General features: G+C 40.2%; 28 protein-coding genes and 1 long non-coding RNA gene across 41 annotated transcripts; 16 read left to right on the top strand and 13 right to left on the bottom strand.

Moving 5' to 3' along the window:
* Window positions 1-2,008: 2,008 nt before the first annotated feature.
* On the top strand, window positions 2,009-18,300 carry fid (fire dancer). Of its 3 annotated transcripts, XM_064698449.1 has the most exons (5): window positions 2,009-2,995; window positions 5,671-6,242; window positions 14,369-14,785; window positions 14,841-17,490; window positions 17,551-18,300. In XM_064698449.1, the coding sequence occupies exons 1-5, from the start codon at window positions 2,923-2,925 to the stop codon at window positions 17,970-17,972; spliced, it is 4,134 nt and encodes a 1,377-aa protein (XP_064554519.1). In that variant the 5' UTR covers window positions 2,009-2,922; the 3' UTR covers window positions 17,973-18,300. The 3 variants fall into 3 exon arrangements, with proteins under 3 accessions (XP_064554519.1, XP_064554521.1, XP_064554520.1); XM_064698451.1 differs by lacking the exons at window positions 2,009-2,995; window positions 5,671-6,242 and adding an exon at window positions 10,550-10,697; XM_064698450.1 differs by lacking the exons at window positions 2,009-2,995; window positions 5,671-6,242 and adding an exon at window positions 10,896-10,965.
* A 1,706-nt stretch (window positions 18,301-20,006) lies between these two features.
* Nf1 (neurofibromin 1) lies at window positions 20,007-32,122 on the top strand. 4 transcript variants are annotated; one of them, XM_064698405.1, is made up of 18 exons: window positions 20,007-20,169; window positions 20,596-20,739; window positions 20,800-21,184; window positions 21,240-21,381; window positions 21,437-22,024; window positions 22,088-22,409; window positions 22,479-23,031; window positions 23,098-23,635; window positions 23,744-25,335; window positions 25,391-25,997; window positions 26,056-28,411; window positions 28,468-28,725; window positions 28,812-28,907; window positions 29,385-29,474; window positions 29,775-29,977; window positions 30,036-30,222; window positions 30,295-30,460; window positions 31,987-32,122. In XM_064698405.1, the coding sequence occupies exons 1-18, from the start codon at window positions 20,110-20,112 to the stop codon at window positions 31,992-31,994; spliced, it is 8,295 nt and encodes a 2,764-aa protein (XP_064554475.1). In that variant the 5' UTR covers window positions 20,007-20,109; the 3' UTR covers window positions 31,995-32,122. The 4 variants fall into 4 exon arrangements, with proteins under 4 accessions (XP_064554475.1, XP_064554473.1, XP_064554472.1 ...); XM_064698403.1 differs by lacking the exon at window positions 31,987-32,122 and adding an exon at window positions 30,667-31,649 and having other exon boundaries at window positions 22,485-23,031; XM_064698402.1 differs by lacking the exon at window positions 31,987-32,122 and adding an exon at window positions 30,667-31,649.
* Window positions 32,123-35,726: 3,604 nt separating this feature from the next.
* On the top strand, window positions 35,727-36,293 carry E(spl)mdelta-HLH (Enhancer of split mdelta, helix-loop-helix). The gene has a single exon (XM_064698481.1). It carries the CDS (start codon window positions 35,727-35,729, stop codon window positions 36,291-36,293), a length of 567 nt encoding a protein of 188 aa, XP_064554551.1.
* Window positions 36,294-38,988: 2,695 nt separating this feature from the next.
* Window positions 38,989-39,665, top strand: E(spl)mgamma-HLH (Enhancer of split mgamma, helix-loop-helix). Its single transcript, XM_064698448.1, has one exon. The coding sequence runs from the start codon at window positions 38,989-38,991 to the stop codon at window positions 39,640-39,642; it is 654 nt and encodes a 217-aa protein (XP_064554518.1). The 3' UTR covers window positions 39,643-39,665.
* Window positions 39,666-44,932: 5,267 nt separating this feature from the next.
* E(spl)mbeta-HLH (Enhancer of split mbeta, helix-loop-helix) lies at window positions 44,933-45,802 on the bottom strand. The gene has a single exon (XM_064698473.1). The coding sequence runs from the start codon at window positions 45,797-45,799 to the stop codon at window positions 45,164-45,166; it is 636 nt and encodes a 211-aa protein (XP_064554543.1). The 5' UTR covers window positions 45,800-45,802; the 3' UTR covers window positions 44,933-45,163.
* A 5,417-nt stretch (window positions 45,803-51,219) lies between these two features.
* On the top strand, window positions 51,220-52,010 carry E(spl)malpha-BFM (Enhancer of split malpha, Bearded family member). The gene has a single exon (XM_064698453.1). It carries the CDS (start codon window positions 51,351-51,353, stop codon window positions 51,798-51,800), a length of 450 nt encoding a protein of 149 aa, XP_064554523.1. The 5' UTR covers window positions 51,220-51,350; the 3' UTR covers window positions 51,801-52,010.
* A 5,178-nt stretch (window positions 52,011-57,188) lies between these two features.
* On the top strand, window positions 57,189-57,942 carry Kaz-m1 (Kazal-type protease inhibitor m1). The gene is made up of 2 exons (XM_064698426.1): window positions 57,189-57,532; window positions 57,594-57,942. The coding sequence occupies exons 1-2, from the start codon at window positions 57,319-57,321 to the stop codon at window positions 57,848-57,850; spliced, it is 471 nt and encodes a 156-aa protein (XP_064554496.1). The 5' UTR covers window positions 57,189-57,318; the 3' UTR covers window positions 57,851-57,942.
* A 2,617-nt stretch (window positions 57,943-60,559) lies between these two features.
* On the bottom strand, window positions 60,560-61,617 carry E(spl)m2-BFM (Enhancer of split m2, Bearded family member). Its single transcript, XM_064698446.1, has one exon. It carries the CDS (start codon window positions 61,424-61,426, stop codon window positions 60,728-60,730), a length of 699 nt encoding a protein of 232 aa, XP_064554516.1. The 5' UTR covers window positions 61,427-61,617; the 3' UTR covers window positions 60,560-60,727.
* Window positions 61,618-67,352: 5,735 nt separating this feature from the next.
* On the top strand, window positions 67,353-68,590 carry E(spl)m3-HLH (Enhancer of split m3, helix-loop-helix). Its single transcript, XM_064698428.1, has one exon. The coding sequence runs from the start codon at window positions 67,499-67,501 to the stop codon at window positions 68,156-68,158; it is 660 nt and encodes a 219-aa protein (XP_064554498.1). The 5' UTR covers window positions 67,353-67,498; the 3' UTR covers window positions 68,159-68,590.
* A 1,718-nt stretch (window positions 68,591-70,308) lies between these two features.
* E(spl)m4-BFM (Enhancer of split m4, Bearded family member) lies at window positions 70,309-70,779 on the bottom strand. Its single transcript, XM_064698513.1, has one exon. It carries the CDS (start codon window positions 70,777-70,779, stop codon window positions 70,309-70,311), a length of 471 nt encoding a protein of 156 aa, XP_064554583.1.
* Window positions 70,780-77,568: 6,789 nt separating this feature from the next.
* On the bottom strand, window positions 77,569-78,123 carry E(spl)m5-HLH (Enhancer of split m5, helix-loop-helix). Its single transcript, XM_064698512.1, has one exon. It carries the CDS (start codon window positions 78,121-78,123, stop codon window positions 77,569-77,571), a length of 555 nt encoding a protein of 184 aa, XP_064554582.1.
* Window positions 78,124-82,480: 4,357 nt separating this feature from the next.
* Window positions 82,481-82,723, top strand: E(spl)m6-BFM (Enhancer of split m6, Bearded family member). Its single transcript, XM_064698412.1, has one exon. The coding sequence runs from the start codon at window positions 82,481-82,483 to the stop codon at window positions 82,721-82,723; it is 243 nt and encodes an 80-aa protein (XP_064554482.1).
* A 3,267-nt stretch (window positions 82,724-85,990) lies between these two features.
* On the top strand, window positions 85,991-86,767 carry E(spl)m7-HLH (Enhancer of split m7, helix-loop-helix). Its single transcript, XM_064698472.1, has one exon. It carries the CDS (start codon window positions 86,060-86,062, stop codon window positions 86,645-86,647), a length of 588 nt encoding a protein of 195 aa, XP_064554542.1. The 5' UTR covers window positions 85,991-86,059; the 3' UTR covers window positions 86,648-86,767.
* A 2,204-nt stretch (window positions 86,768-88,971) lies between these two features.
* On the top strand, window positions 88,972-89,558 carry E(spl)m8-HLH (Enhancer of split m8, helix-loop-helix). The gene has a single exon (XM_064698474.1). The coding sequence runs from the start codon at window positions 89,010-89,012 to the stop codon at window positions 89,556-89,558; it is 549 nt and encodes a 182-aa protein (XP_064554544.1). The 5' UTR covers window positions 88,972-89,009.
* A 928-nt stretch (window positions 89,559-90,486) lies between these two features.
* Window positions 90,487-98,370, top strand: gro (groucho). 5 transcript variants are annotated; one of them, XM_064698455.1, is made up of 14 exons: window positions 90,487-90,780; window positions 91,645-92,027; window positions 92,111-92,205; window positions 92,820-92,883; window positions 92,961-93,143; window positions 94,289-94,324; window positions 94,653-94,847; window positions 94,911-95,009; window positions 95,334-95,390; window positions 95,505-95,681; window positions 95,922-96,193; window positions 96,259-96,932; window positions 96,999-97,198; window positions 97,849-98,370. In XM_064698455.1, exons 2-14 carry the CDS (start codon window positions 91,992-91,994, stop codon window positions 97,954-97,956), a joined length of 2,196 nt encoding a protein of 731 aa, XP_064554525.1. In that variant the 5' UTR covers window positions 90,487-90,780; window positions 91,645-91,991; the 3' UTR covers window positions 97,957-98,370. The 5 variants fall into 5 exon arrangements, with proteins under 5 accessions (XP_064554525.1, XP_064554526.1, XP_064554524.1 ...); XM_064698456.1 differs by having other exon boundaries at window positions 90,487-90,788; window positions 94,292-94,324; XM_064698454.1 differs by having other exon boundaries at window positions 90,487-90,788.
* Window positions 92,472-93,326, bottom strand: LOC135439709 (uncharacterized). Its single transcript, XR_010438163.1, has 3 exons — window positions 93,250-93,326; window positions 92,635-93,195; window positions 92,472-92,574 (listed from the first exon to the last, which is right to left on the bottom strand). It is a non-coding gene; the product is annotated as an uncharacterized LOC135439709 (long non-coding RNA).
* Window positions 98,371-99,185: 815 nt separating the features above from the next.
* On the bottom strand, window positions 99,186-101,795 carry Exo84 (exocyst 84). Its single transcript, XM_064698459.1, has 6 exons — window positions 101,636-101,795; window positions 101,421-101,576; window positions 101,039-101,369; window positions 100,183-100,973; window positions 99,582-100,111; window positions 99,186-99,524 (listed from the first exon to the last, which is right to left on the bottom strand). The coding sequence occupies exons 1-6, from the start codon at window positions 101,673-101,675 to the stop codon at window positions 99,339-99,341; spliced, it is 2,034 nt and encodes a 677-aa protein (XP_064554529.1). The 5' UTR covers window positions 101,676-101,795; the 3' UTR covers window positions 99,186-99,338.
* A 275-nt stretch (window positions 101,796-102,070) lies between these two features.
* On the top strand, window positions 102,071-103,096 carry Vps2 (vacuolar protein sorting 2). Its single transcript, XM_064698462.1, has 2 exons — window positions 102,071-102,465; window positions 102,526-103,096. Exons 1-2 carry the CDS (start codon window positions 102,153-102,155, stop codon window positions 102,966-102,968), a joined length of 756 nt encoding a protein of 251 aa, XP_064554532.1. The 5' UTR covers window positions 102,071-102,152; the 3' UTR covers window positions 102,969-103,096.
* Dak1 (cytidine/uridine monophosphate kinase Dak1) lies at window positions 103,088-104,025 on the bottom strand. The gene has a single exon (XM_064698461.1). The coding sequence runs from the start codon at window positions 103,968-103,970 to the stop codon at window positions 103,212-103,214; it is 759 nt and encodes a 252-aa protein (XP_064554531.1). The 5' UTR covers window positions 103,971-104,025; the 3' UTR covers window positions 103,088-103,211.
* A 94-nt stretch (window positions 104,026-104,119) lies between these two features.
* On the bottom strand, window positions 104,120-105,069 carry Sld5 (DNA replication complex GINS protein Sld5). Its single transcript, XM_064698463.1, has 3 exons — window positions 104,878-105,069; window positions 104,368-104,821; window positions 104,120-104,302 (listed from the first exon to the last, which is right to left on the bottom strand). Exons 1-3 carry the CDS (start codon window positions 105,001-105,003, stop codon window positions 104,181-104,183), a joined length of 702 nt encoding a protein of 233 aa, XP_064554533.1. The 5' UTR covers window positions 105,004-105,069; the 3' UTR covers window positions 104,120-104,180.
* A 28-nt stretch (window positions 105,070-105,097) lies between these two features.
* LOC135439705 (uncharacterized) lies at window positions 105,098-105,822 on the top strand. The gene is made up of 2 exons (XM_064698464.1): window positions 105,098-105,255; window positions 105,311-105,822. The coding sequence occupies exons 1-2, from the start codon at window positions 105,118-105,120 to the stop codon at window positions 105,779-105,781; spliced, it is 609 nt and encodes a 202-aa protein (XP_064554534.1). The 5' UTR covers window positions 105,098-105,117; the 3' UTR covers window positions 105,782-105,822.
* Window positions 105,809-106,286, bottom strand: PIG-P (phosphatidylinositol glycan anchor biosynthesis class P). Its single transcript, XM_064698466.1, has one exon. It carries the CDS (start codon window positions 106,284-106,286, stop codon window positions 105,813-105,815), a length of 474 nt encoding a protein of 157 aa, XP_064554536.1. The 3' UTR covers window positions 105,809-105,812.
* On the bottom strand, window positions 106,250-106,761 carry Tcs6 (Threonyl-carbamoyl synthesis 6). The gene is made up of 2 exons (XM_064698467.1): window positions 106,609-106,761; window positions 106,250-106,543 (listed from the first exon to the last, which is right to left on the bottom strand). The coding sequence occupies exons 1-2, from the start codon at window positions 106,644-106,646 to the stop codon at window positions 106,252-106,254; spliced, it is 330 nt and encodes a 109-aa protein (XP_064554537.1). The 5' UTR covers window positions 106,647-106,761; the 3' UTR covers window positions 106,250-106,251.
* Window positions 106,762-106,797: 36 nt separating this feature from the next.
* On the bottom strand, window positions 106,798-107,513 carry RpL34a (Ribosomal protein L34a). The gene is made up of 2 exons (XM_064698465.1): window positions 107,352-107,513; window positions 106,798-107,293 (listed from the first exon to the last, which is right to left on the bottom strand). Exons 1-2 carry the CDS (start codon window positions 107,414-107,416, stop codon window positions 106,882-106,884), a joined length of 477 nt encoding a protein of 158 aa, XP_064554535.1. The 5' UTR covers window positions 107,417-107,513; the 3' UTR covers window positions 106,798-106,881.
* Window positions 107,514-107,980: 467 nt separating this feature from the next.
* Trmt61 (tRNA methyltransferase 61) lies at window positions 107,981-110,257 on the top strand. The gene is made up of 3 exons (XM_064698460.1): window positions 107,981-108,249; window positions 108,315-108,773; window positions 109,900-110,257. Exons 1-3 carry the CDS (start codon window positions 108,081-108,083, stop codon window positions 110,220-110,222), a joined length of 951 nt encoding a protein of 316 aa, XP_064554530.1. The 5' UTR covers window positions 107,981-108,080; the 3' UTR covers window positions 110,223-110,257.
* A 16-nt stretch (window positions 110,258-110,273) lies between these two features.
* Window positions 110,274-110,977, bottom strand: LOC135439677 (uncharacterized). Its single transcript, XM_064698438.1, has 2 exons — window positions 110,663-110,977; window positions 110,274-110,595 (listed from the first exon to the last, which is right to left on the bottom strand). The coding sequence occupies exons 1-2, from the start codon at window positions 110,929-110,931 to the stop codon at window positions 110,274-110,276; spliced, it is 591 nt and encodes a 196-aa protein (XP_064554508.1). The 5' UTR covers window positions 110,932-110,977.
* Window positions 110,978-127,718: 16,741 nt separating this feature from the next.
* On the bottom strand, window positions 127,719-155,663 carry dysf (dysfusion). Of its 3 annotated transcripts, none has more exons than XM_064698479.1 (11): window positions 155,476-155,657; window positions 152,033-152,488; window positions 142,595-142,776; window positions 139,394-139,461; window positions 137,655-137,744; window positions 134,012-134,293; window positions 130,658-130,842; window positions 130,464-130,570; window positions 129,763-129,916; window positions 128,543-129,705; window positions 127,719-128,278 (listed from the first exon to the last, which is right to left on the bottom strand). In XM_064698479.1, the coding sequence occupies exons 2-11, from the start codon at window positions 152,449-152,451 to the stop codon at window positions 128,265-128,267; spliced, it is 2,664 nt and encodes an 887-aa protein (XP_064554549.1). In that variant the 5' UTR covers window positions 152,452-152,488; window positions 155,476-155,657; the 3' UTR covers window positions 127,719-128,264. The 3 variants fall into 3 exon arrangements, with proteins under 3 accessions (XP_064554549.1, XP_064554548.1, XP_064554550.1); XM_064698478.1 differs by having other exon boundaries at window positions 155,481-155,657; XM_064698480.1 differs by lacking the exons at window positions 127,719-128,278; window positions 128,543-129,705; window positions 129,763-129,916 and adding an exon at window positions 130,074-130,210 and having other exon boundaries at window positions 155,481-155,663.
* Window positions 155,664-165,931: 10,268 nt separating this feature from the next.
* Cipc (Clock interacting protein circadian) lies at window positions 165,932-187,196 on the top strand. Of its 2 annotated transcripts, none has more exons than XM_064698476.1 (3): window positions 165,932-166,490; window positions 178,554-178,718; window positions 185,673-187,196. In XM_064698476.1, exons 2-3 carry the CDS (start codon window positions 178,559-178,561, stop codon window positions 186,356-186,358), a joined length of 846 nt encoding a protein of 281 aa, XP_064554546.1. In that variant the 5' UTR covers window positions 165,932-166,490; window positions 178,554-178,558; the 3' UTR covers window positions 186,359-187,196. The 2 variants fall into 2 exon arrangements, with proteins under 2 accessions (XP_064554546.1, XP_064554547.1); XM_064698477.1 differs by lacking the exon at window positions 165,932-166,490 and adding an exon at window positions 181,340-181,494 and having other exon boundaries at window positions 178,582-178,718.
* An 8,432-nt stretch (window positions 187,197-195,628) lies between these two features.
* LOC135439665 (glucose dehydrogenase [FAD, quinone]) lies at window positions 195,629-197,839 on the top strand. The gene is made up of 3 exons (XM_064698424.1): window positions 195,629-196,837; window positions 196,895-197,181; window positions 197,235-197,839. The coding sequence occupies exons 1-3, from the start codon at window positions 195,646-195,648 to the stop codon at window positions 197,607-197,609; spliced, it is 1,854 nt and encodes a 617-aa protein (XP_064554494.1). The 5' UTR covers window positions 195,629-195,645; the 3' UTR covers window positions 197,610-197,839.
* Window positions 197,840-215,732: the final 17,893 nt, after the last annotated feature.

Genomic DNA, 215,732 nt, shown 5'->3' with positions numbered 1-215,732 from the left:
CCCCACGACAGGAGATTAAGTTGTGAATGAAGTGTGTGGCACTTGGCTGTCAAAAGCTCTGCTACGTGACATTATTAGCAGTGCAGTCCATCCTGCATATCCTGTACCTCTCCCCTAACGACCCATACCACATAAATAAACATGTACATTGTGCCAGGGTGTTTATGATTTATGACTGGAACGCAACTAATGATGGCGCATTCGTTAGATGCCAAGCGTGCCCGGCCAAAGGCAATGGCAAAACTTTCAATGCCATATACATATATATATATATGTTCATATATGTATATGCACACATATATTCATTATTAATACAAATAATAGATACTACTGCAGCTGCTGCCGAACAGGACAATAGCTCAATATTATATTGTCATTACTGCCTCTACACCAGTGTCGAAAAACAGTCGCAAACTTTTATAATTTTAACCAAACTATCGTGTTATGCAGATGCCGACGCTAGTGCTTAAGCTTCCTGCCAATAACAATTGAGACATCTGGCTTATTGTACTCTACTTTCTTTTTTTTTGGGGGAGCGTCTGCCTGTCATTTGTCACATGCCAAGAGGGCCATAAAGGCGCTACGGAAGGCAAACATTTGCCGGCTGTATGATTCACCAGGCTTTTGTGACGACATCAACGCATGCCAACTCCCCCGCAGTGCGGCATAATACATATTTTGTTTAAGGTTATCTGTCGTCGGGCTGCTTAACTCGCATTTGCTAAACTCATTGGCATGTCGCCAAAAATTTCGACGCCATATCCACAGTCGCGTTGGCCATTTGATTATATTAGTCATGCTTACAAAAAAAGCCATATGACGCTCGGGCAACCAGTTGGCCTCCCGGCCACCGAACCATCCAACCACCCCATCAACGAGCCAGAACCCAGGGCAGCTTTGGTTTTACTACACACACCAGCGACAACGTCAGTCGACCCTACAAAAAATGTCCTGCCATAGACATAGGGGCTTAGGGATGCAGTTGTGCCACCAATGTCCTCCACCAGCCTTACGACGCAGATAGCGGCTGGGCAAACAAAAAGCTTTTCATTCATCAAAAAGAATCAGGCGAGCGGAGCGCAAGCGGCATATCCTGTGGCGTGTGTGCGCGCGTGTGGCGCTCAGTGTAGAGTCTGCGCTGCGCAAATTTCAGAATCGTGGTCTATTTTCTGCCCAACTGTGTTGTACGGCTCATGCCCTGCTGCCAACTTGACGAAGCTTCTGTTTTTGTTTCTGCTGCTATTTCTATTTCTATTTCTGTGCTTTAACTGCGTCTTCAATTGCTTGGGGATTCATTCATGAAATTTGACAGTCTGACGTGGGGAAACAAACAAAGCGATTAAGCTTTTTATTTTAATTGCCCAGAGCTTGGCTATTTTAGGACAGAGAGTGCACGAAATCAAATTTGCCACTAATAAAAATCCAATTTATATTGATTCTAGATTTTGATATTGTTATTCACTTACTTATATGATAACTAAAAATAGACGGTATTCTTAACCTCAATATCTGAAGAAAATCCTATGTTTAGATTTTTATTTCTACTTTTATTCAATACAAATTCGGTTCATTTTTGTTTGTGTGTTTCATATTTGTGTTTAATATTCAAAAATAATGCCATGGTCTGAATTTAGACGCCTAATGTTCAATAAATGATTTAAGAACTGTTTGCTTTTTATAATAAAAAAAAAAAAATATTTTATTCAACTATACCTCCGATGATTATTCTCTAGCACTTTTATAATTCCATTAACAATCTATCGTTATTTTTAATGTACGTAATTTAAAGGATCTTCAATGGCGTCTGCTCCATTTGCGTTGGTCGCTGACTCTCTCACTTCTTTTCCTTCTTAATTTCCACAATCACTTTCCCTCTCTGACAACAGCTGTATGCTGAAGCTTTCGATATTTGTTATAGTCAAAAGCTTCGCGAATGCAATCCACATTGCCATAACATCCTTGAACAAAAGGATATGCGCGTGCTTTTGTGGCCAGTACGCGACGTTAACTCATGGCATACACACACGACAGCGGCAAACTCGACGCGCAACCCACACAGACAGACAAAAACACACTATATACATGTACACGAACACACACAGACGCGCAGAGAGTTTGTGTTAAGAATTTGAAGCGCCAAGTGCCAGTGGCCTAGAAATAATACGTGAAAATAAAAGTTGCAATTAATAAATAAGAGAATTAAATGTGAAAGGTTGCTGATGAAAAGTGCAAGTGAAAAGTGCCTGTAAGAAGCAAAAATCACACACTTACTCACGGGCGCACACGCATTAGTGAACACACACACACATACACATACACTTACGTACACGCACACAAAGGAAACGTCATATGCCAGAGGCAGGCTGTCGCTTGGCAGGCACATTGACAGCAACAGCAACAAAGGAGGCAGCAGGAGCAGCAAAAAGCATTTTGTGTACCCTATTTTGTGTGTGAGCGAGCGCGTGTCCATGTCCATGTCCATGTCCTTTGCCACAGCAGTAGCGACAACAAAAGCAGCAAACGGCAGCAGGAGCAACAGCAGCAGAAATACTGCCAACAACAACGGCCACAGCAATAGCAATTACGGCGTGTAGTTGCTATAATGATAGATTTCAAAACAAAATTGAGCAAATTATCGTATAAATTGTGGCCCGGTTGGAAAGTCTAAAAATAACACAACGCCACTTTCAAGTCAAAGTCGGCGACGTATTCAAAAACCAAGTGCCGACTGACAACTGACTTTAAATTATGCATGCACATTGATTTTTTGACGCGTCGCCGTTGCCTTCGCTGTCGTTCTTGCTCTCCCACTCAACGCCGTCAGCAACATTATCAACAACAACAAGCATATAAACAGGAACATCCTCTGTCTATTGGCAATCTCGTAAAGTCATTTTTCGTCCTGCGTTCTGCTAGCATCGCATGTTATCAGCGGAACTGGCGTCGACGGCGTTGTGGAATGCGAATTATGAGCGCACCAACGGCCTAACAAAAGGTGAGCACCTTAAACAACATCAACAACATCAGCAACAATAACAACAAACAGCACTCGACACATTTTAGCATATTATGCATACGCACGTTGTGCGCGAGCCTACTAAGCGTATGTGTGATATTTAAAGACATATGGCTAAATGCATCACAAGATTCGGCGAAGATAGAAAGATAATAAATATTAATGAATGTTCATTAAATGACGCGACAGCAGTTAAACAAATATGTAGAACCAAATGTGAGGAATATTTTATATTGAAATGATCTTTAGAAAGAGAAAGGCTTATCGAAACCTATTGTAAGGACTGTTTCATTAAAAATTTCTGTTAGTTATCATGACCGCAAAACTCAACAAAGGTTTTTTACTAATTGTTCAACGTTTCAAAGCAACGCCTCGCCCATGGCTCGATATATGTGACTATTATTACTAGAAGGACATTAATTGGCCGTCGAATAATAAGATTAAATAATTATTCTTGTTTTAATTATTGTTGTTATATCCCATTTATTTTCCATTTCATTGTTTCGATGGGTTCAATGATGATTATTGGAGATCGAATTTTCCAAAAGCCGACTTGATGCTTCCCAAAGGCAGCTTCAGTAAAAATTTTGGCTTCGTTACCACCAATCAGTTGGGAAGTTTGCGTTTATAAAAAGAAAAAATTTAGGGCAAATCGTATTTTTTACTATTTCTTGTGCTAAACAAAAGTAATAAATTGCTATATTGTAATTCAAGTCAATTTAACGCATCGCCTCCATTGACCAGGTAAAGCTATTACAAACAAAAATTCCTTTCTTGTTGACTAACTAACATTCCTTTAACCTTTTGTAATGTGCATTTAATAACATAATTTGCATGTATTCAATGTGCGTATAATGGGTTTAATTACTCAGTGGCAGCTCCTGGGCAATCCTAACTCTTTGTCGCAACGAGGCCTGACATATTTAATTAAAATGTCATAAAATTCATTCAAAGCTCATTTGCTGCGCTTATTAACACCCGCACATTCAATTATCAACACATACACACACACACGCACACTATCTTATGTTTCCTTTGTGCTATACACAAACTGGCTGCAACGCTGCGTCATGTTGCCATTATATTTGCTTTTAATCAGATTTCAATTATAATTGCATTTTACAGCGCTAATGCGCTTTGGCGCCCACTCGCGCACAGCCCCAGTGGCCACTGAAAACAATCACCGCCGCCCCCCTTTCGCTCTTGCCATATTTAGGCCTAGGAGCCCAACTCGCAGCACTTCATGAATCCCGTTTCGTTTACTCACCTTTCGTGAAGCAATTCATTACGCTGACAATTTCTTGGAACCTGGGGGTGTTCAAATATGCATACAAGCGCTTTGGGCAGCGTCGACGGTAACTGGCACCGGAAATACAGTTATAAAATGTCAACAACAATGCAAACTCATGCTAGTTCTACATTTCCGGTATGCAAGTTGCCCAATGACGGCGTTGACAATAGTTCTCTAGATATGCGCGCGCGTGCGTGTGTGTGTGTGTGTGTGTGTGTGTGTGTGTGCGTATGTATTTGTGTGGGTTTTTCTGACGTTGCTGTAACGATTTTACGACTTGATGTCATGCATTGAGCAACAACAAGTGCAATAACAAACAAAACATTCACACACACACACACACACCCACAAGTGTGCAATTGTAAATTTTGTTATGCATGCAATAGGGGCGAAAGTTTTGAGTTTATGGCTCCTATTAGCCGACCCAAATTGCATTAATTATACAAATTGTTGGCACATTATAAATAACCATGCAGTTTGCATTTTGTTAGCCAATAAAGTTTGTATTTCTTGGAAATTTTGGGTTAACAGTTAAGCAATCAACATTTAACCTATAATAAAGTAATGAAAAGCAAAAGGGAAACGTTTTTGAATAATATGTCATGAAGGGAATGAATACTCTAGTCTAAAGCTTAAAGACTTTAGCCAACATATTTATCTGTCATTAAACATAACTTAAGGCTTCAGTCTTAGCGGAGCTCATTTAATGTTTTACCTTTAATGATAATAATGGCTTTATGTTAAATATACATTATTCAAACCCTCTTAAAATGCAATTAATATTGTGATATAAAGGAAGACATTTCTTGAGCTAAAATATTAACATTTGAAGAGTAGATGCAATATTTGCTAACCCCTTAAACCAGAATATAATTATACGAAGTTGTAGCTCATATTGCTACAAGCATAACGAAAGAAAGAACTGCTACGTTCGACAGCCTCGAAGATTAAATATCCTTGTAGTCATATGGCTAACGATCGTGCAGATATATAGGGTAGAAATCGTAAATGCTGAGTATTTGTGAAAATATCCAATATCCAAGTAGTCAGTAGGGGAACGCAAAGTCAAGATTGGCAAAACAAAAAGTTTTTCATGCAGAAAGGTTTTTTCGACCGATCATTTCGATCCGGCCGATTACGACAAGAGTACAACGACGATAACATTAAAACTGTGAGACTAGTTCGCTTAGAAACAGACAGACAGAGGAACGGACAGACAGACATGGCTATATCAACTCGGGTGTTGTTGCTATTCTAGTATATATATATTTTTTGATATGCGTCACACATTATAATACCCAAATGTCCCCAAAGAACTGTATTTAATATGAATTTCCTATATCTATCTCACTTTCTCGCGCAGATGAAGTTTGTCTGTCAACGACATATAAAGCCTGCTCACCAACTAAGGAAACAGTGGCAACAACAGCAGCAGCAGCAGCAATGACCAAACAATTGACAACAACAACTGCGACAAATGCAGCGTCTAGCATAACACATACGGCTAATTTGGCACCAACGGTTATTTCGCCCACAACGCCAGGCGCAACAACATCAACCACAACAACAACAGATGGAGCAGCGCCTGCAACAGCGGAGACAATAAAGACGCAATCGCAGCCCACAACAAAGGCCACTGCATCAGAAGAAAAAACATCAACAACAACAACAACTCCGACAAGTGATGCCAGCGGCCGTTCGGCGGCTTTGGAACGTGCCTACGTCCACGATGTCTATGAGCACTGCGAGGAGCCAACGGGCCCGGTGCGGCCGCGAGTGGCACAATTTCTGGGCAACCTAGAGCCCGGCTCCGTGGTCTGTGACGTGGGCTGCGGCAGTGGGCGTTACCTTGGGCAATGCAATCCCGCTATTTGCACCATTGGCGTCGATCGCTGCTATCGCCTCAGCAAGGTGGCACACGGGAAGGGCGGCGAGGTGAGTGTCGGGTGGGGTGAGGGTCATGAATGCCCTGAAAATTGTAATTGATGTGAGCAAATTACTCCATTCGAGGGTATTGCAGATGGCTGTGTATGTGCACACACATATATTTCTTTGCCATGCCAACAATAGCTCATTTATGCAGCACATTCTCTGCCTCTCCCCTATTTATTCTTGCCTCTACTGCAATTCTTGGCCATACAATTGACCCATTTCGCCTCAACGCGCAAACACAGTGCGCTTCATTCAAATATTAGCCATGGCCCAGTCGGGCGCTCGTTGCTGGCCCAGTCGCCTTAAATGCAACGCATAAATTATGCTTATCATTGAAATTATTTTCACATGTTCCCTCTGTTATAGCCGGCGCTGAGCTTTAATGCCCTCGTAATTGCAATGGCCAGCAATGGAGCCATAAAATGAACAGCGTTTTAGCCATTAGAGAGCAACTAATAAAGTGCAGCCGTCTCTGCTGCTGTCAAGTGCTGCACAATTGCATTTAAAGCGAACGCTAAATCAATACAGAGTCGGACCAGGAGTTGGTAGCTGAACAGCAAGAATTGTGAAATTTAAAACCAAAAATTCGTTTGTTTATTATGTTTCAGTCCAGATTTAAATGGGAGTAATTTTAAATTAAATTAAACTCTTTTGCAGAATATACGGGGAAACACTTTTATAAATTAAATTTTAATCTTTTTCTCCTTGTGAATGGTGTTTCTGGAGGGAGCTTTCACCTACCTACCGATATACATTTGCCAAGCCATTTAAACTATTTAAATGGAAATTGGATGCACAAAATAATGGAATTTCTAACCATTGATTAAATGGTTAATCCTTAAATGATATATTAAACAAAGACTTCTTCAGAATAGGTTGTGTAACTTTAAGTATGCATTTCTCCAATAATGAATATAAATTCTGTTTCTCTTAGAAATTCCATTCAATGCTCCAATACGCAGTTCCCATTGAAGTAATGCGCATTTTATTCACTTATTGTTGTGTTTTATTTTTGTTGTTCTTGCTGATCCCCAATAGCTCCTATTCTTTATAGCAGCAAACAATAAATTTTGCCGCTGCCCACCTCCCTCCCCCACCCTAATCGCTCGCTCCCAGAGGTATGCAATAGTTTTTGCAATAATCTATTACAAACGCTTCGTTTCGTTGCGCTTCGCTTCGCTTAGTTATGGTGCCATTCCCAGGCAAGAAATACCATTTTCTAAGAAATGCATACTAACCCCCACTCCACGGACAAGGGATCCAACCCCTCCGCCCGCCCCTAGGCTTAGTTGAAGGCATTTTTCGCATTTAAATTGCATTTGCTGGCATAGCGTGGGTTTGAACTTCGCATATAATGACGACGAGGACACAGCGAGAACGCCGACGCTGCCGACCCTGCCGTCGCAGGCGGGTTGCCAGGGCTGCCATCTCAGCTGGTTACATGCGACACACTGCAAAGTGCATACATTTTGTCTAAATGGTTTCATTTATATAATAACCAGTCCCATCATCATTAAATTGACAGAAGAGCAGTGCAAGGTGCCTATGATTACTTGATTGTTACAACTGTTATGTACTTGACATTCCGATGCCATCCATTAGCAGCAATTACATTCGCTTTCTTCTTCCTAGAATAAATAACGCGCTTTTCGTTGTAATAACAGAAAATTTACCTTTACACAGCTTACAAGTCGCTCCATCCATTCAATTCCATATAGAGTTTATTCTTTAGTCCAATGCAAGCAATCGTCGGGTTCAGTTAATCTATGCCACCTTTCCATTACATCTTAAAGATTCGATCAGGAAACTATCATGGCTGAGTAAAAACTTAAGACTGTTGGACTGACCTCTCAATCTATAGGATTTAGTCTAAAATGTATAGTGAATTCTAATTATGCACCCAAAAACAAATGGTCAAACAATATAGCTCGACATAGAATTGCATAGTAAATTTAAATCTTTTAGGGTTGCATTTTGCTCGGCTGGCTGATATATTAGATAAATGATGTTGAAATCATAATGTTTCTGTCTGCAGTATCATTATTATCTTTAAAGGCAAAGAGCATTTTTCGATTGAGTGCTACCCAAATAGTATATGCCAAATTTGGTTTTATTCAAATGCTGATAATATGCAATATGTGTGTCCGCCCTGTGCATTGAATGCACTCAAATGTACAAAATGCAAAACGCACCATCAACTCACGTGACCTGCAAACTAATACGGTATGTTGCTGTAGCATGTTTCTGTTGCCATTTTTCAAAAACCAAAACTGAAAAGCTGTAGGGGAAAACAAGTTTGAGTGCCCTGGACGGGAGTGCCTGACTAGGAGATTTCCTGGACTCCGCGTCAAGCTGCCGTCACAAAGTCTAATTTTCTAACATAATTGTCTAATTTGGTGAGTCTAGCTCCGAGATATACTCAATAAACAGGATTCGATATCGTTTTTTATCGATTTCATGGAAATGGGCAAGATATCTATGATTGTTTCAAGAAAGCAAGTACTGTGCGGGCAAGTCTCTAACACTTATGGTTTCCGAGATCGACGTCTTTATTCATCCGGCATTTATTCATAGTTCGAATTGGCCATTGATGCCACTTATACTACTACCTGGAGTCAGCCAGATATGTCTCCATCTGTCTGTTACACATATTTACACAGAAGCATTATACCCTTTTTAGCGAATTTCAATGGGTTCATGGTATAAAAACACAAAACTATGCGCAAAACCAATTTAACTTTGCTTCAACTATATTTATAAGCACATACACATGTATCTGCCGCTGGTAGGAAAACTTTCAGCTGCTGTCAGACAAGTTTGATTTCACAACTCGTGCTTGGTCTGATTTACTATAATTTTGTAAAGCGATAAACTGCCAACTGGAGCAGAATATGCAGCTGGCATTCAGCAAATAGCACACACATGCACTAACATACACATGCAGGCACACACACACACATGCACACAAACAGCCTGCAGTCAAGCGCTCATAAATTTTGTTGCTTCCCGAAATGACGCATTGAAAACAAAAACAGAAGCCAGAAAAGCACATAAAAAAGCGGCGCAGCAAAAAACTCTACAAAAAACGAAAAATTTAGGTTATCTTCGGCACGCCGAAGACTTAATACACTTGTTGACATTTGCTTAACGATTTGGCAACAGAATAGTGAAGCTCGAAAATGCTCAGTTTGATGGAAATATTTTGAAAAAGAGAATATAATCATTTTTTGAACGCTTCCTTTACTGCATACAAGAACCCCATTTTTGATCCACTGCCATAGGAATATGGCAGCTATATGATATAGTTCCGATCCGGAAAGTTCCGACATATGTACTGCCTGCAAAGTTTCAATGCGAGAGAATTGTTACCATAGAAACAGACAGACGGACATGGCTATATTAACTCGACTGTTTATGCTGATCTAGAATATATATACTTTATGGAGCCGGAGACGTTTCCTTCTATGCGTGCCACGTATCATGAAAAAATTAGAATACACTCTAAAAGGGTATAAAAACCCAAACGAGCGCAACAAGATTCTCTGCCTTCTCCTCTTTTCAAGCGAAATCATTCAGTTTTGTGCCAGTCGAATGCAGCCGAGCAAATTCATTGGAAAACTTCAGCTGCGCTCTCACCTGTTAATACACGCTCACAAAGTAAAAAGAGTATATATGGTGTGTTCAATGTCCGTTTGTCCGCATGAACTCATTTTTTTAGAGACTAAAAACTCAATCGCTTGTATATCCTTGCCGTATAGGGATCATATGGGGCGCGGCCAATCGCAAAATCTATACCTCTATTGGAGTTACTACAGATGAGCTCCTCTAAAGACCTTATGATAGGGGACGTGGCAAATTAAAAAAAAAATGTAGATCTCTTAAAATATTAATTTTTTTAATTTTTTGTATCAAACTAGGTATTTAATACATTATACAGCGAAAGGCGGATGCCCGTCTGGGGCATTTTCTCTCAAACAATTATAAATCAGGACAGACTCAATCAAAATTATACGACGGGGGTATTTTATTTGCCCGTCCGGCCATACTATTTCCGGGTAGCCTCTTTTAAGCTGTACACTTGCGTTCTGTGAGCGAGTATTTTGCAGTCGGTGGCAGCCGACTGCAATATATATACTTTCTTTGTTTTGTGGTTCGTTTAAGCTTAATTTATATAAGCTGCTGGCTAAGAAGGCCAAGCAAATGTACATAAGTACACGTGCGTAAACATATTAATATTTGCAGTTGCTTTTTTTCATTTTTACTTCACGGAACTCTTTTGAGCCGTCAGTTCAGCTGTGCTGTGCTTTGGCCTCATTAGTGTGCAACGTGGCGTATGCGTAACATGTTTCACCTGGCGCTCACGACGGCAACAAAACAGAGCTGCATTGAAAACTTGTCAACATCAATTTCAAAAGCGTAATGTGCTCGACCAGTGTGTGTGTGTGTGTTTGTGTATCTGTACGTATAAAAAATGGCGACTGCTATAAATACAATTTGTAAAGAGCATAAAGAAATGTCAAAGCGTGCATTCATGGCACCGGAACATGTGTTAAAAAAAAAAACAACAAAAAAAGAAACACGAATAAAAAACTTGCACTGCTGAAAGCTGCTTGGACAAAGCACTAAAGTCAAAAGCAAATGTGCGGCACTTTCATATGCAGTTTAATTCAAACTTTGTCATATGCAACACCCACAAGTGGGCAGCAAAAATATTTTTTATTGTGCCGTAGAATATGTATTATGAATATATTGTGAAGACAGCAGCATATTGTATCTAAAGCTAGTGAACGTTTTATTATATAATAAAAAAAATAGCTTATCCATACTATAAAGCAGACTACACAGAGAGTCTGAGTTTCACTCTATTCAAAGTCTTTAACAAGCTGCTTTAACGCATTCACCCAGTCGTAAAATGAAGAAGCGGCAACACGCATTTGATAGAATTTACAAATTACCTGTCAAATGCGAAATGTTTTTAATTACAATTCATTTATTTCATGTAACATTTGACATATATGTACTCATAGGAAAAGAAAACTGAGTTTGACAACATAAGCAAGAGAAAGTTTTCCAAGTATAGCATTGTAACTTTAGTGAGAACTTAGCCGAGTTTTCATTGCATTCTGTTGGCAGTTTACACGATCTCTGCACTTGCAGCTCTCGGCGGCCAAATGCTTAACTTAATTGACATTTTCTGCTAAAAACTGTTTTGCCACAAGTTAAGTTGCAATGTCTGCTGCATAGGCTCTTGTCTGACATGGCCAAGTACCTGGCCAGCTGTCGCTGCACATACAGAGAAAATGAGAGGGAGGAATAATTTTCCTTGAATTTTTTTTTTGCCTAGCAGGTCAAGGCTGTTGGGTTTTGCAGTAACACACATACAGACCGAACGATATTAGCGTTATTGCAGTGTACAAATTATATTTGTGGTACGTGCAGCAGTAAAAGAAAATATATGCACCCAGAGATAGTCCAAATAAATAGATACATATTTCGAAAAAATATAGCCCCAGAGAGAATAGAAATTGCAAACACAAAGCTCACAAAGCTTATAACATTTATCATCCCCATTAAGTTGATTTGCTAACATGGTTAAGCAATTGACGGTGGGTTTTCTCATATTGCATTTAATGGGAAATTGGAAATTAATCTAGAAATGATTGCGCAGGGTTACGCGGAAATGCCAACCACTTTACGCTTTTCCACCCACACACATTCGATTTGTAAAAGTTTTGTTTATTCCCTTTTTTGTCAGACTTAATTGACACTTTTAGCGATGGCCGTGACATGGAAATGAATATAAATGACGCACATCTTTATAAAAAAGAAATACACAGAAAAACACATGCACATACACACACACGCACACACACCTTCCACACAGTTGGGCTAGGTCAGTTTACAGGAAAAACATTTTAAAAACAGTTCCCAACTTTTTCAATTGAAGCTCACCAAAACAAGACCAACTCAATGCAGATGGGCTAACCGATATTTGTGTATGTGTATGTGTATGTGTATGATTGCTTGTGTGTGTGTGTGTGTATGTGTGTGTGTGTTTGTGTGTGTGTGTGTGTGTGTGTGTGTGTGTGTGTGTGTGTGTGTGTGTGTGTGTGTGTGTGTGTGTGTGTGTGTGTGTGTGTGTGTGTGTGTTTGTGTGCCGACACTTCAATGGCAAATTGACTAAACCAAGTGCCAATTTTCATCAGACGAGCGCGTTAACTTTGTTTACACCCATCTATGTGAACGAAATTCTTGTTAATTGCAAACTGCTGTTGCAAACTGGTAGCTCCCAAAAAGCCTTCTGGGAATTAAGCCAACTGCTAGGAATTGAATGAAAGCACTTTTTATGAAGAAAAAACATTGCGTGTCTCTTTTTAATTCCATTCTTGCGAAGTTTTGATAGCAAGCTTTGTGTGCGTTCTCAAGAAATGTTGATAATTATAATCTTAATTACTTGATAGTGCATTATAATATTCAAGATCTCTACAATTTCTTTGATTTGCAGTTACTGGCAATATTTCTCTTTAGTTTTGTTCATTCTTCATTCGAAAATATTCAACTAGCAGAAGGTATACGCAAACACAAATTCACTAAAATTTAATCATTGCAAAATTGTTTAATATTTTTATTTCGTAATCATTATTTTTTTCTTCCATATGTTCTGTTAGGACTGAAATATGTTAATCAATAACGAGATATGGTATTTATCTAATTAATGATTAAAGTAAGCCCACCTTATTTCTTAGCTCTACCTAAGACCCAGTTATCAGAACTCATTTAGTCTTTTGTTTAATTTGTAAAATAAATTTAACATTTATTGGCATGAATGATTTAACGAAGTACTAGTAAGAATGACATGCAACTTGCCAAGTTTATTAACAGATATTGATTTTTGAATCGATCTTTTGTGAAGGTCATTAATAGTAGCACCTGCAAAATTCTTGACTTTAGCTGTGGGAGATATCAATTTTCGCGGTTTACCGGCGTCCTTAGTGTGCGTGGCCTTAGCACGTTGTCTCTCGCGAATATACTTAAGTACATATTCCAAATTTCAAGCGAAAGAAATTACGTTCACAGATTTGCACGAGTGTAATTATGTATGATTCACCAGGCGATCAGTCTTTTATTTTCCGGAATGGGCCTGTCGAAGCTTTTAGCTTCAAGCTTGGGACATCTATTCCTCATTTTTGTAAAATTCAAAAATTTCAATGCAACCATTTTCCATCCAAGAGGGGTGGAAACGAATTTTCACAAAAAGGTCTTTAGAAATTATTAACTTTCCATAATTACGGGTAAAATTTTCAATGTTTTAAAAATAAATTTGAAGCAGATCGGATGAGACATATGACATCGCCCCTATAACTCTTGATCTCCATTTTCCAAATGAGTTTACCCCTTAAGCTTCGCCCCTCAACCTTTGAGTTTGAAGTTTGAAACACCTCTGAAATTAATTAGAACAAAGATCTTTGAAAATGAGTTTGAAGCCTTTAGGATGTTAAATAATAAAGCACAACCGCTTTCCGTGACTTTTCCACACTTACGGGTGGATTTTCCCAAAATCGTAGCCTGCACCTTCAGGTGTCTTTAGTAAAGTTTTCAGCATCCGAGCTCTTTCAGGTTGATCACCAATCAGTCATGCAGTCAGCCAGTCAGGGCAAACAGTTTTAATCATGAAGATTGAGACCATACGAGAATTCTATCAAATATGGGAAGAACCACAAACTCATAACCTTAAAATTCGCTTTAAGCAGCATAATTAATGGCCATACATTTTCTGATTAAACCGCTCTGCGTACTTAATCTAAACGTTTCGCTTTTAAGCTTTTTCAAGTGAAATTTATTAAGCGAAGCTATAAAAATGAAGCAAAATTCTTTGGCTGGCTACTTGCCCAACGCTTACTGCAGGCTGCACAATTTCAATAGCACACTTCAGGTGGAGGGACGTTGAGGGATAGATTACTCAAGGGTTTTGCAACGGGGTTGCAAGGAAGTGGCTTGCCACGCCTTGGCGTGGGCGCCGACTTTACCGTAATTAAATTTGCTGGGAAACCGGCATGCAGCTTCTTCTGAGTCGCATTTCCCTTGGCAATCGAGTTATTCATAATCATGTTGCGCTCTTTGGCTCACAGGTGGCGCTGTGCGACAATCTGGAGCTGCCCTTCCGCGATGATAGCTTCGATGCGGTGCTATCGCTGGCTGTAGTCCACCATTTTGCCACCACGGAGCGACGAGTACGGGCGCTGAGAGAGCTGGCGCGTATCCTCCGCATTGGCGGGCGGGTGGTCATCACGGTTTGGGCGCTGGAGCAGCGGCACCGACGCTTTGAGTCACAGGACGTGTTGATACCTTGGCAGCCACCGAAGAACCGCACCTTCTCCTGCACGTACTCCGATGATGAAGATGACAACGACTTTTTGCCGCCCTATCATGCCTACACGGAGGACTCGACCAACTCGAGTCGCTCGGCTGGCGATGGCGACAGCTCAAGCCTAAGCTCATCCTCGCCAGGCGAGTCCTGCTATAGTTTTGTTCGACGCGCCCTACAAGTAAGTTGTACCTCAGTTTATATATCCTTAGGGATAACATGATTTTCTGCTGCAGAAGCTGGCTAGCGGGCGTCGTCAAGCTTGGTTCATGGACTCGTGGACCTCGAAGGACACCAAGAACGATAGCAGCCTGGACTATGAGGATGCCAAGGATCTACCCATTGAGCTGCGTCGCCTCGAGGACTTTGAGGATTTTCCGGATCCGCCGCTCTCCGCTGGCCTGAAATCGCGCAGCCTGGGCAGCATTCTGCAGACGCCACCGCGTCAAATAGTGCGTTCGCGTTCGAGTGTGCCCAGTCTGGGTGGTCCGCTGGTGCCCGGCGAGACCAAAGCCAGCGCCACAGCCGCTCTGCTCACCAGCGCGCCCGAGACCCAGTTGCAGCTCAATGGTTACCATTCGCCCACGACCACCGCCAGCGCGGGCAGCACGCTTAGTCGCCGCCCCAAACTAATCAAGCAGAAGCAGTCGCTATGCGAGGACGACAGTATATCGCAGCTGGGCGAACCAGCGCCTGCAGTTGAAGGCGCCAACGCTGCTTTTCCCGTGATCAGCAGCTACAATGGGGCCGATGGTACCGTCAGCAGCAGCCTTTACACGCCCACCGGCAGCCAGGCGGCGGCGGCGGCCAATATTAATGGAAACGCATCCTCCACAGCATCACCGCCGGTTGCAGCTGAATCGACAGATGCACCTGCGGGGCCCGGCAGCAGTCAGCCAAGCTTTTTGCGTAAACAAAGCTCTCTGAACGAGGAGCTGATGGCTGGCAATCGACTGCGCGAGAAGGAGCGGGTGCGTAAGCGCATACAAAAGCAGACCTCGCTAAATGAGGCCTTCCTTTGTCGCTCGGCCATGTTCTCCAAGCGATTGCAGCTTATACGTGAGGGTTTCACCACCAAAATAAAAAGCTCTACGGACAGTCTGGAGCGCGTGACCAAAACGGGCATAACCAAGCTCATGCAGAATATTAAGAATGGACCGCTAAACCAAACGCCCGCACCGGTGTCGCCCAATCCCCAGCAGGCGGACAACAACAACAAGCAGCCCGCCGCGCCCGCACAACAAGCTAACCAACAACAGCTTCAACACCAGCACCATCACCATCATCATCATGTGAGCAATGCTGGCAGCTTGTTCCCGGCCCATCTGCTGCTGTCCAGCGCGACGAGCGGCCCGGTGACCTACTGCAGCATCGTGGACTGCAATGCGCCCAACATATGCCACTGCAGCGCCTACCAGCAGGATTGTGTGACCTGCGCAGAGAGCGAGCAGGGCAGCGCGCGCCGGCACTCGCGCGAATCCGGCTCTGATTCGTCCAAGGATAGCAGCCTGCAGTCGGATACGAGCATTGAATCTGAGGACAGTTTTGCCTCGGTCATCTTCATACCCAAGCCGGAGCAGCAACAGCAGCAGTTGAACTATCAGCAACAACACCAGAACTCCAACTCGAGCTCCAGCAACTCAAGCTCCAGCAATGGACAAGCCCAGGCGGCACTTGCTGCAGCGGCAACCACCACAACTGCCCCGACCAGCTCTCTGGTACGTTTGCCACCAACTCACTCCGTGCCAACGTCACCGCTCGTCATGCCCTGCCCGCCGACGCCCGCCCACTCTCCAGCAGCCATCCTGGGCGCAGTCACATCGCCGCCCCAGTCCATGGCAGCAGTGACGGCAGCCATGGCCATTCTGACGCCAGTCGCAAAGCCGGCACGCTTTAGCTTTGACGAAGCACACATCAAACAGCAGCAGGAGCAACTGCAGCCGAAGGCACCGACTATTCCAAGGATCACACGCCAAGCCATACGAGAGCTGCCGCCCATACCCAAGTTCCGCAAGCAACAGTCGCTCCAGCTGCAACGTCAGAGTTTTCCGATAGTGCGACGTGCCTCGGGCTCCGGTCTGGCGGGCAGCAGCAGCACCAGCGCCACCAAGCTGCTCTCGCTGGAGCTGTTCAATCCCGCTACCGATGATCTGGACAGCGATTCTAGTGAGCCCTCCTCCCCGGACTCCATTGACAGTGTGATCAGCGCGCCGCGCTCGGCACAGTTGCTTTCGGCGCCCGGCACCGGCACAGGCAAGTCCAGCGATGAATCGGACACGGCGCTGACCCAGCACTACCACACGGGCGAAATGCAGATCAACAATGGCACGACCAATGGCAATGACATCATACTCAATGCGGATAGCGCACCGCTGCTACCGGAGAAGCGCGAAGCTGGCCAGGCGCAGCAGCCGTACGATTGCGCCGAGTTTGCCGAGCAGCTGACGGCCCAGCTGCAGCGCGAACTGGACGACAAGATCAATCGGGCCGAGTGCCGCAGCTTGGACGGCATCGGTGACATTGGCGAGTACTTGAGCGGTGGCAAGAAGCGCTCCAATGGCGATTGGAGTGCGTTGCGTGATGAGCTGCGTGAGCGTCGTCTGATGCTGGCCAATCTCTCGACGCAGCCCAGCTTACAGCAGTCGCCCATATCGTCGTCCACATCATCGCTGTCCTCCCAGACACGCAGCTTTACTATACACGAGGAGCAGGAGGGCGAGTATGAAGAGAATGAGGAGAACGAGCCCGGCTACACGCTGGGCATCTATGAGCACTGCAAGTTCTCTAAATTCAACTACAAACGCAACCGCCGCTACAATCTCAATCCGGAGACGGCCTACTTGCTGCAGGACGATGGGGACAGCGATGTCCGCGATGATGAAGATGGTGAGTAGGCAATATCAAATGCTTGGAACTCTAAGCTATAACACTTTTTCCACCCATTAGCCATACCCGAGGAGGATGAGGATGCCGAGGCGCTGGAGGCACGCGGCGGCGATCAGCTGGGCGAGGGCATGCACGAGTATGGACACCGGCGGCGCAACTTTAGCGCCATCAAATCGGTGACATCCAGTGCATCCAGTTCAACGGAAACTCCCCCCTTACAGCAGGAACAAGAGAAACAACAAACGCTGCAGCAGCGAACCTCCACCGAGTCGCTGGAGCAATCGAACAGCTCAAACACCTCGCTGGACAGCCCCTCGCAGGGTGGGGCCACCACACATCATCGCTTCTACCACGTGTTCCGTGAGGGCGAGCTGGACGCGCTAATTAATCATCATGTGGCCAGTCTCCACATTGTTAGCTCCTACTATGAGCGCGCCAGCTGGTGCGTTGTGGCCGAGAAGGTGCAGGTGTGGACGATCTAAGTTAGGAACCTAAGAAAAATACAAAAAAATTTATACAAATTGGATAACCCAATAAGTCTCTGAAGCCCCCAAAGGAATTGTTAAATTTAGTCTTTATTACTAGTTGAGAGAACAAGAAACGCAAAATTCTAGCACTAACTTAAGTATTCGTAATGACTCTTGCTTAGGGTTGTCAGGCCTGCTCAACGGCAGGGCTGCCGCACTGTATTGAAATTGAATTTCAAGTAAACCGTTTAGTTTTTAGGCGCAAATCGAAATTAAATCAACGCAAATTGAAAAAAAAAAAACAATTTATAAATGCAACAACAATTAAGTAATCTTACAATATGTGTTAAAATGATTTACAACGACTATCATACTTGATATAATTCCACCATTTTTTTATGTTAGTTTTTTTTTCAGAAATTGAATACTCATAAACGTCCATTTGCAAATGACATACAAATAAATCAATAAAGGTTATAGAGAAATATCTATTAAGGGTTCAAATAAGAGTTACTTAAACAAAATAAATTAATAGAAAATGCAAAAACCATATCTAGACATCAATATACCAAGGCTTTATACGCAAACCAAAAAGAAATTCTTGACAAAATGCAATCTATTTAACTACATATATATACCTACTTAAATGCAAGTGAAAATCAATACGTAAGTTTTCGAATATCAATATTTGCATTTAACAATATTCAATGCAAGAGTAATCAAAAGAGTCAAGCTGCAAGATATACATACAAATTTTGCATAACTGTTTTCAAGCTCACAACAATAATTGTACAACAATTTTTATAATATTCCAAACTTTTATATTTATTATGCACTTATTTGATTCCCTCAAAAACGAAAACCTAACGAAACACTTCCCAAACGGCCAACAAACCCGAACATATAAAAAAAAAAATGATATATGTTAATAACTTTTTATTTTTCATCTAAGGCGATGTTATTTAAAAAATAACGCAAGTTTTCAATAAGTATATTGCGACTGTACATTTGTTTTTTAGATAGCAAAACTAAACTTTATACCGTACAATATAGAAAATGAAGAGTTGGTACGATTTAAGCCGTAACTTCAGAATACTATGAAATCGATTTATAACTACGTATATACGCTCGATATGCTGAATATGTATTAACAAATGTTATAGTATATACATACATAATTAGTATTATATAACTTGAAAATACGTATTATGTATTTGCACGACCCACACAAAGATTGACACAACAGCTGCAAAAAGTAACATACACTACCAGACAAATTCAATAAACTTAAAGAAAAATACAAATTTGTTATGCATAAAAATAAACATTAAATAAACTACAACTACCAATACTTACAACAACAAATCGGATTATTTTTATGTAAATTAAAATCGGCCAGCAAAAAATTCTTGCTGTTCCTAACAATTTCAACTTTAACGTTCGCTTTGTAACCTAACATTATACGGACTGGGCAGCACTTTTCTTGCTTGACAGCACTGTTCGTTCTTAATTTCTATGTTTGGCAGCACTAATTTCATAAGCAGTAAATCGATAATTAATATATCGAATATTATTATTGTAATTTGTTGCATTTAATAAGCAAGTAATAGCTAATTGTAATGAGCGTATATTTTAAAATAGATAATTTCTTAAAAAATGGCACTGCGAAAATAAAATTTTGGATTCTTGTTTGACTCGAATACTAGATTTAAATTCAAAGAAAGCAATTCCCTCCAACACAAAAGTATCGATATCTATCAACGCCAATCATAGGCATGAGAATATTATGCGAAGGTCTCCTATTCCGCACTTAAATACGAAAAAGTTTGACGTCACATACCTGAAAGTTCCTCTTAATATTATCATCAAAATACTTATAAAACTTAATCATGTAATTCCGTTACAATTAAAATTTTTTGATAATTGGTACATGTTCATACTGCAGTTAAATAATATCGCATCATACACAAAGAGAATAAGTGGATTCACTTTTTTGCGCAACCTTTTTTCCCATTCGTTCCTTACACACTCGCTGCTCTCTTTCATTGCAACCTCAGCCAACGTTTTGACAGCTCTATATTGCAAAACTTCGTCGTTTTTAAAATTAAAAAATGCAGTGAAAAAAGTTTAGAATTTCTTAAACAAACCCAATATGGCTACCCAAAAGCCTGGAGAATGGGCGTCTGGTCTACTGGCAAGATTCGAAGATCAGGTAAACGTTTTACAGCATTTTCAATATGTTGCGTTGTGATGCTCTCAAGCAAAGTGAAAAAAAATGTACCTGCTGCTGATGTTGTTTTGGTGTGAGTGTGGGTGTAAAGGGGGCTATGGGCGGCAGTAGGGCCGGCGAAGCTTTATGAATGAACTGTCGAGCTGTGTTTTGAATGACAGCTAGAAGCGTACATACCCTTGTCGGCGCACTTAATCAAATACACATACTTATATATATACATATGTAAACATATGACAAATATTTCAGCAATAAGATGTTAAATCTAATTAATTTAATTTAAAACAAAATAATTAAAACTATGTATAAGTAATTAAATTCGGGTTGTTGCAAACGCTGCGACGCAGTTGCTCAGCACTTTGCTCGTGCATATACTAAAATAATCAATGAAATGTGTTTTATATGCAGTTGCCAAACAAAATTGGAGCCTATGGCACACAAGCGCGCATGAGCCAGGACCAGTTGGTGGCATGCCTTATACACATCTCGCGCTATCGTTTCTCTCTGGTCATCTCCGGCTTGACCAAGATGCTGCAACGCGTCAACGAGGCTGTAAGTAACTCAAATAAATATAAATATATGGTAATAATAGCTAATTATATGAATTTTCAGGCGCTGCAAAACCGTTATGAGCCGGAACGCTGCTACTTTGAATCTCTGGTCATCATATTGACCACGCTGGAGCGCTGTCTTACCAACCAAACCAAGGATACGGCACGCTTTGAGGAGGCCATGAATGTGAAGTTGTTGCTGCGCGAAATTTCACAGTTTGTGGACGTACAAAGCGACAACAATCCCAATGCAGCTCAATTAAAGGCGCTTGCGTCCAAGGTGCTGTTTGCACTGTCGCAGAACCATTTCTCGGCCGTATTTAATCGAATCTCGGCACGAATACAGGAGCTGACATCGTGCTCCGAGGAAAATCCCGACTACAACGATATTGAATTGATACAGCACATTGACATGGACATGATCAAACTGACCAAGCTGTTGCAGGGTAAAAAACCACTTCAAGTACGCTCAATTGGTTATTAATTTCTAGTTCTTTGTAGAAACAATAACCAAGTTTCGCTCAAAGCGTGCACCGCCGCTCATTTTGCTCTACTCGCTGGAGAAAGCCATTTGGAACTGGATTGAGTATCACCCGCAGGAATTTCAGGACCTGCAGCGTGGAACAAATCGCGACATATCAACGTAAATGCCTAAAAATTAATTGCCACATTTTATGACGAAACAATCTGTATTTCAGCTGCTGGGAGCCACTGCTGGATTTTGTAGAATACTTCAAATCGGAAAATAAGAAGAGCAAAACTTTGGTTTGGCCACTGCAAATGCTGTTGCTCATATTGAATCCTTCCAGCCTGGAGGCCACTGTTAATGAACTGCAGCAGTCGGAGAAGGAGAAAGAAAAGGAAAAGGTGCCCTCAAAGTCCAGTCAATCCACTTCACGTGACAAAGATTTCTCGGCCAGGCAATTCATTGAGAGCATCAAGCGTGGTTTGGGTCCGCATTCGCCATCGAAGCAGGTGACCGAATCTTCGGCCATAGCTTGCGTAAAACTCTGCAAAGCATCCACATACATCAATATCAATGACTCCAACAATGTGGTCTTTAAATTGGTACAATATTTTATCAACGATCTCAAGGCGCTGCTCTTCAACCCCATAAAACCCTTCTCTCGTGGTCAAGGCTACAATTATGCCGACATTGAGCTAATGATTGACTGCTGGGTATCATGTTTTCGCATCAGTCCACACAACATCGAGGCTCTGAAGGTCTGCTTGAATCTGTCCTCACCACAGGCATATCATTTTGTTATTGTATGCTCTCTCTTGCGGTGAGAAAACACTAAAATATAAACAACATACAATTATTTAAACATAAATATTTAAAATTTCAGTCTGGCTCACATTTATGTGGATTTTCGGCTACAGAACAAGAATCCCTTTCGCATAGTCAACCAGCCGCGTCTGCCCTGGTGGCCACAGACCGATGTCGTGCACTATCGTTCCGCTGAGCTGCGAGCTCTCTTCACAGATACCTTAAATAAAGCCACGCAAGGCTACATAGCACACACTCCGCTGCGGTACATAACTTCCTTAACACTCAAGTCTAAAGACACGCAAAAGGGTCTGACACGTTCCGAGGAGGGACCAGCACACAAGATGCTCTTGTTGCTACTCGTGCGGCTCATACACGCTGATCCCACTCTGCTTTTAAATGTAAATTAATACTAAAGTCGATGAATGTGTGAAGAGCATAAACTAAGTTACAATCACCCTTTTTTCCAGACGCAGGGAAAAGTAGCGCATGAGGTGCAAAGCTCAACGCTAGAGCTTATAAATGGCCTGGTGAGCCTGGTACATCAAACGACATTGCCGGATGTGGCACAGGAAGCCATGGAAGCTTTGCTAGCGCTGCATGCGCCTGAGAAAATTGAAGTCTGGAATCCCGAGGCACCAATCAACACATTCTGGGATGTCAGCTCGCAGGTGCTGTTCTCCATCTCCCAGAAACTCATACAACATCAGATAGCCAACTATACGGATGTGCTTAAGTGGCTGCGTGAAATACTCATCTGCCGCAACACATTTCTGCAGAGGCACAAGGACTATGCGCACGTCGGCAGCCAGATTGCCATATGCAAGCAAGCGCACATCAAAATGGAGGTGGTCTTCTTTATGTATTTGTGGAGCGTGGACTTAGATGCGGTCCTAACATCGCTATCTTGTTTTGGTTTGCTTTGCGAGGAGGCGGAGATCTGCTGCAGCTCTGATGAGTTAACCGTGGGCTTCATCATGCCCAACTATCACATCTACCAAGAACTGGCGCAGCTCTCTTCATGTGAGCTATATGGTATTTCTTGATTGCAAACGAATGTTTATCTAAAAAAAAATATATATATTTTAGCTGCCACGGACACGCGCATTTGCTTCTTTGAGAACAGCCATGGCAGTGTGCCGAGCCGCTTGATGCTGCAGAAGCGCATTATGACGTTGTTGCGCAAGATCGAGCACTGTGTGCACGGAGTCCAGCCCGCATGGGAGGAAACCTTTCGCAACTGGGAGGTGCTTAGTAAGGTTCTGCAGACTTATCCTAAATTAAAGACCGAGGACGCACAAGCGGAAATATTCCATCGTGGCATGGGCAAGCGTCGCGCCAGCCACCAGAGCTCCGAACATGATCTGGAGGAGCAAATCAACGAGTGGGCCAACATGACCTGGTTCCTCCTGGCTTTGGGCGGTGTTTGCCTGCAGAAACGCAATAGCAGTCGTCAGATTTTAGTGCAACAATCGCAGAACAACGCATCGGTGGCATCACTGGCGCAGGCCTCACTGTATTCCAGTTCGACAAGCTCTGGTCATGGCTCGGCTCATCCCAGCACAGTCTCTTTGTCCGCCATACCGCCAGCACCGCCACAGGATGTCAGCTATTGTGCGGTAACACAGTACGTATAAATTATAACTAAATTATTTACTAACAGTTACTTAACATACAATTGTTTGCAAGAGCATGCCTTTTATTAAACATGTATATTAAATTATTTTCATTGCAGATTTATTGGACAACTGCTGCGTCTGCTAGTGTGCAGCAATGAGAAGATTGGCCTGAATATACAAAAGCATGTCAAGGAGCTAGTGGGTGAAGAAATGTCCACACAGCTGTATCCCATACTCTTTGATCAGATCAGAGCCATAGTAGAGAAGTTCTTTGATCAACAGGGCCAGGTCAATGTGAATGTTACAGATATAAACACACAGTTCATTGAGCATACAATTTTCATCATGAAATCCATATTGGATCCCAAAGCTAGCAAGGATCCCAATAATGAACAGCCGTCGCCGTCGGAGCATTTGGGCGTCACTAGCATTGAGGGCATGATGTTGGGAATTGTGCGCTATGTGCGTCACCTGGATATGAATGTCTATGCCATACGCATCAAAACGAAGCTTTGCCAACTGGTGGAAGTCATGATGAAGCGGCGCGATGATTTAGCCTTTCGTCAAGAGATGAAGTTCCGCAATAAGCTTGTTGAATATCTAACGGATTGGGTAATGGGCACCTCGCATCAAATAGCGCCACCCAGCTCGGTGGATGCTTCTCTGTTAACCAGCACTTCACTGATTTTTCGTGATCTCGATCAGGCTTGCATGGAAGCAGTGGCTGCCCTGCTGCGTGGTCTCCCACTGCAGCCTGAGGAGTCAGATCGTGGAGATCTTATGGATGCTAAGAGTGCATTGTTCTTGAAATATTTTACGCTGTTTATGAATCTTCTAAATGACTGCATCGACAGCTCCGAGGCAGAAAAAGAGCCTAACAATACGCCACTGCTGCCGCCACGGCCACGTATGGCAGCCGGCAAACTGACCGCTCTTAGGAATGCCACCATACAAGCAATGTCTAATCTATTGGGCGCCAATATTGACTCTGGATTAATGCACTCCATTGACCTGGGCTATAATCCGGATTTGCAAACACGCGCTGCTTTCATGGAGGTGCTGACTCAGATTCTACAACAAGGCACAGAATTTGACACACTAGCCGAGACGGTCCTAGCAGACCGATTCGAGCAACTCGTCCAGCTAGTGACCATGATCAGTGACAAGGGCGAGCTACCCATCGCCATGGCGCTGGCCAATGTGGTGACCACCGCGCAAATGGATGAACTTGCTCGTGTGCTGGTCACCCTCTTCGATGCCAAGCATTTGCTCTCGCCGCTGCTGTGGAACATGTTTTACCGCGAGGTCGAGGTCTCAGACTGCATGCAGACGCTTTTCCGTGGCAATTCGTTGGGCAGCAAAATTATGGCATTTTGCTTTAAGATTTATGGCGCTAGTTATCTGCAAATGCTACTGGAGCCGCTCATTCGTCCGTTGCTGGATGATGAGGAGGAGACCTGCTTTGAGGTGGATCCAGCGCGTCTAGAGCCTACTGATGATATTGAAGAGCACCGCAATAATTTGATTGCTCTGACTCAAAAAGTATTCGATGCTATTATCAACTCTTCGGATCGGTTTCCGCCGCAGCTACGCTCAATGTGCCATTGTCTATACCAGGTGCTGAGCAAACGATTTCCAAATCTGCTGCAAAACAATATTGGCGCCGTAGGAACCGTCATCTTCCTGCGCTTTATCAATCCAGCAATAGGTGAGTCGTGGCTTTAACTTCACTTTCAAAGTTGTCATCTTTTGCTCCTTTACAGTCTCCCCGCAGGAGCTGGGCATTGTGGGCAAACAGGTGCCCAGTTCGGCGAAGCGTGGTCTTATGCTTATGTCCAAAATACTGCAGAACATTGCCAACCATGTGGAATTCTCCAAAGAGCAGCACATGCTCTGTTTCAACGATTTTCTGCGCGATCATTTCGAGGCCGGAAGACGCTTCTTTATACAAATCGCCTCGGATTGTGAGACCGTCGACCAGACGTCACACAGCATGAGTTTTATTTCGGATGCCAATGTATTGGCGCTGCATCGTTTGTTGTGGACACACCAGGAGAAGATAGGCGACTATTTGTCTAGTAGTCGTGATCACAAGGCCGTTGGCAGGCGGCCCTTTGATAAGATGGCCACGCTATTGGCCTATTTGGGTCCACCAGAGCATAAGCCCGTCGACTCACACATGATGTTCAGCTCATATGCACGCTGGAGCTCAATTGATATGTCGTCTACAAATTTCGAAGAAATTATGGTTAAGCATCAAATGCACGAAAAGGAGGAGTTTAAAACGCTCAAGTCCATGAACATATTTTATCAAGCGGGCACCAGCAAGTCGGGCTATCCTGTGTTTTACTACATAGCCAGACGATACAAGTGAGTGCGCATCCGTCTCTATAATGATAAATATTTATTAATATTGTTAACCTTGCAGAATTGGTGAAACCAATGGAGATCTGCTGATCTACCATGTCATACTCACGCTAAAGCCCTTCTGTCACTCGCCCTTTGAGGTGGTTATTGACTTTACGCACACCTGTTCCGATAATCGCTTCCGCACCGAGTTCTTGCAAAAGTGGTTCTATGTGCTGCCCACTGTGGCTTATGATAATGTGCATGCGGTCTACATTTATAATTGCAATTCGTGGGTGCGCGAGTATACAAAGTTCCATGATCGCATCCTGGCACCGCTTAAGGGCAACCGCAAATTATTGTTCCTTGAGTCGCCCAACAAGCTTAGCGATTTTATTGATGCCGAACAGCAGAAGCTGCCTGGAGCAACGCTCTCGTTAGACGAAGATCTGAAAGTGTTTAGCAATGCCCTGAAGCTAAGTCACAAGGACACGAAAGTGGCCATCAAAGTGGGCCCCACGGCGCTGCAGATTACATCCGCCGAGAAAACGAAGGTCCTGGCGCATTCAGTGCTGCTCAATGATGTTTATTACGCCTCTGAGATTGAGGAGGTTTGTCTGGTGGATGACAACCAGTTCACCCTGTCCATAACCAATGAAAGCGGCCAGCTGAGCTTCATTCACAACGACTGCGACAATATTGTCCAGGCTATTATACACATACGCAATCGCTGGGAACTTAGCCAGCCGGATTCGGTCACAGTGCATCAGAAGATACGACCCAAGGATGTGCCCGGCACGCTTCTCAACATGGCTCTATTAAATCTGGGCTCCTGTGATCCCAATCTGCGCACAGCTGCTTACAATTTGCTATGCGCGCTGACCGCCACCTTTGATCTAAAGATTGAGGGCCAGTTGCTAGAGACTCAAGGTCTCTGCATACCCTCGAATAACACTATCTTCATTAAGTCCGTCAGCGAGAAGTTGGCCACCAATGAGCCACATCTGACGCTGGAGTTTCTCGAAGAATCCATACAGGGTTTCCAGCGTAGCACCATTGAGTTAAAGCATTTGTGCTTGGAGTACATGACGCCCTGGTTGAAGAATCTGACCAAGTTTTGCAAGTCCAATGACGACGCCAAGAAGCTAAAAGTCTCACAGATTCTAGACAAGCTAATCTGCTTGACAATTGATCAAAAGGAAATGTATCCCTCGGTGCAGGCCAAAATCTGGGGCTCCATTGGGCAAATACCTGAGCTCATTGATATGGTGTTGGATAACTTTTTGCACAAGTCGATTACCTATGGCCTGGGCTCGCCGCAGGTGGAGATTATGGCTGATACTGCTGTGGCCTTAGCCTCAGCTAATGTCCAATTGGTGTCGAAGAAGGTTATCACGCGCATGTGCCGCGTGATGGACAAGTCGTGCACGAATCCTACACAATTTCTTGAACAGCACATGATGTGGGATGACATTGCCATACTGGGACGCTATCTGCTTATGTTATCCTTTAATAATTGCCTGGATGTAGCCACCTCGGTTCCGTATCTCTTCCATACCATCACGTTTCTGGTCTGCTCGGGCTCGCTGTCCATGCGCGCTTCCACCCATGGACTGGTCATAAATATTATACACTCACTGTGCACGTGCACAAATCCTTCGTTTGGAGAGGAAGCTCAGCGTGTGCTGCGTCTGTCACTTGATGAATTCTCGCTGCCCAAATTCTATCTGCTCTTCGGAATTAGCAAGGTTAAGTCGGCGGCTGTCACAGCCTTCCGCTCCAGTTGTCGCCACCCTACGGACAAGTGGCTGGGCAATGAACGCGTCACTCAACCGCTGCCTGCGGATCGTGAGCGCCTGTCGCTGCCCTCGCTAGAGGTCATCACAGATGCTCTTCTGGAAATCATGGAGGCCTGTATGCGGGACGTGCCCGACTGCGAGTGGCTGCATACCTGGACCTCTTTGGCGCGTAGCTTTGCCTTTTGCTACAATCCAGCACTGCAACCACGTGCTCTTATTGTCTATGGCTGCATTAGCAAGAGCGTAACGGATCATGAGGTTAAGCAACTGCTGCGCATACTAGTCAAAGCGCTTGAGTCTTTCAACGATTTAATACTGATTGAGGCCTTGGTCATGTGCCTCACACGCATTCAGCCTCTACTGCGCCCAGAGTCGCCCATACATCGTGCACTCTTTTGGGTGGCCATCTCTGTCCTGCAGCTGGACGAGATTACGCTTTATGGCGCTGGTCTGGCGCTGCTCGAACAGAATCTGCATACGCTCAAGTCGCAGGGCTGCTTCGATAAGAAGGAAACCATAGCCGAGGTTATGATGAAAACGCGCGAGAAGCTCGAGTGGCACTTCAAACAACTGGATCATGCTGTAGGCTTGTCTTTTCGCAGCAATTTCCACTTTGCTCTGGTCGGACATTTAATTAAGGTGAGTCGCTTATATTTTAAAAATGGGTATAGTCTTAAATATTCATATCATTTTAGGGCTTTCGTCATCCCACGCCAACCACAGTGTCACGTACATCACGTGTGCTGACCATGCTGCTGGGTATTATAGCCAAGCCGCTGCATCGCGACAAATTCGAGGTGACGCCGGACAGCGTTGCCTATTTAACAGCGCTCGTGGCTGTCTCCGAGGAGGTGCGTTCCCGCTGTCATGTGAAACATGCGCTGCCACGCTGGCCCGCTGATCTAAGCGGCGGCAGCATGGAAAATGGCGAACTACCCAATGGTGTGCAGACTGTAAGTGCATATAAGAATATAGATTGATCTATTATTATGATGTGTTCTGAGAATGTACTTATGTTTTTTTACTCTTCATATTTCAGATCGGGCAACCGTTGTCGCGACGTCAAAAAAGCTGGGATATACTGGATCAGTCAGCTCTGCAGTTTGCGCGTCATCATAAAGTTCCTACCCTACAAGTAAGCTAATTAGGCAAAGTCCAATTTAATTTTCGTGTGTATCCTATTCGAAAAAATCGTTGCACAAAAGTTGTTATAACCTTTTGCTATAGTAACTTTTGGCTATTCTCGTGTTATATTGAGATAATTATTATGTAAACATCCCGCCTATTATCAACTCTATTCGAGATCAGCATTTGCATAACTTATTAATCGTTCAATGACTTTTTCTTATCTCTTTTTATGTTTATTTAAAAATAAATAATAAAAAAACCCGTAACATACATATATCACAACGTAACTCGTATATACTCAAATATACTACTTTATATGCCTGCTGACTCTTCCATCTAATTGGTGCTTGTAACTCTCATCAACATACTTATATATACCTACATAAACTACTCGTAATTGCCACTACTACTACGCATGAACATGTCATTTGATTTACGCTTAATTTGGTTAACAACGAAAACAAAAACAACTTTATGATCGTAGAATGCGCGAGTTTTATTCAAAACTCAACGCTCATTTTCGGTACCAACCACCAAGGATCCGAATAATGCGAGCGGCATCGAAGAACGTCAGGTATTGACTAAAAAAAACTCTCACTTTAACTAGAATCTTAGCGAATACACCCCAGAACCCCAGTTATAAAATACTCGAAGTAAAATATAATTTTCCTGCTTGACACTGCCTGTTCGCTCAAAGCCCCATCAATTCCATTAGAAACTAATTTAATTGTACACTTCTATTTGTTCTTTTCTTTTAACTAGTTCAACATTTTCACAGTAAATGCAAATTTTCAAATATCTTCATGTCCCTTATTAGCTGATTTGTATTTCAAATTTATACATGTATCTAACAAACTTTTCCACACCCCAACAGGAACGCGGCTCACGTTCTTCTGTCTCAAATGAATCGAATGTTTTACTCGATCCGGAGGTGCTGCCCGATCTATCCATACAAGCGCTGGTGTTAACTGTTCTGGCAACTCTCGTCAAGTACTCCTCAGATGAGAACGAAACCCGCGTGCTCTATCAGTATTTGGCTGAGGGTTCCGTCGTCTTTCCAAAAGTCTTTCCCGTTATGTAAGTTATTTTTGCAATTTTAATTGAAACTTTTTAATATATAATTTCTTGCCCGCAGTCATTCGCTTTTGGATCAGAAAATTAATAACATACTATCCGTATCACACGATCAAGTTGTATTGAATTCCGTGCAGAGCATCATACAGAACATGTTGGCCAGCGAGGATCCCTCCCAGCAGCAACTACATTTCCTGCAAAGCTGCGGATTTGGCGGACTCTGGCGTTTCGCTGGGCCCTTTACCAAGGTAAGTTTCGTAAATTTTATCCAATTATCAACTAGTTAAATGTTCTTTTTTCTTCTTTTTTTGCCTTTGCAGTACAACATGATGGGCGAATCTTCAGAGTTGTTTGTTAACTGCTTGGAAGCCATGGTGGAGACTTGTTTGCCTGGCGATGAATCAGCACCCGTACCACCTTCACCTCGTCCATACAACCTCAGCTCCAGCCTGAGCAGCCTAACGCTTGGCTCACCCACAGATAAAGGTAAATTGTGAAGAATATAATAGAATTTTTGTTAATGCTCAAATTAGCTGCATAAATTGTTAAACTTGCTTTTAGCCTAGCGCATTATTATAACCACAGATTTGAGATGATATTTTTGGTATACTCGAATTTTGATTAAACCTTATAAATATGTTCTCTATTTACTTTTTCTATATGCAAACACAACATTACGTTAAAATATATAGCATTCTCATCGGAATCATTAGACTTTTATGATAACTGCTCCGGCAGCGTCACCTCGCTGCGCCGCGCCTCACACAGCAAATCTCGCGCCAAACATCGATTGAACGAAAGTCCATCACATTAAACTGCAACTAATTTGAAAAACAAATATATAAAATAAATTAAACAAGCTTAGCAAATTATATATACACACACCTAAACAAATTCATTATCGTTAAAAAACAAAACACATCATGTTTATACAAGACATTTTGTGCTATACAACCTATTGTGCAAGTATCTAATCAAGTTAACTAAGCGCTACTTACTAAATTAAATCGTACCTTACAATTGAAAAAGTCAAACGATTGTACTAAATAGGGGGCAGTACATATTTATCAGTATGCAAATTGTTATCAATACCTCTTCCCCGTCCCCAAAAAAAAAAAAACAAAAAGCAATAACATGAAAATTAAAACAAAATACATAAATGCACTTTATTGTATTAGCAAATTTTACGTTTGAATATTTGAAAATTGTATTTACGATATTTATCAGTACCTTGACGCATTTATAAAACGTTTTTCGATTACATATGCGACTTAAAATTATCTAGCTCTATTGTATCGTAGTGTAGTTGGCTTAAACGTTTGTTACATATTTTTTCGTACATATTAATAAATAAACAGAAATCGGCCGATGTTACTAACAACTATTTGACATACTTACCAATCGGTTAAGCTAACAAAATCGCCAGTTTAGTAACTTGGCCCATATTTTATTATATACATACAAACTTTTAACTAATGGATTTACGAATCATGTTCAAATACATATACATATATTTATATATAAATATTCAATATTAAACGTACCTAACGCTTATGCAACAATATATGCATGCGAATTGCAACAGTGTTGCACCAAAAAATAAACCATAATCACCTGCTTACAAATTGCCTAACAAAATATTAAAAAAAAAAAAAAAAAAAAAAAAAACACAAATTTCAGTTGCAGTAAGATTTGAGTTTTCAATAGCTTTAAACTAGACTAGAAAAAGCAACGTTACAGCGACATTTTATACTTTTTATAAATTGCATAGCATATTTTGATTATTTAAACAGAATACAAATCTAAGCAACTAGATAATAGACTTTTATACACGATAAATTTGTTTGCCAAATGCGTGGGAATTTTTTCCCAGCATCGTTAGACTTGATCTAATTTAAATTTCTAGCTTTTATATCCCTCTTAATAATTCACTTAACTCTGTTTATTATTTTTTTAGTTTATTGCATAATTTATGTATTTATATGTTTATGCCTCTTCTGTCTTATTTTCAGCTGCATGAATAACAACAACAAACCCACGCACGAGACGTACCACACTAATCGCAAAAGCTATGCGTTTTTTGAATCTGTTTAAACAATGTTTCTAAACCAAAAAAAAAAAAAAACACAAAATGTACAAACGCGTTTCGGACGAATGTTCATTGTTAATGATCGGTTATGCGTAAATTAAACTAATAAAACACGTTACATGTAAAAGGACTGAATGTATGTATATAGAGGAAGGCGAAACAGCTGGCAGAGGCGCATGGAACCCCACGAATAAATATTACAAATAATGATATAGCAAATACATATATATATATATATACATATATTTTCACAAAGAATAACGAACAAACAAAAGCGGCAAGAATTTTTAAACAATTATCGATGCAATGTAGTTTTTTAAAATATTTATGTATGTAGTTTAAAAATAAGCACATACCTACTCACACCAGTTCCTGAGAAGACCACGGCCCAGTCGGAAGGGTCCCAATTGTACCCGAGTTGATCAATCAAAACGAAAACTACTACAACAACAACAACAACAACAACAGCAATAAGAAGCTTTAGGAAAGTGGCATGCGATTAAGCTGCCTTTTAATTACTTTGTATTATATGTGAATCTCTCGATGCGAACAACAAAAATTGTAATTAACGGCATTTATTTTATGCTTTCATATTTTATTTAAGCTCATGTCCACTTAATCTTTTACCTAATTTATTTCACAAGCATAATTATTTTTTATATTTACTTTATAAAATTGTAAACACCAAAAAACGAATTCCCTCTTATATTAAGCAAACCCCAGTCGGCTTTTAATGCTAATTAGACTTAGAATTAGCATACAACACGTTTATAAGAACGAAAATCGAAATATTTATATACCTTATACATTTGTACCTCGTAACAACAACAAAAAATTAATCGCAACAATTTAGTCCATTATCTTCCTTTTCTTATAAGGCATACTTGCACAAGAATTTTAATTATTACCAACTGCAACTAAAACATTTTTAATCAAAGGTAACTATTTCCGGAAACTATGTATAACAAATCCGAGAAATGTTACCTTTGCATATAAGTATATCGTATTTGTGCTCTATGTATGTATGTGTTGCTATATGTGTATTTATGTAAAATCGAAACGTATATATTGTAACTTACATAACTATCGAACGAAATAGAATTTGGCTAACTATGCGGCTAACTAAAGATATATATATTAAATATTCAAGTTTCAAGTCTATCAATGTACAAGTTTATCGAGCAAATTAATTAACTCTCAATAAAATGTTTAAAGGAAAAAACTAGAAATTGTTTTATTAAAGTCGAATTATTAGAACATTTTAAAGATAAATTCTACCCAGAATTCACCACAATAAAGTAAATATTTTTTATAAATATATTTTAAAAGAAGCTGCAAATATTTTAAGAAACCCAAATTAAGGATAAGTAAATCCCTTTTTAATCTTTTTCCATATCCATATCAGCATTCCAGCCCTTTTTCTTTTATATGCAAATATTTATTCTCGTTCTCGCGATTTCAACAGATCAACCCCAGAGCTAAATACCATATGCACTTGCCAGACAATCCATTGGTGCATTGTATAGCGCGCCAAGATTGAAAACCTCCCCCACGACGCAACGGAATCAGAGCCTCATCATCAAATGCAGTTGTCGTTGTGTTTGTTAGCTTCTCGATTTCATGCATGCGATTACACGACCCTCGGGCTCGGGGGCACACACTCACCCTCGGTGCGTTGGCCGAGCAGGTGAATTTTGTCGATGGGCCAATCCCGGTTGTAAACGCGCCAAAACGGAGCAAGTGCCACAGCTGACCGGGCCAAAATCTCGAAAATACAATCCCAATACTTGTGGGAATGCTTGAAGTAAACTTTCTCACGATGCGCCGCCAACGGCACACCGGCTGGCAAGCGCCTGGCACTGGCAACTGGTACGGGTGGCAGTGGTTGCGGTGGTTGCAAGCGAGCAAGCGCGACCCATTCCCGTCCGTAAGTGTAACGCAATGTCGCGTCAAAGAGGAAATGAGGTCTGGGTCTCGATCTGGCCCTGCTGCCTGTGACACACACACACGCGAAGACAGCGCGCCAAAAGGAAGAGAGCAAAAACACAGCCACGAAACAAACAGAAAAACCAACAATGCCGCCGCCATCGTTGAGATTGCCGCCCGGGGCCCAAGTGAGGGTTGCTAAAGGGAACGGGCATGGCACGCATGGGGCACGGTTGCCAGAGAGTGTGCGAGGCACAGACAAAGCCAGGCCGAGGTCATGTCGCTGTCGCAGTCGTTCTTGAGTTAAATGTTGCACGCAGCCAGCTCGTGTGTGCGTGTGCGTGTGCGTGTGCGTGTGGTGCGAGTTGGTGCCGCTTCTGCTCGTCGTGCTGTTCGTGGTGGTGGTGGTTCCTCTGGTTCGGCCTTTGTCTCTGGCTCAGGCTCATGCTCTGTTCCTGTTGCGCAGGCGCACGGCAATGGCACGAGAGAAAAAGAGAGCGCCGCTCTGGCAGAGGCATAGCGTACGCGCTGTTGGCATCAGTCCAAGGCGTCTGCACTGAGCGAAAATAAATAACTAGTCGTAATTTTTAGAACACAGTTCAAATTCACCAAAACTATTTAGATAAATAAATAGAATTTTATATCATTTTTATTTGCTGGAAAAAAATTACTTTAATTTAATATATCCTCACGTTTTCTTGCTTGTAAGTTTTTATTGTTTTTATTATAGTTTAATATTTACATACAATTCTTATCGTTTTTAACAAATTTAATTTTTCTATACAGCCCTACAGTGAAAGCTCTCCTAACATACAGTTCTATTATATACTCTCAAGCCTTTATGAATCAGGCCATATCCATTCCTACTCTATTAAACGAACGTGAGCGGACAAAAATTACCCGACGGACAAAAAAAACCACCCAATCCAATAAACTGTTTACCAACATATAATTTCACTACATGTGTCAACAATTTCTTTCAGTGTAGATACATGGCTTCCGCTCACTTGCCACAAGTGTCTATGCTCTTTGATCAAAAGGGTATATACATAGGGAATTTTTGAAAATCTGCACTTTAGCCTTATCAACAAATTCAGCCATAGTATAGATATTTATATATGTATAAATATAATAAAATAGATAATGAAGATATGGCATTATATGAAATGTACATGAATATTTGTTTATTTGACTATATTTATTAGAAGATTCTTTATTAAAAATAACACTCTTCTATGTATAATTGACAGCATTATTCTATCAAATCTTTTTAAAATTTGCATTTAAAGTGTTTAGTTTAATGTACAGGGTATCTTATAGTTCTGAAAGCAAAATAGATTACTTTTAAATGTTGCACACGTGCAGCGTTGAGGGCATCTTGCCACAAGCAGAGCGTCGGAGCCACACACACTTACGCACAACGACACGATTGATGCTCGTCTTGGGCCATCATTCCCGATCGGATGCGCTTCGCTCTGATCGTTTTGAGCGTTGCGTGGTAGCAGTTAGGGGAGGATTTTGCAAGTGTACGCGCCGCTGACGCCGACGCTGCTGCAGCTACAAAAAGGATCAGTTTACCTTGCGGCAAGATCATTTCTCAAGCGACTACCGTGCGGTGAACAGCAGCAAGTGTCCGTTCCGCAGCAGCGTTCAACATTCGCCAGGCCAAATTTAACAAGCTACTTGCAACATCAAAACAAACACACGCACACACACACAATCAATCAAAGTAGTAATATGGCCGTGGAGGGTCAAAGATTTATGACCAAGACGCAGCACTATCGCAAGGTCACCAAACCGCTGCTGGAGCGAAAGCGACGTGCACGCATGAATCTCTACTTGGATGAGCTGAAAGATCTCATTGTGGATACAATGGACGCGCAGGGAGAGCAGGTCAACAAGCTGGAGAAGGCTGATATACTGGAGCTGACAGTGAACTATCTGAAGACGCAACAGCAGCAACGTCTGGCCTGCGGCAGTGCCGGCACATCTCCAGCCATGTCCACACCCACTACTCCACCTGCGGATCAGTTGAACTTTGACAAATTTCGCGCGGGTTACACACAGGCCGCCTATGAGGTCTCCCACATATTCTCCACGGTGCCCGGTGTAGATCTTAAGTTTGGCACGCATCTGATGAAGCAGCTTGGACATCAGCTAAAGGATATGAAGCAACAACTGAGCAGCCCGGTGCCCAGTGAAGATGCCTCAGAACCTGTCAATCTGGCCAATGGCAAGCAACAGCGCTCCACATCACCTCAAGAAAATCTAGACAAGGGCGAGGATGTTTGGCGACCTTGGTGAACAATCCTCAAAGCCGGTCCCTTAGCTTTATTACACTTGCACATTGAGAGCTTTATTAATCTGGTTCTAGTTTATAAGTTTTGATCGAGTTTTCCAAGGTTTATTGTAAACATTTGCCCCCGTTTATTAGATTATTATTTGACAAGCTTATATACCTATATGATGTGATGTTCCTGTGATAGTTTTTAAGTGCGTTTTTTTGTATCTGATCTCCAGTAGCAAATAATACTTAAATATTTAAACATAATTTATATCGATTTGAATACACACCGAGCTTCCCATTGAGCTTCCACTTAGATTAAACTGTAAAATGATAACTCATAGATATTTTGAAACAAATCATTTTATTGATCTTTAATTTATATGCTTTTAATAAATATATATTGTATATGCCAAAAAACAAGTTTATATATTATGAAATTATTTTGATTTTCACTAATTATTGGAAAAAAAAATATAAGTACAAAAATGTACTACCGGTTGAAGAAATATGCATAATTCAAGTTTTGTAAAAATGTTTGATATACAGTTTTTTTTCATATTTTTTAAAAATCAGAACAAAATTTTTCCCTATATTCATTAGATACTTACAATTTCCATAAAACCTATTATTATTTTATGTAAATTAAAGCTTCAATTCAGTAAAATATACATAAATTTGTGTATACCATATTAAAAAGAAGTATTATTAAAATAAAATGACGGCCTAAATCAAGAAGTTCAATGCGAAAAAAATTGTACAAGTTTTCTCTACTAAATCCCGTCATACGAAGATCGGGGCTTATACAGGTTGAGAATTACATCACGTGACTTGGAAATCACCCCAACCGACTTCTAAAGAAACGTAAAATTGGGGAAACCTGAATGCGGAATCATTCAATCGATTTATCAGATCGGTTTATAATATAAGTATTTATTCATATAAGTTCGATCGAAGTTGATCCTTTAATGACAGTAAAAAAAAAAAAATTTAGGACTTTTTTCAGTTAAATAAATAAAAATGTACAAGAACTGCGTTTAACACAAATCTTAAAAATAATAATGAGTATGGTCTTAGAGTTATTTTTCATGATCTATTTGGAACATACATAGATATTTTCGCAGTTAAAAAATAATTAAGAACAATCAATAACAAATTAGGGATAAAATCGACTTATATCTAACATAATATTTTCACAAATAAATTGTTAATACTCCCCTAATTGATTTGATGAATAAATTTGATGTTGTTATTTTTTGGGTGATTTTATAATTGTGGGATTAATAGGCTAATGCTGTTCATTTTAATATTTTATTAAATAAAAAAAAGTATTAATAATATAATAATATGATTATTATTGAAATTCTTCATTACTTTTTTCAACAAGTGACTTTATTGTAGTTGTGAAATTGTTCTTAAATTAATGGCCCAAGTCTCAATTGAAATGGTGCTTCATCGAACCATTTAATCAACTCACGGCGCGGAATAGCTTTGAATAAGTCACATGCATTTGCAATCATTCACCCAACACCACCCCACATATCGATCCCTCGCCATACACATGCGCATGTAAATGTTCACCCAATATCCACAGCTCACACCCAATATCCACAGCCCAATTACAAGAGCCTGGAACGCGCACGACTTACAGTCAAAAGTCGAAAGTGTGTCCACCGTGCGCCACACGCGAGTAACGAGCAGCAAGAGTCGAGCAACAAGCATCGAACAGCATCGCTTGGCCCCTGCCCGACCTCGACTCTTACTTACAAAAGGTGCCCATGGGCCAGGATCGGGGCAGAGCCAGAGCTAGAGCAAAAGCAAAAGCAACGGGAACACACATTAAGCACACTCGTCGCACACGAGCAAGGTTCCCACAGGATCATAACTGGCACACAGCCGGCCAACAAGTGCAGGACGAGCCGAAATGGAATACCAATGCACAAACAGGAAGTGCTGCTCTTTGCTGCTCCGCCTAAGCGAAACGCCCCAGCAGAATGCTGCTGCTCCTGGCATTGAGGCCGTGTCGTTCCCACGCCAACGGGCCAGCGTCTGTTGGCACAAATGAGATGGCAAGAAGCGTGCAGTTCATTATCCTTTCGCTCGCCCATGTTCTTAGGCAAATCATAACACAAATCTAGAATTGGCAGCTGCGCCACAAACTCACAAACGCACAAACTGCAAAAATTCCCATGGCCTGGCCAGGCGGAGCATGGTTCGAGCTGCGCTTCGTTGCCCATTGAGCAGGTGAGCCTCAGAATATTGGTGTGAGAAACCAAGGAGGAAAGTGTTTCCCACGATACTGCCAAGCACACACATAAGCAAACACACACACACACACACACACACGCACGCACAAAGGCAACGATCCTGCAAAGGCAGTGATCCTGCTCCCTGGTGCCCGCTGATGATAAGGGTGCCACCAGAGGGCAACAATAAGAAATCGAGCGAACAATAAGAAACAGCGGAAGGGTCGACGACGTCGTCGTCGCAACCGTGAGCAACCCTCATGCCAGCACACGCTGCCCGAAATGCCAGCACAGCCGAACCAAAAGCAGAGACCGATCCAAGCGCACGAGGTATTATGGGGGTTGTTTTCGCCACTTGGCTATAAAAGGCAGCGGTCTGGCGAGGCAAGAACACACAACGTCTTGCACAGTCAGAGCAGCAACAGCTCAGCAAAGCAACAAAAATACCAAATACTAAATACCCTACAAAATGTCTTCAATGCAAATATCGGAAATGTCCAAGACGTACCAATACCGCAAGGTGATGAAGCCCCTGCTGGAGCGCAAGCGGCGCGCACGCATCAACAAGTGTCTGGATGAGCTAAAAGATCTGATGGTCGCCACGCTGGAATCGGAGGGCGAGCATGTCACACGCCTGGAGAAGGCCGACATACTCGAGCTGACCGTCACCCATCTGCAGAAGATGAAGCAACAGCGCCAGCACAAACGCGCCAATGGTGGCGCCGACACACTTACGCCTGCCGAGGGCTTCCGCTCCGGCTATATACACGCCGTCAATGAGGTGTCCCGCTCGCTGTCCCAGCTGCCCGGCATGAATGTCAGCCTGGGCACACAGTTAATGACACATCTGGGCCAGCGGCTGAATCAACTGCAGCCCGCCGTAAAAGAGGAGCTGCCAGTGACAGCGCCGCTCTCCGTGCACATTGCCAGCCGGGATGCCTACTCTGTGCCCATTTCGCCCATCTCCAGCTATGCCGGCAGCCCCAACTCAAGTGTGGCCAGCGAACATCTGGGCAGCGCCTCGCTCCTGACCACTTGCTCCAGCAATCTCAGCATTGATGTCACAAAAATGGACGAGGTGGCAGACAGCGAGGATGAGGAGAATGTCTGGCGGCCTTGGTAGAACCAGCGAGAGCGACAGACAGAGAGAGAGAGAGAGAAAAAGAGAGAGAGAGACTATGAGAATGAGAGTTTAGAATAGCAAATGTCTTCCAAGTCAAAGGGTTAACCAAGCCCCATTGACGCCCACTTAGCATTAAGTTTACAACAACAACAAAAAAAAAAGCTTTAACCGCGGCGCAGTTCATGTGATAACTAAGTTTAATAATAAATTATATAGCTAAAATCGAAATACCCATATATCATCTTTTATTGACTCATCGCTCGTATTCACCCCTGAAATAACTGATCAGTTATATGACTGAAATTAATGGGAATAGCAGCTTATCAATAAGCAACATTTGACTATCCAATTGGTCAAACTGTTTCCCGGAATATGTACATATAAGTATAAACATGTTTATATTATCATATATGAGTTGTAGCGGAAATGCCCTGATCTGACATAGCCTAAACTGCTGCTACAATTTTTTCGAGCCCAACTGAGTCAATTCGTTGTAATTTTCTGATTCTTCTTATTGTTACAAATGCCGACCAAAAATCGCATAACAATAGAAAGCGAAAACAATGCCAAGGCCGAGAAAAAAACCAAAAAGAAAACTAAAAAAAAAATAAATTAAAAAGAAAATAGTAGAAAAATAAAATCAATGTCCGTTACGAGTCTGCCGACGCGTCCACGGTCCAGGGTCCAGGAGCACCCCTTGAACACGTGTGCACACAATAAGACCGGGCAACATAAAAAATTAGAGACTTATCTCTTGGCGTGCCTAATCGAGTTACGACAATGTCGCTCAGCCTTAGGCCCAAAACGAAATCTTCTTGAAAAGAAAAACGGCCCAAACAATAGTAGAAAAGGATCGAGTCATCGTTGTACAACCCTCCGGCCAACCTCCAATCATTAAGCATCCTTTTTGGGCACTCGTCTAGAAAATCGTGTGCACAATGGTCAAGGCAAGACACATAATTGCTCGGGCTGTCTGTCTGACATTCAGGTAAAGGTAAAATGATTGCTCTACCCTAGGGCAATCTACAGCTTGGACCCTGACAGGATATCACTTTTGGCTGGCCCGCATCATTTGGTTATCTGCTGCCGCTGTCGCTGTCGCTGCTGTTGCTGTCGCTGCTGTTGTTGTTGTTGTTTTTGCTGCTCCAACAAGACCAGTAGCCACGACGCCTGAGCTGTTAACAATCAATGAAGTTAAAGACAGCCACATAAAATAGCCCAGTCAACATGAAAATTATGAGGGCACCTCTGGGGATGCAAAATTGTGGCCTTGATCAGCATTAACAATCTTAGGACTGAAGATTTCTGAGCAGTAAATTTACCTTCAAGTGGGATTTAAATAATGCGGGTTAACCAAAGAACAATTTTTAGCCAATTTATAATTAATTTATTTATAAAGTTTAGGTATAAAAGGCTTTTTACTAAACATTTAATTCAGCAATAAATAATAATAATATAAATTAAGATTTTAAGTTAAGGTATTTCAGTTTATACATACAAATATATCACATTTCACATAATAAAAAATCACTATAATTAATCTGAACAAATTTATTGTTGGCTTAAATTAAAAAATATTTAATTATATTTTATTTTGTCTCAACTGTCTACAATTAAGTCTAACTGTACAGATCAGATATCAAAGTGGGCTCTCTTTTATTTGAACTCTATAAATCAGATTCTGTAATATTTACAATTTACATAAGTTATGCCTTACTGACACCTATAAAGCTAATACAACTTCAAAAACAGCCCAAAAACCTTTTGTATAACTCAATTGAATCCTCAGTCGAGTAGCTCATACAAATTTGCATATGATCAATATGGACAAAAAAAAAATCGCAACTCAATGTTGATCCTCGGCCATCCCTAGGCAGCATAATTGTGGCATGGCAACAACAACAATGACAACGACAGCAACAACAATGACAGCAACAACAACATCAACAACAACAACGACAACAAGATGCACAACCAGAGACGACAATGGACAATAAGCAGAATATAGCATAAGGCGAAGGCAAAAGGAAATGCACGCAGCAGCTTCAAAAGATACTTAATCTTAAAGGTAAACCCGATGAATGATGAACGAATGTGTTGCAACGTAACCGAAACCGTATCCCAATCCAAAAACTCCGAAACGTTCAAAGATCGGCAAAGAGCTCGACGCTCGACGCTCGCCGCTCGCCGCTCGAACGCAAGCCCGAGTCATTAAAAATCTACAATACACAAACTGCATACGAATCACTTGAAGGGCCACAGCACACGCACACACAAATAGACGGGCGGAGGGACTGGTCGGGCACAGGGTGAGGAAGGGAGCGCAGTACAAAAAATATCAGAAGCGAAGATCGTGAGAAAATGGTTTGGAACGTGGTTCTCACACGATCGACACACCTGCCCTTTTTTATGTGTAAGTGTGTGCAGGGTGTGTGTGTGTGTGTGGTTGTGTGTCTCTCCCTGTTGTACGTATTTTTGAATTCAAGATACAAGACCACTTACGGGCAAGATCACGACCGAGGAGCGAGGAGGCGACTAGCTGCTGCTGCTGCTGCGACTTGAAAGAGAAAAGCAGCGTGCAGCGGTAAGTGTGCGGCAAAGTTGACGTCGTCGCATTGGCCAACATTGTAATGACTGTGGACACACGATCGTTAAGACCACAGCGTAGCCGAATACAAAAGGGGTAGGGGGGGGCAGGCAGCAAGGCGGCCTGTGGCGCGGCGCATGCGCGATGAAGCCGCAGCTCGCAACTCGCGACTCGCAGCGTTTTGTCGAACGAACTCAATTTACTTTGTTTATGGCCAGAGACAGAGCCAGAGTCAGAGCGAGACAAAGTTCGAGTGTGCGATAGAGACAGTTAGCCAGTGTGAGGCACAGGCCGAGCCACACTTATATGGTGTGCTATTGACTCTGTAATATCTTTAATATGGGATGTTGTTACACTGCATTGGCACACGCGCACGTTGCCACTGGACGAGCCCTGCCCAGAGCCAGTGTTAGCGAGCGTGCGTGTATGTGTGTGTGTGTGATTGTGTGCCAGAGATGCTGGCACGAGTTGTTGCATGGCAGCCCCACGCCAACCCCCCTCCCCCACCCAAACAGCCGCTGCTCATCTCAACGATGCCTGGCCCCTTGGTCAGCCCATTGCCAGCGCCCGCTCCATCGGCTGGGTTGGCCGGTTTTTATATTTGATTTTTTTTGATTTTATTTTTATTTTATTTTTTATTAAGTGGTGGTCTTGCGCTTACTTTAATATGGCTGCATTAAATTTTGCGGCGTGTGTGTATTATGACTGCAGTAGGTGGCACTGCCTGGCCCCGGGGCAGCATCGGCAGCAACAGCATCAACTGCAGTTGCTTGAGTGAATGTGAATGTGAATGGATTGGAATGGAATTAGTGTGGGGCCAACACTCAGAGGTCACGTGATGTGCGCACCGTACTGTACTTCTTCATTTATACATATATACATATATTTTTTTTTTTTGCTACTTTAAAGCGCTTACGAACCGTTAGCCGTCAAGCCGTTCCAATCGAACCGTTAGTTATTGGCCTTCATAAAATAATATCATTCTCATCATTGCCAGCTTCATATTTCGAAGTAAATGAGTAGATAGTTTTTCCAGTTATTTGAAATACAAAAGCAAACGTGTCAGAAATATTATATGTAGTACCCTAGATGAAAATAGATATTAATGATGGCTTATAAATACTTTAAGCAAACTTAAAATATTCTTTTGGCAATTAATTACTTGTAAAATATATGAATCTTATTAGGGTTTCCAATGAAAAGTCATAATATGTATTTAATAATATAAATAAATATGCGTTTTTATTAAAATTATTTGTCTGAGCTTATATCAGAAGCTTCTTGAAAATTTTAAGAAAAAAATATATAATACCAACAAATTTAGTTTAATACGTATTTTTTTTTTAACAAAAATTATATTTGCATAAAAATGACGGCTACCTATTCACTACACATTCATAAAGGATTTTATTTGAAAAAGTACGTTAAAAATTATATACTTGACTCAAACTGAGATTCTCTAGTAAATTGGGCTGCTTATATGTTTATGAAATACAACATTGCAAACCATATTTAATTTTACTTGTTTTTGATTGGATTTTTCTTTTTGGTAATTTTGTAGCTTCCAATACTTAAGAAGATATCTTCACTTATGTCATTAAAATATCATCATAAGCCTGCTAATTTCTGACAGCACTTTTCGAAATGATCAGCTAAGGCAAGTTCTTTAATGGTCCTCTTGCAATTTTCGTATTCTTCAAACTTGTAGCTGATTCGCAAAGAAAAAAAAAAAAAAACGCTAAAATATAAAAGATATGTATGTATGTGTGCGTGTACAATAATGATATAAAAGAGCTGTGCAGGTCGCCGTGCCAATGTTACGTGACTAATCACATTTGGCAAAGATTAGCAGCAATCAGCATCAGCGGAGAGTAGCAGTCATCATCATAGTTGTCCACACCAGACACAAAAGCGTTCAATTTGAAGTTCCGTAACCAAACCGCACACACACTCACACACACATCCACAGAGAGAGAAGCACACACATAGATATTGCTCATATACCGATACCAATACCGATATATAACGAAGTTTTAAGTGCCCGGTCCGGTCGCGGTCGCGGACCTTAATTTGCGATGTCTGTCTGGAGGTCTGTCCGCCCGTCCAGCCGGCGGCCCCGGCGCATGTGCCAAACGGTCAAGCGCAGTTAAAGCTGTCAAAGCTACGACAACAACAACAACAACTACAATGCGAACCATTGACAGGCGAGTCGAGCGGTTCTCACACTCGAAAACTTGTAATAAATTGAGTTTCCTAGAATTTAGTTGCTGGGTTTATACACACATACATCTTTCTACTATATACATATATATACGTTGTTTTTTTTTTGCTGCTCTACGCTGTTTTTATTATTTAATTGCCGCAGCAGCGCCGGCGCAAAAGGCCCCGCGGTCATAGCCGGCGGCGAAGCTGAATGAAGTCGGAATTGGAGAACTGAGTATGAACCGTCATTAAATGAGGCCAACTGGAGAGGCCGAGTGTGGGAAAATATTTAGCGACTTCCGGCTGCGGTTTTGATTTGGATTTCTATGGAGCTCATTATAGTATGCCCGTCGCCTCCGGAAGGGCTTCATTGATGATTGCGCTTATCGCTGCTGGACAGAATGACGCAGGCAGTCAGGCGCCTCGTGAAATTGAATCATTTTGCTGAAACTCGAGATGACCAAATTAAATGAAATTTAGGGTTTCTTTTTTTCAAACATATATGAATATATTTTATTTATTCTGATTTGAATTGCACTGGGTGCACATGAAAATGTAGCGACACTCTTTAGCCATGCTGTCGGCTCTAGCTGAGTGGCTCAAAGATCTTTGCAGTGAAGCTGTCGGCGCACGGTTTCCAATCCAGCGCGCCTGTGCGAACAGCTGTCCAATTGAGTGCAAGTGAGTAAGTTGTCAACGCCTTGTGCTTCAAGGCTGCCGCCTGCAATCCGTTCACCAGGGACGCCACATGGGTCCAGAGCTGTTGGAGCTGGTGCTGGCCTCACTGGGCGCTGGGCTGCAGCTGCCGCTGGCACTGTCGCATTCCGAGGGCGGCGGTGTAACGAGATCGGGAGATGGACTGCTACTGCTGCTGCTGCTACTATTGCTGCTCAGCTCATCATTTGCCTGGAGCGGCACGGTGACGCCAATGGGCAGCGTGGGCACCACCACTTGCAAGTAGTTGAGTCGATGGCCCAGATGACTCATTAGCTGCGTGCCCAGATCAACGCTGACGCCGGGCACCGCAGCCAGAGTTTTGGACACCTCATTAGCAGCATGCACATAGCCGGCCCGAAAGCTCTCCGCAATGCTCAGCTTGGAATCGCCGGCAACGCTGGCATTCGAGCTGCTGCCAAGACGCAGCTGCTTTTGGGCGCGCAACTTCTTCATGTGCTCCACGGTCAGCTCGAGTATGTCGGCCTTCTCCAGGCGCGTAATATGCTCACCCTCCTGGGTCAGACACTCCACCATGATGTCTTTCAGCTCATCCAGGCACTTGTTGATGCGCGCACGACGTTTGCGCTCCAGCATTGGTTTCATAACCTTGCGGTATTGATAGGTCTTCGACATTTCCATTTCCAGCACCATATTGTCTATGGGAAACACTCAACTATATCACGCGTAATCCACAGTTGGTCTTGAGTATGTTTTTCTGAATCTCTTGCGCTTCGTGCGTTGCTCTGTGTTGCACACGCAGCAAAGTCGTAGCTTTGAATGATTCAGCTCGCTGTTGGCGTCGTGCTTTTTATAGGCTCGGACCGCATTTCGTTGCGGCACCGAGTGCGAGCGAGATGCGCATTTTGCCTCGTGCGCAACCCAACTTTAAAGTTCCTTTCTCCCTTGCGCCTGCTGCTGTCGCTGCTGGCTTCTGTTTACGTATGCGCTGTGTGCGCTCAGACAACATCGCTCGTTCTCGCTCTCTCACCCTCTCGTGTGTTTGTGTGTGAGGGCAATAAAATGACTTGAGCCGCGGCTGCGCCTCTATCTGGCTGCATGCATGTGTGTGTACGTGTGCGTGTGTGTGCGGTTGTGTGAGTTGTGATTGTTATACCGTGGGAAACTGTTTCGCAGCCGATTTCCACGACGACGACGACGGCTGGCTGCCTGGCCTGACTTCTTCTGATTGTGCATGCTTGGGGTCTTTGGCTGTCCGTCCCGCCGTCCGCCAGGCCTGGTCTGACGGCCCGCCTTAAGAGCTCTGACTGTGGCAGAGCGGCAGCCAAGCGAGCACATGCCTTCCATCCATAACAAGATGTTTGCATTTCAATTCATTTGTATGTGGCCGGGTATTTGGACTTGAGCTGAGAGCTCTCTGCTGGTGCTGGTGCTGTTGCTGGTGCTGGTTCGTCTTGGGTCTTGTCTTGGCTTCAGCTTGCCATGTGCCTTCGCCTTCGCCTTCACCCTTGCAGTAGCTTATGGCACGCTGATAATTGTGGAATCGTCATCGCGCAGCAGTTTTTTGTTGTTGCTTTGTTTTGTTTTTGTTTTTGTTGCATGTATTTTTTTTTAACGCTTTATGGATCATTGATTGGGATCGTGGGCTTCGTGGGCCAAGCATTACGCTTTTCGTTTACATGATTATTCTTGATTGCCCATTGCGACGACCACTGCACGGGCTTTGCGATCTGTTGGTATGTGTGTGTGTGTGTTTTTTGTTGTTTTGGATTTTTGGTTCGGGTACGGCTTATGGCTCGGACTACTTCTACCATTTGTAGACAATTACCGGCTTGACTGGGCAGGCGCAAGAGCAGTCTGTGCGACGTGTGCGCGAAAGTCAGTTTGTTGTTGTAGTTGTTGTTGTTGTTGTTAGCACACGCTATAAATGCTGTTGTTATGAGCAGCTGTATTCGGCTCGTGGGGTGTTTGAGGCTTTTGTCACGTCACGAGTGATTTGAACTTTTTAGCACATATTTATATTTAGCACGGCTTTAATCTGTGATTCATTCATTATTCACAATTATAGCGCAAATATACATATGTATGCATGTATCATATCTCCAATTCAGCTATTTATAGCAATCTTTGACACACACACAGCTCGAATTTCACAACACTTAATTAGAAGTGCCGAACCGACGAGATCACATTGAATATGACAACACAAGCGGCGCATCATCAGCGCCAGACAAAAAAAAATCAAAAAACAAACAACAGCAACAGCTACAGCAACGGCAACAGCAACAACAACAACAACAATAAACGGAGCACAAGACAAATTAAGTTGGCGTTTTGTACGCATTTCAAATGAGCTACAGTTAACAAATGTTAACAGCATCATCTTCATTTTGTCCGACTGCTGTTGTTATTATTGTTGTTGTTGTTTTTGTTGGTTCGTTAAGTGAGGCGCGCGTCGCTGTCAAAAAGCTGCCTGCTCCGGAAATGGCTAATTGGATTGAGAGTGAAAAGTGTGTGATTGTTAGTGTTGTAAAACATGAATTATATTCAAAGGAATAGGGGTCGCAATTGGTTTCGATTTCATGGGGGTTGCTTGCCTTGAGCTGCTATATAACAAGAATATTAGATCTGTCAGTCCCAAATTAATATTATGCGTGCGTTCATAATAGCATATATCATATAAAAAAATGTATATGAACTATCTAAACGAAATACATTTTTATTTTAAGCGGCACATTTAAAAATGAATCTGTATTTGGCTTGTACACCATAGATAAGCTTCAAAAATACCATAGATCCATGTATTCATTTATTTTTTTAACCATACGTCAAAGTCATAAGAAAAATAACATATTTTTTATTGTGATTAATCATGATAATACGTTTTTCGTCAAACAAATCGAGTTTCCTTATAAATATCAATGGGAATCTCCAAATTCATTAAATTGTATAGTGGTAATTTATTTTTAAGTGTATTTAAATATACATTAAATATGCAAAATTGCTTGAGGATCTCAAAAGGGCGAGAAACAACAGAAATTTATAAATTTTCTTTAAATCAATTAAATAATTATTATTTATATGCAATATATGTATGTATGTATATATGTATATATATAATATACTTGTGTTGTATTTTTGTGTACAAAAAATTATCCATTGAGAGCAAAATAGTTTGGTTTGATTTAAATCACAATCAGCTGAGTTATTCCAATCTTATTCGTTTTTTTTTTTTTGTCTCCTATAATAATAACAATTACAAAACAAAAAAACTTTACTTTTAGCTATATATATCATTTAACAGCCATAATTAGCATTAATCTCTGGAGGGACTTTAATTTTTATTGCTGCCCAGTCCAGGGGTCTAATTACATTTCGGATGACTCATACGCACTGTGTGCCCATGCAATTTTGCTATATGCCCAGCTAAAATGCGTAGCGCATTCCTTACAGTCGCCCAAAACCAACTTAACTACCCACACACACGCGTACACACGCACACATTCACACTCACTCATACATTAATTCTCGGCAAAGCACAACGAAGACCTCATTTCTCCCGCTTTGGTCGTTTTTTAAGCATTTTTATTTTTTTTTGTTTTTGTAAAACAATTTTTATTTTTTTATCGATGGCATACGCACGCGCGAATTTTAGTGCCCCCGCTGCGCCGGCGACCAACTTTGGGCCAACAACAACAGCAACAACAGCACGAGAGCGTGCACAGGCACAGGCACAGGCCCAAGCCCAGAGACCAAGCCGGGCAGCAACAGCAACAACAACTATAGCGTGTTGTTGAATTAATTTATATCCAACAGTGCGCTTTCAACTTTATTGCGCCGCGAAAAGCAGCCACAGCCAGAGCCAGAGCCCCAGTCAGAGCAGAGCCAGCAGCGTCAGCAATGTGTTCAGCGCCCCCCTGGAGACCGCCCCGACACCGTCAGCTCCATAACGCCGCCAGCAACCCACACAGAGACAGAGACGGCAACCCATCCATACCGACAAAAGGCACACTGCGGAGCAGTGGGGCAGACACTGGCGCACACAGATACTCGACAAGGCACACACACATGCGCAGTGCCAGACCGTGGGAAACAAACTCGTGCCAGTCGTTTCATTGCTGTCAAATAATATCTTGATGGGGATCAACTTGAAAAGATTGGTTGGGGCTGGCTCGTTGCCGCTGCTGTTGCCCCATGTTGTTGTTGTTGTTGTTGTTGTTGCTGTTGTTTGGCGAGTCGTTGCTGGCCGCTGTTTAGGATGCGGTCGACGCTTTTGTTTTTTGTAGGTCTCTTTTTAGTCTTTTTAATACTTTACACATTTGTTCGTCGTACCTCAACCGCTGAGTGTGTGTGTGCGTGTGTGCGCGCGTGTGTGTGTGGCTATAGCCATGGTCGCAACTCGGCTTGGAAACCAGTTTGCCATCCGCCAAAGCGAGGCTGCGTCTGCGTCTGTGGCTGCTGTGGATGCCAGCACATACTCGCTAAGATCACATAAGATCCCGGCACGCCCCACACACTGCCCGCCCCACCGCCTGACCTGGCGAACAGCCACAACTTTCGGTCAGCTCAGTTCGTGAATGGTGGCTGTGGCTCGCTTTTATGATGCACTGTTTGCGCTGTGTGTATACACACATGCGAGCACTTGGCACGTTGCCCATTATCTTGAGAACGCCGCTGGCTTGAGTTACTCAAGTGCACATATCATATTACCAGAGGGCCTGAGACCAGACCAACACAATATAAAAGGGCTTACAGCCAACTGCACCCCCAAGGGCTGAAGTATAAGCTGTCAATGGTCTCCCCCCAGCAGCAAATGACACATGCAGACGCTTCGGTCTCAACTCTTCTCTCTGATAAACATTGTCAGCATGTCTTGATGTGAGGGCTGCCCAGGCATTTCACACAGTGCATCCATTAGCTGCAACGATAACATAAACAGACGCCAAGGCAACACCCCCCCTGGCTGGTATCTAATGTCATTAAATATAAGAAAGAAAAAGTATCTTCAAGATACGCGCCTATTGGAACATTAATCCCAAGCAAATGCCAGCGCGCTTCACACACACTTTTGAGTCGCACTCAACTTATTGATAGTCCGGGAGTCCCTCTGGCCCCTCTACATTAAGTACGTTTCACTCACACGCAAAGAAAAAGAAATATTAATTAAAATATCTATAAGATTTCACAAGGGAGCGTGAGCGTCAAATAAGGGCGCATTTATATTGAAATCGAAGACAAGTGGCAGCCACATTTATTGCTGCAGGGCTCAGGTTCGGGGTGCGAGTTCGAGTTCGAGTTCCACCACAAAAAATCCGTGTGGGAAAGTTGGAAATCAAAAACGGCATAACAAGTGATTTGAAATGCCCATACAAATATAAATAGCAGGACCGATGCAGGACGAATGTTGTGGCAATGCGTGGGAATGCAGGATTTATTTTTTTCCCAATTTTGGTTCTGGTATCCCCTGGGTACAGCCTTTATGTTGATTGCCCATTAGGACAACAATTTGCACTCCTTTTAACCGTATGATCCCATGCACAAATATTGGGCACCGCTTTCGAGTCCTGTCTTCCATCGAGTCGTGAGAAATTTTTCGAAGGAACACCTGCCTGTTGTTGTTCAGTTCGGTGCCAGAGCCACTTGAATACATTTCCTTAACATTTTAGGGTACCGAAAAATTGTTTCCCACACTTCGTATAGCCGAACAGTTGCACTTTTTTTCTTCTCTTTTTTTTCCTTAGAGCTGTATGGACCGGGGGTACATTTACGTTTCCTTAGCGGTTCACTCGCTCCACTCTCGATTCCCGACTCCCGACTGCCGACTTCCTACACACAGGGAAACAGGCTCGTCTCTGGCTACCTGCTGCCCTTACCAGAGCCTCGCAGCGGCTTCAAATTTCAGGTTCTCGCTCGCTCACCAGCTAACCAACTAAGTCTTATCTCTCTTGCCACGGCCGTTTTTCAATGAGGGTGAGGTGCGTACCACGTACGCGTGTCTGTCGGAGGGTCTTTCTGCGTTTCCTTAACTGTGTCTCTCTCCCTTTGTGTGTTAGTGTGATTGTGTGTGTGTGTGCGGCCACAGGAAATGCATTTTGTTTGGCTGCGCTGCCGCTGTGCGGAGCGGAGCGTTCAGACAGCTATAAAAGCGGTTGCCTTTCGGTTGGGAAATCATTCTGACATCGTCAGCGTTTCAAGCAACACCCAGCACAGCACACACACACGCTTTTCCATTTCAAATTCAAAAATGTGCCAACAAGTCGTCATCAGCAACAACGACAACAACAACAACAACAAAATGAAGAACAGCTACAGCATTAAGCAAGTCTTGAAGACGTTCTTCAAGAAGCAGCAGAAGCAACAACAACAGAAACATCACCGCCAGAACTCATTGGAGTCGCTCGAATCGGTGGACAATCTGCGCAATGCCGAGGTCGAGGAGGTCTACTATGCCGAAATCGACGAGAATGCCGCCAACGAGAAACTGGCCCAATTGGTGCAAGAGCAAGAGCTTGACACCGAGGAGGACATCTATGTGCCCGTACGCTTTGCACGCACCGAGGCCGGCACCTTCTTCTGGACCACCAATCTGCAGCCGGTTGCCAGCGTCGATGCTGATCTGCTGCAGCCCGCCTACTGCTACTCCAGCCAACAGCATCCGTTCATGCAGTACCAGGATCGTTGGGCGCAGGCTTAAATCCAATACTCAAGCCCGATCCTCAAACATCAACAAGCTTTAAATGCATACAACATTGTGATAGCAGTAGCAGCAGCAGCAGCAGCCGTACTTAATCTTAACTCAAACTCAACTCAGCGATGCCAGCGCTTCCATTAGTTCTTAAGACATTGTGATAGAAAATGAGAGCTTTAAAAAGAAAAACAACAACAAAAAGATATTTTACAAAATACAAAAAAATATATGAAAAACTCAAATTACATTGGCTTCTAATTGGTTTTGATTTTGGGTTTCAGTTTTATGATCAAAGCAGATCTTAAAAACATTTATGCACAGCCTTTATGCATCTTAGGCATTGTTATGACGTCTGGCATTCCATTCAATTGAGTAGCTGCTACAACATGTTTACGATATGAGATTCTGTTTATGTTCTGCTCATAAAATCTGTTCCACTCGTCTACGTGACAGATAAGATACATATTTTTGGATGCGATGCGCTGTTTCTAGACATATTTTGTGGAAAGTTTCGGTTTTCTTCGACATGTGACGTCAATGAAGTTATTCGGCATGTTGATATAGAGTCATGTATCTGAAATTATTGCTGTTACTAAAACAAAGACAATTGATTTTCGTGTGCTGAGTGGGAATTCTAATTTTGGAACTCGTTGATAAATTACAGCCGAAGATCCTTCTGGAATGTATATGAAATTGATTTAAATTTATGAAATGAGACTAGAGAGGATGGCTCTAAATAACATGTAAAAATTGTTTAATGTGTATAAATTATATAAAAAAAAAATTAAAGTGTAGAGAATGCAAATGAAAATCATAAATACGATAGAATGAAAAAAATGGGAGCTCATATCAAAATATAGTGTATCAAACATATTGTAATAAAATAGGTTAACAGGCTTTTAGTTCAAATAGGACCATAAAACATACAATTTAAACGATTAAAAAGGTCTTTTTTTGGTTTTTTCAAAGAATATTTTATTGAAATAAGCAAATTGAATTATTAATTCTGCATGAAAATTCGTATTCCCTTGCTGTTCCTGAAATTTCGTGCCTGGAAAAAACTAAAAATTATTTTGAATATACCAGATTAAAAAAATTGAATATAATAAGTATCATTTGCTTTTGAAATATGAAATTTATTATCCATATAAATAGAAAACTTGAAATTATTATTGATAAATCATCAGATTTGAAAACACAAATGAATATTTGTCTCATCCTTATCCACACGAGTTCATCGAATTTAAATTCCTCGCACTCTCTCATAAGTCGACCTTGTCTTGAGCTGCCCTCTGTAGCACGCATTCCTTGCCTTTGGTTAGGTTGGCAGCCTGCCAATATGAGATATTGCCACTCCATCAGCATTGCTATCATATTATTGCAATTGTCACTTGCCTTGGCTAAGGCCACCGCCACCTGTGTGCCCTAATATGGAGATGGTGTGCATAACTTCACGGCAATTTCTTGGACGGGCTTGTCGCCGCGTGTCGTACAACTTATTTATGTGCTTTTCTAGAAAGAAGAAAGAACCAACAGTCGGCAGGAGAAGGCGTTGGTGAGCAGGGAGTAAAGGAAAAAACCCATATCAAAAGCCACAATTAAAATGCAACATGTAGACGTCAACACCTTCCAGTCACGGGTCAGTCACTGTCCACAGAATACACACAACAGTCACATGCCAAGGCGTTTCGAGGCGGACGTTGAAATTGGGCATAAAAACAGTACCGCAAAAGATAATCGTTCCCATCCAATCTGATATCCCCCCCCTTGCTCTTACGCTCTATCAATCACTAACGCATTTCTCCTACACTAAAAATGCAAATTGATGTCAGAAAAAAATACGTAGAAAATAAAAAGGAATAAAATTCTGGTAGCGCCGTGACGTAAATTAAGTAGCTGAATAAGTTTCTGTTAAATTGGCTCCGACAGCGCATAATTAATTTCGTATGCGCTGCGGCAGAGAATTGGAAGAAAGAACCATCGTGGAATGCCGTTGTTGATATTGATAATGCTTATGATGATTGCCAACGCTGCGATAGGCATCTCTCAGCCCGTATACTTCCCCCCTCTATTCATTTTCATTTACAAGCGTTTGCATATGTGCCCACTGTGCGCCGCTCTGTCTCTGAGACTGAGACTGGGAACTGGGAACTGGGGACAGGCACAGGTACTGTGTACCCGTGTGGTGTGTGGTGTGTGCTGTGTGCGCTGGGGTTTAATGTACGCCTCTGTGCCCAATTCTGAAAAAACTAACCACAGCGACAGCCGAGCGGCGGCCTTCGCGTGCGTGACCGGCATGCGCTTAGCGGTCATTGATTGGCCAACAGCAGCGGCGCTGGCAGCGGCGTTGGCAGCGACGGCGGCAGTAGCAACAATGTTGGCCAGTTCTTTGACCATGTCTATGCTCGACCAGCCTGTTGGCTAAGGGCGCCGCGAGCAACAAGTGTGTGAACACATTAAACGGTGATTAGGCCCGGGTCTGCGACTGCGATTGACTCTGACTCTGACTCTGACACTTGAATCTGGCCTGCTCTGTGGTTGTTGTTGCCATTGTCTTTGTTTTTCTTTTTTTATCCAAGCACTTTGTGTGTGGCGGTTGTTGCCTCAAATTAGCCCGCTGCAATGTTACCATTAAATTTATGGGGGAGAATGTGGGCAGCCGGAATAAACAAAATGTAATTACTGACAAAACTAAGCGAAAGGGCAGTCTACCATTAAAACTAAAAATAAATATTATATTTAACACACAAATACATATACTAAGTGTTGATAACTTAATAATGTACCGATTATTATAAAAAGTGAAGAGTGAATATTATTATTTTTTTTAACAAAAATCAAAATTCGATAAATTGGGAAAAACAGTTTCTTACTCAATGTAAATTAAACTTTTACAGTTATTGGGCATTTTTATTATTATTAAATATTAAGTTTGGGAGCCGGCTAAAACTGAATATTTGATTAATATTAATATGATTGCTATAAATATTATTTTTATGATTAATATTTATTATTATTATTATTATTATAATTATTATTATTATTATTTTTATTATTATTAGTATTATTATTATTATTATTACTATTTTTATTATTATTATTACTATTATTATTATAATTATTATTATTATTATTATTATTATTATTATTATTATTATTATTATTATTATTATTATTATTATTACCTTTATTACTATTATTATTTTTTATTATTCTTACTACTATTAGTTTTTATTTTAACGTATTATTTACTTATGTATATTATTTATTTTTTTAATATTGTTATTATTATTTTAATATGCTTGTTATTAATATTATTCTTTGTAGTATAATTATTATTATAGTTGTTGGAATTCTGTTACCTGCTTTTATTTGTATTATTTGTATAAGGTCTTTGATATCTTGTGCTTCAATTAAAACACAGTATACCACTTTTTTTCTCCAATATATTTCGTCCGTTTCGTCAAAATAAATATTGTTATTATTAATATTTATTATTTTATTTCCATTAGAATATTCAGAAAATCTAGCTAGCAATTAAATTTCTTGTTATTTTTCTGAGCACGTTCTAATTATGATTTTATCTATCCTTCGAATCTCAATCTATTTTAATGAAGCATACTTTAGAGAGTAATTTGTTATTGACATCAGATGGTATACGATGTTTTAGTCTGTCTTTAGTTATATCAATTTATTGTTGTCGTTCTTGTTATAATAGGTCATAATTTAACAAACAACTTGAAGACTAGCCAAACGCGTTACTGGATCCAGGTAAATGATTTCACCTCTAGTCTGCTTAGTTGAGTGTAGTTAAACGGGTTCAAAAAAAATAAGATCTCAAGATGCAATGGTGATCGGTCATGGCTTGTGCGTAACCTTGATTAAGCGACTGTGCTGACTCAAAAGCCGCAACAATAAATTGCAAGAAATTTACTCTACTCAGTTGCTAATACTCTTCATAGAGAACGCATCATTGAAAGCCGTTGGGTAGTCCATCTGTGACTTCTTCGTTCAGTTAAATTTTAATTACTTTACCCTGGTAGAGAGTATTATAATTTTGTCATGAAATGTGTAACGCATAGAAGGAGACATCTGCGACTCAATAAAGTTTATATATTCTAGATCAATATCAACAGCCGAGTTGATATAGCCATGTCCACCTGTCTGTTTGTTCCTATGAAAACGAGTCTCTCAGTGTTAAAGCTATCGTCTTGAGCAAATGTTCGTGTTTCTAATGCAGGCAGTACATACTTATATCGGAACCGGCCGGGTCAGACCGCAATACCATGTAGCTGCAAGACGAACGATCAGTCAAAAAGTAGATTCTAGCATGGAAACCTTTTTGTTTGTGAAGACATCTTGATCAAACTCGGCAAAAAATGAGTTTTTGCATGGTAAAATATTCTGTTTTCCAAGATAGCTTCATCAACCTCAGCATTTCACTATTCGCACATTCACTACTCTCACATATCTGCAAAACCGTATGGCAAATGTCTACAGGAGTATTAAATCTTCGGAGTGCCAAATATATACTAACTTTCTCGTTTTAATTAAGTGCCCTAATACTGTTACCAAGTAGATTGACAACAAGTCCAGTAAGTAACTAACGTTGTGCACATGTATATCTAAAGATCTTGCACTTTGCAGACGCAAATTGCAATTTTTGGGGAATGCCAATTAGAATTAATAGGTCTAAAAACGGGTCGTTGTACATTATTCTACTTAATTAATAAGGTTTTTTTTTGGGATATTCCCAGCATTGTATGCGTTTTATCTTTTAATTAACTAAAAGTTTCTGATCTTCAACTCCCAAGAAATTCTGGCAAAACTTGTAACAACAACTGATTAGTTCCAACGAAAATATGTATATCTGTTCCGAATAAAATGTGTTTTGTTTACATAAACAACGCAGATTCCCAAGAAGAGCACTTCGTCGCCAAAAAAATAAATGACAAACAAATGCATTAATGACATCGCATAAATTTTAGTGGCAACATCTATTCGATGTGTTTATAGCGAATGGTTCCCCGAAGTTATCGCCAAAAAAAACAAAAAAAACTTAATTGTTGTTTCGATCAGATAAACAAGATACCAACTGACAACAGCACAATAAAGATGTTGATTCTTATTGATTGCTGATAGACTGATGGCTGATGGCATGAGGCCGACAGGACCGTCAATACACGTCAATTAGAGCATAAAAAAATGTTACTCATCACGGTCATGGTTCGAGCCAGAACTTTGTAGACCAAAATAAACACGTTTCTTGTTGCGCGCTCTTCGATAGCGTTTGCGATTGTGCTATCAGCTGGCGCGCTGCTGATAAGAGAGTGTCAGTAGCTGCTGGAGTGGCCGCAATATATATATAAATCAATGAATTTCCAAACAGTCACAGCAATTGTAAGCAATAGCTACCAAATAGCACACGTAGCCCACAAGCTAAACAAATATATAACAAAAAGTATATTTAAACATATTTAAAAGGAAAACAACAGAACTTTCCAAGAAACTGAAAGTTCGTAGAATGAAATCACAAACTTTGTCACTCTACTGCTGCCTGGCGCTGCTGTCCGGCATAGCCGCCAACACGGTGTCCAAAAACCAGACGGATTGTCCACAGATGTGTCCTGCCATCTATCAGCCGGTTTGTGGCTCGGATGGCTTCAATCTCAAGGAATTCGCCAGCGCCTGCAATCTGCAGGCCAGCAACTGTCGCCGCGAACGCAATGCCCAAACGAGTAAGTAAACAAATCGATTCCCACATCCCGCTCTATATTTATAACGTTCTTTTTTGTTCAGCCTTTGCTCTGACGGATATGGCCTGGTGCCGCTCCAAGGAGGTTGAAGATATTCACAAACTGTTGAATGTCAAGCTGGACGTGCCGAGCTGCCTCAAGCCCTGTGCCATGATTTACAAGCCTATCTGTGTGACCAACGGCAAGTACCGTGGTCTCGTGCCCAACGAGTGCACCTATGAGACCTTTAACTGCGCCCTGAATTTCGCCGGAGTCGCACCCGCTGAGCTGTTGCGCATTCTGAAAGCCGAAACCTGTTAAACTGTCAGGATAAAACTGGAGTACATGTCCTTTGCACACAAGAGTTGCTTATTTGCAAAAATATATATATTGAACTAACAATATGAAAACTACTATGAATCATATAAATCAATAGGCTACTCAAAAGGGGCAAAGATGGAGATGGGCAAATCATTGAAAAATAAATATAGATGGTCATAAAACTCTTGCTCCTGGCGACGGATGCTTTATGTGGCCCTTATTTAAATCAATTTTGAAATACTTTCAGGCTCTAGATGTCCAAGCTCAAATCAATTTCGGGATGGTTTCTGATAGCATAAATAAATCTTATTATTTTTATTAATGGATAACTTGAGAGCGATGTCAAGCATGTTGCTTTATGAGCTAACGGAAGTAATATATAGATATTATTATTAAATATGGTATGAACCAAAGCTCATAAAGCAACAAATGAGTCTAGTCCCTATACATTTTAAGAGCTTTTTTTTATATATAAGATAGATATATGAGCTATAATAATATACAGATACTATGTAATTTAGCTCATAAAGGAAAAAGTGGGTTGTATGTAAACACGGTCGCTTGGCTAAGATATATATCTTGCACATATTATATGTATGTCTGTCAGGTTCGATAAAACGTAGAAAACTTATCGTTCTAATTATTATTCAAATTCCTATTCCAATCCTTACAAGCTGCATACATATACATCTAGACTCTATCTAAACTGTGTATCGTTTAATCTCTATATATAAAACTGTTTGTCCTGACTGACTGACTGACTGACTGACTGACTGACTGAGTGACTGACTGACTGGTGATCAACGCACAGCCCAAACCGTATGAGCTAGGAAGCTGAAATTCACACTGTAGTTACCTTATGTGATGTAGGTGCACGTTAAGACGGGGTTTCGGGAAATTCCACCCGCAAGTGTGGATAAATCGCGAAAAACGTTTGTATGTAACTTTTTTGTTTACCATCCGATCGGCCTCAAATTTATTTTCAAAGGTCTTTGTTCAAATTCATTTGAGGGGTGTTTCCCACTTTTTGGAAAATGCATGCCTCCTTGGTGGAAATGGGGGTCAAAAATTTGGTGGGTGACGTTTCGCCTTCAAATTCATTTCCAAGTATCTATATGAAAATTCATTTGAGACGTGTTTTTCACTTTTCGCAGAATTCAAACTTCTTCGGGGGGAATGCGATTTAAAGATTTTTTGGGCGAAGTTTTAAGTTGTGTCCGATTTGCTTCAAACTTATTTTCAAAGCTCTCCATAAGAACTTAATGAACACGTATTTCAGCGATTTGGGAAATTCCACCCGCAACAGTGGTAAATTGGCGGAAAACGGTTGTATGAAAGTTTTTTGTTTACCATCCGATCGGCCTCAAACTTATTTTCAAAGATCTTTGTTCAAATTCATTTAAGGGGTGTTTCACACTTTTCGAAAAATACGTTCCTCCTTGCTGGAAATGGAGGTCAAAGATTTGGTGGGTGACGTTTCGCCCTCAAATTCATTTCCAGAGATCTATAAGAATAATCATTTGATATGTGTTTCACACTTTTCGCAGAATTCAAACTTCTTCGGGGGGAATGCGATTTAAAGATTTTTTGGGCGAAGTTTTAAGTTGTGTCCGATTTGCTTCAAACTTATTTTCAAGCTCTCCATAAGAACTTAATGAACACGTATTTCAGCGATTTGGGAAATTCCACCCGCAAGAGTGGTAAATTGGCGGAAAACGGTTGTATGAAAATTTTTTGTTAACGATCCGATCGGCCTCAAACTTATTTTCAAAGATCTTTGTTCAAATTCATTTGAGGGGTGTTTCACACTTTTCGAAAAATCCGTTCCTCCTTGGTGGAAATGGAGGTCAAAAATTTGGTGGGTGACGTTTCGCGCTCAAATTCATTTCCAAAGATCTATAAGAAAAATCATTTGAGACGTGTTTCACACTTTTCGCAGAATCCAAACTTTTTCGGGTGGAATGCGACTCAAAGATTTTTTGTGCGAAGTTTTAAGTTGTGTCCGATTTGCTTTCAAAGCTCTCCATAAGAACTTAATGAATACGTATTTCAGCGAATTGGGAAATTCCACCCGCAACAGTAGTAAATTGGCGGAAAACGGTTGTATGAAAGTTTTTTGTTTACCATCCGATCGGCCCCAAACTCATTTTCAAAGATCTATGTTCAAATTCATTTGAGGGGTGCATCACACTTTTTTAAAAATCCATCCGTCCTTGGTGCAAATGGGGGTCGAAGATTTGGTGGATGACGTTTTGTGCTCAAATTTATTTCCAAAGATCTATAAGAAAAATCATTTGAGACGTGTTTCACATTTTTCGAAAAAACCTAACCTCCTTCGGTGTAAAATGCATTTCAACGTTTTTTTTTGTGAATTTTAAGTTTGTTTGATTCCCGTCCGATCAGTTTCAAATTCATTTTCAAAGCTTTTAGAAAACTTTGATTTTATAACATACGTGCCACGGGCAAGGCCGGGTTATACCCGCTAGTAATATAAGACTGTCTGCAAATTTTTATTTGTTTCGATTCGGCTTTCAAATAAAGCTTGATAAAAGTAAATATAAATTTATTTTAAAATAGAATGAAGTTTGTTGAACCAACAATCCGAAATATTTATGTACACCCCACGTAAATTCGCAGTATGCATGTATTTCAATAGTTTTTCATTTATTTGCAAATTGATATCACATTGACAAAGTAAATATTGCGCAAGGAAATAAATAATTGTGTGAACAAATAACTAATAAGAATTTGGGGTGCACAATGCTTGGCCTCAGGTGTGTGTTGGCTGCTTGAGTCATGCTGAGTTCCAGTCACGAACACCCCAAAATGAGATCTGTTATCGGTTTTGCAAGGGGCAACAACACTTGAGACTCTCGGCTAGCAAAGCGTGCCGGGCAATTGGCTAAAGCTTTGACAGAGCCAGGCGTGCAGCAGATCATCGTCGACGCGCTCCTGGGTGTTGGCCCAGAAGAAGGTGCCGTTGTCGGTGCTAATGTACTGTAGCGGCAGCTGCAGGTCCCACAGCGTGGGCGTTGACGTGGGCGTGGGCGTTGAGCTGGGCGTGGACTGGGGCACTAAATTTGCCGTTAGGTTGTGACTATTGTTGTTGCTGCTGCTTCTGCTGATGCTGGTGGTTGTGTGATGTGTGTGCTGACAGTTGCGTCCATGCTGGCAAGCATTGCAGCTCTGTGTGCTGGCCTTCTCCACATAGACGCTGCTGATCAGCGTGGGCGTATTAGGCGGTGGTGGTGTCTGTGTTAGCTCCTCGTGCACCTGCTGCAGGCGCAGCTCGGCGAACTTGTTGATAGTCTCATCGGGCGTTGTTTTGCTGTCGTTGTCATCTGTGTGCAGCAGCTCCAGCGGAGGCAGCATCTGTGTATTATTGAGATCCACATTGTTGGGATGGGGCTGAGACGCGGGCCTGCCCTTTCCGCCCACTGTCAGCAGTCGTCGCAGCGGCTGCCAAACTTTGCGCATGCGTCGCCCCGTTTTGGGCGCCGTTAAAACTGTTGTTGCTGTTGTGTTGTTGTTGCTGTTGCTGCTGCCAGCTGTCAAGTTTTTTGTATCCAGATACATGGCGATAGCTTTGTGGCAGCTTTCGGCTCGTTCAACGTGGTTGTTTCAGCAGCGAGCGTTGCGTGTGCGCACCTCGCGAGAGTCGTTCGTTTTCTGATGCTGCTGCGCCATCCGGCGCTCATATTTATATATGAGGCGCTGCCGCAGCGCTGCCAATGGCCAGTCAAGAGTGAAATCGTATGCCGGCTGATCTCACGAGCCCAGGCCAAGCAACGAGCACCGTACGAAATTTGAGTGCACTCTCATGCAGACACAACCACAACTATACAGACACACACACACACACACACTTGCAGACACTTATTCCCATCGATGATGATGAGGGAGAGGGAGCTGCTTTTTATGTGCGCGTATTTCCCAAATAAATTCCAACAGGAATCCACAAGCTTGTGTGTACTTTTCCCATGCACGTACAATCGACAAGGGCCGCTTGATGAGTTTTGGCTGCAGGTAGATGAAGACGACGCCGGCTGCACCTTGGTGCAGTGGTGCAACAAATCAAACGAATATTGTTTACCAAAGAACTGATTGGATTTCAATAGAGTTCAACTTAGCCGTAAAAGGTAAACAAAAAGTAACAAACTATTAAAATATGCCGTATATATCTTTTCTTATGATAATACTTATGCAAATGCATACAAAAACCCCGCTTTAATAAAGTAGTAAAAATATTTTGAAAAACTAAAATAAAACATAAAAATTGCCTAGGAACATATTTACAACTAGCAAACTAAGTCTGTTCTTATGCGAATTCTATAGTAATCGCCTTATCGTAATAAAAATACGCTTCTTAAATCAAATTGCTCACACGGTGTGCTAAAATATTTATTGTTAGTTAAATTGATTACCATAAGAATAAAATGCAAGCATGAGCTATGTAAACATATATATACATGTATATACATACATATACATGTATAAGTCCTTAAGTAAGTATAAGTCCTTAAGTTTATTTTATTAATGAGAGAAAAGGAATATAAAATCAGGAATGTATAAACGAACTAATGAAGTTAATACCACAAAAATGAATACATTTCAAAAGATTTTTTTAATACTTAATTAGCAGAGGTATTAGATACAGATAAATGTATCTCTTTTCTCTTCATCATGATGCTTATGGATTGATTAAAAAAATAACCTGTTAAGTATATGAAGAGAGAGTCTCATACGCGTTTCCTGTTCGAATATTCAATTACAAATACTTAACTGAAAAAAGTGCACCTTATTGTGCACATTAAATTGGTTTGGAACCACTGTGCATCGCCTGTTCCGTCATTTATGCACGACTGACTTTGTTTTCACATTCACACGGTACCCGAAGCCGGGGCCAGAGCCAGGGCCCACTAGTTGTTGCTGGTTGCTGCTTGTCCAGCTGAAGCCGATTGGGCGCAGTGACGTAGCCATTTTGCTTGCACAGTCCTCACTGGGGGCAGCAGCTGCACCTGTTCCATTGTGGCCCCTGTAAACTAAGACGCTGTGCATTTCCGTCCTGGCGCAGGCGGCGCACCGTTGCGAGTGTGGGAAAGGGCTTATAAGAATTTCACTTGGGTTGTTCGGGTTTTTGGGTTTTCGGGCACTATTGTTGTTAATGTTGTTGTTGTTGTTATTATTTTTGTTTCCTTTCTTGTGATTTTTTGGTGTCTTGTTGTTGCTTCTGCTGCTGCTGTTGATGTTGTCGAGAGCAGCTGTTATTGCTACTTGTTCGCCTGTTTGTTGTCATTTATAATCAAGGCTCTGAGCCCCGGCGCTGATAAGTTCATTTTATGAGCCTGTCGATCCTAGCCGTGGGGATTATAACATGTTGTTCACACGCTCCGCACAAAGACAGATCTAATGAGGCCGTGACCTGATTCCACAACAGTCCTTTGCTCTTTCCCACACAAAAACCAGCGCCGGGCCTATTCTCGAAAACTAGTCGGCCCAGTCAGCCTGGCCGTAGAGCGAAACAGAGCCTGGCCCGTTCGACTAGCCGCGGGCCAAATGCAACAAACTCGTGCCAATCGCGTGTACACCGCACGCCTGCAGCTTGTGAGCCACCGTCTCCATCGCTTTGGTCGCCATTAATCTTGAACTCTCCGCAGCACGTCGACGACGACGACGACGGCATCGTTGCCCCGCACATTTGCCCCCAATCAGCGCCTAGCTTTGAAGTGCACGTTTGCTAAATTGAAAGCGACTTTGACTCCATCTCTGACTCTGACTATGACTGCAACTGCAACAGCAACTAAGACGCTCTTGTGGCAGCTCCAGCTCCAACAGCGCCTCTGTCTCTGGCCGGGCTGCGCATGCGCCTGCCTTAACGCCTTATTGGTAGACAGATGGGACAGACTTATACCGAGTTGGTGTCTTTGCTATTTTATACCCTTTCTTTGGGTGATGTACATATGCATAATATCTGGTCGAAGTTAAAAACAGTGATTAAATGAACTTGCGTATAGGGCGCAGTTTTCATGCGTGATAATTCTAAAAAACAATTAATTAAAATAGGTGAGCAAGTAAAAACTTTACAAGCTTTATATCAAATTCTGCTTCATTAGAGACGGATCAGAACTATTTTTAAATAACTGTTGTTGTTTCCCTTGATGCATTTTTGATCCTTCATGAAGCTCATACTTCTTCACAAAGTTGTTTAATGTATTTACGCAATATATTTATTATGGCTAAAAGCTTTTAATTGCTTTGCAAAGTTATTTTTGCCAATACCTCGCGTATTCTTGCTATAGCAAAAAGTATTAATAGCTAAAAATACTGTTTATAAGCTTGTAAACAGTGTTGTAAATGATGGTTGATGTTCATGGTCAAATTTCTAAAAAAAAAAATAGATAAAAGCATTTCAGTAGAATGAAGTGTTCCTTATATTGCGGCAGTAAACAGTATTTTGTCAAATATCCAAAATGTTTTTAGACTTAGGGATACCCTCTTTTTTTTGAGCCAGCAAGTTATAAAAACTAAGGTAAGAAAACGTTAGTGCCTCATAAAATAATAAAGAATTTTCTGAATGTTTTTGGAACTGGTAACTTAAAGCCTTTACATACAATTTGTAAGGCAATTAATAAAATTGTTAAAATGTTTATATACCCAATAAGTACTATTTGGGAGCTGACAGAACATTCTGGCAGAGTATTTAAGCTTCGATCTTGTGTTTTTAGCAATTTCAGACTTTTGAGCCACAAGCCTCTATTTGGCTTTTGGCTTTTGGTTCACACGGCAGGCGACCAAAGCGGCAATGCGGCAACCAGGCAACGAGGCAACGAGTTTTGCGCAAAGTTGGCGCAAAGCTTAAAAATATATATGACAAGCAATTAGTGTGCATTGAGGTTAGTTGAAAATGGTTTTTGGCTGTGGCTTGTGGCTGCTGTGATTCGCTGTATGCATGTGTATATTTGTGTGTGTGCGTGTGTGCTCTGCATGCGCCGTGTGATTGGATGCAACTGCGTTACTCATACGACACGTGTGACAACAAAGTTGAAAGTTAAGTCAGCTTGTAAGCTGACTCTGCTGTTATTGTTGTAACTGTTGTTGTTGTTATTATTGTTGCTGCTGTTCGAAGTCAGCAGAAAAATAAAAGGCCAAGCCAGCAACCACAAACAACGGCTAACGGAAGTCATGGGCAAAAGACAAACAAACAAACCAGAGATTCTGCAGCATCATGGGAACTGCTTGGGCTGGCAAAAAACAAAAAAATTACAAGTGTCATATTGCTGTGATGGCGATAAATAAAAAACAGGCAACATTTTATACACATAGTGTCAGGGCTGCCCGGCTGTCCAGCCGGCAGCTGCCCAGTCGCTGTAGCCGAGATCAGCGAAAAGCTGGAATAAAACATCATCTTAGAACGACAACCGGATGTTGAAGTTTATTGCGTTGAACGGAGGCGACAACTTAAGCTATGCAAAAGTTTTGGGAACCCCAATGCTGTAAGGAAAGCTGGAAACTGTTACGCTTAATCGATACGCTTCAACGAAATGCTAGCCACTCAATGTTGTTGTCATAGTTTTGTTGTTGTTGTTGTTTTTGTTGTCGTAGTTGTCGCAGTCATCATCATCAGCCAAGCATGCGACATAATTGCGCGAGTTAAAGCCCCCCAAACAAGCGGCAGCCGCAACAACAACAACAGCAATCATCAGCAACAACCAGCAGCAGCAACAACAACAACAACAAAAACAACAACAAGCAGCAAAACATTTCAGCAATCCATCGGATCGCATCACAATCCAGCCATCCGTCCAACGTGTGGGAAACACACGACAAATCTGTTTCCCACGGTCTCGTAAAGTAGGCACAACACAACACAACACACACTCTCAGCCGCTGTCCCAGTCGCAGTCGTAGTAGGCTCCCATTTGTTCATATGCATATGTGTGTGTGTGTAAGTGAGAGCACCAAAGAGCCCAAGAGCCGCAGACGACGAATAGGAGCCGCCGCTGAAGCAGCAGCGCAACTGTCATCATTGACAATAAGTATGACATGGACGATGGCAACGGCGACGGCGACGGCGACAGCAGCGGCAACATCGACGGCGCACTGAGAGCCACGCGCAGACCCATTCTCATTCCAAATCCAAAATCTAAAGCCCCGACTGCGACTCACTCGGCAATCCATTTTTGAAGACGACGACGCGCGCCAGAGCGCAACAGGGCACGCTCTCTCGCTCACGCTCATCCAAAGGCAGCAGTTAAGCAGTGTTGTCGAGGCGCTCGATTTCGTAAACTGGCGCAATAATATGCCAAAGATCGCACAGTGGGCCCAGTGTAATATTATTGGAAGATTGATTGTTAGATCAGATTATCCAATGGGGCTTAAATGGCCATAGACATATTTGTTGGAACACGTTCAGCAGATACGACAATAGGAGAGATTTGCCAGACTCCTTAAGTCTCCGAAGAGTCTATCATTGAGAAGCACAACCATTTATACAAACAAAGAGAACAATAAACATATTTAATCTGAAGTTAAGCTTGTAAATAGTAAATCATTTAAATTGAAAAAAATTATTTATTGCTCTAATTTATTAATAATAAATCAGGGTTGGGAAACATTATGTTTTGATGATGTTTAAAATTAGTTTTTTTATATATTCTAAAAATAGTACATGAAAACGTTTGGTTATGCAACTTACGGAAAATTAAAAAAACATTTCTATTTACTCAGTCTATTCTGGATTTGGTATTCTCAAAAAAAAGTTAAGAAATAAATAATTAAAGCAGTTCGTTGCATACTTTAAGGAATACTCAAATATTTAATTTATAAGAACACAATCGAATCGAGCTAATTTTGAGACTGTTTTAAATAAATAAGTGAGATATACGAACATTTTCATTGATTTGAAATCCTTATCCAAATAATTACGTACTTATTTTAATCAGGTATAGCTTTTATGTGATACATACGTGCTCTCAAAAGTATGCAGCGGATGTTTTGCAAAGATATATTAATATATAATTATTTTCCCGATTTCTCATAAATATAGAAATAATTGAAACAAAATTGGATACATATAAAATATGATAAATTTGTAGAACAAAATAAGTAAAATCAGGTTAAGACCAAATCTTTTGTTTATGAGAAAGAAAAAATATCAATATTTGAATATTTATTCAGCTAACCAACTCAAAATTTTCCAACTATACTAGCACGTCTTTGTTCAGCTACAACCCACTGTGCAGTAGATTGCCTGGCAACTTGGCAACCCCAACCCCAACGTGTGCCTGCATCGGACTTCATAGTAGCCTCTCTTTGTGTGCGCTGCCGAGTGCCGCTACCGAGCCGAGACCGAAGGCACGAAAGCCACCACAGCTCCGTATGTGTGTGTGTGTGTGGATGTGTGTGTGAATGATCATGCGGGAGCTCAGGCCCAATCGCTGCAGGGAGAGCGTCGTATAAAAGTAACGTTGGGAACTTGTTTGCCACTCATTTCATAAACGTACCGCCTGTTGAACGGAACACAAAGCGCGACGCACGCGCAACCGCCCCAAAGAAAATACGATATCGACGTGAATATGTGCGTGTAGCTCGGTTCAAGCCAAAAATCAAAACTGTAACAGAAATAGTGAACGTGATTCGAATCACAACATGGTCATGGAGATGTCCAAGACGTATCAGTACCGGAAGGTGATGAAGCCGCTGTTGGAGCGCAAGCGACGTGCGCGCATCAACAAGTGCCTCGATGATCTCAAGGATTTGATGGTGGAGTGCCTGCAGCAGGAGGGCGAGCATGTCACGCGCCTCGAGAAGGCCGACATACTCGAGCTAACGGTGGATCATATGCGCAAACTCAAGCAGCGCGGCGGCCTCTCGCTACAGGCCGTCGGCAGCGCTGGCGGCGGGAATGTAGCTGCCCCCAGCACCAGCGCCGCCCACGTCGAGTCCTTTCGCTCCGGTTATGTTCATGCTGCCGATCAGATAACACAAGTGCTGCTGCAGACGCAGCAAACCGATGAGATTGGCCGCAAGATTATGAAGTTTCTATCGACGCGACTAATTGAGCTGCAATCCCAATTGCTGCAACAACAACAACAGCAACAGCCCGCCGTCGGGTACGCCTCAGGACGTTTAGCCTTTCCGCTGCTGGGCGGTTACGGCGCCGCTGCCGCTGCCAGTTACAGCGCCTTCCTGGCGGGCAAGGACGAACTAATCGATGTGACATCCGTGGATGGCACAGCGCTATCCGAAACGGCGTCGGTTAGCTCGCAGGAGTCGGGCGCCTCAGAGCCCGTCTGGCGGCCCTGGTAATCAACTGGTGGCTGGCTGCCTGCATTCCTGGCGACATCATCTAATTTCTAGATCTTATCTTTAGTATTCCAAATGGCTATTAACCGTTCGCTGCAGCCATTATCAGCAGCAGCAAACAACTACAGCAAAATCCGTTGTCTTCCAAAGCAAATTGTCGCATCAAAACGCATGATTTTGTTGCACTGTGCATTGTTTTTAAATACTTTTAAGTTTATTTTGATAATATTTGTAAATTTTGTATTTCAACTGTGATATAACTAAAGTACGTCGTGCTTCAATACACTTTGATTGCGCTGACTTCCTAATAATTTTGCTAAAGTTTTCTAGAGTTAAATGTTTGCGATGTTCATAAGTGAAAGCGTCTTATCAAATTAACTAAATTAAGCTTTAAATAATTTATAAATGTTAAATTAGGAACTAAATATGAATAAACAAAAGTTCTCATATCATAGACAACTTATGTATATTTTTATTCACAAAACGAATTTCAGCCTATTAAAAGAATTTATTATTCCCATTATATCCCAATTGGAATATTTTTAACGAGAGTAAGCTTTTCATAATTTAATTTAATTTTCTATTAAAACTCTGTTTATTTTGAAGAATAATTAACCATTTTTAGTCACTTAAATTGGTTTTATAATTCTATACATTCATAATTATATAATAGTCACAGATTCGATGGATACGTTGAGAAAGCTGTATAAATACATGTCTGAGTGCAAAGAAATACCCTTAGAAGAATATTAAAACTCCTTTTACTATACTTCTGAGATTATCTCAATAGATAACAATTTTTCTCGAAAGATTCGCAAGTTTGCTAAATGAAACCAAGACTATATAATGGCACAAATTTAACAATATTAAAAATTAAAATTTTTTTTACAAATTATTAAAATATTTTATATTTTAAAAGAAATACAATTTTCTTAATGTTTCAAAATATCAGTCATACTTATAGATTAATAAGAAGAATCTTTAAATCTTTTATTGAAAAATACATTTCATATATGTAAATATATATTGATAAGCTTACATTATAATAAAGGGCCTCGCAAATCTATTATATATAAAAATATATCTCAATGTATAATATAAATATATATTATATATATCTGAAATTCGACCAAAGCTTTGGATCATAAATTCGCTGTTGTTTTTTCATGCTTATCTATTGGCAGGAAATGTGTGCTGAGTATGCATTCAATGAATTTTAAAGCAAATCTTATACATATCTCCACCTCCAGTGCTCCCATTTCAAATGCGATCTACTGCCACACACACACACACACAGACACCCAAGCACACACACGTGTTTGTGTTGACTTTTACTTTTATCAGGCGAACATCTCTTCACATTTCATGCAACAAGCACATCAGCATATCTGAAGTTGCCGTCACAGAAGCAATTAAGAGCTTGTAGCTACTGTAAATAGATGTAGATACAGATATAGATACATACACATATAATGTGAATGCCTGAATCATTTATGCAATCAATTGTGCATCTCTGCAGAGCTTCTTCTTGTCAGCGGTAAAATAATTAAATAACTGCCCAGTCTAATTGGACCCGGCGCGATCAATGATGTCTCGTTTATTTTCTGATTGGCCCGAAAACTGGTTAGACCTGTACAAATCAACCCCTAAATTTAAGTTGGATGCTGTTGCTATCGCACTGATATTTACCTGCGCGCAGGTAAAGACATCAACAATAAGCCTGGCTTAGCAGGGACTGCAGGAGCCCAGCACAGGTAGACCCGAACAAACAAGCGATGGTTACAAAGTGTTGGCCAATGGATTAGCCGGCGGCCAATGAGTCACCCAATTTAACAATGGCTTGCAGTTATGCAAAGGTTATTAAGTAGTGTTGTTTTAGGGGTAGCTGAAAATTGATAATTGAATGCCATTTGGGAATGAGATCGAAAATCGGTTGTTTTTTCATTTAAATTGTATATATATTTTTGTAAAAATATGAATTAAAATTTATCACAATTTTGTAAAGCTCAGTTGAGTGTTGAGCGACTTGCAGTTAATTTTGTTTTCATATTTGTCAAAAAATTAACAGAAGACGCCTTAAAGCAGGAAGCTGGAACCGCTGGCCCCAAATGGAAGACATTGTTGCGTGTGTGTTTGGCTGACCAAACGCTTGTTTAGGCTTGCACCCAACGATCCTGGAACTGGGCGACGGCTATTTCGTTGGCGGTGCTGCAGTACAGTGGCTCGACGAGATCGTTGTCGGCGGGCAGATCGGAGGCGGCGGTCCAGAAGAAGGTGCCATGAGCGGTGCGCACAAAGTGTACTGGCACAGTGGGCATTTGCTCGAGCTCGTAGTCTTCCATTTCGCAGGAGGCGGAGAGACGCTCATTGGCTTCGTTCTCATAGGATTCCAGCGAAGCGGCGCAGGATTTGTTGGCGATGGACTCAAGATCGGCATTGCGGCTGTTCTCAATGGACTCCAGAGATTCCAAAGAGTTGGCCTTGTGTGTGTTTTGCATGTTCTGCTGCTCCTCGACCTGTTGCTGATGCTGTTTGAAGATCTTCTGCAGCAGCTTCTTCACGCTGTAGGATTTCTTGTTCGATTTGATGTTCATGTTGTTGACGATGTTCTGGCTCTGGCACATTTTGAATTTATTTTTGCGTTTTAGCTGAGTTGTTTGCTGTACGAAGCGTAGTGCTCGAATGATGTCTGATCCTCTGAAACTGCTGCCTTTTATACCCGCACAGGACCAAAACGAAACCCAAGCCGACAGCAAGTCGGTACAGCGAGGGTAGAGGCAGGCAGCCAGAAAGATACACCAGATACTGTGCGAGTGTGGGAAAGTACAAGGATACGTGCACAGACAAAACGAGTAAACGAGAAAATCCTGAGCACACACACTCGCACACATGCACACAAAAAAACGGCAGGTGTGTTTCGAAACGGACCGCTGGGACGGACCTGCACGCCATTAACCTGCATGCGTTGGAGTGTGAAGGCATGTCATGCTGGATCGCTCGCACCTGCTTCTTGTGTATGGCAATTTTATCCTGCGCCAGGATCGTGAGAAGCGAGACTTTCTACCAGTTCCCACAGTTTTTCGAAGGATCCTTTTTCGAGCCTATTGAAAACAGGAACAACAACAACAACCAAAAAAAAAAAGAATCTTTTTGCTGATCACTTTTGGTTTTTATACGCTCCTCAGTTGTTATCGTTGTTGTTGTTGTTGTTGCTGCTGCTGGCAGCTCTCTATGCACTTATCTCGTTTTGGTTGGCATAGAAATCCCTTTTTCGGGTCTTGAACACGTGTGCAGCGTTGCCCCCGAAAACGTGGGAGAATATTTTCAATTTTCAACGCTTGAACGACCCAAACAATTAATGGCCTGACAGCAGAGGCCCAGATCAACTAGTTGAATAGGCAAACACACTTTGGCACTGAGACTGGGATCATTTAATGCGCTGTAATTTGAAATTTATAAATTTTTTGTGCCTCGAGGCGTTGCCCAAACGAGCGAGAAAAAAGGAGGATCATAAAAGAAGCAAAGAAAAAGAAAAAAAAAAAAACTAAAAACGTGTCAGGCATTCTAAAGCCGAAGGAGTTGCTTTTAATTTCATTTCGATGGCACACAATTAGCAGGCGAGTCGAAACGGTCGGCCCCCCGCTCCTACCCTGTCTGGGCCTTATTAAGGGGCACTTTGTGTGCATCCTGGAGGAGCTAAGCGAGGGAGAGGGAGAGCTGCGCATACACACGCACAGCGGTGCGCCAGCGTTGTCCTTTTTGGACTTCGGTTCGGTCGCAAATTGGACACGTGATGGCGCGTGAGGCGTTGAGGTTAGCACAGAGCCATGGGAACAATTTCGGGGACGATCCTGTACTTAATGGATTGCCTTTGACTTGGCCATAAATATTTGTAGCCCATGTGCGTTGGGTTTCCTTTTTTTCTTTATTTTTTTTTTTTTTTTGGAGCTTCAGTTTGTTTTATTTTTTATACACAAGGCCGGGGAGACAAATTAAGATTCAAGCGGCGACTGTCCTGGTGAGAAGTTGTAGGCTGGCGTTAACAGTTCGTTTCAAAGTCCTATTGATGTGTTCCTAGATCCAGGGCATGATTATAAGGTTCGCCTTGAACTCATTGTTATTAGGAGTTTGGTCGAGCTGATTTGTGTGTGTGTTTTTTTGTAGAGCTCAGCTCAGCTCAGCTATTGAGGTTTAATTAGAAAGAAAGGCAACAATCTAAGCATTTGTTTACACAGTAAAGCAATAAATAGTCAGTCAGATAAGATAGAAAATGACAGCTTGGGCGTTTAAAGTTCTAGGGTACTACTTACATATATATGCTATCTTAAGCCAAGCTGATTTGTATGCACTTTAAGATCGTTGTTGAAAGTGGATTAAGTAAAAGGAAAATTGGAATGCATGTAATTTATTCAAATGCACACCCTGATAAAAATGATTCTCAATATTTTATAATATGAGCGCAATAAACAAAGCATAAGAAAATCCAATATTTAAGATTTTTATGGTAAAAATGTTTTATAAGTAATAAATTTGAATATATTTTCAAGTTATAAGAACATAAAAATTATATAAGATTTTATTAATAAATAATAAATAAAAAAAGGCTATAATTTTTCATTATAATTAATTTAATATATTTTAAAATATTCTTGAACAATAAAAACCTAAAGAATACGGAAAGGTTTTTTTAAATTAAGGTGCAACGCTCATTATTTTAAATTGGTTTTCTGATTACTAAAGAAGAAAGGTGCATCAATTTCCAATTTGAATAAAAGGCTTGAAGGGGAGACGAGCAGATGAAATCACTTATTTTAATATAACTTTGACCAATTCCTAGGTTCCAAATTAGTGTTTGTAGGAAGAAAAATAATATATTCATTTTTTTTTATTCCAGATAAACATAAGTAGAATTTATATAAGAGCAATGAGGATATTTAATTGGTTCTCTGATTACTTAAAAAGAAACGTGAATAAATTTCCAACTCGAATAATTAGCTTGAGCATAAATTTATGATATCAAATATAAAGATACCATACAATTAATATATACACCTATAACTTTTTTAATTATATAAATCAGAATAAAACGAATATATTCCAATGTATGTTTTTCAGATTAGTATATGTAGAATTTATATAAGAGAATTTAGCAAATATTTTTCAGTTCTTATTTTAATTATATTATCGCTTGCAATCAGTAATCGAACAATTAGGAAATTCGTAGTTTTCCACGTATTGCAAAGAAAACATTCATATGACTTACTTTAGTTGAAACCACAATCCATAATTGATGACTTGATTTCGCAACAGTTATTTATTATAGAAAATCAATGTATAAAGAAATCAAATTTTACCAGGAATATATTCTTTAAAAACAAATAAAACCATAGTTGACCATTTCACCCGAGCTGTACAGAATTATTTCATAGAAGTAGAAATTACGGCCTTGGTTGTTTTGGTTGACTCATTCTACCATATCATAATAATGCACGATTGTTTGTTCCAATTGTGTGTCGTCCTTGGCTCTATTTTGGTTGACTCATTCCCCTAGTTTTCATTTCATGGCCCACGTGCATGCCCATGCGATCCAATAGAATAGCCACCAAATTTCTATGGCAAACCAAAAACCAAAAAAAGATTGTTCGAAAAGCCCTGCTGGGGGTCCACAGACTACAGATATAGACAGATAGCAGCTACCACTGTGGCGGTTTTTGGGCTACCGTGGTACCTTGTTTGGCCCAAAATCGTTTCCAGTGAAATCTTTGACCTGCTCTCTCGATGAACACGTGCACTGATTTCTTATCGTTGCCGATCATTAAAGGTTCCAAATTGTAGATTAGCCCGAAACAAAAACCTGTGGCACACAAAAAAAAAAAGATTTGAAAAATAAAAAGAAAAAAAAGTATATCAACAACAACATTGTTTGCAAGTGTTTAGGTTCCTGGCCCAAATGTGTGCGTACGCACACGCACTGGGCTTGGGATTGGGATTGGGCCTGGGCTTGGAACCGGGCATGAGAACGTGATTCGTCTTGTTTGAACACGTGACGACCTCGTTTCTCTCACTGCGGGGTGCTCGGTGTTACGACGCCGTTTCCAAATTGCAGCGTCGCCAACTGACACGTCTTGCTGATGTACTATCTATCCACAAAATATATGCAGCAAGTGCCCCGGCCCCGATAGATGGCAAACGCAAGGTACGTGCGTAACTTGTGAGCAGCGAATTTTCACACATGTGGCAGCAACGGCAGCGAGAAGCGGGAAATGCCCGCAACCATTGGGCCGCAATCAGGTCCAGTTACAGGATTCGGATTTTCCACGGCCAGTGTTAACTACGCCGATGTTACGGTATTTCCGCTATTCTCTGGTCAGCGTGAACTTCAAACGAGGCATGCGAAAAATGCAACAGAATGTAACCCTAGAGCCGACGACGGCAATCACTTCAACTGGTCTAGTCCAATTGCAGTCCCACATAGAACCTCAAAAAACATTCCATTTCGATGCCAGAGCGTTAAAGTCATGTGCGCCGCAGTTAAAACAACAACAATGTATCTACAAATCGCAGATACATTTGAATAGCGACCCACGCGGCGGTTTTGTAATGATAAAATAACACACCAAAACACACACATGCACGCACACAGGCACACTCATAAATGCGTTATAAAAATAAAAATCTGTTGGTCTGGCTTGGCAGACACATGTGGGGTCCTTTTTTTGTCATCATATTACATGCAAGAGACGCAGCGCACTTGACACGAGACAGGGCGACATGTTGAATTATCTTTTAGTTTACAAATTAGTATGTGAGATGCTTGTTGCACATGCGGGAGGCAGTTCTGGGAATGCAGACATTGTTAGTTTAGGACGTGCACAATGCAAGGATCAATGGGCAATTGCCAGAGAAACGCGTTTTGGCCGCCCATCACTCAACGCACGTGCAGCGCACAAAAGGGGTTGTAATTACAGTTTAACTCAGTGTCGCCGCCCTCCCTACAAACCAGGCTCAACAACACCTCATCACACACCACACACACAGACCGCACCGCACTACACAAGACACCGAGGGGTCCGGTATATGCAGATTGGATGGCAACACGTGCATGTTGATGAGTCCGATGAGCATGCGAGGCGTGGACAGGTCTCAGACTCGGTTTTTGGTTTGCCCTCTCAGGGGCGTCGCCGATCGTTGCAGCTAAGGTTTCATATGAAAACTAGCTTAAGGGTGAGGACCTCCTACTTGAGACCCTAGGGAGCTCGGGTTCCCTCACTCTTGCACTCGTTCGCAGCTGGGGTGTTTGGTTGCGTTGACACGACCGAGTTCTTTCTGGGGAGCCATTTAGGCATAAACAAGCACCTACAAAACCCCAGACCCTATTAAAACGAAAACTCATTAAAATATATCTAAATTATCGTCCCTTTGCCTCAATCTTTCTACGCGCACGAACAGGTCTTTCAATTTTCTAGTCGTTAGCGTGTCTGGTCCCACTTAATCCTTCCAAGACTAATTACAAAACTGTAGACGCCGGAATCCTGTTATGCATACTGATAAGCTCTGTGATTTAAGAGCTGTCCCCATTAGTTGGAATATCTTATTCCTATATTGGGTTTCAGCTCAAACTCAAGGCTCCGATTTTCTAATGCCGCATAGCACTAATAGATATTGAAGTTTGATCTTCATAGCTGAGCTATACAAAGAAAAGTGTGAATATTTTGAAGAAAACAACAACAGGTTGAGACGAAATGCGATATTGAAAAGGTACAGTTGAGTCCAATTGTATGTTGCGTGAGTAGGCTCTATGAGAAGTGATCCTGCACTGATTTTTAACTATTTCCATTTCAAAACAGTCCAAAGTGAAAAGAAGATTGTATAAAGCAAAAGAATTGAGAGAGGATAAAAGGGACTCTAGTGGCTTAGTATAACCCAAATTATGTATTTTTAAGAAGAATGAATTGAAGATGGTGTTGAAGAGCAAATAAGGACCCACTGCGCCCCCTATAACAACCGGCTAGCCACGCACGCCAATAGGCTCGCCAGCAATCTTCAAGGCGCCTATCCCATCAGGAGGTTAAGGAGGAGAACATTTGCCCACATACTACCCACCCAACTCCACCAACAACGCCCACCCATCCGCAGGGCTACGCGGCAATAATACAGACAAGATAGATATTAGATACAGAAAATAGAATAACGAAACATGTTTTTAAATTGTAAAAACATGGCGAAATTAACAAAAGACATCAAATGGTGCATAAGGTAAAAGAGTCCTTCTTACAAACCACTTATTAAATAAAAAAAAAAAAAAATAGTTACAAATAGGATAGTTTAGTTAAAACTATAGCTAAACTAGTCCTCGGCTGTTTACGGGATATAATACAATCTTTTAGATAAGAGTAAACTTTGGAAGTTAGTCTATCGCTAAAAGTGTAATTGGAAAATAAAAGTATGGTGAAGATATTTAGATAAGGTGATAGATATTACTTAGTTTCAGAAAGGATATAATTGTGGACTGGGATCAGTTATATATGTTATTTGATTATTCTTTTGAAAAGTTCTTATAAATATATATTCTTTAAATATATATAGTCGTTTGTTTTATGTTTGTTATTCTACAGACCAACTGCTACATAATCTTTCTGAAAAATTTGTTCCGCTTTAGGATTTGTAGAGATTTGCACTCAGTTGTTTTTTTATCTATATTTATTTTATTAGTGATATTTTTATTAGTATAATTATTAATAATGAAAATATTATACTACTTTAGACAGTCATTTAGCAATATATTGTTAACAGTATTTACACTGAGCAACGATAATTTTTATTGTTAAAATGTTCCACAAGCAAAGTTTTTTTTTTTAATTTTCTAACTTCTCAGATTTTTATCCATTTTTGGGGTTTGGGGTACTATAAATATATCTAAAAATTATTAGTTAAGTTTGTTTGGTAGGAAATTTCAGAGCGAAATATTTGTAATAGTTAAAAAATTTAGTTATTAAATTCAATACTTTAAAATGTTTCTGATCGCTCTTTAAGTAAACTAGGCAAGATAGCCAATTCTTGACTAAAAACTGCTGAAATAATGAAATATAGATATCACGGAAATGATTTAAAAAGAATCCTAATCAAATAAGCTGAAATTCTGAAAATTAAAGAAGACGTATATAATTTTTTTTTAAAGTTGTAGTTTTTATTACTATTAAAGCTTGTAATATTCTCTTATAGTCTAAAGTTAGTAAGCAGAATCTCGCTAATTTGTACATCTTAAAAGTATTAAAGCTTGGAGATTGGTTTCTTATAAGCTAGTTATGCTTAGATCTATGTAAAGCTCTTGTTATCACAGATTACATCGAGTCAATTGGAAGACATGATTCGTTGTTATGGTTGCAGTTGTAGATTGTTGTTATCTCTGTGGATTACCAGGGGCGCCACATTGATTGGCTGGCGGACTGTGGGCTGGCTGCTGCCTCAGACTCCTCGGCATCGCTGTGATAGCCGGAAGATGCGGGGCTGGCGGAACGACTGATTGGCATGGATTCCAATTCGGTTTGCTGCTGTTGGAGTTGTTCTGGTTGCTGGTCTGACTGCAGCATGCGCTGGAACTCAATGCCCAGATGTGTCATCACCGTCTTGCCAACATCAACGCTCATAGCCGGCGTGCAGGCCATCACACGTGAGATTTCGCTGACGGCATTCATGTAACCGTTCTTGAAGCTGTCCATGGGCACAGGTGAGACCGGCGCCTGTTGCTTGATCAGCTGCTTGCGCATGAAGACAAGTGCCGCCTCGAGCATTTCAGCCTTGTCCAGACGTAGTATGGCATCGTCGCCCTGGAACTCGGCAACAAGTGTCTTCAGCGTGTCCAGGCACTTGTTCATGCGTGCCCGACGCTGACGCTCCAGCAGCGGCTTCTTCACCTTCAGATAATGCTGGGTTTTCGAGGCGTACGCGGTTTCAGTTTGTGGTCCCATTTTTTAGATCTTATTGAGTGCTTTAGTTGTGCACGGCTTGCAGGATGCTGTGTGAATGATGCTCTTCTCGAACGCAGCGTCGCCTTTTATAGGCTGCACTGCAGTTCGGGCTTCGGGTCCTGCAGCCAGGACCTGCTGCAGGTAGCCAGACGTGAAGAGATCTAGAAATCTCTCTCTCCCTCGCTCTTTACATTGCGTGGGAAAGGAAATCGTTGATAGACCCTAAAACTGAGATGCACAGCAACAATAACTATAAGACGATTGTCTAGTTGCGTGTCTGACGCATTGTAACTGCAATTAAACCGTAAAATTCTGGCCAAGATCCCAGAGAATAGAGAGTGGCCAAGACAATTGACCGGACCGTTGTGATTTGTCTTGTAAGCCAAAAGTAAAATTTGATGAAAAGTTACAAATGTTTTTGGATAGATGTGGTTTTTATGGCTTCGTTCCCTAAAAAAGTTGGTTGTATCTTATAAATAGGACTTGTATTTAAATAATTTCATAACGTTCCCCGATTGGCATTTGTCAAGAAGGCGCTAAACACGTTCTACATTAATTAATTACCTTATTTAGTAGATAATTTATAAAGTATTACATATGTAAATATTATATATAACTTCTTAAGTTCTCTTCAAAATCCTTATCCGTCTTTTTGATATTAATTAAATGACTTTTTTTTGTCACAAGCTTAACGCAAAGTTAAGTTATGAAGACGTTCAAGTTTTTCTCCTATAGTTCTAGATACATGAGCTGACTAAGTAACTCAGCTATTTGGGAAATTAAACAACAACAATGTTCGAAGTCCAACTTAGCCTTTAGTTTGATAGCTTTTAAGATTAATATAAATATTTCTTATAAGCTTATGAGCGTGCCAAATCACGGACTTAAATACCTCCTTAAATAGTAAGGTTAAAAAGTAGCCTAGCCCGCTTATAGGAGATACTTATAAGATTTTTTATGTTTTCTAAATTAGCAGAAATACTAGTTAAGTATTTTTTGAACTGATTTAATTAAAATTGAAAATGTTTCATATTTTCAGTTCAGTTCCTAATTCCTTCGCACACATAGTCCAATTACAGTTCACAGAAAAAGAAATTCCATCAAAGTTCTTTATTTTTAAATTACTTGCAGGCTGACTCTACTAGTACAACATCCAATCTGCAGAGCTCCAGTTAGCATTCAGGCCTATAAGAAGGGTTGGTAAGTGGCACCCGCAGCTCGGCGGATCGGCAGCTCGGCACTCGTCAGTCGTCCGTCGACAGTGGCTCGTATGTGCGTCGATTGCTCGATTTTCATATCGTGAGAACCGCTCGAGTAACGTCGTGTGTTTCCCACGCGATGTGCACACCTGCCATTTAAGTCGCTTATATGGTTGCGATTACAAACACAGCAGCAACATAAACAGCAGCAGCAGCAGCAACAACATGAGGGCCTCGACAGTCGACGGCACACATTTATTGCGTCGGCGCGACGCGCATTATCAGCGTCGTGTGGCTGCCCTGACGACTTGACTGACGGACTGACGGACTGACTGTCTGATTGTCTGACTGACTGATTACTGGCTGCTTTACTTTAGTTTTTCACTCTTGTCGTCATCATGTTGCTGCCGCTGTTGTTGTTGTTGCTGTTGTTGCTGGCATCGCCGTCGTCGTCATTGTCGATTGTTTAATTTAAATCGTCGTCGCGATGTCGGCTACTTGGCTTCAGCTTAATAATTATACCCCAAAGTCTGCCTCGAGGTTTCTGCGGAATTGTGCGCAATAGTTATTTGTACTTTACGACATGCGCTAATTGAACCGCAGAAGAGTTTATGAGCCACAGCTTCAGCTTCAGCTTAAGCATCAGCCACATCAACGTTGATTGGCCAAAGCCGAAGGTGAAAAGTTGGCGCTACCGTTGACGTGATTGGAATTGAGTTTTTTTTATGTATACAAGTGCTACTGTCGGCCAACATCAATTGAGCGTCAATTGTGGACTTGATTTGATGAGCATTGGCTCATAAGCGAGCAGAACGTGAACAAAAAAAAAAGGCCTCAAGAAAAAATTAACAGCAGGTGCAAAAGATTGAAGATTTGCAACCTTTCAGATACGCTTAAGAGTGTGGCATTTATAAAAACAAATTGTGCAGGTGACCAGGGCCTTAAATAAAAGTCTAAATTAAATCGAAAGGGATTCTGAAATATATGTTTTATTGGGGAAAATTGGAATATTTAATAAAACAAAGTTTGTTACAATAAAATAATGTAATGCGGAATAGTAAAATACACCTTCCCAAATAAGCACTTTAAATAAATAACCCAAATGGATTAAAATGGTATTAAAGACATCTCCTTGATAATATATATTTAACAAATATTTTCCTATATAATTCAATCATGTAAAGTGTGAAAAGACCTAGAACAAATATATTATGAGAGTTTTAAGGAAATACAAACCTTTATTAGAGCAGGGCTTGTGCACGCTGAATTATTAGGGAAGAAAGAACCTCAATAATTGAAATCTTTTGTTAATTAGCAATATTTTGAGATTCAAGCCTGCCAAGATAGGGGTACTCACACAGAAATGTTTTTGGTTAACAAAAAACTTTCACCCTACAACTCTCAAATGTGTCATCACAGATATGAATGCCCTTGAGTTGTGTGTCTTTGAAAAATTTGGTTAAACTAATTTGCAATTTCACAAAAGATCTTTGCCCATCAGCACCCACGCATTTATAAAATTCTTATTTTGTTATATTTAATAAAACAAAGTTTGTTACAATAAAATAATGTAATGCGGAATAGTAAAATACACCTTCCCTCCATTAAAGCAAAAATAAGTAATAGCACCAAAGCTTGATAATAATATGTTGCTGACTTTTATTGATTGCAATATTTTGCATTTTATTTGAATTGATAAAACAAGAACAACCCCTTAAACAGTTTCAATTTCACTCATAATCTTGCTTTATACCTTTAACAATGCATAAGGGTAAGCCAATAGTCGTAATGCGCATATTTATTTTAACATTAGGGAAAGAGTTCCCAGGTAACTTCAAAGATATTTACCTTTAAAATACACCTCCGTAAATTAGCTGCACGATAAGTGGACAATTGTATTGCTCAGCAATGGTGGGAAACCCCACGCGCATTTTCCAACAGCTACTAAGATTCTAATTAGTTAAGCATACCAAAACAAATGCGTGTATGGTAATTTTTAAAATCTAATGCACCACTTAAAACACCGCAGTGCAAGACTTTTATATACTGGCCACCAATAAAGGCCACATTCAATTAAATAACTACTCCCCAAAGTGTGGCACGTGCCTAACCCTCCCACAGCTTTAATTAAAAGTGACTGAAAAAGCACTCAAATTATAATCCACAAAACGCCCAAAAACGCAATCAAGTGGCGATCAAACAAACGCCACAAAACTCAATTGCTGCACCTTGTGCGACAGCCGAAGTTGCAAGCAAATCAAATACACGACGGCCACGTGACCGCCCAACGCCCCGCAGGCGGCTGCTGCTGCGCAGCACGAGACAAGTGCGTCCGCCACGCGACTGTGGCTGGCGCAAGCTTTCCACAAGTGGCCAAACCGACATCAATCAGGTGCAAAAAACGGGCAGGAGGCGGCATCGGGTCGGGTTTTGTGTGCATTTGATAATTGAGAAATGAACAGGCAATGCACACACTTGTCCGAGCAGGCTTTAGAGGTCGAGCGAGACTTTCGCCAGGCAGCAAGTGCAATATGTGTCAGGCAGTCAACATCCATCCACCACCGAGGCAACAACAACAACAACAACAAGAACGGCAGCAACACGAACCGGGCTGTGGCCTAAATTGCAAGCAGCTGCCACTCGAACCGTGGGATATTTTTCCCCTAACCAACTGAGGGCCATCGAACCTTATCCATGGGAACCACAACTGCTCGACGCTCTCAATATTTATTTTGTGCGTTCGTTATATTGAATAAGTAAAAAACAAAACAAGGGAAAGGAAGCATCGGCAATGAGGGGTGCGGACGACTGACACGATTATCCTGCACGTGTTGAGCTTGCTCCCCACTCCGCCTGATGAGCCTGCGCTGAAAGCGTGGCAGGCAAGCGTTGGGCGGCTGCTGTTTGCCACAGTTGCTGCTGCGGCTGCTGTTGCTGTTGCTTTTGCTCTGAAACTTGCAACATCAGTCAGCCGCGTGCTGTCCACATGTGTTGCCCATGTGGCACTTGTCGCTGGGTGCTGCTGCTCTTCTTTGGTTGGGTGGTGGTTGTGGTGTTTTTTGGGCGGGAAGCTGCGCTATATAAGCGCGACACTTGCCGCGCCAGCAGCACAGTTGAAATTTGCAACGCGAAGCGCTAACAACAACCGAAAGAAAATAATGTCTAAAGTGAAGAATCTAATTGCCAAAATTCTGCAGCGACGCGGCAAGTGCAACGTCAGCAGCAGCAGCGGGCACAGCAACAACAACAACATCAGCCGCTGCCAGCACTATGAGAGTCTAGAGGAGATTGCGCAAAATCAGGCCAACGAACGCATGCTGCAGCAGACGGCAATGGGCACACATCAATTGCTCTTTTGCCTGGAAACCGCAGACGGCAGCTTTTATTGGCATGCACAGTAGCAACAGCAACAACAAACAAACAACAACAAACCGGTAGATAGAAGCGGTCAATTGTATGAATGAAAATACTTCTTCAATGAAGCCATCCTATCCAGTCAGCCAGTCGGCCAGTCATGCGAAACTAGTTGCATGCAACAGATGAGCAAACGGGAAACAAGTTGCCAATGCAATCGGCCAAGCAGCCATCAACGGCAACAATGTCAACGTTGTCCCGGGCAAGGTGTTAATTAAATATTTAATTCCAACTTTATGCCAAATTTAAATACCTTGTGATATACATTTACATACTCAAAATCTATCAGAGTTTAGTTCATAGTGCCAATAATATAAATGTTGTTAACTTTTAAGCTAATAAAAATCACTTGAAAAGTAAAAAAAAAACTATGCCTTGTATTGGTTTTCAGATTGATTTTAATGCTGATATTAAGTCGCCCAAAGTTCAAGTCGATAAAAATGTGTTAGGTTTTAGCAAATGTTGTTTTATTGCAAAATTGTTTCGATAAAAACCTAGTGACTGAAATTACAGATAAAGTTGTTAATTATATTAAGTTTTTAATATTTTACAGTCTTCAAGTACCAATCAATTGTTATAAATCATATTATATTTTTATTGTTTTTTTTTATATTTCTATTAAGATTATTATTTTTATTATTATTATTATTATTATTATTATTATTATTATTATTATTATTATTATTATTATTATTACTATTATTACTATTATTATTATTATTATTATTATTATTATTATTATTATTATTATTATTATTATTATTATTATTATTATTATTATTATTATTATTATTATTATTAGTAGTATTATTATTATTATTATTTTATTACGATTATTTATTATGTTTAGTATACCATATTATTATAGTGAAATATCATTATTCAAACTTAAAGAAGCAGATGGTAATTTAATTAACTATGATCCTAGTGCCTAATGAATTATAGGACATTCTCAAATGCATCGCAGGACTCTTCAACAATTCCAACAACAGATGAATTCTCAAAGCTTGAATTCGTATAGGGTCGATAATAACATCCTGTCTCCAGAAACTTTGCAATTCAATAAACTGCATAACTGCATACCAGTTACACACGCAGTTCAGTTCAGCGACCCTTTGACACCCCACACTCCCCTCTTTACAACCTTCTAGCCTGTCATTTTACGTGTGTCTGTCGCGCGTTATTACGCGGTTCAAGCATGCACACACATACAATTACACAGCCACAGCAACGACAGCAATAAGAACACCAACAACAAGAGCCACAATGATGGAAGGGCATTGCATTGACAATATGCGAAGCAACCCCCAACCCCGTTGTGTGCCCAAATGTGCCCCTGTTGAGATCGACGATCCGTTCGCCATGTGCAGTTGAAAAAATGTTCTCACACTCTCGAAAGATTGTAACGGCTTGCTGTTCAGCACACTCTCAGCACGCCATGCTCATCATGGCTTGTCATCTCATCCCCCTGCGCTCAATGTGATTGTCTCCCTCTCGCCGTTGATCGGCTGCTCGCACTTCCTGCCCGTGGCCAAACTGGCCACGTATATTGTTTATATAGTTAACGAATGCGATACATTTAATCTTTAGTGTGTGTCAATTTGCTGTACAGTCATTTAGCTTGCATGCCCCGCACATCGTCCCTATCCTAAATGCTCGTTACCCGATTCCTGGTCGGTCCCCGGTCCCACGACGTGCCCAGGCATGCCACTTAGCGTGGCCCAAGTGTACAACAGAAGCTACAATTCAGCATTCATAATTGACAACAAGAACAACAACCACAACGGCGACGGCAACAACAGCAAAGAGGAACCTCTGGGCCACGTCGGGCAAGAAAAAAATAAAAGGCAGGTGGTAGTTTTTTCGGCAGTACTGTCCACACTACTCGCCATGACTCGATCTTAGGCACGGTCAGATTTACCGTGGGACAAGTCTATAAATATTTTGGTAAAAAATTAATGTCCAGCAAAATTGAAAATTTAATAAATATAAAAATTAGAATAATTTATCAATAAATGGAATGTGCTCACAAATATTGCTTGAGGTCGAGTTTTCTTTACTTTCTTAAATCTTTTCCACCACATTCCTCTGGTTCTGCTTACCTGTCTTCCACTTCGATCTAAAATTCCTTTTTCTTATACTTCTCACACTCATCAGCGAAACCTGCAAATAAACGTAAATATCTGCTCACATCTATTTATTAAGAAATTTCCTAGACGGTGTCAATTTTAAAATACACCACGACCTTGCAACATCACCTTACCCCGCGTCACCATTCGCAATATTTCCAAGACTTCATTCACACAGTCAGTACCGAAATCCCTTAAACTAACCGTGTCAAGTACAAAACATGCCACGTTATTCTACAACAGATTTTCCATATTCTACCTTACCATACCAAATGTTTCTCAAACTTCATTCCCACGCACAGGCACTATCAGGAATCCTGAAACTAACCGTATCAAGTTAAAGCACACCACGTAAAATCCACAACAGATATTTACCTAGACTCTAGAATTTCACACATCAAGAACAAGAAACATGTTTTGGAAAATCCTGCGAATTCATTCAATTAAACTTTATACAAAATTTCCACATGTGCTTTGCCCACTGTGCAATGTGCATAAGGGCTCAACTCGGGGACTCGGTCTCTCTCTCTCTCTCTCTTTAGCTCTCACTCTCTCACCCTACACGGCCGGCCGATTATAACTTATAACACCAACGAGCGAGAAAAATCTTGTGGGAAACTTGAGGGCAAAGTGTTTCCCACGATTCGAACGTCAATGTAAAAGAAAACAGAGAAGAGCTAAAAGCAGCAATAACAACAGCAAGCTGAACATGTGCAACAACCACCACCACCACCAACACACAGACGCACCATCAGCTTCATCCCCTGCCAAGACAGAAACTTGTTTGCCGAGCGAACAAGAGAAAAACCAACCACCAACAGCGAGCGAGGATCGTTGCAAGGCACAGACGCAGACGCAACGAAGGCCGAGAGCCGAGAGCCCAGAGCCGAATAGCCGACTCGATCCGAGCGACCCAATGACTGAGTAATTTGCTCGGCAGGTGGTGTTGTTGTTGTTGCTATTATTGCTGTAGTTGCTGCTGCGCCTCAGCTCTCTGCTGCCAGCTCTCTGGGTGCGTGCGCTGAGCACGAGACGCAGTCGATGTCGACGTCAACGTCGAAGTCGGCACGTGTAGCTATAAAAGCAGCGGTAACTGGAGACGACAGCAACATTCTCAACGCAAACGTCGTGAAGTACACACGCATCCAAGTAACCAGTACAAGTACATCTCTTCTTACATCACAAACAACAACCATGGCCACCAAATACGAGTTATCAAAGACCTATCAGTACCGCAAAGTGATGAAGCCGCTACTGGAGCGCAAGCGTCGCGCACGCATCAACAAGTGCCTGGATGATCTTAAGGATCTGATGGCCGAGTGCGTGGCACAAACTAGCGAAGCAAAATTCGAGAAGGCCGACATCTTGGAGGTGACCGTGCAATACTTGCGCAAGCTGAAGCAAACCAAGTCCGCCAATGCCAGTGCATCCGCAACGGAGCATAGTTTTCGCGCCGGCTACATTCGTGCCGCCAATGAAGTTTCCCGTGCGTTGGCTGCACTACCCAAAATAGATGTCGCCTTTGGCACCACACTGATGACACATCTCGGCATGCGTTTGAATCAGCTGGAACAGCCCGTGGAGCAGCCAATGGCACTGCATGCACCCCTGAGCATCAACTGCGGCTCTGCCCACTCCAGCAGCAGCAGCCGCGACGCCTACAGTCCCGTCTCCAGCGGCTATGCCAGTGACAGTGATTTTAGCTCCGGCTCATCCACGCCCATCGCCGCTCAATCTTTGCTGCAGATCAGCAACACCGACAGCGTCTGGCGTCCGTGGTAATTGATGGCGCCGGGCAGTCGTCGGGACACGCAAGCAATTCAACTGTAGCTTTACAATGCTTTACAATGATCTTCATTTTGTCTCCAATTAAGTGTTACGCAGTTTTGTAAGTTAGGTCTGTGATAGGGCACGTTTTATTGACTCCATTATAACAATTAGCAAGAAGTCTGTTAGCCAATATAAATGTTTTTAGTTTAAGAAAAATATATGAAAACACAAATATAAACAACAAATATGCAAACCAAACTTTTATTTTGAATTGCTGAAGCCAGTTATTTATTTCAGTTACGCAACTTCCAATCAGAATGATTGTTCTATAACTGTTACTCATGAAGAGCTAATTTTCCAACAGGTAAAATTTTCAAATGAATTAAATGTAAGGTGATTATAAGCCGAAAATTATATTTAAAAAGGATTATTTTGTATTATTTTTTATTATTTTTTTTAAAATTTAACTCTTTTATTTTCTTTGATATTTTATATAAAACAATTTAAGTATTTACCTAATACATTTTGAGCTAGAAATACAATTGTTTTGATTCGTTAACCCTGTACTCTTAAAATGAAAGGTTTACTAGTTTTAATAAAAGTCAAAAGACATCTTCACAAATTAAAAAAAAAAAATTCTAGACAGTTTTCGCTGCAGTCAATTTATTATATTTATTTTTTTATTTTATTTATATTATCAATTTATTTGAAATTGGAGTTATAAACACTGATATTATTATGTATTATTGAACTATGATCTGTCCTTTCTTAGAGAAACTATAATTAATGTATTATTCCGATTTAATATAAATTTTGGATATCACTGGTTATAATATGGCATACTAAGCCAAGGATTTCAACCCAGATCCTCGTTCAGTGATTTAATCACTTTAACATCTCACCTCATTTGCCGTTCTACAACGAACTAAAAATAAAATGTGATTAATTATAGAATTTTCTATCGAATATAATAGAGAATAACTCCTAGTCTCTATCAAATATTTTTGGCCAAATTTTGTAAACAACTTCAGCGATATATTATTATTATTTTTTTAGGTAAATAATCTCAACGTTATATATTAATATTATACAAATTTCTATCTTATTTACGACCACATTTTTTAAATTTATTGTTAAGCTTCTGAAACAAATTACATATTCTTATCAGATTTATAAATCTTTCAGCGAAATAACCCTTTGAAAAAGCTCGTCTTAAGTAATTAGTTTCCCAATAGGAAATCTGAAAATCAGAATCTAACTAACTAAATACTATCTAATATACATTTTGATTCCAACCACACGTGCTACAAAGAAATATGTACCCTTTTAACTAACACGGACACTTAATGATTGTTAACCTATAGTAAAATGTTTTGGTATCTAACGCTCACTTAATACCCAATTAATTATCAATTTATCAATTAGCTGCCACAAAGAACAGCAACAAAAACAACGAGAAATTGATCAATTATTAATGATAAGTGTTAAATACGTACTGCATACCTGATGTCAGGGGGTTGCAATTAAGCCCCCGATCACCCAGCGATCACCCCAGCTAAACCATGCGTCGCCAGATCAGACCACACTTTCAGCGTCCGCCGGACCTGGTAGCCCAAGCCATAGGCCAAAGCCAAACGAAGCCAATATGCCACACTAATTGTGTCCAATAAACACTCAGCGGGCAATGGGAATGAGGAACAGGGATCGGGGCAGAGACCGCATTATGCCATCATCATCTGCATACATTGATGAAACAATAAGCAAAAGATGGCACGGCAGGATAACAATGAGAACGGGAACGACCCACGCACACGCACAGGATGAGGCAGTGAAGTATGCATTAAGGATAATAACACCGGCCTAAAGAGCAACTACAGCAGCAGCAGCAGCAGCAAGAACGGCAGCAACAACAACAACAACAACTGCATGGCGATGCCCAAAACAGCGACAGCTGCAAAATTTGTGCTCTGATCCTTTAAAAAAGCGAAGCATGTGGCCAAAAGGAAAACAAACGAGAAAAAATTGTGTGAGAAACTTACTTTCAGGTCGGTTCCCACGCCACGAGCCACAAGGATTGCCGATTGTCCTCCATGCCAGCCGCACATTGCAGCTGTTCCACTGTTCAACGCCTGATGACGCCTGCGCGTCAGAGGGAGAGCCCTGCCATTGCATGCCACGGGCATGCGCGTGCGAGTGAGACGGGGCGCGCTCATGCGTGGCAGTGGCCGAGGGTGGATTCTGAACTTGGGACTGGCTATAAAAGCGACGCAGTGGCAGCCAAAGGGCATCATTCACGATACAGCCAGCAACAAGGCAACTACGAGCAATTCTGCATCGCCTGTGCGCACTTGAAATTTATAAAATTTACGTAAAAATGGAATACACCAGCAAAACACAGATCTACCAGAAGGTGAAAAAACCGCTGCTGGAGCGTCAGCGCCGAGCACGCATCAACAAGTGCCTGGACACGCTTAAGACACTTGTCGCCGAGCTGCGCGGCGATGATGGCATTCTGCGCATGGATAAGGCCGAGATGCTTGAATCCGCTGTGGTATTCATGCGCCAGCAAAAGATGGGCAAATCAGAAACAACAACACCAGCGTCACCAGCGATGCCATTAGAGAGCTTCCGAAACGGCTACATGAATGCAGTCAATGAGGTGTCACGTGTTATGGCATCCACACCTGGCATGAGCGTGGACCTTGGCAAATCGGTAATGACGCATCTGGGCCGCGTCTACAAGAATCTACAGCAGTTTCATGAGGCGCAAACAATGTCCGAATCGGAGGCGACAACCGAACTGAGTATGAACTGCAACTCCGCGCCGCTCAGCCCCGCCTCATCAGGCTATCACAGTGATTGCGAGAGTCCTGCACCATCGCCGATGCCAGTGGAGGGCGAGAAACTGTGGCGCCCCTGGTAAGGCATCCGCCAAAAGGCAGCTACTTAAAAGAAGACAAAAGGCAACGCAACTGTGATAACCAACTGTGATGGGAACAAAACAATTAGCTAAAGCAAAACAATTAAATAAATGCAATTAAGAAACATAAACATATTATATGACTTTTGATTAATAGGGGTTGGGCAACCGCAGGGTGACTTTCACTTTAAGCCTTATGTAGTGAAATAAGAGAAATTTTATTTAAATAGAACGATGATGCATATATGATATTAATGTGAAGATATATGTTTTATATTATAGTAAAGGAAATTGCGTCTATGCATTTGACCTCGAATAACAAATCCCTGATAATCATCGGAATGACCGGATTCAAAAGGTCCTGCACTTCATATTTTCCCTTGATAATTGTCGCCTTGATGAAGTTATTTACAAGCTATTCTCTTTTTTTCTATGTTAGAATTTATTTAAAGATAATTTTCAAAATATTTTAAATGTACCCAAATTTATTTATGGCTTTAATTTTATGACAAATATGTGTAAAATTTGCCTATACATTTTTATATATTTGTTTGGTTGTTTTAATAGATCAGTTATTTATTTATTTAAAATATATTTAATCACATGCTAATTACCTTACACTGATTTTTAAATTTCGATTGCGATTGATAGGGCAATCGTTGTTCGTGTTCTACAATGTTGCATTTTGATAGCATTGACGCACCAACAAATTCGATAAATCAAAGTGGCCAGTCGATAAATTGTGGCGGCCATTCGATACATATAAATAATAAAGTGATGAGATATATCTAGCGATATATCGTCGGCTTTTTATTTTTTCCACGCATTAAAATTACTTTTGCGGTTTAAAAACAAATCAGCAGCGAAGTTTATCAACTTTCATAAGTAATTGTGCAGTGCGTGCGATATAAAACATTGTCGGATAGCAATTAAATGCGGCTTTAAATCTAACTGCAAAATAGACGGCTAAAGCAGATGCGAAAAATTAGAGACGAGAACGAGAACGCCACACAACACATACACGACGCGCAGGCTGGCTGTCAGACGTAGCGAGTCGGTCGGTCGGTCGGTTGAAGAGGCCAGTTTTTACAGGCAAAATCCGAGTAAAAAATTACGTTTTTTTGCACTGAAAAAGTCGGCTCGTGCAAATATCAGTGCAGTGTATGTGTACGCACACAAAGTGGCAATAAAATGTGCAATTGTACGGAAAGCTAAACACCCAAATGTAAATTGGTACTGCCAACTACTCCGTTTTTTAATTGCTTTTGTTTATTTTTTGTTGGGCCAATTTTTCTTTTGCGCTGCGCTCGTGTGTGCGCGTGTGTTTGTGTGTATGAGTTTTGCCACTCGTCCGTTTAGGGTGCGCGCGCGTGTATAAGTCTGTCTGTCTGTTTGCATGTATGTGTGAGTGGTCAACTCGCTGTCGCAAGTAGTGTTGCTTGGAAATGTAAATTTCTGTTGGGTTTTTCCTTTGTTTGTATATAAAATATTTTGGTCGATTGCTGCAATGTCTCAAAGTGCATAAAGGCAGGATTCGCTACATTAGAATACAACAAGGTGTCTTGTAGTGTCTTGTGCTCCTGCCTAGTGGCAATATTTTTGCTCCGGTTGAAGGTGGCAACCCTGAGTAATTGCAGTCTATCTGTATGTGTATTGCACGGGGTACATTTGTTTGTACAGAGCGAGCGGGCAGCGTGCATTGCTTTTGCAAAAATTACATGCCACAATAATGTGGAAATAGTTTAGTAAGAACGTCCCATGCTTCCTCAAAAGTGAACAATCAATTTTTACCTTATGCCGCATGCTTATTTTTTGCGTAACAATTTGCCCAGGCACATGCAACTGTGCGTTTGATTTTTTCGGCGGTAAACACTCACACTCATACCCTCATACGTGCGTAGTCCTCTTAATGTGTGTGTGTGTATGTGCTCACTCGTTGTTGCTGGCATGGCTGCCATTGCTGAGATGCTCAAAAATACGTGAGCGCGCTTGTGTTAGTGTGTGTGTATGTGCGTGAGATTCTACGTATCGAAAAAAAATGGTGCAAAATAACGACCAATAACTAAGAAACGTAAAATTCCATTTGCAGGATATCCGCAAAACGCTACACAATATGGAAACGCAGGAGTTGAACTAATCCTAAAATCACAACAAAAGCAAATAAACGCTTGCAAAATTATATACATGCTCCGGTATTAGTGCTGCTAATTTCGGCAGAGGAGAGTTCAATCTCAGGGTGCCAGCAGCAGCGGGCAGCGGCGTGCTGCCAACAGGAAGAGGAAGCATAAGCAATTCGCTCAACCGCAGGCTACGAAGAAAATATATATTAAAAAAAATTACGGTACAAAAAACTACAACTGTTATTTGTTGTTTTTCCCTTCGTCCCTGGTTGAGCAACAATTTAGCAGCAATTACAACAAGAACAGCAACACAACAATGTATCCCGCACCGGTGCGTCACCCCGCCGCCGGGGTAAGTATACAGAGTGCACTGGGACCCTATCAAGTGTTTTGCTAATTGTGTTTCGCCCCCATGTCCGTCTTCAATACGTACAGGGACCACCACCTCAGGGTCCAATCAAATTTACCATTGCCGATACACTGGAGCGCATCAAGGAGGAGTTTAATTTTCTGCAGGCACAATATCACAGGCAAGTATCTACGACACATCGTTACCCAATAGGAAACCCAACCGAACAGCTCAAAGATAGGCTTATATGATAATGAAAATTCCATAATTATTTTTCCGATGCATAGTATTACTTTCAAATTTATGTAATAATTTCGCATGGCCGCTCTATTTACACTGTTTAGAAACATTTGGATAATATTTTTCTAAATTAATATATTTATACAGGGCAAATAAAGTGATGTCATGAAAACGTCCGTTCTTTTTTCATGCATCTGCATGGTAGGTAGTTTTTAGTTTTTGAACAATTCACGGGCTAAAAGTCTCAAGAAACTGTTGTCTAACGAACATTCTACACTAAAATAGAATAAAGAATTTCCGATTTCGAATTCTTTTAAATATATAACAACAAAAAAAAAAAGAATTGAATTCTGTAGTTTTTCATGCTTACATTCTCTGCTGGGCTGCTTTTCAGTCTCGCATGTCTTTGGCTGTGTAAACCGGTTTGCCAGGCAACGAGCCATATGCGTTGCTGGTCATAGGATTTTATAGCCGGCGCGACGACGGAAGCGTTGCCCGAGATTTCTTTCAACTAAACTAATTTGGCCTTTTGATTATTTTTCCTGTGAATTTCAGCATCAAATTGGAGTGCGAGAAGCTGGCAAACGAAAAGACCGAAATGCAGCGCCATTATGTTATGGTAAAAATAGTTATTAATGATCAACTTTCAATTTCAGTATGTTTTCTAATCCTTTTCTCCCACACATTTCCACGCAGTACTATGAAATGTCCTATGGCCTTAATGTGGAAATGCACAAGCAAACGGAAATCGCCAAGCGTCTAAACACACTGATCAACCAGCTACTTCCATTCCTACAGGCCGATCATCAGCAACAAGTGCTGCAAGCTGTAGAGCGTGCGAAGCAGGTCACAATGCAGGAACTCAATCTGATCATTGGGGTAAGTGGACGTTCTTCCATGGTCACCAAGTTGCGTGCCCGAAACAGTTAAGCTACGTTATAGCGAACAAATTGTATATACATTTCGTTTTCGTAAGACTTCTTACCTTATTCACAACATAGAACTCGACATATAGAACTTAAAAATTTGTAGAAAAATGAGCCTGTTTTCAAAATTGGAATTCTTTACTAAAATTGAGATCATTTTTATGCAAAAAATGACCCACAAAATTTAACAAATAAAAAGACGCCATTTGCTGTTTATAAAGAACCTGTGCATTAAAACACTTCCAATTTTTTAGGTTTCAGTTTTATTTGTTTTGGTCGTGTGTACAGTGGTCGCTCGCAAATCAGAACTTATCGTCAGAACTCATTCAGAGAAACTACTAACTGATATCCAATATTTACAGTCCCAATCTTATTTCTAACTTTTTATGATAACTGGACTTAGAAACGAAAAGACAGCAAGTAATTTGGAAGCAATCAAAAATGTCAAATTAAAATTTGTATTACGCAAAATATAAAAGTTTCCAAACATCTACTTTTATTTACCATTAACATACATGGAAATATGTAAAAATGTGAATGCGTGTGTATGTTTGCATGTGTTTGTCAGTATACTATTTTTAAAATTAAACTATGACCAATGTTAGACTTAAAATTAGAATCTTATTTTCATGGACACTATTTCATAAAAAATGTATTTCCATTTTTGACCGATTTTCAACTTGCGAGTGAACCCAGTATTGATTTGACCTCCATTTGGGGCTGAGATGTTTATTTTCTTTCTGTTATTTGTTCGATGACCCGTTCATTTATTTAACTTTCAATTAAGATTTTTGTATATTCAAAGCACAATCTACAATTTTTAACGACAATCTTCATATGTAAATATAATATACTGAAAAAAATTCTAGGAACATTCATACTTTTAAAAAAAATAGCCTTTTTAGCTGGGAATTTTTACCAACAACCGTGATTCACTTGAACAAAAGTATACTGCACATTAATTTTATAGTTTAACGAATTTTTTGACCAACTTGTTTTTTTTTTATAATATTGAAACAATCTACGATCAATACAAAATGGCTTTGACATAATTTTGAAAACGATGTGTATGTGCGTACAATATGCGTGTGTCTATAGCAGCATCAGCAGCAACATGGAATACATCAACTTTTAGTAAGTTTTTATTATTTTGTTTCTTTGCCGTTTGCGTTCGTTCGTTTGTTGGTTGTTTGCTTGTTGCATTATTTCTGGCTCGCCTCTCCACAAGGTGCCTTTCATTTTGTTATTATTATTATTTTTTTGATGTTAATATTGCGTCAGTTCTAAGCCGCCGCTTGTTTTTCTACTTTTCGATGTTGTTGGTGTTGTCTGCACACACGCGCACAGCTGCATCAAAATAGCTTTTGTTACGTCCCAAAGCCAAATAACAGAAAATTTCAAGCTCATGCACTTAAATCAGCATTTATCTACTAACTAACTGCCTGCGGCTTTCCAATTGCAGCAACAAATACATGCACAACAGGTGCCAGGCGGGCCGCCACAACCGATGGGCGCACTAAATCCGTTTGGTGCATTGGGTGCCACGATGGGCTTGCCACATGGGCCACAGGGCTTGCTTAAAGCGCCGCCTGACCATCAAAGGCCGGATATAAAGCCGATGGGCTTAGAGGGACCAGCGGGCGCTGAAGAGCGCTTGGTAAGCAACGTCAACTAAAAGCCTATAATATCAAATTCTTATCAAATAATTGTTCTTTTGCAGCGCAATTCGGTTTCACCAGCGGATCGTGAGAAATATCGTACGCGCTCGCCACTGGATATTGAGAACGACTCGAAACGTCGGAAAGATGAAAAACTGCAAGTGAGTATCGTTTTATAGTAAACGCATATATCATTTAGTATGCTCGACTCATTGTGTCATCAGCAGTTGCTGCCTCTCAACTCACCAAATAAAAAAAAAATCATATTATAATATATAGTAGCGTACCTCATACGTAGTTGTTGTCTATTCTAATCCTCTGTAACTTCATGCGCTTCATAAAATCGAAATGAAAATCAATATATTATAATTATATTTGTAGCGTAGTGCAATAAACAACTAAATTGCTATTTGTGTTGTTGTTATTGCTATCGTTGTACGAATTTTGTTTTATTGTTTGTTTGTTTTTTTCAAAATTATTTGCAGGACGATGAAGGCGAGAAAAGCGATCAAGATTTAGTCGTAGATGTTGCAAATGAAATGGTGAGTTGAGTGTCGGCCCTGATATTCATGCAACAAACTCCTCAAAAATGAATTAACAAAATTACATACCTCAAAACACTCGAAATTTAACTCTCATTTCAATGTCCCTTGCAGGAATCCCACTCACCACGCCCAAACGGCGAACATGTGTCAATGGAGGTGCGCGATCGTGAGAGCTTAAATGGCGAGCGTCTGGACAAACCGGGGGGCAGTGGCATTAAACAGGAGCGACCGCCTTCGCGTTCAGGCTCCAGTTCGTCGCGTTCCACACCCAGCCTCAAGACAAAAGATGTAAGGCAAATATTCAAAACTGTTAAGAATTCGGCTTTGAAATATTGATTGTCACTTACGGGTAGACATTTCTATATCTATAATCTGACCATGTAGCAGACATTTCAATGGTTTATACAATTTGAATTGTAAAATAATGTTTTAGATCAAAAATCATGGTTAGCGGGTCAGAGGGTGAAAATGTACCTAAATATTAAACTAATTGTATTTTTTACAATTTATTTTTTTGACTACTAATAGATGGATAAGCCGGGCACACCGGGCGCGAAGGCACGCACACCGACACCAAACGCTGCAGCACCATCTCAGGGCGCAAATCCTAAACAAATGATGCAACAAGGTGGCCCACCGCCGGCTGGCTATCCAGCGTCACCGTATCAGCGACCGGCGGATCCCTATCAGCGTCCACCATCGGATCCCGCCTATGGACGACCGCCGTTGCCGTACGATCCGCATGCGCATGTACGAACAAACGGCATTCCACATCCCTCGGCACTAACGGGTGGAAAGCCGTAAGTGCACCATAAATGATATCCGCTCAAAAATTAGTACTTATATTTATTTTATTTGGGAATAGTGCATACTCTTTCCATATGAACGGCGAGGGTAGCTTGCAGCCAGTGCCATTTCCGCCGGACGCGCTGGTGGGCGTTGGCATACCAAGACATGCGCGACAAATAAATACGTTATCGCATGGCGAGGTCGTCTGTGCGGTGACTATTTCAAATCCTACAAAATACGTTTATACTGGCGGCAAGGGCTGCGTCAAGGTGTGGGACATCTCTCAGCCGGGCAATAAGAATCCCGTCAGCCAGCTGGATTGCCTGCAGCGCGATAATTATATACGATCGGTGAAACTGCTGCCGGATGGACGCACACTAATTGTCGGTGGCGAGGCATCGAATCTATCGATATGGGATTTGGCCAGTCCAACGCCACGCATCAAGGCCGAGCTAACCTCAGCGGCGCCTGCCTGTTATGCACTCGCCATCAGTCCCGATTCGAAGGTGTGCTTCTCGTGCTGCAGCGATGGCAACATCGCTGTCTGGGATCTGCACAATGAGATACTGGTGCGTCAGTTCCAGGGTCACACGGACGGTGCCTCATGCATTGACATCAGTCCGGATGGCTCAAGATTATGGACCGGCGGCTTGGACAATACGGTGCGCTCGTGGGATCTACGCGAAGGTCGCCAGCTGCAGCAGCACGATTTCAGTTCTCAAATATTCTCACTTGGCTACTGTCCCACAGGTTAGTATGCACTTTATTTATGCTTATAAAACACATACTATTTTATGGTTCCTTCTCTTACAAAAGGTGACTGGCTGGCCGTGGGCATGGAGAATTCACATGTGGAAGTATTGCATGCATCGAAACCAGACAAGTATCAGCTGCATTTGCACGAGAGCTGCGTTCTGTCGTTGCGATTTGCCACCTGCGGCAAATGGTTCGTTTCCACCGGCAAAGACAACCTGCTTAACGCATGGCGAACACCATACGGTGCCAGTATATTCCAGGTGAGGGATCTACCCTAGATCTTAAATAATCTATACTCCCTATGTCCCATACCAAATATGCAAAATCAGGGTCAACTATATAGTTAAGTTGATTTGTCTGTGTGAAAGCTGCTATGCTTTCTTTAATATGATAATTGATATGAGTTAGGCTGATTCATATATTTATAATAGAAACCAAAAGTCATCCCATGTTAGGTTTAAATTCAACGATTCCAATAGAGAGAAACATCCAACGTACATTTTTTGCTACAATTCCTAATAGGTTGTATCTTTAAAAACCTACATACATTTCATAGAAGATGCAAAACAATAACAAAATAAAAAAATTTTTTATATTGTAGTCACCTAGAAATAGTTTAAACTGATACACCCAATATCACCCAATAGATACACCCAGATTAAAAGTGCTTTAAAATGTTTAAAGAGATAATTAATAAAAGAACAAAATAAGAAATATAAAAATAGAAGGTAAATATATTTTATAAGGTATCTCTTACCGGCTCCTATTATTATAAAGAATTCTCTATTTTAAAACCCTAGTCATTCACACTTGACAAAACACCAATTGGCACATCTGTCTATATATATGTATATTATTCATTAATTTGTATTTGCTAATTATTTATTTTTGTTGTTTATATCGCTTGCAGTCGAAGGAAACATCATCCGTACTTAGCTGCGACATATCAACTGACGACAAATATATTGTGACGGGTTCGGGCGATAAAAAGGCTACTGTCTATGAAGTTATTTATTAAAAAAACAAAAAGAAGAACACCAGAGAGGGACTCCACACTTTTCATTTTGTAATAATCGCATATAGGTTTTTATTACAACTACAAAAAAATAATAAAAATGAATAACACATTGTTCGAAAGCATGCTAATAACAACAAGCAAACAAACAAACAACAACAACAGCAGCAGCAAAAACAAAGCAGTGGCAGCAGCACAATGCATGAGAGCGAAGTAAAAATTCTATAATATAAATAAAACAAAACAAAAAGAAAGAAAAACTAAAAAAAAAAATTAAGCGTACTTGTAGCTACTAAGCCTAGGCTAAGTCCAATAAAAAGTTGAACACAAATTGCAAAGTAAAAACCTAAAATAATAATAATAATGAAAAATAGAGAGCAGAAAACTAAAAAAAAAAAACATGAAAAAGAGTAATAACAGTCGGCGATACCTACTACGCTCATCAAAAGAATTAAGTGCTGGGTCCTTTTCAATTGTGGACCCAGCATGGATTAGTCATTGCTGGAGCGTTGAGATTATGCATACCAGATGAGAACACGATGTCAGAAATGTGAGTGCTTTTAGTTTGTCTATGTGTTTATACGAATGTCGGCAGCGAAGTTTTTTGTGAACAAAATCGAACGTAAATCAATGATTGCGAATGCAAAGCAAAGTTATAAGTTTTTAATTTGTCAATTTGTTTAAATTAGTGACTGCTACCCTGCTACCAGAGTGTACTGTACCAACCCACACTTCACTTCCTCTTCGCACACGAAACACATTTGCATGCAGAAAAAGTATATATATATATAAATATAAATGAATATAATTAGTAAGCAGTTTAGTTAAGAATTTTACATTATAAATAAACACAACAATAACAACAAAACGAAGCAGGCGCCGCCGCATCAGCACTTCCACACATACACACCCCACACCCACCCACACTTCGCACACACATCAATAGCCGGGGGCGCCAAAGCGGCCAGCTTTTGCTTGTATGTAATTTTGAAAAAAATTAATAAATCCTTTGTCAAAATCCAAACATTTGTAAAATCCTGTTTTGTGCAGCTAAAAAAAAAAACAAGAAAACAAAAACAAAAAATAATAATTAAACAAACAAATAATAAAAAGTAACTTGTTTACACATTAGTTTATATAGAAATGAATCGGATATATATATAAATATATATTATATAGAATTGTGGGCACATCTCGCGCCCAGCGAAAATTGTAATAAGCAAAACAGAGAATATAGTGCAGCACACGCTTCAATTTTTAATTTTACAAATATTATTATTATTGTGGTTATATATGTATATAATTATATTATAAATAATTGAAGCAAAACGAAAAAGAAAAATAAAAAATTATATATGTAATCAAAGGTAAAGTTAAACTACTCTTTAAAAGACATCGGTCGTATAGACGCTGCGCTGCCGCGGCACTGGAGCCCCATGCTGGCGTGAAAGCTTCGTGTGCAGCTCCCTTAGTGTCTCACACTGGCGACCCGATGTCTTGCGGAACTTTTCAATGGCAATCGGCAGCAGATTGTCCACCAGAAAGATTTTGTTCTTTATAACAAAGTTGGGCTATGAATTAAGAGTTTAGTTATTACAAAGTATTAAGCTGGTCGTTTGTCAACCTACATCCATTGCCATGTCGCTAGGAGGCTTTAATGCATGCTGTGCCAAAAAAAGATCACGCAGCAACTTCTCCAGACTCGGCAGCAGTGTTTCGCCTTTGGCCAGGCAGCCGCAGTGCTCGGTCAGCTGGAGGAATTGTCGTATAAAGACAACTGTGGATTGTGTTAAATTTAGCCATGTATCGCCTGTGGTCTGGGGCCGCACATCAATGCCCAGCGCATCCAACTCCAGCAGCAATCGCTTTAAATTCGATTTCGTTTGCAAATTGTACGGCTGCCAGCTCTCCTCGGTGCGACCCACCGCGTCCAACAGGCGCTGCTTGCACTCTTCAATAAGCGACTCCAGCGTTGTGCGCAACAGACCCTCTAAATGGTAACTTATGTCCAGACCAATCTCTGTTAGCTTCGTAGCAGGCTTGCGCACGCGCTCTACACACTTGGCCACTGCCTCCAGGGATGTGCCTTTAGTTAGATAGTGTTTGATCAGCTGGCTCGCAAAGTACTGCAGCTCCGCGTTGCACCAGACAACGAGAGCTATAAAAAAGTAAGCAGTAGGGCGTTAGTTGAATCTTGGATGGAATCTCTCCTAATAGATTGTAACTCACCGCTAACACACGCAGGCTGCTGTTCAAAGGCGCTGAGAAAATCACATGCTACCTGAGTCAGGTCGCAAAAGAAAAGCTCCGAGATTTCTGCATTATTGCGACGTGCTTCGCGTTGCGCCACACGCAGACTAACCGTGCATACCTTTAGCAATGTGGCACTGGCCTGTCGGGAACGACCCATTTCAACGAGAATCTTCAGGGGTCGTCGGGCTGAGCGCAGTGCAATTTGTAAATTGCGATTGTGACTGTTGGACAACTCTTGGAGCAGCACATTGGTCAGCTTTTGCTCCTGCTGTTTAAGCTTGGCCTCAATGTTGTCCGCCTGTAGCAACTTCTTTTTGTTTTCGGCCAGGTGCAGAAACTCCTGCGTGCGCTTAATCAGCGACTGCGCGTCCTCGAAATGACGTTGCGCCACAAGCGTTTGAATTTCCTCGCTGGCTGTGCTTAGCCATTCGGGCGTTTCATCCTCCAGAGATTTTGGCTGCATGTCTGTGGGACTTTCTTCAGGCAGCTTCTCGGGCGTGGCGCTTTTCGATTGGGACTGCTGTTGCTGCTTGGCGCGATTTGGTGGCTGCGGCGCTTGTCCCTTCTTTGATTTCTTTTGCTGATCAAAACGAAAAGCCTCTTCCAATTTCTCAATCCATTCGCTCTTGCCGGCAGCTGTAATGCTCTGATATATCTTGGAGCCATCAGGCGTTATGATGTTAATGGCATTCTTGACGCCATCCAGATCCTTGATATTAATGACGCCTATCTTCTTGGGATCGTATTCCGTAAGAAACTCGAGGCGTCTGCGAAAAAGATGTTATAAATATTATATGAGAAGTGTTGAGGATTATATATTAAGCTGACATACTTGTCATGCTTCACTTTGCACACGATGAGCACATCATTGAACAGGAAGAAGAAGACACGCTGTATGGGCCGGTAGTCATTACCATCCAGTTCGATGAGTGCGCCCTCGTTTAGGAACGTTTTGCCCTCGAGATTTCCATTAAAACCCTGCACCATTTCCTTAACAGCGCGTGTGGCATGACTGTTCTCCACGTCCCCAGTGGCTGCACTGTTCTCCGCCTCGATACTGTCCGCTTTAAGGTGACTGCTCGTCTTGCCATCGGTCATGCTGGCCAAAATGTTGCGTTGCTCGATGAGTATATGCGACAGCTGATACATCTCCGACTCGAGATCTGTGAATGTTTGACATTAGCTCTGTCAAGATGGAAACTGTTTTTTTTTACGTGATATCTCCTTGGCCGTTTGTATGAACTGCATATAGTTCTTTTTGCATGTTTGCTTGAGCGTTGCCGACGTCTGCTCATTGTAGGCCTCAATTTCCTTTTTACGCTGCTGCAAATCGCTGCCGCCCACACATTCCCGTGTCAGCTCCTTGGTGTCTTAGTAAGAGAAAAGAAAAAGCTTAAGGCAAGTCAGGCTATAAAACAGCAACACCTACATTTATCCACGCTAAAATTAATATCATCGAACTCCTTCATTGTCCAGCAAAAAATTAAACACAAGACACGGAAGATTCAGCGTCTGTTGTTGTGGGCAGAACTATGAATACGTTAACGTAAGCGAAAAACGTCAACGTAAACATAACATTCATTACGTAGTGTGGTGTAATGCGTAGTATGGTGTTAACCTGCTTTGCAAATTGCAAACAATAAGAAAAATAAACAATATCACATTTTTTTAATGCACCAAGATTTTACTTGCAAACTATGTATTTTATTTGAGTTTTCAAAGCCTATTAAAAATTAATAATAATCAATGAGACTGTGTTATTTTGTTGACAGAAATTATTCATTGCTTACCACGCTGTTAACTGTGGGAGTTTTCTGTTAAATCTACAAGAAAGTCTGTTAAAAAACTTTGTGGCAACGCTACATCACAATTGTTTTGATGAGTAATTCACAAGACTTTTATTTCTACACAGTTCTTAAGTTGTAAATAGTTATTAATTTCGTAAAATGGATTGGCTTTTTGGCAAAAAGATCTCACCGGATGAGATGCTGCGTAAGAATCAGCGTGCCTTGAATAAGGCAATGCGTGATTTGGACCGAGAACGGATGAAAATGGATCAACAAGAGAAGAAAATCATTGCCGACATCAAGAAAATGGCCAAAGAGGGTCAAATGGATGCGGTCAAGATCATGGCCAAGGATTTAGTGCGCACGCGTCGATATTCCAAGAAGTTTATGCTCATGAAGGCAAACATTCAAGCGGTCTCGCTAAAAATACAAACGCTCAAATCTCAAAACACAATGGCCCAAGCAATGAAAGGTGTGTGAGGGGTTGCTCATGGGTGATTCACATTTTACTCATGCGTCGGTATCTTTATAGGTGTCACCAAGGCCATGCAGAATATGAATCGACAACTGAATCTCCCGCAAATACAAAAGATACTTCAGGACTTCGAGAAGCAGTCGGAGATGATGGACATGAAGGAGGAGATGATCAACGACGCCATTGATGATGCCATGGAGGATGAGGGCGATGAGGAAGAGACCGATGCCGTTGTCTCTCAAGTGCTAGACGAACTAGGCCTGCAGCTAGGCGAACAATTGGGCGATCTACCTACTGCCTCCGGCTCCCTGTCGATAGCAGGTGGTGCTGGTGCGCAGAAAGCAGCTTCGGCTGTCGCTGCAGGTGGTGCTGGCGGCGGACCTGCTACTGCTGGTGCCGGTGCAAATGCTGCTGCGACTGGCGGCAGCGGTGGTTCTACACCCATGTCCGATGCGGACGCCGATTTGCAGGCACGCCTGGACAAGCTGCGCAAGGACTAGTTAAGCACCGCTATCACCTGCCGTTTTATATACTAGCCCGCTGTTGTTTTTAAGTAACAAAATGTTATTATCTTTAATATGCCCATATTCCCTCACGCAAAAATCGTATCGCAACTGTGTAAACTTTATGATAACAAGCGTAAATATATATTTAAGTAAGGGGGGAGATAAAATTAAGATTAGACACACAAAAGGAAACACACATAATTGAATCTAGAACGCGAACTAAGTAAGTGGGAAATTTCATTGGAAGCCGTTGGCCACAAACACTCGCTCTACATCCTGGAACACCTTGTCCGCATCGGCACTGGCATCAATGGTCTTCACCTGGCCGGCACTCTCGAAGTATTTAATGATGGGTAACGAGTCGTTGTTATAAGTTTGAATGCGCTTCTTCAGACTGTCCATGTTGTCGTCGGTACGACCGGAGCCGCTCTGACCGCGGCTCAGACAACGCAGAACACACACATCCTCGGCGCAGTCAAAGAACAGCACAAACTGCAAGTCCGTCTTATCGGACATTTGACGATTCCAACCGTCCAAATTATCCTGGTTGCGTGGGAAACCATCGATGAGAAACCGTGATTTGCCCGAGTTTTTTATCGCATTTTCCAGCAGCGAACACGTGACCTCAACGGGCACAATTTTGCCATTACGTATGTAATCCTCAATTAGCTGGCCATACTCGGAGCCTTCGCGTGCACGCTCCTCCCGCAATAAATCGCCAGCCGACAAATGCGTAAACTGAAAACGTTCAACGATTTTCGAGCATTGCGTGCCCTTGCCAGCACCGGGGCCACCCAATACGAAAACAACCTTTGGCTTCACAGTGGACATTCTGTGTGTTAGGCTTGTGAGCAACGCTTGGTTGTGTAAGCGGAGGTAATTAGTTTTGTGTATGTTGTTGTACAGCTGGGAATGTTGGAATTGCTGAGGTAGCACTGCGCCTCCTTGACCAAGGGACTCAAGTGTTTTTGATATACGCGTAAAAGCGCGCCACATTGACAACTGAGACGAATCGTGGCGTGTATACCTAAGAAATTCCAATGGAAACTTATGTTGTGACGTCACCACTAAGCCGCCAGCTGTTACCGATGAAGCAGCAACAATGCGCGTATAACAACACTGGCTGCGAATTGAGCGCGAGAAAATGTGTATCAATTTTAAATACATTTCAAATAAAATTTAGTATTTAATTTATATAAAAAAAATTTAAATAAGTTGCGCTTGGTTTTTTTGTACTAAGTCAGCCACCAGTTGATACGGTATAATATGTTGTGAGCCTGGCGTAAGATCCACTTCCTCGTCATCAACGCCCACTATAACGCCAGACACTAAAAGCAAATAAATTTGTTATAATTAAAATATAAATTATATATTTTGTATATGCTTAACGCACCTGCCACGTTTGCTTTGAGAAAAACATGGCTCATGAGATTTGGAGCGACAATTCGTTGATCGGCCTCGCCTCGCTGCTGGTTGGGCATATACCGTGTGGCCACCTTGGTGAAGTATTCGTCCACATGCGTGGCGAAATCCTGAGCATATTTAGCCTCCTCTGATGATAGACGTTTGTCAGCCGCATCACGTGTTTCATCCTGGTTGATAATGTGCTGGGTAAAGGCCTCGATTTTTTGCAAGCGACATCGTAAATAGCTAGCCATGATATACCGTATGCGCTCCAGTTCCATTTGATGCACCACAAAGCGAAAATCATTCTTGTCCAGATCCTTCATTTGCTCTTCCATGTGTGCCACCTGCGAGAGCATCAGCTCCAGCATGTCCGTCTGATGTTGCAGCAATTCCGGGGCACACATTTCATTTGTCCAAGCTGTTTCGAGTATTTCCAGTACCTGCGCGTAAATGCAACAAGTGACGGCAAAGTTTATATGCAAGGTAGTGGGCTTACCTTTTGTGCGGTAATTGGTTCCGCATCCTCGTCTTCATCATCATCTTCATTGGCATTTGCTAAGGCAGCTTCAGTGGTCAAGTCATGCTCATTTAAAGCTTGCTCCAGATTTTCGCTGTCGGACATAATTTCTGGTTTGCAATTTATGGCGCGTTGGCATGTAAACAAAAGGCACAGCTGTCGGCGTGTATATTTACATGTGAATGTCAAGGGATTTTTAACAATTGCACAACACTGACAATGCACGCGATGGCAGCGACGACGACACAAACCGAATTCCAAAAGAACTTTCGCTTAATTGTTGAAAGAATCTTTAACAATTGGCAAAATCTTCGCTTGGCCGTCGAGCATGGGATGGGCGGACGCAACGGCCAGCAGGTAGGAGCACATCGCAGTCTATTCTCACACAATTTCTAACCTAACAATGCCGCAGGTGGCCATACAAATCATGGACTACTCATATGAGTACTGCGTGGGCAACGAGAATATAACGCAGGGTGAGCTGCAGGAGGTGATTGAAGAGCTGATGGATCAGGAATTTAATACGCTGTGTGACGACCACTCCATACCAGAAATATGCCGCAATCTGCTGCGTTACAAGCAAATGGCGCTGGCCTCCCAGTACCCACAGATTGAAACAGAACTCAGCAAATTGCCGCAGGGCAAGGATTGGCTCCGTCCCGATGTTAAAATCACATACACTCCCATAGAAGGGGACTCATCATCCGATGAGGACATGGACGACGATGAAGAGGATGCTGACGATGCCATGAATGCTGCTGAGAGCGACGAGGAAGCGGCCGCAACAAGCAGCGGCCGTGTAACACGTTCCCAGACGCGCAAACAGCAAACGGAATCGTTTGTGGAGCCAGAAGACGGGTGGACGACAGTGCGTCGAAAGTAAATATAGGGAATTTACATTAAAAGTCGATTTGTTAGTTATAATATGTGGCGTTTACTTCTTGCAAGTCTAGAAATCTAAGTGGTGGTATGGGCGAGCGAGTCTTTGCCATGTGCTCCGTTTCGCACAGATTACACTGGATTGCCGGTAATACTTTCCGATGGGGCGTCGTCTCGGAGCGTTGACATTGCAGTTGTGACCAAGATGTGAACTGTGAGCCCTTAGGTAGTACTAGCCTAAGATCGACAACCGACGCAATTGAATCAATATTAGGCGTCAGTGAAAGATTAATTGCCGGATAAATTATGACGGCAAAAAAGGCACACACCAGAATTAGCACCGGCACAAACACGGCAAAATACTTGTCCGGTAGATACGAATGCAGGCCCAGCTCCACGGGCAAAAAAGCCCACGCCACATAAACAAAAAATAGTACGGTGAACAGTATGTAAAATGCAAAACCGTAAATAGCTCTATGCGGTGTGGGCGCTGGACTGTGTTCTGGCATTGTTTTTTTGATGCGTTTCGGACTGTTCTCCGCCAAACAACTTGATGGTATCCTGGCAGAGTAGCAGGCACTCAAAGAACGAGGTTATGGCGGTGCGTAGATTTTTCACTTGGTCGGCACTAAAGTGCACCACTAGCACATCGTCCTCCAGGCTCAGCGTTTTTTGCACAAAGTTTCTGCGTGGCTCCTGATCCACATTCAACACGCGATATGCTATCTTAGCATGCTCTTTCGTATCAAATGGCACTTTTATTGTGCTGTAAATTTATAATGCTGTGAAAACATGTTAACTATAAAAAGAAGTTATTTAATATATACGTACGATTCATTCGGTTTACTGACAGTCGCTTGCTGTGGCATCGTAAATTTTTAATACATAAAACAGCAGCAGCAGTTCCACATGCTGTCCGTCAAAACTGTGAATGGCAATGCTTAAAAACTAACCAAGCCGCTCAGCTGTTTATTTAGCATAGACATGAACCCTCACCCAACCACAAATTACCAACAAAAATTTAAAATTTTTCCAACTTGTATTTTCTTTATTACAAAATGCTTCCACGTCCAATTCTTAAGTCAATGAATATCCTACACATATTTACTTCTTGGACTTGACAACGCCCTTGGGTGCGGGCTTCTTGGATGCAGTTTTGACAGCTGATTTGCCACCGGTCTTGCCAGCGGGCTTCTTGGTGGCCGCCGCTTTGGTGGGCTTCTTCTCCACCTTCTTGACGGGCTTGACGAGCGCCTCGCGCTGGCTCTTCAGCGCCTTGACAATCTTCTGCTCCTCGATGAGGAAGGCACGCACAATACGCTCACGCAGGCAGCCGTGGCACAAGACACCGCCGTATGTGCGGGATACGGTCTTGTGGCGCTTAGAAAGGCGTGGACGCTCGCTTGGGCGCGATGGGGTAATGCCCTTAAGCTTTTCTTTGCACTGGCCGCAGCGTGGCACAGTCTTGTTCTTCTTCACGTATTGGTATACCAGACGGCCACCGGGAGTGCGCACACTGTAAACAAGCGTCTTATTAGATTACAACAACAAAATTATACGCTTTAGACACTTACATGCGCCTCTTGTTGGATCTGGTGTTGTACGACAGGCGTCTCCTCAAAGTCAAGCGCTGGACCATTTTGCGGCTGCTTCAATTTCAATTGGGATTCAAATAATTCAGCACAATAAGGAAGTTCCGGTTAAACGAGCATAAAAAAGGGGGAAAAAACAATGCAATTTATATAAGTCAGTTGTAACGTAATAGAACGAATATTTGTCAAACATTGTGTATTGCAATTAGCAAAAATTTATTAGCTGTTTGGCGGATGTTCACAGATTATTTGACAAATTCACAAAAAGCAAGCTTTACATACTTGTAGTAAAAAACCAAAAGAGGGAAAGAAGAAGCAAATCAACGTGAAGTGGGCTGCTTGGCATGCAAAAAAGGTGTTGATAAGTGTCAACAGAAAGAGTTTAGTATTTTTTGCAAATTTTTTGAAAATCTGGTAACACTTTTGTTGCAACTGGTGTGCATATAAGCCTATTTGTTTATGCGACATTTTTAAATTATTATTAATTAAGCAAAGCAGTGCATGATTTTTTATATATTACTCTAAAAATTGTAAATTGGACCATTTTACTTAGTTTGGATGAAGTATTAACATTCCTTGAGTATGTTTTCTATAAGTTACTTTGGTCACACCATTTAGTATTAATATTGCCGTTCGCGGTCATACTTGGTCCACGCTTCTGCATTCCTCTCGCCGTTTCCTAGATCATAACCGGCAATAACGACCATAACAATGAGTTTCCTTAAGCCCAAAACACACATAGAGCAAGGCGACATTGTCATTCTCTATCTGAGCGTGAATTCTATGCATGCCATCGAAGCGGTGCCGACGATAGTAAACAAAAAAGGCGAAACCATAACGCACATCTTTCAGACGCCCTACGGTTCACTTAAAGTACAAAGTAAGTGATTTTTAATACAATAACAACTAAGTGTTATAACTAATCTCTATGTGTATCGCGGACAGGTATTATTGGCGTGGAGTATGGAAGTCGCGTGGAGCTGTCCAAAGGCTGGGCGCACGTGTTGCAGCCAAATCCGGAGCTGTGGACGCAGACGCTGCCACATCGCACACAAATTATATACACGCCGGACATAAGCATGATACTGCATCAGCTGGAGGTACGCCCCGGCGCAGTGATTGTTGAGTCCGGCACCGGCTCCGGGTCCTTGTCGCACTATTTTCTGCGCGCTCTAAAGCCCACGGGCCGCCTGCACACATTCGACTTTCATGAGGCGCGAGCGGATCAGGCGCGCGACGAGTTCAAGCGACACGGACTCGGCGACTTTGTAACGGTCTATCACAGAGATGTGTGCAATTTGGGCTTCACCAGCGAACTGGATGGTGCGGCTGATGCGGTGTTTTTGGATCTACCCGCGCCGGATTTGGCGGTGCCACATGCATTCAAGGCGTTGAAGTTGTCGGGTAAGTGAAACGCGACTGCCCAGTCAGCGCTTGACAACAAGTTGTCAGCGCCCTTTTGCGCGGCAGCCGACAGCGGCAGCAGCAATCAAGACTTGGCTTGGTTGTCTCCCTCACTGTATCCGTCTCCCTCTCTCTCTCTCTCTCTGTCTGTCTGTCTGTCTTGGCCATTTCATTGTGTTTGACATTGAATGCGCCCGCTTTTGGCAGTTGACGTGGTCAGGCAGCCCGTTGGGCAGCTTTGTCACTCATTAGTGAAACCAACTACGCGCTGCACCATTCCGGCTGTGATTGCTATAGGAATGTTGGTATCGTATGGGTATATCGATGCATTGAAACTATAGTAAGTGGTATAATATGATAAATGCATCCGGATGCATTATATACATGTATTTCAAGCAATACTTAAATTTGCTAGAGATTAAAATAAAGTGTTTTATAACTAGTAGAACTTATAATTTAAATTAATAAATTCTTAATAAAGAATTTAAATGTGTAAAGCGTAGAAGAATACGTCTCCGAATCCATTAAGTGCATATTCTTGTTGTCAAGAGTCCAGTGGATTTAACTATGTCCTTTTATCTGTTTCTATGTCCACTAGTCTTTCAATATTAAAGCTTTCGTCATGAAACTTTGCAAAGGTCCTCTTTCTGTTGTAGATAGTATATATGTCGGAACCTTTCGGATTGGAGCGCTATATCATAAAGGCTTTCATAAGAACGACCTGTCGTTCTTGTATGAACAACTTTTTTATAAGATAACTGGACCAAAAGCCTTATTTATCATTCACAATATGCTCCTTGTATGTGATTCATATCTGTATGTCATGAATATCATGTGTTATAGAAAAAATCGGAAAAATAAGTTTTCGTAATGGGTTTTTTATCTCCGAGTGCAGAAAAAGCCTTACATTCCTGTCTGCTATTAAACACAGAAATAATTTTTATCTTCGGGGTGTCGAAGATTAAATAATTTTGAAGAAAAGTTGCAGATTTGAGATATATGCACTGCCTGTAACAAGAATACGAATCTATGTTAGGTTTCATTAGGATAGCTTTAAAACTTGGAATGAATCTTCTATCTGGTTTAATGCTTCATAAAGCATATATATCTTTTATCATATTTTCAGGCGGTCGCTTTTGTTCGTTCTCGCCGTGCATAGAACAGTCGCAGCGCTGTATAAGTGTGCTCACCAAGCTGGGCTTCAATGAGATATGCTCCATGGAGGTGCTGCAGCAGGAGAGTGTGATCAAAACCCGTTCATTACCAGTCATCGATTTGGAGTTTCTCAAAGCACCTAAAAGCACAGAGAGAAATTCAAATGACGACATCAAATCAAAGGAACCCAAGGAGCTGAAAAAGTATTTAACCTCCAGTAATCCTCAAGTGCTGCCCGGTCATACGGGGTTTCTCACCTTTGCCACCCTGCCGCCCAACATACCCAAAGTTTAAATGTCGTTTGTTTAATAAAATTGTAGTTCTTTTTATTTGCCTGCTGAATTGTTATTCATAGTCAAAAGAATAATCCTCGAAGAGTTTGCGCTCCATGCTCTTGACGCCACCGCAGTGATAGCAGCGCTGTTGCTGCTTCTGTTGCTTGCGGCTCGAGGATTCGCGCGGCATCGCCCAAGGCAGGCGTTGCTCCGGTATGGCCACCTCAGTGCGCTCCGGATTGCCACTGCACGTGGGACAGCGGCTTACAACGGACGGCTTGGGCAGCATGCCACAGAGCAAGGGACCAGGAGGCTGCACGCCGTAAATGGTGACAATCTGTGGCAGGCTGGAGTAAGGGCGTGTCGGAAACAGCTTCTCCCGATTGAGAAAACTATGGCAAGTTATGGAAACTGTTAGTAAAAAAGATTTGTTTTGGCTTTTTTCTTCTTTTTGTATACTTGGGTCTTGGTTCCAGCCACAGGTTATTCATGCGCTTGCTGCTCATGATGTCGCCCAGCTTCTGCAGCAGACGCAGATTTTCACGTTCGATTTGCTGCTGGCGCTCCCGTTCGTTCTGCTGCTTCTTCCACTTGCGCTGCACATGATCGTGCTGGCGCGGCGACTTGGTATCAATCGCTGGACGTGCGGACATCACTTTCTCGCGATGTTGTACATAACGCAGCTGCTCCCAGGGCTGCTGCAGCAATTTGTCGCGTCTCGAGATCATTGTCTGCCGTTGCTGCAACTGAAATGGAGCTGCTGACGCTCGGATTGGGGGGTGCTCTTTTTTTTTTTTTGTGTGTGTGGTGTATCGGCCGGCATGTTTACAGGCACAAACAAACATTGGTGCGTCCATAACAACCTTGCCAGGACAACGCGCGCACTCGTCGTCGTCAGCCACTCTACAAATATTGCACAATCATGCTCGCAGATTAAGTTCAACGACGGCGGCGGCGGCTTTGCTCAGCTGTCCCGCCTGTCTATCCAAACAGTGACATCCCCAGACTTGACTTGCAAATTTGCGGCCCAGGCGGCTGTGTTACATAATTCTCAATGCATGGGGTTCTGGTTTTGCTCTATTCTATTCCTGCTGCTGCTGCTTGTTAGTCAGCCGGCGGCCCGGTTACCGATTCCCAGTTTCTGTGTAGTAGCCGCTTCACTTGGTGTGGCGGCAAAATGTTCTTTCTTCTTTTAGCTTTTTTAACTGTTGCTGCTGCTGCTGCTGCTGTTGCTGCCTGTTGCTCATATGTCAACTGGCAATTCAGTTGCTGCCGTTCTAAACTCTTGTTTAGTGTTTGATTGATGCTAAGTGCTTGTGCCTAGCTCATATTTAAGTACTTAATGCTCATACCAAGTTTTCAATAATTTCCCATTAAACATTATTTGGTAAGTGATTCTTAAGGGAGTTTCATAACTTGAATCACAAATTTTTGAATGCTTATTTTAAGTATCTGCTGATTTATTTCTTGTAACATGTATCAGACACTGAAAAACGAATACTCGATTGCTTATTCATCATTTGCTTTTAAAACTCCGTTATATTTTTTACCTTTGACAGTACGCCATACAAGAAACTTGGCTTCTTTCAGGCACTTTCTTAAAAATTACTGAAGAATAGTCACAGCTAATCGGATATTTATGTTGAAAATATGCTGTTATTATTTGTAAATGTTTATTTCAACTTTATTTTGTTTTTCTGATTTTCTTGCACCTTCTCACACTTGTTTGTTAAATATAAATATTTCTTATTTAGATTTATACCAGGTTGTCTGAATATGGAGAAATAAACGAATTAATATTTAAAAAACTCTATCTAGGCATAGTCATGTACGTTGGTCAAATATAATGAAAAATTTGTAAAATGAATATGACATATATAAACTATAAATCAAGTACAAAATCTTTTTATTAGGCACTTGGATTCTTTGATAAAATTCGAAAGGAGTTTCCTAAGCAAACTCTTCTTACACTTCTTTTTTTTTATTCAATTCAATATTCAATGGAGAATAATCTCTGTTTTTTAATATTTACAAGATCTTCAGTTCTAATAAATGAGGTTTATTAGCGCCATCTATGGACCAACATGTAAACTTTTCAACTGAGCCTTAGAAATTAATTGATGAATCCACACAAAAAGAAATATAAAACTTTATCATTTGCCAAATGTACTTATAGCTCATTGTATTTATGCAGATAATCTAAAAATGTTAAATTCATAGCATTTATCTAAACAAATCATTACAGGCCCTTTAGTACTTCTTATTGTTGCCAAACCAAATAGTTAAGATTTCTTGGTAATATGATTTGCTATTTGTAGATAAGTTTTTGTTAAAGCTAAGTTATTGTGAGTATGTCTATTCTATATAATATTCCTGTCAAAAGTCTCAGCAATTGTTCTGCTTTGAGTTTATTAGCCCCCTGTTGGGGAGTCTTACAAATGCGTCTATTGTTTTTGTCCGCGTCCGTGTTGCAGCTACATTGCGTGCTGTTGTTGTTGTTGTTGTTGCTGCTGCTGTTGTTGTTACCAACAAGTTGCTGGTTAACTGGGCAACAGTTTGTTGCTGTTGTTGCTTGCCATTGGGCGTGAGTTTGCACTATTATCAAATTAAAAGCAACGCCGCTTATTGGTCGGTTAATTGGAAGATCTGTAATTTGATACTGGTAACGTGTTGCTTATCACAGCTCTCGTTGTTGTGCCTCATTGTTGTATTTGTATTTGTACAATTATCTTGTTAGCTGATCGACAACTGTAACGGATTGCCATTCAGCTATGCCCATACCACAAGTACCCGCAACCATGACCACTATGACGTCTACTACTAGACATCGATTCCACTCGCGGCCTAACTCAGCATTTATGTATTTTCCATTGCTGTCGGGCAGCGTTTGACTCGTCACAACTAAACACCTGCTTATTTGCGCATAAATTTCCGATAGAAATGCTCATATTTATTGAAAATACTTGTATTTATAAAATGGCATATAATTGCGCTGTTGTTTTTGTTGTTGTTGTAGTTGTTGCTTCAGTGTGTTTTTGTGTGTGTGAGTGTGTGTGTTTGAGTATGTGTGTTAGGGGGGTGCAGCGCTGCCCGCGAGCAATGTGGCCAGTTTCTCACCTTTAGAAGCCGACCAGCAGTCGCAGATGGCGAGCCAAAACAAAAAAAAAACAAAAATTATGATGCCAGAGGTTGACTCTGCTCTTGGGTTGGTCACAATGAAACCTTGAATGTACTACAAATCTCAGTAGAGAATTTGATATGTACAGCTTATAAATATCATATACTTATATAGTTAATATCTTAGCTTAATTGTTATTTTTTAATAACAAGTTAAGAGCCTATAGAACTTGTATAAGATCTCTAAAATGTTTGCTAATCGATTGAATAACTCATTTGTATATATACGCCAAAATGATACCGAAATATTCGCAATCTTAATTTTGGGAGAGATAGCAAAGTGTTCAAGCAGTTGGTAATGCCCAATTATTGTAGTGTGCGCGAGCTAAGTTTTGGGTTTGTACTCGCATATCATATACAAAGTGCATACAATAACAGGCCTGTCCATTTATTACAATATGCGCCGGCAACGCCAGGCAACAACAGCAACAGTCGAAAACTGCGATTTGCTGTCAGCTAATAATAATAATTTCGATATTGAAAATACGTTTTCTTAGTTAGGTACGACACTAAACGATTTCGCCCATTCGGAGCGTTCGAGCGGACAGTGCTAAAAGTCAGGCAAGCACTGCGAGCAATAACAACAGCAACAGCAACACTTGCAACAGGGCAACGTGCAACGTGCAACGGGCAATACCAAGAGGCAACAGAATCGGGCAACGTGCAACGGGCAATGGGCACAAAGTTGACCGTTGGTGGGGGCGGTGCTATTTGCTGCTGCTGCTTCTTCTTCAAGCGTTTTGCAGACAGGTGGTGTGTGGTGTCGATGTTGCTGGGTCGCGCTCGCCTGGTGTTCAATATGAGCCACAATTGAGGCATTTAATCGAGCATCTCTTAACACGCCTTGGAATGTTGACTTATTATTGGCCATGCAGCCAAATGCTGCAGTTGCCGTTGCCGTTGTTGGCTGTTGCCGTTGTTGCCGCTGTTGCCGCCGTTGCCAGTCGATCGCTCTCTCTCCGGTTACGGTTCGAGCTACAATGGTGTGGGCATCGGTTGTGTCTGCGTCGGTGTCAGAAGTCTGTAGTTACCTCACAGTAAAAGCGTTTATCATCATTAGACTCAATCTAAAGACGTTTTGGCTGGGGTTATCATGTTGATTATGTTGTGTGAAAACAAATTACATTTTGCGCTCAGGCTTTAACACCATTTGTATGCGCCAATGTTGTCGTTGTTGCTGTCGGTATGTTGCTGCTAATGCTGCTGCTGCTGCTGATTCTGCTGCTGGCTAATTGTGAATCTGTTCGAAAGATTCAATTGTGCCATTGACAAACCAATTGGTTGCTCAATTTTGTGAAAGGCTTTTACCCGCTCTCTGGGCCGTGAGAAAATTGCAAATCAAAAATATTTCTGCTATTGGCAATAATTGCTTGCAAAAATTGTTCTGGCAACAACAACAGCGTAAACAACACCAACAAAATATGAGAAAGAACTTGGCAATAATTTAGCTTTTCGAGCTTGTCTAAGACACAGCTGTGTTCTATATTGTTGTTGTTGCTGCAGCTGCAGGCCTGCCACTTGCAACAGCAGCAACAACAGCAAAGCCAAAGCCTGGCCCTGACCGTCTGATAACACTAAGCTACAAACAAAGTATTAAAATACATATAACTAAAACTGATATGTTTGCATAGTTCCCATATAAATTTAGATATTTAAATATGTTACATAGTTTGGTTTTAAATATTTGTATACAATTTGCTCAGTTCAATCAGGCTGGCAACATTTAGTTAAATGCTTTCTACTATATCTGAAATAGTTTTTAAAATGTTTAAGCAATTTTAACTTTTCTTTCGTTTATTCAATTGAAAATCTTTTCACATGGTTGCACAGTGTATTTCATTGTCGTGGCTTGGAAAACTAAAAGCGAACTTGATTTCGCCCAGCCAATAAACATTTTTATGCACTTTTAAAATGTAATGTTTGTTGTCGCTGCTGCTGTTGTTGTTGTTGTTGTTGTTGCCGCTACGATAACGTTTTTAGATTTGTGCCACACACAAATACACACACACACACACACACACAGGCCGTTAACTATTTATCGAGGGTCAATGTCACACCTTGACGCCTTCGCCAACATACTTTAGCTGACTTTTTGTCACAATTTATTACATTTGGCTATATCTTGAGTGTGTGTGTGTGTGTGTGTGTGTGTGTGTGTTGTATTCTTGGCTTTAAATGTTTGCCATTTTATCTTGTCAACGCAATCGTCTATTAGTTTTTCATTTTCAATTAATTAACAATGTTCGCATGGGTGTCAATGGCGAAAATGGCTTGGCACAGTTGGTTAGCCCAGGTTTATTTGTTTCCAATTGTTAATGGCTTTGTGGCTTATTGTTGCTGCCAACTTTGTCTGTGGTAGGCAGTCAAAAATGTGCATTCCTTTTAAAAAAAGAGGCCAAAGTGGCCCATAATTTTATTTTTCCCAAATGAAAAGCATATAGAGAAAGAAATACACGCAAGCCCTTGTTTTATCTAGATTTTCTAATAGAAAATGACCATTTGATAAAAAGTAAGGGTGTAGGCCATTACAGAAGGACTCATAGGCAGCAATTCGTATAGATACTTAAGTTGAGGAGGCAGATAGAAAAAACTCATATAAATTGTTCCTATGGAAAAATAGTATTAAATGCGGTTGCCTCGACAAACAAAGACTTCCAGTAAACTTCTTCGACTGCAATTCTTGTTTATACTCTTAAAAATTTATTTTCCTGCATTGAGTAAAGACAGATGACAATCTTTAATCTGAAACGCACTTTGAATATTGCTTGGTTTCTTTACCAGGAAAATTATAGTTCAAGCAGCAAGTGGGACTATCTAACCAGAGTAGAAACCTGCTTATCCAAGTCCCAACTTAACATATCAACATATAAGCAGAAGTTTTTCCTGCAAATTCAAGAGTCGCATTCCAAAAATTCTTACAAGTTGCCAACTTCTTGAGACTCCTGAGCAAAAACTATGCAATGCCAATCAATAAACTTTGGGCAAGACGCCGCCAACAGCCGCATCGTCAAATGGCGGCCCATGAGAACTAATTGAGCCATTTTGAGGTCTATGATAATCGTTTGTGAGTACCCATAGCGACTGGCACGGGCACTCGAACTGGCCAATGCCCACACCCATTTGGCAACGCCTTCACACAAGCAAAGAGTCTTGCAGATTGTTGCGCACCGCTGACTGCTGACTGTGTCAACTCGAATGTGCAATAAAATTAAAGTTTTGTTTATGAATGGAATTACACGGCGACCTGCAGACCGACTGCAATGGCAAACGGCAAAACGGCAACAGCAAAGACAACGACAATGTCGACATTTAGCAAGAGCAAAACGCAGCTGGAGCTGTGCATCGAGAGAGACCCGGCTCAGATTCACAGACACTTCATCTAAATGTCAGGCCATATCTAGCGACACTCGCACAACGTTCCAGTCGCTGTTAGCCCTCAATTTCAACACTCGCATTCGCACTCGCCCCAGCAGCAGCGTCCACTCGGCCAACGTCGTCGTCGTCGTCATCGTCGTCGGCGGCGGCTGCTTTGGCGGCTGCTTTGGCCAAATCAATTGAGCCGCCTGCAAACGAGCCAAAACAAATGAGACTTGAGAGTTGTGGCAAAGCGACTTGGCCGCGAGGAGCGCTCAAGATCATTAGTATAATTTAAGTAAATTAAACGCAGCGATTAGGCCAGGATGCAAACGGCACCATCGCAGCCTCTTTCGCAGCCACAGCCGTAGCCGAAGCCACAGCCACATCCAAATCCCCCATTCGAGTCGTCGGCAAAAAGGCTTGTGTTTATTTAAATTTATTGTAACATTGGCAACATGGACGCCGAGCGGACGGCGATTTCAATTTGTAAAACAAGCGAGCAAACAAGCTGTTAAAATATAATGATTGGCACCAAAAGATGCAACGCGTCTTGTGGCGATTGGATGCAGCTGGTATCTAGGTTAAACTATCCGCATATGCATATCGCTCTCAGCTGGCCATTGGTAAATTTATGTGGCGTTTGCTCATTGTCCAAAATGCTTATGCCCCATGCTTATGATTGGTAATGCGCCGATGCATAAACCATTTGGCATTGAAAACTGTGCGCACTCGAACGACAGTGGATGCGGATACATTGTTCGCCAGAAGTTTTTACAAGCCAGGCGCGCCAGTTTCCCACACAGACAATGGGGACTCCAAAAAAAAAAAAAAGAAAAAAAAAACAAAACTGTGGCGGCGACAACCACAGCCGCCAACAACAACAAGAACAACTGGCAACTGCCAACGACTGCCGTCTCCGATCTCTAGCTTCAGCTGAAACTCCACCAGAGTCTGAGCACAAAGGCAGCCCAGACAGAATTACAAGCGCAATGGAACAATGAATGCAGTCAGCACCATTCGAACAGTGGTGAAAGTGCCAAACTAGCTAACTGAATATGCGATAATAGAAAGCGAATTCTCGACAAGTTTGTAAATATTTAGTAAACATAATTGCTAGCCCAATTGGCTTATCATAATATAAGTTGGTTACCAATCAACTCGCCAAGAGCCCCATAATAAGTAAACCACAATTCAGCAGCAGAGGTTGATGAGCTGGACAGATGAGGAAGAAGCGTCTATATTTTCCCTGCCTGACGCCTAACCTCGGGCAACAGAGTGCACCCACCAAATGGGCTCAACGATTGGACTTCTCGATTGCGGCTTAGAAAAGGGTAACGTGTTGTCTAATATGATTATAAAGAAACAAATCTTAACTTTAATCTGGTCTTGTTAGTTTTTGACTTAAAGCACTCTACTAGATAAATATAAATAATAGAATAGAAACTCTGCAAGCTGAAGGATTATTTATATCCACAAAGATATGCTACTAGTGCCTTGTGCTTTACAATTTTTATTTTTTTGATATCAATAGAAATATATTATTTAATTTATTATTTACTTATTTATTATATTTTACTAAATTCCGGACATGTTGAGTTGTGTTTTTATAAAATATGAATAACAGAATTTCCTTATTTTCTGTTAAAATAATTTATACACATTTTTTTATAGCAAATTTTTTTCTAAAAAAGTTAACATATTGAATTAGGCTATGTTTAAAATAACGAATCCTTTCAATATTTACGTTTATTTTCATCTTTATGAATTTCTTTTATATCTATCCCGTCAGCGATCTGATGTGCGCCACTGTGCGACGCTCGAGTCTTTGGCAATTGACAAAAGCCAACGTAAACCAGCAAGAAAACAAATAAACAGTCAGCAGAGAGCAAAATGCGCAGACAAAACAGCAATTCATATTTGCTCTGATTTATATGGCGTCTAGAAGTTTTCCATTTTTATTATCATTATTATGATTACGATACTTTTTTCCCAGGCACAAAAGAGCAGCAGCAGCGGCACAAACTGTTGTAATCAATCAGCGGGAAACGCGCCAGAGAACTGCTTTTGCCTTGCTTTCGTCTTGTTGTTCTGCAAAATTAATGTGCTTTAATTTGCAAGTTTGTGTCCTAAGTCTTTCGTTTGCTGCCACACACAAAGCACTGGGCGCTTTGTGTTTCGTTGTTGCTGTCGTTGTTCCACAGAAATGTCATTAACGCAACACACACACACACACACACACACACATACACACTCAAATACACACACTTGCAAAAGCAGAGGGTGTGCGAGCTGTGTTCTCTGATCTTGGTAATGTCAATTGCTGCATCGCCAGAGATCTGCATTGCTTGATATTCTAATTGCTGAAATTGTTTGTCGCAGACAAGTGTGTGCGATTATATGCGCCTTGCCCAATGAATAATCATTGAAATCCGTTCGCTGTTCTTGCTGTTTTCTTTTCTTTTTTGCTGTTGACAAGAGCAAACACCCGCATGGAGCCGAAGTTAACAGCCCAGCCTGATGGTGGTCCTCATTGTGTCGCACTGATCCAAATCGCTGCGCCAAAGCAAAGCATCAAATTTTTGCAACGCTCGTTTTCAGATGTTGTTACTGCTGTTGTTGTTGTTGTTCTTGTTGCTGTTGTTGCTGTTGTCGCTGCTCTTGCTTTTCCATCAGATATGAAAGCTGGAGCGTCGTCGCCGTCGTTGGCGTCGCTCGAGTGCTGCTCGCCCAACGCAGTTTTCGGCTTGATTTTCTTAATTAAATTTTTGCTACGCCGCTGCCAAGGCTATTCCCCAGCTTCAGAGCGAAGCTGCTGCTCCTTTTGGCCTGCTTGCTTAACCCGATTGCCTGTTGATGATGCTGCTGTTGCTGCTGCTGATGATGATGATGATGTGTGCTTTATAAGTCGGCTGCAGCGCTCCGACGCAGTCGCAGATTTGACGTTGTCGATAGGGTTTCGGTGCTTGTTGCTCTTGTTGTTGTTGTTAACACACTCCCACATTTTCTTAGTTTTTTTCTTTTAATTTTATTTATTTTACTTTTATTTTTATTTTTAGGGAGTAGCTGGCAAGAACTTAAAGCGCTGGAGCCTACTTGAAATATTTTTCCTTGATAAAAAAAAATAGTAAATTATATTTATAGTTTTTACGTTAAAAAGTTATACTCCTTGCGGGTTATTTATATCAATTTTGTTTTAATTGCAAAACAAAAGAATTTGGCTTATTTTCAGTTATTTTTTCAAGATTATTTTCATTCTATTCAGCTGCCACAACTACCAAGAAGCATTGTTAAAGGTTCAACCACTTTGCTGATTTTAAGTTCCTTAATTTCTTGTTAATATTATCTTCGTACAATTACGGCACTTGCCACATAATAGCCACATTTAGCTTAGGCCGTAATTTATGAGGCTTCCCAAAAAAGGCTTCTCTCATTAACCCATCACCCATCTTGTCGCCCAAAACTTGACCCGCACTCAACTCGACCCACAGCTTGACCCGAGTTGCTTATTTTGTGCAACGTATACAAAAACAACAACAGCAACAACAAGATCAGCAACAGCTACAACAACAATATGAAAATGTGCCTGCCAACATCATTTACATCATCATTCACAATAAAATAAAAGTGCACACGCCCACTTAAAGGGCCTCATAAATTGTGTCGAATAATCAGTTTCAACATAATTTATTGTAATTTACGAGTGTCGGCAACGTGGCAGAAGCAGCCGCGTGTAGAGTAGAGTAGAGTGGAGGCCACCAGATCTCCAGTAACTAACAACATACAGTCGAGCCGCTAGAATTCACAGTGCGCCCACAAGTTCGCCACGAGAGCAGCTTAAAGTTTTTTTATTTTTTATTTTTATAGAGCGTTTCGCAGCTAAATGCTACAAATGAAAATCCTAAACGGCACATTGAAAGCATCTTGATAAGAACATTGGATGCAGCAATAAGCTCTAGCTGGAGCCTAGAGTTTGGAGCTGGCGTGCGAACACCTTGGAAACACAATATTTCAATGGCTAATAATATTTTTAGCGCAGCTTTCAATACGATTGCGTGGCCAGAAGTCGAAAACCCTGGTAGAGATTTCCTAACCATATTCCCCAGTTAGTTGGGGCCATTGTAATTGAAACTATTGTTTTCTTTTGTGCTCAGCTCGAGCTCTTTGCATTTGCTGCCAAACAGCATTTATATCAATCACTCAATAAAAATACAACGATCAATCAATTTCAACAATCAGCGCAATATCAATGTGAGAGATTGAGTATGTGTGTGAGACTGAGATAGAGATAGAGAGAGACGAGGGAGAGAGCAATCCGAGATGCAAAGATTGATTTTAGCCAGTTGGCATTGTGATCTGTGGGGATCTCGGTAGTGGCTATTGTTGGTACCGGAATCATCCCAATCAGAAGAATTGAAATGTCACTGTAATAAACTTCAAGAGTCAGCGCGATAAAGCGTCGTCCATTTTCACTTGACATACTGACAGCACAGTGTCTTGCCTTATTATCGCCACTTGCAATCATTCAAAGCATCATCCGAGCGACAGTAGCCTTATTAAATACTCTCTCCATCTCTGTCTAACGCTCACCTTGGCCAGCCTTGTCTCTGGTGATCATTGGGCAAAGATATGGCTCGAAGCTCGTTATAATATTGAGTAACCATAAAAAAAAGAGGCGGCTCACAACAAAGTTGAAAGAGTTTCAATTGAAAAATTTCACTTTAAGCGAATGCAAATATCTGCTACAAAGCGGGCGAGAAGCGCATAGAAAGGCAGCATCAGCATGAGCAGTGAGCTATCTTCGTTGATGAATGAACTATATATTTACTTTTGACATATATTTAAGATTATTGCATTTTGCACTTTTTGATAAGCATATGCAAATGCTAAGTGGCTAAGATTGTGAGAAACGAAAAGAAAGGCAGACCAATGAGAAACAAAAATAGAGGTTTTCTGTAGAAATACTTACTTTTAACTTGAATACATAGATATATATTGGAAATTAATTGGAAAGGGAAATTAGATGTGGCTAGCTAATATATTTCCATTTCTAATTTTTTGATTTCCTGCGAAGTGTTAAGTTTAATCTAAGAGCAATTATAGATCTTGATGTGTCTGACCCTCCATTACTCAAATGGCTGACACTAGAATCGTTGCCAACTGTTGGGTTAAATAAATATTTGTTTACAATAATGGAAATACAGAGTTGCGACTTGTGACTGCAATTACTCAGGTTGATAGGCGTGTGGAGCAGTATGTGCAGTTCAAAGTGCTTAGTCTGAGCGCTGATTGCCCAACTGATTCAGCAGACGGTCAAAACTTGAACGACTTGTTGGCCTGGACCGTTGCGCATCTTCCCAACGTAATTTAAACTAAATCGGTGCGCTCGCTAAACTGCGTAGAGCAACGGAGCAGCAGTTGCACCATTGCCCCCAACAAACACACACATACACACACACACACACACACACACACACACACACACACACACACACACACACACACACACACACACACACACACATAACGTACACACAGATGCACACGCAGAATGAACTGGGCGCTTGTTGCTGTATCTCGAGTGCGCCTGGGCTCTGTCTTTGGTCGCTCTGTCTACTCGTAATAATCAATTATTTCTGTGTTATTTATGGTAATGTTCAGTCATGATGGATTGACTGCTCTAATGTCGCTCTAAATCTTTGTAGCTTGCTGGGCTATGCAGCTTGTAGCGGCATCGCACATGGCTACAGTTCGAAAAAGAGCAGGCTCTGGCTCTGGCTGAGGCTCTGGCTCAGGCTTAGGCTAAAACTGAGGCTCAGGCAGGTGCAATTGCTCAGCCGCAGCTCTCCCACTAAAAGCGAGCCGAGTCTGGCAACCAGCCAGCCAGCTACATTTAACTGTGGGGCAGAAAAAACAAAACCTATATATATACATATGTATACATTAATAATTATCAATATTTATTATTTTTTATTTTTGATTATTTTTTTATTTAAAGCCAAAAATTCAAAATATTTTATGTATTTTATTTTCAGTTAATGAACACAAATCCAATAACACTTTCAGTCAAAACAAAAACAAATAAATCACAAGTCGGCAATGAATGCATTTATCTTTAATTATTTTTATGTTATTTATTTTTTATAATTTTGATAACTATTGATGCCTTATAAATATAAAAGATTTTCCAAAATTTTTTTTTAAAGTCATTGTCATCTAAATACATTTTATACCAATATATTCCAACCGATACCACTGTGCGCCTGCTCCTTTACTTCCGTCACTGTGCGATGCGAATCGTCGCGCCTCCGCTCCGCCTCCGTTGTCATCCTCGTTGCAGTTCAGTTGGGATCGGCGGTAATATGTAGCATATGTTTTCGTAAGTTTTTCTTGTATTTTGTTTAATGGCAGCTTAGATTACACGAGCTGTGCGAGTGGGGCGAGTGGCAGGGGCTCGTCTCGCGTCGCTTGGGCACATTTTCGCATGTTTGCGGTGGCTTCCAATGGGGTTGCCTGGCTGGATCTGGCAGTCGCTGCCTGCGCCATGTAACTGATGTTTAAAATTGCTGTGTGATTTTCGTGGCGAAATTAATGTTAAATAAGCTTTTAGTTTATGTCCCGCCACAGCGTTGATCAATTTCTCAGTCACCTGGTCTGGCCCATCTTCTGCTCGGCTCTGCTCAGCTCAGCTCTGCTATGCTCTGGCCGCTCTGCATTCTAATCGCAATCGGCTGCCAGCACCGTTGCTTGCTCCCTCGGCCATGCAGCTCACCATGCACCTTCACCAGTCACTGTGCAACATCCGCGTGTGATGATGTTGCAAGTTTTTTTTTGTTTTTTGGTTTTGTAGCGCATCGTCTTGTTTATGTGTAAATTATGCTTGTACACATTTTATTTACAATTGTGTATAAATTATAGACGAATTATTATGTTTTTTCTTAGCCCCGCACAGCCCGCCTGTGCGGCTTACATATTAATATAGCGCCAAGGCTGACTCTGACGTAGCATTTTCTCTGTGGCCCATTTGAAATTCAAACGTTTGAAGTTCTCTGGACGTGGGCAAGTAAGATGGCGCTTTACAAGCAGCTGGGTGTATTGTTTAATAAAAGAAAAAGGCTTAAATTCTAGTCTAAACTTAAGTTATGCCTAATTCAGATAAACGAAGAAAAATGCAATATGTGTTCGATTAATTCAAAACTATTTATATAAAGATTTAATTGAGATATGCCATAGACAGCTCTATATACAAATAAAAATCATTTAGTTTTTATATTTATATATTATTTATTTATTCAAAATTAATACTAATTCAATACTGTGGAAAACCAAAGCAACAACAAAAAATTCCATTAAATATTAATATGTTTCCAATATTCTCATAATACTAATTTTATTTCTTTTATTTCGCTATATGGTCAAGCTCTTGACACACTTTTAACAGGGTACAATTTAGTGTTGGTTTTAGTCAAGCCCCATCGTTGGATTTATTTAAGTTAGTTTTAGCATCTGGCTTTTGGTAAGGGCGGAGCGGAATATATTGCTCATTGAGAGTTCATAGAGCCTTGGAATATAAATGGATTAGTTCCGAGGCAAGTCCAATGCAACCGCTTAGTTCGGCCCATTGCGGACTAAGCAATTGCTGTGAACTGCAAAAAAAGGATTTGGCATGCAGTGGCAAAGCGAGCCCGAGAGATTTGCCATGGCTTCGGGCTACTAACAGGGGATAGAGAGAGAGAGAGGGGGGGGGGGTGGCGGGTTAGTTAAAGTTGGCTGCTTAGTAGGCGGGCGGCAGATAGGAAGTGCAACCGACATCAGCAACAGCAGCAGCAGCAGCAGTTGTATCTGGCAGTGCCTGGGAAACATCCTGTGCTGGATTTTTGGCTTGTTTTTGTTTGCTTTGGTGTTATGCAAATATCATGGAACAGGAACATCACCACCACCCTGTGTGCAGCACAATGGCTACCGTGCGCGTGCAATGACAACAACAACAACAACAGCAGCAGCATCAGCAGCAGGAACAACAATAACAAACGGCAAGGCAGCAGCAACAAGAGAAACACGTACAAAACAGCAGCTGTTTAACATTTATTTGCCTATTTATTAATTTCATGTAACATTTTTTCCTAGGAAATGGCCACAATGCAACGAAATCAAAGCCAAGGAACAAGCGCAACGCATTCTCTTGACGCCAGGCAGTCGCAGTCGCAGTCGCCGTCGCCATTGCCATCGGTCAGACCCTGGCCAAAATGTCCAGCCGCGCCAACTGTTGCTGCTGCTGTTGCACAAACAATAAGGCACAGGGGCAACAGCAGCCACAGCCGCAGCAGCAGCAGCAGCAGGAGCAGCACAAGCCTTAGGCCTTGATGCCTTTGCCATACTTCTCCCACTATTTGACTGCGCTGGCCTGCCATCGTCTGTGGTTGCCACAAAAGTGTCGTGACCCCGGACGGGCAAAGCCAGGCATTGCATATGGTTAGCTCAGACTGAGTTGGCTTTTTAAAGGGAGGGGGGGGGGGAGGCCCACGGGAGGCATGTCTGGGGAGTCTGGGTTGAGGCTGAAGCAGCTCAAAAATTACATGTTGTTCCTGTTGAAATGTTTTGTGTTTTGTGTGTGCAGCATTTCCATTGTCGTCGACGTTTATTTCTAAAAAATTTTGTTTGTTTTTTTTGGGGGTTTTTTTCGAATACCCTTGCAGTGGCATTAAAACTTTGCCATTCGGTTCTTAAAGTACGTGATAAGGAAATGGTGTGGTATTAGCTTGCAATAATAATAATAAACATAATTTGCAGACCTAAAACTGTTAAATCAAATATAAATAATTGAACTGTGGTGCATTTTTCAACAAAAAATAATAAATAAAATTTGAAATAAATGAATTTTAGCTTAATAAAACAAATTCTAAGGTAATCTGTTTGTATTTTGATTACACATTAATCGCGATTTCAGACAATATTCTACATATTCCAGATTTCTGAATTATCTGTTCAGAAGCTGTTTTCAGAAAAAACTTTAATGTACCCCACATTTTCCTAGCTAATATAAGTAAAGCAATCAAATAATTGAAAATTAACTTGTCTAGGGTATCTTTGATTCGGTTATGTACCAGTACCTCGGGTTTGTATTGTGATTGTGTGGTTGTGGCTAATAGCACACACACACATTTAGGTCTGAGGCAAATATGTAACAATCCTCCGTGCTCCTTGCGGTCAAAGGAGCTTACATAAGGCCTGGGCTAGGACAAAGGAAATGCAAAAATGCCAAAAATCGCACAACTCAAAACCCAATGCGAATGTGAATGCGAGTATGAGTACGACAGCGAGTACGAATACGAATGCGAGTACGAGTACTCTCGCACACAAAACGATTCTGGCACCCATGAGCAGGAGCATCAACAGCATCAGTCGCAGTCCCAGTCACAGTCACAGTTGCAGTTGCAGTTGCAGCATCAGTGGGCTGCCACGGCCTGGGCGGGTGGTGGCTCGTCGCTGATCGTGGCACATTTGCATACAATGAGGCCAGAACTGAGACCCAATCCAGCCAAGCAGTCAGCTAGCCAGCCAGCCAGCCAGCCAGCCAGCCAGCGCACACACTCGATGGCGCAGCATGTTATCTCTGGCTGTGACCTACACCAATATTTCTGAGAATGCTGCTGTTGCCCGTCGTCGCCTGTAAGTGTGTCGTTGTTGTCGTCGTCCAGTCCAGTCCAAGTCCATAGCCAGTCAGTATCTCAGACGGCCGACGACGAGGAGTCATTCAATCGCGCCAGCTGCGGCGTCTGCGTCGCCAGCGTTTCGTTCCGTTTCGCTTGGGTTTTTATTTGGTTTTGTTTCGTTTCGTTTCGATTTGTTTTGTTTTGTTTTGTTTGCTTTGCTTGGCCATTCTACTTACAATATTTGTGGGATATCACCACAGATCTCTGGAACTGCATCAGCAGCAGCCGAAACCCCGAAAAAAATAAAGGAGCCTGCCTCATCGGGCAGCCTGGTCTGTGTGTGAATTTCGATTCTGTCTGGCGTCTGTTCTGCGTCAGCAGCTCCAACGTCGTCACCATGAAGTGGTACGAGTAGTTTGAAATTGAAAATGTCTATGACTTGGCCCCGGCTTGGCGCTATTACCAAGTCTGTTTGGGGTTTTGGGGATTGGGGATTGGGGAGTGGCGTTTGGATATTTGGGCGAAAGCGTTTGGCTGCTTGGCCAACGGACTGTTCAAGCTGCGGTTTCGGTGGCTGGTTCAGAGTGCAATGCATTTAATGGAAACTAAAAATCATGACATTTACCATAAAAATCTTGTGCTTGAGTCTAAGTCTAAGACTGATCATAAATTTTGAGAGTCGCCTTGAGAGCACATAAACGGCAGACAATGAGAATTATTTGTACATGTTATTTGACAACGCGATGAGCTTGCTGGCATATCAGTTGATGGTGATTATCACGATCGGTCATAAATAAATTATATTTCCTATTTAGGCAAATTAATTTTAGGCAAGTTTAACAATTACCAAAGATTAAGCAGAAATATATATGTGAGCGCTTAAAATAAATAAAGAAAATATGAATAGAACCAAATATATTTTGTAAACAATTTTAACACATTAAAACTCAGATCTTGTAGAACCGTTGGAATTTTATCTTTTAGTTGCAAGTAATTTAAGAATATTAAAAATTTAAATAACTCATTTTTCAATTTTATATTTTCTTTCGGTATATATAGTTTTGCTATATTATAAAATATCAGCTCACGAAATAAATGAGAATCGTATAACAAAATTTAAAAAAAATAGGAAAAAGATTTTCAACTTTATTAAAATAATTAAGAAACAAAAACTAAAAACATTCATATTTTTTTTATTAAATTCTCTTCTTACGGATAAGTCACTCAACCCGCATTCGAAATAAAAATCAAATTTGTCGTTTCTGTCTTCTTTTAATTTTCAACTCAAAATACTTTTGTTTGTTTATTGTATAAGCAAAAGCATAGGGTAATAAATATTGTTTATAAATATCTTTTCATAAATAAAATAATTAACCTAATTTGCCTAGAGAAACAAAATACAAATACCGATACGAAAAATACTCATAAAAAAGGTCATAAAAACGCCATTAAAAATGGTTTACAACTAATAGAGCTCTTCTGCTTTTCCAGGTGCTTATCGTAAAACTAATTTTCAAGCCTTATATGCATACTATATGCATATACTGTTATTATATTTTAATGTTTAAGCTTTAAACAAAATTGCACAGAAAAATGTTATATGAGCATTTTGTACTCAAATTAGTTAGTAGATAGCTGGAGCTGGCCAGTGAATAATGCTTATAAACGATATCTATACTACATATTACTATTGTTACTATTGTTATTGTTATTGTTTTTGTTTTTGTTATTGTCTGTTTTCATTTTGTTTAGAGTTAGATAAAAATAATTTAAATGCTAAGATGACAAGTGGCAATTAATTTAAGTGTGATTATCACCTGCCCGTTGCACGCCGAGCCGCGCTGGGTATTTCCGAGCTTTGCATAATGCGCAGGTCACTAATTTTTTGGATCTGAATTGAGTTGATCAAGAATACAGAAAAAAAAGAAGGGAAAAAAAATGGATATATATTTTAGAGAGGGCGCATAAGCGTGTCATTTAGCTAGCGGAAGCGCAAATTCCTAATGCTGGGCGCTCCAGAATATCAAAAGATTTAACATTTTTTGTTGGATATGTTTCTGTTTTTGGGCGCTACTTTGTTTTTGAGCGCTGAATTAATTAACAGTTGGTCGCCAATTGGACGCTGATTGAAACGTGCCAATCAAATTGTACTAACCTCTATCCTCGACCGGTTCGGTGGCATCCGCACGACCCGTGCCCACCATCGTTTCGGCGGCAAGCTCCACACGCTCCACATGCACACCGTGAAGTGTTAGCTGTGCGTGCTGTGGAAGCGGCTGCTGCTGCTGTTGCTGTTGGTGTTGGTGCTGCTGATGTTGCTGCTGTGCCGCTGCCAGATGCTGGGAGAGATGCTGGTGATGATCGCCAGTTGCTGGCGGCCATTGCTGGTAGGCAACCGGCACCAGCGGATCCGACATCCATTCAAAGCTAAAGGCTGGTCCGATTGTCTGGGCGCTAATGCCGCCATGATGGGGCGTGGCACTGGTGGGCGTGGGCGGCGTTGTTGTTATGCAGGGACTTAGCTCATGCGAGGAGCCAAAGCTATCCAGCGATGCCTTCTGTGCCGACTCCGACCAGGGCGGACTGGGATTCCATTGCTCAATAAAATCCGCCGGATCTGGCGGCAGCGTCTTGTTCAGCAAACGCGGACGGGTTGGCACAATGGTGGCATAAATCACCGAGGCGGTGGCATCGCTGCTGCTCGCCGCCACACCAGCTGCTGCCGTAGCATAAGCAGCGCCCGGATGCAGTGCATAACAGTCCGGCTCCGGCGTGATGGCTGCCGCCGGTGAGCGCTCGGCGTGCAAATAAAGCGGCTCCAGTTTGTTCCGCGCTCGTTTCTTGGGCGGCGGCGGTGTTGCCGACTGTGTGGACTTTTGGCTGCCGCCAGTGGGCGTGCCGTTTACTTGACTATAATCTACAGGCTCCTGACCGGTGCCCGACTGATAGCCATACAGCTGTTGATCCTCCTTTAGCTCGAGTGCGCCTTCTGCGTGGTAGACGCCTCCATAGGCGGCACCCATATGTGGATGATGGTGATGGTAGGATGTTGCTGCCGTAGTATGATGGTGATGATGATGCGCTTGATGGCTGCCGAATACGCTGGATATGCCTGCCGTCGCGCCGGATATGCCCAGACCTACGCTGGCGGCACCGCCTCCATGCGGCTGCTGATGCGAACTATAGTAGCCGGTGGAGCTGCTGCCAGGCGGCACACGCATCGCACTGTCCAGCGGCATGCCAAATTGTATCTTCGACTGTACTGTGTAGTAGTGATACAGCCAAGAGTTGGCCAGCATTATGGAAGCCTCACGATCACTAAGAAGGTTTGCACTATTAGCAAAAGGTCTGCTACGTAAGTGGGGCGTTACTTACTTCAGCACCTGGTTGGTGCACACAATGACTGGCTGCTGGGTTGAGTCTGGACTATCTCGCACCTGGAGCACCACATGCACCCAGGTGTATTCACCACTGGAGCGCTGCATGCGCACGAGCAGTATACAACTACGATCCTGTTCCGATTGCGTAACTAAAACGGCGATAGATGTGCTTAAGAATCTGGCCGGAAACTGGTTGCAAAACTAATTATAATTCTAAATAGAACTTAGCGTACATTCGTATACAAAATGTATATATGTGTGCGGCTTACAATTAATGGGATGAATATAAAAGGATAAGTTGTCATTTCACAGACAGTTAACTTAACTGAAGAAGTAAGAAGAATTAGGATAGCTTGAGCTTAAGCGGATTGGTAAAATGAAATATACAGTCGTGATCCATCCATTTATTACGCTGTTAGATCTTATCTAGTTTTCTAGCTCTTCTGTTTGATTTGTAAATAGAAATGAAATTAATTACACTTATTTTTATTTATTAATTATTTATCTATTAATAACCTATTTTGTATCAGTATTTCCTTCTATTTTCTATTTGACAAACATTTTGTTTGCAAGGTTCTCACACTACAAATGCATATTATTTTTGTAAATTTCTAAGATCTCTTAGATCTTTAACTAGATTCTCTCCTCTTCTCTTCTGGCATTAATTACTTGAGTAAAAACATTTTCATGACTTACTTAGCCTGTGCTTGCTTTGAGCCTCGCGTAGATTCTCGCTGTGTATCAGATTGTACCAGGATGTGCCCTGTAGCAACGCCTTGTCATACCCCAAATGGAACTCGCCACTGCAATGAGAATGAATAATTTGCATATGGAATGCATTATAAATGAGATTTCGATTGGGCAAATGTCCCGTAACGAGCACTACTTACTTCTTGTCGATGTGTGCGATTTTCATATCCATGGAGTGTATGGTGGTAAAAACATTGGTGGCGCCCTGCACCACACACTCGCGCGTCTCAGGCATGGCGATGGGCGTGCAGGTGGCTAAAAAGACGGGCTCGTTCCGACTGCAGAGCGGCAGGAATGACAAATAGTGACCCTGTACCAGAACGACCTGAAAAAAAAATAAACAGACAGAGAGTGCGACTACAGCTTTGGCCAGGTTCGACATTGTTGTTGTTGTTGTTTGAGGCGGCGGCTCCCACGAAAATTGGCGCGCACGTTGTCGCCGCTAGTTGTGGCCATTTTTGGGCTGGCATGCTCCGGGCCTCATAGACATTTTACTCTGATTCCATAATTTAAAAAAGGCAATCACTGAAATGTTTTTTGCCAGCATACGCAAGCCGGACGCCGGAGTCGCAGTCACACACAATTGGAGCTGCCTCCACACACACACACACACACACACACAAACACACACCAGGCAGTCTCAATGGAAGTCTCAAATCCAGTCTCAGTCTCAGTCAGAGTCTCAGCCATTGTCTCCCAATTAAAACGTGCCTGCATTTAGCTTTCCATTGCAATTGCATTTCGTAGCTTATGGCCGCTTCTTCTGCTTAAATGCAAATGCAGCCCGAATCCCAAACCGATTCCGATGCCGAAACCGATCCCAAACCATCGATGACGCAGACGCCGTTGTTGTTGTTGTTGCTGCTGGTTTGGTAAATGAGACGACCTTAGGCTGGGGAGCAGGCGCCACTGCCACGGCGCTGTCGCCATCGTCTGCTCTTGTTGTTGTTGTTGCTGTTGGGGGTTTTTATTTTTTTGTCTTTTGTCTATGCTCTTTGCTGGGTACTAGCACTGAACTATGCTGACCTCATTCATAATTATTTATTGGTCCATTTTTATTGCATATTAACGAGTGCCGGGTGAATGTGCCGCATTTTAGTTTGCGCTCTGGGTTATCGCTGCCAGTTCATGTGGGTCCAAATCCCTGGCGACATTCTATAGCTAAATGTTAAACTCCAAACATTTAGTAGAAGCTATCCAAATGGTCTTTAGATATGCAAATGGAAACCTAAAACCCGTATAACTTCCGCTTATATTTTATTTAACAAATTCCATGAATCAGCTTGTGAACCCAATGAGTAATACACCCAATTTCATTACATCAACATCAAATTAGATGAAATACGAAATAGTGCATTATGATTAATTTCAGTTTGAAAGCAACAAACTAAAAAAATAAAATAAATAAAAAATAAATAAAAGTGGGAGCAGAGCTGTTTGCAAAAATCCATATAACCTGTACACATATTCTGATATAATTTATAGCCTAGGTCACATTTTAAACTATATCTTTATATGTTAATCTATTGGTCCTGTCTGACTGACTGACTGATTGGAAAACAACGCACAGCCCAAACCGCAAGAGCTCGAAAGCTAAATGTTTAATGTAGTTACTGTAATTACCTTAACTTAATTAAGTATAAATTCCTGCCGCAAGTGTGGAAAAATGAAACTCATGAAATTTGTTGTTAACGATCCGATCTTTGTGACAATTTATTTGTTACGTGTTTCACCCTTTTCGCAAAATCCCCCCTTCTTGGATGGAAAATGCGTGTCAAAGTTTCTATGAACGAACATCTTTTTCGGCTTCAAATGGGCGGAAAACTTTGACTTTAACTATTGGTTCTCTTTTCAGTGGACTTCAAACTCGTTTTCAAATATTTATGTCCAACCCGTAAAACGACAAAGCCAAAATTTGTAATGAAAGCAAGCACTAAGACAATTCGGCCTGTCTGTGGGGGAAAAAAGTGATCAAAGTTTGTATGAAAAACATCAAAATCAACAAAAGGCATATAATTGTTCTTTGTCAATTTGACGTCATTAGCCTGTGTTGCTTAGGTGTCTGAGCGTCGAACGATGGGCTAATGGTTCAACTCCAGCTGCAATTTTAAATTAAAATAATTTCCATCCAGTCGGTTAAGTAGCTCGGTAGGCTAAAAATCAATACACTGAAGCTTAGATATCGAACCCCGTGAGGACGAAATATGTTAATTAAATAAAAATCCTTATAATAAAAGCTTGCCTCTCAAAGACTCGAAACTTCATTATTTGTACTGAGCAAACGTAATTAAACTAAATTCAAGATTACATCTAGTTAAATTGGCTACCATCTGACACCCAATGTCGCTTGTGTCATTTGCGCTTCTGTCGGATTAACCTAATGCTTAAGTGCCACTTTAAGCTAGTGTCATTGCAACCATAGCCTACGACCTGATTTACTTGCTGTTATCTTTATTTAGATGTAACATCTTAAACTTTTTCTAAGAGCCTACACCAAAGAGCAGAATGCATGTGGGTACATGTGATGTCATCATAAGCTGTAGCTGGGAAAATATAAGCCTCAGAGGCAACACTTCCTGCACTTCATTAAAGTGCCAACTTTCAACTTAATTAAAAACGTTTGCAGCAACTGTCAACGCCTCGGTTTATCTCCATAACTCTCAGCGCACATCTGCGCACTTCAACCGCAAATAAAAAAAAAAGAAGGAACAAGAAAAAATAAAAAATGGCAAAAAAATATATATAAGATATGCATAAAAGACCAGCGACCGCCCACAAGATTGTGACAGCGCGCTCCATACGGTAGCATTCACATCATTTCAACGCGTCGTCTTCAACTGCGTCTTCGTCGCGCCTCGGCCGCAACACGTTGACAGATTTGGTCTTGTCTGGTTCAACCTGCCTGCCTGGCTGGTTGCCTGCTGAGCCAAGTACTTGGCTGCCTGGCTGACTGGTTGACTGGCTGACAACTTCATATTGTGCTCGCATTCATTTATATTGTTGCGGCTTCTCTGTTTCTTTTTTTTTCTCTCACATCATCATCAACATGTTGTTGATAATGATGATGATGATCAGAAGAGGCGGCCAATCAGAGCAGTCAACAGCAACGCGGCACCCACCCGTTCCACATCAACTGTCATCGTTTGTCAGCTTATAGTAAAGCGTATGGCTGTCTGAGTGTCTGGCTAGCTAGCTAGCTAGCTGGCTGGCTGGCTGGCTGTGTGCCTGGCAAGATGTATGACCAGCCCAGTCTGGCCAGCCGGTTGGCAGACGACGCATGCGCGCCCGGCTCATGCATAATTCATTGCGTGGCTGTTACTGTGACTGCTGTAGCTGTGACTGCGACTGCAGGCTCTCGGCTCGCTGGTTTCCAAGTGTTACACGCAACACGCTCCCAGGTGATTCATTCATCAATTTCTGTCAGAGACTACACGCGCTTACTCATATACACACACAACGCGCGCTGTGTGTGTGTGTGTGTGTGTTGCACTCACCTTCTGATCACCGAAACGCATTTGCCGTCGCGCATTGCGGCTAACATTCATGCGACAGAGAAACATTCGATGCTCCCCCTCCAGACTTGTGGCGCCGCCAGTTCCATTGCTGGCTGTCGAATCGCCGACGCCGACGCCGACACCGACACCGACGTTACTGCTGCTGCTGCTGATGCCACCTGGCTGCGGTGGCACGTTCCGATTTAGTTCGGCTTGTATGGTTGCGTGATCCTGTTTGTCAATGATATCGTAAACGGAGTCCCCATGTATAAGTAAATCCTCCTGTGAGCAAGTCAAAAGAACAGAATATTGAATATGATTAACAAGTGTCATGTTACATTATGACAACAACCAATTATACTGATGAACAAATTATATTATATAGATTGTACTTATATTGGATTTTTTATATGTTTAAAGCTTAATAATCTTTTCTGTTTTGCATCACTTGATTTTATTAAGCGGCCGTTAAAGATATTTAGCCAAAGTCCTATATTTAACAGATTGCGACCATTTTATTTTTTATTTTTATTTTCTAAAAAAAAATATGAGGTTAAATGTACTTCACCGGAACATTTAAGAATACTAATTGAATATTATCATTTTTAAAGGAAATATATTTCCTTAATTAAATTTTGGAAATTAAAACTTCTTGAAATTAATTGCTTTGCTTTAGACTGAGAAATCTTCTTAAACCTAATTTAGAGAATGTTAAATTAATCAAGAATTTACGAAATAAAACGGGTACAAAAAAATTTAAAATTTAAATGACGTTAGCTGAGACGTTTTCTCATTAAAATTGAAACCGTTACCGAATTATTATATCTATTATAAATTGTACTACAATAGTAATAATTTACAATCGAAAATATGTTTCAACATACAGAGAGATAATCTCAGAAGAAGAATTTTAAGTGACATGTATTTAATAGTAATTTATTGGGATGACAAATTTAATTTGTTAATGATATGTCAGCTAATGCAGTGCCACTTTCGCACGGTCATCGGCTTTGGGGCTGGCTTGTGCTTTTGTTATTGTTGACAATTATGGCCAACACTGAGCGAGCGATAGAGCAAGCGATCGGCCAATAAACAATGCCATGTTGTTGCATTTGTAATTTATTTATGGCCGCTGTCGCTACATGACATATGACAATGGCAACTTGTTATGGCAATATGCAAAAATCGAATTGGAATTATGATGCCCAAACAGCAGCAGCAACAGCAGAAACAACAAAAACAACAAGAACAACTACAGCAGGCGGCAGCAACTGCAACTGCAACAAGGCCTTCATTGACATTTTTGGCAGTTTGTTAATTAACTTTGCTTGTTGTTGTTGCTGCTGCTGTTGCTGTTGCTGCTGCCGTTTTGGCCGTTAACTAACTGTGAGCTCGGCTTGCTGCCTGCCACAAATTAAAAGGTTGGGCAATCCACTTTTGGGCCCGCTCATGTGAGCAGTTATTGTATCGTAATTATGCCAACACATGGCATACGGACAATTTATGAACTCTCTTGACCATTTAGCTGCTATTGTTGTGGGTGTCCCCTGATAAGGCCTGGCCCAAAGGCCAAAGGCTGTCAAGTGTCTTGCTTGCCAATTGGCCTGCCAGCCTCTCTCTGTGCTTGGGTGTGTGTGTGTGAGTGTGTAAGTGTGTGTGTGGGCTCTTGTGCTACACTCGCCTTTGACAGGCCTTAAAAGTGTAGCCCCAATATTGGTCTCCATGTCTACTCGATATGAAAGTTAGTCCAGTCTCAGGTAACTGACGTTGCTTGGGCAACAAGTTGCCGGAAAACTACTGCAACTTGATTTTAGCATTGGCTAACAAAATGCAGTGCCTTAAAGTTTCCCTTTAAAATGTCATCATTATTATACTGCTAGAAATCTAAAATATATTAGTTGGATTTTTCAGCGACGATTTTGTTAAAACTGAATTTTTCAAATGCCTTTGCATATAATAATTACAAGATGAAAAAAAATTGTTTTAAAAACGTTTTTAGTTCTCCAAAATTAAAAAAAAAACTGTTTAGATCTTTCGCATATTTGGATTGAAAGTCAATTCTCTAGAAGAAGAAGAAGCAAATGTTAAAATGGAAAATATTGACATTTCTTAAAATAGCTCAGCTTAGCAGCAAACATATTCTAGGCGTATCTTATCGAATAATATAAAACTTGCATATCAAAACATTTAAACAAACATAAGCAAATAGTTTATTAATCAATTTCTCGCAGTTCAATTATTGTTTTTGTGAATTTTGTCATCTTGGGACATACCAAAAATATATTTTTAAAGGTCAAGGTCAATAGTTCAATTACGTTCGCAGAAATCCACATTAGATCTATCAATACCCATTCTTTAGTTAGTTCTTACTCGAACAAAGTAGCATATCCACTTTAGGTCAATCTTTTCCAGCGAATAGATGAAAAGCTCACATACCATATTACATGCCCAATATTACAAGTTTGTCATTGGCAATAAAAAAGCTTAACATTTTTTAAATTTCGTCGCATTTACTTAATGTACTTTTCTATGAAAAAGTGCTGTAGTGTTTATAAAATTGAGATTGTGCTCTCGAGAAAACCTTTTAGAAAAATTCATATACATTTTTTTATGAGCAAAATTGATAACGATGATTTTATAAGACTTGTTCCTATATAAAGCAATTCGACAGTAAAAAACAACGACAACTGTATAAACAATCGATGTATCTAATTTTTCGGTGCACAACTAGGACAGCATGGATTATGATTTATCGGCAATATGCTGCGATTTCTCACAAGTTTTTGACAGTTGCTGCAGTTGCAGTGCAGAAAACTCATACGCCCCCTGCGCCATGGTCCATGCTGGAAAGCTGCAGCAACCGGCGAGGCACATCAACATTCAACAATCTCTTGGCATATATGTATACGAATCAGAGGTTGTACCTTTGTCAAACTCTGGCTGCTTGTTTTAGACGAATAAGTAACTGCACTCGCACTTGTATTCCTAGTAGTATTCGTATTCGTATTCGTATTCGTATTCGTTATGTAGAACGGAGATATGTCACATGTGCAGCATGCGAGTGCATTTATTTATACAGCTCAGGCACATATATTTATTTGGCTTTAGTACTTCAAATGCAAAGTGAAAGGCCACGATGTATAACCTTGCTATTTAAGCAGCGTAAACGTGCGATAAACAAAACTTGAAACAGCGGCAAGAGCAACTAAAACAGCAACAACAACAACAGCAGCAGCAGCAGCAGCAGCTAACAAAGTTGAGCTGTTTGCAACAGATTTAAGGAACTTTTGTGTAGTACAAGCAGCAGATTTATGTAAGCTCAATGAATCGAGTCTGTGGCAATGTCAGTTGTTGCTGACTTGTCAACGGGAGCAGCAGCCAGCCGACAAACCAGCAAACGGCCAGCACAAAAACTGCAACAAATATTTGTTGTTGCTGGGTCGACATCAATGTTGCTGTTGTTGCAGTTGTTGCAGTTGTTGCTGCTGTTGTTGCCTGTTGTCGCTTGTCAGAGATTTGTATCAACGGCTGTAGCAATTTTAGCCAAAAACTTTCCTAGACTGCGCTTTTCTAATTATTCGCGCAAATCGTTTTTGCTCCCAAAAACTAAAAAAAAAACAACCAAAAGAAAATGTCAACTTACCATGGAATGTCCCAGGTACTCGGCAGCATTATCCGATATATAGAGCAATTTGCCATTTTGTGTGAGCATCATGAGAAAGCCGGAGAGTGCCTGTAAGACAAATATATATCTTTTGTACTAGCTGGACATAAAGGGTGTTGACAACTTAAGGCTGTACTGAAGAAAAATATACTCAAATCTATAAGAAATAATTAATTAAAGAAATATATTGCAAGAATTTAGTTTTAATCTAATTTTATTTAATAAAGTATTTACTGAAAAAATATATACTCAAATCTATAAGAAATAACTAATTAAAGGAATATATAATATATAATACATATATATTATTTAATAAAGTATCTCAAAATCTTCTTTTGCAAAATGTTATTTTAAAAAAATATTTACTAGTTTTTAGAAGTATAGACATATGGCGGCAAAACTGTGCTGAAGAAAATGTATGCCTTTATATATATGAAGAAAAATAATATAATATACATTTTAGAAAATAGTAAAATATAAGATTTAAATATTCCTAAGTTTCATAAAAATCCTCATTTCCTATGAAGTAAATTAATTAAAATAATTTACGCCAATCTTTAACATTAATACAAGAAATTCTTAACCACTTAGACTTTATTTTCGTCAACTTCGCAGCCATTTAGAAGAGCCACAATTTAAGAGTTTATCTTTTGAATGTAGATGTTGAAATCAAATTAAAGCATTTGTGAAAGAAACACCCTCTATTAAGTTGGCCAACAATTGTGTTGAAAATGCAAATTCATTTTCGCGTCTGCGCACTAATAAATTGTTAGCCCAAAGAAGTTGCCGGAGTTGACAACTGAAAATTGACTCTGTTAGCAGCTATCCCACATAAATATACCCACATATACCTATATATTTATATATGTGTATTTAATTCAGTCACGAGTGCGCACAGGTATGTAGATCAATCTGCCGACCATCGCCAGAGTCGCAGCAGCCAGTGGCAGCGGCAGGCAGCTTGACTGACTACTGACTACTGTCTGCTCTTTACTGTTGATGTTGCTGTTGTTTTTGGCTAAGAGCAGCATTTATTGTTTTCTTTTCCGTTTTTTTTTTATTATTTCTTTTTTTTTTGGCGCAGCAAGTGGCGGTGGCTAAATGATTTCTGGCTTATGATATGCCACAGTTGCTGCCATTAATAGAGTTGTTTTCCCTGGAACTTTCGGTTCACTAGTTGAGTTGTCAACGCGCCTCAGTTAAATTGAGTTGTTTTCAACTGACACAGTGGCAGTACCAGAAATTTTTAATTGACTTGCCAACGCATCATTGGTTGCATCTTGCAAAAATAAAAAAAAAGATAAACGCTATGATTATCCCACCTTTCTCCTTTTGAATAAACTAGACTGATTGAATTGGCGACACTTTTAAATAAACAGAAATACAATTAATGGCACAACAATAAATTATAGGGAGAATGAAACATTTTTGGGATTATAAATTAATTTTATATGCTTCACATGCAATTAAATGCGATCTCCCAAGGAAAATAATTGAGAAAATTGTTGTCGAAATTATATATGCCCGAAAATGTTGGTATGAATTGAATTCCTTGTAAACCCAGTTTATCTATTGGTATTTAAAATTAAACCAGGCTTACCTAATAAAATATTATTATTTATAAAATTATATTGTTTCTTAAATATAAATATAATATTCGTTGTAAAGTTTAGTACATTTTTATATTTTAATCATAAATATGTTAATTTTATTCCTACCTTCGAGAAGCCAATATTTGGTGTTGCTGTCTGATGATGTTGATGCAGCGCATTGTGACGCTTGAAAACTGAAGAAAAAAATATAGAAAAAAAAAATATATATATGTATATATTTAATTAATTTAATTTAGTTTCAGCTATTGACCTTTAATGTCTTTTCACAGCCGCGCCCAGCTACATCCGCGCCTAAACATCCGCCTTAAGTTAGAGGTAAATCTGTTTGACTATCTCAGATTTTCCCATAGCTCTCTGTGTGTAATTTGTATGCATACAACTTAGCGAAGCTAATTAAAAAAGTATCTGTTAATAATAGACTTGGTCTCTGACGGCGATTGTTAGATGCAATTGATTGTGCATTCATTGATTATATTCTACATACAATAAGCGACGACGATCTTGCATTACAAAAACAAGTGAATCACAAAAAGAAAATGTGTCATTGTCACTGAGATGGCAACAGCAACAGCAGCGGCAGCGGCAACTGCAGCAGTAAGAATAACAACAACAACGCGAAAATCAACAGCGATCACTGAGTGCAATTGCAGTTAGCAGTTTGCAGCTGCGCCGCAGCCAGCATCAAGATCAATTATTTTTAAAACACTACGAGATACTCCCGCACCTGGCAAAAAGGCAAAAGAAACAGTCACATCAGCAGCAGCAGCAGCAGCAGCAACAACAACTGCTACAACAGTCACTGCGGCAGCAACCGCAACTGGTAATTTCATTGAACTTGAACGGAAAGGCCATGAATGCAGTCAGATTTTTGCAGTGTTTTAATATTACAACAATACCAAGAAATCCGTTTGCGCAAACAATTTTGAATCGATTGTTAGCCAGGTTAAGGCACTCAAATAAAGGGCGTGGCCGCATGCCGCCCGTTTGAAAGACTCATTGGAAAATCATTAAAGCGCTTGCTTTTAAATATGTTGACCGTATATTTTCCGAATTGACTCTCGAATTTCCATTTACCTCTTATCTGTTTTCTTAAAATTTTTTAACAATTTACTTGAGAATTAATTATTTGACGAACATAACTCCTTAAACTCTTTCAATTGGTTAGGTATTTAATTTAAATATTCCTGTGTATTATTTTTTTTTGTAATATATAAATATTTTTATAATTTGGGATTTTATATTCTACGATTTCTAATCATTTATAATTTAATCAAATACAGTTTTATTTATGAATTTTAAATCTTGAATATAATATAAATATTTATATAATAAGTACTTGGCTTTTTCATATTCAGATGTTATCTATTTTATTATACCCTAAACCCATTGAAAACGGCTAAAAAGGGTATAATGGTTTTGTGCAAATGTATGTAACAGGGAGAAGTAAGCTTAAACCTATGCATATTCCTGATCAGCATCAATAGCTGAATCGATCTAGCCATGTTTGTCTGTCTGTATGTCTTGAAATCTTTGAACGTAGGTCCTCCTAGATACAGATCAAGTATCTTTGCTTTTTTAGCTACCGCCACCACCCCCTCCTCCTAGCGCGCGGTGCATTTTATATTGATAAAAGAAGATTCAGGGTATGCCCTAGTCGGGCACTCCCGACAAAAGTCCGCTTAATTGTTTTTATTTTAAAATACGGCTTTAAAATATTTGATCTAGCTCTACATTTTATAGTTTCTAATTTTGTAATATCTTAGCATATGAGCCTAAAAAAATATTGCTTCTTAACCGCAATAAAAAAAAAAGAATTGACGAACAAGCTTCAAGAAAAAGTAGGTGATATTTGTAGATTTTCAACAAGTCCGTGCAACTTTCACAGTTACCCCACGATAGGGTATTATTCGACAGCGAATGATAATGTGCTTAACAAGTATTTTCACAATGCAATTCAAGCCGTCGGCTAATCTGCACAAAACGACGCGCATTAATAATTGTTTTGTGAAAACTCAATTTGGTTTATAAATATTTCATTAATCGCATATCTCAACGCGCCGCCCCAGCCACAGACACAGCCAGAGTTGGAGCCACACCCACAGCGACCCACACCCACATTCACAAAAAAAATATATATTATGCCCTGAACTTGAAGATAAGCCGCGTGCGCTCAGATGTTCCATAACAGATGCGATAGCGTGCCAATATTAACACAATTTGTGATTATAAATGCTTTTAAACGGTGCATTGACAATGAACAATAACAACAACAACAACAACAACAATGCAAACACACACCGCACAACACACACACACACACACACATCCAGAGCAAACGACAAGCTAACAAACGCCGACAATTTCTCACACTTATTGCTCAAAAAAAAAAATATCAAAATAAATAAAACTAAGTTAGATCCAGCGAGAGCGAGGGAGATGGCAAAGAAGAGCAAAAAAGAGCAGTACTTAAGTTTAATTTTTTGCAATTTGTAGAACACATAAATCGCACATTTTGATTTATCGCAATATTTATAGCAATGCAAGGCAGACGTTGTTGTTACCATTGCAATTGTGAAATTGCCTTGGCTAAAGGGGAGCGCAGCTGAGGCAGACCGGGCCTGGCGTCGAGTTCACATGGCCTGGCAAAGATGCTAGCCAAGTTAAGAGCCAGGCCAACAGCACAGTACTGTATGTACGTATTTGTATGCGTGTGTGTGTGTAAGTGTGTGTGTGTGTGTGTTATCTATGGGTCTTATGTACCGCACAACGCTAATTTGAAAAACAATTTTCGTAATTATCCACAAAACAAAAATAAAGAGCGCGCAATGCCTGACTTCGCTCAGTTGATCTCGTTCAGTTGCGCCTGCGCATTGACCTGTGCGCATGCGCATTAAAGGAGGATGAACATTAAATAGAGGGAGAGAGCTTGGGGTGAGGAAATGCCAGAGATCGAAAACTGGCTGCGGCACTGTGGCAATTTGCAGCCTGGGTGCGTGCCTAGACGCTTAGGCAATTACTTGGCCAAAAACAATTTCCAGAGACGGAGACATAGACATATGAATGATGTGGTATCCCCACCATAACAACTACAACTACAACTACAACTATTCAGTACTATTCAGTGGGCACCCAAAGCTAGCGGTTGTTTTGGCTAAACGAATGCCATGGCGCATGTTTGGCGGCGTGGGGTCCATGCCAAACTCCATGACTCATGCATATTCAATCAACGTGCAGCCAATTATCAACATGCATATGCATCAAGCTGCAATACCCCTTCCTGTCTTACCACCACTCCACTCCACTCACCTTGTTGAAAGTAGTTGGCTTTGCGCACATAGACACAGACCAGGGCCATCAGCTGCAGCTGCGACAGTCGCTGGCGCGTCGATTGCGGCAACGGCAGCAAATCCCGCAGATTGGCTATCTCCGCATTTATAAGATCGCGCCGCATCTTCGAGGCGCCCTTTGTCGATTTGTTTGCATCGAATCTGCAAGAAGCAATAACCAAAAGATAGTTATACAAACGAAATATAAAAACAATTAGAATATATATGAGCACGTTCACAGCTACAGCTTAATAATGGACCGCGCCGACACTGGCCACAGGCGCATATGTTTTCACAGCCTCCAACTGGCAACTTTTGTATGCTTAACCCATGGCAATGCACTGTGCTAAAAAATGCATGCAACAAGAATTCTTGACATTTTTTATGTTATGTTACGTGAGTTTTGATTTAATTTTCTCAAATCATTTTATGATTTTATATTTTAATATTTAAGAAATGTTCTTTATATTTATAAAACTTCTTAATCGTTCTATATAGAACTCAATCTCCTATCATGGTGCTTAAAAGAGATTGAAAGCGGTTGGTTTACTAAGAGAAGACACATAAGTAAATGATGTTTGTTTTTTCTGTGTGTTATTTGCTCAAATTGTTTCTCAAAATTATCAATAAATATTCTCTTCACTCATTTAATGTGGATTCTAGGTTCAAAATTCGTTTTCTGAATACTATTATAATTCTCTATACCTATTAATATTAAGCTCGTGGTTTCCTACTTATTTTTAGTAAACTCCACAGATATAATTTCTATTTGGCATATTATAATCAATTAACTTTACAATAGTCGTATTCAGTTTTTATTAATCAACTTTACTCTAAGTAAAAATTTTATAAACACGTTCCCAATATATTCTTTTCTAAAAATCTGTGAAACAAAAAACCGTTTAAAGATATTAAAAAACATTGTTAATGTCAATGAGATGTTTATTTAAACTTAATATAACGCTTTAATAGAACTCATAATATCAAAACTTGCAGTTTAACTTTTTTATATCTTTGAATTTTTCAAAGAAATCATCAATGTTATCTAGTAACAATTGAAAATCATTATTTTACTGAACATTCTCATAGAATTTGCAAGCCCTCTCACTATAATTATAATTGAATATCAAGGCAGTTAACACTTTTGTAATGTTCTAGGTCGCTTTGTTGTATGTTGTATCATCGAAGGGTTAATTTGCTCGCACATACCGAAAGCGCATGCGAGATGCATAAATAACTCATCGCGCATTTAAAAATCATACAACTAGCTGATAGTTGTTGCTGTTGTTGTTGCACTGTTGCACCGCTGGTCGATGTGGGGCACACTTGCCACATGCCTTGTGCGGAAAATTGTACAAGTAGGTTGGTCAGTTTTGTTTGGTAGGTTGTCGGGTTGTCCGGTTGTGCGCTGGGTTGCTCAGTTGTTTGACCGAGGAGCGCCGGCGAGCACGAGGCGGCGCAAGCGTTTAGCGATCTGTCCGTGTGTACTTTTGTGAGCATATTATTTACAAGGTTGAATTCATAAATCATAAATTTGTCTTTTTATGCAGCGGCGGCGGCGGCAGCGGCGACGACGGCGGCGACGACTGCGGCGCACGCGGCGTATAAGCATTTTAGTTTTTTTTCTCTTTTTTTTTATTATTTATGCTGACGTTGTTGCCATTGTTGGCTCTTGGCTGGGGGATTTTGCAAGCGCTTGATAAATATTGGTAATATTGTTGTAATAACAGCAAGTGCCCGCGCCTTTCTGGCTTTCTCAGACGGGGACTGCCATTTTGCCGCTGTTATTGCCTCTAAATGGCCATGTTAACATTTAAAACAATCACACACATGTATCTCTGAGATACACGTTCTCAAGTGTTTGTGTGCGTCCGTGTTGCATGCAACAAACTGTTGCCGCATGCAATGCAAACGAGCGCCACGGCCACGGGACCGTCTGTTCTGTCTTGGCCTGCATCCGATCGCCTTTGCCAGGCGGCGGCATTTGCCAACAGCCCATAATAGAACAGATTTGAGCCGAATTGAGTGGTCGGCTCAAGGGGGGGGCCTCAACATACACACACACACACACTTGCGCACACTCACACACTCAGAATTAAGTCAAGGTGATTTGTACAATTAAAACGAATATTGATTTAAATGCTGCGATAGTCGGCTGAGTTCAGACAACATATGATTGGATTGCTTTCGACTGGCAATGCCACTTGGCACTGGCATGGGCAGCTAGTGGGCGTGGTCGCTTAGTGTTGGTGAAGGGTCGCACTAGTTGATTGGTTGACTGATTTTGTCTACAGTTCGTACTTGAAACTGTTTGCATTGCTTGACAATGGAATAAACTGGGCCTATTTCGAATGTTTCGCTTTGTCCAACAGCAATCCAATCTATAATCTCTTATAGAGACGACAATTAACAATTTTCTGTTTCTAGTTATTTTTATACCAAAAGGAAAGAGAAAATGCCAACATTAATATTGATTTTTAACATTTTATTTATTCGCCACAGAATATATTTTGGCTAGTATTTATATAGAGGTTATTTTCCACGACGAAATCGTTTTTGAATTTCACGCTATTTAATTTATATAAATTGGCGAAGTCTTAAAATACATATGCATGAGCATGAATTGTACTTAAAATTTGAACTCAAAATCAATATCTGCTAGTTAAATCTATGGATCGTAGGCGACTCATCCTCCCACACTCGTTACGGAACGCATGCCATGGCAACTTGAGCAATTCCCAATTAGCTGAGTAAAATGCCAGCTAGTTGGCCGTTCCGGGCAGCTGGCAGTTTCTGGGCCTGCCTATTTGTGGCATAATTAATAAGTTTTTAAATATTTATCATAAACAAGATGCCTGCTCGGGCGATAATATGATAATGTTCATCCTTCGTAAAGCACGCCAAAAAGACCAAAACGTGTTAATGGCCATAACAACAACAACAACAACTACAACAACAACAACAACAACTAAGAGATTTATAAGTATGGAGGCCAGAAAACTCCCGCGCATCTTTGGCTTGTAATCTACATCAAAATTTATCTGAGCGAGGTTCAGGATGAGGTGGAGTGAGCGAGACATGTCATGTCATTTCTTAATATATCTATCGGTACCTTGAAATCTGCACTAAGTAGCACCATGTTGTTGCTGTGTGTTGCTTCTGCTGCTGCTGCAACTACTTACTGTACAAGTTGTTGTTGCTAATTAAAAGCATAAACACGATTCTTAGCGAGGCGTCAGCAGCCAACCTGTGCCTGTGTTTATTTTTGTGTTGGAGGCGGGCGTAGGAGCTGCCTCTCAGTTAAAAATCTCCCACCCTCATAGCTGCCAGAGGCAGAGCCAGTGCCAGTGCCACCGGTGCTGGTACTGCCACTGCCACTGCCACTGGTAGCTGCCACATGTTTAATCTAAGAGCGGCAGTCAAGATCTTAATCAAGCTACTTGGCCCGCAGTTTGTTTTACGCTTCACTTGCGAGAGATATCCAACAAAGTTTACGTGCTCCATAGAAATTAGGCGCAAATCTTGTTGTTGTCATCATCAGCTCAGAGGGCAGCAGGCGGCAGGCAGCAGGCAGCAGCGGACAGCAGCCCTCTGCAGAGGTAATAAGCCATACGCAATACGCCCACAAAATAAGGGCTAAGACTCGGGCTAAAATATGCCCGTCGGGCCCACTAATTAGCACATAAAGCTTAAACATAATGCCAAGCTATTAAGGGGAAATGCATTTTAAATGCGCCTCTATGGGTCGATCTTTTAGTTTTTATGGCGTCCCTCAGCGCCATCGTTAAAATCCGCAGCAAATAAATCACAGGCGCCCAGGGCCCACAGCTGTATCTGCATCTGCATCTGCATCTGCATCTGTAGCTGTATCTGCATCTCATCAGATAACATACACACAGACAAGCACACAGGTATCAATCTAAGGCAAGTTTTAATATGCATGGGGCGTCAGTCAGCCCAAGTCAGTATTGGACTTGGCCCAGCAATGGATAGGCCAAGTCAATAGCAATTGCGGCCAACAGAAACACGAAATTTGCGCAAATTTTTATTGCACTTTTCCTGGAGCGACTGCGGTTTACGAATTGTCTAGGCACACTCGCACCTCATCTACCTCGCTCTGTTCTTTCTATCTTTCTCTCTTTCTCTCTCTCTCTCTCTCTGTGTGTGTGTAATTTGGGCGAGTTTATTTGCCATATTCCCACGATATAGTTGGGTCCAGCTCAACGCTGCGGGCAGCTCTAATGATTTTCTGTGAGGAAAATAGTGCAAAACGGCGCATAATGAACGCGCGTTCAGCATGCAAAGCGGACGAACTGACTGACAGACTAGACTGACAGACTGGACTGACTGTCAGACTGGCCTGTACTGGATTGTAATCCTATACTGAACGAACTGCGTTGAACCCACGCCCGACCACCGCCAAGTTGCCGCACAATTAATTGCCAGGCGCCGCACAATGCTTTTCTGGTTCGGCCCCAAAATTTCTTGGAATTTCTGGGAAACACTTGTCGGTCCTTTATTCCACCGCTCTGTAGGAGTGTATGTTTGTATGTGTGTGCGTGTTTGTGTGTGGCTTATTGTCTGCCACAAAACGCAACGCGTCTGCGGCTGCGTAACCCGGTGGCAGTAATCGATACCTTGCTGTGCCAGTGCCGCTACAGCTCCACACAGATTAACATCGGAGACGTTTAGCATGCAAAAAAAACAAAAGCAAAAACAAAAACCGAGAGGGGCCAAAAAAATGAAAACGATCCTTGCCACGTTTAAGTTGGCCATCTAATAACCATGGGGTGCTGCTGTTGTGCTATGCTACGGCCTTTAACCAAATTATATGGCCCGCCGCCGAGCGCAGCAGCAGCTCCGAGATGTATCGCTTGGGTTTAGTATGTGTGCAAAGGTGGCAACTCTTTGGTTTCTGTTTCTTTTTTCTCTCAAGTATTAGTTTTATGGATTTGTGATGTTTTTTATTTAGCTACCTGTCTGACTTTAAGGCTACCAAAAAAATTATAACAATTATTGTCTATTAATTCTGTTCTTATAAGTATAAGTATTAACTACTATACATCAGATGTGCTAAAAAAGTGACTTTCGACAAAGCAAATGAGTAAAAAATTTAGAAGGGATTAACAAGTCAGCAGACATTTCAAATAAAAAAAAAAATTGTATAGTAATCAATAAATCAACATTGGTTTCGCGCCGACCAGCTTAACATTTAGTTTACACTAAAACTAATCAAACAAAAAAAAATTCTGAATGTAAGGATGATTGATTAATAATTTTAATTTTTTTATATTATAGCGATGCTTAGACACCCTTGTTTGAGAAGCGCTTAGAGAGGCTGTGTTTGAATAAATTGTATAATATATATATTTTTTACATGTTGAATTTGGCTTCCTATCCATTTTATAATGATTTCTTTGGCTGGCTCTAGTATTTGGTATTGGGATCCTTTGAGTATTTCTTAATAGTTCTTAATTATATATATCTGCCTAAATCAGTTTAGTGCGTTGTTGCTCAGCCATAACTGGAAAGCATATAAACATTATGTGCACAGGTCTGTTTGCCATTTGCCTCAATCAATTAAGATAACTAAAGTTACGACGCCGATTGTGGCCATCATATAATTTAGTGTGCATTAAAAAAAAGCTGCAACGATGAGTGGCTAATGCGGTAGCTACTGATTTTTATGTTGATGCATATATATTACCAAACCGAAGAAAGGCACCACAGCAGCCCTGGCAAGCAGAGCCGCTAGAATTTGAATTCATTGCCAGAATACACAGAAAAAAAAGGGGAGGAGGAACACAAAAAGAATGAAGTGAATTGTTATTGCTGATGCTCTCATTGTGTATATGTCCGATTGGAATCTTAGCCACAATTTAATGATGGACTGCCAAAAGCACACTTCGACGTCATCATCGACAACATCGTCGCCGCCGCCGCCACCGACGCCGACGCCGACGCCGCCGCATAATTTTTCATATTTTTATGATTTGTTGCTACCGGGTACTAAACCCGTTTCCAGAGCGCTAACCATGGAGCTGCTACCGTTGCTGCATTTGCTTTCGATTATCTTAATTTGCGTGCGAAACTGACTTTTTTGTGCCGTAGCCGAGTTGCTCCCGAGCTGAGACAGCGGCAGCGGCAGCGACTGAGGCGTAAGCCAAACCCCAAATTGTGTGTGTACGGAAATTTTCCCATGACTTGGGTTCTGGCTTCGACTACAGCTTTTAGCTCGGGCTCTGGCTCTTCGGCCTCTACATTTTGCCCGGCGGTGGCTTGGCCAGAAATTACCCAACTTAGCCAGAGCTCAGGCTCAGGCTCAAATTCAGTCCCAGACTTGGACTCTGAAACTCTCTGGATTGATGGTTGCTGCGGCTGCTGCACTTTACCGGCAGCAGCAACGGCAACGGCAACGTCAGGCAATTAGCACAAGGATGCCGCAGCTAAATAATTTGACGCGCCTCGGGGTTAGTTTTTGGTTCGAGGCAACAGCTACTCCCCGCCTCCTCAATCTGGAGGTGGGAGCACATGGCGCACTTACATATTTGCTCAGCATTTCATCTCGAGCAGCGTTTGAGGAAAAACTGCTCAGTCATAGGAGGCGCATCAATTAGCTTGGACGCGCGTCATCAAATATTGGACCAAAGAATTAGATGCACCGAACTATACAGAGCCATCTGCTCTAAATGCAGTGCACTGGAATTGGAGCCACAAATTGTTGCTGCGTTCGAGGTAAATAACTTGCGCCGATACCGATTCGAAATGTGTTAATGAAATTAGCAGCATAAAATGCTGCTTGCAACGTTACAGATACAAATGTATCTGCGCCCGCTAATTGACAAAATTAACACCAATGGTCTGGCTGACTGGCTGGCTGGCCGGCTGGGCCGGACGGCCGACCCCACAATACGCAACAACGGTTTCGGCTAGTTTCACTGGGTAGGAAGAAGCACTCAATGCACTTGGCCAGCTCCATTGAAATGTTGCCTTTTCCTTAGCGCTGGCTTTGGCTTCCTTTTGGAAGTGGCTGTGGCATGTGTTAAAAATTTCTTGGCTTTAATTAGTGTTATTTATTATTTAGAGCATATTGATATAGTTTTCGTTGTTTAACGGTTGTTTGTTTCGGTTTCACGGCACTGCCACAGCAAATTGTTTACTCGCCACTCGCTAAGCGTAGAATATATTTATAGAAATCCATGAGATTTTATGGATGAAGTCCATATTTACACATTTTGCTTTTATTTGTGCTGCGTTTATGAAAGAGTCGCGCGCCGTTTAAACACACAATCAAATCTTTCCGGTGAAAATTGTTAAAATTGCTACATTTCGATATGGGAATTTCAAATATTTCACTTGCTAAGTGGCTGCCCTGAATGGAAGCTGCGAGACAGGAACCTATTGAGCTTGAATGAAGAATGCATTGAACCTGCATAGTTAGTTAATCGAGAGAGAGAGAGAGAGAGAGTTAGCTGAAGCTAAATATGAAAATGGTATATAGTTTTCTTACTTATTATATGATGTGCTTTTATTTATATAGATGTATATTTTCCAAAAAAAAAAACTTTTATTATGTTTTATTTATTGCAAACAGCATAAACACTAAATAATAAACTAAGAAAATCCAGTTAAAAATTTGTATAAGCATATATATCTATTCAATAAATTATCAAAAGATAGTTTTAGAAAATTGCGCACTATTCATTAATTCTGATTATAAATGAATTGGGGTTTTATTTTATTTGCCTCTTTTATGGAGAAGAAGTCCAAAAGGAAGTCTAAGCCAAGGCTGCAAACCTATTAAATTTGCCTTTGGGTTGGCTTACAATTTAAGCCAACTGCAGGCCTTGAAATTCGGATTGTGAGCGTGGTTTTCCACAGCCGTGAACCCTGGATTTCGTTAATTTTTGTCATTAATTAGTTTAAATACATTTTTAATTTATAATTGCGTGTTTTATTTAAATTGTTGCAATTCGTGCACATACATATGTTATATAGAAGTCGCGATCTAAATTTGATATATGCCTGCATACATTTAATGCTCGGAACCCAAGATATTTATAATTTGCCGCCCCTAAAAGTATTTTAATATGAGTCCTTTTCTTTGTAATAATCTGATTTGGCTTGGATTGTGGCAACTATTTTGGTTTAGGATTTAATGATAGTGGAAATATTTGAATTCCGGTATTGAGCGGGCTTAGTTCAGAAAATGGCCGCAAGATAGTATGATCTAGGTTGGGTGCTATGATAAATGATTTTGGGAGAGAAGCTATGTTTGGGCCACATGGAGATTGCATGATGACAAAACGCTCTAAATTTGTATGATTTTGCCAATGGCTTCCGCTAACCAATTGGCCGCCTGGCAAACAAGCGCACACCACCGACAACAACAAGAAAAACAACAACAACATAAACAAGAGAAGAACAAACACAAAACACCCACAGGTAGCACCCACTCAAAAGACAAAAGGCAGACAAGCGGAGGCAAGTCTCTGTAAGTTGCAAGTGGCAGCGTGTGGGGTGTGGGGTATGTGGTGTGAGGAGATAGTGGCAGGGGGGGCGGAGCCATCAACAGCATCACACGTGAGTTTTACACATTTCAGAAGCAAACGGCCAGCAGACGTTGCGCCAGCATCCCACCGTACGGTGAGCCTCATCCTGGTGGACATCGCATCGACGACAACGTCGTCGTCTTCGACTCGCTCCGATTGCCAGCGTGGCAATGTCAATCGCACTGTGCGGGTTTAACTTATGGCAAAACATTTGAAGCACTAATTAATTGGAGCTAAATAAAATGGCACAGCAGCCGCGAAGGAAGCGAACGAGTGAATTTTGCGAGTTTTTTCGCTTGTTTTTGGCTTTTTTTTGTTTGTTGTTGTGAATTTTTGCGAGAATTGCAGAACGGCGTTGGAGCTGTTGCTGGTGCTGGGTACGCACGGGCTGGCCATGTGGAGACGTAGTCTGCTGGAACTGAGCAGATTACGAGTGCCAGATAAATGTGAACTACAAGTTGCCAATACAAGAGGCCATTAAAACCCGGCAGCAGCAGCAGCCGCTTGGGCCACAAAAATAAAAATAAAATCCCAGCCCCAAAGAAATTGAAAGCAGCGCGAGAAGAAAAGCAATGCTTTGCAGTTTCTAGAACACATAAAATACACAATCACACACACACATACACACACACACTCGCATACTCTGACACACTCACACACACACTCGTATTTCAAACTATATTGACAAATATCGAAGCGTGCGAAACAAATTGAAATTAAAAGTTTGCATGTTGCGCATTTTTGATGCGTTGCTGGCGCTGATTTGTAGACCCTGAAAGCCAACCAGATGCCGAGCGATAAGCCCGAAATTGGATCTGTTTGTGTATAGGTTCTGGTTCGTGCTTCAAATTGGCGCTAAGACTTACCGTGTAAACATGCCGGCTGCCTGTTGCTGCTGTTGTTGGCTGGCCTGTTGCTGTTGCTGCTGCTGCTGTTGCTGCTGCTGCTGTTGCTGCTGCTGCTGTTGTTGCTGCTGCTGTTGCTGCAAGTGTTGCTGCTGTGACAATGCGGTGGGCTCATGTTGCTGGAAGCTATGATGCGTGTGCATATGTTGTTGCATGTGATGTTGCTGGTGTTGCAAGTGTTGCTGCTGTTGCTGTTGCTGCTGATGCTGCAGCTGCAGCACATGATGATGCTGCTGCTGTTGTTGCTGTAGGGCATGCGCATGAGTGGACGTGGCCAAATGCGTGACTGCTACTGCTGCCGCGGCCGCTGTCGCCGCTGCTGCTGCCGCTGCCGAAAGCGTTGAGCCGGGCTTCTCTAGGCCACGTTTATCCGCGTACATTTCGTGGCCGGCACGTTTGCAAATATTTGTGCAGTTCCTAAAATTGTAGAATGACATCGACAGTTTTTTCGATTAATAAGCTCGTTTAAAATTTGTCTAAATTCTTAAGCCAATAATAATGATAAGCGTAATATCAATCAATATGCGCGTCTTAATAAAAGTCTGCAGACTTTTTTCATTGCTAATGAAATGAAGCAACAATTGTTGATTATTGGGACCAGCACACACTAGCACACACAAACATAAAGACACATGGACATGAACCGAAATTGGTTCAGATTTATTGGTATTGTTTGAATTGTGGTCCAAGAAGAAAAAAGAGCGTATTTTGAGGGCGAGCCATCTAAAGAATTGATTTGCATTGTTGTTGCTCGGTCAACAATTGAGCCGTTGAAAACGCTCAGTGGCGTTGGCGATTGAAGCGATTGAAGATACATATATACAAATATATGGCCATATCTGAGCACTCTCCCAACTATCGTATCATGTATCGTATCGATGAGTTGGCAGTTTCATAGCTCAATGCTGGATTGCATAAGGAAAATGATTTATGGCGTGTGATTCGACATAGAGTTCGGTAAGTTGACGCCGAGGTTAATGAAATGCGTTACAAGAGTTATACTAAATACCCAAAGGGTTTTCAGAGCTCCACAATAGATTGAATTGCATAAGCTTAAATGATATTTAATTTGCGGCAAATGAGTCACTTTAAGTGCCTCAAATACACTTCCATAAATAAAAGTCTCTTTTTGGGCCTGTTTAAAATTCGATTAGGCATTCTAGACGTGTTATGCTAAATTGTTGAGCCTATACATAACAAGGCGCACATCAATTTGATGACGCATTTAAATTTAAATAATGTTTTGTTTTTTCAAATTTAATGGAAAATTTGTCAGTTTTTATGTGTATATTAGATACCAAAATGTTATTTATGGCGTTTTAAAAAAAGCCTGTTTAATGGGTATCAATGTCGTTGTAAGGAGCGGCTAGCATTACAGCAAAACTAAATTGTTATTCGAAACATTTATATGCATTTAATAACAGTAACAATTGAAAATATACAATGAGATTTAATTACATTTAAATAAAATGTGTTAAAGTAAAGCAAAAAAATTCGAACAAAATAATTGCGAAGTTGGGTGAGCTTATATAGATATATATTATAAAAAAACTTTATGTTACATTTTATTCGCAAAGTATCCAAAATATTTATTAGCAAGGAAATCACGATTCGTTTCGGTTAAAATTTACAAAAATTATCTGGCATCAAGTTTTAATAAATTTAATCAAATAAATTCAAGCATCAAAAAATACTTAACATTTCGGTTTATTCTGAAGCTTTATTTATACATTAGCATGGAAAATTGATTGGAACGAGAAAGTAAGAATATATTCGACAAGCCGAAGATTTAATACCCTTGTAGACATTAGCCTTACGGTTTTACAGATATGGGAGAATAGTGCAGCTCGTAAATGCACAGTTTGATGAAAATATCTTGGAATACAGAATATTCTTCCATACAAGAGCCTACTTTTCGACTGATCGTTCCTATCAAAGCTATATGATATAGTAGTCCGCTGTTGATAAGATTTTGCATATATGTATGAGAGCATGCTGAAACTTATATATGCTTAGGTTGGTCAAGATAATATACTAGAACCTACTTTCCGACCGATCGTTTCTATGGCAACTATAAGATATAGTGGTCCGATCCGGCCGGTTCCGACATATGTACTGCCTGCAACAGAAATACGGACCTAGGCTTAATTTCAAGACAATAGCTTCAAAACTGAGAGACTAGTTCGCATAGAACCAGACAGACGGATAGACGCACAGGCGGACGAACGGACATCTCTATAACAGTTCGGCTATATTCTCCTGCTATGCATTACACACATCATGACAAAATTATATCCTTTACAAGCGTATACAAATTAGTTAGCATTAGGTTTCAATATATTTAATTAAATAAATTTAAGCATCAAAAACACCTAATATTTAATATTAATTGCAAAGAAACTAGGATTCAAGTTTGAAATAAATGTAATCGAATAATAAAAAAGTAATTTAAGCATTCAAGTTGTAGACACTTGTAGGCACTTTTAAGAGTTTAAAACATGAACATTAAATAAACTAATTAGCCCAAACTCTCGGCAGAATATGCGCATCATAAACAAATAAGTTAAATGAGCTACTACAATTAATTATATAACATATGTTGGTTTAGTTGTATGACAATCTCTCGCTTTATTTACGTTATGTGTATCTGTCTGTTTCCTTAGTAAATTTTCAACTTTTCCTACGCACAAAAATACCTTCTCCACTATCACTTTCCATGTCATTGCGCATGTGAAAACTTTGGATGGCACTTTAGCTGGCGCCAAGAAGAAATCTCGATATGCTCGTTTATACAAATATTCTTTAAAATGCAACAATTGAAATTAGTTTTGTAAATGAATTTCAATTTTGTACTTCAATATTCACTACCGGCTGCGGCCATCTTCTGTGTGTGTGTGTGTGTTTTTTGGGGCCCGGCTTTGGCAGACTGTATCTCTCGGTCTGCTTCTGTGGCTGCGTCTGTGTTTGTGTCTGTATCTGTGTATATGGCTTTGACTGGTTGGCCTGGCTTAGTTGCAACTCATTGTCAAGTGAACTTATCAGAGTTGAAAAAAAATTTGTTCGAGTTGACGTTTGGAGTGCCATCGAGTTGGTGCTTGATTTGTTTGGAGTTGTTTGAATAGGGACCACCAAAAAGTCATTGAATGAAATGAAGAACGCCGAGATACATTTGTCCGTGTGACCAAATATGTGTGTGTGTGTTGACTTTTGTTGTGGCTACATTTGCTCTGTGATTGTGCGCAACTGTTGGCTGGCTTTTTAAGTATTTTGTTATTTGATTTCTATCAAAGTTAATAATGAAATTGGTAAATCGCGTTTTCGGTTTTAGTTTTTTTTTATCTCTCTGCGCGTGTGTGTGCGTTCGGGCGCGGGTGCGAGCTTTAACTGGGACCTTGGGCTCTTACCTTACCTTTTCTCGAAAGATTTAATTTGTGATATCCATTGGGTACAGCAGGTACAGCAGCAGAGTACACAGCGTATACGTTGGGTATTTTAAAATGTATTTGCTCAATGCTTTTTTTTGCATAAATTATAATTTATAAATCTTTCGATTTTTAATTTTGTTTTGCACAATGTTTGGCACTTAAGCGAACTTGTTGCTGTATTCAACAATTTATATTTCAATTACAATTGAAATATTTTTTGCATAAAGATCTCAACTCTCAAATAGTTTGTTTTGCACAATAAAATATGATTTTTTGCTTATTATTTATTTATTTAATTTTTTTTTTTTTTGTATTTGTTTTAAATCATTTCAAACATTGCATATTCATGGACCTTCACAACACATTGATTATATCTGTAGCTCGACAAGATTTATGGGGTTTCTTTGAAACGACGAACCTTACTGAATCATTTGCAAATCTAATTATGCATATATCTAATGAGATATTGCTTTGTGAACCTTAGCACTTATGTTTTCCAGAACTGAAGTATCAAACGATAAGCCGAGTAACCGACACGCCGATAACGATTGCGATGGCGATAACTTTGAACTTCCGACGGCTTTGAGTTGTCGTCGTTATTGTGCCTTACTGGCTATGGAAAATCCGTTCAGCTTGCCTCACAAAACGCTCTGTGTAGCCAACCGTGTAGAATGCGCGCGACCACCTTTCTGTGCGGATCACCGAAGCGACACAGAAGCAACAAACTTGATTTCGAAACAGGTAAGGTAGCTTTCGTTCAGTTTCAGCTCAAGAGCTCACACACACAGCGTAAGTTGGGATGACTGCATTAGTATTTGTGTGGCTCACCCAATACGATCAACGATCATGCACTGTGAGAAATATATACTGACTAGCTAAAAGGTTAAAGTTAGATAAACCAGTTGTTGAATTAAAGACATTAAATATGATTGTTGGACATTTGTACGGTAAGTGTTAAAGAAAAAGAAGCTCAAAGGCAATTTAAATGAAAGAAGAATACTAAGATTTGATGGGAAGTTAAGAGAAGGCAGATAGAAAGTGATGAAGTGAATTTTAGGGAGAAAGAGAGAGAGGGCGAGAGAGGAAGAGACACAGATATAAAGAAAGTAACAGAAGCTGAGACACGGACAGAGACATAGACAGAGAGAGAGATAGATAAATAGATAGAGAGAGAGAGAGAGAGGGGGGAGATGGCGAGGTATAGATAGAGCGAGAGAGAGAGATACATACATAGAGAGTGAGCGAAAAATGTAATGAAGGTGGATGATATATAGATTTGTAAATAGATTGATATATCGATACAATTTATAGATAAAAATATATAGATACAAATAAAAATAAATATACATACATATATTAACCGATAGATGAATTAATATTTAATATTTAACATTTAACATAAACGAGAATATTATAATTCATAATATTTATAGTGTTAATATATATGTAGACATCAATTATGAATACATATCCATAGAAATCAGATAAACATATTTGTGACTGAAAAGATACAAAAAAGTTTCCTCTTAGCCCTGTTTTCAATTTTAACTATATTTTTTTGTGACAGTGTATCCGCCTGAGCTGGCTCAAGTACTCAGCGACACACACACAGCCAACTGACCAATGCAAAGAGCGAGCGTGCCATTTGTTGACGCCCCTTTTTACACCTACACACACGTACGCACACACATCTAGTCAGGTAGTCGGGGCTGTATGTTGTTGCCGGCTCTCGTAACTCATTAGCTGGTAATCTATTCAAATTAGCCATAAATCAATTAAGTTTGCATTTCTGCGGCCGCTGACTACTGTCAGCCAAAAATATCCACATCAAATATTTACCCAAGCGGATTGATTGATCAAATCGCCGATTAGCTTTATATGAATAATTCCTGGCTATTATTTGTGTATTACCATGCAAACCAATACTTGAAGCGCGGCTTTCGAATGAGTTGGCAACTCTGCACAAGCCCGCAAGCTCGGTGTGAGCGTATGTGTGTGTCTGTTTGTGTGTGCGCTGCTTTCATGCGGCTCGCTGATTGGTCAGCATTCGTTAAGCTTGGTTCAAAAAAATCTATTTACAGTTTTGTTGTTTTGCTTTTGCTTTTGGTTTTGTTTTCGCTTTCCACCACAATAGACAGCCAATTTGTGTGTGAGCCAATGGGGCAACGCGTGCGTGTGAATGTATGAGTGCGTGTGTGCATGTCTGTGTGAGTTATTTCGTATAAAGTTGGCGTTTAAGTGTCCCTAATTAGCTAATTAAAATGGCGCTGCAAGGCGTGAATGGGGTTTTAGTATTTGCATAGATTTTTAATATTTACGAACACAAATCAATGTGAAAATGTTTTGTTTATTTATTTTGGAAAAATATTTAAAAGCAATTACTAACATATGACATAAACAAATATTGCTCAGGGCCTTAATTAAATTGTTCTCTTTTCTGAAATCAAATGAAATGACATTTTAATTAAAATCCGCTTATGCAAATAGTACTACTTATCAATTTTTATTTTCAGACAATTTGTTTTAATTATGTTTTTTTTTGTAATTAGAAAAAGTCGCAATATTATTATTGAGGCCACTAAATAATTTGGTGACCTAGCTGAAGCATTTGCCCAATAATTTATAGGTCTGGCCCATTGAAGGAGGCACGACATCAGCTGTACGTACATCCAGCACATTCTAAGAAACATAAAACCGCAGTCAATGACTCGAAAACAGGACTCGTGTCTTTCATTTCATGGCTTAGAATTTCAGCTATCAGTCAGTTTTATGGTTAATGTTGGAATTTCATGAGCTGCCCGACAGGAAATTAGCATATTACGAATGGAACATAAGCAAATCGTGCATATGGGATCGACGCTATATGCAATGCATATTCAATTAGCCAAATCGACGGATTTTCGAACGCATTTAGGTGTAAGACAGCAAGAGGCAAGCAATTGAATACAAATTAAACCTTTAATTGGCTACAAATGGTGCCTCAAAAAGGGGATGGAGTGTGATTGAATGTGGAATAGTTGATGTTGAACTAGGGGGTTAAAACAGATAAATACATCAATTGACCTGATAATGGGTCTTAAGTGTGTGTATTCAGGCTGTTTAAGCTTGACCTTTGGGATCGTCGTTAACAGCAATTATTGAATTTCATGTGAAAGCCACTGCAAAAGTGCGAAGTGGTAATAAAGCAATGGGCTGTCAACTGTTTGAATAATTAGAATGATGATGGTGCAGTGGGACATGAGGCTAGATTGCCAACAAGGAGGAGCTGCAAATGAACAATGGGAAAGAGAAGGCCCAGTTCCCTCTGCAGCCGAATAAGATATTGGAGAAGCGCTTTATTCCTATAAAAGCTATAGAAAGAAGGGCTCCAACAAATGAGAATTCTCGCGCTCTTATGCAGGAAGTTTGGCTGTCGAAGAAGCTTTAGCCTCAGAAAAATGCATAGCAAATACTTATATACATCTATTATATATTATTTTCCCTTCTAAAGTCACTTTCGAACTGCTTCACAACAAATAAAAAATAAGCAAGAACAATTTAATTGAAAACGGAAGGGACTTAAAAAGTTGGAAACGAGATAAAAAGCGCAAATGAAACATTTTATAAAGCAAGAAATTCAGAAAGTTTGAAAAGTCAGCTAGTTTTTCGGGCATTTCTGAACATCGAATGATGATGAGTTATTTAGGCAAACAAATCACATACAAATCGATCGGTCGCCCTTTGAACTGGTCGCGTGGCGCAGCAAGAGTCTCTGGAAAGCCGCTGGCAACGTGGCTACGTGGTGAGTCAAACACGTCTGCCTGGTCGGCAGCTATCAGTTGACAGCGTGCATATTAACTAGGCGTAAGTGTGGCTGGGCTAGGATTGAGTCCACCCCCCACCAGCATTGTCGCGGCAGCTGTTTTGGGTCAGTCTTGGGGCGGAAGTCAGGCAGCACGCGCCGTTTGCCGCCTGGTTAAGGCTTTGATGGCACCGAGCCCTGGCCAGCAATTGATCTGGCCAAGCTGGTGTGTATGCATATGTAATTGTTTGGCCCGCAGGCGAAACTATGCTGCATCGTAAAGCTGGGAAGATATCAACGCCTCTCTCACACGCAGACATACCTCTGCTCCAGTTGTAGGCATTCTGGCCGAGAGCTATCCCACGCCTATAAATACGGCCGCACGAGTCAAATGTCGTATTTCATTAGCTCATGTTAGCGTTGGCGCGCAGCGGTGGGCCCAATACTCCGCTGCCAATAGAATTGTAAAATTGCCGGTTCAATGCGCCTACAAAAACCGAAAAGCCCGAATTGAATTACATGAAAATGCGCATTGCGTTGCGGAAATCGTACAAACTGGTCATGAAAAATGCATCACCCGGCACCAAACGAGACAGAGAGAGAGAGAAAGAGAGAGAGAGCGGGCGAGACGGGCCAGACAGACGGCTAGACCATAAAAGTTTAAGCCAGACAATGACGACAACCTCTTCTTCGGGCCTTGGACTTGGTTTAGGGTCTTCGCCTGGTTCTGGTTCTGGTTCAGGTTCTCGTACTGTTTCCTAGCCGAGTGATGAAAATGTACGACTTTGGCTTGCGGCGCCAAGTGTGCACACCAAATATGTAGGCTCTGGACGCTTCTTCAAAGGGTATCTCAGCTAATTTGCTGACTGTGTAACGGTTGTTAAATTGATACAAATATTTTTGGTCGTAGAACCATCAGCACTTTCATTAGAAGGATACATATTTATTACAGATCTAGTAGGTTTTAGTTATAATACATTTATTTATTTACATAGTTTATTTAAAACTATAGCTAAACTCGCCTTCGAATATGTACAAGATCTGAGTATAATTTGGGTGTATATATATAAATAAAAGGTGCAGAAGTTTTGTTTATGTTAGCAATGTTTAAATAGATGGTAGATATTACTTTGCTTCAGATAAGATATAATTCTGGATATATTTTCTGGAGTATGATTTATAATATGTGCTATTGGGCTATTGTTTTGAAGATGGTGAGTTTATGAGTTCGTAATGTGGAGCAGTAATTAAGAATGTGTTTAAGATGTGTGGGATGTTTGTATTGCAAAATGGACAAATATTGGAAGAATGTGTGGTGTCCAGTCCGCTTATAGGAGGGTCGATGCCGTCTGTTTTTAAAAGAAAATTGTAAGCGTTGATCATTTTCATGATTTCTGGCTTAAATTGAGTTAAGATTTTCAAAAATTGGATTCTTCTTCTTAGCTAACCAAAAACAGATAGAACATATGATTTTTACGTTAACCGCGAAGAGCATGGATAATATAAAAATATCAAAAATATATACATACACCCGAATTTGTAGGAGGCGTTCGCATGGCTCATCTCGTAAGAGCTAAAGACTTTAAACTAAAATAAATATATATTCTTGTTAATAAAGTTCAGTATTATTATTTGTATGTATATTTCTGCGCCCAGTTTCATAATATCGATGGTATAAATCTTAAATCGTTTGCTTTTTTAAAGCATAACTCGAATATTATAAAAGCTTGTTTCACCAAACTTGGTACACATTTGTTTTATGCACACATTTGCATCCGATACTTAAGACCCGAAAATTTTTATAAAGATCGTACTATAAATACCGAGTTTTTCGAGAAAACATTTTACATAGTTTTGGGATAAGCGAATAAGAAGCGGAGCATACGCTATAAATATGTATGCGCAAAAAGAAGATAGCTTGCAGCTGGCATCTCCACACGGTATCTTCCAGTTGGGCACTTCCGACTAGAGCATGAATACTTATTAAATATAGCTTTTATATTATGGTACATCTAGTTCTAAGAAGCTCTTTATCTCATAAAATAAGAATATAAATATGGCATATTTAAATAAATTATAATAAAAAAAAATAAACAACATTTTTCATCTGGAATGTTTAACTAGTTCACAGGGTATCCCAAGTTTCGAAGAGGTTCTTTCGAGTCTCTTAATTATTTTAGTTACAGTTACACTTACACTCACGCACTGGGCGAAGAAGAGAGCATAAGCGTGTGGCTTGTTGTTGAGAGGTCCAAAAGGCGCCGGAGGCGACCAAACTTGACCAAGTCAATTCGATCCAAACGGAGGACGACCGATCGTCTAGGTGGTGCCGGCTGCACTCGCTGAAATCAATCGATTCGACATTATTATTAATTTTTCATAACTTCTGCTGGCGGCCGGCGGCTGGCGGGCCCAGTGTGCAATATGGCGCCCTAAAACCCCGGCTCTCGATGCCATGTGAAACTAATCTATTTGTGCGGGCAAACAAAAAAAAAAAAAAGGGCCGCCCTCAGCTCAGTTCGTCCACATCAGCGTCTTGTCCGTTGGCCTCTTCATCGATCGCTGGGCGGCAGTTGGTAGTTTTTGTGCTTTTTGCGTGTTATCTGCTATCGCTGCGCTTTGATCTTTTACCGCTTCTGCTTTGCATAATAAATTCGCTATCGATGAAAACTAACTTGCAACCCGGTCGGTCTTGGCCCTGGCACCTTGGTGCCTCTCTGGGGGTACTTGGGGTACTTGGGGTACTTGGGATTTCCCGGCAATTTGTTTGGCAGCGCTTGGCCAGCGCCCACGGCCATTGGCTGTTTAATTCGATTGCCTGTGCGATTTTCGGCTTCAGCTTAACCATTTTATTACAATAGCATAATTTTTTACTATGCTTAATGAGTTCTGCTTTGATTACTTTTTTTCTTTCTTTTCGATTTTGCGCCTTGCTTTTATTGCCGGCCCCAGTTGTGGCTGCAGCTTCAGTTTTTTCGCTTTGGGCAATATTTGTTGTTTGTTGGGTGTCGTTGGCAAAGGCTCAATTTGCCAAAGGGGGAGCTTCGTCTGGAAATGGAACGGGGCTGCAAGTAGTTAGCATTTGCTTATTGAAATGTTGGAAATCGATTTTTTCTGCGCCGTTTGGGCAACAACACAATTGACCTACCAAAAATTTGAAACTTTTACGAGTACTAAATAGGAAAACCAAAATAAATTCATCCATACAAAGCCTACACAAATATTCAAATATTCTATTACATTAGTTTAATTTTCATCACGTTCGGCCTTTATTAAGAATACGTTTCACATTCCTGTTCTATTGTGATTTATAATCTAAATTGTTAACAGCAATAAGACTTTATACATTACTAAACATACTGAGAAATATATATACGAGGAGTGGAGAAGTGGAGAAGATAACCTAAGCTTTATGTTTATTTAAAAATGTGCACGAATTGTCTCACTTCTTTAATACACTCTGTAAGTGTACATTTATCGTTATAATTACAACATGTTTCGCTTTCCAATATGCATGTTTAATTAATATTAGCCCATAACATTTTATTTGATTGTTTCTCTGCGTGCAATTTAAAAACCCAAATTGAAAATACGTTAAACAATATGCTTGTGTGAACTGCTTGGAGAACTGCTTGTGATATTCTGCTATGCACTCAGCTCTTGTAAGGCAAGTGTGCTATTTGTGATGGCACTCAAAGGCTGACTGCTACGCGCTTCGCAACCGTTACAGGTTTGAAATGTTTACTTTGATAGTTTATGTGTTTTGAATGTGTATAAAATACTGCCAACCAATTTTCGGTTATGGAAATTAACTTGCAAAAGTAGCTGTGATGTCGGCTTCATGTTATTTTAGGCGTTATCAGTTTGACACTATCAGTGCGCGAATTCCCGTTAAGCTGCGGGGGGCAACGGGTGTCACTGGCGCTCATATAATTTATGTGAACAAATTCATATATATGCACATATGTAAGTATATGTGAGTATATGTGAGTCCAATGTTTCGGCGCGTGTCTCTCTACTAGCCTCTACACCTGGGCATTTTATTTTCGGGCACTCTGTGGGAGGCCTTGACATTGCGCGTGTATAAGCGCCTGCAGTGCCAATCAAATTAATGAAAAAAAAAAAGAACAACGAAAATAACGAACACAAACAAAAATTTACTTCGATACCCGCAGGAAAAACCGGTACCCAAGTACAATTCGACTTATTTGTATTATGATTATTGATATTGTTATTGTTACATGCGCGATTCGCTGAGACGTCTAAAAATATCCGCCGGACATCTATTGATAACCGTACATATATCGCTGGCTGTCATGCCATATTGCTGACATTATTTTGGCAAGCGCCGACATAAAAGCGACGCACATACATATCAATGTCCATACGTTTTGCAGAGTTGGGCGCGTGTCGGGAAATTAGTTTTTTTTTAGAACATAATACGAGCCATCTAATTTTTACACACACAATCCATGTTTTGACCTGTATAGGTATGTGTTTCGTATGAAACCCTACACATTGTATAAAATCTATTTATGTGAAATATGGATGTGTTTCCTAACATGTTACAATTAATAGAATATGCACAGATATACGGATATACTCGGATATATGGATATACTCATTTAATGTCCGTTATGGTAACTTTCACTGTTTTCAGGAATTTCTTTTAAGAACATCATTTTAAAAGAACACGTCGTACGTGCTTCTGTCGCGCGAAACAACACGACACGCGCTCTTCTCTATTTTATATAATTGGGGCCATACTTATTTATGTGGGTCGATGCGAATTGGGTTCACATATGCAACATTCCTAATGCACTATTTGCAATCTCGATTTGTGTGCTCTTTCAACAGTTATATTGGTTAAATTGTTATTTTTTATTAATTTGTACATTTCTGTTAATATACATATTCAAAGAGCATGCGATTTTCGTTGTGGATTCAATTCATATGAATGCTTTCCTGTTTTCGTTTGTTTAAGACCATAAACATTGACCGTCTCGCTGTATCGGTTGATGGGTTGCCTGGTTAGTGGGAAAAGGGGCGGGGGTGTTTTTGAGGCTGGCGCGTGTTTGATTCGGCTTGCAGAAGTAAATTTGCCACCGTCTGATTACGCACTTTTAATGGTCATGTCTGGCGTTATGCTTATATCGCGCTTTCCATTGACGCAAGTGCGAGACAACAGCATGGCCACGCCCCCGTTTCCATTATGCGCCCTCTGTCCCCTTCCATCTTTGTCCGCCGAGTGCACGTTAATTTTCCATTTCGCTGGCGCGCAAAACTTTTACAGCAACTCTGACGCCATTTTAGGGAGTGGAATGATCCAGACCCCAACCCCCCACCGCAAAACACCCACCAGCAGTCGCTACATTTATTTGCTCTCCTTTTGCTTTGTTCGACTTGCGCTCTCACACGTGTTGGCAATTGAAACTGAGAAGTGTTTGCCGCCAAGCAATAACAAAAAAAAAACACTCACACACCCACGAGCCTATTAAAACACACATGGACATTTTGAGTAGGCGGATAGTGAGGTAGAGAGGGGCGACAGCTGATGACTGTCGAGAGGCAACTCATGTGTTATGCTAATTTCTTCTTTATTGTTTTCGCTACGCCTTTTGCAGTGTGTGTGTGTGTGCGAGTCTGTGTATTGCTCTGCTTTGGTTTTGCAGCGGCTCGTTTTGTCAAAGAATCGCAAAACCGGAAATTGACCCGCTGTCTATGTTTACCGTTAGCTGGGCAAGCGTCACCTGCTCGTGGCATAGGGCATTGAATTACCTTTTCATTAGCACGCACAGCGCGCATCACCACAAACACAACCAGTCGCACACACACTCATGCAATCACACAAACCCAATCCATAGAAAAAGCAATCGGCCGTAACAATATTTCCGACACGTGCGACAAAATTGACTTTAATGGCGGGGGAGCCAGGGAGAGTGTAACCAAGAGAGAGACAGAGAGAGAGAGACAAACGCGAGCTAGGCCCAAAGATAAAATGCTTACACATTGTACTGCTTCAGCATTTGTTGCGTCAACATTTATTGCTGGCAACATTTTTTGGTTTTGGCAGGCAGCAAAAATAAACGTGTGGGCACTTTTAGATGAAATGTGTGTCAATAATTTGCCAAGATTAGAATTTATGTTTTAAAAATAGTTTTTCTACGATTGATTGTTTGTTTTTTTTTTTGTGTTTTTTGTTATGCTTACTCGCACACGCAGTTCGTTTATTGACTCAGGGGTGTTTTGATAAGGTGTACGCATATTGCCGCACGAACTGCTAAGGTAATAATGCTATGAATACAATTAACCCTGATAGAGTCGAAAATATTTTTTTTTTAACACTGAATCAAATATGAATGAACATGCGGAATGCCCAGCAGAAATAAAATATGCTTTTAAAATATGATTTAGAGCATATAATTATTTTATTCTAAATTTTTACTTGTTTTAGTGCGATCAAAATATGATTTCCAAGAAATTGTTTTATTTTGCCAGGACTTAACTAAACAAATAATAATTCTCTCATTGCTTTGCCTAACACTGTTGTGGTAAACACACTTTCGACATTTGCGTCGGGTGTGCAGTCACTGCTGCTGCCAGCGTATATTTAAACGACGCGCAGTGGTAGCGCGACTTCATTCCGCTGTGCGCTGTCGTTGGATGCGCTTCGCTAAAATAAGCCTGCTGACTACAACTTCATAGCTCCAAAGCACTCAGCATTTACGTATTTCTTGTGTGAGTGAGAACTGCTGAGATTGTATCGTTATATGTGTGTATGTATTTGTGTGTTTAGTGCTGGTGTCTATCGCGTAACGAAAGCGAAAGTTTTGTTTGCGCGCGTGTCGCCAACAGTAGCGTCGTTCGAGTCGACTGTCTCCAATCATTGCACACATCTCGCTTCGCAGTCGTCGTCGCAGTCAGCGCCGCATTTATCGTTGTTGTTTTTGTTGTTGTTGTCGGTGAGACTACCCATAAAGGAATAGATTAAAAGCGTGTGAAAACAACAAGAATGCTCATTAGTTTCAATGAGCGTGCAATAAATAAAATAAAACGTGTTTATGCTGTGTCGCCCTCTCCCTGTCTTTAGAGTGTTTGTTAGAGTGTGCCCAGCAACAAAGCAGCAGCAGACAACAGCTGTTAAGCAACAGCAACTGTAAACGCAAACATTCCTGCTACATTTACTGCTCAACGCTTTCCAACACACCAACGGGTAAGTTACCTATTCGCATAAATTGGCTCATTCATCTTCTAGTATTAGCAGTACGCTTTTCAACACCATAAAAAGAAAGATGAAAACATAAATAAATGCCCACGGGCCACACGTGTCGCCTGCTAAAATTGCATGTCACCAGTAACGTTCAACGTTATTGAAGAGAGCTTTTAGCTCGCAGTCGCTGCCTCTTACTCTCGCGTAATCTAGCTCGTTTTTGCTATTATCATGCTAACAGTGTGTGTGGGCATGCATTGAAGAACTTTGTGCCTTTGTGCTGTGCTAATGCTGCCCGCCATGCAGCATAGCTCCTAATCAAATTTTTTGCGTCACCTTCTCAAGGACGAACATAGCGTATACGTGTGTGTGTGTTCAAGTGTGGGTGTCCATGTATTTTCCTGTGTATGCTTCTCTCTTGACTGCTGACGCATCCTGTTAGCCCTTTGGCCTTTTGTTCGCACTGCACGCTGCGACTGCAGTTGCCCAAGTGTCTCACATGGCGTATGCGTGTTGTTGACTTCCCAAGTAAGCATAATCTAAAAATAAAATATGCCAGATTTGAAAGCATTTTAAATTATAAAAAACTGTTAAAAATATATCAATGCAAGTTAGAAAACTAATAAAGAGAACAATAACATAAATTATTATACAAATTTAAAAGCGCAGCCAAACATCTGTACAACATTTTTTATCTTTTTACAAATGTTGAGTTTTTCAAAACATTTGCACAGCTCCACGTGATTTTTCCTAGAACTACTCTTATGTCAATGGCCCGTTGATGCTTCCGTTCCCGTTACCTGGTATCAGACCTACTTGTCGAATTCTCAATGGAAATTGCCGCTTATTAAGTGGAGCGTGCGAACGTTTCATAAAGAAAGCGTTTTAAATAAAAAACCAAAAGATAAAAAAAGAGAAAACAATAACAAATGCGTATTGCTTGTCGTAAGCGACGCTTTATTATACTTTTATTTATTTTTATTGTGTTCAGCAGAAAAGTGAATCCAGCTGTGACTTTGACAACATATTCAACCCGCTGAGTGACAGCTGGTTATGGACTTATGTGAATTAAGGCCTTTGTTTGGCTTCGAATTCGATTTTAATTCCACCGGGCGCTGCAATTGTGGTCATTATTAAAGCAAATGAAAACCACATAATTCGTAGCTAATAGAAATAAGTAAATCAAACGGAAATTATAATTAAGTAATTTCAATAAACGATGAATGTAAATGAATTGAGGTGAGCAAATAATTATCAAATTAATCTGAGATTTCACACAATGATTATCATAGAAATAGAAGCTTAATCAAGAGATTAAACTGGTCTGAAATCGACTATAAGCAAACTATGTACATGTATAACAGCCATTGAGCAAAATTGTGATATTTTGTGATATTTCTCACTCCATTTCACACAGACTAGTAGAATGCCCTTCATTTTGAATACGTTACTTGTGTGGAATACTAATAGTACATATATTCACCAAGCGGAAGCGAATAAATTTATACAAACAATCCTTTAAAGTGTGTAACAGCAACAGGGTAGCCAATCCATACATGACACCCCATGGTGTCCATAATAATATACTTATAATAAAGACTCGAACGCGTTGCGCATTAAAACTTCAAGCTTAACCAAAATACACAAATAAGAAACCTTCGAAAATGAAAACAAACAGCAACGAAAAATAGCAACAAGAACAATCGCTGCAAACGAACTGACGCTCTGCTCCGCGTTGGGTTGGCAAAAGGGGAGAGAAGCGCTGACAGTTCGGCTACCCCAGCCGCAACACGTGCGCCGTTAAATCAATAAAAACAACAAGAGCAAATCACACCCCAATCACACTCTCACACACACACACATAAAGACACGGCCATCAGAGACAGCAGCATAAAAATTCATTAACATCATGTGAGAGCGTTTTCGTGTGTTTGTTAACTTTGAAATTGTGCACCCAGCGGAACTTTTGCGTTGCTTTTTGCATGTACTCTCTCAAGTGCCCTACATTTTTAATTTGAATATACGAAAATGGCATGCAAGAGACAGTGTGTTTGGAATGCCTTTGTATTTGCTTGCCTAAAAGTGTTTAGCTGGGTAAATGTTGTTTGTTTTTTTTTTACTCGCTCGATGGCTTGTGTTGCGCTCCCTTCACCCGCGCGCGCACACACACACACACACACCAATTCACAGTCTGTCTGTCTGTGCGCAGCTCGTGGCAACGAAATTATCGCCATTTTGCAGTCACCGTCGCTGCCGCTGCCGCAATCGCTGTCGCCGCAACAGTCGACGTAGCTGACGACAGTGTCCGCTTCTCTAACTGCGATTGAATGACAAAGTCTTTTTAATTTATGCAGGCAACTACAAATTAATTCGCTTTTTCGTTTTAGCTTTGGCTTTTAAATTTTATACCGGCTTCTGCTCCCACACGTGTGTGCAATCGCCTTTTGTGTGTGTGTGCGTGTGTGTGTGTGTGCCTGTATTACGCCAATTTTAAAACAAACGGCGGATGTAAAAGCATATAAAAGTTAAATTGGTTAAGTTTGCTCTGCTAAACGGTAGCAAAACCAATAAAACTTTGACTAATTTTAAATGACAATTAATTTTGTTTATTTATTGATTTTTTTTTTATGTTTTATGTTAATTTTATGGCTTATTAGGGAGCTTAGTTGGATGCTCTAAGTCCCTTTTATGTGCATGGAATATTAGGAAATAAAGTCGGGCTTTTTTTATTGGTTTTATTGCCTACGCTAGTTATTCGCGAAGCATAAATGGACTGTGCGAGGATTAGATAAGTATTGCATAAAAGTATAAATATAAACAAGCATCAGTGCTCTTGACGGGATGCCTGACTAGGGGATACCCTGAACCTTCTTCTACCAACACCCAATGTAGATCGCTCTAGGGGGAGGAAAGATACTTGATGTATATATACTATTCAAGAAGCTACATGTCATATTTGATGATTCTAGCCATTGCAAACAAAGATATTTGCTCAAAAATCGAGATTTCGATATCGATTCTTATCGATTGCTTAGAAACGGGTCATATTATCGATATCGATGCATGGGCACAATAACGTTTCAAGTCTCCAGCTCGTATAGGTTCTGAGATCGATGCGTTCATACATACTAACGGATAGTCGGACAAGGCCAGATCGATTCGGCTATATGTACTTTATGGCGTCGGAGATGTTTCCTTCTCCCCGTAACATACATTTGCACAAAACCATTATACCCATTCAAAGGGTTCAGTTATTACAACTCCAGCTGAAATACATATATATTAAATTAATAACAGCTTATCATATTTTGTTATGATACATTGTTGTAGAAATTGCATGTTAAATTGTAAAATAGATATTGTTTAATTTGTCGCAGACCTCAGGGCTTTCCAGTTTAAAAACACAATAAAAACAATAAGTTTGAATTACAGGAATGCTGTCAGTTTTAAGATCCAGACTAGAAGAAAAGCAAAATCATCGATAATACTATCGATATTATCGATAATGCGCATCGCAGCTGTCAATTTTTCGCGGTTTTATCTACGGTTATAATCTATATTATTTTGGTTGGAAATGTTTATAAATTTCATATTATCGATAGTAATTTTTACGATTATAGCTATTTCATCAAAACTTGTAAATGAGTTTAATTTTGTGTGTGTTTTTTTAAATAGATCATACATTAGTTAGGGTGATAATACCGTGTAAAAACTTGTCAGTAGTACATGGCGTATGAGTAATTATTTGTTGAACCTCACTTATTATTAGCACTTTATACAGCACGATTAGTATTTAGTTTGGTTTTCGCTTTCAAACCGTTTTTATTTAGGCATTCGCATCTATCAGACTATCAAATTTTCACAAATGATAATGAGATCGCGGCCATTAGCACAGTGGCACATCGTAGGCCATATGCACACATCGGGGGCATTTATATTAGCGGCAGTGTAGCGCCAATAAATACAACAGCGATAACTAGAAGAGCTAATTACTGACCCAATAATGCGACTCACACGCCATCGCATATAACTGTAAATCGCCACACGCGCGTGCTGTTTGCTTTTGCGTGTGTGTGTGTATCTGTGTGTTTGTGAGTGTGTATGCGTCGTGTTTCGCCGACTCTCGCCGACAATGCATTGCGAACACTGTGTGGGCATTGTGATGACCGGCGGTCATTAAGTGTCGCACGTGCGGCTGTTTTGACGTGACAATAGACGAAGGTAAACAGAGAACGGAGACACGGAGCTGTATTTGATCATTGTCTATACCCTGTACGTGTAGCAACGGGTATTACAGCTTGGCTGTGAGGTAGACAACAAAATTGATTTCATATATATAAAGCTGCAATCTTTACTATTTATACATATCAGAATTGATTTGTCTTAAAATAGAGTAAAATTTGGTTTAAGAAAACATGAAAATAAAGATTCACTTCACAAATAAAAAAATCATATTTTTTTATTTGATTTATTAATTAATTAGCAAAACAATATTTATCGATTTGTATTTCTTACAATACTTTAAGCTTTTAAATTTATTTACAACAGTGATTTCTTTTGGCAAGTTGATTAATGTTTTTTTTTTTTAAAGAAGATTTATATATTTGTTGCTTATTAAAAGCAGGGAATTTAGTAGATGTTCAGCCTGCTGTCATCTAAATTATGGTACTGTAATTATTTTAGCTAATTTTTTTATGGTTACATTTATAGTTATTTTTGCTGTTATTCGCAGCAGAGTTGAGGCAAACATAAATTAAACAGACGAGGTCTCAGTCCCAGACCTAGTACCGCAAAGACAATGATAATGATAATGATGATGATGATGATGACGATGGGCAAACAAAAATAAATACAAACACACGCGTCGCCTCGCAGTTGTCTTTTGTTTTTCGTCATGGTCTGCGGTGTATTGTCTATGTATGTTTCTTTCTTCCTGTAGCTGCCACAGCTGCAGCTCTTTCTGTGCCACGAGCATTTGCTTATCTAAAAGCTTGAGTCCGTCTTCGAATACATATATGCATATATAATATATATGTATGTATATACATATATGTATAAGCATAAGTGTGCTTCGCATGTATGTCCGAATGACTTATCAAGCCACGCGCTTAGTGGCAGCATTTTTGTTGCTTTAAATAACACTAATATTTATGTATATGATTTTCGCATATGTTATTTATAAATAGTTTCGCCCGATAAGCCTTAGAGTATTTATTCCGTTTATAAATAAAATACACATTTTGCTGTTTTTGGCTTTGACGGGCGGCATGTGTCGCATTTTCAATGAGTTTTTGCTTAGTTTAACAGCCGTTTCAAAGGGAAATTATACATATGTTCAATGCATATTTATTATTATTATTATTATTATTATTATCTATTGAAAATTCTAGGAACTGCACAGGCATGATACGAAGTAAATGTTCTTGTCAGTATCTATCTTGTATGCTTCATTGGACTTTGTCTTTTGTGAACGATTTTGTCAAGTCGACATCAATTGGAATTTCGTCAGTCTTCAGAAGTCTGACGCTTACATGTCTATTTATTGTTGCTTAATATTTTAAAATAGTCTGCTATTTACAGAAAAAAAGATACATTTTGTTAAAAAAACAAACAAAGATATAAGATATATAAAGATCAATATTTTTAAATGAACAACAAGCGAATGACTAAGCAATTTTTGCATATCTGTTTTTGTATTCCATTTATTTATATCTGAACAAGTGCAGCAAGTTAATTATTGTTATATTTTTAAAGTGTAATATCATTGTTGATAATTTACGGGCATGTTCAAATTGCCTTGATTTGAATTTGGTGGATTTTGTTTGAATTGAAACGCGTGATAGCTATAAATAGGCGAGTTTCTTAAAGGGGTGGATTGAAGGTCCGCATGATCCACTCGTAGTTTGTAGTTCAGTTATGTGAATAGTTTTACTTTATGATTAGCTTTGTAGAGCTCTTGTTATTGTGCAGCATTTTTTCTTATTTCAAAATCTTGTGCGAGAGAAAAAAAAAAAAACGATTTTTGTATTACAAAACAAAGAGCTTAGGGTGCGTCGCAAGCGGAAGTAATGCCACATCAAGTATACGCCCCCGTGCACAGCAGGCGCTACACGTGCCAGTCTAATAAGTGTGTCTGTGCGTTTAATATATGCGAGACTAATTAATTACGTTAAATGTTTTGCATTTTATGATGTGCCAATTAAACGAGCGGAATAAAATGCTTGTGTGCACACAAAAAGCGACCAACATGCACATTTAGATTCACATTCGCATTCACATTCCGCGTAACACATGGGCCGTTAAGCGCGCTCATTCATTAAGCTGAAAAGCTACCTCCAATTAGCTACCAAAGCATAAAATATGCTAGGCATAAAAAGAAGACAAACAATAAAAAGAAGAAAAAAACATTCTGAATAGGAACTGAAAGTGAATGCTTCACATAGGTGTGCATAAATGGGCAACATTCATCATTAGACGACGCATTTTGTGTCATATTTTAAATTGGCATATTCGTACACGGCTCCACTGAGAACAATGCCAGGTTTATTGCATTTTAACAGTCGGATATGTTTAGGTTATTCGATTGTTCATTGTTTGCCATGTGCCGTCCACATAAGGCGCGCTATAACTGATCTATTGTATTGCAAGCCGTTCGCTCTACAATAAACAGAATCTTTGTTTTGGTTATTTGCTGAATTTATTTATTTTTTATTTTGTTGTCCTGTCATAGATTTCTGGAATTTTTTGCCATTCTTTTGTTTGACATTTATAGCTACTTTTAAGCTTTTTCAAGCAAACATTTTTTTTAAGACAATTCAATTGGCGGTTAGACAAATGTATTAAATAAAATGGTATGTGAATTCCTTTTGTACAATGGAGAACACATAACGTTATTATCATGTAAATCAAATTGATATAAGTAAAGTTACCCTGAAGAACTTGAACCTGATGCTATAGACAATATTTGAGATTGAGACAGTTTTAAGTTTAAGTTGTTCATTAAATATTAATTAATTTCATTGTATCCATTGAGACTAGTATAATTCAAGGAAATCCTTTCTAAGAAGCAATTAACAAAAAATAAGAAAGTAAATGATAATGAGACTTATCAATATTTCTTGGTACGCAGGACTCATGGAACTTATTGACTTGAAATAATCAGTCTGCTGACATTATTTATTAGTAATTAAGTTTGTGATTTCAGCTAATTATAAAAAGCAATAGCAATTCCGTTAGCTACGTGATAAGCCCTTTGTACGTGACATAACTATATATGGGAAAATTGGTGTGTTTTTATTGTGGGCTGTCCGTTTCGGCAACTAAATAAGATTCGGCCTAATTAGTGGCACGGTGGCTGTAGGAATTTTTTTTTGGGAGGGGAATTGACTTCTCTGTCTCTTTAACGAGCTGCTGTTTGTGGAACCTTTCGTATAAGTGTTTTGTTATTTGGTGTTTGTGTTGGGCCCAGTTTGCGCGTGGCTGGCTTTTCTGTGGCATTGGCAAGGCAATTGGGTCATCGTTTGGTACACGTGTGGCTCGTTTAATGTTTCGCTTTTTATTTGCTTTGCTTGTTGCCATCATAAATTTTTATCGCCTAGCTGGCAATTCAATTGGCAATACTGCACACTTACCAAAACCCATAACGTTCTCGTCTCTCGCTCTTTATTGATAAGTCCTATTTGTATGTATAGATGTGTCATTGTTTGCGACATGGTTCTACTTATATATATTCTGATTTCGCTATAAAGCTTAGATCATTTGTAGTAGGCTCTTTTGTCCAAATTATGACACGTTTGTAAGCTCTAGGCGTTTTATTACAATTACAAGACATTTTTATTGTCTTAGCTTCAGTGTATTTGTTCCGCCCCTACCACAGCTTGCATTAATTTTTTTTATGAATATATATTTTTTCTCCTTACCATTCACGGAATTGAGATAACAAGTAAATTATCACTTTACCTTTGCTGTTGCTTTACTTTCTGATTATTGTAGACGTCGGCAATTTTCGTTAGCAACAAACAGTTCGAGCTGACGTCAAAGAAGTATTAGATAGTATAAACAAAGTCTACACAATTCTGCATAGATTAGAACCCCGATGGAATTAATATACGTGCACGCTAAGTGCAATTTAATTTTATTAGCATAAATTTGTTGCTTAATATTCAGAAATGAATATTCAAATACGTTCGAAATATGGATTGCATTCGATATATATACAATGTATAATGCAATATAATCTATAAGGGTAAATAAAATTTGTCTTTGAACTACAGAAATTAAAATTAAATTTGACTTACATTTTCTATTTAAAAGAAAAAAACAATTGTAAAATTACAAAATTGATTGCTGAAAAATTTTTTATATTTTTTTATTTATTACTTTTAATAGCTTTATTTTAATTTTTCCGCTATTATGAAAACAACTTAAATTAAATTTATATGAAAATGTACAATACTACTTAGTCTACTATTAAGTCTAATATAAAATTAACAAAGTTAGTGTGACTACATAAATCTGGACGATCGATTGGATGAGACCTCCGCAATCTCCTCCGCGATCGGGCTCCTCTACTGCTGAACATATTTAATAATTTACGTTTAATATTGTAATAGTTTTGTAAGTCCAAACGAAATTATAAACATCCAAAATAATCTGTAAATGCCCACTGTTTGGCTATAAAAAGAGCAGCGTGTGATTCGGAGTATAAATCCCAAACAAACAACGTTTATGGGAAAAACGCCAATGGAAAGTTTTTTTTGCTTGTTTTCTATTGTAATTGTTGCCCAAAGCTTAAAACTTTTTTGTTAGCAGCAAAATAAATTTTTGTTGTTTGTTATGTCTGCGATACACGGCACGTGTAAAGGTATTAGACTGAGCTGAGAAGGCGACCCAAGAGTCAGAGAAATAGGCGACTGATGAGAGGCGGTGCCTTGGGAAAAATAACGTATACGCAATGTGAGGCGAACCGTTTAAAAATTCAAATGTTAACCATTTGTATTTACTTATTATGTGCTAAACATTTTGTATATATACATGCGTTTCTTGTGTTAACATTGCGTATACGTAATGTGTTAATTACAATGCTAAGGCTTATACTAAGGAACAGTTTAAACTTAGCTACTTTCTCGTATCACATAAACTGCCGCCTAAGCTAATGAATGTCGAGTTATCACATGCTTTAAAATTAAAAGGCTAATATATTACGGCATTTAAACAAAATGAAGCCCATGTGCAATATAAAACGCTTTTCATGACTTGCGTGCTCTTAGAACATAAGCAGGAAAGGCAGATGACTCGGCTACTCTAAGTATGTGTGTATCTGTGTATGAGTGTGCGTGTGCGTGTGCGTGTGTGTGTGTGTGTGTGTGTGTGTGTGTGTGTGTGTGTGTGTGCAGCAGACGTCAGAATACACCACATCATAAGCATTCCTGCCATTGTTGTTATTGCTGTTGCGATACGATAGCCCCAGCAGCGAGTCAGCCACGCAAGATGTACGCGAAATAAACTTCAATATGACAACGCCTGCAAACAGCAAGAGTTTCTTGAACTTGTGTTTGTTTGTTTTTGCTCTCATCTGTGTTTTTTTCGCCAGCGTTGACAATATCAATTTAATATGGGTTCCGGGCGATGCTGGCCTGGCTGTCAGTCGCCTTTGATTGCGAAAGTAATTGGCCAGAAACGCCCCAACAATTTGTGCGGCCAATTTCCCGTGGCGTTTCTTAAAAGTCAACGATTTGGAGGTCTTTGTTTCTTAGGTGAGCCTGACTCTTGACTGCCGGCATGTCGTGTCCAACAATTATTTGGCTAATTTATGCGCACGCAGTGGCAGTTCTCATTATGGCCATTGATTGACATGACCTCCAGTCTCGGCGGCTGTAAAAGCCAGCTACAGGTGTAGGCCTACGCGTGTTTCAAATTGTTTTTAAAATACCTTACTCATGCGCCAGACATGCACACCACTTACGTGTTTGTTGCCAGCATGAGTATATCTATGTAAGATTGCGTATGAGTCAAAGTTAGACTTTTTTTTTCTGCCAGCAGCGGCACGTGTTGCTCGTTTAGTGTCCAGTTCGAGGCAAGCTAGAATCACCAGCCCCATTTGTGAGTGGAATACGCAAGGGGGTTTTCTATCGTCCGACCTTTATTTTTTATTAATACATTTTGTAAGCGATACTTAGACAACGAAGACTGTTGACTATGGCATGACGAAGGAAAGCAAGCAACTTATAATACAAGCAAATGATTTTCATTCAACTGCCTTTTCACAGTATTTATGCCTTACAGTGAATGCTCATAGGAAGTAGGTAAGATAAAAATATACGAAACGACATTTATTTACTTTTGAGTCTGCTTTAAGATATAAATCGTCAAAGCTTAAGTATTTAGCATAGTTACTCTGGATTAATATATTTAAGTAAGTTTAACTACATTTTATTTGACTTTAATGTTTAACCATTTTACATAGACACATGGGCAAAAAGGAACCCTTTTTTTGTAGGAACCTAAACATAATCTATTAGCTATTATATATATTTTTAATAAATTTACTAAGATTTATAAAATTTGTGTCGTAAGTGTATTAAAAGATCGGTTAAAGCTTCAATTCAGCTGCTGTCTCTATTTCACATTCCCGGCTCATTTGTTTATGGTTTGTGCGAATATGACTCATTTTAGCCCAAAATTTTATCCAGCTTGCCTGACCCCCCCTCCCCCCGCCACAACACTCCCCAGCCCCTTGGCCTTTGCTAAGGGGATACAGAAAATGGCGCGTGCACGTCAAATATGCCACTGGGGCTATTCGTTGAGCTTGGCGTATGTTACGCTTCATGGTTTTTGTAACATTTTATGCGTAGCTGTGGCTAAGACGTTGGCTTAGACGTGGGCCTGCAGGCTTGAAAATATTTCATATTCTACCGGAAGTTGAAGGGCAAAACACAAAAATACTAAATTGTAATTTCAGCTATCCATATTGACATATCGACAACAATTCTGTTGGCATTGTGAAAGCTGCTTATTTGACGTGATGCGACGCCATGTAACGCCCACGCCCCAAATTGCCCCCACAAGCATTTTCCAAGCAAAAAATAATTTTCGGTGGCCGCAATGCCGCACACTTTCCAAATGTAATTACACTCAAGAGATACACGTGCCGGCAATAACATCTTTCTTGCTGCTGCTCTTTTTGTTGCTCTTGTTGTTGTTTGTGGGCCTCTTCAATTTAAATTTTGATGCCTAGGGCTCATCCGTCTGACAGCACAACAATGCCAACCACAACAACAGGAACAACACTCAAAAGCGCGAGAATTTCGCTTGCTGCCTATCAATATATATATATATATATATATATGTATATATTTGCCGCGGTTCTTTCCTTACTGGGCCGGCTTATTTACCTTTTGCGAAATTGGCGCGCAAGCGAATCGCGCTAATATAAACACAGTCTATGCTCAGATTTGGGGCATTTCTAATGAGTTTCAGCCGCTTTGGGACAACCAGACAATTTAGTATTGTTCTAGCTGTAGTTGCTATGGCTACAAATGACGGCTTCAGCTGGTTTCGGTTTCAGTTTTGGAAAGCCTGCGGGCTGAATGGCTAATGTACTCCAAATTTCTGCTTTCTGGGATGTTTAACTTAGCTTTTCAAGCATATTTTTTTTCATTTCGAACAGATGCTGTTGCTCCACATATTGTGTACAGATTGAGTCTGTTTAATATTTCTACTCAATTTACCCGAGTATATTTATAATAATTAAGAAATGCGTTTTATCAAGAAATCACTTAAATGACATGAAAAAATAACTAAGCACTTCAGACAACACCTAATTTATGGCACGTGTCAAATAAAATTAAACTTTTGGCTACTTCCACAATATCTATGTTGAAGTAAACGAACATTCGCAAAGTACTCATACAAATAAATAACTGTTGCAAAAAGTTGATTGAACCCGTGGCAGTATTATTGAATTTTTTGTTGTTGTTTATTTTTACGTGGGCATCAAGTCAATCAATCAATCAATCTATTAATCAATTTGATGGCCAATTAATTTTGCATTTTGTTTGCTTGCAGTTCCAATGGCGCCCACCATCTGCTCCTCCGAGAAAAAGGTGCGCGTGGCTGAATTGAGGAAGGGGCGACGGCTTCGCAAAATGGGCGTGGCACTTGCCAATGCAACAACCGCTGCGTCAGCAGCAGCGGCTGGAGTCGCCCAAAATAGCGCGGTATTGAGATATGGTGAGTAAATCCGGTGACTGTCCCACCTGACGTATACGTAACAAGAACAGAACAGAGCTTTTTTTTCTTGAGTTGCGTTGTCATTGTTGTTGGTTGTTTATTGTTTCTTATGTCAATAGGTGGTGGCTGGCACTCACGTTCCTTGAACACGTTTAATTAATTTATGTAAACTTGTTCAAGCTACGCTGTTATCCATCTCCGATTGCAACTGATCGTAATCGTCAATATTTATGCTTGACCACGTGCCAGAATGTTGCGTACACTTCACGTGTATCCCCTTCATGTTGCCGCTGCTTTGGTTTTACACGCAACTTAGTTGTGGTAACAATTGGCGTCAGCAATGTATGTGCTCTTCTTGCCAGGCTGACAGCCGCCCTTTTAGATATCTCTGCACGACACATTTATATAAGAGTGCTAAGCCACATGACTAGATAGGAAATTCATAACGGCTGTCGTTAACTGCAAGGAAATTTCCAGGGGTTTCACGTAAGCTAGCTGCGTTATGTTGATGCTAACAGCTGGACTGTTAGTGAGGGATGTAGACAGATTAAGAAGCTAGGGGCGCCTGTCAATAAGCTGGGTTATATATCGATGACGACTACGTTCCACGTGCCTCCAGCTTATTGCTGCTGTGGCTGTGTACTTTTACCTGGCAGATGGTTGTGTTAACCATTTGCGTCAGAAATTCCAACATTTTCCTGCTTTTCTTGGCATGCTGAAACGCCCCCTTCGAGTAGTTATGCACAACACATTTATATGAGCGTTATATGGCTATATGTCTAGATAGGATAGAAATGGCGGCTGACGTTGACTGGAACAGCGGGAGATTTCTTGAAATATGAAAGTCTTAGACATCAGTTCGCTGGGATGAGTTGTTGTTAAAAATATAACTGCTAGTGTAGCAAGCACTGTAATGAAGAACAACACAGGGCTAAAAATATATAATTAAAGTTAATCAAATAATTATTTGGAAACTAAATAAAGTCTAGTAATTTAATATCATAAGGTTTTTTACGCACATCGCTAGAAGCGGAAGAAAATTATGAATATCGCATAGAAATGCGTTGTCTAAAGAGATGAGAAAGAAAAAAATAAAGAAAGAGACACTGAGATGAGGCTTGAGTGTGTTCAAAGATAGATAAAGAAAATAGAGAGAGAGAGGGAAAGAGAGATAGAGAAAGAAAGAGGTAAAGAGAGAGAGAGAGAGAGAAACGCTTAAAGAGACAGAGAGAGAGGGAGAGAGAGAGAGAGAGAGAGAGAGAGAGAGATAAAGAGAGAGATAAAGAGAGAGGGAGATAGAGAAAGCGAAAGAGAGAGAGAGAGAGAGAGAGAGAGATAGCGACAGAGAAAGAGGGTCAGATATGTTCACAGATAGAATAGAGAGACGTTTCTGTTTTCTTCATCAATTTTTCCACAAACTCAGTCAATTTCTTTTTTACGCTCATTCTCTCCCACTCTGTCGAAAAAGCATTTCTATTCGATTTTCATTTTTCTATGGAGAACGAAAGTGCGAATGTCAAAACTACATAAATTATGAATGAGAGAGTCTTTTATCAAGACTTATATCAAAATCATTAAATATTATTTTTGTGTCATGAAAATCGCAAAGAAGGGAGAAAAATATATCATGCTTGTGACATTATTTTCACAACTGAAAACATGGTCAAATGAACAGCTAACTGTAATGAGTTATTTTATGATATATAACGCAGACTTAACTCTGACTAAAATCTATCGATCATAGCTCAAGGCCCGTTAATGTATTTGACCATTGACAAGTTGTATTTCATCATCCCAATATCATTCATCAGAGTGTGACACTAATTGACCAAAAACTCTTGCATTTCACGTATTGTGGAAGTGGTGAATGTGATAAAAAGCAACGCAAACATTACGAATAGCTGAACAGGCAGCGTCTTGAATGAGCACAGCAGAATCTTGCATAAATTTTGTATAAGCATTTATTTTCACAAGAAATTCTTCGTACACACACGTTTATATACGTGTGAGAGTGTGTGTCGTAACCTCTATGTCGATGTCATTCGATGTGGCACGTTTTCTGTAGCCCTTTCATTGCCGTTCTCGGTATTGTTGTTGTTGCTGCTGTTGTTGCTGTTGTTGTTGTTGTTGTTGTTGTTGCAGTTGTTGCTACAACTGTGCTACTTTTGCTAGCTTATTTACAATTTTCCCACATTTGTTCGGTTGCTTTTAGCTTTTGCCGACTTGGCTTTTTATAGCTATGTTTTTTGTTGTTGCTGTTGACTTTATTGGTGCCATATTCAGCGCAATTCATTCCAAGTGATTTTCTTGCATATCCTGTAGCCGAATAAATAAGCAAAAGGGTATTTATAGTTTGTAAATTTTTGTACGACTTGATCAGTATCAAAATTATGTCTCTACATTCTTTTCTATCAATTAACGTATCTAATAGAGGGTCATATTTGATATAACGAACTTATATGTATATACTTTTCTTAATAATGATTGTGTCTGTTTGTAACATCACAGGGTATCTTCTAGTCAGCATTGCTTGGCGAACCTTTACTTGCTTTATTTATTTGTTTATTTTTTTTTGTATATTTATTTTTTGTTTCTGTTTTGTGTTTCCTGTTAATTTCCAGCAACACGTTAAAATGTTGAATGCTAAATGGGTGTGACAAAGCCACGTGCTGGCGACTGTGAGCCTCTCCCCCGTTCTCCCCTTAGTCAGTGACAACGTAACAACCTGGGTATCAACAGTGGGTTGCATATCACACAGTAATATTTGCAAACAAAAGTAAATAGATTTCTGTTTTTTATATCAACTAATACCATTTTGTCTGAAATTTCTTTATTCATGAGAGTAATTTGTTTTAAGATTGCAAATTGTATAAATTGGCGACAATCAAATTTAAAACATAAATATACAAAAGTATCGGAAAATATTTCAAAATATTTGCAAAAGTATCCTATGATAAGCTTAAGAAATGTTTAGATTTTTTATGGACAAAGACACGCATTTAAAGTATCAACTTTCTGAATTCCTAAAAAACAAACAATTTAAGAATGTCAGAAAATAAGCAAGTTAAACAATAAACCTTTAAAATAATTTTTTTTATTCGTTGACAATTTAATTATTATATTTGCACTTAAATCAATTTTGTACTCAAAGTAGCTGCGTTTTGTGTCAGTGTACACGGGTTCAATTTTTGGCCTGTTAACTTTTATATAGTAGACGCCGGTTGTGGCAATAAATAGCATGCATTCAGAAAGCAATTGAGGCAGACTTTGTTGGCAGAGCCTAATGCCATGGCTTGAACATCGTTTGCTTTAATTAAGCATAAATAGTAACTAATTTGATGCGAGTGGTTGGCACGTGGGAACCAGCCGTGTTGACGGTGATGATGAGGCCATGTCATAAGACCCGTATACCTCAAGACCGTAAGACCCCCCGACGTAAGCACAGACCCATGCGTCAACGCAGTGTGCGAGTAATGACAACGACAAATGGGTAGAGAAATGTTCATTGGGGCTGTTTAGTCGGGTGAGGGCAAGTGCCTCGTGGGGGACCTCGGCATGCCTCTTGCATAAGTCGATGACGAACAGGGCCGGAATATGGCGTTGCAGAAGGTAACAACAACTGTGCAACTTGCAGGGGGTATGCAGGCAACAGCGGCAATATTGTAGTCAACCCCATAACAATAATGCAAACTAAATATTTGCGTATTAAATTGTAAATCGCAATGTTTTGCACATGTTTAAAACTCGCATTCGAAAGTGCTTAGCACAACATTTGTTGCAACAGGGTTGCAGTCACAGTTCGCAGAAGTGAGTTGGGGTTAACCGAAATAGATTTTGCCTGCGTCTCGCTATAATTCATATGAATGCTGTTGTCGATTGATTTTTCTTGATATGCTTATTGTCATTTTCATAACAATAGGATAATACGATCTAATAACAAAAAAAAAAAACGAAAAAGTAAGGATATCTTCGGCTCGCCGAAGATTCAATACCCTTGCAAACATTTCCCTTTTGGAGACATTTTTGAATAGTGCAGCTCGAAAATGCTAAGTTTGTTGAAATATCTTTGAAAACAGAATATTTTTCCATATAAGATCCTATTACTCCACCGATCTTTCCTATAGCATCTATATTAAATAGTGATCCGATGTTGATAAGATTTTTCATACACGTAGGGGACATAGTAAAACTTATAAACGCCAAGTTTTGGTAATATATCTTGATAAACAAAAATGCTTTCCATACAATTATTTTATTTTCGACCAATCGTTCCTATAACAGCTATATGATATAGTTGTCCCAACCAGCCGGTATGCAAGCCGGACTTATGCAAAGTTTCATGACGATAGCTTCAAAACTGAGATAGTAGTTCGCATAGAAACAGAAAATCGGACATGGAGATATATCGATTCGGTTGTTAATACTGATCGAGATTATACGTACTTATGAAATCGGCGATGATTCTTTACATGCGTTATACAATGCGAGACAAAATTATATACCCCCTGCAAGGGTATCATAAATAAAATTTGTGTAACCTTAATTTGCCTTAACCTTTTGTGATAAAAATTGTGTAATCAAAAACTAACAAATACTTAATTTCTTTTATTTTTATTCTTTTAAATACTATTATTATTATTTTTATAATTATTATCTTTATTATTACTTTTGGTATAAAGCTTTTTCATTTCACTTAAATATAGCTATAAACGTAATAATTTTCAGTTTTTATATAATTATTAACGTTATTGACAACCTAAATTAATAATCTATAGCTTTTCTACCTGCAAATGCTGGATTAAATATTAATGGATAATTCCTAATCTTCTACTAAGAGTTAATCGTTGCCTAATTCGATGTTCTATTTACGTTTCTCGATGGCTTTTCTAGCACCTATATTAATAACGGTCTGAATGCGTCACCTTCACATACACACACACACCTAGAGAGACACGCTTAGAGCTGATTCTTTGCTCGTTTTCCCCCCGACCACACGCCCTTGGGCCAATGCCCGCACTCACGTTTCACAGCACTGGTGCACTGTATCAGAAAGTGCTTTATTAGCAAAAGGCAAACAAAGCGCTGCATGCGGTCAGATAGACCCGATTCCGGCACCGGCTCTGACGCAGGCACGAGCGCATGCACGAATGTGCCATGCCATGTGCTCCGAGCAGCTGACAGTTGCCGTCGACGCAGCAATTCTGCAGCGCTGCCGCCTGACCCTGACCATAGACACAGTCACGGAAATGCCAATTGGAATATGATTTCTGTTGTGAGGGTGCCGCTGCCGATGCCGCTGTCATCAGTGTGTGTAGCAGGGCGCGTCCATTGTGCATGTGCCCACATATGAGTATTCCAAATTGATGCGAAACGAGCCGCAATCGCTGATTTTGTTGTTGATTGTTGGTCTCGGCTGTGGTCACGTTTTCTGAAACACACGATGAGCACACAAGGCACACATGGTTATAGATAGACCGCAATGACACACGTTGTCTGATCAGCAAAAGCTGAAAATCAATCTAAGTCTAAATAATATGAAACAGTTGTTAAGTAAATTTAAAAAAATAATAAAGTTCAAATCGGAAATTAAATTTGTATCGAAAATGTAAATCATTTTTGACCAAAACTTTTTCCAATATTTAAGAAAATGTTTCATAAATTAATAGCAATTAAACATATTATATCTATATTCTAGTTTGCATTTATTTCTGGCGTCAAATTGAGGTCAAACAATACTAGACTCAGATTGCTCATAGTGGGTTTTCACGTGTCAATTTCGTTGACAAGAGAACCATTAATTTATTTATTAAATTGAAAACTTTTCATAAAGTGGTTCTTCCCATTTTTGCAAAATTTATTTGTTTTCTCGTTGAAAGCTTTATGCAAATTATATCAACTAAAAACAAATGGTGCTACTGCCTTTAAGTCTTCATTCTACTCTAATCCTCTTTTTAAATAAGGTAATATGGAGTCATGCATTAAAACTGGAGCTCAAACTCATTTTAATCTATCATTTTGCATGGCGTGATCTGCATCTGTTTGATGTTGATCGGACTTTATTCAGATCAAAGTTCATATGATAAGTCTTATTATGTATTTCAATATTTGTGTACTGTGAGATTAGCCAGGATTAATCCGCAACAGTTTGCCTTGATTTATTATTTAACTTGGGTAACTATACCGAGAAAGTAAGGATATCTCCGGTACGCCGAAGATTTAGTACCCTTGCAGGCATTCCCTTTTAGCAGATATGTGAGAATAGTGCAGATCCAAAATGCTGAGTTTGATTCTACCAATCCACCAATCTTTCTTATAGCAGCTATATTTTATAGTGATCTGATGTTGATACGATTTTTCATAAATGTAGGGGGCATAGTAAAACTTATAAATGCCAAGTTTTTGTAAGATATCTTGATAAACAAAAAAGTTTTCCATAAAAGTACTTAATTTTATACAATACACAAAACGTTCCAATGTAGATACAATTTTGTATATATGTAGGGAGCATAGTGAAATATATATATATATATATAGTCAATATATCTTGAAAAACAATAACTTAATTACCGACCGATCGTTCCTATGATAGCTTTAAAACTGAGGGACTAGTTCGCATAGAAAGAGACAGACATACAGACGGACATGGCTATATCGACTCGGCTGTTGATACTGATCAAGAATATATGTACTTTATAAGGTCGGATGCATGACACATTTCAGGAAAAAATTATAATACCTTCTGCAAGGGTGTACAAATGAAAGAAATTGTATTTGTAAAATATTGTATTGCATACTCTCGGGTCCTGAGGGTACGTGTCTTGGAAAATCAATTTTTCGCTGCGATTGTGCCAATGTGCAGGTGGCACTGTGCAGGTGTTTCATGATTTCTTTGTGTACCTTGAGTTGCTTGAACTTTGGCTTTAACTTAACGTTTGCTTCTGTTTTCTTTTGCAGTTGCCAATGGTTCGATGAACTCAACAGGTCGTCGGAAACGCCGCCGTGGTGTCAGAATGCCATCTAGACTGCCACAAAAGGCAAGACGCGTAGCATCGGGCTCGACTTCAGCTGCAAATGGTCATGTTAGAGAGTTAAAATCAGAGCAGACGAAGCATTTGAAGCGCATGGAGTTCGATTACAATAAGACGAGCAGGCAGTTAGTGTGTCCACATTCCAGCAGCAGCAACAACAACAAACAATTTATCATCAAAACAGTATTACAACCCACAACGGCCAACAACAATTGCAGCAACAGCAACTGCAGTGGCTGTGGATACAACAAGACAACAGCCAAATTTTGTGATCATAGCTCTGGCATGGATGAGGATGACGATGATGATGATGAGGAGAAGGACCGGAGCTATGTGTTCGTTCGCGAGCCAATCAAGCAGCCGCAGATGCAGCAGCAACAGCAACTGCCAAAATATCATACACATGTTGATGGACTGCTCTCCATAGCCATTAAAACTATCAATCTGGTGCAGCGCAACGAGATGCTGCAGAACCGCTTGGCCCAGCTGCAGTTGGAGACGTCTAAGTTCATTGCCTCGGTGCTGGCCAATCCCGAGAATCGGCATTTTCGTGAGAGAATCACGGCCAACACAAAGGCGGCAAATATAGAGAGCAACGTTTTGCGTTACTGAGCGACAAACAATGCAGAAAACTGCTGCATACTTTTCGGCGGCATTAAGAAAATGCCGCATTCCGATGTGTCACAGCCATCAATTCGACCCAATAGATTTTTTAAATCATTGTTGGATCTGTAGAATGAATGCGCCAAAAATATCGTAATGTCTATTTGTTTTAACCACATAAATTTAAATTAGTTTTGTTTCCAATTAGATTTTTTTAAATTGAAATTGATGGCTGTGACATACGGAATTGAGTTAAGAGCAACTCGTACTGATTACATTTATAACTTAACAAAATGTTAGTTAAATATTTGATTGTACACAATCAAACAGCAAAGGAAATATTATTACTAACAAAAAATAAATAAATCAAAAGTCAAGAATGAAACATTTTTGTGTAGCCACTAAGTATGCTTATTGTCAACATTTTGTACATCAAACAATTTATTTATGACGACATATTTAAAAAAAAAGCTTTTAGTAAAACCTAGTGCTATAGGTTTGTACAAAACATATTTGCTAACCAATTTTAGAACTACGGCGCTTTTGGCTATATACAGAAAAAGGTTGCACTGAGCTATAATTTAAATTGCAATGCAAAACAATTGGTTTATTAAACCAAGCCGAGCAAACAACTATACGTAATTAAATGATCTTCAGAACCCATTATCAACAAACTATATATCATACATTTAAAATAGAAAAATAAAACAACTTGAAGCGTAATTTATTCGAATTGTGTAACCAAAATTCATACCCATCTATTTTAAGACTATAATATTTAATTTACATTTTTGACTTACCTTAATATTAAACTTATAATTAAATTGCAAATAGACAACAAACTTGAATCATGATACAAATTTCAAATAAAATTTATTTCATTGAATTGAAAAATATAATATACAACCTGCTGCCTTATTTATAGCCAATTTCAATAGAAACAATAATTTGAACAACAAACGTTTTAAAAAAAAACCATGGTTAGACCCACACTCAGCGGTCGTGTCAATAACACCAATCAAACCGTTCAAAGACCGTCTCAGAAACTCCTCGACGTTGCGCCTGTCAACTCAATCATGAAAATTATGATTACTGGGGTGTTCCCAGAAACTTAAGTCCACTACTAAGTGGAACAAAATAAAGTCATCAGAGAACAAGAGAGAAGACATGTTTTGGAGAAAAATAGGAAAGTAGGAGTAAGTATGATACTATTAGAAAAACTTAAATATTATCTACTATCGATTATTTAGAAGCGTAATTATCGATAGTTTTTTTTTGTATTAGTAAGCAACTATGCTATACATACTTATTCAGCTACAGTAATGTGATTTAAATGGGGATAATTTTGATACTGTTTAAAATGAATAGACGTTATTCTAAGATTCTAGCGTATCTTATTTCTAGAATGCCCCTAATAAATAGCACTTCACTTGCGTGCGCAGACTACACACATCTGTCATCTTGTTGTCATTCACTACGAAATTACACTTCAATTGTTTCAAGTTCATTCAATTAAGCCGCTACCCTGCCAGACGTCAGCTCGTCTGAACCAAAGCCTCTCGAGTGCAACTCAGCGGTTTTCGGCTCTTCGATTATGATTTTTGCCCCTCGCTGCACAACGTTTCAATCTGCTCTCTTGTTATACCCTGGACACATTGAAAATGGGTAAATGGAGTATAATGGTTTTATTCATATGTATGTAAAAGGCCGAAGAAAACAATTCCGAGCTTATAAAGTATATGTATATAGAGACTTAAAACTTGATAAACATATTTTCCTTTCGATATATTCTCGCATTTTCATAATTTCCATAAATATCGATTTTTAGACATGAGTTTACGTCACAACTAGAAAATTATAAACGATTAAAAATATTTAATTTATTGGATTCCTATTCACACATTTCTCAAAATTAAAGAAAAACTCATGCACTTATATATTCAATATTTATTATATATATATATTTATTATACAGTACGACCTCGCTCAACGCAACCCTCGTTACACGCAACTCCTCGATAATTGCAACACCCGATTTCTTAACATTGTAGACTCAGCTGTTCAGAAAAGTATAGATTGTAAAAAAGTACAGACCACAATTTCTCAATTTTTCAAAAAATAAATAAAGTAAAATGAAATCCAGAACTATTCGATTTACTTTAATTTTAATGGTTAGCAAAGGCATCTCTTTTTGGAAATAGGTCTCGTGGCCAAGTGAAAATTTACCCTCGGTTTTTGCAACCACCTCAGTTTTCGCAATTGGCCAAATTTTAATAGGTTGCGTTGAGCGAGGTCGTACTGTATATATATATATTTATTAAATATACAACCGAAGAATGTTGGTAACTGTGGCTTTGCTCTGTGTCCAGCGTAACTTCTAGTCGGGCATACCCGGCAACAAAAATATTACTTGCTGTGTTTCTTTCTTAATTCAGTTGCGCGTTGCAGTCAGCGTTTGCCAGATTTGAGATCATAAACATATGTATATATTTATATCATTTTATCATTTTTACAAGACGCTTTAGCATTTTTCTTTTTTTTTATATGTTTTTTTTTATTTTTGTCTCTGTCTTATTTGCTTCAAAGGTATTTTTGTTTTTGAGTTTTATTGCCATTTGGCGTTGGGCATCGCTGTGGTCTTTTTTATATGCGCAGCGCACGTCTTAAATTTTTAGAGGCGTTTCGCGTTAGACACGTGATTTACGAGCATCGCACAAATTACAGGGATCGGGCCAAAGCCGGGCCCCACAGCACTTGACACTGAGAGGGGGCTTTATTGTCCGGGAGCTTTATTGCCCGACAACGATGAGAATTGTGGCCACGTCTTGAAATTGAAGTTGAACTTGATTTGCGTTCGTGTTTATGCAGTTTAAGTTTGATAATATATTTAGTTTGCTTGTGTTTGTAATTAAATAGATGGGTTGTTTGAACTCCCAGTGGACAGTATCAAATTGTTAAAATCAACACATTAGCGAATCGTTTGAGTCGACCTTGAAAAGGTTTTCGCAAATTAGGCAACCTTTTTAGTTTTGTTTTTCTGGTTACTGCTGCTTATTTTTGTTTCTATGGTTCATTTTAAATAGCCGAAGTCAACAAATATAAATAACATTTATGAGCACTAAATCAACAGCACTCATGAACAATTCAGTTTCAATGGCAAATACACGGTAGGCAAAATTAATTGTATGTGCATTGAACAGCTAGAGAACTTAATGTTTCTAACATAAACTCAATATGCTTCGCTTTGGCACACTTTAGTTAACAAATTAACATGTGCAAATGCATACAAAGATTTAATAATGAAAAGAACCCTGGCAGTAGGGGTTCGTCATGGTTGTTCTGTTAATTCTAGAAATACGAGTATTTGTATTTGCTTATCACATATTTTACTTAATTATTGCTGGCATTATTTAAGATGTCATATCGCTTAATTATGAGGCATTTCATACCTTAATAAATACATTAATATATACACTTGCTACTTTACTAAAACATGTATTTGGCGGAAACATATTCATATATAATTTTGCTGCGGCTTGATTTAAAGGACAAATCATGGAAATCCGTTAGGGTTAAGCAAAGTTCTGAGAGTTTAAGAAAGTGTAAGAACAAAAAAATACCTTTGAAGCTTATAATAATAAAAGCTTAACTCTTTCTTCTTTGTTTATATTAACACTAGCGGGTACAACCCGGCCTTGCCCGTATTTTATAAAATAAATGTTCTCAAAAAGCTGTGAAAATTATTTTGAAACTGATCGGACGGTTAACAAACAACTTTCATAAAAACGATTACGAAACACGTCTCGAATGATTTTTCTTATAGATCTCTGGAAATAAATTTGAGCGCGAAACGTCACCCACCACCCTTAACGTCTTAACGTGCACCTACATCACATAAGGTAACTACAGTGAAAATTTCAGCTTCCTAGCTCTTACGGTTTGGGCTGTGCGTTGATCACCAATCAGTCAGCCAGTTAGTCAGTCAGTCAGGACAAACAGTTTTATATATAGAGATAAGTAGTGATAGGATTGTTTTATTTTGTTGGCTTAGATTCTTATAGCATAAGTATTATCTTCATTTTTATTCGTTTTCTGCTCTGCCTGCCAATCGATTGATGTTTTTTCATACTCTATCGATCATCATGCCGATATTAATAAGTATAATTATCGATTCGATGAGAATGTCCAAGCGGTTACTAGACACTTAGAAGCGAGAATTTAGGATAGTTGCAAATGATTTACAAACTAACTTAATCAGAATTAGAGACAAAACTTTTTTTTAAATATTCTTAGTCTTTTCATTTCGACTAAATAATATAACACGTAATTTTTAACTGAAACAATCGAAGAATACAGAAGAAAATTGTCTACATAGACAATATAGATGAAATTTTTATAAAATACATTTGGATAGCAAACCTTGATTGAGATGCTATTCCGCTTCGAAATGGTTTCCGTTTTGGATAAATTTGTGACATTCTAAACTTAACAATTAACTATTTATAATATTCAATAACTAGCAAGATTATTTACTTTGGAATTTTAAAGTTATATACATATTATATTTATATACATATTAACAAAATAGCAAGAATGGCATAAGTTACATTTTGGGGAAACCCTTTTATTGGCTTTGCCTTGTGCAAACAAGGAATTATAACCTTACTAAACATTCGTACATATATTCAGTTGTTTTTTTCTATTTCTTTCATTTTATATTTTGATATATTTTCAAGTGGAATAGCAAAAATGATGAATCATGCTGCGCTCTAGGCAAATTTTCAAGCATACTATCACTTTCTGACACCTAATCGGAGAGCAGACACATTCGTTTTTTATTGTTTAGCATTTAAATTTTAATTAGCAGCGTTTTGTTTCATCTTTTGATCAATGAACAATTAAGACTATCGAATGCTTTCAGCCCAGCACTTGAGTGTGTTTCTGTGTGTGTGCACTTGATTAAAATCAAACACTAGATAATTCGACAGTTGCCAAGTCATGCTAAATGAATATGCATAAAATCTGTGCAAATATCAACTATGGGCGTTTAAACAAAGGCGCGCGAGCCGAGCAAAATGCATTTCAAGTAATTTGTTTGGATTTCAGATATAAAACCTATATAGAAAAAAAATAGATATGTATAAAAATACAAATAAAATGTTGCTGCGCCTGTACTGAAGGTCGAATACGATTCACAAATGCGCCAAAAAAACTGATGATGAAAGTAGCAACAAAATTAGAAATCGAACGAGCTGAAGCTATTGTTGTTGTTGTGTTGTTGTTGTTGTGTTGTTGCTTGTTTGCCCATTAATGAATAGGAGCTTAATGTTGTACGTATGCAAATTTTGTGTGGCTGAACTTTAGGTTTGTAATCGTCGTAACATGAAGTCATCAGCATTACAGTGCATAGATACAAGATACAAGATACACAGCTGCACAGACAGTTAAAACGCAGCGTTGCCTGACATTGAACTTGAGCCGTCAAAACAGAGTCTGCTTCGCTCTAACGTGGCTAAATAGCGGAAGCACATTCAGCACAGCTACAGATCATAGTTTTATTTGTTCGCAAGCAATTGCTAATGGGATGGTACCAAATTTTTGATTAACGCATGCTTGCCCGTGATGGGATTATGATCATAAACTGGTGCTAATTCAGTTTCAGTCAAGATATGCAAAACTTTTGGCTATGACTAACACAACGTCCACAGCGTGAATCGCCAAAACTGGCGAAACGGGGCAAAGACAAGCTAAGTATAAGTCGAAATGTAAATAAGCCCGAATGAAATTTCTGCAAGTTCACGCGATGAACTTGAAAAAGACGCGCCATGGGCGACAGCAAAAACTGTAACTCTTTGGGGGCAAACGAGTCCCCCGGCTGCTGTTCGACACTGGGCTGGACTGCGTGTTGGCCCAAACGTAGCCCGCCAAACTGACCGACTTAACCGGCAGCTACCCGTCTTGATTCGTGCCGCATAGGCTTCATCGTGGCATGAGCCGGCAGCGGCGACTCATTTAACCAGCGGACAGCAACGCGCGCGCATGCGCAGTAGCTGTCGAGATCGAAACAATCGAACAAATATATACATATCTTTATACATATATCATTGAGCGCTGGTATATCAGCTAAGGAGAGCAACACGCCCATTGCGTAAGTGCATTCTAAATGCAAACATCATCGAAAACGTGTTTAGAATTTCACAACTTATATAGCGACTAAATTGTCCTACATATATTTGGGCGGGCTGTTGAGCCGGATCTATGTGTGTGTGAGTGTTTCTTGGCGCGGTTTCGCTTAAACTATAATCAGTGCATATGTGTTGAATATGTGTGCTACTATATCTCAAGCATTTCGATTGCCACAGAATTGTGCATGTGATGAGGCAATCTTTGTCCACCAAAAACAGACAAGTTGTAATTTTTGACAGTGTACAAAAATGTGAATCGCGTTTCAATAATGGAGAAAACAAAACAAAACAAAAAACAAAATTAAAAAGATTTGCTTTAATTTAAAAATAGTTTAAAATAGTGCATCAATTTCCCTTTTATTTATAAAATACGTGTATGTAAAGCTAACTCCACAACTGTTTTGAAAATTTTTGGTTTATGTGTGATCTACTTTAAATGATACGTGAATCTTTCGTGGAATATTCGAATTTTTTATAATTAGAGACAATAAAACATAGAATGGTGGTTAAAGAATAAAACACAAGCGTTACTTAATTTTTAATTAAATATTAATTGCTTGCCCGTAAACTTTATTCTCCACATCGAATTCGTCTGAAGAAATAATTATTTCATGTTTATAATGGATTAGCTACAAGTAAAAAATTAGTTTGTTCAATTACTCAAATGAAGCATTTCTAATTATAAATGTACTCAAGCTTTTCTGGTTTCTGCTTTTAATCGGCTTGAAGTTAGCTTACAAATTTTCAAATAATAATAAAAAAATATCTGATAAAACTTCTTCAAGCTTTTCAACGTATATCTAAATCTCTATCATAAGCCCTAAAGCCTTTCGCTGCGCCAAGAGACGTACATTTTTAAACTGGGCTAATTGGACACAGTTAATAAGCCGAAAGTCTGGGGCGTGGAAGACTAGTGACAGGTGGCATGAGGCAAACGGTTGCAGTTATCGCTGACTGAAAAATGTGTTATAAATAATGATTATTTTAAACAAATTTTTTGTCTGACATGGTACCACAGCTACAACCAGTAAATTGAGCGTAACCTGTTTTTTTTCCCTTTTTGTTTTTTGGCCACAAAATGCACTTGTAATTAATAACAGAGTGATGGGAAGAACTTTAACGAGCGCAATGCCCTTCGCTCGATCACAAACCCTTGAAATCGTTGTGGTAGGGCAGTTCTGTATGGAAGATCTTGACAGTTGACCAATAATAAATGGGCTTTTCTTTACTTTGAGTGACAAAAGAATTTGTGATGTGGCCAGACAAATTGTGTCTGTGACGAATGCATATTGAAGGCAACGCACGTAGAACCGATTGTGCCGACACAAAGCCAAATGTATCTGTATCTCATTATTGTGTACCTATATATATATATATATATATATGTATCTGTAAATGCGATGCCAGTTAGCTTGTCGTATCTCAATTTTTGGCCGGCAGCGTATTGGGGTTAATTGAAATACCTCTCTTTTTTTCTCCTATTTGTGCAATTTTTGCCTTTAATAGACTTAAATGTTTCTTCAAAAAAAAAAACCCACTAAAAATTGAGCATTTAATTTGCATATAAAGTAATTTGGTGGAATCGCAGCGCGCCCACGACTTTAGATTGTGCTGCTTTTTAAAGGGCATTAAAACTATAGCAACACGTTTGTTACAGTTCCATATGCTATATTAGGTCGATATGATATACTATGCTGTTCATTTCTGAGAATAGGGAAGCTTTTCGGAGTTTGTGTAAGATCTTTTGAAAGACTGAAAAATGTCCTATAGAGCTATGAGGTATTGTGAACAATATTGAGAAGATTTTGCTAGTTTCACTGATCATTCCGGTGGCAGTTTGGGTGATTTATACATATATTACCATATAATCCGATCAAGAATATTCAAATACTTTCTGGGATCAGAAAGTCACTTTTCGTGACGGTATTATAATACCCCACACAGGGGTATTTGACAAAAAAAAAAAACAAAAAGTTTTAATATTTTGAAAACCAAATATATTTGTAAGTCCCCTTGTTATGGTAATTATTCAATATGAATTTTTTCTTACCATTTTTTATTAATATTCAACAACTGACAAAAATCCATTTATGAGCGTATTTATAAGTCGTAGCTCTTGAAACTTCTTTATTTATTGATTTTTTACATTTTGCTTGTGTTTCGGCCTTTAATGAACGTCCGCGTGCGGTTTATGGGTCAACGTCAACGGGCAAATATTTTTGCTTGGATTGCGCTCGAATTATTTTGTGAATTTCGCTTTGGCCACTTCTTCAGTTTTTCTGTTTTGATCGCCAACCGGTTCGGCTAGCAATATGTGTGTTATTGTTTTGCTTTCATGTTTCTTTTATTTCGTTTTTGCACATCCATTATTTCTGTTGCATCGATGTAATCGGAAACTTGTTGAACTTGAACTAAAAACAAAAAAAAACACATGCAATCGCCAGATATCAGAGAATTTTGATAGCTGGGGCGGTCCAGAGAGCTTGGCCAGAACCAACTGCAAAGTGAAACAAGTCAGTTGGAAGCTCCCTTTACAAACATTCCAGCTACCTTCTATACATACATACACATACACACGAGCGCATGCGCGCACGTCTGCGTTGGGAAATGTATTCCTGCATAACTTCGGTGTTTATAGTCCGATCTTGATCAAATTGAAGGGGTATATATATGACAAGCAAATGTGTGGAAATACCAAAGGGTAGGCTCTTGCTAGAGAATTTGAGGCGATTGAGGGGAGATATCTAAGGAGCGAAATATTCTTAATCAGTGTATAACAAAGCAAGACAAATTTACTTTAAAAGAAATAGATTCTAATCGGGAATTATGGCGTTGGAAAGAGGTATCGATAAGATATAATTAACTTGTTGAATAGTATGGTATAGGAGATACCTTTCGACAACATCGCATATATATATTCGGATCGGAGATGCTTCCTGCTGACTGTTACATACATTTTCACAAAACCATTTAACTTTTTTTAGACTTTTTCAATGGATTCAGGGTCGCAAAATTGAAAGTCGTTTGCAATTTACAATCACTTGCTAATATGTATCTAGAACGTTTTACTAATTAGCACATCTTACAGATACGTATTTGTAGCTGTTGAAGATGCTACTGGCCTACTTGCTGATAGTCTGCCTGTGCCTGGACTGCAGCCGCTGCCAGCTGTTGGTCGATCTGGTGCGTGACTTTGAGACGTCGCTGCTGAACACACGCATACCGGACACTACGGCCTTTCTGCCGGAATATGATTTCATCATAGTAGGCGCGGGATCGGCGGGCTGTGTGCTGGCCAATCGGCTGAGCGAGATTAGCACGGCGCGTGTGCTGCTGCTGGAGGCAGGCGATCAGGAGACCTTCATCAGCGATGTGCCTCTGACGGCGGCACTTACCCAAACCACGCGCTACAACTGGGGCTACAAGGCGGAGGCCACGCCCAACGCCTGCCAGGGCCTGCGCAACGGCGTCTGCAATTGGCCCAAGGGACGCGGCATCGGCGGCACCAGCCTGATCAACTTTATGCTATATACGCGCGGACATCGACGGGACTACGATGGCTGGGCTGCGGCGAATAATACAGGCTGGTCGTATGAAGAGGTGCTGCCGTATTTCAAGAAATCCGAGCGCATTGGCATACCCGATCTGTACAAGTCGCCGTATCATGGACGCAACGGTCCGCTGGATGTGCAGTACACGGACTACAAGTCGCGGCAGCTAAAGGCGTTTCTCAAATCGGGCCGCGAACTGGGCTACGATATAACCGATACCAATGGCGAGCAGCTGCTGGGCTTTTCGCGAGCCCAGGCCACCATACGGCACGGCCGACGCTGCAGCACCAGCAAGGCCTTTATACAGCCCGTGCTGCAGCGCCGTAATCTGCACATATCCATGAAGAGCTGGGTCACCAAGCTGCTCATTGATCCCAGCACAAAGATGGCCGTGGGCGTGGAGTTTACCAAGCACCGTCAGCGTTATGTGGTGCGTGCCAGCAAGGAGGTCATCTTGTCCGCTGGCGCCATAGCCAGTCCGCAGCTCCTGATGCTGTCTGGCGTGGGTCCGCGCGCGCATCTCGAAGAGCACAACATACCCGTGCTGCAGGATCTGCCCGTCGGCTACAATCTGCAGGATCACATTACACTCAATGGCTTGGTATTTATGGTTAATGATTCCACGGTCAACGACGCCCGTCTTCTTAATCCCACGGACATCTTTCGCTACATCTTTGCGGGCCAGGGACCGTATACCATTCCCGGCGGTGCAGAGGCATTTGCCTTTGTGCGCACGCCCAGCTCCAGTTTCGGTAACATCATTTTGCTGTGTTCTGTGACAATTTTATTTATTATCTTTTATCCTGCAGCTAAGGACTATGCGGATATGGAGCTTGTCCTGGGAGCTGGCTCCCTGAGCGGTGATCGCTTTGGCACTCTACGCGATTTGCTGGGCATTACGGATGAGTTCTATGAGAAAATGTTTGGCGATTTGCAGCACAAGGAAACGTTCGGTCTGGTGCCAGTGCTGCTGCGACCCAAGAGTAGTGGACGCATCTCTCTGCGCAGTCGCAATCCCTTCCACTGGCCACGCATGGAGCCCAACTTTATGCAGCATCCGGACGATGTGCGCGCCATGATCGAGGGCATTGAAATGGTAGCTACCCTTAAACATTCCTGGGATTTCGCCTAACTCTTGTTACCTCTCAGATTCTGCAGTTGGCACGCACCAAGTCCATGCAGAGGATGGGCACCCGTTTCCATGCGCGCCCCTTTCCAGGCTGTGAGCACCTGATCTTTGCCAGCCACGACTATTGGCGCTGTTGTTTGCGTCTCTACGGCTCCAGCTTGCAGCATCAGTCGGGCACCTGCAAGATGGGGCCCTCCACGGATGCTACGGCTGTCGTAAATCCGGAGCTTAGAGTTCATGGCATTCACCATTTGCGTGTGGCGGATGCATCTATCATGCCGCATGTGCCGGCTGGCCATACGAATGCAATCGTCATTATGATTGCCGAGAAGGCGGCGGATATGATCAAGAATGCGTGGCGCATGAGAATCTCGCCACTTGACGGTATGGCATGAGGGAGGGCATTACATTTTATTTAATTCATATTTATTGTTTAGCTTATGTACGAGTCATTAGATTAGGAGGTGCCAAGTTCTTGTGTGTGATAGGTTGTTGTTATTAATTTCCAACACTGTGCTCAGTCAGCCAACGGATATGGCCAAAGGTTACCAAAATTAGGCTTGCCCCAAAAAGTATTTAACCCTAACATTTAACAAATTTTAATTTGCAAAATTTTTTTGGAATAGTTAGCTATTCCACAGAACCAGTCGGAATATAATTGAATTTTTCTAAATTCGAATACAAACCCTTGCCCCGAGTATTTTATCAAACTTTGTTAAAGCGTATTTCCATGTGATTTAAAAAAATGATTTCCTTTTTATTTTAGCTAAGTATTTTTATAGCTTAAGTTCTTTGAATAAACAAGTTATACATTATTACATTGTTACATTTGTATCTGTTTCACTCTACGATTCAAATTTTAATTACCCGCCAAAACGTAAAGGTAGCCCTCGCTTGTTTCACACATATATATGTCTCGCTCTCAATTTAAAAGGCATGCGCGAAAACAATTGATTGCAGTTCAACTGGGAACTGGTTCCGGTGCTCGTAGCAGCTAGCTTTCAGGCGAGTGCACTTAGTAGTTTGTCTGTCTCACAATAGATGGCGATTTATAATTAGTTACTTTCAATGTCTTTCTAGACATCTTGCTTAAGTACTTTCTTTAACATAATTAAAAGCAAAAAAAATTCATTCAAGAAAATAAAAGCAAGCAAATATTAAAAAAAAATTTAAATTTTTGTATTTATTCCAGTCTAGTGTTAAAATTGTTTTGATTTCGTTTACCGCGCGTTTAATGCGCCGACTCCGCAAATGTCAAGCGTGGCTGACGTCGCGTCGCTGTCTCAGTCGCAGTCGCAGTCGCAGTCGCTGGCAATAATTTAACCGTTAGTCGAGTTCAGTTTTTTGGCGGCTTTCATGTGCGGTTGAACGTTACGGAACAACGTTGGGCGTAACGCAACAGAATACCAGAGGGCATAAACTACTTGACGTGAATATTGCGTTAATTCTAACAAGGCGAGAATTATTAAAATCGGAATACAATTAAGGCACGAGTATTATAGCCAAAACAAAACCAGACCAAAGTGAATCTTGGAGTAAAGCGAAGGTGAATTATAATGAATAATATATAATATAATAGCATAAGCTCAGCCTACACGTGGCCTGGCGTGAGCAGGTGTGTGTGTGTCGGTTGTTGTATGCGTGTGGCAAGAAAAAAACTTTATTATATTTGGCCCCATAGGGCGCTTTAATCAAGTAAAAGTAAAAGTAAAAGCAATTTGGTTTAACTCTGCATTGTTATTGCTTTTGTTTTAGTGAAATTAACTATTTTTATGAACTCACACACGATACCATACATACACAGACGACTTTGCGTGCTTTGTTAAGGATTTCATTTGATGCCCCCCCCTCCCCAGCTCGGAGTGCGCCAGGCCCAAGGCCTCGTCTGGTGGCGGTCGCGTTTTTAGAGGTTTTTAACCCAGAATTATGTACGTGAGATTGTAACCTACTTTGAAGCGTCTGCCACGTGGCGTATGCGCCCTGTTTTAATTAAATGTTGAAATAACTAGGGTGGCAACTGCTGCAGTCGGCCAGAACTCGTAATTATGCTCAACTGAAATAACTCAAGTATTTGTTGCCTAAATGTAAAATACTCGAGCTCTTTTCGCAACGTCGGCAGAAATACTCGTATCTGAGGCGCAACGAGTGCTTCGTAGGCACCAGAAAACGACGTCAAGTGGCCAAGATTAAAGCGTTGCACATCAATTATATGGCTTAAGCGCCACGAGCACCAGGCAAGTGAGCATTTGAATCCTTGTTTACTTGAAATTTTCGTAGTGTCCCATAAATCAATAGGACATTGCCCTTAAGCTATCGCTAAACTGCTTTTTGTTCTTACCGAGATATGAATAATGATATTACAAATGCACTGGAGAAAGTCTGTTAGCCAAATATTGTGTTCAAATTTAAACAAGATAAATGTAAGAAATTGAAGTGAATAGTCTGAGGTTTTTCTTCATTTTGGTTGGCAGTGTGGACTTTCAAAATTTAAGGAAAGCTAATGTTTTGCGTGCGAAACAATTGTTCATTTCATTTCATACAATAAACAAACAAAAAAAAAAAAAAAAAAAATTGTTCATTTTGTATTAAATCAATTATTAAAGTATAACTTGTACTTCTAGTAAACATTGTTAAATTTGGCGCCCAACTTCGTGTTGAATGCAAAGTAGTTCGTTGATTTGTTATTAATTCTTAGTATAAGTATTAATATTAGTTAATGTTCGGGCCTTGTGTTTCTTGTCAAACCAATTTAAGTTGCAAGCAATTTTTGTTTGTTTCACAATGCTAATTGCCATTATGTACCCAAGCGTCGTTTTGTTCAGTAAGTCTGTCTGTTCAGCTGTCATTCTGGCACTCTACCTACCTGGCCGCCTGTCCGCCTGCCTGCCTGTCCGGATACATTTGGCATATTTAATTCTGTGGCAATTCATCAGCGAGTTTTGTGTGTGTTTTGTCTATAATTTGCAGATCCCTTAGCTGTAATAATGGCACCCGCATAAAGGCAGCTCCACAAACGAAAGCGCACAGTTACGATAATAATAAAACAGTAAAAAACAATATAAATAAAAGGGGAGCAAAAAACAAAACGACACCATGAAATGCACGAAACATTACCAAGTGAGGCAGTCATAGTCACATAAATGGAATGACAATGGAAGCAGACACAGTTGTTGCCTTTCGCACACATGTGAGGCAAGGTGTACGCACGCCCGGCATACACCCACACCCACACACACGCCTGCGGCTGTGGCCCCTCAGAAAAAGGCCAAGGCAACTAAGGCGGTAGCAAATGTTGCCACAAATGTCATGTGTTCGGACTGCAACTAAACATTACGAATACGCCCCACATTATGTTAGCTTCATGCCTCACATTGCGTATACGTAAAGTTGCCACAAGAATATTACCCACAGTCACGTAGCAAAGCAAATGCTGCCTCGCCGTTTTAGTGTGTGTGCGTGACTTGCTGTATGTGCGTGTGTGTGTGTGTGCGGGTCGCTTATCAGCCATCATAATAATTGTTGGGGCAATTCCCTGGCACTAAACGCACGCTACACGAATGCATGAACCAGCGGGTACGGACATACAAATATCTCTATGTATGTTGGAATGTGTATATATATATATATATATTTATATATGTATGTGTGTGTATACATGCATAAACACGCGACCATTTGGTCAGCCAGCCACATTAAGAGTGGCCAGTTGGAATGTTGCCCGAGGCGCTCAGTGCGAGGCATAATTACACACGCATTTGGTGGTCATAAAAAGAACATTTGTGCAGATGTATAATGCAGAAACAGAAAAAAAATGAGGGAGAATACACAAGCTGGGAGTGCTCGACTTGGAGTATTAGAGATGCCAACTTACAATAAAAAAATATATCAAGGATTTGTCTCAAAGCGAACATATATTCTACATTTTTTATACGCTAACTGATAAACAAATTAGGCTGGATTAATGCAGATACATACGCCTTATAGGGTACCACATGCCTTTCACAGATTGTAACACAATTTTCGTTTAATCTCTTCTTTTTTTTATTATTTTATTACAGGGTATAAAAAAGTATGTGGGATAATGAAAGCTCAACAGTTGTACGAGTAACAAACGAAATTTAATATTTTTGTGTACCTTTAAAGTTTTTTATTCGACCTGGCATGTTCTACTCCACTTTATGCTTTTGTGCTTCCAACAGTTTTTTTAGTAGTTGAAACAAAAGAAAAAATCATTTCTGGCAAACTATTATTTAAGGAGGATCATATAGCCATCTACGTCAAAACTTTGCTTGTTTTTGTCCAACTTGTTCAATTTGATGTACACCATTCCGGCTTTTTTACACAGTTTGCTACCTTTGAGGAATTCATTTATGGTTCACTTTAGAGCTGTTTCGTATAGAAACAGTTCATACAACTACAAAAGCATATAAAATATTGGAACTTTTAAGGAACTTTAACTGAAGATATCTCGTATTCGTATTCAGACAAATTCGTGTTTGCCTGAAATTCATGCATTTAATAGCTAAAATAAGTACTTATCATAAATCATTTTTGCGATACTTAAAGGGTTTCCTTGCTGGACAAATTATGACAAACGTTTGCAACGTTTTTTAGGTCTAAGCCATAAGCCGCAGTTAACATAACACTGAGCACATCATTTTGGGGCCTTAGGCAAAGCCTGTCGAGAATTGTGCTGGCCTTGGGCCCATGGCAATCAATAACGATTTATGCTTTAACAAACTTGTTAGTCATTTAAATTTTACACATTGCCTGCCTTTAAAATGAAATGATTTGCATGGCTGTCAGGAAGTGCCGGGCGTTTAGCAAAAGTAGGGCAGAGCTCCATATAATGCGACAGCCGGAGGAAACTTGGAACCTCATTTGGTAAATATCGCTATTGAGTTATTTGCGCTTTTTTATGCACGTAACGGTAGCATTTTATGGCCAAGCAACGCAACAGCAACATCCTTTGACAGTCGGCTGTCCGCCCGGACAGCGCTCTCTCTTTGGCTATTTGAACAGGCATCCAGCCCCACGGCGCTCAAACAGTAGCCGGTAACAGAATAGAAGTGGATCCAACGGAGAATTGCAGCTTAAATGTGGACTCGCCCGGGGGACAACGGCTGAGCTGTCGACTCGGATACGGCGACGGGTTTAAAGCATACTTAAAGCCCAAAACGACGGCATTAAATAACCAAGGAATGGACAATAAATGTGTGTCAATCGGGAAAGCACAGATAACTGCGGCATGTCGAAGTATAAACATCCTTGGAATATATATAGTCAAAAGATCTTTAATCAACAACTTAAAGTAATATTATGAAATGAAAATTTATTGTTAGAGTTCAACTATTTCAACACTTTAATTTTGCGACTCTCGCAGTTCTCCTTCGATAAAATGTCTAAATGAATCATTCAGGCAGCTGCACCGCGAAGTTCAGGGTTCGAAACCCAAGCTAGTGTATGGATATGGTAGATAGAGGTTTTTAACCAGATTTTAAAAAAATATAGTCGGTGTTTCGGTTTATAAAACAACTTCATGTTTTGATGTTCAGTTTCTCAATAAAGCTTGACACATATTTTTAAAATTGAAATGAAAAAAAAAAAAACCAACCAAATATGGATGAATGAATCCCATGGTTGATTTTTAAGACCAAAAAAATTTTAAAAGCGAAATCAATTAATCAATTCATTTTTGAAAACATATATGATTTGGTTTGGGTGCAATGCAATTCCGGAATCGAGCCGCTTTTTATACTATTAACTAACGGGTACAACCCGGCCTTGCCCGTGGCACGTACATATGTTATAAAATAAATGTTCTCAAAAAGCTTTGAAAAATATTTTGAAACTGATCGGACGGATTTATTAAGTTCTTATGTAGAGCTTTGAAAGTAAGTTTGAAGCAAATCGGACACAACTTAAAACTTCGCACAAAAAATCTTTAAATCGCATTCCCCCCGAAGAAGTTTGAATTCTGCGAAAAGTGTGAAACACGTCTCGAATGATTTTTCTTATAGATCTCTGGAAATGAATTTGAGCGCGAAACGTCACCCACCAAATCTTTGACCTCCATTTCCACCAAGGAGGAATGAATTTTCCTAAAACTGTGAAACATACCTCAAATGAATTTGAACAAAGATCTTTGAAAATAAGTTTGAGGCCGATCGGATGGTAAACAAAAAAGTTACATACAAACGTTTTTCGCGATTTTTCCACACTTGCGGGTGAAATCCCGAAACCCCGTCTTAACGTGCACCTACATCACATAAAGTAACTACAGTGAAAATTTCAGCTTCCTAGCTCCTACGGTTTGGGCTGTGCGTTGATCACCAATCAGTCAGTCAGTCAGAACAAACAGTTATATATATAGAGATAATGAAAATAATAAAAATAATAATAATAATAATAATACTAATACGACTTATAATAATAATAATAATAATAATAATAATAATAATAATAATAATAATACTAATAATAATAATAATAATAATAATAATAATATTAATAATAATAATAATAATAATAATAATAATAATAAGAATAATAATAATAATAATAATAATAATAATAATAATAATAGTAATAATAATAATAATAATAATAATAATAATAATAATAATTCTACTAAAAAAATAAAAATATGAAAAATAATAATAATAACAATAATAATAATAATTATAATAATTATAATAATAATAATAATATTAAAAATAATAATAATAATAACAATAATAATAATAATAATAATAATAATAATAATAGTAATAATAATAAAAAAATAATAATAATAATAAAAATTATAATAATAAATAATTTGAATAGATTCATCAATTTACTTTTGAAATGGCTAAAAGTTTATCAAAATGTTAATAAAAAAATAATATTTAAAATAGCTTAAGTTGATGTCAATTGATAATAAAAGAAGTTGGGTGCATTTGTTAAATTATTTAATACATAAGAATATAAAAATGAAAAGCTAAAAGCCTAATCAGAACACAAATATTTCTAACAGCATCGCCGACACGATGAAGCTATTTTATATACCCCCTTTCAAAGCTAATTTTTCCCTTGACAATTTTAGTGTCTAACAGCTAAGAAGGAAGGAGTTGGAAGTATAATAGTATTTAAAGTATTCTTAATTAAAACATTGAAGAGTTTGAGCACTACCCAAAGAGTCTATTAGGAGAACAACTTTAGTCTATTAATTACATTTAATTGTCCAATTTGAGCTGATTCAACATGTGTCTGTACTGTCCTCAGCAAGTGTATAAGAAATGGGCATAACTTTTAAAGCGCATTAAATGATGCTGAATTACTTTTCACTGCCTTGCAGACCACAAACAAATCCGTTAAACCGACTGGATGGCTAAGCAGACGCTTTCTTGTCAATCATCGGTCAATCGGCTGTCATGTTATTTGACAAGCATACACGATCCATGTCCATCGCTCATACCGCTATGAAAACAAACGCTGCAGTGGTAATAATATTTGCAAAAGGCCAGATCAAATATGTATAGAGTAAACATGCTGCAGGCGAAACGATGGGCATTCCATTCGGATGAGCCCAGAGGTCACCCAATCAATTCTATAAAAATGTTTTCATTATATCCTCTACGCAATAAATTGGTTGAAAACGGGTATATCTATGCTCAAGAGCAGAATAGAGAGCAGCAAATAACCCCTGAGGTAATTGCATTCATTAGAATGTTGAGCTGATTGCGTAGATCCAAGCTGGAACATAAATCTATTCGTTTATATGTCTGTAGCATCAGAAACTAGTTGGAGTAAGAGATGTTAATAAGCTCCACTGTCCAGGGTATCTTCAAGTCTAACACATTTGTTCGCAATATTCCTTCTTTTTATTTTGGGTAGCTGCGGTTGCCATAGATTTAATTTATTCAGTTCATAATTCTATGCATTATTCATTGGAAATGGAAAGCCTGGGATTTCAAAATATGATTTTCTATATAACCCACAGCTCTTATGCTTAATATTTTGGCCGCAACTTCTTGCAGTAATTATGCGTTATGTGAGTCTGGGGTAATTGTTTCGCAGCATAGATTAACTTTATTTGCAGTGGTAGACAATTAATTATGTAATGCAAATGGAAAAGTGAAATGCATTTAGCCCAACATATCTCATTGTCTGCTGACCTTTTGACATTGCGTCTGCTGTCTTATAATTGATGTGGGATTTTTGCTAATTGCCGCCCTGAAATGTTTTCTCAATAATTTCACCTTTGACAGCAGGCAAATTAACAAGCTGTAATTAAATTGAAAAAGCTGCTCGCCTCATCTCCTCTCCCTCTCAAATGACTCAATTCTATTTGCAAATTAGCCACTAACCAGACTAACTGCTGGACGGACTGTCTGACTGGCACCGCTAACTCACAGGAAACAGCATTCAGCGACAGTGTTGACGGAAACGGAAGCCAGCCAACGCTATACGAAGCCCCCTCCCACACACACACACACACAACAGCTCTCGCCTTTTGATTGTCTTCTGATTGTCTTCTGTTCTTTGACCAAATGAAGTTTACCTTTTGTGCATTGTGTTGTTGCTATGGGTCGACTTATTGTTGTAGTTCTTTCTGAGGCTCATAAATATATAAAACGTTGCCAGTGTCTCGCATCCTGGCAACAGCCAGCTCGGTAGTTGTCCTCGTTGTCATTGTCCTCTTCTAACGACTGTCAATGTGCTTGTTAGTTGCAGCCTAAGTGGAGTAGTCATTTTTGTATAGGTGTGTGTGTGCCAGGACTTATTTAATTTTGTGGCTACCTTTATGACCAGGCAACGGACGAGCTGCCGTGTCAATGCTTATGACAAAGCAGAAAGTTGGCCAACGTGTAAGAGTGGAAAAGTGTTTGCTTCGTTTCCCTTCATTTCTCAATGCCAACTCAATTAGTGCATTCTTCACAGATTATATTTAACATCTTAAATACCAATAATGATAAGATTTTGTCTTTTTTGTTTGGTAGTGGCCATCTGGTTGATGTAGGAGGCTACTTGGCCTGCCCCGTGGCGCACAGTAAAGGTGAAAAATCACAAAGCTACCCAAAAAGCATAAGTCAGATTAATAAAACCCCGTTCCCGCTTCCCCCAAGCAATCCCCTCATTAATTTCTTAATCTGCTTGCGATGGCGCTTGTTGGCGATTCAGGTCTATGCTGAGTTCGAGCTTATTTATAGCTTGAGGTTTCTAATTGAGGTTTCTCATTAGCTGCAGGTTGAGATTTGCTAAGCACCTGCAGGAAAAATGCGGCCTATTATAACTTGGTTTATGTGCTTGTTAGCCAGTTAAAGAGGGAATATAATTAGTAGGAACTGCAAGTTAGCAAATCCTTAAGTGCAGGCTTCTTGGAATCTCTCAAAAGACAAAGAACCTGCTTTGTTTGCAGCCACTGCTGAAACCGAATGATTTATTGTGATTTTCGCTTTGACAATGAAAATCTGCGCGTAAGGAGGCTTTTGCTTGAATTCGTTCTGCTCGCCTGTAGTCGAAGTCCCGTGAATAAGCACATCGCAATCTCGATATTATCGGCACAGTCATCACTCGCTCTCCCCCCAGTCCCTAGCACAACAGCTGACAAGGGTCACAGTGGCAGAGGCGACAAAAAAGTCAATACAATGGCAAACAACCAACTTCTAGCCCAAAGCTTAGACAAAGGTCGCCCTTCCCCATGACCCATGTGTCCTTTTCAACAGCCGCTTGTGTCACTGTGCCTTAATGGCCTGGAAGTAAATGCCACATAGCGTCCATTTTGCTGCTCAGTTTCAAATTTCAATCAAACTTGCAAAGTTTTTCGTGCTCTTTTTTAATAGTCCCCACACTTGCCCTGCCAGAATTTCAATTTCTGTCAAATTAACTTTAAATAAATTTAACATAAACAAGCAAAAAGAGCAGCTGACACAGCTGGATGGAAAACTTCTTGTGGAAATGGCCAATTATTAAATTCACATTGTCACGAAAACTTTTAGCCAGAAGAAACTTTTACTTATTGCTGGTCTCTTAAATATGGTAACCACTTTTTGTTGACCCATATTAGCAACTGACTTTGTCTCATACATTTTTTTTTGAATAAGCTTAACATTTTTAAGTATTTTCCTAGTCCAGACGGACACCTTTAATTTGCTCTGCTGGTCACGCGTTGTCATTGAGAGAAAAATAAATTTCACGCATGGCACACACACACACAGGCACAGGCACACTCATGCACACATTTACACGTGGACGCAAACTCATAGAGGCTAAATGCATTTGCATAACTGCAACTTTAAGTGGAAATTTTGCTGTCGCTGGAAAATGGGGAAAACCGTGTATTGCATTTGGAATTTACAGCTGCAATTTGCAGTTAGTTGGCACCGTATGTGTGTGTGTGTGTGCGTGTGCGTGCGTGTGTGTGTGTGTGTAATTGTTCTGATACTCCCACGTAGAGAAGAGTATGCAAATAACGAGGCAACAGTATAAAATGTGTCACATAGTAGGTCAGAGTTATTCAGTCTATTATTCAGTTTTGCACTTCTATTATCAAATTAAAATTCGTCAAATGTTTGCTCAATTACTTTTAATTTGTTTGAATTATGACAAAGTAAGCAAAAAGCTGCAGTGCAAATTGAAATAACTTTCAGAGTCGACATTTGAATATTGTTAACTGTGAAAAAAAATATGTATGTAATTTAATTAAAGCTCTTCAATGGATTTATTTCCAAGAGAATTATTTTTAAAAGGTTTTTAGGGCAACGGAACCTTTAGTAAGCTACACACATTATTATCTCTAACTTAATATAATGCTTCTCTCTCATAATTTACCTCTTTTTATTTCTTTTTGAAAGCCAATTAACTGTCTCCTGCTTACTTCTGACTATCCCTATCTTTATTTATGGGCCATCATCTGTGGGCCTTTAACGGAAAACGTTTAATGGAAGCACACTCTAAAAATGTTGAAAGCTCACGCAAGCAACTCCTTTCTGCCCAAATGGCAGGAGATTTATGTCAGGGTCATCACATTGAAATCCCTTAGTTTTCGCTTGTATGTGTGAATGTGTATGTGCGAGCATGTTTGTGAACCGGCTTATTGCCATGCTTACCATTAGTTAAGCACTTAAGCCAATTTTTTCAATCATTGCGGCTCTGAATTGGGTCTCCAAATACCAGATGCCAATTTGAACACGCTTCATATACGGTTCGTGGCCATTAAATCAGCATAATCCCCAATCGGGCACTTTCCTGCCGAGCGTGAACTATTTGTGTGGGTGTCAAAACGAATGCAGCCAGCAGGTAACCACCACAGGCAACCGCCGCACCACCAGCAATGCAACTGCAGCACAGACAGGCGGCATTTGTCTTTCCCTCGAGGCACGCACTCCATTCTCTCTGCTGTCTGCTCTTGGGCTGTGGCCGTAAATCAACAATGCGACATGTGGGCAGTTGGCAAATCCGCGTTTGCAACCTCAAAACATTCCAATTATGGCCTGGCCACGCTCACCCGTAGCCACTGCGATAGTCAAATTTTACTGCATGCTGCACTAATTGGTATGGAAAATGTTGTCAGGCAAATCATGGGGGCTTATCCATGGTCAGGGAAATTATTGTAAAGTAATTTAATAAGCAGTGGATGTGGAGATGATTGGAAATTGTATTCGATTAGACAATAGTATGCAGACAACTTGGAGTTAGCTGGTTGCTTTCCATTTACTCAACATCAATTTACAGTAAATGCCTTTATCCCACTTTAACTTGCGCAAACTGTTACACTTTGTTCTTTATTCTCCTTTGATGGGGATTACAAACGCATTGAACCTTTGCCAGTTCCCATTTGCACTTAAGACGCGTTCAAGAATCCTTCGCTCATCATTGTACAGTTGCACTTAAATGGAAGGAGGCAGGATAAGAAAGGCTAAGATTGCACTCAATAATTGGTTGGAGGTAGGGGAGCTGTGAAGATATGGTAGTAAGCAGCTTAGGACATTTGCCTGCTGCTTGAACTATATGCAAAACAGACAAGACGTGTTCCCCCCTTTACCCTTTTCACATTCAAAGTGCTGAAGCTGCTGAGCTAATTAAGGACTAAATTATGTGACAAACTGGCTGCACGATGGGCACCTAATCTTTTGCCATTGACACCAATAGCTATGGGTGTGTGCTTGTGAGTGTATATGTAACTTTGTGTGTGTGTCGGTTGTCAGCTATTCTATGCTCGATGACACTCGAACGCAATATGCCAACCGACAAAGCAACAACTACAAAAGCCACCCCTCTCAGCTGTGAGTGCGTTCGCCACTCAATGAGACACGGTGAATGCCACTTCTTGAATCCCCGTGAATCTTCCTCAACTCCTCTGCCTTAGGCTCTGATGTTCACAAAGTTCAGTAGCCAACGAGGTTGCTCACTTTGGGTTGAGCGAACTACAAAGTGGTTTCCCAGGGAAATTCAGGTTCATGATGTCAATTCCAGGACAGTCGAGACAGGCACACAGCAAAACAAAAATAATTCAATGATTGGGTGCCTCCACCTTCCCCTCCTCGTACTTCCTGGTCAGCTCGCATTTCAACTAATTATGTGGCTATTCTCCTGCTGTTCCAGTCCGATGCCCAGCTAAATTAATGAATTGGCTTCACTTTACAGTTTTATCGCGTTGTTAACAACGTAAATGGGTGGAGAATTGATGGAAGGGAGGGGGTTCCCTAAGCGACGTGCCCGGCACGCTAAGATGTTCGGAATGGATTGTCCGACTTCAGTTTTCGCTTACGTGCTTCAGCTGCGGTTTTCAGCTAATTGACAAAATAACCTAGCTCTAAGCAAGAATGAGAAAGGGAATGAAAATGGAAGAGGATTGAGCTTGGGGGCTTCTTCTAATTAATTAAATCTTGCTTGCAAATCTTTTACTGTTCTTTGAACGGGGAATTTCAAGGAAGTTTTTATTACCTTTAAGTGTGTGTTTTATGCAGGAGAATAGGGACAATGTCCTTTCATATTCTGTAGAGTCAAGGAATGGATTTTTAATGACAAATAAATGGGACTAAAACAACTAATCGGATACAAAAAGAATACTTGCACCGTTTAAAGTGGATTACTAGGGATTAAATGGAAAATAGTTGGTGAAAGGCGTAAGATACATATGTAAGAATTGCAGGCGAATTTAATTTTAATATTGCAATTAAATATTTGATCGAGGTTTGAAGTATTTTTAGCCCCCGCTAACGATTTTCGCTTCCAAATCTCGTCTGTACACAAAGTGCGTACAGCTTGACTTGCAGTAACAACAACAACTCAAACACCAGTTGCAAGTTTCGCAGCAATCTAAATTTTTAAACAATTCCATGAATAACAAAACAGCAATCAACACATACAAAGTGCCACGCCCTCAGCGACCCCCAGAAGCAAACTTGTCTATTAAATTCTTCTGTATTTCCTCTCTGTATGAAAAGTTCCCCAAAGAAACTCAATTTAAAGTTGAGCCTCTGAGGCTGCTGCCACAAGACCGAATGACAGATTGAGAAGCTCAGGCAGGAGTTGTTTATGGATGTGTGTGTGTGTGTGTGTGTGTGGTCCGCACAGGTTTTCACCTGTCAAGTTGCCCAGGGGCAGTTGTTGCTTAACATTTCCTCAATAATGCAAAAAGTTGGATGCAGAATTAAAATGAAAATTGTTAAGAGTAGAGCAGATAAAGTGAATACCAAGAGAGGATAATACATATGTAGACAGACACTCACACACACACATACAGAAAGTAGTCCAAAAAGGCAATTAATTCGATGTAGTCACCTCATCTGAGACCACAAGAGGACTCCCTGGGAATACAAAATGGCGGCAGGAAAACTTAAGCTAATTAATGCTCTTAAGTGTACATGCGTGTGTGTGTGTATGTGTGCGGCTACGTGGAGAAAATTAAAATTTCACACAGAACTTTAGGAAATTAAGGAAATTAAGTGCGTGTCAAAGGCTCAACGAAAAGGTCCTCAGACTGTGGCGCAATTTGTGGCTGTGGCTTTGGATGAGAATGCGGATGCGTTTGTTTCTTTGTGCGTGTCCTTGTTTGTGTTTATCCTTGTGTCTGCTGTCAGTTGATGCCACCTGCTGAGCCTCGTCTCCAATTTCACCATGCAAATATTTACACTTTATGGAAATCTTTTCCACAGCCTTTCCCTTCGCATCGTTCTGCGTATATGTTGAGTTGTGACGGGGCTTTGCCTTTAGCGTGTCGAGTGTTGGATTTGTACATCTAATTATGTTAATCGCCTCACGTGTGCTTCTCAGCATATATGTTGAGCTTTAAAATTATAGCAAGGCATTTGAAGTGGAAGTGCGATAATACACAATTGATGTATGGGGGAGAGAAAGGAGTGAATGAGGGATGTAAAGTGGAGAGAGGTGTTCGAGTTCTTTTGTAATATTATACTTATATAAAAAAATAAATAAAATATCACACTAATTTTTTGTCCTACCAGTCCTAGTTTACCATTTGAGGACCGACGGAAAAGGAGCTCCAAAAACATGTGATAGCCACCTGCCCATCGTGCCCTTAAGGAATATCTAGTGCGTAGCAACTACATGAAATTTAATACGAGAACAGAATTTTGCCTTGTCTTGGTAGCGAGTTTAATGGAATCCTTGCTATACTTTAGTGTAACAGAATGTAGCCGGCTGTAAGCCGGATAGCATGGGAAAACATTTCCAATATATGCTGTGGCTATAAATGTATGCAGCATTTTATAACATGCAGCAGCCACAATATTGCGCAAAGTCGATGAAGTGTAAAGAGGCGGCTCAGAATTAGATTATGTAGCCAAGGCAACAGCAGGTTTAGTTTCTTTGGGTAGTATATAAAGATATAATATCTAAACTGCCTCCTCTGAAGAGCTGTCAGCTTTCAAATGTTCAATTAATAAAATACAATTTAACTTTATTGGATTGCAGTTAATATAAACAATCTATATGCTCAGGCACAATTTAATGACAACTTTTTATTAAATAATTATGCTCACGCTCAGGCATGCGTGCGTATACGTAATGTGAGCTGTCCGCAACCAGCAGCAAACGAGGTCTTTCTCCCAGGCTTACGACGACTGCGACACTCGGTCGTCTCGAGGCGCAATGCGCCAATAATTTCTCATTATTTTTTCAGAAAGCTGCATTCGAAAAGGCAGAACAGAAGCAAACGAAAGCTGTCAGTTGGTATTATCCTTGGCTGTGTCCCTCTTTAAAGCTTAGTCAGTGCTTGCCATGGTTTATATTACCCGCCCCTTTTTGGCAAATGCTAGCCCTGGCTGATATTGGCTGGGCTGATGGGGCTGTCGGGTTGTCTACCGTGGTTGCTCATCAAACAAAGTGCATTTTGTCGTTATGCATGAGACAAGCAAGTTACAACAACAACAATAAATGCAACACAAATGGAAAAGCAAACTACAGCAGTTCATTTTTTCTCGTCATTCTGCGCTTTTCCCGTTTCCCCACCGCATATTTCTTTTAATTTGAACCAGCGAAGCGGCATCCAACAATTTTTTCTCATTTTACTTTTTTCAAATACTTTTAACTTATTTACAAAGTGCGCAAAACGCCGCAAAGTATGCAGTGGGAAAAGCGACTGGAAAAGCAACTGTTAAAAGTTGTAAACCCTAATCCGAACTTTAAATGCTCTATGGAGTTTGAGGAGAGGGCAAATTTAATGAAGTCGGAGAGGTGTCTGCTGCATAGCTCAATACTTTTCGTGCCACGAGGAAACTTTTGCCTTTTCTTATAGTCATATATTTTCTATTTCTCTATTTGCTGCACACAAACTACAGAGAGGGAGAGAGAGAGCGAGAGAGAGAGAGAGAAAAAGAGAGAGAGAGAGAGAGAAAGAGAGATAGAGATAGAGAGAGAGAGAGATGAAAGGAACTCGAAATAGCGCATTGTATGAGGAGAAAGTTTTTGTGCCTTTGTGCAAATATTTTGCACGGAAATTGCATTTGCGGTGCCGTTTGCAACAGTTTTAGTAGCTGCAACAATTACAACACCAAAAACAAGAGCAACAAAAACAATGATGATTATGACGATGGCGCGATAATTAAAATTGCGAGAAAGTCGTGTAATAGAGTCGCGAATGCAATACGGCTTGTTAAATGTGGCAGCACCATGGGGAACTGTGCCAAATTGCAATGACTGAATAATGGCTTGTGGGAGTGGCTTCAGAGATGAATAAACAGCTGGCAAAAGCATTGGGAGGTATTTAAGTGAAGTCTGATGCTTTGATTAACGATGACATCCACAGACAAGGCGAGCTTATAGTAGTTGATTTACTCAGCTCTGTGTAAAGATTAATTGCTGCACATTACTTAAGATTTCCTTAACAACGCATTATTATGAAAAGTATTGAGGTGAATGAACTAAGTTCATGTTGAAAAAATTTTAGGGTTTTTTAAATATGAAAACTCCCAGTTGAGTCATTGCTAGCAACAGGAATAGCCAAAAGACAATTCAATTATTCTTAGTGCCAAATGCACGAATAATTAACGCGCACTTGCTGCAAATAATGAACTCTATAAAGTTTTACCAGCAAAATAAAATATGCAAAACGTGGCAGCAAAGAAATTCCATGAAATTAGAATATGCTTGCAGGAGACCAAAAAGTTGCTGCCACTTAACGGAAAGTTTTCTTAAACAAGACGAAGCGAGCCACGCAACGACTTGCCAAAGTTTTTCAATAAGCGGCAATGCCAAAAACAAGGCTCAACATGTGTTCCAGCCCTGGCCAAAGCAAGGGCGCAACAGAGGGCAGCGCAAGAATTACACAAATGTGAAATCTGATGAACCAAGTGGAAGGTAAGTGAAACTTGAAGAGTGAAGCAGGCGGTGCATGAGCAGTAGCAGGAAAAATAAGGAAGCCAAGGCCAGGGGGCATTATTATTTATGATAAGCCAATAAAAATAATTGAAATACATTAAAGGCAGGCAGCGGCTACAGAGAGTGCCAACCACACATTTGCCCAGCCATGTGTGTGTGCGTATGTGAGGGTACAACGAACCCATTAAGAACTCCTTCATCGATTGCTGTGAGGCAAATCGAACTGAAGGCAAAAAATATTAAAGTAATGGCACGCAATAAAGAGCGACGCATAAAAAACGACAGTGGAATGTCAAAGTTGAGGCACAGCCCTCAAGGCATTCTGGTTGTGGCTGCTGCTGTGTCAAAGGTATAAACAAATACAAAAACAAAAAATAAAACACTTGCGGAAAGTAATGTCAGCAGTTGAAGTCGAAATTCGGCGGAATAATGCGAGAGGAGATATGACTAAGTGATTGCTACTTGATGATTGTTGTTGGATGCAAAAGAAGATGCCAAAAGACTTTGATTTGCGTGCTTGAGTCAGCGATGAGGGAAGATTTCCCATATCGTTTACCTTTCAGTGGCGTACGATGCGTATACGTAATCTGGGTGAAAACAGCGATAAAGTGACAAATTGCACACGTATTTCGCATATCTTTGAGTTGTTTTTGACATGTCCAATTTGCACTTATAATGGACTGTTTTTATGTGTCCCTTTGGATCTTATATACTTTGAGAGCCGTATTTAGGAAGACGAGGCCTGTGGACAATGCCTATATTTGTTGTGCTTATTTAAAAGCATGAATACTTCGCTTCACAAATTTAGAATCTACGGCTAGCTATAAATCACTCATGAAAGTTAACTTCACCAAACATTTTTCAACATCTTCATAAACCTGTCTGCATCCACTTGCCAGACGTTTATCTCCTAGCAGCACTAAGAACCATTTTAGCATGTTAAGCCACATTTTCTTGGCCACAAAAAGTTTTACGCGTTAAATTTCACAGCTTTAGGTTTCGCAGGTTTTCAGGCTCTGTGTGAATTACCCTTGATGTTTTCCGCTTGACGAAGCAGATTTATTTAATTTTACGCGTTTTTTAACTTAATTTTATTTAAAAATATATTCAATTTGAGTTTTAACAACCTGAGTTATTAATTCAGTATATATTCTTTGTGTATTATGCACATTATTTTTTCTACACCGAACGCAAAATTCAACCGCTATGCGATCAATTTGAAGCTGACAACAAAATATTTTTGCCACATCATCAAAAATGCAGCAAATTAATAAATTTCATTAAATTTCAATTTGCTGCTCTTTTGTGGGTTGCAACGAGCGATGGCAACAACAACCTGGCAAGAGTAATATTTATTATGTGTCTGCTTTACATAGCAGCAGAAACCGTAAAAATAACCAAGGACAACAACAAAAACATCAGCGACATTATCACAATATTTATATTTCATTATTGTGTGGCAGGAAGGGAAACTGCAGCGAAGGGTAAGCGGGTTGGACCGTCCCGGGAAAATGGGACAACAATGACGATTATCATAATAACAGCAACAATGGCGCGAGGCGTTGTTAGCAGCCGTGTGGAACGGTACCACGGGGCGTATGATTGACACTTTTACATGTTGATGGCCTTGTGGTCAATGCCCTCTTTGATCGGGGTACACACTGTCAAGCGGACACGTACATATGTCATGG

The sequence above is a fragment of the Drosophila montana genome, unplaced genomic scaffold (genome assembly GCF_035044405.1).
Source record: "Drosophila montana isolate Dmon_TW-CO22-7 unplaced genomic scaffold, ASM3504440v1 contig_778_1, whole genome shotgun sequence".
Taxonomy (NCBI): Eukaryota; Metazoa; Arthropoda; class Insecta; order Diptera; family Drosophilidae; genus Drosophila; species Drosophila montana.
The sequence above is the reverse complement of the archived record's forward strand: the minus strand, read 5'-3'. Positions and strand labels throughout refer to the sequence as shown.

Bases quoted from the DNA above. Each gene is read 5' to 3' on its own strand.
- fid (XM_064698449.1), top strand. From the start codon at position 2,923: ATGTTATCAGCGGAACTGGCGTCGACGGCGTTGTGGAATGCGAATTAT. The intron at 14,786-14,840 runs GTAAGTTGTACC...TTTCTGCTGCAG, and splicing joins TTGTTCGACGCGCCCTACAA to AAGCTGGCTAGCGGGCGTCG. The intron at 17,491-17,550 runs GTGAGTAGGCAA...TCCACCCATTAG, and splicing joins TGTCCGCGATGATGAAGATG to CCATACCCGAGGAGGATGAG.
- Nf1 (XM_064698402.1), top strand. From the start codon at position 20,110: ATGGCTACCCAAAAGCCTGGAGAATGGGCGTCTGGTCTACTGGCAAGA. The intron at 23,032-23,097 runs GTGAGCTATATG...TATATATTTTAG, and splicing joins ACTGGCGCAGCTCTCTTCAT to CTGCCACGGACACGCGCATT. The intron at 30,461-30,666 runs GTAAATTGTGAA...TAAAATATATAG, and splicing joins TGGCTCACCCACAGATAAAG to CATTCTCATCGGAATCATTA.
- Kaz-m1 (XM_064698426.1), top strand. From the start codon at position 57,319: ATGAAATCACAAACTTTGTCACTCTACTGCTGCCTGGCGCTGCTGTCC. The intron at 57,533-57,593 runs GTAAGTAAACAA...TTTTTTGTTCAG, and splicing joins CGAACGCAATGCCCAAACGA to CCTTTGCTCTGACGGATATG.
- gro (XM_064698455.1), top strand. From the start codon at position 91,992: ATGTATCCCGCACCGGTGCGTCACCCCGCCGCCGGG. The intron at 92,206-92,819 runs GCAAGTATCTAC...TGTGAATTTCAG, and splicing joins CTGCAGGCACAATATCACAG to CATCAAATTGGAGTGCGAGA. The intron at 95,010-95,333 runs GTGAGTATCGTT...AATTATTTGCAG, and splicing joins GGAAAGATGAAAAACTGCAA to GACGATGAAGGCGAGAAAAG.
- Exo84 (XM_064698459.1), bottom strand. From the start codon at position 101,675: ATGAAGGAGTTCGATGATATTAATTTTAGCGTGGATAAAT. The intron at 101,577-101,635 runs GTAGGTGTTGCT...TCTCTTACTAAG, and splicing joins TAATTTTAGCGTGGATAAAT to ACACCAAGGAGCTGACACGG. The intron at 100,112-100,182 runs GTGAGTTACAAT...ACTTTTTTATAG, and splicing joins GCAGCCTGCGTGTGTTAGCG to CTCTCGTTGTCTGGTGCAAC.
- Vps2 (XM_064698462.1), top strand. From the start codon at position 102,153: ATGGATTGGCTTTTTGGCAAAAAGATCTCACCGGATGAGATGCTGCGT. The intron at 102,466-102,525 runs GTGTGTGAGGGG...GTATCTTTATAG, and splicing joins AATGGCCCAAGCAATGAAAG to GTGTCACCAAGGCCATGCAG.
- Dak1 (XM_064698461.1), bottom strand. From the start codon at position 103,970: ATGTGGCGCGCTTTTACGCGTATATCAAAAACACTTGAGTCCCTTGGT.
- Sld5 (XM_064698463.1), bottom strand. From the start codon at position 105,003: ATGTCCGACAGCGAAAATCTGGAGCAAGCTTTAAATGAGCATGACTTG. The intron at 104,822-104,877 runs GTAAGCCCACTA...ATTTACGCGCAG, and splicing joins AACCAATTACCGCACAAAAG to GTACTGGAAATACTCGAAAC. The intron at 104,303-104,367 runs GTGCGTTAAGCA...ATTTGCTTTTAG, and splicing joins TCTCAAAGCAAACGTGGCAG to TGTCTGGCGTTATAGTGGGC.
- LOC135439705 (XM_064698464.1), top strand. From the start codon at position 105,118: ATGCACGCGATGGCAGCGACGACGACACAAACCGAATTCCAAAAGAAC. The intron at 105,256-105,310 runs GTAGGAGCACAT...ACAATGCCGCAG, and splicing joins GCGGACGCAACGGCCAGCAG to GTGGCCATACAAATCATGGA.
- PIG-P (XM_064698466.1), bottom strand. From the start codon at position 106,286: ATGCCAGAACACAGTCCAGCGCCCACACCGCATAGAGCTATTTACGGT.
- Tcs6 (XM_064698467.1), bottom strand. From the start codon at position 106,646: ATGCCACAGCAAGCGACTGTCAGTAAACCGAATGAATC. The intron at 106,544-106,608 runs GTACGTATATAT...ATAAATTTACAG, and splicing joins GTCAGTAAACCGAATGAATC to CACAATAAAAGTGCCATTTG.
- RpL34a (XM_064698465.1), bottom strand. From the start codon at position 107,416: ATGGTCCAGCGCTTGACTTTGAGGAGACGCCTGTCGTACAACACCAGA. The intron at 107,294-107,351 runs GTAAGTGTCTAA...GCTTGTTTACAG, and splicing joins AGATCCAACAAGAGGCGCAT to TGTGCGCACTCCCGGTGGCC.
- Trmt61 (XM_064698460.1), top strand. From the start codon at position 108,081: ATGAGTTTCCTTAAGCCCAAAACACACATAGAGCAAGGCGACATTGTC. The intron at 108,250-108,314 runs GTAAGTGATTTT...TATCGCGGACAG, and splicing joins CGGTTCACTTAAAGTACAAA to GTATTATTGGCGTGGAGTAT. The intron at 108,774-109,899 runs GTAAGTGAAACG...TCATATTTTCAG, and splicing joins CAAGGCGTTGAAGTTGTCGG to GCGGTCGCTTTTGTTCGTTC.
- LOC135439677 (XM_064698438.1), bottom strand. From the start codon at position 110,931: ATGATCTCGAGACGCGACAAATTGCTGCAGCAGCCCTGGGAGCAGCTG. The intron at 110,596-110,662 runs GTATACAAAAAG...AACTTGCCATAG, and splicing joins TGGCTGGAACCAAGACCCAA to TTTTCTCAATCGGGAGAAGC.
- dysf (XM_064698479.1), bottom strand. From the start codon at position 152,451: ATGTACGCGGATAAACGTGGCCTAGAGAAGCCCGGCTCAACGCTTTCG. The intron at 134,294-137,654 runs GTAAGTTGACAT...ACTTGCTCACAG, and splicing joins AGTACCTGGGACATTCCATG to GAGGATTTACTTATACATGG. The intron at 129,706-129,762 runs GTAAGTAACGCC...AAACCTTCTTAG, and splicing joins TGCACCAACCAGGTGCTGAA to TGATCGTGAGGCTTCCATAA.
- Cipc (XM_064698476.1), top strand. From the start codon at position 178,559: ATGGCGCCCACCATCTGCTCCTCCGAGAAAAAGGTGCGCGTGGCTGAA. The intron at 178,719-185,672 runs GTGAGTAAATCC...TTTCTTTTGCAG, and splicing joins TAGCGCGGTATTGAGATATG to TTGCCAATGGTTCGATGAAC.
- LOC135439665 (XM_064698424.1), top strand. From the start codon at position 195,646: ATGCTACTGGCCTACTTGCTGATAGTCTGCCTGTGCCTGGACTGCAGC. The intron at 196,838-196,894 runs GTAACATCATTT...TTTATCCTGCAG, and splicing joins CACGCCCAGCTCCAGTTTCG to CTAAGGACTATGCGGATATG. The intron at 197,182-197,234 runs GTAGCTACCCTT...GTTACCTCTCAG, and splicing joins TGATCGAGGGCATTGAAATG to ATTCTGCAGTTGGCACGCAC.